This window comes from Gallinula chloropus (genome assembly GCF_964237585.1).
Source record: "Gallinula chloropus genome assembly, chromosome: 1".
NCBI classification, from domain to species: Eukaryota; Metazoa; Chordata; class Aves; order Gruiformes; family Rallidae; genus Gallinula; species Gallinula chloropus.
The window spans coordinates 86,416,370-86,671,254 of NC_140085.1; the positions used below are offsets into that span (position 1 = coordinate 86,416,370).

Here is a 254,885-nt window from a genome sequence, read left to right on the forward strand (position 1 = left end):
TTCTGTGATTATGACCAAAATCTCCAAGAAATTCAGTCCCTCAGGCAGCATATGTTTTACATCTGATGCAAATCAGATGTGGGCTAATTATTCCCTATAACTTGGGGTCATTCAGATAATGCCCTTAGAATTAAAGGCCTACAGACTTTAAGTTCAAATTACAAGTACTGTCCATTGGGGGAATGGGTCAATGTGAACAGACTGCTGGTTGCAATATCCTAGGCAATACTCACTTGCTAGGCTGATTCAAACTCTATTTTAAAGAGAAGTCATGGGAACATAAATATAAATTCACAGAATTGAGAGCAGAATGCAATTGGACCATTTTTTCCAGTCTCCTACAAAGAAACTCAGAAGGTTTCAGAATATGGCCTTGCTACTCTTCTGCAGACTTCAGCAACTTCGGTTTGATTAAGGCATATCAGCCAAGAAGAGAGCAGTTGTTTGGAAACAAAGGGACCAAAAGGTTTTCTGATGTCATGGTAGCATGACAGCTGAGTAAAACTGAGATGAGACAATGAGCACAAGCCACTTCTCCATCTGTAACAGAGTAAGAGAGGGAAAATGCTCCAGAAGTAGTCAACAGGACTACTTTCTGTAACACAGCAATTTCAGCACATCATGTATCATCAGGAGCAGTGCACAGCCCACTGACAGCTACAAACTGCACCAGCTACTTTCTTGAACATGAGACAAAACACAAACATGGAGCCATTCTGCAGAGATAAGAACCAGTGACTTAACACTCTGTGAGGGCACATCTCAGATAAAAGAAACAACAGCGAGTGGTGAAGTGCTGAAACAGGCTGCCCAGAGAGGTGGTGGATGCCTGGAGGTGTTCAAGGCCAGGTTGGATGGGACACTGGGTAACCTTGTGTAGATTCAGGCCTGTAGGTTGGTGTCCCTGCCTGTGGCAGGGGGGTTGGAACTCTGTGATCCTTGGGGTCCCTTTCAAACCATGCCATTCTATGAGTCTATGATTCCATGGCATATCAAACCTACAGAAACCCTCATCTGGTAGCTGGGCTGAATAAAACATAAAGCCCAGATTCTTTGCCACAAGGTGATCTCTACTCCGTAGTGTTTCAGGATTTCTGCAAGTCTTAAAGAGCTATTTAAGTGAAATAAAAATAACTTTTCATAAATAATCAGTTTACTGACCAAACTTGCCAAGGCTGCATCTCCCCAAACCTCAAGGGAAGAACTGGCTGTACTGAATCAACTACACTGAAAAAGGTCCCTCTCTTCATGCCTTCAACGCCTACAAATCTTCCAGGGTCTGCCAGGCTGCCCACAAACTGACAGCATTTCTGCAATTAAAATAAATTGGCCTAGAGTCAATTTTACAAAAGGAAAGTGCAGGATTTCTTTCTGGCTTATAGAGAAGGCTGGGGGAGAGGTCTAGGTAAAGATCTAGTAGTAGCTACAGAGCAGAAGCAGTATACAAGAGGAAAGATAGGGTAGAGTTGTAAAAAGATATCCTGTGTTGTTCTTGATGCCTAGAATGAGTTGAGCTTTGGCCATTGGAGAAAAAGACAAGTCTTTCCACTTAGTAAGAAAAAGACTTTTTTAGCCTTTTTTGGGGGGCGTTAAACACCTTGTTAATTTTTCAGCGATTAACAGCCGTTTAGCACATGGAGAGTGTGGTGGGCAACTTATGTAGACGAATAAATTAAGGCTAAGAATGTATGCTAAGATGAAAATCAAAGCTGTCTGTTTTATTGGAAAGGCATCTGCAAATGAGAAGGGAGGAAATTGGGATCTCATTAAAAATGGGAAAGAGAGCGACAGCAAGAGAGAGAGAGAGGGAGAGAGGAAACTGAAATCTCGTTAAAATAACTGGAGAGTCTGTCCTAATTATACGCTTCCAATTGCTAACAAGAGGATATTTGTTAGAGGTTCAGAGTGCTTTTCCTCCAACCAAAACAAACAATATTAATGGCATTATTCTGCCTCCTTGGTGCAGTAGCAGTGACAGAATCTTTTTCAAAATAAACACTTGGGGGCTGGAGATCAGCAAAGTTAATGCAAGCAAAAAAGGTCAATTGCTTTTTCTCTTAATGACTAGTTGGAGTGCTGTGGCCTGACCTCTACCCTGCTGCACATAAACTGGCAGGTGAGGCTTAAAAAGAGGCAGCGTGGTTTAGTAATGGAGTAGCACACAGGACAGCAGAGGCACCCTTGCCCTGAACTACAAAGCTAACAGGTCCCTTCAGCCTCACCGGGTGCCTGCAAAGTGGTGAGAATCATCACTCATCTCTGAACTCAAAGATCACGTCTACCAAACAGACCAGACGCCAAAAAAATGTGTGACTTTACTCACAGTTCTTCCACTGGCTTTTTCAATGACTTTGTAAATGCAGCCTTCCCTCAGCTTGATTCTGCATAGACTGAGGGTAAAAATACTTTCTCCTATTATTTCAAGATCCCAGTAGGAATGAGACAGAAATATGAAGTCTTACCACACTGCAGAAGGAAGCCTAGAACCTGCTTTGACTACTGAACAAACTGCAACTCGCTTGGCTACAATGCTTCAGAATTAGTCCCTCAAGTAGCCACAGTTGGGTTTGGAAAACCCCTTGCAGGTTGTAACAGGGCTCACACCTGCCTGGGCCTGACCCCAGTCTTATCCCTACCTCCAAGAAGCCAATGACAGTGACACAAGGTCCCACCACCAGTTGGATGACTTTAACTGCAACTCAATTTAGTCCCAGCTACATGCTTATTTAGCAAAAATTATCAGCCTGCTCCAAGCAAAAGTAAGAAAGGCACATATAACATAGCCTTGAACAAGAAGGCCAAAATACACCAGAAATGGGAAATTGGTTGTAATGACATGCCTTTGCCCAGGACCTCTCTATAACAGAAACTCAAAACCAACCCAAACTACAGTCTTGCCATGGCACAAAATCCCTTTCCTCCTTTCAAACCCAAGAATTATCCAACATGTCATAAAGGAGATGTTTCAGACATAAGGATGGTAGAAGGTGTCATCTGAAATAACACAAAATTCTCAATCTAGAAGTGATTCACCTGTCATGTTATCACCTGCCTCTAGCTGAGGAACATCCATATGCCCTGTCATACAATCCTATCCAGAGCTCTTCTCCAGGCTATCCAACCTGGTTTGACAAGCAACAAATCTAGACAAGCCATCATCCTTTAAAGCTGCAAATCTGGCTATGGGATACAGAAGGTTGCTGATTGGCAGCAGCACAATCTACTGGTCTTAAGATAGTATCTTTGCCTGCACACCTGAAACTAATGAAAGCTGGATACTGCTACATCTTCATTGCCATCTTCTCCCTGCACCAGCACCCAACAAAAACATGCTTAGAGGTAGTAGGTGATGAAGACAGCTGCAGAGAAAGCCCACCTGTGAGAGTAATCCCAGACAGAGGCATGCTACCTGGATGGAACTCTCAGCAGGAGGCAAAGGGATGTTCATACCCCTGCTCAGTATTTGTTCTTCATCTCCCAAAGATCCTGTGGTCTCTCACCCAGGATGGAGAAGCTGCTTGTGTCCCAGAGATGTCTTCAGATCCTCAGGTGGCACAGACTTTCATCCCAGATATCCTGGAGGAGCAAAGAGCCAAATCCTTTGAGATGGCAAGAGGTGGAGTCGTTGTGAATACTTCTGGTGTGCCTCAGTTTTTGTCCAAAAAATTTTAAGTCTTCTGCTCTTCTGATGCCAGCCTTTTTTTCCACATGCAGACAGCATCACAATGTGTACTCATTCCCTGCCCATTAAGACAACCAGCAGCACAGTAAAGCTGTGAACAGGTGGACTAGTGTCTCAGTCCTGATATTCTCTGCTTTGAAAAAGTTGCCAGGCTTCCCACACTGGTTATCCTGGTGCCACAAACTGTCATGATCCTTGTGTCATGATCCATCTTGTTCTAGAGGGTACTGCAGCATGTTTCTACTCACAAAAGTATACTCCACTTCTGCTCTGTGGAGCTCAGGGCTAAAGTACAAAGGTCATATGGCTCTGCATGGCTGTACAACAGCTGCATGATCCAGGGCAGCAGGTCATACACAGCATTCCCTAGATCATAGGTGGGTACCCTGAGGCCATGATGACTGGTTTCTCTTTGGGAGGACAAGGTGTTGGCCTTGTGATGTCTATTGCAGGTTGCATAAAATATAAATAATGAAGTGAGCTGTTGTGATTGGTATCAGTGCCCACGGGTTTCCAAAGTAATCAAAAATAAGTTATATATCCCTTATGATTAGCATCACAAGAACATCACGAGGGCAGCGTGTAAGGATTTGAATGCCATCCACTACCCCTCCTACCATGCTGCTGTGAAATACTTTTTTTGGTGAGGTTCCTTTCAGTAGGTCCTGGCCTACTGAGGGCCAACTTGCACCACTTGGCCAGAAGACATGGTTTACTCTCTTGCATGGAGAAAAAAACAAACAACAATTCACCAGAAAAGTCAAAAATGACAAAAAAGAACAGCGTAAATGTAGACAAAATCTCCCAGGTCTAGGTGGCACATTGCATGAAACTCAGAGGCATTAGAAACAGAATAGCTTCCTCGAGGCAACACATCACCAAGATAATTATTGTGCTGCCAAGAAGCAGGAAATACTAGCTTGCTACTATCCTATCTACTGACTTAGTCATACTGCTCTTTGAGCTGGTTTTGAACACAGATTCTCATCTGTCTCTTCCAGATTGTGTACTACAGCCACGTAGGCATATCTTTGGGTCCTCCTGCCCTATCTCAACATAAGAAAACATACATGGCAGACTGTGAGATGTTCAGACATTGAGAGTGAATGAAATAAACCAGGCTCAAGTGAACATCACTTTAAACTAGTAATCCTTTCTGACTCAGAGGGAGCAAACTGAATGCAAATATTGACTACTTAGCAACTTGCTTTGCTAATGCTACTAAAATTGATATACAAAATAGACATGTCAGATTTTACTAGAAGGAGTCAACAGCAAGCCAAATTCAATTAATCATCTCTTTATTATAAAACAAAGCCCACAGGTACTTTCCCCACTGCCTATTGTTTTTACAGACTAAAGTCAGGCTGCCATTAAGCTCTATGTAGTCTGACAGGGAAGGCCGGCTCTAATTTATGTCACTTCTGCTATTGTATGAATACTTACAATAAGAATAGAAAAGGCCTTGAGTTGCTTCACTGTGTTCAGAAAAACTCTATGCATCTGTTGTGGAAGCCATGGGGAGGTGAAGGAATGCACTGGTCAAAGCAGATGTGATTGCCCATGCAAATGCAGCATGGGCCTGAATCAGTCAACCTGCTTTGCTATTTTTTTCCTTCCCTTCTCCACTTTTTTTTTTTTTCTTTTTTGCAAGCAATTTCTCTGATAATCCTGCATGCTGGTATTACCAGCAGCACACAAGTGTGTCTAAAACCTTGATGACAGTAATTAATGTATTCCATCAGCACCCATGTCTCACAGCCAGCTGTTTTGTTGTGAAATCTGCCAAGCCCTAGAGGCAGAAAACTGTGCCCCCTCCTTTCACTCCATACAATGTCTGGTGTAACTTTCACTTAACGATTAGTGGCTTTATTCAATCCATCAGCATAGGGCAAGGGTTACACTACTCTCAGGGGCATCCAGCAAAACCTGATCTGATAGAAAGCACTCTGCTGAAGGAGAAGTGCCTATCTAGTAGCTGCAGGTGGAGAAATGAGAGAGGAAAGAGGGGAGGCCTTTTAGGGAAAGAAATACCACTTCTGTTCTGCTTAGTTATCAGCACATACAATAGGATGCCTGAGGAAGAAAGATCTTGGCTGGCAGAGTAGGCAGATAATATAGGTGCTATGCTTAACTATTGCAATGACCACCATACTGTGTATCTAGGCTTTCTGTCTTTTATTCTATTCAAGCAGAGTCCAAGAAGCCTCTTTTCTACTGTGAAGCCCCTACAACTTCCCAGTATGGAATGCTCTATTGTTAAATCCACTTAAAATACGAATGGAACATTTTTATATGCCATTACATATGTGCCTATCTGCAGGTAGGAAAAGAATGTATCATCTATAAAGAAAACCACTTGTTAAGCCAAGATTTAGAGGAGATACAAATGGAAAACCTCTCCAAGAAATACCCCTTAAAAAAAGCTTTGCACTGACTAATGACTTTAAGAGTTATTAAGGCTACCGCTGTCCATCTCTGTTTCACATTGCATACAAATGCATTTTTCATTACTATTGTCTCAGTACAGGCAAAGAAAACTCAGGTAAAAAGATGGCACTTTAGCTTTGCCCTTCCTGCACTCCATGTCTGCAGTAGCCTTGGTTGGTTTGTTTTTTTTTTTCCCCAGGAATCCTCTCTTTTAGCCAGACCTTGAGTTTTCTTATTCTCTTTTACCTATCACATAGCAAAGTTAAATTACTGTCATAAAGTCAGGGAGGGTGGTGGGGAGTAAAGGGAAAACAGTAACTTTCCAATTTCTAGACAAAAACTGAGCTTGACACTCAGTCAGGCTGTGTCACTTTTTTTCATAGACTTGTCAAAGTTTGCCAGACCTGAGTCCTGAGGCCTGGACCACTTTGATCAGAGTCTGCAACCCCATTCGATCCACTACTCTTTTGCAGAAAAAGGAGAAATTGGCGCTTACAGACTATTACTGTAGGTGACACAAATACCTTCGGTAGATAGGTGCAGTCGTTAAATATAGGTAAAGACTCCCTCCTGTGGAGCTTGTGAACTTTGCAAAGGCCTAGCAGGTTTGATACTGCTCTGCGGGGGAAGTTGCTAGTGCTAAACAGTGTTTGGGACAGGCATTAGCTTTGGGGACAAATCCCTGAAAAGGTTCAGGCAGTCAGAGTTGGTGGTGTCTAAGTCTAAATTTGGTAGCCTGAAAAAACAGGTTCAGCTTCTGCCTGTGTCAGCAGGCAGCTACAGTGAGGTGTCTGTGCGTGACAAAACCTTTTTCAGAGCAAATAATGACCACTGCACTGCCTAATCATCCCCACCCAGCCAGCCTTGGCAGCCCATGCAGGGACCCCAGGTCCAAGCCTTGCCTCTGCCCATGGGGGCTGCCATGGCTGAGGGCTGTCACAGGGCACAGGGACACTGAGGGGGGCAGCTAAAGGAGAGGGGGACACCACCTTCTTCCTACCGTTGCTCTGCTCCTTCCTTCACCCAGGGAGGCTGCAGTCCTCAGCTCCCTGGAGTGGGAGCAATCATCTTCTGGCTGCTTGACCTGCCTTCATTGCCCTCCCTCTGCCATTGCAAAGGGACTGTTCCTGACTCCATGGTGTGAAGCCCTGAGGGAGTCCCTGTACAGGGCAGCCTGGAGGGGCCTGGGGTGAACCAGCTCAGGTCCCTGCAGGGCAACGAGCAAGCCTGCTAGCAAGCAGAGACATATTGCCCACTGCTGAACAGACTTTTCTGTCCCATCACAGCCTTATTCAGTATTTGAGAAGCACAAATGACCACAGAGGTGTATGGTGACTGAGAGGAGAAGCCCTTGAAATAGTCACGGCTTAAAGCCAGGCAGAACACGATGGTAGGAAGACCCCAGTGGTGCTCAGTACAGCAGAGATGTTTGAGGGGAGTTCAAGACCAGTAGCAAGTGCATTACGGCAGTGCAAAGGAGCCAGCTTCTTTAACTCCTTCCTGATCTGCATCTGGCTGTTTAGGCTTCCCAGAGGCAAAGGAGGCCTTTGTGCATTTTATTTCTCCCAGAAGATTTGCAGTCTGCTCTACCATACACCTGCCACCCTGCCAAAAATAATGTAAACAAGGTTTTTCTGTTTAGTCTGTAGCCAAGAAAGTCTCCATATATTTTGAACAACTCTGGCCCTGATGATCAGAGTTTTTTGAATACACCTTTTTTTTTTTCCCTGTCCTTTCACTTCTGCTGCATTTAATGGCTTGTGGATGGTATGTTCTCCTGTATTTATGCATAGCTTCACTTCTACAGGTCTTGGGTCAAACTCTGAAGCATGGCTCGAAGGACTGCAATACTACATTAAGGGGTATCCAACTTTGAAAGTGAAATGTGCTGGATACACTAACAGCCTGCAACAATGTTGATGCCTCCTGTAGAAGACATAGGTACCTTTGTGGAAAGAGAAGGATGCTTTCTTCTACTGCTTCCTTCAGCTACCTTCTTTATATAGACAGTTACAGGCTGCTGGGGAAGGGAAATGCACACAGTAGATAGAAGGCTAAGTTTTAAAACATGATGCTTTTGTTGCAGACAATTGTTTTGGTATGATTTAGGATTTATTTCACATTTCAAAATTCCTTGATTTTATTTTTTTAAAATAAAAAACAATTGGGTTTTTTTTTGCTTTTGCTTAAGCTAAAAGTATTTAAACTCATCATACAACAGGAAACTGTTTTCACTTGAATAACCAAGAAACATACAAAAGGATTGTGGTTAAACTTTCTAAAAAATTTTACCTAAGAACTGGAACCATGTACTGAAATGGGAGATTATAATGAAAGTCCAAACATAACCTTAATGATAGGTTTTGCTGTTTTAAAAGCTGTAATACAGGGTAACCACTCGTACCAGCCCAGCACATAGGATACTTCTTTTGTCTCTGACACTTAAAAAATGCTTCCTTTGAGCACTGATAACAGATTTGGGTTCCTTAACTGAATCAGCAAAAGAGTAGAAAAGAAGAAAAGAAATACAATTACAAGAATAAAAGGCTTATCATCTCCTTCTAGTTCAAAAAGCTCCCAAAATAGCAAGAGAACTCTGGAAAACCTCTAATGCCACAAGGTTCACTCATTCCCTGACTTGAGCTTGTGTTTTTCATTCCACACTGGAGTAGAAAATTTCATTAGCCCCTTCTGGATCAGTGTGTCTTGTCATGCTCTTTCTGTACTGGGAACACCTATGGTCATAGATTAAAAAGAATGAAAAGGATGGCTATGTGGAAAAGACAAGAGAAGCTGAAGGGATACACAAATTAAGAAGGGAAAACACAGGGAAAGGAGAAGAGGGGAGGAAGATGATGAGAGGAATAATGGTGGCCATCAGAAAGAAAAGGAGATTATGGAGAGGTATTTTACTTTCCCATCTGTTAGAAACAGAGAAAGTCATAGAATGGCAGTCCTCATTTCATTGTGTACTCAGTGGAATTCTCCCATCTGGTTTCACGTACCAGCTGAATCTACAATCCACCCTGTAGCCTCTACAAATACGTCAATCAAAATGACCTGCTGTGAAAGCTGTGAGAAGGCACTCTTTTGTGTTATCCTCACATACATGTTAGACCCACACAGAATCCCTGCTGTATCTTATTTTCAATCACAGGATGTTGGAAAGCTCCTGCAGATGTTATTTTTGCCATGCAAGTAAAGGAATATTGTGATGTGACTAAACCATGAAAGATGAGGAAAAGCCATGAAATGGGGTCTGGTGTGTGAGCTAGCAGACGGGGATCAGTCACACATGAGAGGCTCTGACACAGGACAAGCTCAGCACTCTTTTACATGACTCATTCTGGAACCATGGAGACAACCAGCTTTACAAATATTGCTAGAGAGCTGATGATGAAATTGCTACAATCAACCCAGATGTTCCTATAAAGAAGCCCTTCAAGAAACTCCTGAAGCATCCATGATGGCCAAAGAAAACTTCCCCACTATACCACAGAGCAATTTAAACAAGTTTCACCATCCAGCCACAGGAGCTTTCTCAGGGTTCTGGTCTTTCTTTCTTTCTTTGCATGTCTCAGATATTGTTGGGCCCACAAAGTCTGTTTGGTGATTCAATAACAGGTCTAAACCCCTCACCTCATAGGAGGTTTGAGGTATAGCTCACTGTGCTGCAATGTTAAGGTTAGTTTTAGTTAAATTATGAAGATGACAGACTGCTGATTGCTTGGTCTGCCATTACCAAGCAGGGCTTTATCCAGACACAGTTATATATGCCAGTCCTAGAGCAATCTCTTACATATATGGTAATTGTTTAGATTTGCATATCACTATTCAGATGACATATACCTGGACTCCCTGTTGGTACTGAAGATTACACGAAGCTTTAAGCGGTATGGAAGTAATTGCAGGTGTTTGCCATACAAAGGGTCAGATTTTTTTTTCTTACCTTATGACCAAGGTTCCAAAGGATAGACAGAGCCTGGATAAAAGCTCTATGTTTTCTTAAATTATTCCATGCTACTACCTTTTCCTTCTTCTACCATATGCTTCTTTCATACTTCCATTCTCATCAGACATAGTGGGAAAGAGTCCTATCTTTTTATTATTATTTAAGCAAATAATGGAATTAATTCAAACCCTCTTCTGTATATTGACCTCAAGCGAGAAATTCTGGCATTTCTGTCAAGATGACCAAGTCAGTACTTTCACATATCTGGCACACAGTTGCACAAGTGAAATTAAAATTATTTTGTGAGCATGCTGAGTGGGAGGACTATAGTAAGACATCCATCATCTTGTGGAGCAATGATGATCAGTAGCTTGAGTTGCAGGGTAGAGACTAATGATAAAATACATAAAGAAGCATTATTTGCACCTCTTTCATAGACAGGTAAAGTCAGAAGCATAGCTTTCTTAAGCCCTTCAGACCAATTGAGAGAAAAGCATAAACGCCCAGTGGCCTGACTCCTACCTCCTAATTCTGAACATCTAATGCTGATGCCTTTTCATTAGTATTGTACTCTTGGTACATGGTCTTCTGCAAAAACAAGGTGGCACATAGATCCATTTAGGGCTTGTCTGTGAAGAAAAGCACATTATTTCAGAATAACCAGAACCTTACCAAAGGATGACAGAGGAAACGTTGCTACTATTTCCTTCTGACAGGTAGTCACAATTTAAATAAATGTGTCTGGGTAGAAAACTGATACAGCAGTGAACACTTGTGTATGATCCCTGATAGAGTCCTTGGATGCTTCACTGATTAATTCATTTCAGCTTTACTGGCCCTGCTCAAGTTAGTTAAGTTTTCAATTGGCCTGCAATTGGATCTTAATCATCCATCTCAAGGTATGGGGAGACAATTTGAGCCAAGCTGATGACTCACTGTCATGCTAAGCAGGTCACACTTGTCCTAAAGGGTTGCGTAAGGGCAGGGTGGGAGAAGGGGGGAGTTCACCAGGATGAAGCTAAACTGATCCGCGCTGATCTCTATCAAGCCTCTGTCCAGCAGTAAATCAGATCCTGTGACACAAGTAATCAAAATAGAAATCTGATGTACAAGTGTCTTTGTGAGCTGAAGGCTGTTCCTTTCTTTAGACAGCACACTGGTAAAACGATGCCTCACATAAAGTGAGGTGGAAACAGTTTTAGTAAGGCCTACTGTATCAAGCAGATTTTCTGTTCATAGTGAGAACATTGAAAGTACCGCAGGAGTTGGTTTTAGTGTCAAGTTCTAATAGAAGGAGTGCCAGCTCCCTCACACATCATCTGAGAAAACCGAGAAACAGTGATTTAGAAGAAATTAAGAGATGAGAAAAGTTGTTTTGTGTACAGTTGCACTTTCTTTATTTACATTGGGTTCTTGAGCATTGGATAAATAGGTTTTCAAAATCTCAGTAAATAAGCAGCCTCTCCTCCTAGAGGGTGTTTCCCTATAATATCTACTCCAGGAGCCTTCCTTGCTACCCTGCTTCACAAAATTCTACTCTACATTCCTTAGCAAATAACCGAGGTGAAGTTTTAAATAGGGTAAGCGTAGGGCCAGCTACATAGCCTCATATGGGAGAACTGCTTACCCTTTCCTCTTTTCCTATCATATGATCAGATCCACAGCCACCACATACCAAAAATGCCAACATCCCACATCATGTGAGGGGCTCACAGGCAGTCGCATACTGGGGAATAACATTTAGCCATGTGATCACTCACTCCTTGTCATTTGATGAAAGGAAGGGCTGTGAGGACTTCAGAAAAGATGATAGCAAAGAAGAAACTAACATAAAAAAAACAATCCAACCTGCAACATCCTCCTTCTCTAGCCATCTCCAAAATACTTTCATGTGATGCTTCCTCCTCCTGACAGCTGGAAGGCTGTCCTAGCAGAGAATGCCTTGGCCATGTCTTTGTCATCACGTGGCTGAACATCAGCAATATCAAAAACTTTGTGAAGAAGCCTTTAGCCCATAAGAAATTCCATCTACATGCTGGGAGCAGGCTACAATTCCATCCATGAAGATCTGTGAGATATGATGTCTGATCTCCCCTTTTTCTGGGTGTGTACCGTAGAGACAAACAAAATCAGAATCAGGATGTAGGAAATCAGGATCTACATCTTCTTTACCATCTCGTGTTCCAAATGTCTGTCATGCTTTTTGATATAGTTGTTTATAATAAGAATGCATAGTAATATCTTCTTTTCACTTTTTAAAATAAAAAAAAATACAACAAATGTGTTTCTCCCCATGAAGCAATCTTTTCCCTTCCAGTAGCAGTTTCTTCCACTCCTAGTCTCCACTGCTCTGGACCACTTTCTTCACCCATACATTCTTTTAGCCACCTCTGGTACCATCTTTGGCATCCTTCCTTGGATTCCCTTCCCTTCTGTGTAAGGGAAGATGATCTCTTTACATTATTTGTAGCTGTTACAGGTCCTACCTGAACACGGTGCAAGGAGCTGCTTAAGTGGTATGGATGATTCTAACAAAGGAGAATACACCTCAGTAAATCCACTCTTGAAATGCCTTACCTGGCCTCATATCATGTGATGTTTAACATAACTAGAGCATAAAAGGAAAGTTTATATATTTTACAATTTATTTACAATGAATCTGACACAGCAGGATCTGAGATCCAAGGGATAAGCCTAAGCACATGTAACTTCCAGGTAACAAGTCTTTGCATCAGATAAGACTCTTCCCCTCCCTCTAGACTCTCATCTCCATCATCATCTTATCTGGAGAGGGACTATTCTGTGGTCTTTGTATGATGCTTAGCATAGAAAGATCTTTGTCCCATCACAAAGACCTCTGAGGTGATACATACAATGCCAGTAGTGACATACATTGAATGAAATTTATTGTGCCAGTCCCATTATTTGCACGTTCCTGGACAAGCCACTGAGAAGTCTTGGATCTATTGCTTTAACAAATGGTGATGCAAGGATGATTGTTCCTTTGGGACTATGTAATCTATAACTTTTGCCACCTCAGTTCAATAGATTTTTTAATTGCATTTCCCTATCAGACTATTGCTTCTTTGAACTCATGGGACTGTAGTGTCCATCAAGTTCCCTGTGAGTTACCTTCTTCATGTCACCCCATTTTCCTTCTGACCAAAACCTGATCATCTTGGGTTCAGGTTGTCAGCTGCAATCCAGCCACTGAACTGCACTTATTGCTGTGAGAGAGAGACGGGCATCAGCAGAGCTGCTCCATAAACAAGTTGTGCCATAGAGGGGAGAATTCAGCATTAACATGTGTCATGTTTCACAGAATGAACCACATCATTTCAACAAACCAAACTCATTGAGTGCATGCATCAAGATTTTTGCTTGGTCAAGATATTGATTAATTAAGTAAATAACCACTATTTCTGAATCACCTTTTTTTATGATAGGAGAAGTTTTGGTGTTTAAATTTTTGTGTTTTGATTTGGGAACAAACATGAATGTTGAAATTTTGGGATGTCTCAGAAAGTCATGCAATGTAGGTAACTCTGGTGTGTAATACAGACTTCAATTAGTTCCTTCTGATGGGAACTGGTTGCTTGTAATCAATTGATGAGCTCTGCTGAATTTTCTGAAGTGGAAGAACAGGCATTATGTCTGTTTCTACTCCCCATCACAACCTGACTTTGACGCTTTTGGGCCAACCTGAAACAACTCTGTGAACTGCAGCATCTGGGCACAGACATGCTTCCTATCCTTCCACTTCTGCTGAAAAAGGTGGTGTCTCCAGAAGAGAATAGCAGCAGAAATGCTAGAAAAAAGCAGTATCTTTGTCCACCTCAGTAGAGATTCGGCATACTTCATCAAATTAATTCACCTTGTGAACCACCTTTCTTTTCCCATGTGCTTGCTGTACTGCTGGATTTGCATTCCAGTAGAGACATCTGATCCCCTCAGGTGAAGGCTATTGCCAAGATATTTCTGTGGTTGGCCTTTGGCTTTATAACACAGATGTCTTAGCCCTCTGCTCACCTGGCAGTGTGTGCCTTTTTATTCCCTGACATCTGGCAGAACTCTATGATATGATTTTGTGTAATGTAAGTGCAATTGAACACTAATAAAAGAGGAATTTGGTTTTGGGTTTGTGTGGACATTCAAGTACTTAGCTTTTAATTTCTGCCCAAATGTTTGGACTGAGCTGAGGTAGGGTGCTTCCAATCTAAAAGTGAAATATACCTGAAAAATTCTAATTAATTCACTGAGAGTAAGAATGCCTCTTGATATTTATAAGCTATCTTGACACACTAAAGTGTTAATGTTAGTGCTAATGACAACTGTCTGCATATAAAATTCACTGAACAGTTAAGAGTTAGTGTCAGTGCTGAATCACTTTTCTACATGGCACTTTGTGAACCACATTTCTTGAGCTGACCATTTTTCTCAACAGTTTTTCTGAAGAAAGTGAAAAAATCTTGAAGAATACTCACAATCAATCAAAACTCCCAAACCCAAAAATTACATGTTCCAAGAAGCTACATATTTTATCATGTGATTCCATTATATTTTAAAAGAATTGTCTTTTTAAAAAGTATTCACAAATATAACTTTTGGGGGGGAAACCTAAAATGGGCTACTTCAGACTCATATGCCACTTGCTATTAACATTTTCCAACTTGAGATCAGACTTTTGAGAGCTAATGTAGAGGGTATTGAGATATCTTAAAGGACAGTATGACAGAACAGCAAAGTAGTATTTCTTTCCTACTGGGACACATAACCACAGACCAATTCTCAATGAGCAGATCTTAGTGCTAGGAATGAAACCTCAGGCTTCTGGCTTTAAATCCACCATCATTTAAAATAATGAATACAAATAATGAAGCAAGAAATAGAACTGTTCCTGTGCCAGGCATCCCCACATGATACTCTCACTTAAAGAAAAAAAAAAAAAGAGAAAGACATTTAATTATATGAAGATTTCCTGCATTAGGAATTTCAACCCTTGATAGATAGCATCAGTATCTGAAGACAGCAGCTGTGCAAGCAGCAGAAAAATTCACACTCTGCCTCCATGTCTGATCAGAGCGAATTCTTGAAACATTGGCTTTTGTGAACTGGTTAAGAGGCTGAGATTCCTGAAGAAACAATATCTCCAGCACTTGACAGCCTGTGTGCCAGAGCATGTGCCTTGTGAACAGAAGCAAGGTACACGCAGGTACTGAGATCACAGAATCACAGAATTACATCTCCAGAGATGGAGACTCCACAACCCCCCCTGGGCAGCCTGTCCCAGGGCTCTGTCACCCTCACTGTGAAAAAGTTATTCCACATATTGTTGCAGAACTTCCTGTGGTCCAACTTGAAGCCATTGCCCTTTGTCCTGTCTCCACAGACAACTGACAAGAGGCTGGCCATTTTCCCCTGGGTCCCACAGATGTGGATGTCCCTGTTGTGTTTCCCACCAAGCTGGGAAGCAAGCTGGCATAGCCCAGGTGTCTCTGTTTCACATGGACATGCCACCAGCACCTGAACAGAGCAAGTGCCTGAGAAAAGGGCATCAATACATTGAAGAACCCCATGAACGAAAAAGGGCAGCACATTACTATAGACCTTACTTAAGAGTATGAGTATTTAAACCTCTGTTTTTTCTGCAGTAAAACTGTTATTATCTGAACCCTCCATCTCAGTTCCAAATATCTGGATTTTATCAAATTCACCTATTTTTGAGAAATTACAAAATAACAAAACCATTCAGAAGGAGACAAGGAATAAAAATCCTTCAAGAAAGTAATGGTTCCCCTTAAAAACCTGGAATGAGACTCCGATCTGCAGTGCCAAATTGCAACAATGGCAAAAGAAAAAGTCATCAAGGAAAATGCTGACTTCATATCACACCTGATGGTAACAAATCCAGCTGCAATTTCAAGCAGAGGAACAGTACTTCTCCCTCATCACTTTAAAGTCTGCTCTGTTTTAAAGTTCCTACTAAATTTGACAGTTTAAAGGGGCATTTAATGGAATTGCTCCATGTACCTCGTGTTATGCTTTAGCTCTGGAAGGAAAACTTGCCAGTTTTGCTGAAGTCATGCCAGGAGTGTGGCAATGCACGCTATGTGTGATCATCCATTTGGGACAGAAGCGAGATGGTCACTTGCACAGACCTTTTATAGCCATCTGAAGATCGAATGACCTGCTGTGGTTCTAATCAGGGCTCAGCTCTGCAGGAACTGCCAAAGGAAAAGGCCAAAGGAGAGAGAGAATTCAAAGCTCACATCATAACAGCAATCATGTGGGGCCATAGTTACAGGCAAGCCACAGAAATGAGGAGGGTAAAAGAATTATCCAACTATCACAGGCACATTAATGCTGGTCGCATTCCAAAGCACTCATTACAACACTCCAGTGTGGCTCCCTGTACAGCTGGTCAAATAATGCTCATCAAATAAACGATTTGACAAATTTTGCAAAGTTTCAAAAATAAATTATCCAAAAAAGTGCACTTTCTAAATTATTCCCACAGCTGTAGCCCTGTGAGTCTAGAAATATGTTCGAATTTGCCTCTTTCCCTCAGCTTGCTCACTCTCTGCATTTTCTTAATTCATGCTCCCCAGATGCACTTTCTGAACAACCCGTCTAAAATAAGTCTCTGGGTGCACATTGCAGCCTTCCTAAGCAACTCAAAATAGCAACACAGTGTACCTTGTCCAGTTCTCCTGCGCACCCCTAAGTTGTAATAATAAATCAGCATGTCAGTATGTATTACAAAACCCAGAACAATGAGGGTCTTTCCCAGACAAGTCAAGCAGCCAGTTGTACTTCTTCGACACTCCACTGAAGTTAATGGCACCATGTTGATTTGCACTGGGTGAGGATCTGCCCCATCATCACAATGACTCAGGTTGATGCACGTTTGAGAAAGGGTCCTGTTTAGTTGCTTGCCTGAGTTTGCTTCTCTGTTGTCTGGTACACTGGAGCCTGTAAATAAATATGATCCCACAAATTTATAATTTTCCCTGACAACCTTGCTTGAAAAAACCCCATCAAACCTCAGAGCATAAATTTATTGAACGGAATTGATTTTCCCGTTTTATTTCTGGAACCACTGAAATGGCTTTTTATACATATCAGTCTGTATTGAGTTCTGAATAACTAGAAAATCAAAGGTCAGCAAATTTATCCTAATTCTTCAGAGTGACTTTAAATGACAGCTGTGTTTGTATAGCCAAGATTGTGCAGTTTTCCCTGAATACTAGACCTGACTGATTCAGTTCTCCACAGTGCTTGCTTGAAAGCCCTTCAAGTGAGAAATACGTAGGCCAAAGCAATTAATTTTATTTTTTTCCCCACTGTGGTGAGGAACAGAGACACAATGGCAGGAAGTTAGTTTATCCTTATAAACAGAATTTCATTTCCTAACACTGCTGGACGAAGTCCTTCAATAGCATAAAATGTACATTTAATTAACAAAAAGAGAACCGTGTAGAACCAATTCAAAACCTTGCAGATACATCTAGTAAATAGTCTGATTTTGATTGCATATTCAAAGCCCTTTTACAAGAGGTGCCAAATACCTGGCAGATCAGCTCCTGCTCTGGCTTCTAAGCGAAGGCTCCATCTCTTGAACGCTGAAATTGTTGGTCGATAGAGGGAGGCTTCTGACCATGGGAAGCAGGAGCCTGGCCAGGACCGGGGCCAGGCTGCAGAATTTTGCTGCCTGGTAAAACAAGAGTTTTGCTACTCTAAGGATTAAAATGCAAAACCCACCTGCTTGGAAAAGTTCGGCTTTTTATTTATATAATGCTTTTTTGTCATGTGCTCAATTAGAAAATCAAGCTGAACTTAACATTTCCTCACAGCAAGGGAGGAGGAGAAAAGTTATTATCATTTACTCACTATAAGGGATGTACAAGTATCAGGGTTATTAGAAAAATTCTACTGAAGCATCATATTTAGCTTCATTAAAAACCTTACCACTTCACTACTATTCACTAAAAGATGTGTATTCTGCAAATGCTGAATACAAATGAATACGAGCCTCTCAAAATTTCTTACCTCTGTTTTATTTGTGTGTCTGTGTGTGTGTGTGTTTTGGTTTGGTTTTTAATTTATCTTGATGAATCGACTGTGGCTAAGTGAGGACAATGGAGAGATGTGAACTACTTCTTTAAATCCAGAGCAGGGCAATAGTAAACCTAGAGGGTAGCTTTTGAGATAGGCCAATTTTCCTTAATCTAATAAAGTTGAGGGGCAGCGGGAAGGTGCCTGTACTGATCTGTATCATCCTGGTAGTTCAAGACCCTCACAAATCCTCTATCAAACTGAGTGTTAAGAAATGTTGCAGTTGTGAATTGTTCTTGCTATTAGGACAGAAAGAGTGGTGTATGCTGATGGAGCCTGGTTTGGCGATGTTAAGCACATGGTAGAAGTATCTATTTGTTAGGATCTGGAGAAAGGTGTGTCAGTTCATTCTATAAAAACTCCTAAATGGTACAAATAGTTTTGTAAATTCAGAGAAAAAGTATAAGGAAAAAAGGGTTCAGAAACAGAAATGAGTAAAAATTAAAATATGCATTTCAAATGGAATAAAAATTTTAAAAGCAGAAGTAAAATACAGAAGAGCATTTTCACCCACCTGATTCTGTGTATGTATTGCAAAAGTTCTTAAAACACAAAATCTTATGCATTTTACCTTCCTTTTTCCTCAATTGTGTATTTTTTCACTTTTTTATATCTTGCCACACCGTAGTGGGTTCCAACAGAACTTTTATGGTCTGAGGAGGAGCTTTCAATTCTGTGAGAATACTCAGTCTATAAAACATGGGAGACAGAGGTGAAAAGAAAAGGGTCTAGGGGTGAGAGATGCCTGAAGGCACCAGACCTTTTTTACCAGATGCAGAATTGCCATCTCTTTTGATTTTTATAGGCCAGCCTTGAAACACAAAGGACTGCAGTTTGTGACTCTTAGACCTGTAGATCCAAATGTTGCAGCCCTTTTCAGGAGCTTGGTTGGATGTGGGGCAGGTAGGTCTGGGCTCAGTTGTAGCCATCAAGCAGTCTCAGGAGTCTTCCTATGAGCCAAGGGCAATGCAGCATTATTTCTGGTGGTTCTCAGCTAAGTGGTAAGTCACTGCAGGTACAAGACCTGCTGCCACTGCTTCATGGGTGAGAGGCGCTGTGAAAAGGTTTCCTTCCCTGAGCCAACTACACGGGTTCTACAGGAGACTCAAAGAACAGAGTTGGAGAATCACTTATTTGGAACAGTGAGGGTGTCAACAGGAAAAGAAGGCAAAAAACATGTCAAAGGTAAACAGACTAGGTGTAATCATAGATAATAGAGTTTGTTATGGAAGAAGACCCCATCAAGATCCTAAAAGGACTGAGACAAGTGAGGAAGAAATGGAAATAAAGAGAAAGAAACGTAAGGGAGAGACCTACAAGAAGGCAGTGCTTCACAGAAAAAGTCCTGTAAGAGCACTTGAGTGGGGAAGGTCATTGGGCCAGCGCTGAAGAGGATGAAAGCAAAGAGAAACCCACACTCAGAGCAAAGCATCACTGCTGCAACCAGTGAATTCATTCAACAGAAAGACTGGGCACTATAGGGTAAGGGAGAAAGAGGTGGACAGATATAAAATTCAGCTAAATAAATTACTGAAATAGGGAAAGGAGCAAGGAGGACACCCAGCAACAACAATCAGCCTGGATCTTCAGTGCAGTAGTTGAGTCAGGAGAGGATTTGGTCTCAGTGACAAGGAGCAGGACCAAAGAGGTCTAAACGAGCACTAACTATCAAGCAAGGTTTTGAGAGGAAGCAAACAGAGGGAAGAATTAAGAGACATAAAGCTGTATAGACTACATCAAGTAGGATGTTGGGAGAGCCTGGTATTTAGAACCTTCATGTTTCTTCCTTGAAATGATGAGGCAATTTATTTTGTAGAGCTGTATACTTCATGGAGGGTAAAGGGGCTGCAGGTGATCTGTCTCATGCAAGTTACATTTGAGCCATTGGTGTCAGGTGGCACAGGAAGGGTTAACTTCAAGTCCCACCAAGTGACTGTACAGCTGCTGAAATGCATCTGTCAACAGAACTATTACTGTCATCCCCAGATCAACACAATGTCCTTGACCCTGGAGGTCAACTGAGAGGCATTAGCTGTTACACAGACAGAGCTGTCATGCTCTGGTGGGAACAGAAAGGTTACAAGACCAATTGGATCAGCCCAAGTAAAATTGTCCTTCCTTATCCAAAAGTGGCTTAGAGGTACAGGTGAAGTGCAGTGTGATGGAGTTGCTGCAGCGCCTTTTCCCCTTTGTAAACCTAGATTTAAACACTCCCTTCCAAACAGGCAATGAGTTATTGTCCTGCATAGTCCCTATTTATGTACACTGCAAAACTTTGTGTAGTTTGCTGGGTGCAAAGCCTGCATGAGTCATTGAATGGCTGAAGGCTAGAAGGGGGCAGGAATCAGACTGGGGGTGTGGGTGGGATCCCAAGGGTGGCACAACTCAAGGGAAATAAGCAACATGGAACAGAGGTTGTAGGACTGCAAGAGTGAAGAGCTTCAGGACAGGACTAAGGAGTTTGATGAATGCAGGTGTTAAAAAGTTCTCCTTTGGTGGCATTCCTGTTGACTTCAGCAATGGGTTTTTTAATCATTTAGTTTACCATGCAGTCCCAGTAACAACTTCTTGGTCACAACAGAGGCAAAGGGCTCTTCATGTCACATTTCTCTGAAGCGATGTGAAGTCTTGAAGCTAATATTTCATCAGTGAACAATTTCATTAAACCTCCTCTGATGATATATAGAGACAGATAATCCAATGCTGTTCAATTGCCAGACATAGCAATTACATCCCAGCTTGGCTGAAATATATACCTAAATTGCATTTTTAAACAGGTGATTGACAGTGGAATGGCAGCATTTCCCTCAACACTGGAAAACAGCAGCACAGAAGGCAGATGAGCAAGCTACAAAGAGAAAAAGGAAACAGAGAACAAAGGCAGAAAAGGTGAAAGGGAAAAGCAATCAAGTTCTCTGTTGTATTTTTTTGTAAACTGATTGTGAACTGTAACTCAGGCAGCACAGTTCAGCTGGTAGAAGTGTCTCTCCTCTTGCTCCTTAAACTTATATGCTCCTCAAGGTTTTGTTCTGTTTTGTTTTTCTTTCGAGGCAACCTGCATTAGCAAGACATTTTTTCGTTACTTAAACTGGGGACCACCTCCCACTGCGTGCCATGCAGGGAGAGGACTCTACCCGTTTGTTTGTCTCTGGGTTCTGCAAATCCTGTGGCGTTCATGAAGTTACCTCCATACTCACAGCAGGTGGAAGCTCCCAGCCCTGCAGCAGCTGTTCACAGCCTTGATCTTCAGGTTTTCACACACAGCCCTCAACCTCCCATGCCCAAGCCTCCTTTCCCTAGGTTTTTTTTTTTCTAATGAGGAAAGCAGTAACCCTCTGGCCCAGCTAGCCCCCCACTATCAGATTCCACTGGAGGAATTCTGCCATGAAGTTTCATAGGGCAAACAGGTCTCCCGCCCTCTGAATGTCTCCCCCTCCCTCCCTCTCTGTCACTGGGAATCCACCCTTATCCACCGCAGCAGGGACGATATTTTTGAATTGTGTTTATTTGTTGGCACCCTGGTGTGAAAGCGCTTCCCATCAACTGCATATTAATCTTGTCAGCAGTTTGTGAACATTTTCCTCCCTCTCTGCCCTAACTAATTTATGACTTTTGGGTCTCTTGCTCCCTTCCATCCCCAATTCTCAGTGTAATTAAAGAGAAATTAATCTTCCTGATTTTTGTTAAAGTGACTCCAACCATGTCAAAATGGTAAGAAAGGGACTACTTGAGCCCTAGGAAAAGTTAAGTTAGGAAAGTCGTAAACTGACTTGTAGAAAAACATAGCTGGTGATACAGGTATCCAGCCATTTCGTGTTCAGATGATCTTTAACACTCTTGGATCATTTGCCCCTGTACTTCTTCCAGTGATCCACAGCCACTGCTGGGGTCTCCTTATCTTGAAAACCCCAGGGACACTGCAAACACCCAAACTGCAGAACCTTTATCCTGAAATCTTTGACGCCATTTGATATATTATTTGATACAGCCTTTTTTCACTATTTCAATTGATACATTCATCCTTCTGTTACTTAATTGCCTGAACATGTCCAGGCATTGTTTGCAAGTCCACACTCCTGGTCCCTGTTTCTTGGGTACATAGTCCAATGTGATTTTTATTTCAGGGTGGCTCTGGGGACCTGAAATGTATTGAGTTGCACTGAGTCTTCTTCCAGAAAAGGCACTCTTAAAAGCTCTCTGGCTGATGGGGAGCAAGTGCAAATGGTGTCATGCTGCTAATGCAGGGGGACATTGACCAGTTTTCAGAATCAGAATTACTGAGCAGGTAACAGAGAGAGCCCATTGCAGAGGGACTGCTCATCCCCCCACCCCCCCACCATTATTGCTTGCCTCCATCAGAGAGGAAAGAGGCCCCACCACGAGCTTCACAGGCTGGAAATAGTAGAAACCCTGTTCTTTTTCAAAATAAATTTCCATCAGCTGCTCTGGCCATTCACTTCCTTCAGCTAGTGAAGATCACATGTCCATCTCACTGTAGACCCAGTTGGGTCCTGGACCCACTACCTGAACACTCAGCTATATTTAGGATGGATACTGCAGGCTTGAAACAAGCTCTAGCTGATCAGAAGTGGAGCTGCTTGCTTATGTAGCATCTCAGACTATTATTTTCCCAGGAACCTGGCTGAATAGCTGAATGAAATGCATAGCTTTGGGTGATACCTTCCAGTTCCTCTATGGTAAGAGCACCAGTTACCTGGAAAACTCAGCACATGTCTCAGCCTTCCATGTCTATAGCAGCTTCTTTGAATTATGGCCATCTGTGTGCTAACTAGATGTCCTCAGTAGCTGTTTGGCATTCATACGGTGTTAGTAATTCTCAGCCTTTACCACCTACATCATGGTGTAAATTTTGCAGAGACCTAGCCAATGTGCAATAGCACATACCAGCATTGATAGTTTACTGTTATGTGCTAAGAAGGGGGCTGTACTTCAAAAAAAATCTACAGAGATGGGACTGTGAAGTGAGTACTTGCCTCTCAGGGAGCACTGAGGCTGCATGTCATCATGGCTCTGATATTTGTACTAGATGCTCATTAGATTTCAATTTTTTTTTACTTGTGATCCAAAACAGCCAGGACCAACTTGCATAAAGTCTCTCCTCTTCCCTGCATCCTGTCCCCACTGAAGATAGGGAAGGTGTTTTGACAAATTCAGATCCAGAATCTTAAGATCTTACTTTTCCTTCCCCTGTCCTGGAGTCCAAAATTGCCCGGATCTGTCAGACTATTTGATACACCATATAAATTGTTTATATGATTAATGTTTCAGAAATAGGGACATCTGTAGGATAGAAGGGAAAGGAGCTTTTTATCTGGGAAGGATTAGTAGACAGATATGCTGTGTTGGGCTGTCTAGGTAAAAGTACTTTATGATGTTGGCCAACAGACATTTTGTAAGAATTTAATATTGCTAAGTACTTAATCACTGCTGTATTTGCATTTCTATTGCTTTTAGAAAACATTTCACAGCAGGCAATTAGACATCATCCCAGACTGAGAGATAAATGGCTTGGCTGAAAAGTTAGCACCTTGTTTCTCAGGGCCTGAAAGTAAACTCTGATTTTTCTCTTCGTAGGCCAGGTTTTTCTACCACACAGTGGAGCTCTCTACTTCAGGCAAATTCTGCAGAACTTTGAGTATCAAGTTTAATATTGTGCTAAGCACTGGAAGTGCAGCAAGGTGAGTAATCTTGTACTGGTTGAAGACTAGAAATGCAACAGGCAGAGGACATGTCACCCTCTAGATGCTTTAAATTGAACTAATTCCATAAGTCAGCATCTTCTTGCATAGATTTATTTGCTTCCTGCCCATATATACTTGTCTCTCCCTGCTATGTCCTGAACTACACCCTTCCCTTCTGAGCTCCAAAGTAGTGTCTCTGCTACCAAATTTATATCAGTTGTAAGTGTGCCACTCAGTTATTTACATCAGCATCATCCTGGCTGGGATTAATAAGGCTTCATATATCCCAGGGGTGCAGCTATTTCTCTTTATTTATGTTAATGAGTCCTTCGTAACAGATTCTTGCCAAAGTCAAAAAAAAGTGTAAAATTGATGACATAATGGTGGGACAGTCTACAGGAATATTAAGGAGGATTAGGATACTATCAACAAATCAGGTTTTAAGTATTGTTCCACTGGGCAAGGAGTGTTTTCAATTAATTTGTAATTAAATAAGGGAAGCAATTTAGTGAACTCAGAGAGATATTCCAGCAAATGGTTTATCTCATCAGTCTGAACCTCACATTCCTCCAGAACAGGATCATTGTTTAGATCTTGGGCATGTTATATGATCTGACCTACAGGAGTAATTTAATAAAACATCAATATTTTCCTTCTATTAACCCTCAGTTTCAGGCTGAACAGAGAGCTGCCTCTGCCTCCCTTCACAGTTCCCATTAGGTCTGCACCATCTCCAACTGGTTGGACAGGTGTTATCACTAAGTAGACTGGGGCTTTCAAACATAGACAAACCAGGCATATTGTCCACCACATTCACAGGACAGAAGTAATATATGGAGGAATGGAGATGAAACAAGGGAGGGACAAATAGAAAGGACGGAAAATGGTAAAGGGGAAATAAACATCCTGCTTTCACAGTGGAAGGCAGTGTCAGATGAAGAGATTTCCAACTAACATGACAGGATTTGCTCATATTTTATCAAAATATTTGTTATAAAATCCTTTCTTCATTCAGATCAGAAATATAAGGTAGTTTAAGAGGACCTGAGAAGAGATGAGCAATTCCAGATGGGGTTCTCTGCATGAATATATTCAGGGCAGGCAGAGCAGGGATTTGCTGATTGCTTAAAGAGCTTAGTGCAACAGCTGGGCACATTTTGTGTATGACCAAAAATAAGAGTACAAATAAATGCTGATGTCCAGACATCTGGCCTTACAGCTATTGTTCTTTTTTTTTTTTTTTTTAGTTCTTTCTTTTTCCTCTCCATTTTTTCTCATAGTCAGAGCTATTCCATAGAAAATGGAAAGAAAAACAAAATGAGGTGCAAAGAGAGTACAAAGGAGATAGAGTAGGAGGCGAAACAGGTACAACACTGAAGAATAAAGATGTTGGAGGACAAGGAATTAGAGGAGGGAGTGAATGAAGTAGGAGAAGGCAAGACAAGCAGAGGGGTAAAGAGAGTACTATATCATAACTGTCATTAAAGAATTCCTGCAACCACTGATTAAGAAAAAAAGAGACACTTTTGATATAGATTTCTTCCTTTCCAAGTCTCATTTTACTTAGGCTTTTCCCATTTGCTGTCTGTAGCCTGCCCCAGCCATCATCATATGAATGATAAAACACTTGCCTAGAAAATTCAAAAATAGGAAAACTGAAAAATGGAATTATGGACATTCTGTTTGCTTATATTGAGCACATTCTGATAAATTTATTTTAGAGGCTGTAGTGGTACTAAAGTTCAAAAGGAAAATGCGGTCCTGTCAGAGGGAATGGCTTTTGAGTCAGGACTGTTCCTCTTTCTCTCTTTGTGAAAACTATAAACGCTTGGCCAAATTGGAAAGACTTCAGTTTGACATATAAAGGTCAGAGCATTCACCTAGGATTTTGTGCATGCTTTGCATCCGTATGAAGTCAAGCAGGTTGTTCCTTATACACACTGTTTCTAGAGTTATTAGTGGTAGGACAGGATTGGGATGATCTGCAACTGACACTCAGAAAACACGGTGGGGAGGACCTACTGAGTGGAATCGGATGTGAAGAGGGAAGGAATGGATAACCACAGATATAGAACAGGAAATTAGCTGGAGCATAGAAATTGCAAACAGGAGTTGTTTGAATAACGCTCAGAGCAGGGATCTGAGGAAAAGAGAAGGCTACATTCAGAAGAAAAGGAGGAATCTGAGGAGGAGGCTCAGCTTGATCAGGCTTGAGCCATGGGCTGTACTGGAAACCTGTCAGATGAAAAGGTGTGGCAGGAGAGAGGTCAGCTCAGTTGTGTCCAAGGTGAAGAAGTTGGTCTACATAAACCTAGAGAGGGAGCAGAGAGTAAGGAAGGCAGAAAAGAGGATGAACACCAAGAGTGAAAGAAGAGTCTGAGAAGATGGCGTGGTACAGGGCAACCGAGATTGAGAGAAACACAGGTAGGGAGAAATTGTAAACTCAGAGCAACAGAGAAACTGATTCATCAGGGAACTATTCAGTGCTGATGAGACAGACTAGAGAAGAGAGTCAGGGATAAACTGACAAGAAATTGGGGAAGGTTTGGGGAGGAGGGATTGAACTGCAACATGTATCTAAGGGTGGGGAATAGATAAGAACTGCAGCAAGTACTGGGGACAGAGCTGGAGCACAAGGATCACAGCTTGTTTGGAGCTTGCAGAGGGGATCCCCTTTGATCACAGTCACCATCAGAAGAGAGTCCACATCTCACCACTCCACCCCTGCCACAGAGTCTCTCTGAAAGCCAATAGTGTGTGGAGTACAAATTGTATGACCTCATCTCTTTTTAATGCCAAATAGCAAACCTCTGCTGTTACCAGTTATTCCAGTAAGCTCAAGTGACAAGGGCTGCTGAAAGTGATCTTAAGTTATCAGTTGTGGAGTTAAGGATGTCAGTGTGATCCTACATAACTGGTTTATTTTTCCTCAAGTTCACCTTTCCTCTTTGAGGCCTAGGAATACAAACTCTGAAAAATATTTTAAAGGAATACTATTAACCTGTAAAGGTCAAAGACTTTTCAGTTGTTTTAAAAAAGGTCAGTGTTGTGAGGCATGCGTCATGTCAAAAGTATGAGGTTGTGCTACTGTATGAATTTAACTCTGTTTGTCTTACAATTACTCCTGTGATGCTGTATAAATTTCTGGTTTTATCTAACAGTCAATGTCCAGTTTGACTTTTAGTACCCTGAGACACAATGTTCACCATATTTGGAAATTGTTCCAAGAAAAATACAATTGTCTGCACCCTTCTCCAGCTACACATCTTGCAAAGAAAATGCCTAAGACAAGAAACATCTCATAGAGCTTTCAAGTGTTCTCTCCTTCTCTAGAAACTCCTCCTTTCCCACTCCAGCAGCTGTGGCTCACCCTGTCCCTCTCAAGCTCCTAGAGGTAGGTGCCTTTAAGGTGTACAGTGGCCCAACTACTTTAAAGTTAAATACTGTTTGAAGAGTTGGATCCCATTTTCCAGTTGCCAGTAAGTAATGGGTCTGTATTTGGGTGTGGCTCAAGCAATCCCAGCTTCCCTGCCAGTACCTGAAACAACCATGTGGTTCTACGCATAATTTGCATCAAACACCTGGAAAGAGATTGCTTTACTTCCAGAGAGACCAGGCAGGACTGGGTTACAGAGCAACACTAAGCTTCAGGCACATAAGAATTGCCTTGGTTGTGGGACTGGGGTTTTGTATTTATAGTCTGCCCAGCTCCAGCTGTGGAACACAGCCACAGACTTGTCTTGTTTATCTTTGTTTCAGTTGCACCAACACTTATAAATGAAACACAAACTCTAGAAAAGGGTTTCTGAGCTTAACCACTGCTGATATTTTGCCCAGATGTACAACCTCTGGCTTTCTCTTGGATAATTATGGAAGGACCAGAGGCTTGATCCTCAGTTGTATATGAATTTTCTCCTCTGCCGAAGGGGAAAAAACAGTGCTTAAGAGGATCCAAACAAGACCAGAAGATATGCTGTAGGAAACAACAATGGATAGAGCCCAAGTTGTGGATTAGGCAAGGCCCAGCTGCACTGTCTGCTTCCATTACAGATGATAAAGCCAAAAGTCATTGTGATCATCTGCTCCAGTCTCCTGCATAACACAGGACATAGAATGTTCCTAAATTAGCTTATCTGTGAGCTATAGCACCTGTCGCAGGAGGAAAAAACATCCAACCTTGCCTGGATGCTTTCCAAAGAAGGGCATTCATCACAATACTTGCTAAGGTCCAGTCCTCAGTCTGCCTCATCGGTCGTGCTTGAACGATAGGATGCCATCACTGAATGGAGTCATTTCACAGAATGACAGAACGTTAGGAATTGGAAGGGACCTCAAAAGACCTAGTCCAGCCTCCCTGCCAGAGCAGGATCACCTAGACTAAATCACACAGGAATGCATCCAGATGGGTTTTGAATGTCTCCAGAGAAGGAGACTCCACAACCTCTCTGGGCAGTCTGTTCCAGTGCTCTGTCACCCTCATCTCAGCATTGTAGCTCCAGAAAAGACCATGGATTTGAACACCAGCCATGAGTGAACCCCACCATCTCCTTACCAAGGGTTGTAGAGCATGGCTGAGAGACACCATTTCTTTTAAACCTCACAGGGATTCCTAGCAGGAAAGACATGATGACTTTCAAAACACAGAAAATTGTTTAGAATTGAGGTGGTCGCTTATAAATAGCTCTTGCTTGTTGTCAAGTGGCCAGCTTAATTAAGTAGCACAAGAGCGTGTGCGGTCACTCACCTCAGATAGAAAAATCTGTATTGGGCCTTTGCCCTAATGCGAATTTCCTGACCTGACAGATGGGGATTGAGTGTCTGTTTATGCCAAGAGGAGTTTGCTAACATTTTTCCTCTAATTACTAATTATACCAGTGAAAGGGGCTTTACGGCTGGAGTCCTGGAAATGTGAAACTTGATCATCAGAGATTTGCAGGAAAGATGGAAGATTGATGGGTGACATCAAACAGCTGACAAGGAGGCCAGGGCAGCCAGACAGACAGCAGCTGCTCCAAGGGGCTTCGGGGGGGGAGGGGGCGGGAGTTGGGCGGGAGGGGGCAGGAGTCCATGGGGGAGCAGCATGGAGGGGGCTGAGCCATTTTAACAGTCATTTCAGATATGAATGGGCCTAATCTCCCTGGGCTGGAGGCTGTGCATGAGAGTGCAGCTACCAACAGGTGGTAAGGAAAAGCAGTGCGGCTGAAGGCAGCTGCGGCCCCAGAGACAGCTATCACAGAGTGTTCTACAGAGCACAGCAAACACCAGACTGAGGAAGAGGAGCTGGAGGATGTACATCAGTTTCTCTGGGCTTCAGGTTTCCTAGATCAAAGCCTAAACATGTGTGTCCATTCTCTGAGGCCTCAGGAAACCTCTTTTCCCACATAGCTATGGAGTAAGGCCAAAGTCACTGTGAAGAGATCCCTGAAGGGCTGTTTCCTACTCTGAAGGAGACAAGACTTGCACATTCTTGTCAAGCTGCATTGATTCCTCCTTAGAGGTCTAAAGCCAAATCATCCTAGTGGTCTGTGATTTGATGCTGGGATCAGCACGCTGTCTGATTCTCTGAAAGATGTTTGTCCTAGGCTGGGATGTGTTATCCCTACTCTGTCAGCATCTGGCAGGTTGGTGACTGGTAGTTGTACAACCTCAGTCTCCAGTGGTTCTGCCATGGTGTACTTCATGTGGCCTCCAAACCACTGGTTCCCTTGCCATCTGGAACCACAGGGATCAGCTCCCAGAGCTCCTCCTACATGGTCTCTTGTCTAAACTGCAGATCTTTTCCCAATTACAGCCACTCTGCCAGTGTAACTGTCCAGATGGATTCCCATGCTGACAGGAGACCTTCTACTGGAGGAGTTAAACCACCATCTCAAATGACATTCCCTTAGTGGATATAAGAGCCCTGGTGCTGGCACTGCTACTCCCACTCCCAACATTATTGCCTGCTTGCCAGTGCCACCCTAAAGAGGATTAATTATCATGCCATAAGTCCACATCACTACACCAGCAAACTGCAGTCCATACACTGCCCAAAACCACTGTTGCAGAACACAAGCAGACTGGTCACTGGAAATAGATAAATTGTGAGTCTGTGAGACAGTTGAGAGGAAAAAAAGTCTTTCACTGTCCCAGAGCAGTAAGCATCTGTTTGATTCATATAATGCTGATTAGAACTTTATTCTTGAAAAGGGGCAAGCAGTCTTTGGTTTTACATTTAGAAACTTAGAATGCTTTGGGTTGGATCAAAGATCATATAGTTCCAACCCCCCTGCAATGGGCAGGGACCCCCTCACTAGACCAGGTTTCCCAAAGTCCCATCTAACCTGGCCTTAAACATCTCCAGGGATGGGACTTCCACAACATCTCTGGGCAAACTGTTCCAGTGCCTCACCACCCTCATGGTAAAGAATTTCTTCTTAACGTCTAACCTAAACCTACCCTCTTTCAGCTTAACGCCATTGCCCCTTGTCCTATCACTACAGTCCCTGGTGAACAGTCCCTCTCCCACTTTCCTGTATGGCTCCTTTAAATACTGGTACGCTGCAATTAGGTCACCCCGGAGCCTTCTCTTCTCCAGACTGAACAAGCCCAACTCTCGCAGCCTGTCTTCATAAGGGAGGTACTCCAGCCCCTTCATCATCTCCATGGCCCAATTCTGGACTTGCTCTAACAGCTCTACACCTTTCCTGTACTGGGGACCTCAGAGCTGGACACGGTACTCCAGGTGGGGTCTCAAAAGAGCAGAGTGGAGGGGCAGAATCACCTCCCTCGACCTGCTGGGCTTGTTGTTCTTGATGCAGCCCAGGACACAGTTGGCCTTCTGAGCTGGCTAGCACACACTGATGGCTCATGTTGAGCCAAGTCCTCCTCCTCAGGGCTGCTCTCAATCCATTCTCCACCCAGCCTGTAGTTGTGCTTGGGATTGCACCATAGGCAGGACCTTGCACTTGACCTTGTTGAACTTCATGCAATTCGCATGGGCTCAACTCTCCAGCCTGCCAAGGTCTCTCTGGATGGCATCCCTTCCCTCCAGTGTGTCGACCTCATCACACAGCTTGGTGTCATCGGCAAACTTGCTGAGGGTGCACTCTATCCCACTGTCCATGTCACCAACAAAGATATTGAACTGTGCCAGTCCCAGTACCGATCCCTGAGGAACACTGGACCAGTAGAATAGTGATAAGCAATCTTTGACAACAGCAACTTCTTTACTGCTACAGTAAGCTGAATTTCAAACTGGTATAGTAAATAGTGTGCATGTGTATTAATACACAAATAACCTCTACTGCCACCTAGCCAATAATCGAGGCAGCTACCACAAGCTCCATCTCAGGTAACAAGCGGGCTTTTCACTAGATTTGGCAGAATATTGTAATAATGATGAGTGTTTTCCAGAGCTTTCAGTTGTGAGTGTAAGTTTGAAACAATGAAATGATCACATAGGAATTACACTTTCATGTTTCAGCATGTACACTCTTATCTCCTACTGTTCCTGGTCCAGGTGGGTAGCCTTCATCTGAAGTGTAGCTGGAGGAATAGTATAGGGGACAACTCTGTAGCACATATTGTCTTCCATGAAGGAGCCTTAGTTATCTATTCTACCTTGGAAAAATTTTGGTCTCCTACACTAGTGTTTGCATTTCTATGCTTTCACTTCTCACAGACAAAAAAGTACTGAGCATCTGTTACCTTAGAATAGAACAGTCTTGCTCTTTCACAGTGTGACAAAAACTGCTATGAAGAATCTAGCCTTAGTTCTGCAGGTCCAACTTTACAAATGCATATAGAACTACACTGAAATTATGGACATTTAACATTACAACTAGCCTTGTATTTATTGCCTTATTATATCTTTCTTTCTTCAAATTATGTTTTAGACATATTACTGTACAGAAGCATCCTGCATCCCTTGAAACAATCCCCAAAATAAACAAACAAAAAAACCCCAACCCAATGTCTTTTTGAAGCAACCATCATCAAATCCTCATAAATTTCCCATAAAGCAGCTGGAAGAGACATCTTCAGGTTGCTCTCTATCGGACTGATAAGCTGTTATTTTAAAAAGTCTAATTCAAATTATTTCCAGGGCTTCCTGTCTAGGTCAAAGCCTTTCAAAACTTGATTAAAACATTCTATTTCCCCACTGACTTGAGGATAACAAATGGATGAAAGTCTGCACATCATGTTTCAACAATTCTTTAAATTCCAAATACATAAGTAGAAGTCTTGAGCCCAGCATGGGACGATGGGCAAACAAATGGGTTAATGCAGGTCAAAGTATCTCAATTTAAAAAGACAGTGAACACATAGCTCAGTCCCTAATGGCAATATTGCCATGCCCCACCAGCACCATGCACCACCAGCCGTGCATTTGCATGGACAGAACAGAAATTATTTTCTGCTAGCTACAGATGCCTGCCTTTCAGTGCCTTCTCACACTTGCAGCTCCACAGAGTGCTTGTTTGTGTGCAGCAGCAGCAATGCAGCGCACCCCAGGGTTCGTGTGTCGAGCTCAGTCCCTCCTTTGTTCTCTCCATGCCTTCACATCCCCTGTGTAGATAAAAACGGGAACAGGAGTGTGGTCATTCTTTTGGATAAAGCGTACTGTAGCTAGATAGTTGATGGAATAATCAATGATGACATAAATGCAGCCTTGAGGAATGCCTCCTAAAGGCAAATCTGCATCATCAATAGTCGTTTCTCATGAACACTCAGGCAAAGAATTTAGTTTATGGGACTGTGAAGCTTTCCATTATTTTGCCATATTTCTGAAAAGCAAAGCAAATAACACTTCCTACAGGGAACTCCAATGTGCTTGGCAGTAAAGATCTTCAAGTCTCTGATTTCAACAGCATTCTGGTATCAATTTACTAATGTTTCATTAAAATCTTAGAACCACCAGGTGAGCAGCGCTGCCAATCAGATCTACTATGTGTTGCAAATCCACTCATTCAACCAGAAAAGGTTGAGCTAGTTCAGTCTGTCCTGCTTTTCCCTATTAAACAGCCCTCTAATTAGTTGTGAGTATACATCCAGTGATCCAGGACGTGTGTCTGAATATGTTTGATCCAGCTACACAAGCTCAGACAGTTCAAGGTGTCTGGTGGGCCTGTAGATCGGGGCCTCAGCCTATTGTTTGAAGCATCCAGAATTATATTTTCCTTGCTTCAGAACTGTTCGTTTCCCACAGCCTTCTCCTAGAGAAGCTGGTAGCTCATGACTTGGATGGGCCTATGCTTCACTGGGTAAAACACTGGTTGGACGACTGGGCACAAAGGGTTGTGGTAAACGGAGTTAAATCCAGCTGGAGGCCAATGGTGTCCCCCAGGGCCCAGTGCTGGGGCCAGGTTTTTTTAATGTCTTTATCAATGACATGTAGAAGGAAGTCGAGTGCACCCTCCATAAATTGGTGGATGATACTAAGATTGGTGGGAGTGTTGATCTGCCAGAGGGTAAGCAGGCTCTGCAGAGGGACCCGGACAGGCTGGATTAACAGCCAATTGCATGCGGTTCAACAAGGCCAAGTGCCGTGTCCTGCACATGGGCCACAACAACCCCATGCAAAGCTCCAGGCTAAAAGAGGAGTGGCTTGAGAGCTGCCTGGAGGAGAGAGACTTAGAGGTATTGATCAACAGCCAGCTGAATATGATCCAGCAATGTTCCCAGGTGGCCAAGAAGGCCAATGTTTAGTTTTGTGTCCCTCACAACAAGAAGGACATTGAGATGCTTGAGCGCATCCAGAGAAGGACTACAAAACTGGTGCATGGTTTAGAAGACAAGTCTTATGAGGAGTAGCTGAGGGAGCTGAGATTGTTTAGTCTGGAGAAAAGGAGACTGAGGGAAGGCCTTATTGCTCTCTATAACTACCTAAAAGGTTGTTGTAGTGAGGTGGGGATCAGTCTCTTCTCCCTGGTAGCCAGTGACAGGACAAGGGGAAATGGCCGGAATTTTCATCAGGGTAAGTTCAGGTTGGATATTAGGAAAAATTTATTTACTGGAAGGGTTGTTAGATATCGGAACTGTTTGAGTCACCATTGCTGGAGGTGTTTAAAAACAGAGTAGATGTTGTACTTGGTAACATGGTTTAGTGTTGGACCTTGTCAGGTTGGATAGATGGTTGTACTGAATGATCTTGAAGGTTTTTTCCAACCAAAACTATTCTATGTTCAGCTTTTCCCAGAGCTAACTTACTGCCCCAAAATGGCATGGATGAGGAGCTGACCAAGAGCCTGGGTTAGGGTCAGAAGGAGTGCGGGGGACATCATAGATGGAGTATGCTACAGACCACCCAACCAGGACAGACCAAACAAATGAGGCCCTCTATAGACAGATAGGAGCAGCCTCAGAGTCAGAAAAGCCCTGGGTGGGGTCTTCAGTCACCTGCCCTGGTCTTCATGTGGGTGTTCAGTCACTCAGATATCTGTTGGAGAGACACAAGCAATTCAGGAGGTTCCTGGAACATGTTGATGATAATTTTCTCCTCCAGGTGATAAAGGAGCCGATGAGGAAAGGTACCATGGTGGACCTTGTTCTCACCAGCAAGGGGATAACCCCCATTTTTAAAAGGGGAAAGAGGCCAGTCAGTCTCACTTCTGTGCCTGGTAAGATCATGGAGCAGATCCTCCTGCAGACTACATTCCGGCACATGGAGAATAAGAAGGTGATTGGTGACAGCCAGCATGGATTCACTAAGGGCAAATCCTGTCTGACAAATTGGTGGCCTTCTATGATGGAGGAACAGAGGTGGTGGACAAGGGAAGGATGACAGACATCATCTTACTGGACTTGTGCAAGGCATTTGACACTGTCCAGCACAACATCCTTGTCTCTAAATTGGAGAGACATGGATTCGACAGATGTTCCACTCAGTGGATAAGGAACTGGTTGGATGATTGCACTCAAAAGAGTTGTGCTCAATGTCCATGTGGAGATCCGTGATGAGTGGTGTTCCTCAGGGGTCAGCACTGGTGTATTGGTCCAAATACCATTTTGTGGGAACTGGAAAGAGTAGTTTGTCTCAAACAATCTGTCTTGCAAGATAACAGAACCTGCAGAGGCAGGATAACATTTTGTGGACTGGTTCTCTCATCACATGGGGCTTGACCCTGCAAGCATCTACAGGGCGTTGGACTAGGGCCTTCATCGTCCCAAAGTTGGAAGGGCCTGTAGAATCTTGATCCCAAGGCAGCCGCTCTGACAAAGTGGAAATTATGGTTAGGTGGGGTCCTCATTTGATAAACTAACTGGACACTGTCCCTTCAAGGGCAGCCCCTCAGTCAGTAGCCACCCTGATAAACAGGATACTGTCCTTATCCAGTAGGGAACAGTGACCTGCGAGCTGGGCCCTATGGAGGCAAAGTCCTGTGTGAGGCTGCTGAATGGGGTTATTGCTCCATCAGCCCAGTTGAGGGGGAGGGGGTCAAATGAACACTTGGGACCTCCATTCTCCACCAACTCATTTCCAGAATACTCTGCAACTCAACACTGATCCTGTGCAAGATATGCCAGAATTATGGTTCCAGTCATTTAATTACTCCAATTCCAGTTCAGATTGCATGTATTTTTTATAAATAATCTTTTCTCCTTTAAAAAATAAACAAACCCGCCATGTCTTTCCACCACTTACTATCAATATTTTCAGTGCAAACTCTGGCATACGTCTCAGGTCTGTTTACCCTCCATGGTGTTAATGTTTCTCTTTAATGGATTAGAAACACTTTTATTTTTGCACCGGTAATGGTATAATATTTCAAATTCCCCTTATTTAGACTTTGCTTTGTTTGGCTGTTGAGAAAGGTTGGTGGTTAGTGCTCAGCACTACTGTGTACGACTTCCTTTCTCGATGGTGGCAAGAGTGAGGAGTGCTACAGAAGCAGATCTCCATAGAGGACCCTCTAATCTTAGGGAAACTACTCCTTTTGTGCCAAAAGAAAGCAGGCAATGATACAAGATTTGAAAGTGCAGGAGAGCTGCGTGGTGGTGGTGAGTCTGGCTTTCTGCAAGGGTGGGAAAATGTTTTTTTTGGATTTATTTCTTTCGGGAGAAGAATAAAACCCTGTGATCTGTTTTGGAAAGGGGCAGGAATAAAGCCTGAGATATCTGAAATTTGACTTTTTTGCTGACTGGCAGCACTGAACCACTTCCAAAATTCAGTTACCCAGAGACAGTAGAACTACAATCGCAAATGCATAGGGAGGCTTTATTTAAAGAGGCTGTTGCACAGCATCCAGCTGGAATTTGGAAGTCATTTTACTGACAGATGATAATGGATTTCATCTTGAGCTTTGCCAGGAATTCTTACACCATTGGATTTAAAGAGGAAAAAGCATTCTCCTTGCACATGCACGCACGTGGGAGAGCAGACTACGAAAGCATCTTTTCTGAAATTAAATGCAGGGCCTTGTAAGTTTGAGGGTTTTTTCCCCAGTAAGACAAAGTTGGTGGAGACTTAAGTGTAAACTTATTTGTATACATGAAGGAAGTTTGATCTGTTCTGCATGTCACGCTTGCGGTAAACTGAGGCTACATACATTTGTAACTCAGCTTCATGGGAAATATCATAGAATCACAGAATGTTTAGGGCTGGAAGGGACCTTAAAGATCATCAAGTTCCAACCCCTCTGCCATGGGCAGGGACACTTCTCACTAAACCAGGCAGCTTAAGGCCCCATCCCACCCGGCCTTGAACACCTGAACACAAATATTTAAGTGAAGAAAGAACAGTAACTGGACAGGCTGACACTGAATGCTGGAACCAGAGGGAGATGGCAGTACTCACCACTTACTTTGATTTTGGCCATGTTATTAGACAGACAAGCTTAAACAGATTAGGTGTATTGATTTGTGTACATAGTGGCACAGCATTAGTGGGCAGGCCTGGCCATGTGGTGGATGTACTTGACTGAACTGTACTGTCTTTCCAATTTAGCTGTTACCTTTCTAACCATCCCTGTGTGTTCTCACAAGCATCTACCAACCCTTACCTCATTGCGAATGAGGAGAAGAGTTTATCTTCTTGTTTTACTATGGTAGAACTCAGTCTTAATTAAGAAATTTTTGACCTTTTGGTGCTAGAAAAATTCTAAGCACACCACACTGGCAAAAGTTCAGAAGCAAAGTGCATTAAGACATTTACGCTCATCTTAACTTTTGTCCTTTTCAGGGCATAATTTACTGAAACAAGATTTCTAGATCCTAAAGCCAAGACAGATATTTGGTCTGCATCCACGAGGCCAATGCAGTCCATGTGGGAAGCTTTATGCAAATTACATAAACAAATTTAGAGACTGAGAAATAAATTTTAAGGAATCATTTGATGGCCAGAGCAGCAACTGTAGGCAAAGATCTCCTACACCGAACTTGGTATGCGAGAGTTGAGGGAGGCTGTGGAAACACATGCCAGAGCTGCCAAAGCTGTGTAACTTGTGACACTGTTGTGTCCTGAGGGGTTGCAAACTTCAAGAAAAAGCTGTTCCCAGCCCACATGCCACAGTGCTATGAAACTGGAAGAGAAAGCAAAGTGAGTTTTATGTTCTTCCCTTTTGAAGGGAAAAATGGGACGGGGGGTGGTTGTGGTGGTGTACTATTTTTTAATAGCTTTTCACTTATTTTATAATTACAAGGAATATGAAGGACTGTTTTCCTTAGCAGTGCTGAAGGACATGTTAGCTGTTCTAGACAACCTTCTGGAAAGTTTTCTAAAACGGAAACAGCTTTCTGAAGCCATAATTCAGGAAGCCTCCCTGTTTAAGAAACATTTAAATCTTATGAAAGCAATATAAAGCAATTAAGTGTGTTCTTAAGGACTCAAGGAAAGACGACTCTTTGCTCACTTCTCAGCCGAAGGAGAGAAGTTGATGGTTCTTACTGACAAGACCATTTTTTCCAAATATTTGTCAAACATTTAAAATAAGCACTTATAAAAAAGAGCAAGCACGATTAAAATTAATTCGCCTCTCAGTCAATCAGGTTTTAGTTATTTTAAATCCAAAGACCTTTACTAGTTCGTCAACTATAGTCTTTCAGGAAATATCAAGTAGAGAAGAAATTACTTTCACAAATAGTAATGCCTTTCCACTCCCCACACTTTACTGGAGAACAAGTAAGTGCAAATGTTTTTTAAGTCACCCTAAAATAAAAGGCAACCAAAGTTTCATCTTTCTGAAGGAGGCAAGAGTACATCTAATTTAAAATTTTTCCTTCTAGATTATTAGTAAAAGCTTGGGCACATGAATATGGTATTGTGTCTAGCTACTCCACAGCATTAACCATGCATGTTTTCTCACCCTGCTGTGTTCATTCAGAATAAGGGTCATTAACTCCTTCTCCCAGGGAAAGGCAAGCTAACCTCTATTTACACAGAATATTATCCAGAATTGCAAGTAATATAAATTAACGGCTTTGATTACTCTGTTCTCATTTGTTCATGCATTTACACAGTATGTTTTCTAATAAGCCAGAAGATGATTTTTAGGTTGCCAGACTCCCTGAAAATCTCACCATAAATATACTCGTCACATACTGAGTCATCACAGATTTGACCATTAACTCCTGCACTAACGGTAGACCCAATTTCACTACATGGAAATTTAGCCCAAACTGTGTATTGTCTCTCTGGGTGCTTAATTTGCCTCTTCTTCTCATCTGTGGCTTATCAGTATAGTTGAATTTATTCTGATTTGTTAATAGAAGTTTTAAGATTGCAGCAACTTCATCTTCTACTTCTCAGAAGGAAGTTGGAGGTTTTCAGATGACTGGGAGGCAACTTGAAGTTTTACAGTCCTGACCATGTGGAGGAAAAAAACACTGTATTTTTGTATTTGTCTCCTCTGTCTGTAAGAGGATTTAACTAAGGGGGTTTCCAGTGAGCTGGTTTACAGCTTGGCCTACAGGCATCTTTGGCAGAAAAACCAAATGGACAAGGACAAGCAGCCAAACAGGAGATGTCTTTAGCTGACTTCACTATTGGTAAACCTATTTTAGGACTATATGCTACAGCCCTTTGGATAAGTATATTTCTTTTTCTCCTTTGTTCTGGAGAGTGGTCATTTTAAATTTATAAGCTCTCCTACTTCAGCTTGACTTGCTATCCGCTACGGCACCCAGCACCAATAAAGCGCAACTTATCTAGATGCATTTAAGACAGTAAGCAGCAGAACAAAACAATTTCACAGAATCACTTAATTACAAGGTTGGAAAAGACCTTTAAGATCATCAAGTCCAACCATTCCTGTCCCATGCTAAACCATATGTGTTCTACCCTTTTTTTAAACACATCCAGGGATGGTGACTCAACCACCTCCCGGGGCAGCCTGTTCCAGGCCCTTCAAATAACCCTTACGCACCCAAGCACACACATAGTAGCTATCAACAGACCAGTTCATGGTTCTCACAGCTATTGCTTATGTTCTCAGAGGTGTCTGTAGGCTGGTTTTAACCATCCCAATGATTCAGGTGTGGGCGTAATTCAGCAGTTGTCATCTCCCACAGACATCCTAGTAGTACATATTTCCATCCATACCAGCAGGATCTGTGTGAACAACCTTCTCCCATTGATCCTCCTGAAGTTTACATCCAGCCCTGAAAGCTGAACCATGAAAACTCAGAAGGGTGGTTCACAATAAACACATTCAGGACCGTTATCTGTGTATTCTGCCCTATACGTCTGCCCTGTTCGGTCGCATCGACTGCTGACCCTGCACCATTCCTCCTCCCCCTACTCCCTCAGTGGTCCTCAGCAGACTCAGGCGACACATCCAAGATTTTAATGAAGCACAAGGGTATGGTGGGAACTCCACACTCTGTTTCTGACAACAAAAGAAAACCTCAAGAAGAAAAAATGGACACTGGCCAAGAAATGGGGTGGGGGAAGATGTTTATGGATGTTGGCAAATCTACTATGCAGCTTTCCCATATTACAGACTACATCACTGTCTGCAAAGCCGGGGAAGATGCCTTTCTGCAAACTAAGATGATACGAGACTTGCCTATTACGCCCCCTACGAGCCCCAATCCCAACTTCCCCGCTAAAACGCTGCGATTAAAGGTGTTTTATCCTGCACGTACTCTAGGCTAGTATCACTCCTGAATTAAGGTCTGGCTAAAGCTGTAACGGGCTGCGTGGCAGGGCTCTGAGGCTCCGATGAAATTACAGATTTGGAGGCTCTGAGCAACCCTGGGCGATGTAACGGGGTGAGGTGGGGGGGGGGAAGGGCAGCATGTGGCGCGGGGTATTTTCACCAAATGTTAACTCACACAGAGTATTTCACTCGTCTCCAGCGTGAGATCACGACATGACTCCTCCGTAATGAATTCTTTATCTTGGCAGCTCTCCTGCTTTCTCCCGGCCGTGCCTCCCTCTCCCGTTCTGGTCCCAGCGCCGCGGCATCTGGTACCGTTCGGAGAGCGATTTCGGGCTGGGCGCAGGCCCGGCTGCCCGCACCTGTGCGCTCCCCCGGCCCCGCAGGCGGCCGCGCCCGGGTCACGCTCCAGCGCCGCGGCGTGAGCTCACTCCCTCGCCCTCCTCCCCGGGCACGCCGAGCGCTGCCGGCGGGACACTTAACGCGGTGGTTACGTGCTTCCAACGCGGCCCCGGCGAAGCCTCTCCCTTGGGGCTCCAGGTGGCTGGCGGCCGCAGCTGCCCGCCCGCGTCGCGAATGACGAGGCACAGCGGCTGCCGACCCGCCGCCACGGCAGCAGCCTGGCGAGAAGGAGGGCCCCGGGCAGCACACGCGCTGCCCACCCTACCGGGCACGGAGCGGGCGCCCCTGCGCGCAGGGGAGGCACGTACGCCACCCATGTACCGCCGCTCGGCGTGGCGAGGGCGCGGCCGGAAGGCGGCGCCCCGCGGGAGTCGGTCGCCATTGGCGACGCGTGGGGCTCGTCTGCCGCCTGCACCGCCATGGGCCCGAAACGGCCCAAAACCGGCGGGGTCGCCTCGTCGGGGACTGCGGCCAACAGCTGGGAGGCTGCGCTGGTGTCAGCCCACCTCGAGGAGGTGAAGGCAGCCGAGGGGCAGGGCGGCCGGGCAGGCTGAGTCGTCCGGTCCTGGGGTTTGAGGGTGGGGGAAGCTGGGAATGGGCCTAAGGCGACCCTCGCTACTGGGGGCTCCACGGCGTACCCGGCTTCACCCCCGGGAGGACCGTGAATGTGCGGTGGAGCTGGTCTCCCCTCCCCATGCTCCCCACCCCCCAAGGCAGCGGCCCAGCGGGTTTCTTGCTTTTCCTCCCCTGCCTGTTTTTTTTTCTGGGGCTCTGGGTGCCAAGTTTCGGCTCGGAGTGAACTTTTTATAAACTGCTGAACAACGAGGTTTGATGAAGGTGCTGACACAGCATTAACTGTAGCGTTGAAAATGTGAGGCTGTAATTTTCCTGCTTCAGTGTGTGCAGCTAAAAGGCTCTTTTTTTTTCTTCCCCCCACCCCCCTTTTACAGCGTGTGAGGATCTAAAGGCACATTTAGGTTTAGAGGTTCTATGTAGGCAATGTAACTCTAATAAATCTTGACTTGCAAGAGAGAATTTGGTTTCAAAGTAGTGTAGTAGTTTAGCAAACAATAATATTTATCTAGCACGTGTTTATCTAGCGCTGCCTCTGCAAGTGAGACAAATTACTTCCGTAGCTTCCTTGTTTGGATGGGTTCCTGTTGTGCCCTATTAAAAATCTGTGATGTTGGTTGTTGTTGTTGCTGTGGGGTTTGGGTTCTTTCGGGTTTTGGTGGGTTGTTTGTTAACATGCCAGCCATTCTGGTTATGTATAAGGACTTTTGAATTCAGTAGGAGGCTTTTCAACTGGCTAATCAGTTCTCTGAAATGCCACAAATACCCAAAATTCTCTTAAATACTTGCTTTTACTTTTATTTGGTAGTAACCGAGTAGTGCAAGTTTGGCCAAGCAAAATAACTTTTAGAAGTAAGCTGCTCAGCTAAGGCTGTTGTACCCCATTTTTCCATAGAATGTAGATTTTAATATTTTTTTTTCAGTAGAGTTCAAAAGCCCTTTCTTGCTTGTGGATCTCACCCCAACTCTAGGAGAGCCTCCCTGAAGCATGAGAAGGGGGTGGAGATTCAGTAACCAACACCACCTCAGCTCCTGACCTTTCTCCTGAGCTGATGAGCAACGTGCCAATTAGTGATTATTAATTTTTTTATGGTGGTGTTTATTGTGGTTGCGGATATTGTCCAGTGAATTCACTAAACAAAGTGCATTGTTTACTCTGCTGCTTCTGTTATTACAGAAACCATGATATCAAAGTATTTTAAAAGGCAGGAAATAAAATGCTCAAAATTTAGGAAATACCAGGATTAGGATTATTCAGGACTGCACATTGAGGCAGATGGAAAGAAATGTTGAGTATATTCACTGATTGGGGCAAGAATTCTTTAGGGGGGGGAAAAAAACCCATGATCACCTTAATGAAAGATCATCATAATACCTGTTCACATGGGGCTGAATTAAGATTCCTTGATTCCCTAACTCTGATATTGTTCAGCCTTTTTCTGTTCCAGTTAAACTAGTTCCAGCTAAACTAATTCCACTTCTCTCTGTCTCGCCGTTAGCAGGCAGAGCCTTGGGGACGTGGGGAAAAACTGGCTCCCTGCTGCAGTCAGTTTGAACTCAGGCTTCTGTGATGCTGGGCAGCCGCTGAACTTTCTCCTTGCAGGGAAATACCTATTCAGCTCTTAGAGTCATGGGCAGGAGCATACTTGGTGCAAAACTGTCAAGTACCATCAAATCTCTTCTGAGCGTGTGTGAGTTAAGATTCATCAAGCACAGCCAAACATGGGTATAGCTGATGTAAATAAATGTGCTCTGTAAAAGCAGATAATTGACACAAGTATGGCTGTGGTGCCAAATTTTAATTCCTTCCTCTTGAACACAGAGGAAATTGAATATCTTAATTACTTAATCACATAGGGTTTTTTTATTAAAGGATAAAAATTATTTTTAAAAATCAACTTTCATTATGGAAATAATCTAGTCATGCTATCCTTTCCTCCCCAAACCAGTAATGTTATAGCACACAAGATTTATACTCGAATATATAAAGGTCAGGCAACCTGTGAAGTAGTGTTGAGCAACTTCAGTTGTGGGTGTCACCAGACATGCTGCACAAAATTATGTCTTACTCTTCAGTATTGTGTGTGATAGACCATAGGAATATGAAATTATTTTGGAGACGGCAGTATAGCTCCTATCAGTTAAATAAATTTTTCTCCTCACAAATAATTTATAAAGAATTTTTAAATCTTTTGCTTGTATCTGTGTAGAGAATATTCTTTCCCTTTAGTTGAGTCAAAGGGAATTTACTAGAACTGGTTTTAAATTGTACCAGATAGACTGAGCAATGAAATTTCACATTTTAATGTGTGTTTATGACTTACAATATTTTATTAGCCTGATCTATGAAAAGGAGTCATTTTACCAGTGGTGTTAAGTTTTTTATAGACGGGTATGCTAACTAAAATATGATTTAAATGGTATTTACTAACCAAATAATTGCTTTTACTAAACACACTGTGAAAACTGGCAAACAGACAACTTAAAAACATGTATGGAGGAAATAACGGGTTTTGCAGAGCCTTACATCATAGTTTATGTACATCTTTTTTGTTTCTAATGTGCTATATAGATGAACATGGAGCTGCAAGTTTTATATGCCTTCAGATATTAAGATATTTTAATTGATTCCAATGCAGACATAGATTACAAAAATATAAATTAAGGTTCTTATAAGTAGTTAAAGGGCAATATTGGTTATGTGATAGGTGAATTCTAGGCAAATACAGCTCTTAACAATTGAAATAATTGTTATCGTATGATCTTATTAGCTAGTATAACTAAGCATAGCATCTGTAAGCTGCATGCTGCTCTGATGTTCCATCTGTAGGGTTTCTGTCACTTTATTGGCATTTTAGGGCCTGAAAATTCAACTGCAATTGAAAGTTTTAAAATCATTAAAGGTGTTCTGGGTAGGATGACTCTGCTTTTGCTTATTATTCATCCAGCTTCCTCTTCAGAAAGGAATTAATGTTCCATTGAGTTTTGATACTCTCTCTTTTGCCCACATTACACAGCAAAAGCTCAGGCTCTTAAAACCCAAATCCATTAGTAATATGGGGGTGTGTCAATCAGCATGTAAGAGGACTTGCAGCCTTCTTAACAGTCACTGCATTAGGTCTACAGAATGAGATGAGCAACCTTTCCCAGCAATACCTGCTGTATCTGTGGATTTACAAGCTCCCTCATTGTTTAAATCTAAGAATGCTGGAAGTAATATTGCCTTAGGTGTTCATAAATTGCTAATAAATTGCGTTATTTCTGAGGCATTACTTAAAAATCAGGAGATGAAGGAATTCTGGGTTTTTTATGCTGAAGTGTTTGGAGTTTAAGTCTTTAGATGTTTCTCTTCAGCCTTTAAAGTTACATTTGAAATTGTGCTGTAATGAAATGAATGTGCTACTTGTGGCACTAAGGGAAAACAAAACAAACAAACCCCACAACATTAGCGCCTTCCCCCCCCCCCCCCCAATTAAATACCACAAGAGTAAGTGATGATGCAAAATGACAAATATTAAGATTATTCAGAAAGTGGTGGGGTGGAGGGAGATGGCTGCTTGGTGCTTTTCTTGGCCAAAGAGATTTAGAAACTGGTACTACAAAAATAAATAATATACCTGAGTTTTAAAAATGTTTTCTTTAGAAGAAAGTTATTTCTAACACTGACACAGGCTGTGGTGCGTTTCGACTCTTGGCATGGTCACAAGTTTTAAAATATGAGCGCCAGTGTCACTTGTCACAGTGTGTGTCGCTGCATGTTTCCCAGTGAGAGTGGTCTGGTCTCCCCTTAATTAGACCTTGTTTCAGATTGTTTAAGAAGCATTCTGTTACCAATGCCACATTTCCAGCTTCTGTTGTTTTTTTTTTCCATTCATGTTTGAATCGGTGGTGTTGATTCTGTGGGATATCTGCTCTCTGCGTTTTGGTCTTCTGTGTTCACTGAACGCAGTGCTTGCATTGTACTCTCAATGGCAGCCTCCCTAGGCTGTTTCCATGCTTTTCCAGTAGTTATTTTTATGGTTTTCTCTATCCTGTTCTTTAAGCTAGGAACCTCATTTGAGGTAGCCTTAGGGTCACTAATCTATCCTCTTTCAGATCCTTTCTCAGGTCTCACTTCTACAATAACATTTGAAAGAATTAAACTAAGTAGTGGAGCAGTTGTATATTGAGGGAGAAAATATTTTTAAAGTAACCATATACATTTTACTACCTTTCCTTCTCATTTTTATGTTGTGATTTTAGGTGGTGAGCTGTAGAAGCAGGGTCTGTTTCTTCTCTATCCTTTCAGTGCCTTGAACATTAAGGATACTGTTACAGTATTGATAATATAAGGACAGTATTGTAAAATAATAATAGATTTTTAAGGTCAGAAAAGAACACTGTCAGTTAAACACCTTAAACTGTCAATTAAAGCAGCACATTTGCTGTCCTTGATGACTTTATTTGCTGTTCATTATGTTCAGCTTTTCTGAAAAAAGATCCTTTGACGGTTTGAAAATTGGTCACTCTTGGAATAGATGACATGCTATTAGTGACTCTGGAAATTCTGGATCATTATTCCCTGCTAAAGTCTGTGTAGCTATTTCTGGTATTTATGTTGCTCCATTTCCCACCTATTCTAACTCTTTTACAAAAGGAATACTTTTTCTTCATTTTGCAGCTAGGGACATATGGGCTAATACTCTATAATACTGTTTACATTTTTTATGCAAAAGACCTTGTATTGAATTGCATATACTCCAGCTGAATCGAATTAGGTGGGGTTATAATTTTCACCAATAGTTATCTTGTAGAAACTCATTCCTTTTCTTTTATTTTTAATAGATTAGCCAGTGTTTTGCCTACACTGTAAATATTCTCATAGCTGTTCTGCGGAGAAGCTTTAGCAATTTCTTTGAAGCAGAGAAGTTTGGGGCAGGGGGAGAGAAGGTGTGGCATGCTCATGGCATGGAATCACAGAATCTGTTAAATTGGAAGGGACCTTTAATGGTCATCTAGTCCAACCCCTTGCAGTAAGCAGGAACACCTTTAACTAGATCAGGTTGCTCAGAGCTTCATCAAGCCTGACCTTGAATGTCTCCAGGGGTGGGGCCTCCACCATCTCTGGGCCACCTGTTCCAGTATCTCACCACCCTCATAGTGAAGAACTTCTTCCTAGTGTCTAATCTAATGTACCCTGCTCTTGTTGAAAATCATTGTCCTTGTTCTATTGCTCTGTGTTGTTACAAACAGTCCTTCCCTAGCTTTCCTGTAGATCACCTTCAGGTACTGGAAGGCCACTATAAAGTCTCCCCGCAAGCCTTCCCCACGCTGAATAAACCCAACTCAGCCTGTCTTCATAGGAGAGGTGCTCCAAGTGATTATCCTCGTGGCCCTCCTCTGGACCTGCTCCAAGAGGTCCATGTCCTACTGTTGAGGGCTCCAGAGTTGGACACTTCAGGTGGGGTCTCACCAGAGCAGAGCAAAGCGGGGGAATCACCTCTCTTGATTTGCTGGACATGCTTCTTTTGACGCAACCCAGGATGCAAGGACGTCAAGGGTATACCTTTTGCTGAGGGCATCCATTTTTCTGAGAATGTTTCTCTTAGGAGAAATCCGAAGTTTTTTTAAAACTTCATTTTCCACAAGCAGGAATTACCCTAATGTTTTGCTTTGGTGCTTTGTTGCAGGCTGCTGTGATGGTGGGCACCACAATGGAAATCAAGAAAATTAACTCTCCATTGCTTTTATTTCCTTCCTAGGAAATGCACCAGTGTTGTGAAGGAGAAAATCTCATTGCTCAAGCATGACTGAAAGTGCCTAGGAAGTATTAGAGGGGTTTGCAGAGTAAGGATTTGGGTAGGAAACTGAGGATGGATAAAGCTGGAAGTTGGATCAGATAATGCAACTAGGCACTATCTGGACAAGGAAACTGAGAACAAGCTAAGGGAGCAAGTGATGGATGTGGGAAGCATTAGGAGAGGTGGCCCGACGCAGGTGAGGAACGGAGTGGAAATGGAAAGAGAAATTAGATAGGGACGGTTGTGACCAAGGGGTGGAAAGATCAAGAATAGACAGGACTATAAGGAAGACAGGTTTCACAGGCATCATTGTTTCAGGATGATGTTAGTCAGTACTAAGCAGGTGTAATTTGTGGGCGTTGAGATACTAGCATGTGTTGAGGAGAAACTGAAGAAGGTACAAGGCAGAGGGTTTAGGACTCTGATGGAAATTTCTTTGCATATCTGAAGAACTGCATTAAGTTTTGGGAGCAGGCTTTATATGCTGTTGGACCAGGTTTCCTCTAGCATCCGGCTTAGAACCTGACCTTCCCTGTGCTGTCAGCATCTGTCTGTGAAATTTGCTGGGTGTCATTCCTCTCTTTTGGTGACTCTCACTGAAGAGGACAAGTGTAGTGATACCAGTTGCTCCCTTAGCTCATGTCATGGGCGGATGGTTATTCTAAAGGCTCTGTCTCTGCTCATGTGCCCTGGGAACACCAGGATACTGCCACATGAAGGCATTTCAATCTCAGTTCTAAGAGCCTAGAAAATGATGCATTCACACCCAAGTACACACCTTTGAACATCTCTGTTCAAAGAATGGTAAAGTTTTTGTGTCTAACTCCTGACATCTATACAATAGCAAGTTTAACTTGAATTCAAGTTAACTGCTACTCCTGTTCACGTGTTTTGTTGATAATACTGGAATACCTGTCTCTTTCATAGTGCTGTGCACTGGTGGCTATCTTGGCAACTTTAGGCAGGAGGACATATCATACCCTATCCACCCAACTGTAAAGGGGAAAAAGAAGTTCGGTGTACTTGATGCCCATACAGGTCACTGCTGCCACCACTTTTCCGTTGAGCAGTGCCCGCTGCTCCAGGTCAGCTGGATGTTCTCCTCATAAATTCTATCCTCTTTGCATGCTTCTAGAGCACGAGTGATAATGCTTCCACTCTCCTGCATTTTGCAATTCTAAAAGCTTAAGGTTTATTTTGTGCTGCTATAAAGTATCAGGGAAGTTTATGATGTGTGGAACTGTAGGGGCCCTTTTGGGCTGAGCCTCTGCTCTGTAGCTACTTGCAATTTCAGAAGTCTACACTTGGTGATCTTTCCATTCTTTTATTTCTCACAATATTCTGTGGTTAAAAAAAATAGGACGTGTGTCTGTAATCATGTTGTGCCGTACTTGTGTGAAGTTAAGTTTTGCTGCCTAAAGAGTATGACAAACTGTTTCCCTCCATGTAAGGATTTACTAGGTTGAAACTTCTGCCACCTGTTGTTTTCTCCCATCCCAAGTCATCAGTTACTCAAATTGCAAACACGTAGGTGTGGGGGTTTTTTGACTAAGAGAAGGAACAAATAAAGAAGGGTACCAGAAAAATGAAAAATAAACTTCTCCTTTTACCATTTACATCTAATTTTTTTTAATGGTTCTTTCCCTCACTTTACCATCTACTCAGGTTTTATTCTTCTTTTCCACGAGGAGTTTGTACATAATTCACATGTATGAAAATATTTCCATCAAAATTCTAAACCCCCATCTCTTAAATTTGTCTTCAAAATCTCTCCCTGCTGTGATGCACATTGGACTGATATGTGGCTCTGCTTAAGCTGGTCCTGATTAACATGACAGTGTCTTAGGACTACCTTGATCTTACTGAAGCGCTTTCTTTCCCATGTTTTCCTTTAAGCAGCTCTATTGATACCCTTGCAGTTTACACACGCAGATGTGCAGTGAAAAGAATAATTTGATGATTCCTGCAGAGTGTACAGCGCAACCAAAGCGCTTGTGGTTCAGCTGCCATTGATGCTGATGGAGAATACTCTGGAGTGAGATTTAGATGTGCTGGAGATAGCCACTCTAACAAAAAGGATTCCAGTAGGTTAAAGCAGAAAATGTGGAAGAGTAGCCAGTAAAGCATAGCCAGTTGCTTAAATTAAATTTTGAAGCTTTTCTGGATGTGTGTCACTAAATAATGTGTTACAATCTTCTCGTTATGCATTTCTTTAATGCTGAAATCGGATTTTACTTTTCACAAACTGTGCTATTTATCTGCAGAAGATTGAAAGCTGCAGGTTTTACATTTGTCAGTATTGTAGTGATAGATCACTCGCCATTATTTATGGGTGTTATTTAATTTGCTGGATGAGGGGGCTGAAATTTGCTCAATTTTTTTCTACAGCAAATAAAGACAATAATACATAGTCATTGACAGTAGTACGTATATTCAATATTCACGTCTAGTTTCCTTACTGAAGTGTCAGATCTGCAGATGACATTTAAAAGTCACTTTCTCTCTCTGTGATGCTAATACAACAGTTACCGGCAAGGTTTGTGGAGGTGGTTAGTAGGCTTTGGTGTTTTCCACAGCATAATGCTGCCACCTAATGGCAGAAAGAACTGGGACAAAGTAGTACCTGCTTTTGGGTTATATACAGTTTATTTCAGTGTGATTAAGAGACTGATGTTGAATATGTCTTAAAGGGAGTAAACATCTCTACAGGGTTACTCCTTGAAACTTCAGAGAAGCAGTTTTGTTTCTTTGTGTTTTAATACTTTATTTTATTTTGAAAAATAGGATGACTGGAAGCCTAGCATCGCTTTTGTTGTTGGGAACAAAATCGAGGATGAAGTCCACACCAAGGCCCTGTGTCTTGCTGTGCAGGTGCCACAGCGGAAGCTTTTCAGTGTGGTAACACGTGAAGACATTTTCAGACAGGTATTCCCAGAAATAAATTCTTAATAACATGCCAAACCCTATATCTCACTTCTAGATACTTCTTTGGTCTATGGTAAATGTTCAGTTTAATTACTCTGGAAGTTTTGAAAGTTACACTACTTCATAGGAGCTAAAAATGGAAAAAAAAAGGTTTACTGTATAAGCTGGTCTCTTCCCTGTAAATAGCAATGTTTTGTTACAGACTTTTCTTCAAGGTGCTGATCACAAAATTTCCCTCCCTAAGGTACAGGGGTACCTTGCCCTCATTATTTTGTGTGTGTGACTGTAGTGTTTCCAAAAGGAAATAACAAAAGAATTTGTGTAAACTTAAAATATTCTCACAATAGTATGTTTTATTTCTTTGCAGATCAGAGAATCTGGGAATGCAAAGGGAAAAAAGGTTAAGGATGTGCCTATGTACTATGAGGTAGGTTAAAATATGTGTTACAGAGTCAGCGCTTGTTTACACTGAGGTACATACAGCTGTGTAATTGTGTTATGCATACCTGAGTAAATGCAGATCTGGTGAATCTGCTTTCTTTATGTCATACCAACAGTGTTCTGTTGGACTACTAATTGAGTGAGGATCAAGATGTCTTTTATGAGTTTTATTATGTTAAGAATTATTTATTTTATTATTTATTACTTATGTGGTTGTATTTTGATGGTGGTGTCACAAATTACAGAAAAACAGTTAAATTCTGCTCTCCTAGATGCTCTCTGTAATTTAGAGAACTATGCCTTCATTTATGAGGACGTGGTGCCATAAATGAAACACCATCTTTGTGTGCTAGTACCCATTATCATCTCTGTATGTCAGCAGGGTTAGGAATCATGCTTAGTACAATGAGGACTTCCTTCTCCCTACCTTGTAAATGTTTTACTTACAGCTTGTGAGAGGTTATAAAATCCTGTGATTAATTAGAAGATTGTTTAAAATTTTCTCAGGTAGAGTTTTATGGCCCTACAACCTGGAGCACAAAGAATTTTGGATCCATCTAAAACAATCTTGTTTGCATGTTAGTTCTGCAATGACTAATAAACTTTTTATGTGTCTCAGGTTTTGGTGGGCTTTGTAAGAGGTCTTTTTAGTTGCAGTCTGTTTTTCAGTAATGCCAGACTAGTATCTGAACAAGTCCCTTTGGAATTATTTGCCATTGACATGACTGTGAATTTTATGCAATTAACCCGCTTTGTTTAGGATTAGCCTCCCAGGCAGACTCACCCGGGATGTAAAACCCCTCCAGTCCTAGTGGCTGATTTTGAAGTCTAGCTATAAGCAGAAGCTTTGTATGATACCTGTATTTAATTACTAAGAGCAATTTTCCTTGTGAAGTGGATACTTATTAAATTCCAGCTGTCAGTGCTGTGTCTCATTAGCTACTTACTTTACTCCTCAAAGACATTTTTTCCTCCCCTCCTTTAAGAGAGAATATAAAATGCTTGTTCTGACCTTTTGCTTGGACTTGGTTTCCGTTCTGGCTCTTGCAGATTAAAAGATTGATCATGTTGCCACAAGCATATTACGATCCTGCCTCTCTGGGCAGAATTTGCTCCTAAGTGTTCACTTGAAGTCCACGTGCAGTTTGTGCATTCAGAGCTTTCACTACAGTAAGGATAAACAAATACAGGCTTAGCACAGAGCACAGGGTTATAAAATGTTTTTCTGAGAGGAGCATTTCTGTCTTCACTGCATATTGCTCTCTTCCATGTGGTGGGATTCACCACACTGGCATTTCCACAAGTGCTTATGCATTTCTAGGGGGGCTGATTGAGATTTCTGAAACTTAGTGGTCTTTGAACATACGAAGTGTACATGTGTGCATTTGGGACTGATGACATGCACAGTATTGTGGTTATTAATAGTATTAATAGCAACATTGTCACCCATGTCCTTCACCTTGCACATTGCCTCTACTCAAATGCAGGGGTGTTTAATAAATTTCAGTGTATCAGTCTGCAGTGCCTGCTTTAACTCAAGACACCGTAACAAACTGCTCTTGGTATATTGCAAGGTAATTATACATGATATTAAAATAATTCTTTTTCTCTATTAAAAATTGTTTTCCTTCAGGGTTTCTGTCATCTTACTGTGTTGTATTTCCTGTCACACTTATCGTACAAACTTAAGAGGGGCAAAGTTTATGAACTTACATAGCTAAAAGTTTTCCAAATCCATGAGAATTAGGTGTCTGACACCATTCCTGTCTCAAGTGACTTGATGGCAGTAGGAGTTCACAGTTTTGTGCTAGTTCCAGCACTTAATTAAATGATGTTAGGCTGTATCTCTCATGAAGATGCCATGGGAATATTTTTTTCTTTGTATATGGAAAGGAAAATGTTATGCTGCTTGTAAAATAATGACAGAATTTGTAATGAATTAGATTAATCTGTCATGTACAGTTTTCCCACCAGAAAGACCTAAAATTATATCATGTTTGAATGAAATATATGCATTTTGTAAGCAAGGTATATATCTTTTATTTATTTATCTACCTGTTTGTTTTGTCAGCTGTAGTTGAAGTGATCTACCACTGCTAAACATGATAGTGTTTTAGTTTCCAAACTTCAAATTTTGAAAATCTATTTAAGTCTGAATTTTCTATACTAAATTTGTTCATTGAGCTGTTTTTTTTTTCTTTTAAAATTTACTTTCTTGAATGTTCTGGTGAGATTGAGTTCAGGGGTTGTGTGGATGGAAAGATTTTTAGGTGGGTTTTTTTTCTTGAAAGATTTATTTTCCAGATTTGTTGAACTCCTTGGGGCAAGGTCAGGAAAGCTGCCTTTATGTTACCTAGGAAATTTTGAGAAGGAATCTTGTCCAATACTTTCACGGGGACGAGCTGGACTTGGGGACTAATACCCTGGTAAGGAAAGATTATGATGGAGGCTCATGCAGTCCCTTCGTGTGAGAAGACTGGAAGTAGATAGATGGTGATGCTGTAAATGGACTCAGCTGTCTGTAAGGAATATGGCCATGAGAGAGAGAAGGATGGAAGGGAGAGAGATAAGCTGAAATGCTTGGGTGATCTTGGCTACACCTTTTATATTGAAACTAATATTAGATTGATTGGTTCACCCTTGCCCAATGAGTCGTTTCCAGAGTTACCACTTTAAAGTGTCTCCATCCTGGAAATTGTTCTTGTTTTCTTCTAAGATATGTCTTCTAATTTTAAAAAATCAAACCATGTTCCTTTCTAACACTATGCTAACTACTTTTTTTTTTTTAATCTCCCATGGTTATTGTGTCTTCTGGAGATCTTATAATTCATGACTGTCTTTTCCCAGATGACTGAAAAACTCTCAATATGTTGTATACTTCAGACTCCACAAGAAACTCATCTGTTTGATGATGACTCTTTGTTTGTAGTTGCATTTTTTGATCTGTCATGAATTTTAATCTTTGTCACTGCTTTATAAATCAGTAGTAAAAGAATAGGGAAATCTGCTTTTCACAATATCATATTATGTGTTTCTTCTAGAATTGCAGTTTTACCAGAGAAAGCTATTATCTTTGTGAAAAGGCCACCTTTTTTTTTTTTTGTTCTTCTTTATCAAAAAGAACTAAATTGAATTGGTAATAATTATTTTACCTCGCCCCCGCCCTTTATTTCTTGCTCATTGAATCCTCCATTAGGACATTAAGGAAATAACATCAGCACCTCTGTTACTCTGCAGTGATAAGCATTATAGAGTCGGTGTTTAAAATATGTGTGTTATTCTAGTTTCTCTTTTTTAAGCATTGGTGTCATATCAGCTTTCTTTTTATTTACTTTAAAACTGCCCTTGTTCGCCAAGAAATGCTTACGTTCAATATTCATCATCTAAAGAGCTCCTCAGCTACTTGCCTGTAATGCTACTTTGATTACGTTATCCAAATCTACTGGATGCCTTTTTGCAACTTCCTACTAATATAGTTGGAAATAGCTGCTTATTAATGAAGTGATATAACCATATTATCTGTTGTTTTTTCCAAACATAAAGCAGAATAATCACTGATTAGCTTTACTTTTCCTGCATCTTTATTGACTCTTTTGCTCTTACCATTTAATACTAGACCAATGTCACATTAAGATAGATTTCCTTATACAGTTAAAAAAACAAAAGTCCTTATTTCTGCTGGAATATGTTGTATTTCTCTTGCTTTTTGTTGCTTTTATTCCTTAAGTCTGAAATAGTCAGGACTTTTAAGTCAGGCTATCCAGGAACTTGTTGGCCATCTGATTGCACTGAATTATCTCTGATTCTTGCATATGACAAACAAGCAAACATTAGTTTGCATATCACATGCTGGAACTGTTAATATTTAAATAGAAGAGAATACAGAATTTTGATTACAAACTCTTCTGCTTCTTGTCATCACTAACTGAACATGGGACCTGTTTGATTCTTCTGTTGACTTGCTTCTAGATATGCATGGTAAATGGTTCTCCTACAAAACCTTGCTTTATTTTACTTTCTTGCTGCCAGGGAAGTAATATCAACTTTGATACTTCAAACATGTGGACTGGTAAAAGCAGATGTGCCAATTTTACCATCTGAGTCAGGGTACATAACAGCCAACCCGTATCACCAGGCACATTGAGACACCAACCTAGTTGTGCAGTTTCAACAAAGGAGACCCCCAGGTTCAATCCTACCACCAAGTATAATACGCACAGATTTGTCATTAAAGACCAGTTCAGTTGAGTGCTTGCTTATAAATCATAATTAGTTCATGCTTTGTACAGCTCATTTTGAAGACTAACAGGTTATTGGTTAGAAATAGAATCTTGTATTGTTTAAGAATTATTTATATAGTACATGGGCTTTTTTCCTGAGTATATTTTTTACCCAAGTTTGTTTTTTTCTTAATAATATGTTGTTGGAATCCTTGGGAAATTGTGCTTTGTTCATTGTACTTCTTGCCATAATGGGCAATACACTGTAGCAGAGACAGAAGGATCCTTCTATTTTCTAGGTGAAAATGAAATAGATTCCTCTCCTGTCACTTCCAACATAAAATAGATAACCTGAGATATTAAGAACTTCAGTAAGATAGCAAACCATATCAGTGAACAAGCTGAAGTGGAAAAAAATTAATTTACCCAGGAAGTAGTGGATTTAAAGCAGGTTTTTGAGCATTTCTGTGAATTAAGGCTTTGCTAGAAATGTGTAGAATGTGTACTTCTGAAGTGAGGGTTGCTGCTGGTGAGGCTGTTTGAAGTGCTGGTCAATGTCATGATGTAAAGAGAAGGCTCACTTCAGATTTTAACTGAGTTCCTAAGATAGGAGCTCTTACTGTATTAGGAAATTTTATATATTTATGTATACGTTATTTTTATGTAATTATATGATATATGTTTATATCACACACAACTATATAATAGATATATTTAAAAGATATATTAAATTTTTCTGTGTATAATTGTTGAAAACTACCTTCTATTACTCACCCCAATGGCATGAATTTCATTCAAGAAACCAGTTAAGAACAGCTACTTCTAAATACCTTTTATGTCATCTCTTCAGTAGGTCTTAAATATCTCATACATTTCTATTATCTTATGTCTCCTTTTTTAGACTTAACAATATTGTCTTAACATCTTTATCCCATTTTGAGATTCTGTCATTGTCTCTATCTTCAGGGAAAAAAAATAAAAAGAAAAAAAAGGACAACATCTCAAGGAACACAGAGTATGCATTTATTTTGTGATAAGGATGTTATAGTAAATTCCTAGGGTAGAAAAATCAAATGTTTTGATGAGAATACACAACTCTTAATGTCACAGATACAGCTCTTATAGCAAGGCATATTTTAATCCAAGAAGTACAAGCTGTTGTGAGTTGTGTGGCATCTGGAGGAGAGCAAAGATTCATTAGTGGCCACTATATGTGTCACTGTAGAAAAAAGTTTCAGAAGTGCTGCTAGTGAGGAGTAATTCTAAGAAAGCCTTTTGGTTTCCTCTGGAAACATAATTAAAGGTGAAATATTTTTCTGGAAGTGTGTGGATTTTGGCAAAACACCATCAGAAAGGTTGTGGTCAAGAACAGGCTTTCTCAAAAGTAGAGATAGTTGTATTAAAACCCAGCCTTCTTACCCTAAAAATATATGTCAATAAAATCGTATTTTTCTTAAAAGAAATTTTGGTTTTATTCTGCTGTAGAACAAAAATAATTTTAAAAGTTGTTATAAAGTGGAACGGCTCAGAAGCTGAAACTTGTCTGGTGTCATTGATTTGGTGAGAGGGTTTGACAGTGAAATCAACTTTGGCAACCGTGCTGAATGGTCAGTTGGATAGAAAGATTTAATTTTATTTTTCATTCTCATACAGAGCAAACAAATGCTACAGTCTTAAATGTTGCAATAAAAGGGAACAGTTCTCCAGTCAGCCTTTGACTGTTGTGTGGATGCAAGCTAAGAGATTTTTATTGCAGAAGGACTTGGCCCTTACACTGTACGGATATGCAGAGGATTAGTGTTCAAGAAACAGTTGGGAATTATCATTAAATGAAGATGCCTTTTAGAGTGGTACTGGCTCCAGGGAAGGGTAAGGGACTTTAAATCTTGCTATGGGCTCTGTGTACTTACCAGTTGTCAGCTCTGCTGTATCTGTTACCAAGATCCAACCAGGTATACTGTAGTACAGGATATAGTATGTTTTGTAAATGATCCCACTGCATGAGCTGGTACATTTACCTCAGATATTTATTGCCTTGTCTTCTGAGAAGAGTTTAACTACTCTGCTTCCTGGGTCCAAATATTTAGGTCAGTTTACTTAACAAATTTTTTTCTTAACCTTCTTTTAGGTTTAGTAATTTTCACAACTCCCATTGGTCTACAAAAGTTGTTGAATATTAACATGAATGGGCCTTAGGGAAGACTACCAGTGTCTGTGTTTCAGCTGACATTAGATTTACCCCTCTGTTCATCTCACAGGAGACCTTTACAAGCAATTCAGTCTGCTCTGCTGCCAAATGAATAGTGACAGTTTATGTCTATGCCAAGCTATTCCAAACAGACTAATATCCCACCTCAGGAAACAAATCTTTGGCATCTTCAGATGAAATGCAAACTTGAGTTAATCTATATTTGTCCTAGATAAGGTAATCCAAGAGTTCCTACATCTTGAAGATCTTACTAGAACTCACTGAGGAAAAGTGGTGTGAGCTTCTACCTATCCTGCTCACCTTAATTCTTACTTCGTGATGCCTTCCACTAGTGGACTTCTTAGTACTTGCTAAACTGCTTTGGCAGATGTCTTGCTATCATCAGTATCAATAAGAGTAGAATATCATTCTCAAATGCACTCTTGTAACTTGGTCAAATGGGAACAAAAGTAAATGCTCTGACAAAAGAAAAGGCATTCACTTTCAGATGACTTCCCAGAACAGTAAAGATCTCACCTAGCTCTGTATTCTGTATTGCAGTCCAGTATGGATGTCTTAATGACCTAGGTCATCCCAGTGACATTAGAGGCATGCCTGTGATCAGGTAAATGGTTCCAAGCATTGGATAACAGCAAAATGATCATTACTTTAAATGCAGGAAACCCATGTCACCTGAAAGAATAAAATATTATCTAGATTAAAGATGTACCACCATGTCTTTACATGAGTCTTTGCCATTGTCAGAGCATCCGATGACACTGCATCATCAATAGTGGCATGTGTAGTCCTTTGAGTTATCAAATGATACACCTTCCATTTATGGTATTTATTCCAGGACTGTTGTTACTATGAAGTGATAACTCAGGTCCTATGAATTGTAGTTGTTTGCAATCAATTTCTAAAGTCCTTCCAGTTCAGTATACCTTTCCAGGAACCCCTCTAAGGACAGTTTGTCACATTAAGAAGTAATGCTAGAGGTAATGCTATTTGCATGTATTTGTACTATTATTTTACCACTGTTAGCTGTAATTATCTGGCCTAAAGCCATTTCCTAAAACTAAACATTGATGACAATTTATTTTCAAGGAAAGAAATTTGATACCTTTTGAAACTCATCTCTCTATTTAAAACTTGCTTTAGATCACTGTTGAAATTTTGGGGTTTGTGGTGGGTTGACCCTGGCTGGACACTGGGTGCTATCTGAAGTTGTTGTATTCCTTCTTATCTGGACAGGGAGAAAAACTATGATAAAAAGTCTTGTGCGTCGAGATAAGGACAGGGAGATCACTCACCAGTTACTGTCATGGGCAAAACACACTCAATTTGGGAAAAGTAATATAATTTATTGCCAATTAAATCAGAGTTGGATAATGAGGAATAAAACCAAATCTTAAATGTTTTCTCTCTAACCTTCCCTTCTTCTCAGGCTCAACTTCACTCTCAATTTCTGTGCCTCTTCCCTCCAAGCAGCATAGGAGGACAGGAATTGGAGGTTGTGGTCAGACACAATGTCTCTGCTGCTCCTTCCTCATTAGGGAAAGGACTTCTCACACTCTTCCCCCTCCCACAGGAGACAGTCTTCCACAGACTTTTCCAGTGTGGGTCCTTCCCACAGCCTGCAGTTCTTCACAAAAGGCTCAATCATGAGTCCCACAGAGTGCCCATCTTCAGGACCAGACTGCTGCAGCATGGGTCCCCCACAGGATCACAAGTCCTGCCAGTAAAACTCCTCCAGCCAGGGCCCCTCTCTCTATGGGACTACAGGTCCTGCCAGGAGCTTGCTCCAGTGTGGGTTTCCCAAAGGGTCACAGCCTCTACCTGCTCTGTCATGTAGTCCTCCATGGGCTGCAGGGCAAAAGCCTGTCTCACCATAGTCTTCTTCATGGGCTATAGGTGAATCTTTGCTCCAGCACTTGGAGCACCTCTTTGCTCTCCTTCTGCACTGACCTGGGTGTCTGCAGGGTTGTTCCTTTCACTTACTCTCACCCACCTCTCCAGCTGCAAATTGCTGTTTCACAGTTATTTACCTCCTTAACTATGTTGTCCCAGAGGCGATACCACTGTCACTGATGGGCTCGGCCTGAGCCAGCAGCAAGTCTGTCTTGGAGCCAGAGGGCATTGGTTCTGTTGAACATGGGAGAAGCTTCTAGAAGCTTCTTACAGAAGCCACCCATATAGCCACCCCCTGCTACCATAACCTTGCCATGCAAACACAGTACAGTTTTGCTCCCTAGATTACAAGTTTTCCTGCATACATGCAGCTTGGTATAAAATTTCCTGGTTTTTACTTGTAGGTTTTGATGAAATTTCTGTATAACTAGAGAAAAGAGCAATTATGTCTGTAACAGTCTCATCATTAAATAGGGAGAGAGACCCTTGGAGTAGCTAAAGGAAATTCTCTTCTCTGTTTTGTTGCCTTCAAAAATTTCAGGTGACTATAATCGATTAATTAAGGACAAGAGAGAGTAAGTGTAATTTTTTGTCAATTAGAGCAACTAATCCTGGGATCCTTTATCATTAAAGAAAAATTTTAAAAATTGCCCAAAGCCCCATTGCAAAATCGAACCAAGATGGAAAGATCCTTCCTAGGAGTTCTGTGGTGCCAAGCCCATGAGGCCATTGGGACTTCTTGGCACATGAGTTCTGAAGCTTCATTGGAAACTCTGGCAACATGTAGCTAGATGGGTTCTGCCAGCTCAAGGGTTGATGAGATGACTTTGCTTCTTAAATCATTTTGTTCCACCTCTGATTGGGTTCTCTTCCTAGCCAGATTCAATGTTAGAGAAGCGTGACTAAATCCTTTAGCTCTGTAATGTTCATTGTGTGGATCCAGTTGGCTGGAATTACTGGAGCAAATTTACTTCTCAGAAGCAGAAAATACTCTAGTCCACAATGGAAAGACTTGCTGGGCGGATTCATACCATTGAAATGTAAACATTTCAAGATTTGAAGTATATCTCTTCTGAGCACACATCACAGCAGACTGGCCTGTTCTCTCTTTTTAAAAAGGTCTTCTGGGTTCTGTAGGAGTTAGAAACCACTTTAAAGCTATTTCAACTCTTTTCCCCCCAACCAGAATGTTAAAAGGAAACAGGTATCTGAAGCATCACAAGCAAAATCCTTCCCTATGGTTAAAACCCCTCCTTCCTGAGATGGCAATGCTAATGACGGATCGTTGGAATCACATATTGCATTTTGTCTTCCCTTGAAGCTGCTCATTTTGGTAGCAGTTAGGTGGTCAGGAAGCCATAGAACATGCATTTCATAGGTAGTGAGAGCCTTGCATGAGCTTTTTAGTAAAGACAGGGTGAAAAGTCATCCTAATTTTTGTGTAATATATTTTACCATTTTTTACTTAAATTTGGTCATTCAACTGTTCATATTTTTCCTTAAATCATTATTCATAACAAGACACATGCACTGAACATGTCCTACAGAGCTCTAATTCTGTGTTACAGAGATTAAACGAGTTAAGGTATGCCCTCAGGTCATGCATTTTTCGTAAAGGTTTAAAGAACAGACCTTCTTACAATGGATTCTGCCAACCAGATCAAGCTGTGTTGAGATTTGGCCAAAAAAGAGACTCATTTATATGAGTGACAACATATATTTTCTAGGACACAAGCTGCTGTTGCTGCTGCTTTAAGAACTGCTATCACAATAGAAAGGTAGATATTTAGTATATGAACATCACACACATTTGTTCAGTATTGCTCAACAGAGAAAGTATCCTTGTCTTACTTCAGTAGATCTGTTTGAAAAGGGCTCTGACAGACAGAAGGAAGAAGGAGTCCTCAAATGTTTAATTCATTTTTTTAAATCATTTGAATACGTGTTGGTAAAGTCATCATTGATTAACAAAATTGATTGAATAGCTTAGCTTAAGTTTTACAGCATGTCATGTGTCATGTTAGCTCTATATGGATCTCTGTTATGTATGCAATTGATTTACTGATTTACATGAGTCCTTATGCTCAGTTTGAATTGTGAGTCATTAACAAAGGATAATGATTAAGAAATCTTTTGGCATCATGAAATGAGGCAAACGGTCTTATAGTACAGACTAAATTGCCTTTGAACATGCAGCAGGTGTGATCTGAAAAAAGTTTCAGTCAGCTCAGTGCCTTCCTTTTATTCTTTCAAAATGATCATTTGCAGTATGCTAGAGTCAATGAAATTACATCAGCAGATTCAGCAATATTTAGTAGTATGTGTAAAGGAGTCTTCTTTGAACAGAAGAAATTTGTCCCTAAGATTTCATTAAATAGTCTGTCTTGAAAACTGCTTGTGAGGGATTCGTGATACTGATAGCAGACTGCAGTAAGTAAAGATTGTATCCCTGTCCCCCCTTGTCCATGTCTGTGTGTCGTCATGTGTCCCCAATCTCCCCACCCCCCCACTTTTTTTAGCTTGCTCACAAAAAAACCTTTGAATAGTAAATAATAACTTGGTTAGTAAGTGTAATCCGTATAGCCTCTTGACTGATGGCTCTCTTAGTTCAAATTTACTTGAACTGTGTCAGCTACTAAGGGATTTGAATTACTAAGTATTTCTTCTAGGAACAATTATGTTTCTTTTAGGAAGTGTTACATGAATCTAAGATATATTTGATGGGTTGGATTTCAGGAGGGCTTTAGAAAGCTTATCCTAGATATGAAGAACTACATGATGACATAGGCTGACCACTGTTCATAGCAAGTGATGCTGCTGCTTCCAAGCAGCGATAAAAGTGTGAAAGTTACCAGTGCAGTTTAACACTTTGAAAGTTTTTCTGATTATGATTTAACAGCCACAGTACTTCTGTATATTGAAAAACAGACACTTTAGAGAAAGATACCATAAAGACTGACTTTAAATGTTTCTGAATTTTTAAGACGATCTCAACGTCACTGGCATCTGCCAACAGTACAGTCACCTACAGGCAGCATTTGAATGGCTTGAAATGCATGCCCTTTGCATCAGGCAGCTCATTCTCTGCATGGTTCATACTGCCACCATATGTGATCAAATACTGCATCACTGAAGCCTTTCTGCACTTCACAAATGTGACCCCTGCTGTGTGAGGAATGCTAAGTTTCCTTCTTCCTTTAAAGGAAAAGAGGCCCTACCTTACTTAGCTTGTCCATCCAAGTTTCCATGGTTTCTAACATATGAAAAAGGTCATCACTGGCAGGGTGAAGTATAGTCAATCTGAAATTAATCCACTTCATAGTATCCAAAAAAAAAAAAAAAACCTTCTGTACTCCTACCAAGTCTTTGTCTTCAGCTTTCTTTTTTTACTGAGGCTCTGTGGATTCTTAACTGTTTATGCCAGGAGCCTGCATAATTCACAGGGTCACAGATGAGGTAAACATGCATAAGTGTAGTAAATTCAATTTCTTTTACCTCCTGTGTATGGATTGATCTATGTTCTATCTTTAAACTAGCAGTGATGGAGGATTGCTTTTTTATTTGCTTATGCATAAACCAGATTTTACATTGCTTCATGAAAAACTATTTGCTTTCTTTGTATTGCTGAATGTAATGTGTTCATTTTATCATTGTCTTATTTGTCTGACCTCTCTTCACAGTCATAGAATGTCTTCCTGTTAAATAGTTTGGTTTACACTTTTCTATTGCTTCACAGAAGAAACTTTGTCCTTCCCACCCACTCAGAGTTGTCCAGCTCACTACAGACTTTGGATGTTTCTCTTCATTTCTGCATTCTTTACCTACAGAATAGGAATAATCATGATGCATTGCTTTCGACTGGTAAAATGCTTTGAACTTCTCAGGAAGAATGGGTTGTAAAAGAATCTAAGCGTTCCTTCCTTCTTCCACGAACAATAAATCAGCAACTGCCACTGAGCTGGGTTACTATATATACACTTTTCAGGAATCCTTCGAGAATCCCTCTGTTTCGCCTCTATTGTGTGTCAAGAAATGTGCAACTCATCTAGATTAGGCAATTGGGAAGCATCCCTTTGCATAGGCTGTTAACACCACTTCTGACAAAAAGAAAAAAAAAACCCCACAAATAACCAAGCAGAAAGATCATTTTTCTAAGGGAGATTACAGTATTTCTACCAAAGTCTCTTTTCTTTCAGAGCACAGAGTTTCTGTAGCTAGCTCTGGGTGACTGTTATTGTTGGAGTAGTTAGTAGTTTCTAGTGTACCTACAGTCTGTGGAAATTTTTAACATATCCTTGATTTTCTGCTGTGTCTCTGAAGTCAATGGGAGTCTTTCCAGAAGCCTTCTATGGTTGGCTTGTTGAGATAGTGGACAGTAAGTACATACTGAATACAAAAGATGTAAAGCAGAACTGATCTAACCATGATGTATTTTCCTATGTGTATGTTACAGAGATCATAAGGTTTATTACATTGGAGGGACAGGATTGTTTGGGAGGGTTTATAAATGCAGATGTTTTGACTGCTTTGTCTCGCTGTTAACATGATTCAGAAAAATCTGAAATTTTAAGAGATTTCTTTTTCTGTACTTTGCTTTCACTTGTATGAAACAATAAGTTGGCTTATGATAGTCTGGATTCCATTTTGACTTTTTTTTATTCAGAGAAGCATTTTTAGTGGCTGTGTTTGCTTACTTAGGTTTTACTTGAGAAGTGAAAATATCTGAGCTGGGCAAAAAACTATGAAAGCTCAAAGGTATGGTGGTGTTCACATTAGACAAGACACAGTTCAGTGAGATGAAGTGTGCACCTTCATTGTCTGAATGTTAGCAAGCAAAATTGACACCATATGTGCCCAACTGTAATTGCTCCAAGAGGGGAAAAGAGAAATATGTCAGAACATTTGAGTAACACCTAATTCAGCCCATGGTTATAAATAAAGCTGATGGTTGCTTAAAAACAAAAGTAGGAAAATATTATGGTTGTATTATTCCTCAACAGCGCTTCCTACATAGGTGAACTTTATTACAGAGACAACACAAGTGAAAAGAAACATATAACAACTTTTTATGGTATTTTTATGTTATTTTATTTTTTTCGCAGTAAATAAAGTGGTTATGAGGCTCCAAGGAAAACGGGCCAGATGTTAGTGAGTTGTATGAAATTTAGTGGAAACAAGCTGTAAAAAACATAGTCATAAAACAGCCTGTCAATGCCACACATCTGGACAATGCAGCTGTATGTTCCTGCTGCTGTCATCACCCTAGGAAAACTCAATAGCCTTATTTCACCCCAATTAGGCTGCATACCAACAGAATCAGAATTACACTGGGAGGGGGTGTATTTTCACTAAGACAGACCCTCTCAAATTCCCTTCAAGAAATTTTTATCTGTCATTCAGGACTAGTGCCTCAGACACTAGTCACTTTGTAAACAAGATTCCAAACTATTCTTCTTGATTTGCTTGCTGTTATATGCTTTTTAATTTATTACTTTATAATAAGTAGTTGCTTAATATTACCTCTTTGTTTAAAAGCTAAAAAACCAAAAAGGTTTATTGTGACAACTGTGTATCTGTTGACCTTTACATAATCATAGAATTTTTCTCCATTCTGCTTTTATCTCATGCTATAGTAGGTATAACTTCATTTGATTTCTTAGGAACCAGAGGATTAGCTATGTACCTTACTGTTATATTGTTTTTTTCTGAAAGTGTGGGATTTTAACCCACATGTTGTACAATATGAGATAGTACTTCCTCATTTCAGCATGCAAAATAAATGTCAAATGCAATATTAAAAGTATACAAGTAATAGGGTTTTTTTTTTGTTTGTTTATCCGGAGTTGTTTTTGTGGTTGGTTTTTCCTTGTTTTGTTTTCCTATCCAGGTGATAGAAGTAGCCAAAGCCATTCTGGATAGTGGTGAAGAAATTCCTGTAACACTGACAGGAAAGCTCTTGAAATTTCAACTGCTTTGTCTGAAACAGAAGGACCTTCAGAGAAGAGAAGCTGAAAAGAAGGTAGTACAGTATGCCTTAGGGACAATGTTTAAGTAACTTTACGAAGACACTGCATAATTTTCAGCTTCCTTCTCAGGCGTAGCTTTTGAGATCTGTAATTTAAGAAAAATGTGGATAGAATTTTTTTTTTTTTTTTTTTAGTTAATTAGATTTGGGGAAGAAGCTTTCAATTACTCAAATGCAGGTGAGAGGGTAAAAAAAAAAGAAAAAATATTCTGCAAGACCTTTTTGCTCAAGTAGGACTAATAGAAAAGAGAGCTAGAAACTGGATTCAGCTGAATATATCTCAGCTGAAATAAAGGTAGGAGAGGTTATTACTTGAGAGGTATCAAGAATAGATGCAGAACAACACTAGGAAGACATTATTATCATGAATCACTTCTCTGGAGGAAACTTGGAGAAGTTATTTGTTCCATCTTCTGGCACTAAGGCAGGATAAAATATACATAAACTATTCCCGGCAGAGGTTTGTTGAATGTTTCACTGCTGTGCTTTCATTTTTCTATCCCAATCGATATTGCTGCTCAACTGTCTCTGCAACTGCTTTGAAGGCAACAGTTCTTCAGCTCTACAGAAATCTATTACATATTTAACAAAACAAACCCTAATATGTGTCCTGGTTTCTAGTTTTTGATGATTCTTGTTAGTCTACTCTGAATTTTCTCCAAATAGTTCGTATCCTCAAGTCTGCTCCTCCGAACTGGGCACCACATTTTTCAGTGTTCCCAAAATTCACTTCTACATATTCCCCTAGCCTGTCTCTACTAGCTTTGTTGCTTCAGTCAGATTACTTATGTGTTCTAGGAGGAATTTCACCAAGTTTGCACAGAATAACAATCAGATCAGACCTCTAATTGCTTTCTAACATCTGTATTTTAAAAAAACCCAGACGTTTTCAGTGGTACATTTCAGCAACTTACTGAACAGTTGGTCTTTGCTACAGTTCTTTTCCAGCAAACATTCATGCAGCTGAAGACCATTATCAGAAAGTCATTTAATTGCTGCAATAGTTTACTCTGTGAATTGATCGAAAAACTATAATGTAAAATGTGATTACATGGAGACCTAAGCATACTATGCCTGTAAAAGATGCAAGAAGATAATGGTTTAATGGGTTTTGTGTAGTTGATAAGTCTATGATTATCTTTATCAATAATTTTTTTGTGGGAATAATTGGTGAATGGCGTATAGTGCACAAGGACATTAAATGTCATGTAATGAAGTTGTGTCCTGTTCCCATATAAGACAATAGTTGTAATCAATTATGATAATATATGATACAGAAGTATAAAAAGAATCTGAAGGGGGGGAAAAAATGTGGTTTCAATCTGAAGAGAAATTGAGAGACTGAAGTTAGAGCAGATTTTTTTATAGTGAATGGAGAAAAAATTGCTTTTCTCTTAGATATCTGTCAGTGCTGATAACTGAGCTATAAAACATAAATTGGAAATATAAAGATTAAGCACTTTAATATTAAAATAGAGCCTTTAGCTTTGATTTGGCAAGATTATGCTTTTGAGTATAATTGTATTTCCCTGGAGAATCTGAATATTGTCAGTATTGAAGGCTGAAGAATCCCTGCAATTTACAATTATTTCTCTGTTTTAGGCAAGCAAGCTGGACAAAGTTGTCAGCTTCTCTGGATTATATCTATATAAAAGTACAACAGGCAGCAGTTGAAGGACAGAGTCAAGTATTTGAAGGGCTCTTAGCTATAAGGATGCTCTGCAGCATATAATGGGCAGAAATTGGCTTTTAATTTAGAATTCTAACTCTGAATTGTCTGCCATAACTTTTTTTATCCTTTCCAACTAGCTCATACAGTACAGGTTCCATTGCCAACAATTCAGGAGGTTGAAACCAGGATTTTACCAGCAGAGCAGTTCTCATAAAGGCAACATATAACTGATCATTGTTTTTCTAAATAGACATTAGTTAATGGAATGGTTTGGCAGAAGAAAACCAGCAAGTTAATACACAAAAATAAACCATTATAAATTTCTCTATTTAATTAGGAGGAGGAGCTTGTCATAAATTGACAGGTATATGCATTTAAATTAATACGTAGAAGACAAGAAATGTCTCTGAATTAGAAAAATATTTGAGGTAGTAAGAGTCTGTAATATTAAACTCAAAATAAGAAAATTATGGAACGGAAGACTAGAAACTCCACAAAAAGCTGCATCTTTAAGAGGAAAGAGTCCTAGAAAGGAGAGGCTTTTGCTTCCTGAGGAGGTCAGCCCTTTCTTAGAATCTTGGCAGGTTCAGAAATGTCTCCACATCGTTTGTAGCCTGATGATTATATCATCTGTTTTGATGTGTCCATCAGCATAGAATCAAGGTAGAACTATCAAAATCTGGTTTGAAATGTCCAAAGTGGAATAAATTTGAAAGAAAATACTGAAAGTGTTCAAATCCCCCATTTCACAGCACAAATAGTTTAAAGAATCTCTTGGAGACATTCCTAAATTTTAGGGAGAGGGAATGCATGAAGGAGGGAAAGCAGGAAAATATTTTCTGCTTTGACTTTGAACTTGAACTAAACACAATTTCTATAGCTGGAAAGTCCGCTTTTCCATCTGGATCTAGGGAAAGCAACTGTGTAGATTCAACTGTCCTATCTCACTTGCATGGAGAGCTTCTCCGATTGCTTTAAAGTGACACCAGCAGGATGGTAGCAATGTTAGTATAATTTTATTGTGTTTAATTTAGCTTTACAATGCTTAAATGTCCTTCTTGCATAATTAGTCATAGTGCTACTGCTGGGTAGAAATAAGGCAGAAGTTTTTTTGCTCTTAAAGCACCTTGCTTTACTTTAACATATTTTGGATTATTTTAACTTTAGACTGGCTCTGAGATTTCTGGATTTATAGTGTGAGGCTTTGGGATGCCTACAAAATCTTTCTTCATTCTTTACTCTTAAATTACTGACCAGAACTTAATGTAGGTGGTTTTGTTTGAAAATAATAAGAATGAGTGAGTAATATCCTGTGTGAAAATGAGCACAAGAGCGGACTGATATTTACATCAAAGAAAAGTAGTGCTGGTACCGGTTTACACCATACTCAAGAGTGTTAACAGAGATGCTAAAGACTTAACAGAAATTGAATTTTTGCATGATTTCCTTTCAGACCAGGAAGATTTCTAACTGATGCGAGTGCTGTAGTGGCAGTAACTAAAGCACAGTGATTCTTTACTTTGTCTTCATACCAATATGCATTTCATTAGTTTTTTAGGTATGGTGTCTACCTACCTCTCACAGTTCCTTATTAATATGAAATCTTAACACTATGATTTAGTAAGAATATAATAAACTAAATGGTGTGTTTGAGAAGGATAAAGCAGAGTATTTAAGGTACCATCACTACATCAACATTATAGTGCCTGAGAGGGAAAGTGTTCAAATAAAAAAAAATGAACCACTAAAATTTTACTGCAGTCTGGCCTTTGTTCTGCACAAAGGCAACAATGAGAACTTAGTTTATTCATCTTGTCAGGCAGAAGAGCAACAAAAGGAAACGGAAGGGGGGAAAGAGAGAGTTAAATCTCCCAACAAGAAAGAAAAGACAGCTGAGAAAGAAAGGAAAGGAAAAAAGACAGAAGTAGGCCATCTAGCACCAGTCTCTGTTAAAAAGGACACCCAACTGAAGCGACGGGGAGAAGTGGAAGAGGAAAACAAATACATTGGTATGTAAAAATGTTGATACACTCTCGATAAAGTTTTTAGAAATCTTGCAACCTAGCTTCTAACCGAGTGCTTCATTTTGTTCCATGTTGAAAAGTCAAAATATATTTCCAAATGGAAAGCAGCAATGCTTTCACATTGTAAGAGAGCAGTTTTCTGCTCAATATTAGGATACATATAAAATATAGGTGAGGTGTATGTATCATGTTGACATCAAAATGTTTTAGCATGTATAAGACTAAAAGTGACTAAAAATATCCTACATAAAACCTTTCTTACGGAAAGGTTTCCAAACAGTGGAAGGCATTTGTGTAAGAATACAAAGACAGCTTTCTCCTTGTGTTAAAAGTATAACGGAGTTGTTCACCATTGTCTGGGGATGAAGCCAGGCTCTGTCCAAAGGGTAATGTGATTTTATTTGCTGAAAAAAACATGTGGATAGAACTGTGATGTGACAAAATTTACTGCAGAAATAAGCTATGCAAAGTAAGAAATAATGTGCTAACTAATGCTAAGAAAATCTTTACTCTTAATGCATAGCATCCATGGTTACAGATTTCACTGGAACAAAAAATATTGAAGGATGTGCATAGCTTTCCTCAATAGATCACAATAATATTTAATTTGGACCATAATATGTTTGAGCTACGTCAACATAGACAGGATCTCTCCTGCTGATGAAGCAGTTGCTCATTTTTGGATGTGTACCTGCTATTCCCAACTTAAACTGCTATAGGCTTTCCTCGCTCTTTCACCAGACCTTTGTCTTCATCTCATTCAGGAGATGAAGATGCTCTTCAAGCATCTAAAAATCATCTGTCCAGGTGTTTAGAGCAAATCTCAAATCTTAGTAAAGCTGACAAAAATACATAAGAACAGAACAGTAGCTATCTGTGAATAGCTGCTCATTTTTTTCAGATAAGGCTTTGCTCTAATATCATTCTTTTGATAATTTTAAGGCTTTTCAGGGCCTGAAGAAGTTTTCAAATAAACATTTGTGCCTCTAAGAATCCAAGCTGAAGTGATGTAGAGAATGTATACGATTATTATTAAAATTTTTACAGCAAAAATTTACAGCATAGATTGGCTTTGGGTGGATATTGATATGCTTACATTAGGCCCCCCAAAATAATTTTACCAGCTCCAGCATTTTTGCTACCTACTTCCTGCCTTGAGAAACAGAAAATATCAGCTACCTGTATAAGATTTCCATGCTTTGCTGCCTTGTTAGTCACAGCTAATGAGAAGACAAAGTAAGAAAAATACAAATTGCCTCCAAAAACTAACAGGCATTAAAAGCATCCTTGGTGAGTATGCTTAGTAGCTTTATTTTGTGAACTACTAGCACTGCTGTTCAACTGTGATTTTATTTGTCTCATTCGTCCCAGGGATATTTACAGAATAGCAAAAGATTGCCTCAAGGGAATTTGTTGAGGTATTTTGCACCTAGTCACCTGTGCTGCATTTAATTTTAGTAATGACTGTACTGAGCTGAAGCCATTCTGAATAATTCACCACAGTCATTGTGTGCACACAGTTTGGTTTAATAAAGACATTGTTTCTGACTCCTAAAAAAATTAAAATAATTGTGTTCAGTGGATTGTATTCAGGGGAAAAGTGTCTTTGCCCAGGACCTAGTGGGTGTCATTGACAGAGCTTTAAACTAGTATTGAAGGGGGAGTGGGATAATATCAGGCTTGCTTGCAACAAGTTGTGGGATGACATGCCAAAGCAGGAGCAAGAGCCCTCAGCCTGCTGCTTATAGACATGCTGGATGTATCTTGCACTCTTGAAGTCTAGCAATGGTGAGCCAGGGCCTCCTGAGATAATAGGAACTAAAAGGGAAACACTGGTAAAGTACATCAAAGATATTCCAACCACTCCAGTCAGTCAGTTACCTTCAATGGGACTCAAATGCATCTGTGAAAATGCTTGCAGGATGGGAAGGAAAGAAGAGGAGATAAGAGACATGTGCATTCTGGCCGGGCTCTGATCTTGTTGGTGTCACAGAGACCTGGTGGGATGGCTGCTGTGACTGGAGCATCAGGATGGAAGGATGCCAGAAGGATATCTTTAGGAAGGATAGGCACGGGAGACAAGGTGGGGGTGTCACCTTCTATGTCAATGACCAGCTGGAATGCATGGAGCTCCATCTTAGTATGGATGAAGAGCTCACCAAGAGCTAATGCATCAGGATTAAACGGAGGACCGGGACAGGGGACATAATATTGTGGGTCTGCTACAGGCCACCCAACCAGGGACACCAGGCGATTGAGTTCCTCTTTAGACATGTAGGAGCAGCCTCAGTCACAAGCACTGGTCCTCATGGAGAACTTCAATCATCCCGATATCTGTTGGAGGGACAATGTAGCAGAGTACAAGCTGTCCAGAGAATTCCTGGAACACATTGATGAAAACTTCTCCTCTAAGTGACCGAGAAGCCAATGAGGAGAGGTTCGATGCTGGACTTTCTCTCACCAAGGAGGGGTTGGTAGGGGATGTGAAGCTCAACGGCAGCCTTGGCTGTAATGACCATGAGATGATGAAGTTCAAGGTCCATAGTGAGGAGGGTGCATAGCAAGATAACTACCCTGGACTTCAAGAGGGAAGACTTTGGACTCTTCAGGAACCTGATAGATATATTACCATGGTACAAAGCTCTGGAGGGAAGAGGGGCCCAAGGTAGCTGGCTAGTATTCAAGGATCACCTCCTCCAAGCTCAGGAGCAATGCATCCCTACAAAGAGGAAGTCAGGCAAAAATACCCAGAGGCCAGCATGGATGAACAAGGAGCTCCTAGGCAAACTCAAATGCAGAAAGAAAACCTGTGGAGGGTGGAAGCAAGGAAAGGTAGCCTGGGAGGAATAGAGAAACTGCCCGATCAGCTTCTAGACGACTTGTTTCACTTACTTAAATAATATTTAAACTTTTGCTTTGATACTGAAATGTTCCAGTGAGTATTTCTACTGAACTAATAAAGACTTTAGGATGAATTTGGATATTCCCCTTTTCAACTAAAAGGACTAATGTGAGCAAGATTAAATAGGGTAGCTTAGACTACCATTAGAGCATGTGGGTATGTCCTGACACTAAACACCGTCTTAAAGAGAAGCAGTTACAGAAATGCTGCTATGACTAGCATTCTGCTTATAATCAGCTTCTCCGATTTCTTCCCTGGTGCTACTCCAAACAAAGTTTACTTCTGACTTGTATTTTTTCAACCAAATTTTAGGTGGTTTGCTACAGAAGATCTCAGTCTAATATTTTAAAGCTTACATGTGATTATCCCAATGAGGTTATAAAATAAATGCTTCTCTGACCTTAATTTGCAAGTATCCTTATATAGTCAAGAAAAAAATTCTTTTGTTTAGCTGTTGAATGTCCTTGCTCTAATCTGATTTTGTTGTGTTTTGAACAGATGATGAACCAGATGATGGTGCCCATCATTACTTTATAATTTTGGATTTCCACAACCCTCAATTGTTGCCTGTGATGTCTGATCTTGGGATTAACATTTCAAGTGTAATTAGAATTTCTTCTGAGAATTATAAGCCGTTGCAGACATACTTGGAAGAAACTAATCTTCAGGAACAATCTTTACTTTCATCTGAAGGTAAACTGGTCATAACAATAAAATTTGTATAGAAAGAAGGCTATTTTGTATTCAAGATTGCTCCTGCTGGGTTTTTTCTCCTTCTTTGTGCCTTGTGTTTGTGTGTACTACCTGTGAGCAGTGTGTTTGCTAGTGCAAAAATCGTGTTGCCATTGGTTTAGTCCCTGTACTGAATGGTTTGCCTGAGCAAAAACCTGCCTCAGCTGAATAGTGGAAAGAGGGACTGACTAAGCACACAGGGGTTACAGACATGGTTTTCTATTGTAGCCATCAAAGAGCAATGTTTTATCAAATGTGTACCTCTGTGAATTGGTCAGGAAGGTGTGTTGCTAAGAAAAATTGGCTCATTTGGTAATTTCAAGGGAAGTGCACAGCTGGCTACTTGGGGATTGTGGCCACAGTCAGAGAATATGCTACAGAATAACACCCTGCAGTTGTACTCAACTGTCCCCAAGCTGTAGCACCTCTCTTGAACTGGGATCCTGGTGAATAGCAAGCTAAATATGAGTCATCAATGAAAGTTAAACATGCTGAGCTGATAGATCAAGGGAAGGGTTTATTCCCTGTTACTTGACTCTCATGAGACCAGAGTTCTGGGCTCAACCATACAAGAATAAAGATAATAAGCTAGGGTCGAGCAGACAACCACCCTATGAGCAGTGGCTGAAAGGCAGTAGCTTGCATGGTCTGGAGAAGACTTACAGGAACATAATAGCATCTTTCTGACATCTCTGAGAAGGTTATCAAGAGCACAGAGAAAAACTCTGAAAAACACTGAGGTATATTGGAGAAGAAAAAGAGGTTGTGATCTTAAATAGCCTTTGTAAATCCCAGGTCCCAGAAACAAGGCTAAAGTCTGGCACAAGGAGAGGATCAGGTCATGTAACACTTGCTGACTTGTGCAAAGCACTTCATACTTTTCCACACGATTTCCTTGTCTCTGAAGTGGAGATATGGATTTGACAGGTGGACCATGGTGGACCTCAGCTGGATGGTTGAGTTGCAGTCAAAGGCTCAATGGGTGGAGACCAGTGATGAGTGGTCAGGGGTCCGTGATGGCACCAGTATTATTTAACATCTTTATTGGGGATGTGGGCAGTGGGATTGAGTGCACACTCAGCAAGTTTGCAAATGACACCAAGCTGTGTGCTGTAGTTGATACTCTAAGGGAAAGGATGCCACTCAAAGGGACCTTGACAGGCTGAGAGTTGGATGCATGGGAGCCTCATGAAGTTCAACAAGGCCAAGTGTGAGGATTGCACCTGGGTCAGGGCAATCCCAAGCACAAATACAGACTGGGGCATGTGTGGATGGAGAAGAATTTGGGAGTCCTGGTGGACTAGAAGATAACCATGAGTTAGCAAGGTTTCCTCCTGGTGAAGAAGGCAAATAGTATCCTGGGGCACATTAAGAATAGCATAGCCAGCAGATTGGCAGGGGAGGCTAACCTCCCTCAGATAGGGCCCCATCTGGGGTTCTGTGTCCAGTCCTGGACTCCCCAGTTCAAGAAAGACAGGGAACTACTGGAGAGAGTTCAGTGGAATGCTACGAGGATGATGAGGGGAATGGAGCATCTCTTGTTTGAGGAAAGGCTGAGAAAGCTGGGGCTGTTTAGCCTGGAGAAAACTGAGAGGGGATCTCATAAATGTTTTCAAAAGATCTAAAGGGCAGATGTCAAAAGGATGGCGCCAGACTCTTTTCAGTGGTGCCCAGCAACAGGACAAGGGGCAGTGGGCACAAACTGAAACACAGGAAGTTCCACCTGAACACAAGGATAAACTTTACTCTGAGGGTGGCAGAGCACTGGAACAGGCTGCCCAGAGAGGTTGTGGAGTCTCCTTCTTTGGAGATAGCCAAAATCCATAACATGTTCCTATGCAACCTGCTCTGGGTTACCTTGCTTTAGCAGTGGGCTTGGACTAGACGATCTCTACAGGTCCCTTCCAACCCCTACCGTTCTGTGATAATTTCAAGTTTCTTACAGTTTTGTTAGAAATTGTAGAATTTAAAGATAATGTCTTACTAGAAAAAAAGGTGAAAGTGCAGAGACCGGAAAGCATGGGTTTGGTTTTTTCATTTTATTTACACCACCTGCTGGGGGTGAAGGGGTAGGGACAAGTTGCCCCAAATATTTCCAAAGTTATGTTATCTTTTCTTTGTCTTGTATGTATAGTAGCAGGAAGACTTTAGCAAACTAAGATAATTAGTAAGTAGAAATTGTGAGGAAACTTTATAAAGGGGAAGAGTATAAATATCGATTACTTTTTATAGGTAGTAATGCAAGTTTTCCCTCCTATTGAGAAAGGATTGGTTGCAGAATAAGAAAACACCTTGGCTAAACCATGCATTCTTTGTGAACTTCATATGTAAGGAAGCAGTTAAGAATTAGAATTAGGTCAGTACAAATGAGGATATGTGTTTATTATGAGCCTATTGGCACAAAATCAGAAATGCCAAGATACAAAACAGGATATAGGAGGAAGACTAAGGAAAATATTTGTCTGCCCCTTAACCTAGAGGAAGAACTGTCAGGAGGTCATCCTGAGGAGACCAGCAGTGGTTAATGTTTGCGGGGGGGGGGTTGGTACATCTTGCTGGTATGTTGAGGGGGGAAAGGGATGTGTGGGGTGTGTGTTTAATCTGTTTTCACAACAAATACCATAGCAGACAGGTGATAGTTGTAACTAACCATAATTAATGCTGGTAGCAGGAAGATTCAGCATCAGACTGTGGAAAAATAAGTAAAATAACTGAGTATTACTCAGGTAAGGTAGAGAACTTTTCAGATCAGCTGATTTAGATCAATTTAACTTCATTCTGCTTAAAGGTCTGCCTGCCATCCTCATTTATATTTGAGAACTCCTACAGAGCAAGTGAGATAGTGGAAAAAGAGTTGTGAGGAAGAGAGAAAGGGAACTCAAATAGCCAAGGCACTGTAATCTGCTTAATTTCTGTTTGTGGAATAATACTGGAACAGATACTTTATAACCACTTAAAAGAAAAACAAGAAGATGAGTAACAGCTAGCATATGCTGTTCAAGAACAAATCTAGTTAGGCAAGCGTACAAAATGAAGTACTGGCTTTCTGAGGAGAGGAGTAGATTGTGTTTTATTTTGGGGTTTTAATAAGGCTATTTCACCTGGCCCATAGTGAGCAAGGGCAATCTAGATTAAAATAAATATATAGTAGGTACAGTTTCATTCAAAAATCTTCATCTCTGTAGAGTAACTGTTAAACATTTACTATCAAATAGGATGCGAGGAGCAGACTCAAGGGAATTTGTGGGGGGTATGGTATTATTTGGTATTTTAATGGGTACTGGAACAAAGGTATGTGATTCAAATGCAAAATGTTCTTGACAGACTAGAGAATAATAGTCTGGGAAGCAGACTATTCTATTTAATATGGACAGATGACATAATTAAATGTACGGTTAAGGACTAGGAAACACATTGGCTACATAACAGGATTGAAAGCTATTATGCTGACTTCAAAAATAAACATAAATCAGCAATATCAATAGGCCACTAATAAAAACTATCTCCAGATTATAAATGCCTAAAGTAATCCTGTTATGCAACTCAATAGTGAGGTAAGACCTTTTAAGAAGTGTGTGCCAATGAGAAAAGTTGCAAATGATGGATAAGAAATTTATTAAAGATCTATGAAATTTTATCTATGAGGAAAAAAATAGAATTGTTATCCCTAAGTAGAGAAGGATGAATGATGTAGTGGAAAAATTACATGTTTTCAAGTTTGTAAATGGCTAGAATACAAAATGAAGATTTTAAATTGTAATAGGAAAAATAAAATTTAACAGAAAGAAATTTTCTACACATGAAGTTAATGAAGTATTGAAGTAGACTGAGTAAGAATATTCAGTTTTTAGGGGCTTTAAAGGTTATATAAAGACAAACATTTGTCAGCAATTATACAGGTGTAGTTTGTTGTGCCTTGGAGCAGTCATTAACTCAAGTATCTTGTAGTTGATTGACTTACAAAATAAATCATGGTTGATAATTTCAGTAGTATACATAGATACTTTTAGAAAGGGGAGACATTAACCTGTAACTGCAGTCACGTTACAGTGTTTCCTAGCATGAGTACATATGATTAGCGACCGCAATTTTCCTGTTCTTTTCCGTCACAGGTGCTTGCATCCCCTAATGAATGTTCCCCAGGGGTCAGTACTGGGGCCCATCCTCTTTAATACCTTTATTGATGGTTTGAATGAGGGAATTGAGTGCACCCTCAGTAAGTTTGCAGACAGCACTAAATTGGGGAGAAGTGTCGATCTGCTGGAGGGTAAGAAGGCCCTCTAGAGGGACCTGGATAGGTTGAATTGATGGGCAGAGGCCAACGGGATGGAGTTCAACATGGTGCAGTGCCAGGTCCTGCACTGGGTGGGTCATAACAGCCCCAGGTAATGCTATGGGCTTTGGGAAGGGTGGATGGAAAGCTGCACAGAGGAAAAGAATCTGTGGGAATGTTGATTGATACTCACCTGAACATGGGCTAGCAGTGTGCTCAGGTGGCCAAGAAGGCCAAGGGCATTCTGGTTTGTATAAGGAATAGCATAGCCAATAGGACCAGCGAGATGATTATCCCCCTGTGTCTAGCTCTGGTGAGGCTGCACCTTGAATACTGTGTTCACTTTTGGGCCCCTCACCAGAAGAAAGACATCCAGGCCCTGGAGCATGTCCAGGGAAGGGCAATGAGGCTGGTGAAGGGTCTGGAACACAAGTCTTAAGAGGAGTGACTGAGAGAACTGAATCTCTTTAGTCTGGAGAAGAGGAGGCTCAGGGGAGACCTTACTGCTCTCTACAGCTACCTGTATGGAAGTTGTAGTGAGCTGAGGCTCAGCCTCTTCTTGCAGATAACTAGCAATAGGATGAGAGGGAATGACTGCAAGCTGTGACAGGGGAGGGTCAGGTTAGAAATGAGGAGAAATTTCTTCTCAGAAAGAATGGTTAGGTATTGGAATAGGCTGCCCAGGGAGGTGGTGAGGTCCCCATCCCTTGGAGTGTTTAAGAAAAGGTTCTTAGGGATATAGTTTAACAAGCAATATAGGTGGTGGGGGGATGGATGGACTAGATGGTCTTGGAGATCTTTTCCAACCTTAATGATTTTACTATTTCTTTTGTGATGTTACCAAGTTACGCCCTTGTAGTACCCTTTTATATGAGTAGTTTTCTCTTTCTGTCATCACTCCAGTAGCTGTGCTACTGCTACTTCAGCTTTTCTGAGAGCTAATGAGAGAACTCAGACCAGTCTCTCAGCCTGGCAAAATAATTTTTCCTGGCAATTAATTTTTCTGTGTTTCTGCTGGGAACGTGTGGCCTGACATGTCCTAATGACTCTAGGATTTCTGTTTTCACAGGTTCAAAAATCACCGTGCAATGTATTAGTATATACTAAATGCTTTTCTTTAGTATCTTCTAGATGTTATATGATGATTACAGACTTTGTCGTTGTTCTAAAATCATGTAGTGTACTGCTAGGTACTGTTGCCTGTTACTGAAGACTTTAAGGTAATTCAGTTCCTGGGTTGTGCCAAATCTTTTCTGCACTGACAATTTTTTCCCGGCTCCTGCATATTCTTTTGTGGCTACTCATGAAAACTTTATTAATTCTTAGAGGGTTCATATGATGGAAATATACCTAAGGAAAGAAAAGCCTCCATCTTGTAGGGAAAAGAATTAAGAGGGAAGGCAGTAGTCAAGGACAGATCATCTAATCCTGGGAAGCTCTGATGTTTCTGTGAAAGGGAAAGCCTAGGTGTCACACATGCTTTTGTGTTTTGGATAGGATTGTTTAGCAGACTAATGAATGATTCATGCTTTGTGTAAGGGAAGACATTGTACCATGATTTATCTAATACTTATAAATTTTAGTTGTAGAAGCAGAGAAAAGAAAAAAAGATGAAGCTATGAAAAACCTGGAAACATTTTGGAAGTACCTGGAGCCAGTTCTCAACAGTGGAAAGCATGGATCAAGTCTGTTTGACATTGCCAGACTTCATCATGTAGTTAAGGAGAGTGCCTTTCCCTCTGATTGGTCTGACAGAGTCATGCTGGTCAGTAGATACTTTTGGGTTTGTTACACCTAAGACAAATTTAGAAATGACAGGAATTTTAGGTTAGGCTTCTATGAAACAGAACCAGAATAGTTAGTATATTTGTAATCTTGAACAAGAATTATTTCCTGTGTATCCTACAAGTTTATTCAGCATTATATTCACAGTGTCCTTTGAATAATAATACATGACTTGGAGTTTCTTTATGTTGTAGGCTACAGCAGCAAAGTTTTAAAATAGTTCAACATTAAGTTTATTCAGCATCTTTACATGGACCTAGTTTGGATCTCATTAGAGTCTGATGTCAGTATGACATAACACAAAAATAATATTTTTGTCATTATAACAGCAGGTCTACTTAGTGTGTGTCAGAACAGTCACATAAGAACAAAATAAAATTAATGCAAGTTGATATAAGATGTTCTTTTAGCATACCCTGTATCACTTCTTTTTGTCCAACCCAAAACAGGGCTCTAGATTATTATTCACTGTATTCTATTGAGTCAAAACTATTACTGTGCACTGGAAGGCACAATGAGCCATTAGAATTTTTTTCCAGCCTAGGTTCTCAAGTGTAGTGAGGTAAAAGGGTCCAGTATTTTTCAATCCATGATGCCAGGAGTAAAACAGTATAATCTGCTAAGGCAAAATAAAGCAACATGCCATAATTTAACCTACAGTATTTGTAAGACTACATCCTATTAACACTTATTTATAGCACATTAAATACTGTATATAAAATAAACATATATAAATCTGGTGAGCTAGGAAGTAACCTTGATCCTGATGAGATCAGAATGAAGTTTGACTAAATCCAAATGGTTTCTAAGGTATTCACTAAAAATGCCTCAATTGTGGATACATGTTGACATGCTACATAGAACATTACTTATCATTGTACTCTTGATCTAATCTTTAAAATATGAAGCCCATTTTGGGAAAGAAATTTTTTAACTGTGTTCCCCATAATCACATTTTATAGGGGACTGCAGCTACTCGTGAATATCCATGTGAGCAGCTGTATTATAGCTGAAATAAAAGAAAAATGGTTCATCATCAAAATTGCTCCAGCAAGTTATGGTTGTAATTTCACGTTCTTCTGTATCTCAGAATTCAGCAGAGGCCTGAAAAAATAGGAACATTTATAAGCTTTTAAAGAAACAGGTGGGAAGAATATGATGTGTGAAACCATAGGTGGCTAGAGTAAGTCTGTTCTGTCAGATTCCTGGAGAGTCTCCAAGTCCTAGCTCTGAAGTGCAAGATATACAGAAGGAAAACTCTTGTGACAAATTGATAGAGAAATGATAAGAGTATTAGATTCATAAAGTTTATATACAGCAAGTAATCTCCACTTTCAAATTTCAGATTTTTAGAAAGGAAAAATAGTTTCAAAATTGCTTTCTTAAGTAGTCACTAGTAGGTAGGCTCAGGGAACTTTTGACAAGCATCTGTATCTGTCTCAAGAAGAATCACAGAATCACAGAATTGTAGGGGTTGGAAGGGACCTCAAGAGATCATCGGGTCCAACCCCCCCTGCCAAAGCAGCTCCCTAGGACATATCGCTCAGATAGGCGTCCAGACGGGTCTGGAATATCTCCAGAGAAGGAGACTCCACCACCTCCCTGGGCAGCCTGTCCCAGGGCTCTGTCACCCTCACTGTGAAAAAGTTCTTCCACATGTTGGTGCAGAACCTCCTGTGCTCCAACTTATAGACATTAATTAGATCCCCCCTTAGTCTTCTCTTCTCAAGACTGAACAGCCCCAGCTTATTCAGCCTCCCCTCATAGGGGAGATGCTCCAGGCCCCTAATCATCTTCATATCCCTTCTTTGGACTCTCTCAAGGAGATCCCTGTCCTTTTTATACCAGGGAGCCCTGAACTGGACACAATACTCCAGGTGAGGCCTGACCAGGGAAGAAGAGAAAGCAAGGAAATTGAATCAGAAAACTGTAATAGTACTAAACTTTGTGTGTGCCACATTGGGTAGAGCCAAGTATATACAACCTTGTAAAAATTCTTGTTTTGCTAAAAAGAGTATGCATTCAAAATAATCCAAAACTTTAACTGAAATATTTGTGTGCTCTAGTGATCTCTTGTAATTAATACATGAATGGAAGATTTTTATACTAATCCATTTTTCAGAAGAGTGTTGCATTGGGGAAAAAAAAGTGCAAGACTATCAACTTTGAAAATTCAGTTTTCACAAATAGGACTTCTCTCCCAAATATCTGCTCTAGTCTTTAAATGTTGTGAAAACTGAGACTAGTATTCCATAACTAGTCATTTAGAGTACTTGCTTTAAAGTGCATAAAAAAGGTCCAAATTGAAGAAAGCAGATAGTTAATAATTCTTCAGGGTCAGTTAACATATTTAGTCCTTAATGACAGTTGTGCTTCCTCACCATGTTTCTTTTGACGAAACTTAAAATTGAGACATCTAATGTTGATAGACAACTCTTCAAGGCAAACTTACTAATACAAGAGATTTTTCCTACTACCATGAAAGTGAAATAATCACTCAGAAAAGGGCTGTTGGCAAAAATTATCTAAAAGTTAGAATAATTTAATCTTTTCAATAATGTTTAGGGTGTACAAGAAAATAATATATCCATTAAAGCCACTGAAACATGAGTGTGGCATATGGTCTCAGGGATTTGTTATTTGCAGAAAAGCATTTCACTTTTAAAATAATGGTTGGTATTATCCTTTATATTCCTCCCAAGCTTTGGTGAAAACCTCAGTACACCACCTCAAGAACCTTGCCTCCTCCTTGTCAGATATTTGCAGATGCCGCCCCCTCACTTTGGGCTTTCATGCTGGTGTCCTGACTATAGAACTGAACTATAGTCCTGAACTATAGAAATCAGAGTTCAGTTCTTGAGACTTTCTTTTTTTAAAAGGGCAACAGAGAGAAAGAAAATAATGTGAGATGACATTGGTTAGTTGAGGGGCAGGGAATATTTACTTATTATTTATTTTGCATTTAGGGCAGAAGAATGGTTGACCTTGCAAATTCGCTGCAGGTTGATCACCAGCAGAAACATGCACATACGATACAAAAGAATCATTTTAAGTTACCTCACCTGATCCTTCCTATAAAAAACACCCAAAAAACCAAAAAAACTCAAAACTCACCAAACCTAAATTCCAGTTCCAGAAGAGCAGACCTCAACCAGTTACTGTTAAGATCAGTTATGCTTTATAGCAACTGAAATATCTGGGCAATACTCAGTCCATACTGAGTGTGGAAGTCTGTGTGGTGTGGCAGTGCTTAGGCAAATAAAGATGTTAAAAGGCCTTGTTTTCTTAGAATAACTCTGTAAAACATTTTGAATTAGTGGAGAAAAACAATCCCTTGGAATTTTTTTAAACAGTTGTCTATCTGCAGGTTAGAGAACTAATGAGATATGGCTAAGTTACATGACACTTCTGTATGCAAACTCCACCCTTTGATTTTCTGTCCTAGCTTGCATTTGGCACTGCACTGTTTGAAAGTATTGCTTGTTTAATGTATGACTGCCTGGACTGGAGAAGACAGCATTTTAACTACTTGGAAAACACCAAGTTTATTAAAGTGCCTGCACTATCAGAGAGCAAATCAACACAACCACCTGCAACTGAGGCAAGGATCCTTTGTGTTTCCTGTGGAGAAAAATCAGTTTGATTTTTTTGTTGTTCATTGTAGACAAAAGCTTAAGTGGGCAGAGGAAAGTGGTTTATTTGGCATGTACTAGTGAAGGGAAAAAATAGGCTTGCTCCACCTGTAGCAGAACTACTGAATGCTCATTTAAAGCATTCATAAGACTACATTCTTACTATATTGTTCCATTCAGAGGTGGGCGGGATTTGACTCCCCTAATACCAGTCATTTGCAAGAGTAGCATCTAGTCTAGGTTAACAAAGTTCAGATGTAATTAATTTCTCCTCCTTATACATGCGTTCCTCATTTCTTCACTGTTTCTAAGGCTTTTTATCTTTGTTTTTGTTCCTTTAGCTACAACCACCATCACAGATTGCATCTTTAAAAAATAAAGGACAAGAAGAAGAAATTCTGCCAACAGTAATTTTGTCACAGGGTATGTATGTCTAAAGGATTAAAGCATTGGTCTGTGGCTGTTCATTCTGTTGTGCCATTCATTCATCTAACAGCACAAATCCTTGAAATTATTTGCACAGTAAGCTCAATGTGTAATTCAATATTTTCAGACTCTTTTCTTGGTGGACATATTGTGAAATTCTCTGGAAACTGCAGTGGTGATAACTAAGGTCTTTAGAAATTCACTTTTTCAGACTGTTCCCAGTCACAGTCAGATTGAAAAGATCTACAGTCATGACCATTGTTAGTCTCTTTTAAGAAAAAATGTCTGAAGCTGTAACTGGTTGGTGATATAATTTGATGTTTCTGAAACAAATTATCTTAATGTTTTATCTTTATTACAACAGAGGAAGAAGCTGCTTTTTTTACTCCCTCTGTAGACATGAGGTATTACAATGACTTGCTGAGTCAGATTCCAGAGGAATGCTTTTCTGTACCCTTAATGCTGAACTGCATGTTGGAACAGGTGAGAATATTCTCTATATAATTCCTGTGGCTAATATGGCTTAGACCTGGTATAATGAATCCGTCAAAGATCAGTAAATACATCTGTTTCAGCCTAAAATCAGAATGCACATGGAGGCACTGAAGGGAACACAACTCAAAAGTGTTGTTTGGTCCTCTTTTGTATTGTGCGCTTGCCCTGTATATACAGTGATATTCCAAAATTAGTTTTTCAAGACTACAGATCCACTATAATCAACTGAAGAAAAAGGTATAATTTCTTAGCAAAGTCAATAACAAGTTTTCATGTCTTGCAACAATGTTATTGATACTGAACTTTTATCAGTTTACTCCATACTTAGTCTTAGAACTACTTCTAGAAATGGCAAATATCCGTGGCATCTATCAGCCATACAGATGAGACTTCATTGTGTTCAAGCATAATCTATGAGTTAACAAAGGCCCACAGTCTGGCTTGGATTTTCCTTCTTTTAGAAATAAATTTCTAGCACAATCTTATTTTTTGACTTTTTTGTCATTTAATCTGAAAATAGACTTGGGCAAAAGTACTCAAAATGAGGTCTGAGATCGTATATAGACCTAGTTTTATTTATCTCTGTCCTCTGTTCATTAACAATTCTTAAGATTGGAAGTTGAAAATATTTTTCTTCTCATCCTCCTGAAAGTGAATACTAGGAAAAACCATTTAATACTGTTTCCTGTGGTCTTTGTTGTAGGCAGAAGCTAACACCAAGAATTGCATTTCTATTACTTGAAGAAAAAAATTGCAGGGTTTATGGATGTGCATTTATCTTATAGCAGGATCTGCTTGCTAGTTTTAATGAAGTTAAGCAGCAGTCATACTGTAATGAATGCTAACATATATTATATTTGCCAGGTTATTGCAAGTGAAGAAGACCTTACACCACCGAGTCTGGTAGTGCCAGAGCCCCGGGCAGATGGGCTACATCATGACATTGCAGATCATATAGCATCTGTCCTTCCTTCTCTTCCACTTTCTGAGAGTGAAAAAAAGGTTTGTGTTGTTTTTTGTTCATTTTCTAAATTGACAAATCTCATTATTGGGGTTTAATACATTTTTTCTTTTTTAACAGAATTTATATGACTACTTTTCTCCAAAATACAGTGAAAGAAAGACCACCACACCCAAGTACCCTCTCTTATTTAACTATCATGATATGTTGGCAAAGCAGTTGCACCTGCTGAAGGTATAGTGTTACCTATCATATATAAACAGTTTTAAAGTCCAGAGGTAGAGAATACTCAATGCAGTAGAAAGGATGGAGTGGTGTTTTTTTCAAAGCAAAACAGTATAGCCTAGATTTTTCCTACTGAGATAGACAAACTAACGTGTTTAGTCTGCTTAAGAAGCAATAGCTTACAGCTCCTGACAGAAGACATATCATTGACATAGAGCAATATATTGATTTCAGTAATCTGTTTGCATTATTAATAATCATATTTAGCCTTTAGCGTAGATAGGAGATATTACAGAACTCTGTTGATTCACTATCATCAAACAATGATGAAACTCTGGAAAATGAGTTACAAAATTTATAACAGTGATTTAGCATGTAGACTAGATTTAATACTAAGATGTAGAGAAGTGTAAGAAAAGAGTTTATTAGTGATCACAAGAAGTTTGTTCAGCTTGGCTTAATAGTTGGAGCAGAGTGTATGTCCAAGACATTGACAAATTCTAACAAAGGCAGAAAGGTTCACAGGCAACAAGATTTGGGATTATTTAGAAGTAACATTTCCAAGAATTTCTGAACCAAAAAAAACACAGTTAATTCCTAAAGTTTTTCCAAAGCCAGAATATAGTTTTACCTTTAAAAGAGTATTCAGAAACAAAATGAGCTTGACACATTTGAGGTACACAAGCAGAAGGCAGGACTGAGTAGTCGCTGAGAGACATGCTCTTAGCAGACATATGCTTGATGAATATGATGTACTTGCTGCAGAGGAAATTCAGGATATAGCACAATGCTTGGGAAGTGGATAGAAGAAAATTATTTGGAACATCAGAAGCAACAGTCCAGGAAAGAGGTACTGTAAGCGCATAATACTAAAAAGAGCAAAGCTGAAAGATAGCAGTAAGTCTCAAAAGATAAATCCTTAAATGTATGGGGATGCTGGTGTCACAAACTAATCATTGAATTTACAGACCATTACTATGAGAAGTGGCACAGACCAACTGAAAGATATATGGAAGGTGCCTTCTGTCTGAATAAATCAGTACATATTTCTGTGTTCTAGAACTTTTGAGTCTAGCTAGCACAGGCAAATATCTTCTACCAGATGTCTGATTTTATACCATCAGTTATTCTCTTACATATCTCATTTTTTCTGCCTAAAATATCTCGCAACATGGTTCAATGACACACTATAAGTACTTGCTCAAATTTAAGTTTATATTCAGCTGGCTCAGGCTGAATGCTTACATCTTTTGCTATAAAAAGACTGCTTTATTCAAACATAATTTTTAGAAATCCACTGGTGGGAAAGTAAACGTTAGCTCTGGTACTTTGGTTTTTTGTTGCAGGTCCAGGGGAACTTAAATCCAGAAAAGATTGAACATGAAATGATGGATAAACTGCCCCTTACAGAACTTATCCGTTTCACCCTTCCTTCAACTGAAAACAAGACAAAACGCTTGGCCAGGATTCATGAGCTCATGCATTATTGTACCAGTGGTAAACTGATTTTCTTTTTCATTGATATAGCTTCCATTTTTTCTTATGTTTGATGATCCTATTAAATATCAGGAATTTCGGGACAAGTCGTTTCAGGTGCCTAAAACCTTTGCACATTGTTTTCGCATTCTTGCTTATATTTTAGCCTACTGTATAAGTTAGGGCTAACTTTAGACCTCAGTTGCATGGTTAATGTGCAAGTCTATGCTGGAAGTATGTTAGAAGAATTTATTTATTTGTGTCCCCAAATGCACAAACAGTACATCTGAGAAGGCAGTATATGCATTTTTTTTTTCCTATTTTGATCCTATGATGTAGAATGCATTTTGTGAGATACTGATATAAACTGTATGTTTATTTACCAACATCCTTTTGGGTGAGAAGCACATGTATCTTAGGTAGAAGATTATTTTTTTGGGGGGGATAATAAATTGATTTCTATTTAAGCTGTAGGTATTAATAATGAAATGGCTTGTATAGCTTCATCAAAGCAAGAATACATTCACTTCTACAACCATAATCCCTTCTGCAGTTACCTTTTTTTGGAGTGTGCATACCACCGTGACGTATGCTGTGAAACAATCCCAAAGATTGCGTAAGGACCCTTAGGTAGTTTTGAAAGTTTACTCTAGATTACTAAGAAATATAAACACCCAAATCCCTTTAGTTACATTTATGCCATCAAATATGGCACAGGATTTGAAGGTACTTTCCCAGATATTCAGTCCTGAAATCCCTTGTGTTGGAATGATTTACACTCACTGGATTGTTTCTAGTTGTTAGTATGCTCATTTTGGACATTAAGTTATTAAGGTATTTGATGGTCTTTGCAGGATCATACTGTATTGCAAACTCTCCCAGCTGTTAACTTAGCTAGCAATATCTTCACTTTTATCAAGAAGGTGACTGATTTGAACAGGAGATGAGACATCCAGCATTTTCACAATGTGTGACATACTTCGGCGTTTAACTACCATAAAAAGAAAACATTCAAACTCAATGTATCAAAATGAAGATACTCTTTGTATGGTTTGGGCACTGAACTACCTGTCTTAAAATTAATTCAATTATATAGTTATATATATAACAATTACCATTGTTATATGGACACCAATGCATACAGCCATAAATAGGATTTATTATTGCCTTTGCACCTTGCATACTTCTGTGTAAGTAATGTTAAAATTTTGTCTGAAGAGACACTTGATAGTTGGTTTGAGAAGCTACAGATAATTTTAAAAGTTTATGATAATGGAAGTCTTTTCATGAACTGAAAAGTTGTTAACTGGTTTGATAAAGTCTACTCGGTATTTTAAAATCAAAATCATTTATATGAAGTTAATGAGCCAGGAGGTATTCAGATGTAGGAAGGTGGATTAATAGTTATGCATATCATTTTGCAATTTGGAAGCGTTCATCTTCGAATGCAGTGTAAAATTTAGCTCACATAATTTGATCCAGTACCATTAAGGAAATTATTGTTGGCTTTTGCAGAGTTGCCAAGAGCAATACACTTACATAGTCTTCTGCTGAGCCATAAGGATGTTTTCAGTTAATGATTGTAATTCTTTTATAGACTGTCTGAGTTGGGCTGAAGTAGAAAGAGCCTTCAGAGTATTTACTTTTGAAAGCTTGAGGCTGACTGGGCTGAGTGAATCTGGTGTCCTGGAGAGCTCTGGATCTATGGTTGGAGGTGATTCTGAAGTGTCTTACATCCCTTGGGATAATCCAGCCAGGTTTGCAAGACAGATGAGACAACTGTTCCTTATGGAAAAGAAGCCTAACAGGAGATCTTCAAGAGGCTCTGGTAAAAACCTTACATTACTCCTGAAGAATCTGACTCCACTATGTATTTTACCATTTTATCATTTGCTATTGCAGGGTTGTGATTTTTCTTCCTTGTACAAATCACTGAAATTTCAAGTATGGTATAGACTGCACACTGGTTATGTAGGAATACTAGATAAAAGCAAAAGCTAGCTATTTTGTATGACAACATTAATTTATTTAAGCAACACTTTAAAACATTATCAATAGAAAAGTATGGACTAGAAAAAATTTATTCCTTGTGACATCAAGTATATTTTAGAGATAAAAAATACTGGATATAGGCTTAAATACCTTTCTGAATACAGACTCACCTGAATTATAATGGCATCTGAGTCTTTGCAAAGTCAGTAGCAACCATAGAGTGAAATCAAAAGTGATGTATGAGACTAATTAGATGGCTTTTCAGCCTCAAGAAAAGAAAACTCTGAGGAGACCTTATTGCGGCCTTCCAGCACTTAAAGGGGACCTGCAGGAAAGATGAAGAGGGACTGATTACGGACTTTAAACGGAAAGAGTGTAGATTTAGATTAGATAGTGGAAGGAAATTCTGCCCTGGGATGGTGTTGAGGCACTGGAACAGGCTGCCCAGAGAAGCTGTAGCTGCCCAGAGAAGCTGTAGCTGCCCCCTCCCTGGCAGTGTTCAAGGCCAGGTTGGATTGGGCTTTGGGCAATGTGGTGTAGCAGAGGGTGTCCTGGCCCATGGCAGCAGGGTTGGAACTAGGTGGTCTTCCGACCCAAACCATTCCATGATTCTATGATTACTAGTGAATGAATATTAGGAAATGCAGAGTATATAATTTACACAAGGACTCTAGAAGTTGGAAATAAAAAGTTGGAAATTAAAAAGGTGTGTTATATGTTGTAATTATGCATGCATACATACCTCTTCTTTTGAAGTTTTTGTCTTCTAGGCTTCCCTGTTCTTTCACATACAGGTTAATGCAGCATAAAGTTTTGGCATTCAAAATTTTGGGCTGAATTCAGAAGTAATGAGGAAAGAGGAACGTGCCTCTTAAGTGTTGAAGAAAGTGAGACCAATGGAAAGAAATCAGAATAAGGCTAACATGATAGAACTGAAGTCATGGCATAGTTTAAACATCAAGTTTTCATGTCACATTAGACTCTGCATTTGGCCAGAAATATGTGAAAACCGCCAAGTTAAAATCATGAAGAATGTCTGAGCCATGTTTCATCAGCAGTCTCTGCAAATAGTATATCTTTAGCAGGTTACTATGTGGCATCTGAACCACTATAACTATCTCATTCATATTAGAATAGGAACATATTAGAGAGCAGGAACAGAGTTATAGAAGACCTCTTGTGGACCATGCAGAGTGAATTTTCTGGACGAAGTTAGGAGCAGTGTTGTGCAAGAAGCAACATTGAAAACAAGTAATTATTTTTCTGGAATGCAAGAAAAATAGAACTTAGGTCAGTTAAAGTTGCTTTACCTTTAGGTTCGTGATATTGCCTGTGGTTCCCTAATATATATGTCTAGGCAACCAGCTTAGATGGGGTCCTTTCCTTAGAAGGTTGGAGCAGACATAAATTAGTCCTGGTTATCTGCCTGCCTTCTGAATTTTGGAAACCTTTTTTGGTTGTCAGTTTGTTCTATTTTTATGTTAGTCACTATACCAAATATTGCAGTTACAAATGTAACCACCAACATTTCTACACTTCTGCAGCACAAAAGCAAATACCAGGAAGAGTAAACATTTGCTTTCAGATGTCTTAAGTCTTTTAAAGACAGTCAGGAAACAGGTCTAATTTCCTACAGGAGCAGAGCCTAAAAATATATGTCTGGAAGTTGAGCTGCTTATGAGCAACTTATGAACAAATGCTTTCTGAAATATTTTATCCCAGGAAGAGTATTTTTCTTTTATGTGTTAATTTCGATCAAGTATTAGTGAACTCTGCCCTGACTCAGGGCAGAAATAATTCTGTTAAAAGTAAATTACTTTTTTAAGAATTATGAGAATATAGAAGATAAAGTCTCCATGTGATCCTGTTGCTATCAGGTGCCCATTGTAATGATGGAATGACTGGTCAAATATTCGGCAGAAGTAATATTACATCAGTAGCTTACAGAACTCTATAAATCCAATGAATTTAAATTTTATAATTTGCATTTTTCAAAAATACATTAAAATACAGAAATAAATTCGTTTTCCTTCTCTTTTTTTTTGTGTCATTTGTGCAAAGGAATGTTTGTTGTTGCTTTTCAGTACACAGATAAATGGTTCTGGATCTGTCCTCACAGATAAATCCAGAGGACACTTCTTAGATTATTTTTAGTAGTTTTGACTATGCAAAGCCATAGGACAGGTAAAGAGGGTGATTTGAGTGGGTCTTACAAAAATTTTTTTGGAGGTTTGGTTTTGGGTTTGGTTTTTTTTTTTAAATTAACTGTTTCGCACTTGTTGTCCCTGTATTTTAAAGTGCCCTTTTAGGAAAGAAGTGTGGCAGAACTGATCCTGTATTAATTGGACTAAGATCATAAAAGTGTAAGCTTCAACTTGATGGCAGTCTCATCAGGGAGGCTAAGGAAATTGCATCGCTCCAACCTTAGTGTTTAGGGATTAAATTTCTGGAACATTTCTTAAAAGTTCTGCTTTCAATTTCCAGGACGTATAGAAATGAATGGCAAAGATCGAAGAGATGATCTGGATGATCCTGTTTTGAACAAAGAATTAGATCATCTTATTTCTGATATGGCAAGTGTGAAGAATGGAATAAACTATACTCTATAGCATGAGACAACAGAAGATACTGTTCAATGCCAGGACATGTTACTGGGGATGCCTTTGCAATGCTGCATGCAAATGTTAATTTTGTGATGTTCGGCAAATAATACCATAACTTTTAAGCACTATGAAATCACTCTCTTTGAATTCTAAGACGGTGGGTCTTGGTAAAGCTATTAATGACAATTGTGTGCTGGTTTCACTGAATGCCAGGGTCCAAATACTAGCATGAGATTTTGAGAGAAATTGCCAAACTATGTCACACTAATAAACTGTGTAGTTTGGCATCTTCAGAAACACCTGCCTGCCATACAGTGCTGGATAAATGTAGCAAACTTAAAATTACTTCATACGACATGTTTAAATATTCATAATTGCTTACAGAACTCAAAAACATATAACCTAATAATAAAAATATTTAGATTATGTTTGCCATAAAATGGCCAAGACCAAAAGCCTTTGGGAGTAACTGTGTTTTTTATTAAATACTGCCATACGGGTCTACACATGGGCAGCATTATGCAATTAACTGTGATGCAACATGGGATGCTGTCTATTAAGTCAACAAGATTATAGTTAATTTAATACAACTGACACTGAAATGTTGATATTCATTACTTTGTTTTGGTGTATTTTGAGGTGAGTCTGGAAAACTGTGGCCTAGGACCAAACTTAGAAGAAATAAAAAAGATACAGAGGCGTTGTTTGACAGACTGGAGTTTCACTGAGCATTTTCAGCCCCATGTTCTTCCTCAGGTATCTGTGAACTGACAATCTTCTGTATGCAGTCACCCCTCAGAATGCTGTACAAAGAATTAGCAGGCTATAGGGTATTTCCTTGCTGGATAACAGACTCAGTTCTATCCCTTTTATATTTTACCAACCACTGTTGTTCTTTAGTTGTTTTTCAGTTTCTTGTGTGAAATTTAGTTTGTAATGGGTTTTTATTTCCTGGTTTGGCCACATTGCAGATGGTAGTAAATCTTCCAGCTAAACGTGTAATGAAGGCAAAATTATCTTAGTGGTGATCCTCCCTGGCAGTTAAGGGTTTCATTAGTCCAGTGTATGTGAAAGCATACTTTGCAGTATTTTATGGGCAAATAGAAAATTTTGTTGTAATGATACTTCACCCTTTGAAGGCTAAAAGCTTAATTTATAGAAACCTCGCAGGCTGAAAACTAAATCTCATCTTGCAGAAAGGCAGAATGACAAATGTTAAAGATAAGTTCAAGCATGGATTGCTTCAGTTGGTAGGCATTCTCATGGGAGGAGTGGATTATTAGTTCCTGTGCTACCTTGAACTTCATATGCTGCAATTCTTATTTGGTCCTGACATATGCTTTGTGAGGGTGAAGGAATGACTGCTTTTTCAGCACCACTTTAGCATCACACTTGAAACTCTGACTATACATTTCAGTAAATGGGGAATTCCTTTCTATGTAACATGAATGGCTAAGTGTCATTAGTTAGTGAATCTAGTCAACAGATACTGATGGAAAATAACTGCAACAGAAAATAACATTTTGTCAAAATATTTCCTTATACTACATGTCACATAACATAATTTTTACACCATCTGATATCAAGGTTTTCATGTTTAAAGAGAGTATGTGTGGATATGAAATTCTGTCATTTTTATTTCAGTTGCATAGTTTGGTAAAAATACTCCTAAGTCTTTTTTCTAGTTATAACTAGAAAATGAATTTCAGCTGGTAGACAGTTTAAACATTGAAAATGATGGGGGAGTACAAATCAGAGCAGAGTAATATAGAATACAGTAAGCTTCAGAGATGTGTAGGCCATAGTGTAGCAAATCGAATACCAAATAAACTTATTGAGCTTAAAAAAAATAAATTTGTTTTCTTTGTACCTAGTATATGATAGTTCTACTTCTCTTTACTATTTATTTCAGTGTATTTATTTAGTATTTATTTGTTTATTACTTAGCAGAACTTACTTATTCATGGTCATTCTCAGAAGGTAGTGCATATTCTCAATATGAATAGCATTGGAGTTTCAATTTCCACTTTCCCTAACACCAGATTCCTGGAATACAGATGCTTTGCATACATCTTTAGGAGAGTGAAGTTCACAAGCACCTTTTGCTAAAAACACTGCTGTGCAGCATCAGTATATATGCTACTGTCTGCAGGATGAATGTACCTTTTTTTCTTTCTTTTTCAGGTTCTTCATACTGCTTCCCAAGAATATAGATGTATTGATTCGTTTTATCATACCCTAGGTAATTCTTTGCTAATGGTTCTTCACAATCCCATGAATCAGCATCGTTTGTGCCAAGAGACTTGGAATACTGCATTGCACTCTGATGTTGGATTCAGGTAATCAATTCTGTCTTTCATATCTCTTTCACAGTAATTTTCAATTAAAGCCTGCATGGCTATGCTTGGGGCAAAACTTTGAAATTAAAAGATAACATGAGGTAAAAATAGACTTACAAGAAAGCAAGTCACACTGGTGGAAAACAGTGCTGTATCAAAAGAATTATTTTGAGACAAAGCTTTTCCAAGTTATGACAACCATGCAGGAATTCTATGTGACTCCTCAAACTATAAAAATATATAATCACAGAATTACAAGGTTGGAAAAGACCTTTAAGATCATCGAGTCCAACCATACCCATCCTCTACTAAACCATATCTCTTTAGTACATCATTTACCCGTCTTTAAAATACATCCAGGGAAGGTGACTCGAACACTTCCCTGGGCAGCCTGTTCCAGGTCCTGACAACTCTTTCAGTGAAGAACTTTTTCCTAACATCTAATCTGAACCCTCCCTGGTGCAGTTTTAAGACCATTTCCTCTTGTCCTATCACTTGACTGAAAAAACCCACACCTTTTTTATACCTTCCTGAAGACATATTGTATATTTCATACTTTTGGTCTCAGTCAAGGAACTCTGTATGAGTCCATCTCAGCTTTTTCAGGCACTTCAACTTAAATTATTTGCCATGAAAAGAGGCTTTTGTGATTAGCAGTGACTCAGACCAGAGCCATGAGATTTACCAGCAGAAACACAAAGTTTCTTGGAGAAAATTCTGTCTGTTTTGTGGTTGTTAGGCAAATCCACCTGGTCAGTCTTTTTTTGATGTTGCAACAACAAAAATTCTTGTCCAAAAGACAGTGACAGATGGTGTGCTCAAAGAAACCTGCACAGGGCTGATACATATGCAGTGGGACCAGTAGGACACACACACCCTTCTGGAACTGACACTGGAGACCAGATCACATACCCTAGTATATCTAACATGTCACTTGGTGTTTACATACACTAACACCTCATCCCAATGGCATATTGTTGTTGTCCTGACTGTAGAGCAGACAGTGAGGAACCAGACCCACTCAGGAAGCATTTCTCTTTGAAAAAACGAACTTCATCTATGGGGTCCTTGAACAATTTGACTCATCATCTTGAAAGGACATTGAAATAGTCAATTCAAGGCCAGTTGAAAAATATGAAGAGCTTGTGATGCCTGCAAAACAAAAGTTGCTAATTTTGCATCCAAAGAAGGAATGAAGCATGTTCTCTGGTAAATTCATTATAGATCTGTTGAGGATGGAATAGCTATATCCTTCCTCCTTCTTACTCTTCTACATACTCTAGAAACAGGGCTTAGACATGAATGATGGCTTCAATTGGGCATGCCATCTTTGCTCAGAAACATTCCATCTGGTTCTGTTTCAAAGCAGCAAGGAGTTCCTAAAGAAACTGGAATGAAAGGAAAGCTAATGTGCTTTGCTCCTGTTCCATAGAAGCATTCAACATCACTGCTATGTATGCTACTTAGTATCTTTGAAGAGCTGTGGGTTCTCATTTTATTCTGTGACTTTTTCTTTGCAAAATAATCAGGACAATTTCTGACTTTATTCAACTTTGCTAAAGATCATGTCAGATGTCCAGACAAGCATCATAAATATTTGCTAGTGTATGTTTCCAAGCAACATAACACTTCTGTGGAAGACAGTCTTTAAATACCTGGAGTGCTTCAAACTGTTCCCTGCATTAGCTTCCAGATCCTGCTGAGTCACCAGAAACAGGCACAAACCCTACTTATTAATTAAGCAGTAGTATTACTAGTTTTTACCTTTATATGAAAGAACTGGCTCCTGATCTGATGAGTTTAGTAACAATTTAGTAACAATAACTTAAGAGTTAGGCTTTCACACAGGAGAGTTACAAATACACCACAGATGGTGTGCTTGACTATCCCTGTTAGGAGTTGTCTGTCTGTTTACCTGTTACTTCTTTATTGTGACATCTTACAGACTAAAGACCCTCTTTGTAGGGTTGTCCCATATTTGCTGTCTGGCATAAAATTCTATTACTTGCTGGTCAGTTGGTTACAGTGGGTCCTGTTACAGCAAATTCTCATGTGAGGGAAAAATTAAATTTCTTATGTCACAATAGCTTTCCTCATGGAGATCCCAGTTACGCTTCCTTCTTTATGGATTTCAGGTCCTATAATTCATGTAAAACGTGAAAATTCAGGAATGGTGCTATTCAAAGGGTGTAATCCAATGGATGCTACTAAGGGTATCCAAAGACATTGACACATATACTTACAGTTATAAATGTGTATAAAACAAATTCTTGTTAAGGAAAGTGGCCACTTTATCAGGAAGCCAAATGAATTCAGACATTATCAAAACTATTCTTTTGCTCAAAGTTAATCTTAATGACATTTGTTTACTGTTTCATAGTAAACACATTACACAAGTTACTGGAAAAGATTAATCCTTTCTGAGAAATGATTGTGAGTCAGACATTGGCAGTAGTGACATCAGAATACATATTAATAGAATGTGTATTTTTGACTTTGAATGACTGTTTGATTGCTTTAAAATATTTTCCACGCGAATAACCTCGTTTTTATTTATAACGTATATTCATCTTCAAGTTATTCCAGTACTGGCAACTCTAGCTTCCAGCCTGGTTCTGCGTTTTGTTTTCAACACCTTTGTTTTTATAGCTTGTACGCTTTTCTTAAGAAACAAGCAGAGTCACCTTGTCCCTACTGAGTGTATGATCAACAGTTTCCCCGTGCAAGTTCCCTAAAGCAAGTTCCATCTACTTTGCTGAAGCTGGAAGAAACTTGTGCATCTTTAAGCTGTATACATGAACAGTACATGAACATCTCCAGTCTGTGTAGATAGCCTACACATTAATTATCTTGGACATACAATGTAATGCTGCAACAAGAATTTTTAAACTGGCATGAGGACAAGAATTGGTTGTGCTACCTACATTTTCACAACTGAAAGCTGTAATGCATTTGAATACAATTGAATCATCTAAAATTTATGAACGTAAAAACATACTAAGACATAACAATTGATTGCTATGCATTCTTTAAAACCCCCTTTTAGTTTTCAACATGTGAAGAATTTTACTTTAGACAATTATTGTAATACTCCAAACAAGGTGTTGAGTGGTAACTATGTGTAAGACCTCCAAGATTCATCTTACCTTAGAAGCAGTTATTCACAATGAACTATTTTGCCAGTCATTTCAGACACCTTTAGGAGATGAGACAATGAAACTACTGATACCAACTGCAAAATCTGGATCGGTTTGTCATTCAGTGCTTGCTTCAATTGTTAATTGTGAATATTCTTCATGTATGCCGGGTTTACGTGCACTGATTCTCTAATCTGGATTTGGATGGCAATTTCCAACCACCTTCCTTGTCACACCAATGAAAAAGAGCTAGAAATAAAACAAAATAACACCTCATCAGTTGCTGAACAAACAAATGCAGTGTATTCTAAAAGGCAATATAAATCAAGAGCAACTAAGAAAATAAGTTATCCTCATGGTAAAACAGTGAGGAGGAGAATTAGTCTCAATGCTTCTTAAACTGAATGTCGCTGTTTTTTTACTTTCTGGATTTCCTTTGAGGACAGGCATTCTTTGGAAGAAAACTTTCCAATATCACTGCAGAAAGGAGGACCAAAATCCCAAATGTAATATGTATTAAGCAAATACAAGCCAGGCAAAAGTACCATCTCCTCTAACCTTCTCTCAAAGGTTATAAAATAATATTTTTATAAGAAATTGAGAAGCCAAGTGATCGTGTCTGACATGAAATCATATTAGTGAAAACTTTATTATGGTAAATGGAAGAATGTTGTGCTTTTCAGGAACTACCTTGAGCTGGTGGCCAAGTCCATTGAAGACTGGGTAAAAGAGGAAGAAGTCAAATACCAAGAGAAGATGGCGGCTCAGGAAATAGTGTCTCTTAAACTGGAAAAAGGTGTAGTAGAAGGGCCTTTTAAATTGTCTGCCCGTGCTTTCAGAAAAACAGGCTTCCCTAAGAAAAGTGAAAGTGGACATCTTTTTCGTTTATCCTAGAAAATATGGTTTTCATGTTAAGTGCTGAGACCGTTCAAAATACAATTTAATATATTTTTTTCATAGTGTAACCTTGTTTTGTCATCTGTATAGACATAAATATGTTTTGAAATTAATTGAAAACACATATTTAGTTTGCATCATCCTCTGTTCTGAAAACTGAAACCTTTAATGTAAGTTTGCATGTACGATAGCTGTGTTTGCTTAAGGGATTTACTTTAAGGATCACATGCAAATATGAATATCTGTTTAGATGACTAAACATCTGAAGAGATGAGCAGCAGTTAAAGCTGGCAATGTGGCTCAGGAAAATTCCTTTTTAAAAGGGCAGGATGTAAGCTGGAAATTAGAAGCTTTGGGCTAGAAGCTAAAACTGGAAATTGGAATCAGTGCGACTGCAGAGAAGTCTTTAATTGCAAGCAATGTTTGGATAGTGGAAATTGTAAGCAGTTTATATAATAACCACTAAGCAGGCAGCAAAATTTGAAAACCCCTTTTGACAAAAGTGAACTTTTGTCCAAACTGCCTATTTGTGTATTTAAATGGTATTAACAATGATTTGTGGACATTTAGCCATTCTGTTTGTTCAGCTTCTTTGAGAATGTACCTTGAAAACTTCTGGTTATGCAGTTAGCATTTACAAAACCTAACCCTATTAAAATGTCTGATTATAGTTTGGAAACGAAAAGGACAGTTATGACTTCTAAATCATAATTTGTACCTATCTAGCTGTCACAGGAGATAGATTGAGTCTTGCCCATCTTGTGCCTCATGACAGCTCACTTGCTGAAGGAAGATAATCACCCCTAGTTGAAATGTGTAGATGAGCAACAGTGTCTTTGGGTGATTTCAATTTCACTGACACTGCTGTAATCCACAATGCAATTTTTACTTTTTAATACAAAGTAAATTAATTGGAAGTTTCTGATACTATATTTTATCTTTTCTGTAGATAAGTATTGGGTATCCAAGTATGATATAAAACCACACACCTAGAGAAATACCCTTTTAATGAGTTGTAGATATTATAAAGCCCTTCTAATAAACAAGAGACAGGGTGTTTCTTTAGTGAAGGCTTGAAGGTTCAGACAGTGTTTATTCACTTTTTTGTCTTGAAAATTTTTAATATCTGACTGTTATCGAGCTTGTTGTGGTGTTAAAGCACTGGGAATTAATTCTGGAACAGCTGTAGTAGCAAAAATAAATACCATTTATTATTTATTCAGCATTGCTCACCTACATTAAAAACAAACAAACAAACAACTTGGTGCAGGAGCAAAGCCTTCAACAGCAAGAAGCAGAGGGTCAGTCTCTAAATGCTTTAACATATGTGTACTATATTTGGTCCCCAGTTATGACTATCAAGTAATACTAGTCAGATATGTGTCTTCTAACCTGAAAAGACTATTTTATGTCTAAAAATATTTAACATTGTCTTTATTCTACTTATATATTTTTACTATTTTCAAATATATATTTTTATTTACTTGCACCTATTTTATTTTCCCATTTTTTAAATGTGTATTAATTTTTAATATATTTATAACTTCATTGATTCCCTTTTCATTTCTCAAAGGCAGAATATCAGGACCTGACAATATAATGAAGACCATTGCAGAATCTCAGTCCGACAAAGGAAAAAGTGCTTTTATCCGAGAAGGTTCTCTAAAGGTGAGGCAAAAATACGTGTTTCTAAAATTTAGTGAATACCACGGCTATCTCATGAAGGTAAGCCTTCATTCTTGCATAGGCTTCACTCAGTCCTTCACTCAGTCCTCTTAGTTTTTCTGCTCCTAGCTATTTTTTGTATATTGTATTTCTTGTTTTCTTTCACTTATTCCTTATTGATTCAGTTGGGGTTTTTTTAAGGGAAGGCTGTTTGGAGTAAGACTAGACGTTCCAAAAGCAATTCATAATTGCAGTACTAGGAAATGAGTTATGGATAATACTCTACTTCTCACTGAAATTGTCTACTTATAAAGCTATGAAAACATAAGATCCTGATTCCTACTTTTACTATCTACATATCTTTGAAATTAAGGAATGTAAAGATGGTACCTCTGAGTTTCCCTATGACAGAGAATCTCTACTGATACTGGAATGTAAATAAGAAATGGTGTTAATTCTTGGGTTCTCAGATTGAGCTGTCATGGCTCAGGTTAGGCTAATGCCTAACTTGAAATTGTGAGCGCTTACCATTTCTTCCACAGAAATGTTTGTGCTTTGATATGCTTAGAACATAAAATGCTGCAGAGTCCTAAATATTCCGGAAAATCTTGGATGTCTTCCTCAAAAAACTTGATAATTCTGGCATTGATACCTCATTCATCTTTCTATAAAAGAATATAAAGACATTATCTCGCAGTTGCTTTTTGGGAATAAACTAACAAAAATGATTTGGTGATAAACATTGTGGAAAAGTGTGCAACAAAATTCTTTTAAAAATTAATCTGTAAGATAGAAATTATCATCTGATTTGTCTCCTGTTGTCAAGAATGAATGATCCTGTGGATCGAATGAGTCAGTACTTTTATGCAAAATATAGTGTGTAGTATTGTAAAACTGTAGACACTTTTGGAAAACGTGGTTCCTTTGAGTTTGTTCTCTTGTACTCTTTTCAGCATGAACATATGAAATATCTTGTAGTACAAAGAGAACTACAGTAATTTGAATTCTTAATACTTGATGTAGGCTTGGAAGGAGCAGCAGGACAGATTACTGGAGGAAGAACAATTTACGGAAAAAAATAAAGGAAAAAAAGAAAATTCTGAAGGCAAAAAGAAAGCACAGGAGATAATAATACATGAAGAAAGTAAAGAGACCAACAAGCAATCTTCCAAAGAGAAGTTTAAAGATGAGCCAGCAAAAGCCCCTGAACTCGAGGAGGAACCCAGTGTCTCAGAAATACATTCTGAAAAAGTTTATAAAGTAAGGAGTCACATTATTGCATCATATAAGGAAAGTGCTAACTATTTATATAGAGAGTCAAGATTACAGCAAAGCTATTATCCACTGTGGAATTGGAGTTCAGGGTAAATTAAGCCTAACTAGGTCTCATTAAACTCCATCATTTTAGTAGCAGATCCTTTCCTAAAAGTTTTGGAAAACAGTTTCTGATGTGTAAGATTATCCTACACAAAACTAATTCATAAACTTGGATGTTTTTAGTATATATGATATGAACATAAAGATAAGTTGATCATGGGTTTGTGCCCATGGAAAATATATTTATGGGATGAAGTTTGCCTAAAATATAATTTTCATGGGAGCAAATAGATAAAAAAAGACCTGTTCCAACTCCAATATTTGGGGACTGCTAAACCTAGTTGAAGTTTTGGCTGTCCACATTGGACATCATGTAAAAGGAGTTCACCGTTTCTTAAATTTCCTGCTTCAAAGTTAATGGTCTTGGAGTGCCCTAATACAAGCTATTGTGCCTTATATACTAACAAAGGAATATTTGTTACACAGGGAACTCTTCAGTAGTTGTGTCCAAACAGTTTTTAGCCAGTTTTCACTGTTTTATATTTGGAGAGTCCAAGCCTTGTATCCAAAACTTGTGTAGGACAATATTTTAGTTTAAACTTGCCTGAGTACAGACTTCAGTCACAGAGACGTGTAACATTTCAGTCTGAACTTAGTTGTACACTCACCTAATTTTTGCCAATTTATGCCTCTTTAGAAGACACAGCAATCTAAGAATCAGATTTACAGTGTCTGAACTCCAAAATTGAGAGAGTGGAAAGTTGAACCTTTATCTGCCCTTTATCTGATCCCACGATATTACACTTGGACAGGATTTTCCTTTCCTTTATATGTTAAGTCACTGGTCTGCTTGCTACTCTTTGATTTCCATGATGGCTCAATACCACGGAAGGACCAGATTCTGTTCTCATGTGTAACAATTTACTTCAGTTAGAAACTGAGAAATTATTTAATATGAGATTAACATACTATGTATTTGCTAAAGTTGTTTAGAGTAGTTAAGTACCTAAGCAAAAAAAAAAACAAAACAAAAAAAAAAGTTGATCAGAACAGTTGGGTCCTGTGGATTTATCCTTTATTTGCCTCTTTCATGGCCTCTGCCTTTCTTATTACACATAATCTAAAACTTGTTTTTCCAGTTTCTTGGATATAATACAGGGGAGGATGTCATTCGAGTTACAGGAACCAATCAATATCTTTTCCCATCTGATGGAGGACAGATTCAAGTAGAGAAGATAGAGTTTGTAAAAGGTAATTGTCTAATTCTTTATGCTTTGTTTTGACTCAGTTAATAACTGATAGCATAGTTTCTTAATTCATAAATGCTCTTGTCTTAGTAGTAGAAATTCAGTTAAAGACATTGTGAGAGTACCATGTAATTCCCTATTAACATCTATAACTACTAATGTTTACATTTTCCTGCAGTATGTTAACAATTGATAGATAAATAAAGTACCAGAAAATTAGAAACGGAGAAAAATAATTTCATATTTATCACTTCAATAGCAACCAATATATGGTATTCCAAGAATGCATGTTCCAAAAATTTGTACAGTCAAATGCATTATATCTAAGCAACAGGGTTATTATTCTGCAGTCTCTCAGATCAAATCATCAGGAAGTTTTTGATCACTCATTACAAACTCATCTAATCATAATTTTATTGGCTCGGTCTCCTACTAAGCTATTCAGTTCACTTCTGAGCAATTTTCTTTTTTTGTGTGCTTTATAGCTGCAGGTGTAGGGTTTTTTGGGTGCAGGGCAGTTCTGAAGCCTGGTGGGAGAAATAAAGATATTCCGTTGCTTCGCAGGTCCAACTTTGGTAAAGATGAAAGTGATAAAAGACAACCACAATTTCTTCATTCATATCACAGACCCTAAGAAAAACCTGAAAGAAAACGAAGTGCAAGAAATTAATGAAGAACAGAAAACCAGATCGGGTTAGTGGTCTGACATCACTGATTAATAGTCTGACACATTTAATAATTGGATGCAAACCTTATCCACTAACAGAAAATAAATTCTTACCAATGGTAGATGGCAAATAGGATCAGTGTTCTGTTAATAGAAGTAAAAATCCAGCTGGCCAACTTAGGCACCATATAGAGAGATCTTAACAAGATGTTAAAAGCACAGAATATGTCAACAGGTGCAAACCAGTATCTTTTCCAAAGCAAGGAAATCAATTAAAACAGTCATCGTTCCTGAAGTAGAGTTTTCTTCTTTAGTAGAGGACTCCTTCAGATCCTAATGTGGTGTAGGAAAGCCTAAGAAGATACAAACTGAATCATGTCCATTATGGTAAGAATAAATTTCTGCCCTTGAAAGGGAAGATTGCCCCCTTTGAACTGGACCTTCTTCTGTGAGTCAAATGACCATAGCATTAATGCCTCTCTAAGACCTTTGCTGTGTAAACAGACCTTTCTGCAGTTCAGAAACTTCTACATCTAGTTGACATGTTGCTAACACTCAGAAAGCATTGAATCATAATCTGTTCTGAACCTGGTTGAGAGAGTTTCCAGGAAGGAAAGCAGTCTGTTACACTGGCTTGTACACCAATATTTGTGTGTACATTTGCCCAAAGCACTATGGAATTGCTTGCACAAAGCACTACTTTCTGAAACAAGTTCTGTATTCTTCCCTAATGCCAAATGTTACTTTCAATCACGTGTGCTAACATCTGGGGCAAGTTGTATTTGGTTGGCATGAGTGAGAGGCTTTCCTCCTGTGTAAACAGGAGTACCTTGCAAGAAGGCAGTAGGGAAGAGAAGAATTGATCCATCTGATACTTGGCAGTGGCCAAATGCTACATTGGTAAGCTTTTAATCCAGTCCAAATGGCAAAACCGCATCCTGCAGGTGGTCAGCAATGAACATTGCCATGACAGACAGTAAGCAGCAGCAGACAAGATCTCAGCAGGTGTGCCTTGTTGATGAAGGAATTGGGACATGACTAGGTGTTAGGTGCCTGCCTTAACCTTAACCTAGCTAATTAGACTGCGATTTCCGCATGAAAAATCACAGCTTTATTACACAAAATGGATTATTATATACAACCCTATAAGTGGAATGCTAAAGTTTCCCTAATCCTATATTAATTTATCTTACAGTCTAGTCATCCACATTGAGGTGCCACTGATCACACCAGTTATTGGTTTGCAGGTCAGGTGGTTCTCTAATCTGTTACTATCTTTAAAATTTGTTCCTTTTTTTTTTTTTTTAAGGACAATTGAAAAATCAAAAGAAAGCTGTGAGCAAGTTTGGATCTTTTTCAGCCACTTTGGAAAATGGAATCCAGCTGTCCCTGAGCTATTATGGACCTACAGGGAAGACAGCAGGTAAAGTAAGCAAATAGAAGAGGATATTTGAGAACTATAGGGGGAATTCAGGGAGGTTTTTTTCTTTTTCCTTTTTTTTTCCCCCCTTTCATATACTTCTTAACCCAATAATTTGTTGCATGCAATTCTGTCTTTCTCAGCAGCTGTTACTACACAGTGGGGAATTTTCAGCAAGGCTTGAGATGAGATTACATTGTCAAGAATATTCTGATTCAAATTTCAAAATGGAGGAAGGTCTCCATGCCTTTTTACTTACTGTGAAAACAGAAGAGTGCAGGGGGGAAAGCTTGCAAGTATTGTTATTAAGTAGCCCAGCAAAATCAGCCAATTAATTGGAGCCAAAGAAAATGTGATTTGCTGAGGAGTCTTCTTGGTTTTCCAAGAAATAATATTTTTGTAAATTTTATATAGGTGATTATGGAACTTCTATTTTATATTAAGAGTTGGACTTCAGGTTACAGTTGTGCAGACATAGTGAGGGATTTCTCTCTGCCTTTCAAATAAATGTATTCACCAACTGGAAGCAATCACTTCACAAAACCACAGTGAAAACAGTGTCTGCTTTTACTAAGAGCTTTTTGTTTCCATTACATTTAAAAGGCCACTGAAACCATCATATGGATAAAAGTGAAACCCTTCTCTGATCAGAAGATAATCCCAGCATTTTTCAGCTCTTAAAATATGAAAGCATTTAATTGAATGCATCTTTGTGTGGACTGTGGTAAACCATTCAACTACACACTCAGTATTATTCTTCAAATTCAACTATATTTTACAAATTAATTACTAAAAAAGGACTTTTTAAACTTGGAAGAAGAGAGCATACACAATGTGAAAACTTGGATTTTGGCATAAGAGAGACATATCTAATTAAACACCTACATGTCATTTCCAGGCTTTTTCACATCCTATTCCATATTGGAATAATGCTTGCCATGTTGAATTTAGTGCAGCACTGTTGACTGGTATTCTTTGATTGTTTGCAGTTTTTTTATAATCACTTATTTATGGATAATTCCCCTTGTGATGTTTGTATCATAAGTGCTCAGAAAAATTCTGACTAGAAATATTCTGGTTGTGCCCATTCTCATATGCTATCCATCCATAATTTTGAATGGTATGCTATATAATCTGCCGTTCCTCTCCACTGCTTGGTTCATTTTGCTGCAGTTTACTCATTTTCTTTGCATTACTGCAATAATGTTCTGAAACCTCTGCATATTGCTTTTCCTTTTTTTTTTTTTTTTTTTGGTTTGTTTTTTGTTTTAACTCTTCCTTAAGATGACAGAAGGCCTTACTCAGGGTGTTTTCCAGATTTATGTATTTTTTAATTTCTTAGTTAATTGTTAGTGTTAATTTAAGCTTTGAGATAATATAGGTTTTCTCTAGCATGACCAAAATCTAACTTCAGACCACTTTAAATCCAGACTTCATTGTGAATCTGGCACTACTTGAGCACCTGTGAGGCTTTTGCCTCTGGGTATTACCGAACCTTTGCACTGGCACTTGCTCTTTTTGCCTTGATGAAATCATGAGAGTAGAATTCCAAGTGTCGGAGTTCTGTATGTGTGTGCAGGAGGAAGGAAACCTTCCTTTATCAGACAATCCTCTGGAATTTCACATCTCTCCAGATTTCTAAAGACATTTTCCCTTAGTCTCAACAATCTACTCTTTTTTCACTGTTACCCTCAGATAATATATTCTCATTTTTTAGGGCAATGCAGGGGTGGGTGAAATTTCCTTAGGGGTCAAGAGCCTATTACAGCTTCTATTCCTAAATTCAGCAGATTTAAAAACATCTGCAAAGTAGTGCCATCTGAAACTGAGCATGCTCCACAGCATGAGTAGCTGTGAAGGATAGAACTCCTCACTATATATAAGAACTTGCTTATACGTAGTTTGCAGTGTTCACATGGTTCACAAGATGGATTACATTTACTAATGATTTTATTGGACAGTTGCCTCAGAATCCTTCATTTCGGCTATCCTACTTCTCCTTGGAGCACCAGCTTTGTCAGAGTTCATTGGTAACCTGTTTCTTCTCACCATCCCCTTGGAGATGGGTAGTATTACTTTTTTATTCTGTAGCCATGCTGTCTAATAAATTTGTACCAGAATGGACCCCATGGAGAATTTTTGAATTTCCTATCATATATAATTAGCTGAGAATTTATCTCTACCGTATCACAAATAAGCCAGAGCTGTTCACCTCTTCTCAGACTTCAAATAAGCTGTAAAAGCTACACAGCATAAATTTCAGTACATGAAAGCAGAGACACCTAAGAAAACATGTGATTCTCGTTCATCAGGTATTCATCTGCAAATGAAAATGGGGATCTCAGAAATCTTTGTGGTGATTGAAATTTCCCTTTCAAGCTAAAGGTCATGGACGTATTCAGACTGTACATTTCCGTCTTGCTGGCACCAAGACAGAAACTGAGAGTGAAGGCTTGAAACATGAGATGGAAGGCTTGTCCTAAAGTCCTAACTAGGACTTTATCACCGCATGATCTAATTAGCTTCTTCTAGACTTAGATTCTTAACTTTTGGTTCCCTTTTGCAGTCTCTGTAAATACAGAATCATCCATAAAGGACAATCTTTCTGTTAGTTGAGAACTTTATTTTTAAGGTGGCCTCTGCATTTTCTTACCTGCAGAGCTAAAACCATCTATGACAAAACCTGTCTGGAAACAGTGGACATAGTAGCACTTAGGCTTACCTTTTATCTTTTCAGCCAAAAATATACTAACACTTCATCTGCATTACAGAAAATATATGATCTCAGACCATTATGTTTTTATTAGCATAATGTATTAGCAGATGCAATTCTTTCCTTTTTTGAATGTGATCTAGCTTGCAGTTTGTCAATGAGCTATTTAACTTTTCTTTACCTGATTTTTCAGTTTTCACATTAAATAACTTTATTCATTGGAAGAAAGAGTAATAAAATGTCATTTTGAAAAGAAAAGCATTTTTTAAAGTCTTCCTATAGACATTCTTGAAATGACTGACTTGTCATTAAACTTCGTACTTTATAGAAGCTACTAAGCAAATCAACTCAACAAAGCATATCAACAGGGATCGTTTCCTAGATACTAAACTCAAAATGTCTCCACCTACCTAAGTATTCTGGAGGTAGAATAGAATTTTTTTTAAATTGTATTTTTGAGAGAAAAGTGATGAACTATGAGAAACAACAGTTTCAAGACGGCTTTTAGGGTGATGAGTAGTCAGTCCATGGAGAGATTTTCTAAATAATTCATATATTCAGTCTCTATCTGAAATAATAAACTCTACTTCCCCTCCCCCCAAAGTTATTATTTCAAGGGTAAAATTTAGCTTACAGATTCTTGTTAAAAAATAAAGTGTGGCCATCTATATTTATGAAACTTAATTGCATTAAAATATTGCTTTTGCTTTCCTTAGATGATGAAAGAGATCCTGTCTTGGAAAGAATTCTGAACATCCCTTCTGTTCATACTCCAACCATAATTTCTCCCGTTACATCAGCTTCAGGAAAAAAAGATAAGTCTATCAAACAAAAATCAGGAAAATCTCTGCCATCTAAAAAAGGAAGCCAGAGCAAAATAGACCCTCCACCACCTGATGACCTGGTAAAGCAAGAAGAAGGAAAGGTGAGAGAATAGATATCATCCAGTGAACACAGAAAACAAATGAACAAAAATTCATATACATGAACATATGTAATAGAAACACTTGTTCTTCTCAGAGGGCTTTGAACTGTGCCTTAACAAATTCCTAACAATTAATGGTGCTTTTAAGGATATGTTTTAGTCTTTCCAGTTGTTTGCAGAAGTACACATTGACAGCTGTCAATAAAGCCAGCCTTCACATGATGTAGAGCAGCATGTTTTCCACGGTACACATATTTCTGTCAATTTTGGCTTTACAGTTACACCTGTTATATTATAAACCTCAATGACTAGAACTGCTCTGGAAATTAATTTTTAATTTAACCAAGTAGGAGAACTTCTCTCTGTTTTCCTAAGCTTGTGTTGGAAGGTCTAAAGAACTGGTAAAATATTTGAGACTGTTTTAGAAAAGCTTTTTCTGGAATTTGGTCTTTCCAGTTGAGCACAAGCCAGGGACCAGCAACTTGAGGCAGTTACTTTTGTCTGTAACTGAAGTGCTTCTGTCACAGGGGACAGCTTTTTGGAAAGGATGGATGAGATTTCAAAAGCAGATTCTGAATTTCCACTGTGGGTTACTTAACAAAATGATACAGGAATTACAGGACCATGTACATCAGAAATACACAGCATTTAATCTTGACCGTCTTCCACAGAGCTGTATGAGAATCTTTTTGGCACTAAAAAGTGTGAGTGGGGGAGGCCATATCAGTTCAAAAGTGGGTGACAGTTACCCTCAGCAAAATGACTAATCTAGATCGTTTTAGGTCATTAACTAACTATTGTCAGAATATTGGATTAGGTAAATATTGGCAGAATATTATACTATGAAAAAATTTTCCAGCAAAAGGGTTACCAAGCATTACCCAGGGAAGTGGTTGACTCTCCATCCCTTGAGGTATTTAAAACATGCATATATGTGTTGCTTAAGAACACGGTTTAGCGGTGGACTTGGGAGTGCTAGGTTAAGGGTTGGACTTCATGTTCTAAGGTCTTTTCCAACCAAAACGACTCTATGATTCTATTGTAGACAACCACAGGAAGTTTGTTTCATCTCAAAGATCAGCCAGAATGGGAGTTACATAAAAAATTCTTGAATAAATATGTGAGAAGATGCTTTCAGGATGGTGGAAGAGAGGTGACAGAGCACTGGCTAGGATGCCCAGGGGGGTTGTGGAGTCTCCTTCTCTGGATATATTCAAGACCTGCCTGGACGCCTACCTGTGTGACCTGTCCTAGGGAGCCTGCTTTGGCAGGGGTGTTGGACCTGATGATCTCTTGAGATCCCTTCCAACCCCTATGATTCCGTGATTCTGTGACGCAGGAGTTTTCTGTTTGAGGTTATTTAATATTTCTTTTATTTGACACTATTTTCTTCAACCAGCAGTGTCCCAGAAATGGACACAATTAAAATATAAAACATACTGAGAGAAGGACAGAAATGAACACAAATAGTATTGAGAACCAGTTTAGTTACCACTTTCAGTTTAGGAAAGAACAGTCCTGAAAATTGGCATAATCAGAACACAAAGCAATGAAATCCATAAACAGTTTCATGTAACACTAATGTTCTAAAATACACTGTCTGGTAAAATTCTTTATTGGCAGTTATGATAAAAAAGCTATTCCTTTCAAGTTACAGAAGAGAAGCATTTCTAGATATGTGTTTGTTAAATGTGGCTGTTGTGGTTTTGCATGGCTGGGTTCTGGTGGAGGAGGGGGCTGCAGCGGTGGCTTCTGCAAGAAGCAGCCAGAAGCTCTCTGCAGGCCCCACAGAGCAAACACCAGCCGGCTCAAGGCCAGAGTTGTTGCTGACCTGTTGGGGCACATGCAGAGGAGCACCACAAAAATGATCAAAGAAACGGAGCACCTATCCTGTGAAGACAGGCTGAGAGAGTTGGAGTTTTTCAGCCTAGATAAGAGAAGACTCCAGGGGGACTTTATATTCTTGTATTATAGCGGCTTTCCAATACCTGAAAGATGCCTATAACAAATCTGGGGAAGAACTGTTCACAAGGGCATGTAGCAATAGGACAATGGGGAATGTTTTTAAACTAGAAAAGGGAAGATTTAGGTTGGATATTAGGAAAAAGTTCTTCACTATGAGGGTGGTGGATCACTGGAACAGGTTGCCCAGAGAGGCAGTGGAGGCCCCATCCCTGGAGACATTCAAAGTTAGACTTGATGGGGCCCTGAGCAACCTGATCTAGTGAAGATGTCCCTCCTTACTGCAGGGGGGTTGGACCAGATGACCTTTAAAGGTCCCTTCCAGCCTAAAACATTCAATGGTTCTGTGATATTAGTGCATACAGCACACAACTGTATGTCTGCATATAAATCTGCAAGTATTTTGGAGGACAGGAATAGAATCTGAAGTGAACTTGACCGATTTACATGGAGACAATCTGGAAAATAGGATGCAATTTGGTTAAAAATAAGTGCTAGGTTCTACAATTACAAACAAATAGTGTATGTATATACACAAAATGGGTAACAGTTCTCAGTAACAGTTCTACAGAGAAAGGTCTGAGAGTTTCAGTGGATCACAAGCTATACAGAAGTCAACAATGCCATCTTGCTGTGAGAAGGGCAAAGACCACATTGAGGTGAATAAACAGGAGTGTAGCCTGATAAATATGTAGCTATTTCTATTCAGAGCTGGATGGGCCTCAGTTGAAATACTGGGTCCATTTATGGATACTGCACTGTAAGAAAAATATATGCCACAATAGAGAGTTCTAAGAAAAGCACCAAGAAAGATCAGAGGTCTAAAAAAAACTGGCCAGTGGTAAAAGATTAAAAGACTTGGTTTGGGCCTCTTTGATCAGAGCTGAGAGACAGAATAGCCTTCTGTAAGGTAAAGGGACACCATCATCTCTTATGCCAGACCATATAGTCAAATGAAATAATCAGAAGTAAGCTAATTTTCAACTAGAGATATTCAGGCTAACTGATAGAAAATCTGTCAGTAAGGTTAATCAAGGTAAAGCACTGAAATAACCTGCGAGGAAACCTTCAGTCCTGAAAATATGTAGAATACGTCAACGGTTTTCTCTTAACAATATAGATACACTAGATGATTTTTTTTTTTACCACTAAACCAGGAGTAGATGGCAACTGAGGGTTACTTCTACCCTATTCTGTGACTTCTGTGATTCTACCCCATCTGACTACGATCCTCTTGACTACGATCTTAGGGTAGCCTTAATTACCCAGTAATACTGTGCAAAGTAACCATAAAATGTAGAGCATTCTTTATGTTGGAAAACAGGTAGCAAAACATCTGCCAAATTTCCCCTACTTTTCCCCATATTTCCATTCCCCAAAATAAAAAAATATGGGATAGTACCAGTCCTATTTCTCTTTTGTACCTGTCTCTGCAACCCAAAACTGTTTTTATCTATCGCTGCTGGCATAGTGTAGTTCGTTGTCACATAGGTTGCAGGATGACATCAAAGGGTCCACTGTATTTTTTTCCAAATGTTCCAGGGTCGTCTGACACTTCTTAGGTCATCCTCATCTTTTTCAGTAATCAGAAGAGTTTCCACTACAGACGAGTGCAAACAGGATTGTAAGCTTTGACTGTCAAGCATTCATTCCTTCATGTCCCTTTCTCAACTTGATGCTGCATTTGCAGCAGTCTGGAAGCACTGCTTTACTTGCCTTTGTGCTATTTTAATGATTGTAGGTAAAATAGCTGTTGTACCTTTAAGAATTATTTCAAATGGTTCTGCTTCACATTATACATTTTTGTCATCCTGACACTGTAAACAAGGTTGTGATCTCATCTAAGTGATCCTGCTCTGGCAGGGGGGTTAGACTAGATAATCTTTCCAACCCCTAACATTCTGTGATGCTGTGATTCTGTGAAGGTAGCATGATGACTCAGCAAAATGAATAGTTATGAAGAGTTTTCTTCAAGGGTTGATAAAGAGGAATAAAAAAGATAGCATAATCAAAGAAAATAGTGTTTCCACTTCAGAATCCATAAAATTTAAAAATGTTTAAAATGAGTGGTAGGAGGAACATTTTTTTTTTAATGCTTTGTTACAACTGTCTTTGTAGTCTTTTTTTTTTCTTAATTCTTTTAAAACTAATTCATGTTTCATTTTGTAGGTGGAAATGGAAGAATTGGCTTCCCAAACACAAGTGATATTGGATGCTCTTACTTTCCCAAGTTTGAATGTCTCATGTCCCAGTGGACTAGTATTAACTTTCCTTGGTGAAACTTTCGGAGGTTAGTTTTCAGAGCCACTGAAAAGTAAGGAATTTTTAAAGAAATTAGAAGAAAATTATTTCTGCCTTGATGGGTTTTGATGCAACATTATGAATTTTTAATGCCTCAGATTGCTAAGTCTATCATAATGTCTATTTAATAGTATTTGCAATGTAAATAATGATAACAGGAAGATTGTTATGTTACCTCTATCTCCACTTCCTTTAAAATCCAATGTATTGTTCTTAAGTCCACAAGGTGTTCATGATTTGAAAGATTCACGGAAGAGTGACAAGAATAATGAAAACACTGGAATATCTATCTTCTAGTGAGCCTATGTTACCAGAGAACTCAATGTAATTACCAAAGGAAAGGTCAAAAAAGTGACTGATGCCAGTCTGGAAGAAGCAGAATTTTGGTGATAGCTTCTAAACAGAAGATATTAAAAATTTCAGGGGGGGGGTGAAACTGAAAAATAGTACTTTATAATTGATTTCCGTTAAACTATTGTTTTAATGGTAAGAATTATTAACAAAACTAACCCAGGCTGTGATGGACTCTCTGCTACTGGATATTTTACAAACAGGTATTGTTGCCTTTCTAAAATATATGATCAGTTTCAATCAGGAATTAAGTCAGCTAAGTTCTTTGGTTTATGCCATCCAGTACACACAGAAAAGATGATTATAAATAAGCCTTTCTGCCCTTACTGTTGAATTTCTTTTTGAAGACTGATAGGGTGTAATGATACGTGTAAGTTTCTGTGCCTGAAAGATCCTTCTGCAATGAATCCATTTACCAGTGTTTTTGAAAACCATCATGAGGTTCATATCTGCATACTGTAAACTGTAGTAAATCTTGGAGTTTTGTAGTCATGCCATTAGGTTTTGAAGCAGACAAATGTGAATTTTACTGTTGTCATCTGGTCAATTTTAAAACCAGCCCCTACAGATGTAGTTTCTTATGCACATGCCTTTGCATAACAAATTTGTACATATCAGGCTGCATTTGAGCTATTGAGGATGTGAAAATAGATCAGCACAACTGCAGAGGTGCCCATATGCAGGAATAAACCAGAATTACCATGCACACCAAGTACATGCTAGCAGTAATTCCAAAACTTCATATGCATGAGCTATTGCATAAAAACCAGTAGAATCATTTGTCTTCATGGAAACTGTTGAAACAACACACATCTTAGAAACCAGCCAAGTCAGGAAGTCTACTGTATATGAAGTAAAAAAAATAAGACATTTGTATTAAATAGCATGAATAAATGTGGTATGGTACACAAGGATCCAGCAACAATTTATAATTGAGTCATTGTGGGGGGGGGTTTCTTGTCCGCATAGATGTGAATTGCTAAAGCTTCCCTCATTTTTCTTCTCAGACATCACTTTCATTTTAATATCAAAATCACTGAACAGGTTGGAAAGGACATCAGAAGATCATCTGGTCCAATCCTTTGTGGGAAGGACCGCCTAGATGAGATTATCTAGCACCCTAATTGCATCTTGAAAAACTACAGCAGTGGAGTCTCTACCAGATCCCTGGGGAGGTTGTTCCAGTGAATGATTGTTCTCCCTGTAAAATATTTTTCTTATATTGAAATGAAACTTGTACCTGTTGTTCCTTGTGTTCTCCATGTGGCTCCTTGTCCTCTCTGTAGCTGCCCTTTAAGTACCAGAATACTGTTATGAGGTTCCCCCATCCAGGGAGAAGAGCCGTAACTCCTTCAGTCTTTCCCCATAGACAGATTCTCTCATCATCTCAGTGGCCCTTCTTTGGACCCTCTCCAGTCTGTCCACATCATTCTTGAATTGTGGGCACAAGATCTGAATATAATACTCCAAGTGCAGCTTGAGAATTACTGAGTAGAGTGGGATGATCACATCTCTGTCTCTTCTAGTTTTGCATGCAGCCTAGTTTGGATGCAGCCAGCTTGGCACATTTTGCCAGTTCAGGGTAAATGTGCTCTGATCAATCTAGAATGAAGAGAATGTAGAGGGTTTTCAAGCATACATGGTTTGGCAAGGAGCATAAGTTGAAATGCTGAATTGTTGAGGTGAAATGAGCAATTACAGACACATGTAGTCTCTTGACACAGCTACCATTATTTTATTCATTAGCACACAGCACACTGCTATAATTTAATATAAAACCCTTATTTGTTCTAGTAGACAAAATATCTAACTTCAGTTTCTATGCAAACTCAAAATCAGTGAAACTCAGTAATTTTTTCACCTTTATGGACAGTTTGGAAATTTCTCTTACCTAATGTCAGTCTCCCAAAAGTTCAGCATCCATAATAAATCCATCTTCAATTTTTTTTTTTCATTTTGAAAGACAGACACCTCCACAGGAGAATTCAGAGTTTCTGAGTAAATTACTGCTTTTAATTGTTCTCTGGAAAAGAACCTGTCCCTTACTCTGTGGATTACTGAGGAAGTCAAGGAGAGTTAGCCTTACTCACTTAAAGTTGCATAACTTCAGTAGACACCATAGTGCTGGTTATTAAGCACTGTTAGAATGTGTGCTACACAGTGTTAAGTAATTGACAAATTGTTTTCAGATTTGAAAGGTGAAGCCACTACAGCTGAAGATGAAAAAGAGCATGTAAAGAAAAGTGATGCCAAAGCTGATGAAGAGAAGGAAGAGGAAGTTGAGAAACATCAGGCCAAAGTTGATGAGGCAAAGGAGGAGATTATGGAAAGTAGATGGAAGGAGCATGAGGCTACAGAAGAAGAAACAAAGCATGAAGACACTGAAAGAGAACAGGCCAGGCAGCCTGCTCTCGAAATTCTGGTTAGACAGAGTTATCCTCAAAAGGTAAAGGATGCTCATCTATATACATCTGTGGCAAGGCAAGCAGAACAAGAACTGTCAAGAGTCATCACCAGTCAAGGAACTGTCATAAAATGCATGATGGATGGATCTACCCAGGTATGTTTAGTAGAATTCATTGAAAGCAGCCTGCATGTATCATTGTATCATTATCTTTGAACTTGTGCTTCTCAACTGAGATAGAGAAGTGTCCAATTTATAGATGGAGTTAAGTAACCAGTGAGTTACACAGCTCTGTCAAGACTACAATGCTCTTGTCTTTATTCAGAAACAGAATTTAAGGCACATAGGAGCTTTAATGATGAAAATTTTATGCATGTGAAGATTGTAGGCAACTTTAGGATTACAAAATATGGTTTTGAGAACTACATTCCTGGACTTAAACATCTAAAGTGTGGTTTAGAGCATCTGTACTGTATTTGTAAATTAATTCAGGGACGATTGCTCCCTTCCACACAAGGGGACACACATATGAAGAATTTAGTGTGATGGACAATAGATCTCAGAAACCAGCTATAATAACATAAATAACCATGACTTCTTTTTGTTAGCTGACTGGATGGCTAAAAATTAACAGCAATCTGAAACATGGAATACATTAATACAGATCAATATGGTGATATAGATGCATTATCACTGTTACAAAAACCCCAAACAACAAACAAACAAAAAAAAAAACAACATTTGGCAACTTAGTCAAAGAATAGTCAAGAATAATCTTTACTGTTTGCTTTTATAATGTCTATTTGTTAATAAATAGAGTCCCCATTAATTATATGTGAATTGCAGCAATTAGCAGTGCTTTCTTTCTGAGATAGCTTCCTTATTTATTGCATTCATTGAATCTTTTATTTTTTTCACCCCATCACCCACAGTAACCTAGTGACTTGCATTTGCAACACATTCTTTTGAGACATTTTATTGGTGATTGAAGTGATTTTAATCTCTAGTATGTCCTTAATTTCTGTAGATTCTGTTTGCTGATGGCACAGTGAGTAGGAGTCCTGATTCTGGCCCTGTCCTACCACCACCTACAATTCCAGATAACACGCAGCCAGAATTGGTGGAGCCTTTACCTGACACCAGCACTAAGAAAGGTATCATTTCTGGTGTTTTGGACAAAAAGTTAGCAGGTCTGATGATAATTTATAAAGGGTATATTTCTTTAGTCTGAAAATTCTGCTAGTGTGAAAATGCAATTTTATCTGTACTCGGCTGCTTCACCCTGCTAATTTGTTGACTTCATAGCAAATAGTTTCTGTCCTACTCCAGATTTCTTTTTCCTCTAGCAGGTAAAAGGGTATGTAAGAACTACATCGATCATAGTTATTCAATACAAAGTCTTTAAAAGAAATCCTTGTAACTACAGTAGTGCCGGATCCTTCTTTATGTGTTAAGGTTGTTATTCTGTCTCGCAGAGAACTTAGTGTGGTTTTATTTCTCATTATATGTATTCCAAGGCAGCTACGAAGGGTCGTTATCAATTGGTTTTATGGACTTGTGGTCTGTCCCAGTATAACCATTCCTACATTATTTTGTTTGACTGAGGAAAAAGCCCCCCACAAATAGAAGTTTACTTCATACTTCAGAGTGTAGTCCAACATCATTGTTAGTGCTGCTTAGTGCAAAGAATAATTATCATTTGTCATTATATTAACTTATAAATTATTAGAAGTACATGAATAAAAATTGCTGCCAAAGAGAAGAGTCCCTCAAAAACAGCCTTTCAATTCAAGTCCAGTCCTTATTCTGAGGATATTCCTTCAAATTTTCAGTCTCTGTATCTGTGGCCAGTGTTCATCCTTTATTCTATATCCTTTATTTATTGTATCTTTTCCCTCCACCTTTCCTCTCCACTGCATAGTCTTGACAAATTTATAGTGAAGAGTTTCCTCTCTTTTGGGCACATTTTTTTTTTCCCATAGGCTATAAGCCTTTCAGACTCCTCTCTGGACCAAGCAGTTGCCATTTGCATACATTTAGTCTAAATTCCTTTCATGAATATGGGAGACCGGAGTTCTCTATCACACACTTAATAAGATCTCTCTATTACCTTTCATCATTCAATCTCCATCCTTTTTCTTCCAATGCACCATGGGATTGTGTTTGCCCTTTTTGTCACTCTGTTTTTACACTGATAACTTGAAGTCATTCTGTACAGATAATATCTCCAGGTCTTTCTTTTATGCTACTGTTGCAAACTTGTCTGAAGCAGAAATTGGGTTTATTCCTTTTTGCATTACATTTCATTCTAATGGACTGTATCGAATTCCTATTACTTTAATCTTCAAGCTCATGGGACAGCTTTGGATGCTTTTTTTTCTGCATTGATAGTCCCTACAAAGTCAAGTCATAATCAGATGTCATTAGTGTGCTCTTTACTTTTTCTTTGTCATTAATGAATATATTAAATAAAATTAGTTCAAGGGCACAGCTTTGAGTAGCAGCACTTGTAATTTCCTTCCAGGGTAATAAATAGTTCTTTCAATTCTGTCAAAACCAATATTCATAGAAACTCAACACTTCATTCATGTTTGTCTTTTATCTTAGAGAATACGAAGTCCAACACAGAATTTTTTGTTTCTGCAAGAAAAGACAGTAACAGAAACAGTATATCACACCCAACCAAGGATGAGTTGTTGGAAAATACTGTTCAAGATCTAGTTAATTCTGAGCAACCTAAGGAGAACCAAGCAGGGACTTGGATAACAACAACTCCATCAGGGATTCAAGTGGGCACTGAGGGAGGAAAGAGAATGGATCTGAAGCCAATCTTATTCTTTCAGGCAACTGACCCGGCTGATGGAACGGTATTACTATTTTTATGTTATTATAACACTGTCTACTAAGCTAAGAGAGGAGACTGCCATCATGTAAGTTGGATTTGTTCTTTGAACACATCCTACAGGTTATTACACTGTTACTAACAGAAAAGCTTTAGATTCTGAATAAAATGTGATTCCTTCTTCTCTGAAGTAGACTAGCTTTGTCAGAGCTTCAGTACGTAATGGCCTGTGTGTCACTCTCTACAGCTCCCTGAAAGGAGGTTGTAGCCAGGTGGGTGTTGGTGTCTTCTCCCAAGTAACAAGTGATAGGACAAGAGGAAATGACGTCAAGTGGCACCAGGGGAGGTTTAGATTGGATATTAGAAAAAAACTTCTTCACCAAAAGGTTTACCAACAGGTTTCCCAGAGGAGTGATTGAGTCACTATCCCTGTAGGTATGTAAAAGACACGTAGACATGGTGCTTTAGGGTTTAGTGGTGGGCCTGTAAGTGTTAGGTTAGGAGTTGGACTTAATGATCTTAAAGGTCTTTTCCAACCAAAGCAATTATATGATTCTATTACCATTGTTGCCATTACAAGTATCACAGTGCTAATATAAATGAGTTTTCCTTCATTCTTTCAGGTTATGACTGTACGAGATGATAAAGTGATAATTGTTGAGAAACTGGATGGTAGCAGAGTAGTAGATCATGCTGATGGTACTAGGATCACAACTTTTTATCAAAACTGTGAAGAACTTTTTGTACCTGAACATAGCAAGAAAACAGGTAACATCAAAAGGGGAGCACTTATCTCTGCTATACCTTGTGAAGCAGATGATTGTCAAGATATATATTAAAGAATGTTCACACCAGTATATATAACAAATCCATTAGTGCTAGTTTGTCTGCTTGGCCTTTTTCTCTTCAGGATTCAGTGCTAAAATGTGCTTGCTACATTGTAGCAAACAAGCAATGTTCCTCTTTCCACATACACACTTAAGATTGTTCCTTGCTGTTTCTTCACCTACCCTAATACTAGGAAGCATAATATTTTAAGTCTTAACAGAAAAGATGTATAAGGACTAGGGCATCCTTATATTCCCCAGAGAAGCCATGGAGGTATTGAAAATTTGATTAAATATAGCTATGGAAAATTTCACACCTACAGAAATGAAACTTGTATTTGCCTGAAATGAGTGAGGGATAATGGTCAGCTGTGTTTCTTTTGCCTGGCAGTGTATTCTATATGCTTGGTTCAGTTGCTGGACAAGTCCTGTCTTCTGTAATTAACATGAAGTGTATGTTTACTGTGTGGTTGTCTGGACTGTGTTCAAACACAGGTTCTGGTTTTGTAGGAAAAGGTAGTCATTCACTTCACAAGAAATGTTCAGGAACATCTGTGGGATTTTAAAAATCAAAACAGTGACCTTGATCTGAACTGTCTAATCAGTGGGAAGGTAATGGCTACATTAACGTACCAGCTTGAGGATTTTTCCAAGATCTCTTTTTCTTTGTACCCTGGAGCTTTTATTACATACATAAATAATTTCAGTGCTACAAATTGAATGTAGCAAATATCCAGATCATTATGGCTAGTACTGTATATGATAAATTACAGTCTAGTCTGCAGGCCAGCCACAGATTGTTACAGACATTTTTTGCTGATGGATTTCCCTGTATTGAGTGTGCGGTCCAGAGATTTGAGGGTTACATGTTGTTTACATAACATAAAACTGCATGATAAAGGATGCTATGAAGTGTATGAGGCTCTTTAACCGAGGAGATAAAGAGCTAGCTCCATGAGAGCAAAACCAAAAGGCCTTTCCATGGTTCACGTGCTCCTGTCTTTTTTTTCTGTAATGATTCTTAGATGAACCCTCAGAAGCCACTGTAAGGAAGGTGAAATGTATGCAAGTAGAGAATCCGGAGTTTGCTACTGTTATAACAAACTGTGAGGATGGTACCTGTTGTACCATCTTTGGAGATGGAACATCTATTATAGCAAAGCCACCGGGAACATATCAGGTGGGAATTATTTTTAGTTCATGACAGTGAAATTTGTCTTTGTGTTTCAAGTTTCCTGCCATCAGCATCTCTGATCTTGAATATTTTAGCTCCCTTCTCTAGAGCCTTCACAAATCCTGGGATTCCATCTCTCTTATACTCTGCCAGTATTTAAATACTTACTCACAACTATATGATATATTTAAATTATAATCTTAAATTTCCTGAGGTTAAAGAAGATATAGAGACTAACATCAGCCTGCCTCCTGGATCTCATCTTCCTTCTTTGACTCCCATCAGTCCCTGAAAACTGGATCATTTAGTCATAAAGTTCTGAAAGCTGTCCTCGTTGGTGACATGGTCTAGTGTTGGATCTAGTAGGGCTGGATAAATGGTTGGACTTACTGATCTTGAAGGTCTTTTCCAACCAAAACCATTCCATGCTTCTATGAATTCCATCTGTTCTTCATTTTCACAGAACCTCTAAACTGACGATTTCACCTTTCAGGACTGAACCTCTTCCCTTTTTACTGCCATAGGTTTTACCCATCAAGACAGGCTCTCTTTTCATCGATGAAGACTGCTCAGCAGTTTATACCCATGAAGTTTACAACTTCATCAGCAAGAAAGAAGAGAAACAGGCGGGGAGATACATAATGAAACATAATTCCAGCACTATTTGTGAGATGATGGATACTGAAGGAAATCTTTTCAGGGTAAAGTATGAGGAACAAGTTTCTGCATTTTAAGTAATTTTATCTTATGAGTATCACTCAAGTATAAGTATATATTTTATCTTATAAGTATGTCTCAAAGCCAGCTTGTAGCCTTTTAATACTCTTAAAATAGCCTAGCTAGCTATGATGGATTTCCCTTTTTTTTAAATATTTCTTCTTTTTTAGAGACTGAAATAATATCTACAGTTTACCTTACCTGTAAGATAACTTTAATTAGCAAAAACACCCAAAATATATTTTGTTTATAACAAAAAAGCAGCTTTACAGATGAGGATTATAAAAGAAAGAGGATAGTGTCTTCTCAGGTGAATCATAGAAACACTATAATCTGCCTGGTAAGGCAAAAAGATTTGGTCTTTAAAGTCATACTGTTTGTGCTGTGATCCTTCCACACTGAAAAGATAATCTTTAGATAGTTTAGCACTTAGTTTTGAGTTCCAGAAGCATCACCTGTGACCTGCATGCTTTTTTCTAATCAAGAGTCTAATTAAAGATTCTAAATGTTGACATCCTTAGAGTATCCTTTCTATTGTTGCAATTGTAATCATTACCATTTTCCCAGATTTCTGTGAAACAGCACTGAGTTTCCCCAGGACATATATGTTATGATACCTAATTGCAGCCTACCAGTACTTAAAGGGTGAAATACAGGAAAGTGGGAGAGGTACTGTTCATCAGGGACTGTAGTGATAGGACAAGGGGCAATGGCTTTAAGCTGAAAGAGGGTAGTTTAGGTTAGACTTCAGGAAGAAATTCTTTAACATGAGCGTGGTGAGGGACTGGCACAGGTTGCCCAGAGACATTGTGGAAGCCCCATCCCCAGAGAAATTTAAGGCCAGGTTAGATGGGGCTTTGGGAAACCTGGTCTAGTGAGGGTGTCCCTGCCCATGGCCAGTGGGTTGTAACTAGACGATCTTTGAGGTCCCTTCCAACCCAGCCAAAGCATTCTCTGATTCTATTATTCTGTAAGAGTTTTTAACTTAGCTGAAGAAACAGTGCTTATATAAATCAATACTGTGTCAATCTTTCCTTAAAAAACTTTGAACTAATCAACCAGAGGGATAGCAATTTCAAAGATAATGAAAATCCTTCAAAATCAGTGCAGTTCGAATCAGCACAGAGGTTGCTGGGCAATAGCATGTGGACATTCTGCTTTTTCTCAGGTTATACTTAGGGAACAAAGGAAGGAGAGTGAGGAAGCTGTGGGTCATTGAAGGTATTGTGGGAGTAGTGATCACAGGGGATATGTGTTGAAGTAAGAAATATGATGTTAATGCAGTATGTGAGGATGCAGACATAAAGAATAACTAGGGAAAATGGGTTTCATTGGGTTTGCCATTATTGGAGTATCTTCTATTTACATCACCCCACACTACTTTGTGCTCAAGACCTCATTTTCATTGAATATGTGCATATGTGATGGAGCAGGTGACCATATAAGTACAGTACCAGTTAGCAGCTCATGGATCTAAGGTTCTTTTCATGTACAGACACAACAGGAGGCATCCAGCTTTTGGGTCCTGCCCACTGTTACAATCAGCTATTACCCAGTTCGTCCAGTCCCATTCGCACCTGGTTGGTAGGGATGGCAACCAGGTGTAGGACTAGTGATAGGATTGGTTCTTCCTCTGTCCTAGTCACACCTGAGACTACAGCGAAAAGGGCATGGACTGGTTGTGTCAGATTTAGTTCCAAGTTCAATCACTCTGGTTTAAACCGTGTCTTCCAAAGGCAACTGACTACTGGAGGCATTGTTGTTCTTTGTTAAATGTTTAGCCATAGGTGTGTATGTGTCAATGGCGTGTTAGGTAACAATTGGATGGTATTTTCAAGAAGGAAAGTACTGTAGAAATTCATTTGGTATTATCAAAGGTTATCAGAGACCATGTTTTTAAATTGAATGAATGCTTGAAAAAGGCCCCTTCTATTAATAATACTTATGTATATCTATAAGTAGATAATAAATTTAAATATATATATGCATCATCTCTATCTCTTCATATACCAACATGTATATAGGTGTCTATATATATATGTATATATCTATACACACAACTGTAAGTTCTATGTATATACATATACATATTTGTATTTTACAGAATCACAGAATCACAGAATGTTAAGGGGTGGAAGTGACCTCAAAAGGTCATCTAGTCCAATGCCCCTGCCAGAGCAGGATCAGCTAGATGAAATTACACAGGAACACATCCAGGCAGGTTTTGAATGTGTCCAGAGGAGGAGATTCCACAACCCCTCTGGGCAGCCTGTGCCAGTGCTCCATCACGCTCCAAGTGAAAAGGTTTTTACTTTTGTTCACATGGAACCTCCTATGCTCCAGCTTGTACCCACTGCCCTTTGTCCTATCATTGGACATCACTAAGAGCCCAGGTCTGTCCTCCTGACACTCACCCTTTACATATTTATTAATGAGGACAATTTATTAATGAGGACACCCCTCAGTCTCCTTTTCTCCAGGCTAAAGAAACCCAGCTCCTTCAGATTTTCCTCATAAGGAAGATGTTCCACTCCCTTAATCATCTTTGTGGCCCTGTGCTAGACTTTTTCAAGTAGTTCTATGTCCTTCCTGAACTGAGAGGCCCAGAACTGGACACAATATTCCAGATGCTATCTCACCAGGGCAGAGTAGAGGAGGACGAGAACCTCTCTCCACCTACTAACCACACCCCTTCTAATACACCCCAGGATACCACTGGCCTTCTTGAGGGCACATTGCTGGCTCATGGTCATCCTGCTGTCCACCAGGACCCCAAAGTCCCTCTCATCTACACTGCTGTCCAGCAGGCCAGTCCCTGACCTATACTGGTACCTGGGGTTGTTCTTCCCCAGATGCAAGACTCTACACTTGCTCTTGTTATATATTTATATATAAACCTATATAGAAGTATTTTGTACATACTCAGTGATTATTGACTACAATGTTACCATATAAACATATATGTAAGTATGCATGTATTTGTGTGTATCTGTGTGTGTGTAGGTGTATATACACAAATACATTTATACCTCACAGAGGTGCATCAGTACCTGACTGAGTATTCACTTACCTCACTTGACCAGTAAGTATTTTTGTGTGAAGCGGCCTATTGAAGCCAGTAGATATATACGTTAAAGATGAAATTTAAGCATGGATGGCCCTGTTTGACAACTAACAGTCTTTAAACATTTATTAAATACCAGTGTGTGTGATACTGGTATTTATGATATGGCATGACTTTCTAGGAATGTTTAGTTTAGTTTTTTTCACTATCTTTTCAGCTTTCTTTTTAATTTCTTTTTCCTGAGAATTTCAGGTTGCTCAACACAAAATAGAATTTTTCTGTCTCTTTCACTGGGCTAAATCATATTAAACTTCAGCAGCATGTTAGTGTTTTAAAATATGGTGTAACTGGAGTAATTTTGTATCATATTTGTTACAGGTCATGGCTGATGGCAGCACATATGTGTGTGCTCCTAGCACTGGCTCTGATGACGTGGACAGAAGTTCAGCAGCAGTACTCCAAGAAATTAACAAACCTATCACTTATGATGAGCATGTCCCCAGGTAAATTTCATTGGATTCAAGGCTTAGACTTTCTTTCTTCACTACACTGTATTTGTACAGGGTTTGTAGGTCTGCACTTCCTTTGTTTGGTATTTTGTACTTGCACATTTGATGTTGTCATACTGGAATTCAATTTTCTTGGTACAATCTGTTGTGTGTGGCTGTCTGTGTAGGTTCTTCATCATCTATGAGGATGGTTCGGGAACTGAGCTCCTGCGGAGCAGGGATGTACATGAGTATCTTGCTGAGAGCTGTAGTGATCCTAACATTGTCGTCTTGCAGGATCCACTACCAGAATGTCCAGGTAGGAAACTTTTTTTTGGCAAATTAACAGAAATAATGGCAAAGGTGAAGTCAGGAGTTTTAAAACTCTTATTTGGACAGGAAGTTTGAAAATGTTTTTCTCCATGTAGACAGGCACACACACTTCTAGCAGCAAAGCATGGAGAAGGAGCTTGTGGGAAAACCCTGGGAAGTGGAGGATTAACTGAATGACACTGTGAAGGGATACAAACAACTGGCATTATCTTTATCCACTCTTAGGCACTCAAAGAAAAGTGATTACCAAATGCATAGATTGTGTATTTACTATGAAAAAACATTGAATATATCACAGCCCTCGTTAGTAATACACCTCTATCAATTAAGACAATGATACTCTGATGTTGACCCTTGGCCTCACTAAGAAGCTGGAAAAATATGACTGAAATAGGAGATGCCAATAGTATGTGGTGCTGACCACCTTGTAGTAGCAATGGAAGAAGTTACATCCTGTAATGGTTGACTATCAGTGTGAAGTTAGTTGGTGATACTGTATTTCTGTAAAATACACTGTGGTGTATCCTGCAAAAGTGAACATATTGTTAATAAGATAGGAACATATGGTTCCCCTGGGTATGGCAGAATGATAAGGGCAGCTTGCTTCAAGCTATGAAGTACTAAGATATTCTTCTCAAAGAGTGTTACCATAACTGTGGGGAACAGCTTTCCCAGCTACTAATGTTAACAGGTTTTTCACATTTTTAAATGTTGCTTCTATTCACGATAATGATCAGTTCCCCATTGTATACAGTGCATAGAATTATTTTGCCATGGAAAAAGGAAAAGATAGGGTTCTGAGGGAGTCAGAAAGATTGGGAAGGTGGAAAGATCAGGGAGGTGGAGAACATACATACCCAGTGAAAATCCTAGTCAAGAAAACTTGCTCACAGACAGCAGTAGTTTTTAATAGCAGTACATCTGCTTTTCCAGACTTCATACTCTAGCTTAGTCAATACTGGCTTTATTTGCCTTGACAAAAAGGTTTTACTATTTTATATCTTTTTGACAAAGTACCTCAGTAGCAGTATCAATCTTTAAGGCCATCTATGGGGCAGAAAATAGTAAATGAAGTAGATTTTTTGATTCGGTTGGAAAAATATTTTAAGAATATTAAAATTAATCAGAACAATAAAAACAGATAGTAAATCACGTCTAATGGAATCCCTCCAGTGAACAGATTGTGAAGTATAAAATACAGTGAAGAATTATGCATGTTCTGAATATGATGTACTACTGAGATTAATATGCAATAAACGTGTCAATTGTCTCTTCATCCTTGTTTTGGATACTCCACATGCTGTACAACTGAGCTCTTACCCAAGAGTCAAAAGAAGTAGCATAGAAACTCTCATGTTAAACATGGTTTGCTTAATCCAAAATTGTCCAACTGTTCTCTAATTACCTCAGTGATCTGATATTATCTCTAGCCATGAGTACCACATTTTCACATGGAGTTTAACACTTGATAATAAGGTTTTTTTATACTTGGGTAGGTGTGTTTTTCTGGAGGTCTGTGACACCTCTACATATTTTCTTTTATATATATATATATATATATTTGAGCTGTTTATTAGCAAAATGTGTCTTTGAACCAGGTGTTTTAAGTATTACTATCCTCCACCCTTTGGCTGAAGCCTCCCCCTGGGTAATGAAGAAAGAACCCAAGAGTATTGTTCCTCCAAATCTTCAGTCAAGGACCCAGGACACATTTTCTCCTTTTGAGGTATAATTTTTTCAAAATTGTTTCTTCCTGCTTAAGCAATAGGTGCTTGTCATAGGGGGGCAAGGGAGCTTTAAACACTGACATTGTTAAGTTCAGTTTATTAAGCTGGCAAAGCAAGGGGTCGGCTGTGTGTTGCATTTTTGTGAGGCTGTGCTGCTGAGACAGTTTCTTTAAGCAGCAGTTAGGGTTTTCTGCCAGCCTAAACTATAAACAACGAGCAATTCAAGGCCAAAGTCGCAGCCCGAGAGATAGTCAAGCACCTCTGAGAATCACATATAGGAGAAAACAACCCGGAAGCAGCTGCATCTTGCCACGGGAGGAGGGAGTGAGAAGATGTAACGAGCTGTGCAGACACCAAGGCCGGGAAAGGGCAGGGGAGGAGGTGGCCCAGGTGCCAGAGAGAAAGATGCCCCGGCAGCCCGTGGAGAAACCCATGGAAAAGGCCAAGACCCCACCTGCAGCCTGTAGAGGGGCTCCACTCTGGATGGAGCAGGTGGAGACATAGAGAAGATGCTGTGACCCTACGTTGGAACAAGCCCCTGCCAGCACTTGCAGCCATGAGGAGAATCAGAGACACAGAGATGAGCAGGAGAGAGATTTGCACCGGAACAAGTTTGCTGGGCGAGGCTGGTGACCCCGCAGAGGACTGGGACTGACAGACATTGTGATTTATGACTGCCCACCATAGTGGTGACCCACGCCAGGGCAGTGAATAGATAAAGCCCTGGGGAAAGGATTCATGTTGGAGAAGTTCATGGAGGACTGTCTCCTGTGGGTGAGACCCCACAGTGCAGCAGGGGGAGGTTGTGGAATGAATGCCGCCCCCCCCACCCTGGCCAAGAAGGAAACCAACTTGCAAAGGACTGACCGAAGCCCCCATCTCGCAGTCCCTGCCCCCCTGTGCTGTGATCGGGGGGAAGAAGGGAGTGAAAGCATGGCTAGAGTGAAGTCTGCTAAGAAGGGAGTGAGGGGGGAAGTTAGAGGTGTTTTAAGATCTAGAAAAGGAAAACAGCTCATGAAGAAGTAACTGAGAACCCCATTTTCTCCCATTCCCTGCCCCCCTGTACTGCAAGCAGGGGGAAGAACAAGCAAAATCATGGCTAAAGGGAAGTCTGCTTAGAATGGAGGGGCGGGGGGAAGGTGCTACTGAGAACCCCATTTCCCCAGTCCCTGCCCCCCCTCTACTGCGAACAGGGGGGAAGAAGGGAGCAAAATCCTGACTAAAGTCTGGTAAGAAGGGAGTGGTGGGGGGAAAGTGTTTTAAGATCTGGTCACGCTCCTGACTCTGGTTTCTTCGCTGTTCTTTGTAGTGTAGTGTAATAAAGTAGGTAGTTTCCCTCTTCTTCACTTTGTGTTGAGTCTGTTTTGCCCACGTCGTTGATGACAGAATGATCTCTCCCTGTCCTTATTTTGTCTCCTGAGCCTCTTAATATATATTTTCTCCTCTGTCCAACTAAGAAGGAGAGTAATAGACTGACTTTGGTGGGTGTCTGGCCTCCAGCCAGGGCTAAACCACCACACTGTGTCATGGAAAACATGGTCACCTTGGGTTTCATTTACTTTCAGGAATGTCGTACAGCAGTTTTAAGGGGAGAGGCTTCAGAACAGGTAAATTGTGCCCAAGAATCTACTGACTTTACTGTCTAGATCTATGATGCTATCACGAAAGCATGTGCTTCTCACCTGAGACACACATTGCCAATATCTACTACGTTTAATGTAACTAGACTCTTGCTCCTTTTGCTTATTTTCTATGTTCAGAGGAAGATCACAGGTTCCTCAGTCAGAACACATATTTGGAGGGGTCTCTGCATTGGATCCAAAGAGCAGCCACACTTGCCATTACCTGTGCAAAAGTGTCCGAATAAACTGCAAATCCGTCAGCTATTCCAGTATGAGCCACTCAGTGATGAACTAAGAGAGAAGCTGTGGGTTTCCCTCAAGGTAATACCATCATTTTTATTCATTCTTCCAGTAGGCAACAGAAAGCACACAAATTGCATAACACAAATTTGGAGTATACACCTGAGACCAAAAAAAAAAAAAAAAAAAGAGAAACCAGCATTTCCTATGTGGACAGGTGCTCTAAGAAAAGTGTATTTCTGAATTACCTAAAGCAGGTTGTACAGGATTGTGTCCAGATGGGTTTTGAATATCTCTAGCAAAGGATACTCCACAGCCTCTCTGGGCAGCCTGTGCCAGTGCTCTGACAACCACAAAGTGAACAGGTTTTTCCTTATGTTCAGATGGAACTTCCTGTGTTCCAGCTTGTGCCCCTTGCCCCTTGTCCTGTCTCTGGGGACCACTGAAAAGAGTCTGGTCCTATCCTCTCGACATCTGCTCTTTAAATATTTAGATACCAATAAGATCCCCTCTCAGTCTTCTCTTCTCCAGACTAACCAGCCCCAGGTCTCTCAGTCTTTCCACATAGGAGAGATGCTCCAGTCCCCTCATCATGTTCATAGCCCTTCCCTGGACACAGAATTTCAGTAGTTTCCAGTTCTTCTTGAACTGGGGAGCCCAGAACTGGACACAGCACTTCAGATGTGGCCTCACCAAGACACAGCAGAGGGGGAGGCTAACCTCTCTTTATCTGCTGGCCATGCTCTCTTAATACACCCCAGGATACCATTTTCCTTCTTAGCCATGAGGGTGCGCTGCTGGCTCATGGAGAGCTTCTGTCCACCAGGACGCCTATGTCTTTCTCTGCAGAGATGCTTCCAAGCAGGTCAACCCCTAACCTGCACTGATCCCTGGGGTTATTCCTCCCTAGATGCAGGCCCTACACTTGCCTGTGTTTAATTTAATTTGGTTCTTCTCTGCCCAACTCTCCAGCCTGTCCAAATCTTGCTGAATGGCAGCACAGCCTTCTGGTGTGTTGACCACTCCTCTCAGCTTTGTATCATCAGCAGACTTGCTGAGGTTAGCCTAGTGAATGTGTTAAATTTAAGACTCAACCCTGTACTGACCCCTGGGGCGCACCACTAGCTACAGACCTCCAACTAGACTCAAGTTGTTTCCCTTCTGACAGTATTGGTATCTATTACTTTCCTTTTACTTTGCTTAGGGTTTGTTTTGCTTCACAAACCCTTAAAAAGCTTACATCTATAAAGTTGGACAAGAATTCCTAAGCCACTGTAATTCTACTTGGTGACCAGGTCACTGAGACACAATGTAGTCTTGGTTATGTATTTTTTTCATAAAATAGTACAGAACATTTCCAGGTCCCAAGTCTGAGTTCTGACATTTTGTCTGTGTCTAGCAAATAGCTATGTAGCCTTTTGACAAAGTACATACCCTCATCAGTGACTGGTCCATAACAAGGTGCAAGCTGTACCTCATGTGCAAGTGTTCTGAGATGGAATTTGAAAGTTCTGCAGTTGATCCTCGTCACCAGCTTCACAGTTTTGGTATAAAACATTGATTCATTTAATTCACATTGTGAAGATGCTCTTAAAAGAGATTTTATAGTTAAAAACTTCTTATTACTTACCAATCTGAGAATAACAAAAATATATGTGTTTTACAATTCATTTAACATATTCTGATGATGGTATTGCAGACTGAATTTGAAAGTGAACAGCATATGAAACTTGTGAACCAGCAGCTTCTTGTAACCAGTTAGATTTTTTTTTTTCACATTACGTTTCAAAGAAGATATGCTTGCAATAGAAAAATATTGACAGCTGTTCATCCCTGACATGTTTGGGACATGCCAGTCTACCAGAATTAAATTTTACCCTTTTACAGGCTATAAATATAAGCAATTATTCTTTAATTTGCATATTTACCTTTCAAAGGCAATGCTTTTAAAAAAAGTTCCACACAAAAATCCCAAAGTAGGTTTCTACATTAACTGGATCAGTTGGCTTTTAGTGCAAGAAGACTGATTGTTTCATTGGGAAGAAAGAACGGCAGTTATTGGCACTTAGAAGATATTCATAGTAATTGCATTAATCTGCAATGGAAATATCCCCATTGCTTATATATCGATATTTAATTCATGGATTTGCAGAGAAACCTTTAGTCAAATACTCACTTTTTCAGAACTAGATCAAGATCTAAAGAAAAAGGTATTCTTCCTTTCTCCATCTCCTTTAAGATTTAAGAGGTGTGAAGGAATGAAAAATAACTTGAACTGGAAACAGATTGCTTCTGCAAACTTTATCTGTTCATAAAGCTCAGTATTGCATATAGCTTCCTAACGGAGTGGTGTGTTTGGATAACCGCCTGTAAGAACCATTTTTTTCCGTCCTATTGATCTTCTAAAGCATAAAGAACTGTGGAAAAAGTGTTCTTTTCTGCAGCACTTACTGTGATTCTGGCAAGGTAAACTTTTGTCTGAAAACAGAGCTTCAGATCTTTTTCTGAACCCAATTTTTCAATTATGATCTTGTAGATTTCCTTTTCCCTGATAGGATATCAAACAGGAGGGAGATACACATCACAGTGCTTGTTAGAACACCTTTTATTCATTAAGCTTATCTTAATAATATAATTGATTATTATTAATAGCAGCTATTTACTCAGTACATCCCATCATTCACTCACATAGTTTACTCAAAGACTTGAATGCTTACTCGTCCTTGCCTGTCTGGTGGAACTGTGAGGAGGCCAAACCGACCTGCCTACTCAGAAGCAGGTAGTTACAGTCACACGGGGGGTGTCTGAATGGCTGTTGGATTTCGTCTGAGTCTCACAGTTCAGTCCGGATGCCCATGTGTCCAAGTGGCTTGTTAGAGATGGTGTCCTTAGTACATGCGTTTTTGCAATGGACTTGGCTAGCCTTCAGAGTTGCTTAACCCTTGGTAAGCTTTTGCCTGCTACCTTCTCAGCATGTACTCCCCTCTTTGACCTGTTGGGGTTTTTAAAAAAAACTATTTCTCTATGCAAACCTTTAGATATCTACGTAACCCACCCACATGAATTCATGGAAGGGCCCTTTATGACACTGAGAAGAAGCATGTATGTCCATTACTTCTACAGATTCTCTTCTCTATATGTGTGCCCCTTAAGTCTACCTCTGCAAAGAAAACATCTGCAGCTTTTTTATTCTTCTCCATTGTTCCACCAGGAATATCTGGATGACATTTTAAAGCAGGAAAATGAGCTGGAAGAGATGAATGTAAAAGAACCAAGAACAGAAGAGGAGAAGGAGAATGCAGCAAGTTTTCTTAAACTGGTTACAGTAAGAAAAACACTATTTTTAACTACTTTTCCCAACAAAACCCTTGTGTTTCATTGGAAGTGTCAGCTTTAAAATGCATCATTGTCCTCTAATAAAGCAGAAAATGCCAGCTCTACTGAATTTAATGGTAAAGCAGAGCCATGTTCGGCATCCAGCTGTTACACTGAATGGCACTGCTGCCATTGTGGGAAAGAAATGCTGAAAACGTTTTAAGAGTTTGGCTCTTTTGCTTGATAGATTACCAAACACACAGGCAAGAAATACTGAGCTGTGTATATCCCCCAACACTGGGATGAGAATGTTTCCAGTCTGTTGTCATTGCAGCTGGAAGACTTCTGTTTCAACCACAGCCACCTGCATACTGAGAATTTAAACTCTGCCCCTGGGATAACCCAAAAGCAGTCTGGAGGAATATTGTTATTACTGTTGACCTACATTTATATGTTTGGAAAATGTGCTCAGCTAATTAGACCATGAAAAGAAAAGGGAGAGGAATAGGTAGTGGGAAAGGAGAGTAAATAGAGGAAGAGGGACTTGGGGTCAGGAAACGGTGACGTTGGTGGGAGACAAGTGGTAAAAAAAAACCAAGAAAAGTTGAAGTAGCAGAAGTGAGTGTAATGAATTAGGACAAATGATAGAAACTGCATGTGAAGAGTGATCAGTTCACTCTATTTCAGTTCTTCAAATAATTTTTTTCATACAGCTTCCTTTAAATTTGGTACCTTGCATATGGTGTGAATTCACACACTAGACTTTTAGTAGCTTAAGATAAAAAACTGTTTTCTCTTTTAGTCTCCTTTAGGAAATACTTTTATTTCCATTTAATCAAATTACATGCATATAATTCAAATATACTGAAGTAAAAAATCTGGCATCTGAAAAATAAGAGCTATGTAGCTATGTTAGTTTAAATATTCACTTCCAGATGATTTATCAACCTTTTAAAAGTGCGTGTATTATAGCAAACAAACATCATGACTGTTAAGTCTATCTTTTACATCTTGTCTCAACATGCAAAAACATTAGGGATGAGATCTTTCCAGATTTAAATGCTGTTAATTTCCTTTTCTTAGCTTTCTAGATAGATCTATAACTTTTTTCCATACCAGCTTTAAAAAAAACCCACAAACATGTAATTCTAGAATCTGTCTCTGAACTTTTTTGTCAAGTTAGCATTTGTGCATTTGTGTTTGCTGAAACAAAAGCCTATTTTTTGATATTACAAGCTTTCATATGTATTTGTTGCCTTGTACTTTCAAGTGACATACATGTAATAAAAAGAGAGTAAAGAAGTATCAAGCAAAAAAAACCAGGAAGGGGTGCACAAATTTTCTGGAAAGATGAATGTAGAAAAGTGTTCTAATAGTAACTCCGCCTGTATCCTCTAGGCGGGCATGTTCTGTGATTCTGTGATTCATGCTGAATCTCAAATACTGCAAGTTCCAATGGACTTGCCTGGTGACTATTATTGGTTGTCTCAGCTACCATGAGTACCTTTCCAGGTACAGCTTTCACATGGGACTGATATTTTCTAAGTAGTACAGTCACATTGTAGACCTGCTGTGACGCAGGAATCAATGTCTCCACTGTTCCCCAGCTGTATTACAACTTGGACTGCCTGGTCACAGGAACTCTGGTATCCAGTTAACTGCCTCAGGGACAGCATAAGAATAAAGGAAACAGCTTAGTTTAGAATCTCTTATCCCTCAAACACTTTCATGTAAGCCAACCACAAGAGAGCTCCTCAGTAACAAAGCCTGCACATTCCTGAACACATTTCCTGTTTGACTACTTCTTGAGACCATGAAGTTCAAATCCTTTGCAGAAGGATTTGGGTTCAAATAAGAACTGGCTTAGTTGATTTAATAAACAGCAGTCTCATAAAACACAAAGTCATCTGTGAAGTGGGTCATCAAGAAGGAAACAAATACCTGTTTAGACCAGGGAAATCATACTTCATTCCCTTTTTCACCAGCTCATGTGACACTGAAATACCTCCATTCTTGTTAAGTGCATTTTGAGGTAACAAGGTAACACTTGTTGAGGATAGAGGTCCTTTGAGCATGATGCTGTTGTTGTGAGGTCTGTTTCTCATATGATCACAGTTTTCCAATCATCTTTGCAGTCCTTCCCTAACTGGGAGAAGTCATCTGAAGATTTCAGTGCTAGAGGTAACAAAGATTGAATATCTGTCTTTTAAATTTGTAAAATACCATAGTAAGTTATAAAGTAATGTAGTATTATTTTTAAAGAAGGAACAAACCTAAAGGTGAATTCACCTCTTTTGTCTCTTCTATTCCGAGTATGATTTTCACAAATAATTAGAACTTGTTAGCATCAATGATTAAGTATCTCTAAAAAACACCTCCTGTGTTGAGGCATATGCATTTGTCATTTTGACCCACATTTCTACACATACAGATTTTTTCAAGAATAAGAACTATGACACCACTCAGTTTTAGACAAGTATCAACATTTCAGACAAGTTTTCAAAGGAACTGGCTAAACCCTAGTTGTTTATTATATTTTAAAAATCTGATCTTGATCTCAAATGGTCATGTGTTTTGGTTACATCAACCCTGCCTGAGGGAAAAGATGGAATAGTGTGTTGGTTTTCCCTTGTGAATTTCTGTTAAAGTTTTCATAAGATACTTATTAATATTTATTAATATTTTCAATGCCCTTCCTACATTGTCAGACTATTTCTGCTTTAAAAAAATGAAATGAAAATGGAAACTACTGCAACAAATGCTTTCACACAGATTTAAAATGAAGGTGTACTTGTAGGATCCCATTATTAATAAGACAGTGTGAATGAGAATCTAAGAGAAGCAAAAATAGAAAAAATGGGGAAAAGTTATATTTATGGTGAAAACGCTGACAAAAAACCCCAACAAACCACCCTGGGTTTGAAGTTTGCAATTATGGAATTCCTGAAACACTAAGAGATGTGATAATCAAATAGGATCATATGTCTGAAATACTCAGATCTCCGAAGCTTTACCACAGAAATTTCTTTTCAACCAAGGAAATTTCCTTGGACTCACCATTTAGATGTGAGGCATGAAGTAGGTAACACATTTTATAGAAGATGTCAGAGGACAGTGAAAGTCTTTAGTAAAGCCTCAAATCTGGTCACAATCTTCAATACGGAAACATTGGCTTTTCTCCATTATGCATATTGAGCTAGTAGTCTCTTTTGTGAGAATAATTAGGGCTCCTTCACAGCCAATTGAGTACTAACTAAATAAGCTAAAAGTGATAAAGGTCCTTGAAAGCCCACATTATTTTCTTCAGCTGGAGATAGTCATATGAAATGTTGTTCCCCAGTCAGAAATTAGCTGAATATCATCAACTTTCACTATTCACAGGTATTTGTATCTTGAAAATACATAAAGACAATTTGGGAAATAAGGGGTAGGGGTATAAGCTTTATCTGCTTCTAGATCTTTCCACCTTGAATTGAATTAATTTCCTATATGTTAATGTTTTTAAGTTCATTTTGGAATTAAGTTCTGTCTTCCCTCACACTAATAAAGAATCTAGATTTTCATCAAGTGTCAGAAAAATGCATTAAAAATATATCATTCTTTGTTGTTCATTACACTTAGTGCTTAACAGAACATGCATGTTCAATAATACTCTTGACCTTACAGCTCACATAACTGAGCTGTATGAACAGGCAATGGCTTCTCATCACCACAGTCACACAGAGAAGGCAGTCACTACCCAAAGAGAGGACCAACAGCAGAGGTTCAGGTAGGACAAACCAGTGAGATTTGATGCAATTGTAAATAACAGAAAGGATAGAACCAAATACACAGGCAAGGCAATGTACTTTACTGACTGTCATTATGGACTGGGACCTAGATCTCTAGATACATATATCATGTTTTACTACCTTTTCCTATGTCCCTCTATACCTCTCCTTATCTGAAAGATACTTACAAGTTTGTTAGAAGTTTTCTTTGAATAATCTAATAAAAATGCAGATATGAGTGAACAATTTGTGCAAACTATGTAGGTGCAGGAGTCACCTGAGATGCTAACATACTCTCATAAAAAGTGTGTGTGTGTGTATATATATATTTATTTCCAAGGTTATCTTGTAAATACTTTTGTGATTATAGAAAATTATGCTAGTTTTGTCATTTTATCTTTTTTTTTTTCCTGGTCATTCAGCCCAGAAGGACTAACAGCAGTGTCCAGATGGCAGAGCAGACAAGAACAACACAGGTATTAGTAGGATAGAAACTTATTTTATGGGCCAACTTAAGCCTGCTTTTGGGAAGACTATTTCTGATTTCAACAGGACGTGGGTAATGGTGCAATAGTTTGCTAGAAAATAATGGTATCTTTTCTGCAACAGAAATGCTGAATAGTTTAACTGTGTCTCACTTTTTTTTTTTTTCTCCAGGTGTTGCTATTCAAAACACTGAAGTCAGAAGTTCTGTGTTCTGTCTTCTGAACAGATTTCTGAAATTCTATTTCCACTAGCGTGGAATATAATTTATATAATTATTTTCAAATGTTGATGTTTTAGGTTAAGATTCAGGTATTCCACAAATCCCAGCTGATTTTTCAAATAGAAGCCCAGACCCATGTCTAAATATGGTGGTACTCTGAAGCTTCTCAAGGCAAAACAGTCCCAGCTCTCTTAGCCTCTGCTCGTGTGTAAGATTCTCCAAGCCCTTGATCATCTTTGTGTCCCTTCTCTGGACTCTCTTCTTTAATTCTGTGTCTTTCAATGCATCAGAGAACCCAGAACCAAACACTACTCCACATGTGGCTTCACTAGTGCTGAGTATAGGGGAAGGTTCACCTCCCTGCCACCTTGTACATGCAGACAACATGCATGCAGCCCAGGATTCTGCTGGTCTTCCTTGACACAAGGGTGCACTGTTGGTTCATGTTCAATCTGATGTCCACTAGGACTCCTAGATCCTTCTCTGCAGAGCTACTTTCCAGTGGTGGGCAGGGTGGCTTAAGTCCCATGAGGACCAGGTATTGAGAACATGAGGGTTTTTCCAGCCTGAAGAAAGCCACATCTAACCTCTTCTTCCTGATCAGCTGGTTTATAGCAGACACCCACAAAAAGGTCATAATTTTTTCTGGTCTGCCCACTAATCCCAACCTATAAGTTCTTGGGGGGGCTCAGCACCCATCCCCAGGCAGAGGTTCATGCTTTCCAGCTGCTCTCTTACGTACACAGCAACTTGTCGCCGTTCACGGCGTGGCGACCTGGTTCAGTAACGGCACGGCAGCCACACTCTGGCCACTCGGGCCATCAGCATGCAGACACCAATGTGGTGGACAGCAAAATGGCGTTTAATGGTCGTTGCAACAGCCTTATATAGCTTACATTCATGACATCACTTCCACCTGCTCACATCATAGGCTTAACACTATTGGCTACCTAAGAAATTCCTGAGAAGGTCCTAGAAGGGTTCTAGCAGTGTCCTAGAAGGTCCTAGATTTCCGTACAGCGCGACATCTTCCGAACGCCAGACCCTAACTACCTACATCTCCCCCCCACTTTATGCTTACTTGATCTACTGAAAGTGCAAAGTGGCTTACAACACTAATAGCTTATAGTAATGATAGCTTATAACACTGATAGCTTGTAATACTGACAGTATAAGGCACACTAGGTAAAGGATAGAGGTAATTTGGATAGTAGTTCATACTAAGTACAACTAGATAGTGCAAGATAGTAAAGATAGTAGTTATTAGTTCATACTAAGGACAACTAGATAGTTGTCTCGGTGGAACCTCCAAGTGCGAGCAGGATGTTTGCCGACTTGTTGTCCTCCTTTGTCACCAGGGTGCACGGGTCACAAGGGCATCCGATGATCTGATCCTGTGGATAAAAACTCACAGTTTTCATTAGTTTTATTCCGGAGGTCTGGCTTAATGGATTTAAGTGGACACCATTTAACTCTACCATCTTTTTTCACAGCAGCATAGCCTCGTCCTGTAAGGACCAACTTCCACCCTTGTTCCCATTCCCCTAGTTCATTCCTGATTACAACCAGTGGGCCTTCTTCTAACGCTCGCGTGGCCCAATGTTTTTGAGGGGGGCTACTCACTTCCTCTCCTCTGGGGAATTGGTTTAGTGCTAATAGAGCAGTTGCCAACAGGCGTGCTTGATCTCCTGGAGGAATGGTATTTGTAAATCCTTCTGCTTTTGCTAACACTTCTAACTTAGACTTTAGTGTTTGATTTGCTCGCTCGACTATGGCTTGACCTGTGCTGTTATACAGAATTCCGTATGTTAGGGTGATACCCCATTTGTGAGCGAATGCCTGAACTGATTTAGAGACAAAATTTGAGCCATTGTCTGTCTTAATTTGACTAGGAATGGCGAGCCATGCCATGGCTGTCAGCCAATGCTGGATGGTCGCTTTGGAGTCGACCTTAGAGTGTTGTGTAGCTACGATTACTCCACTGTATGTGTCCACAGTTACCGCTAGCCACACTCGAGGTTTCAGCAGCTGGCAGAGCGTAAAATCTGTCTGCCACACCTCAGAGGCTTTAAGGCCTCTGGGATTGACTCCACTGCACCACAGTGGTGATTTCTGGCAGTAAGGGCACGTGGCTACTATGTGTTTCGCGTCCGCAACTGAGATCCCGCATCTCCTTGCTAGTGCTTTAGCTCCAATATGGAGAGATTCGTGTAGCTGGCAAGCGTCTCTTAACGTCCATAGTCCTTTTGCAGCGGTGTCTGCTTTGTCATTGCCTGTTTGGAAAAACCCTTTTATCGGGCTGTGGCTGTTGATGTGGATGACTGATATGGTGCCCTCTCGGGAAAAAAGTGCTTCTTCTAGCATTAAAGCTATTGCAGATGTTGACACACCAGGTCCTGACATGGCTAAGCAAAGCTTGGCTGCAAACATTGAGTCAGTCACTATATTAAGGTGCTCTGTTGGAAACAGTCCGCATGCCAGTACGATGGCCATTGCTTCTAGCTGCTGTACTGAAAGTGCATAGTCAGTCATTTTAATGCAGTGCCATTTTTCTTCTACTTGCCATACCGCAGCTGCTGTTGAGGTTGCTGAGGATGCATCTGTAAAAACCGTTGGTCCCTGTTGGAGTCGGTCCAAGACTTTTTGTGGAAGGTCAATGTCAACAATTTTCAGCATTTGAGTCCAAGGGGGCTTTGCAGAGTACCCAATTTCCCCACTGAATCCAACCAGGGCTATAGCTAGACACTCTGACATTGCCACTGATTGTGTTGAGAGCTGTTTGCGGAAGGGTAGGTATATCTTGGCTGGTTCAATGCCCAAGTGTCTTAGGGCGAGTTTTCTGCCTTTCATGATAAGGTTACCAAGGCACTCAACTCCTGGAGCGAATGCACGCGATGGCTTCCCCAGGACTACCCACTGTATCGGTTCGGCTTTTTCAGGGGGGCCTTGAGCTAATGCTCCTACACCCCCTCCCTCTGTGAAATGTACATACAGGTCAAGTGGTACCTCTGGGTTCCATCTGTTGAGCATACTTGATGGTATCTGTTGCTCGATAAAGTCGAGAGAGTTACTTGCTTCTACTGTCAGACTTTTCTGCTCCCAAGGGTGTTTCCCTTTCAAGAGATCATACAAGGGATTCATGATTTCTGGAGGGATCAGGACGATATTGCGAAGCCATTGCAGAGATCCCACTAACTGTTGCATGTCATGGAGCGTTTTAATGTCCCGACGGATTTTTATTAGAGGCGGGGTTACATAAGAGCTTGTTATCCCCACCCCCAAGAAACTCACACATGGGCCTTTCTTAATTTTTGCGCTCGCGATTTCGACCCCGTTCAGTTTTAGGGTCTCAGAGACCGTTGTTACCAGCTGGTCCACTTGACTCCCTGTTGGTGCAGCTATCAAGATGTCATCCATATACTGAATGATAGTCGCGGTTGGGTCGCTGCGTCGTACTGGTGCCAGCGCTCGATCCACTGTGATTTGGCAGATGGTAGGTGAGTTGATCATTCCCTGAGGCAGCACCTTCCACTGGAAGCGCAGGTTAGGGCGTTGGCTGTTTGGAAACACAACAGAAAAAGCAAACCGCTCCTTGTCCTCCTCATGCAAAGGTATAGAGAAAAAACAGTCTTTAATGTCAAGAACAGCACAAGGTTGCCCTTTTGGTATCATAGAGTTCATAGGCAGCAGTGTTTGAACAGGGCCCATAGGCTGAATTCTTTTATTTACTTCACGTAGGTCATGCAGTAGGCGAAACCCTTGGCTGGTTCGTTTAGGTATTACAAAAACTGGAGTGTTCCATGGACTGGTGGAAGGCTCTATATGACCTCGCTGTAATTCACGGTCAAGTAGCTCAAGAAGAGCATCCATTCGAGGCTTTGACAGGGGCCACTGCTCAACCCACACCGGGTCAGATGACTTCCAGGTCAGTTTAATTGGTGGAAGCGGGTATGCAGCAGTGGCCCTCACGGTAAATTTGTCACCTTAGCATTCAATAGGGCCAAAGCGTCCCTTCCCAGCAAGGGTGGGACTCCTGATATGACATATGGAAAGAGGGCGATGGGTTTCTCTGGCCCTCCTTCAGTATGGAGTGTGATTACTATTAATTGAGCACTCTTCCGGGCTCGGGACACTCCTCCAACTCCACCCACCATGGGGGCATCTTCCAGTCTCCAGTGCGGGGGCCAATTTGTTTCAGGGATGACTGTAACGTCTGCTCCGGTATCAATCAAAAATGGGACACTGATGGTAGTGTCATCTAAAGAATAGTAAAGGGAGCAGACCCCCCACACCACTGGTGGACCATCACACCTCATGGCTAGGGCCACCCTGGGGTCCCGTCCGTGGGTTTTTGCTGTCCCTGAGGGAACGTTATATTTACTTGAATTGTCGGGGGCAAAGTCAGATTTGCTTGAAGTGTCAGTTGGGCCGTATAATTGGTCATACCTTGAGGGGGCAGCAAGTTCGGGGGTGCCCCACCCCATCTGGGGTTGACGTAATTGGGCCGCCTTGCATTCCAGGTGGGAGAAGGCTGTGTGCGGCCCGGGCGCCCTCTCCCCCTCCCGTTTCCCTGGGGTTTACACCTGCAATCCCTGGCAAAATGCCCCTTTTTCCCACAGGCCCAACACGGTCCCCTGGACCGGCATTGATGCGGGGGAATTGCTGCTGCTGAGTTCTTACACTGGGGGCAATACGCTGCTTCGTGGCCAGTCAGACCACCTTTGAGACCCGCCACCGTGTCAGCTACTGCGGTGCGAACAGCTGTCTGGAGTAGAACTAGCTGTTCTTCCCTTGCAACATGCTTAATCATGTCTGCAAGGCTTGCCCCTGCTGGCAATGAGTGCAGTATTTCTCTGGTTGCCGAATTGCACTGCTGACGTAAGCATTCTGTCACGACCGGGCCTTTTGCTTCCGGAGGCAGTGACGACGAGTCGACCGCTGCCTGGAGGCGATCCACAAATTGTGTGAAGCTTTCACTTTCGCTTTGCTTTATAGTAGCCCATGGCGATGGTTTGGCAAGTGTTTTAGCAACTGCGTGAATAGCCTCCCTGGCTGCACGAGTAGTTGCCATAATCTCAGCATCTCTTAGTCTCTCAGCTTGTGCTTGGGGTGTAATCATGGTTGGATCTGAACCCATTAATCGCTGCAAGCTAGAACCGTCTAGAGGATGATTATTGCCAGTTACTTGTGCCAGTAACCTTGTACAGTTATCTCTCCATTCTTGTTTAAAAACGATCAGCCCTGATCCACCAAAAATCATTCTACAAATTTGCGGGACCCAGTCGCCACATGTATTCTGAATTTCCTTCCAATCCGTGAGACCAAGTGTTACCTCTCGCGGCTCCTTTTTACTTTTGGTGGAGAAAGTCAGGTTTTTAATTTGATTGATTCCCAATTCCTCCTCCTCCGAGCTGGAATCGGTTGTGAGCTGCTCGCCCTGACTCGTGTCTGACTCAGAGCCGGAACTCGACTGCCAAGCCACTTCCGGGTTCTTACTCCTTTTTGTTGGGCTCCGGCCCCGCCCATAACGTCTGTGATTGGTCCGTTCTTGTTTCCTCCCCCTCGACCCGCCCCGCCTTCTAGGCGGGTCCCGATTGATTCTCCGCCTGTCGCTCAAGTTGTTTTCCCTTTCCTGTCCACGTGAGCTAGGTAGCCGCGGTATTTCCTGCCTGTTCTCGCGAGAGGTGCCTTCGCTCCGCCCTTCTTTGCTGCCGGCGCCATCTTTAGGCACACGTGGCGGTGACCGTATTTCCTGAGATTCTAAAATCTCGGCAGCACCTCCTGCTCCCTCAGCTAGCCCATCCCGCAAAGATCTTTCCTGCTCTTGTTTCTCAGAAAGCGGATCGAGGTTCAGGGGTTGAAGAGGTATGTCACCCTCAGATGAACCTTTAAGGTCTGTAGTCCCATTAAAATCTGGGAGCTGTGAAGTTTGTGTGGCAGCCCCGACTCCCAATTTCGGGGTAGCCAGCAAACATTTCCTTGCAGCTTTCCAGGTATCCTGTTCCTGAAAGGCTTTTTGCAAAGCCTGTACAACTTTTCCCCACGATAAAAGGTATTTCCCTTTGCCAGAAGACATAGCCTCCTCGGCCAGGGCCTTGGTACATTTATCCCACACTGCAGGGTGGAGAATATCCACTGGCTGCTCAATAACCCCAGCTTGTAAAAACCTCGTAATAACGAGGGTAAAATCTTTAGCTTTACAATCAATACCCCATTGCTTATGTAATTCTGATACGACCTTCGTAAGGGCTTCCATCCTCCTCACGGGTCCGAGGGCGTCCCCTCCGCCGGGCTGGTCCAGCCGCACCGGCCGCCGTTCCCCGAAGTCCAGGCGAGTTCCCCGAATTCCAGGTGGTTCCCGGGTTTCGGCACCAATTGTCGCCGTTCACGGCGTGGCGACCTGGTTCAGTAATGGCACGGCAGCCACACTCTGGCCACTCGGGCCATCAGCATGCAGACACCAATGTGGTGGACAGCAAAATGGCGTTTAATGGTCGTTGCAACAGCCTTATATAGCTTACATTCATGACATCACTTCCACCTGCTCACATCATAGGCTTAACACTATTGGCTACCTAAGAAATTCCTGAGAAGGTCCTAGAAGGGTTCTAGCAGTGTCCTAGAAGGTCCTAGATTTCCGTACAGCACGACATCTTCCGAACGCCAGACCCTAACTACCTACAGCAACTTCCCCTCATTGCCTTCCTGGCACATTATTTTCAGTTCTAGAGGAAAAAGGACTTTGTGAATCTGATAGAATGTCAAATTCCTCAGTATAATCCAAGCATGACTGTTTAAATTTAAAGAATTAAAAATACACATTTAATTTATGTTGAAATAGAAAACCTGATGTATAACCATGGAGAAAGTTATCAGTTACATATACTCATTCACAGTGAAATTAAAATAAATATATTGACAGCTATTTCGGTCATTCACTATTTCTTAGATTAAACAAAATAACTTGAAATGGTGGTGAACTAATATTATGATCAATAACTTGCTTTTTCTTTCATAATTTGGTGAAATGTTTAATAGCAATTGAAAACTAAGTTCTCTTCCATACTACAGCCTAGTTACTTTCTAACTGACTTGCATGAGATAAATTTATAATTTCAGATCTCTAGTTTAATATAGAATTTTACAGTAGATTGGGTGTGTGTTTGTGTGCATGCTCATTATATATATATACAAATAGCCATCACCCAAATGTGCAATTCCATCTGTAAAGCCAGGATCAAAACTCTCAGTATGAGTAGGAGTAATATTTTCATAATTGATACTAGACCCTGTTATCGACAAACGAGACACGCGGGGAGTGTGATTAGCAGCAGTTTATTCAGAGAGAAAGAAACAGCGCTGGGCGGGAGGAGACCTAAGTCTCACCACTCCGCGCTGTAGAGAGGTAGGATACAAGTATTTATACTCTTTAATAAACAAAGCAATCTATTTTCCAGTTATTCATTCATTTTTGTGATTAGCCAAGCAAAGTTCATATTCATTTTTGTGATTAGCCAAGCAAAGTTCATATTCGTTTTTCTTCGTCTTCTTGTACAATCATTAAACAGACTTTTTCATTCTTCTTTATCGATGACCCTGGTGTAAGATGTATTTCGCACATGGTTTCCTTTCACACTAGTGTGGTCACAAACTATTTTATAGGCTGTTTTCCAAATCCGCCTCGTCTTCTTTCTCTTCCTCTGATCGCTCGTTCCATTTCATAAGCAAAGCATAGTACAAAATAAGCTTAATATTAACTTCAAAATATTTTACCTTTGTTTTAACTCGTACAAGCATAAAAAGAATCATTCCCTCCTCCTGCAAGCAGAAAAGCTTCTAAAGCATTCCGTTTATGATCATTCATCCAAACCTCGTACTATTTCAACTATTATCGGAAGAATCAGCAAACGTTCACTTGTCCCTTAGTTGGCCCCTCTCCCATATTTGGTCATCTTTAACAGCAAGCTCATACATTGGCTACTTAATTTCTATGGTTTCCACTTCTAAGTTACCTATAACTCAATTCCATGTTTCGTTAGCAACTAACAATATTCGTTACACAATCATTCTTACAAAATCAGAACGTTACAACTTGTTTCAAGGTACATATGGTTTACTGAACAAAGGCTCATCTATCACAGACCCTGCAAGCCAGTGAAATTATAGCAGTGTCAAACTGGACTAAGTCAAGCTGAAAGAAAAACTGGTCTTTAGTGAATCTTACCTTCAGAAGTTTAAACAGATTTTTGTATATTCACAGAGCCATCAAACTTTTTATGTGATAAAATAAGGAAATTAGTTTTTTATGTGTGTTATAAATTTTAGGAGTGCACCTGAAGTACCAGTTCTCAGATTTAAATGATTGTTGCAAGGTTGGAAAGACACTATTGGCAGTCTCAGACATGATCCACAAGATTTAGAGAATGAGCATGTTTTGAGAAGGAGCTCTTTGTAGCAGCCAACCCACTCTCCATATGCATTTCAATTAGCCTCTCCATATACCAGATCCTCCATATCTGTCTGTGTGTGCCAGGCCAGCCTGCTCTTCATCACTGAGAAAACTCCCAATTACAACAATATTGCTTAACGTGATTAACCAGGGGGGGTAAAGAAATGCCAGTTGCCTTTCCTCAATGTTTTAAACAGAATACTGAAAAACAGAGTGAACTCAAGTTACAATGTTTTTTCTTTCTTTTCCTTGTCAATGTTAAAACTGACTTAGGAAAGAACTTGATGAAGAAAAGAAGTCCTTAATGGCAATAAGGAACAAAATAATTCCTCCATATTTTGAATCAGAATTCGGCAAGGGGTTTTGCCTGAAGAAGGTAAGATAGCTGAAAACTGGATGAGTTTGTTAGGCTGTGTAATTTCTGTCATACTCCCACAAAGAAAGTTGTGGGTTTACACCTCATCCTCTATTTATCTCAAGAAACCATTACAGAAGCCAGTCATGGCAGAATTAATACTGGGAATTATGTGCCCTTGTCAAAGGATCCATCTTGGAAATGACACATGTTTATTGAGTACAAAGTCTGGAGAGTCGCATTCAGAGCAGAAGCTGGAACTTGGGTCTTTTCACTTACCCCTCAAAAACTTCTCTCTGCCAACTAAAGAGGGAATTAAGACTAACCTTCCTTTGGAACTGGCCTATTAAATGCTGCAAGCACATAAAGCATACTCAAAAACGTTCTTTAGAATCTGAGGGATACTTATGCTTATTTTTTTATAGTTACCACTTTGATTCTTTTTTTTTCCTTTCCATCCCTTTTTTTTTTGGGGGGGGGGGGGGGGAGGGAGGGAGGTGGGGAGGAAGAGGAGATGGCGGAATGGAGAGTGTCTGCTGTTTTGTTCTAAGAGTTTAGTTGGGTGACCTAAGGCCTCTTTCTTACTTCTCTCTAGTTTCCTGACGTGGAAGCACTGTGTATGGAACTTCCTCCAGTTCAAAAAAAAGAAAGTGGGAATTTCCCTCTAGAGCTGTTCAGGAAACCAAGTAGAGGTAACTTGAGCTCTTCTATCTGTAATAGTTTAGGATCTTCTTCATTACTTAATTCAGTTGCCTCATTTAATATTGCAGTCAAATTTAAGGTTACATTATCTGTCCCCGTGTATTCACAGTCATTTTGACAAACAAACTACTTGAGTATAATGGTTATACTTATTCTGGTATGTGAAACATGCCCAGCAGCATTCCCTGGTCCACCAAGATGGAGTGGGCTGTATAAATTCAGTCTTCCAATACAAGATGGCTTTTTTTCCCAGGCCAAACTTTGTGTACCAAAGCATGTTTTTAGGCAGACTGTTAGGTGGCACAGTCAAAATCATGACAGCATTCTAACAGTTTAACAGTGTCAGTTATCATATCCTGGTATCTGGGAATGTTCCTGTTTAATCCACTAATATAGAAGTGGTCTGAGAGATTTGTATATTTAGTGTGTTAAAGGAGCCTTTGTAGGCATCTGTACATTCTACATCTAAATGTAGAAGCACAAGAGGCTTTGGGTTGAAGGTGAAGAATTGTGCTACAAATTAAGGATGGATGGATGCAAAATGCTCAAGAGAAACCTAAATAAACAGTATTTGGGGTGGATGAGCAAGAACTAAGGTGGACAAGTTTAGAAAAAGACTAATATGACTGTGAGAATAAAGTGGGAGATGAAATTCTGTAGTCCAGTGGTGAGAAAAGTAGCTTGGGGGTGAGGGCAAAAGCAATATGGAATAGGAAGCAAGCAGGCTAAGGTTAGTTTGTAGGATATAGGGGGAAAGCAGTGAAAGGGTGAAACATCATCTTAGGTTTGAGCTTTACAGCATTGAGCAGAATAATTCAGTTACATCTGAAAAGCAGCACCACAAGTTACTGAAATCATATAGCAAAATTAAAAGGCACACACAGCACAGTAACAGCAGGAAAGCAGTTTTCCTTGGGGCTTTATCATACTGTCGCTGATTCCTGTATGTCCTCATTTTGCAATCACCATATTGCAGTCACCAGAAGACCTGTGTTGGATTGCCCATTAGGCTTTTATGGCTTATTGCTCAGTTAGCCTGAGAACAGGAAATGACTTATGACGTGAGACATTTTTGATCCCTATTGCCCAGTGGAGCAAAATGTCACATTCAGAATTTACCTAGCCTTTAATGGTTGTGTAGGCAGCTTTCAAAGGGTGTCTACATTAAAATGCCAAAGACTGTGATTTTGTTACTGTGTTTATGAAAATGATGATCGTGACAAATACGTGTCACAGTATTCCATTAATTTCCCCCTAGCATCTGAATGTCTCAGTACCATGAATGATTCCTCACCTTCACCTGAACTGCAGGCACGTTCAAAACAAAATGAAGGTTCCAGCAGCACAACAGGTAAAGCTGCCTTACAGAATGTAAGAATGACAAAATATTTACAATAGAAATTTAAATCCACCTATCTTTGTTCAGCATTACAAATACATCTGAATGCAACACTGGCAGGCAGGCAGAGAAGTATAAAACTAATGGCAGAGATTCCCTCCTTCACCCTAGGAGGCTGCTGTAACAACATGGAGGTGATTGGGGATTGTAGAACTGCAGACAAATCCAAGAACTTCTCTACTAAAAAAAAATTGTACAAGCCCATTTTTCCTGCTTATTAAAGCCTTTAGCTGAAGACTCTAGAACCATTTAAACATCCCCATTCAGATTTGCTTTCCTTGCTATGTCTACTGTCTTTCACCATGTTTATACATGGTGATCACCACTGGAGAGCTACCAGTATGCTTTAATTAGCCCCAACCTTTGGCTGCCACGTAATGCCACACCAGCTGAGCTTTGGTAGTGCCTGCTTGCAAAACCTATCCTTGTTACAGCTTCCCTTCTCCCCTTCTTTTCTCTTCTACACAATATGAGTACCTTTTCCTAGTAGTGAGACTCTGCATGAGTTTTTGCCCTCACTCTTGCTAAGGTTCCCTTGTTTTTAGTGCAGAATCCATATACCTCAGGGCAGACATACTAATCTGTACTTCAGAGCCACAGGGCAGGTGACAAAAGGAACTTGGGAGTTGGAGAGAGAGATGCTAAAACTACACTAAGTTTTAATGTTAAATCACATAACTTTTGCTTACCTTTAGGCAAAACAAGAAATGTTAGTCATTTTTTCCATAATGTGCATGTTTAGTTTTTTGTTATAAGGTCTGGGGCATTTGCTGTGTAGGGGGGAAGCCCCACTCTTACCACTTGCAGTTCTGTAATCTGGAAATAAGAGGGGACTCTAGAGAAGAGGCTGTTCTCAAATAACCATTCTGCATCCTCATAATGACAGAGGAGATTGAGCATTCCAGCTAGACAGTGCCTGCAGTCCAAACTGAGAAAAAAAACCCAATTATCTTCATTACAAAATATTGATCTAGAGGTTAACCTCTGGTGAGAAGACAGCCACCATAATTGTCTTGTGTTTTCCCTTCAGAAGTTATCAGACTTTACAATAAGCTAAAAGTGTCTTAAACTGTCAAGTGAAAGAAGCTTGAGCTAAGATCTAAGTGGCCATCCCTATGTCTAACTACATTATACAGTGGAGTACATTTCAAAGATGTCAAGGGAGCTAAAAACCATCTTAAGCCCAGAATCAGAAGCACGTGTTTGAATGAATAAATATGACATATGACAATAAATTCTGCTTGGAGCCAGGGCTGTCCTACTTGGCTGTGCTGGCAGAGCTGTACTGCTTTGGGGCCTGGACTGGAATTCATTGTTATATGGACATACAGATTTGATTTGATCAGTATGGGTGCTTCTGCACAACTGAGCTTAAGCAGTGCAGGCAAGCCTTTGGAACAGCAATGTTCTCGATTTTGATTTTTAGTGTTCACTGGCGTTTCTATCTTCACTGCACTTTTCCACTGAGATGCTTCCAACTGATTAGGTCAAATAGCTCAACTTTACTTGTTACTTGCTACTATTAGGGGGGATCTTAATGCCTTGCTTGACCTCCTAAATAAAAATGAGACCAATTCTTCCATTCTTGTGTTAATCAAATACTTTCCATAGAAATCAAAAGTCTTATCTGAATAAGAATTTCAGGATTAGGCCAAATAAGATGCTTTGTTTTTTATGTTTTTGTAAATCTTCTTCCCAGACCTAAACAATGCTGCAGTATCACAAAAGACACCCTTTCAGCATAAAGTTCAGAGTCTGGTGGTGAATGCTGCAGGACAGCCAAGGAAAGAAAAAGTGAAATTACCAGCATCACTTCAGGGTAGAAAACCAAACTCCATACCAAATAAAAAGGTAAAAATAACTTCTTTTTATTGATACTAATATCCTCTCCATCATCTTTTTGCATTAAATGCTCATTCTATATGAGTACAATACATATTTTGAATCTGTTTACTGAAGCAAGGGCAGTTGCAGTTTACATATGTTTACTGGCAATTGTAAAAGTACTTTTCCTCTCAACTGCTAGGACAAACTTATATGTCAAAAGCATAGTGCTGCACCAGACACCCACATGAAATATCTGTGTTCCAGAAGAGCAGAGCTTCCCCCATTCCTTCTCGGAGATCTTAATGGCTTAGTGTGTCTGAAAACTCAAACCAGTTGAATTCTGGACGATCTTTAAAGTGCCTCTTCAGTTTCTTCTCAGATTAGGGTGTCTTTCTGTAATTTTTCAGGATGAGTGGATAGAGGTCAAGTGTAATTTAAGTAACTCTGATAGGTTCAGATTTGATGGCCACGAGCTTTCTCCGTTGTCTAATATTTTAATTGTTTGCAAAGATAGAAGATCCTGTCGCGGGAAGGGTCAACACATCTTCTATTGCAACAAGACAGCATCTTGGTAGCTTCCATCTTATTCCATCCAAAGTGACATTTGGAGTGCTAAAGGAAGGCTGCACCTACACAGCTGCTGTGATCCTGAAGAACGTTGGTGTGAACTTCTCAAGGTTTGTTTAAAGTCTTAGTACCTTGGGTTTTTAACTCTCAAATGATGCATTGCTTGTTAATTGTCAGCTTTGGATCTGCTTAGCATGAGATAACAAATGGCATTTTTATATTTGGAACCATTTAATAATGACTGGGTAGAGGAGAGGAGAGGTGCTGCAGCATTATTTGGTGCTTCAGTATTATGTGCAGGTTAGTGTTAGGAAGATGGAAATGAGTAAGGAACAGCAGGTCCTGTGTGCACAGTCCTGGCCTATCACAGATTAGTTAGTGGTTCTTGTTGAACTCTTTCATGGCAACCAGTATTACATTTGGCTTTGGGAAATACCACTACATGTGGTTAGACAATCTAAATGGGCACAGCTGTATGCAGGCAGCTACGTGTCTTTAGCTGCACCGAAAAGCAGCTGCAGTGATGACACTGGAAACAAAGGAGGAAATAAAGCAGTTATTTATGCACATGATTCCCTTTCACAGCGTCACCCCTGTCTGTGTGTGGGACAACACAGCACCACACTGTTCCAGTGCAGTGAGCATAAGTCAATTTGTAGGTCTGTGGTCCAGCAGATTGTCTCTCACACTGTATGAGGAATCACAGCAAATTATCAGATTATCTAGCTGCAGTTTAGAGAATGTATAAGTGCAGTAAGAAGATGCTTCTGACTGATCTTTCTTCTGTACTATGATTCCCCTGCTGAATAACTGCACATATCCTCCTGCACAATCCCTCCTGCACCAGCACTGTTCCGGTGGGTTTACTGTAGCAGGATTTAGGCAGGTGTGCTTGTGTCATGGTTTAACCTTACACAGCAGCTAAGCCTCACACACCCACTTGCTCATTCCCCTTCTGGTGAGATGGGGGAGCGAGTCAGGAGACTAAAAGTGAGAAAACTCATGGGTTGAGATAAAGACGGTTTAATAGGCAAAGCAAAAGCCACATACACAAGCACAGCAGAACAAGGAATTCTCTCAGCGCCTCCCATGGGCAGGCGGGTGTTCAGCTGTCCCCAGGAAAACAGGGCTGCATCACACATAATGTTTGTTGCTTGGGAAGACAAATGCCATCACTCCAAATGTCCCTCCATTCCTTCTTCTTTCCCCAGCTGTAGATACTGGGAATGGCATCATATGGTATGGAATGTCCCTTTAGGTCCTGGCTGTGTCCCCTCCCAACTCCTTGTGCATCCCCAGCCCACCTGCTGGTGGGGTGGGGTGAGAAGCAGAAAAAGCCTTGGCTCTGTGTAACCCCTATTCAGCAGTAACCAAAACATCCCTATATTATTAATATTATTAACATGGTTTTCAGCACAAATCCAAAACACAATCCCGCACTATCTACTATGAAGAAAATTAACTCTATCCCAGTCAAAACCAGCACACCCCTGTCCCCCCAGGTGCCATACATGTGAGAAAAAAGAGGGCAAAGCATATTCTTTCCACTCCGTTTGCCTTTATGCTATATGTACCTTGCTTTTTAGCTCAAAAGAGAACCTATTACAAAGGTCTCCATTGACTTACGGGCTTCCACTGAAGGTTTTTCACTTCAAAATAGCTTTATGTGAAGGTTATAATCCTGCCAGATGCTTTCAAGAATTGCAGTGCTTGGTGAGAATTTTCATTTCAGATGGCTGAAAAGCCCCAAAGCCAACCCCAAGCTTTATAAATTCCTGTGTTCTAAGATAGATAGCTATTCCCACCAAATTCCACTCCCAGTTACCCTCAATTACTTCCTGCAGCTATAGAGGTTCTTAGTTGATTTACCAGTTAACAAAAAGCTGTTCATCCATTTGCCCTAATGGAGAGTTATATACTGTTCTTTCAGAAACTTTCAGAGTAAGTCAGGCTTGGACCTTTCCTGTAACATGGACCTTTTTCTGCTAGGCCAACAGGTCCCCAGAGAAAGGAGGCTAACTGAAAGCACAGAAATAAACATCCTACTGTCATGTTGGTCTAGGTCATTCAAAAGCTGGTTTCTCTTCCTAGCACTGGTGATGGTCTTTGATTTTTTTGCTGCAACATTGGCAGTGGTTAAGGCAAACAGTAAGGAGGGCATTAAACATTCCTGGGCTTAAGTGTTAAAGTCTCATGGCTTCAGTGTGCTACACCTTCTTGGATGCTATTTCTTTGGAGCACTCCTCACATGAGCAAACACCTGCCAAACTTCCCTTTTCTGGATGCAGGTGACCAGCAGCCTGATGTCCTCTTTTATAAAGATAGTTGAGATGTCACAGTAACACTACCTCAGCAGTCACAGCATCCTTTTACTATGGTGCCATAGTGCTGGAATGACATTGATTGTTCCTCCTTTGGCAGCTAATGAACATCAAAAGAGGATGTTTTGGGTTTGACAGCAGATGGAGTGCATGTTTGGGAGTTAGGGTGAGAGCAGTGCTGGTAGCACCCTGATGGTTTAGTTGTTGCCAAGCAGTCAGGAACTTTTCAGTTGTTTATACTGCCGTGCTAATAAGGAGGGGACACAACCAGGACAGGTCACCCAAACTGTCCAAAGAGGGTATTCCATGACAATTATGTCATGCTCAGCACAAAAGGGGAGCTGGTTGGGGGAGGAACAGGCAGCTCCAGGATGCTGGTTTTGGGGATGGTCCAGTTTTGAGACGGCTCTGAGCTGTATGGTTCAGTGAGAAACTGCATTATCACCAGTTTTGTATATTTTGCTATAGAAATCCTAGTTTTGTTCTCTCTCTGCTATCCCAGTAAACTACCCTTAACCCAACTTGTGAGGTTTTAGTTTCTGTGGTTTTCTTCTCCCTCCCTTTCCTCCTCCCTCCTCCTTAAAGAACAAGGAGCTGCGTGGTGCCCACCTCTCAGCTGGGGAAAAAAAAAAACACAACAGAAGAGCTCATAGACTTACCCTGGTGGGATCATCACAATCCCTTGTGGCTACTCAGCTAACTAGGCACTTTAGAAATCTGTTCAAGACCAGCTGAGAGACAACTGTACAGCTCCTTCCATCAGGATAGACAGCAGAGATTTTTTTTTAAGTCAGCCTAGTTAATTATCCCCTCAAAGATTTTTTTTTCCCCTTTATTGCACATTTAAGCATCACAGTACATGCCAGGATACATCAGCAGATCAGATAGCAACATCCTAGAGCTCATGATGTGGATGTTATTTTTTTTTCCATGCTAGGGCACTATCTGTAGACAGTCAAGGAAGACACCACCATGATTCTGATAAATTCAGCTCATCTTTTAAGCCTTTTCCTAGATGCTTTAAGAGCTAAGTGACTAGTTGCTGAATGACAGCAGAACTTGATGGTGGGCAATTCTGAGCCATGCTGAAGTCAATTTTTTTCTCTGATGATAGGGTCAGTGGTTAACTATGTGCTTTACAGGCTGTCCATACCATAACCTGAACTTGTTGGGGTTTCAGTTTCTTGGAACAGCCAGCACTCTAGAGAAAGCACAGGAATTCTTGCAGTCTGTTGATAATTCTCCCAGAGCTTTCCATGAGATGGAGCCATGTCCTAGGAATGCCTCTTCTACTGCCTTTCCTTTAACAGCTTCTGGTGCAAGTGCATGCTGGTAACTGTTCTTCAAGCAAAAATGAAAAATCACAGGAACAAGTCCAGACCTATGCAAAACTAGAGGTCATATCTGCTCTAGTGATCTTTAGAGATCTTAACACTGGAAGCTGTATACACAAAAGCACTGCACAGATGTGAAACAATCACTGAGAAATGAAATTAAACTAGTGCTTCTGTGGGTACCCTAAAATTAAAGGGGATTATTTACACAAAATACATACCTGTATCATGCCTTCTGCAATGGAATCACAACAAAGGACACTGAAAAAAGATTGCTAAGGAGGACTTCTGGGCGTGCAGCCCACAGGTATTGCCAAGAAAGTACAATTTGTACTTATGCTTCCTTTGTGTACGCAGGCTTAGAATGCTGATGGTTTGGCCTGTTGTAAGGGCCTGGCAGTGTAAAGAGCTCTTTGGAGACTTACTTTGGCCCTGCTCCCTTGGGGTTTTTGGTTAGAAACCTGAGCCTTTGTGAGAAGCCCAGGAATACCAGCATAGTCCAAGCTGTATGTTGTGATAGGAAGGATGAGCAAAAAAATCTGCTGTTGTCTGCACAGCTTCTGCCTGCCTGAAACAGTTCCTGGCAAATTGATTCTGTTCTCTTCCTGACAGGTTTCGGGTGAAGCAACCACCACCGCACACAGGACTGAGAGTGATGTATGCACCAGGACCTGTACGTTACACACAGCTTTTGGTTTTTTGCTAGACTCAGCTGGCCCTCAGGGCATCAGGGGGGTCCCCTTGCACCAGCTGTCCATTAACAGAGCTGGCAGAGTACATGATTTGTTTAGTAATTTGAAGTGATGATGCCTTCTGCTGTCCCTCTGCTGCCTTCAAGCACCCCACATGCTCTGAGTCTCAAAGTTTGTACCAGAATGCAGAGGGATAAACATGTTAAGTTCAGGTCAACCACCAAGGATAAAGACAGGTTTTTTTGGATACCCTGCCACTACCTCTCTCTTTTCCTGTGGTTTAGGGTACTTGTTATATCTGCTCTTACACGTAGACTTCATCTCCTGTCCTGATACCTTCAAGAGTTGAACCCATTAAGCGCTTGCCTCAGACATTTCTTCTCCTGCTTGTATTCTCCACCTTAAGTTTTTTATCTAGCAAAGTACCACAGCATACAAAGCTGTCCCACTGAGTAGGAAGCTGTCATACTTTCAGGGTATTTTCAGTCTCTTCACCTGCATGTTGTATCTGAATATTGTGCTGGCCAGTATCCCCACAGCATCCAAGTAATACCAGACAATATCCTTGTCAGTACTTTTGCAGGCATGGAGTTAAAAAGAACAACTTGTGCAAGGAGGCAGTGCCAGAATGCAAGTTACACCTCCTAGTCCAGCTCTCCAGCCACTACTCACTGCTTAAAATGGCTGGAATGATTTCTGTTTTCTTTTCCTCTCCACACACCCATCTCTTTTGTACCTGTCTTTTCTCTCTACCTCTGTATTTGTCTATTTTAGGACAGACCAGACCAGACTATTGCAGTTAGAAGGGACCCACAGCCACCATCTAGTCCAACTGCCTGACTGCTCCAGGGCTGACCAAGTTAAACCATGGCACTAAGGGCACTGTCCAACAGCCTCTTAAACATGGACAGCCTTGGGGCATTGAACACCTCTTGATTTGCTCCCAGCTGTCCCAATTCCCTTTTCCCCTCTAGAAATTTAAGGGGGGAAAATGCAAACACCTGGCAGTTTTCTTTCAAACAGCAATGTGAAGAGACACTGTTTTGTACAGACCTCTGTAGTGAGAGTGTTAAGTGGCAAGCAAACTCATGTGCACTGGGCATTAAGTCTTACCAGACAACACAGAACAGGAACCATCTGTAAGCACGGCTGGAGGGGACTGTGTATGAAACGTGCACCTTACCTGTGAGCAATCTGTCTCTCCTAGGTGGCAGCAGGCTTACAAGTGGAACTGGAGATACAGATTTTTGCCATGGTGATTGGAGGGGAAGATACTGGTGGCATTGAAGAAATTTCCCACAATATTGAAATATTAACAGAAACAGAGACTCTTCTCCTGCCCACAAGAGCAAATATCCTTTGTCGTCTTACTTCCCACACACACCTTCCGGTGTCAACCCCGGGGACCACCCACCTGGCAGGAGCCTTAAGTATTGTTTCCATGGCAGGCTGCTGAAGGTAGCAAGCTTTGCTGTCCTCAGAAACACACAAATGGGTATTTAAAAAATCACAACAAATGAGCAATTTAAGATACTGATCCCAAAAGCTGAGAAAAATGTGGCTTTTTAAAAATAATTTTAACTTAGGGTAGCATCTGATGGTACAGCCTTGTGAGCAAGAAAATAACATATCATCCTGGACACCAAACAGACAAATGAGACAATCCCTGTGTCAGCAGGAGCTGCAAGCACGGAAGTGCATAAATGCCATCAGAAGTCAGCCCAGTCTGGGTTCACTGGGCTTTTCAGTTCTTTAATTGAGGACAGAAGTAAAGTAAAAGAAAACAGCGAAGTCAAGAACTAGTATTATATGCACCCTTGTGCTCCAGAAACTCTATCATTATTTTTTTAGATAAAATTACAGGCTTTTTTTTTAAATTATTTGACTTTTAAATCAAATTTACAGTTAAAAGCCTGGGAGAAGAGGTCTTCTGGAAACATATAGAAGAAATAGCAAGGCAAGAGGTAGATTCAAATACACCAGAAAAGTTTCAGTTCTCCTGAAAAGAAAGGAGAACTTTAGGGTCTTCTGCAACTGACCAGAGCCCCAGCTAACAGCAATTTCATCGAGGCTTTATATGCCCTAGAAGTGACACTGAAACTCCCCAAATGACCCAAAACAGTCTTTCATGCCTATCATTGTAGAGCTGAGCTAACCAGGACTGGTAGCATAGCAGCAAAATCAGCTCCTGCTCTGTACCCAGTCCTCAGACACGCAGCTGCAGAACATGTGCCCTTCCCCAATATTTTACCTGATCTTTAACCTTTGAGCTGAGGGTCATAGTCCCGATTCAAATAATTTCACAGCCTTAATTCCAGAATTCATTCCAGCTCCCACACATACAGTGTTACATAAGTATATGGGAACTGTTAGGTCCTTAACGTGGTATTCCACCTGTGCTAACCCGTGGCGTTTATGAGTGCCGCCCACCAGGATTCCCCCAGGGTGGGATGGCAGCAACAGTCCGGGCAGTTCCCACAAGCCCCAAGCCGCGGGTCCGGGTTACACTACCCCGAAAACTTTCATAAGGACTGGATGCAGTGACACCAGCTGCAAATAAAGTACAGTTGGTTTACCTTCTCTTGGCTTCTGATCCACATCATCAATAAACCTCATGCAACTGACATCAAAACTGTAATGCACACATCATACAGACACAATGACCTGAGACAAGGGAAGGACTGGAGCCTCCCCCTATCCCGTCCCAAATCCTTCACATATCTGTCTCCACATTTAACAAGGCATTCAGCCTTCTGGCAGCAGGAGGCTGGATTTAGTGCAGTTAAGCCTTAATAAATCATCCTCTCTTTAACACTCTTCACTTTTTAAGCCTTACTGCTTACCCTTGCTGACAGGAAAGTCTAATAAGGGACATTTTTATACCTAGGCAGGGCAACCTTAATGTGACAAGTTCAAGCACACACAACTCTCTGCCCACACTTCTTCATAGGGCACATTTCTGTAATCTTAAGAGAATCAGACTATACAGAGAATGGAGAATTCTTCCCTGCCACCAAGAAAACCTTACTGGGAATTTCTCCACAAAGTACCAGCCAACATGTTTAACATTAGGCCGGTGCTTCACCTCACCCGTATCAACTCAGGCACACTACAGTGCCATCAATGGGGACAGTTCATAAACAGGAACCCTATGGCTGTTTCTCCTCAGCTCAGAAGTCCTCGTTTGTCTCGTGTGTGTGACACTGACAGAATCTTTTTTCTTTCAACTTTAACATCTGTAAGTCTGACATCTAGCAAGTCACTAAAGAAATCCCAGCTGTATGTCATTTCCTCTCCACTGAAGAAAAAGAAAAGCAACCACATCAGTCAGTTCTCAAAAGAAACTTCACAGAGACATGTGCACCTCTGACTGCTGCATCTGCTCTGCAACTGCCCAGAGTACATCAAACATAGCTGCTTCCCCCTGCCCCTCCTCGTTTAAATATTTTCTTACCTTTTCCAGTGTGGAATTTTAACCCCGTATCAACATGCAATTATAGTCTAGAACAACAAATTTAATGCTTTCCAGCTTAGGGGCTTACAACCTGGAGCTTGTCAGTGAAGGTGATTTAGACAAACTTCTCACACTTTGTGTTGAAATGGAAAAGCAGTACTCACCCAGTCAGTTCTCATTTCAGTGAGACATCCCCTGTCCCAACAGAAATTCTCATCAGTGCCATCTCCTACTGAAAGCTCCAAGTGGAGAGGAATGGACTACATGGCATTGTCCTCCCCCGTGGCTAATCCAGCTAAGCACAGCAGCCAGTGCCAGATCGCCCTTCTGTTCTGACAAAATCTTTCTGTTGATCACTCCTACTGAAGCCGGCTACAGCAACACCGGGCTACCCAAGCAGCTGTACCAAGCACCTCTTCAAACATCTGTCCCCACAAAAGCTCCCAGACTCAAAACCACATCCAGCTTAAACATGTCAAGGAACTCTGGACTGGCTTAGTCTCATGAAACATGAAACACAACACCCCTGGGTTAAGTCCTGTCATTTAGTTAAGTATTTTCATTCGAACACCTAGAATAGAAATAGGTCTTTGGAGAGGCACTGACAACTCTCTAAGCTCATACCATGTTTCCCAGGTGGTTATCACCAGAGCCACTGAGTCTCTCCACTGCAACTTAGAAACTTTCCTGCAATATCAGACTTGACCATGAATTTGCCACACCTCCCAGCAGAAACAAACAAGGAAAAAAAATAACTGATAAAGCATCACCCAACTGAACTTAAGCCATCTCTCACCTGTATTTTCTTAGTGTTTTCTCATTCATATTTGAAACATTTCACAAAGACTCTCTAATACACTCAAATACTGCACAGGAAGCTGCCTCAGTATTCCTAAGCAGGCTGCCCAACCTGAACCACCCTGGTCACGATTTTTATGCCACTCAATTTGTGAAATACAAGCAAACTCAATCTAGTTGAAGCCCACGTAAGAACCCTTTTTCACGTAGTTCCCACCCAACAGCAAGAGCAGAGGCCAGTTTGTCACAATCACAATTCTCACATAATATTTGGAAAGAATCTGGACATAATTACTGGGTTTGGAGAAAAGTAGAGTTGGGGTTTTGTTTTTTTCCTTTCATGGTAGTTTTATTTCCTCTTTCACTATAGGTCAGGGTCCTAGAAGAATAGCATGAAGTTCAGCAATACATGAAATAGTAAAATTTTAATCCAACATTATGGAAACATCCTAGTGTAAAATTCATTTCTTTAATCAGATTAATATGAATAAATATGTCCTCTATATAATGGAAAAGGTGATCCAGAAGTCACACAGCCTTCCAACATGACTGTCTGAAATGCTAACAGTACAAACATTACTGTATTTCAACCCCACTGTTTGATACTCTGCACTTCAGAAGAGTGCTGAAAGGTTCTCAGGTTTATTTTTGTTTTAAAAAGGGGTTGGGTTTCTATAACCTGCACTGAGGCACTTGAACTCTTTTTTAAGTACTGCCTACGCAGGAGCTTTCACTGGAGTCAACTGTGATTCTTTGAGAAGGAGCTGCTACTCCAGTCTTCTAATTCCTTTCACACTCATAGGCTTACCTGTTTGTGTGTTCACCTACATTTTATTAGGTGCAGGCACCAGGTGGGGATTGAGTATGCAAAATTCCACCTGACAGGGCGGGACTCTGGTGACATATCCTCTTGTTCACGATCAAACATGATCATCTTTGAATGCTCATCAGCACATCTCTCTGTAGCGGTAGACTGAGTTGCTCAGAGATGGCCTTCCCCCCAGCATTGTTCCTACTCACAGAATCACAGAATCACAGAATCTTAGGGGTTGGAAGGGACCTCAAGAGATCATCGGGTCCAACCCCCCTGCCAAAGCAGGCTCCCTATCTCATATTACACAGATAGGCATCCAGACGAGACTTGAATATCTCCAGAGAAGGAGACTCAACCACCTCCCTGGGCAGCCTGTCCCAGGGCTCTGTCACCCTCACTGGGAAAAAGTTCTTCCGCATGTTGGTGCGGAACTTCCTATGCTCCAGCTTACAGCCATTGCCCCTAGTCCTGTCCCCACAGACCACTGAAAAGGGGCTGGCCAAATCCCCCTGCGTCCCAAGTCTAAGATATTTATAAACACTAATTAGGTCTCCCCTAAGCCTTCTTTTCTCAAGGCTGAACAGACCCAGCTTACTCAGCCTTTCCTCATAAGGGAGATGTTCCAGGCCCCTAATCATCTTCGTGGCCCTTCTCTGGACTCTCTCCAGGAGATCCCTGTCTTTTTTATACCATGGAGCCCAGAACTGGACACAGTACTCCAGGTGGGGCCTGACCAACGCAGAGTAGAGGGGGAGGATCACTTCCTTCGACCTGCTGGACATACTCTTCCTGATGCATCCCAGGATCCCATTGGCTCTCTTCGCCACCAGTGCGCACTGCTGGCTCATAGCCAACCTGTCATCAACCAGGACCCCCAGGTCCTTCTCCACAGAGCTCCTTTCCAGCAGGTCATCCCCCAGCCTGTACTGATACAGTCGGTTGTTCCTCCCCAGGTGCAAGACTTTACACTTGCTCTTGTTGAACCTCATCTGGTTCTCCCTGCCCAGCTCTCCAGCCTGTCAAGGTCTCGCTGGATGGCAGCGCAGTGTTCCTGCGTGTCAGCCAATCCTCCCAGCTTTGTATCATCGGCGTACTTGCTGAGGGTGGATGCTATACCCTCATCAAGATCGTCAATGAAGATATTAAACAGGACTGGACCCAACACCGAGCCCTGGGGAACACCGCTAGTCACAGGCCTCCATTCAGATTCTACTCCACTGATCACGACCCTCTGAGCCCGGTCCGACAGCCAGTTCTCGACCCACCTCACTGTCCACTCATCTAACCCTTGTTCCCTCAGCTTCTCTATCAGGATGTCGTGGGAGACAGTATCGAAAGCTTTGCTAAAGTCAAGGTAGACGACATCCACTGCTCTCCCTCCATCCACCCAGTTGGTGATGACATCATAGAAGGCTATGAGATTGGTCGAGCACGATTTCCCCTTGGTGAATCCATGCTGACTACTCCTCATAACCTTCTTCTCTTCCAGTTGTTTGGAGATGGCATCCACTCACGCAGGAGTGACCAGAAGAAACATCTCAAGTCACTCTGTGAGACACCACGTATGTTTATCCAAGTGCAGTTTGGCTTTCTTTTTACGAGTTGATTTCCAAGGAGGTGCTTGCCTGTGCTTCATATTTTTTCCAGCAAGTGACATCCTGACAGATAAGGAATTTTCCACACAGAAGATTTGTTCTCTCAACACTTCACAGTGACTGAGAATCCCACGATTGGGGATTAAACACACATTCACCAGCGTGAAGTAACAAATGCCAGTTTTGGACTCTCCCAACAGATATGCTGTTAAGTGAGACACATCTTCTAACAATACACATTTTAAGTTGGCCCTGTATTTGCAAGTGCTTTGCCACTCAGGTTTGTAAACCCAAAGAAAGGGCAAGCTGAGGTATCCAAGAATATCAGGATTCTGGTGTATGAGTGGACTGTCAGCACAGGACAGAGCTCTTTGATTTAAAGCGCATGCTGAGCTCCCACAGTAGCCATTGGAGTACTGCATAGGTGGTTTCCACTGCCCCACCAGCCACAACCAGTTGCCTATCAGCTCTTTGAGTCATGTTTGACCTATTAACCAAGGCTGAAAGCCAGCTCTGGAAGATGCCAAAACATATACCCAGCAGTGGACATTGTTAAGCCCTGCTCACAGGTGAGAAAACACTGCAAGCAGCTGTGCCAAACTTGCACTCAGGGATTCTCCAGCACCAATGATTGTGGTACAGACTGTGCTGATTCACACCCTGATGCTTTTCAGTTTGCTGCAGACACAGCCCACAGTCCTACATCAGTCCCTGCAGTGGTGCAAAGCTGAGCACTGAGGCAAGCCACTGCCAGTACAGACTGATTACAAGTGGTGCAAATCAGAGAACCAGAGAGACAGTTCAACAGTGAAGCCTATGTCAGCACCTATGGAGAGAGGACAACCACTTCCTACCACCTCAAAGGTCGTTTCTTCCATGGATTCTTCCCAAATCCCAGTTACAGCAGAGACACAAAAGTGAAGGAGTCCCAGCTCCTCCAAGATCAGACTCCTGTCATCATCATGAAAAGATGACTCTGCATCCCAAGTCATTCTTCTATACCGTTGTCATCAGTTCCTGAGTTCATGTGGACGTGCGGCCACGGCTCTTCTCACAAACCTCCCAGAGGATCATCAAACAGCAGCTCATTACCTTAATGCCAGGGAGGTGTGTTATGGAACCTAAGTAGACAGAGCACATCACGCAGAGGCATTGATTGGCCTTCCCCTTTTGGAACCTCTCTCCTCAATCACCACTGCTGAAGGTACACTGTGGTGTCACAAGCCATCTCTCCGTTTGTAATACTTTTCATCCTTTGTTTTATTGAGAGGAACAGCCAAGATGTCAGCTGAGGTAACCAACACACTTAATCATCCTACAGTGCCTCCCCTCCCTCCCACTGCAGTAATCCCTCTTATAAGGGTCTCCTTTAGGAAGAGGAATGAAATGCGTTGGGATGGAGACATGTTTGAGCAGAGCTGTTTGATCACAAGTTTCAACCACATCTGGAGAAATATAGAATTATAAAGGTACACAGAAACAACAAGCAGAGCTGAACTGAAGATTCCCACTTCCCTGGAGCGTTGGGAGACCCACCTCCTGGAACTGGAGCATGAGGGGTTGTGGTAAATTATCTGGACTCTGAAGAAGGAAGTGAACCATCAACCCCCTGACAAAGTTACTTTCTAACAACAGTTATTCTAGAAGGTACGGTTATTACACCAGAGGTGCTGCCAAGGATGGACCAACTGAACTGTTCACTTTGTGTGTAACTGCAGAGACCCTAGTCAAAGGCAGGATTTGCTAGCAACCAGGATGCAATTAAAAATCCAGATGAAGTTCAAGTTGAAAAGGAGTCCAGCTTTAAATACCTGAGTCAGACCTGTAGGTCCAACAGTATAATTACTTTCTCAGCAAAGTACCCAGAAACAGCCCCCACCACACCCCCAAACCTGTGATGGATGGTGGTAAAGCCAGCACGTACTGCAAAGTAGTAACTTACCAACACCAGCAGAGACGTGCTCGGTTTGTCCTGCCCTGCTGCAAAAATAGATCATTTGCTCTGATACAAGTGCAGCACTGCAACAACTGAGGGCAATTTCTGAAAACTGGGGTGAGTACAACACAACCCACCCACGCCGCTCGGGCTGCGTCTGCCAAGGCCGCAGAGCTGCACAATCCTGGATGGTGGCTGCTTTGTTTGCTCCCACTGATTTTACTCCCTGGAAAAACAAATCCTTTGAGAGCTTGCACACGGGGCAAGGCAGCTGAGGCTTTACTAGAGAAATATTAGGACAAAACTCCATGAACAAAGCTGTCTCATAAAGCATGTATAAATACACCTTTACTAGAGTGCAGCCGGGTTTCTCCCAGTCCCACTAAAAAGTGAGTTGCTGTAAGACCAAGTTCTCACACTTGGTAGAAGTCACCCAGCCCTGCCCACAGTCTCTAAGCCCTGCCACAAGCCACCAGCAGGTGTCAAACAGGATAAAACCTTGCAAAGTCCCTTCCCTGCACAGGGCATGGTCCCACAGGCAATCCAAGTGCTGGATTCACTCCATTCAGCTAAAACACAGGAGGAGGAGCTGACCTCTTCTGCAGGAGAAATCAACTCCGTTTCTAACAGGTGTTCCACTGGAGGAAAAGCAGCTAGCTGACTGCCACCTCAGAAACAGTTCAAATGCAGACATGTGCAGCAGAAGACAGAGAGCTCATCGCAGAGGTGACCATTCTGAGCTGGGGTTATATGCTGGGTTATACCACATGGGGAGGGGACACACTTTGTCCCAGTCACCAGTCAACATCATAGATGTTCAGCCACAAGACCACTTCCGTGACCAGCACTGAGGTTACATGACCCCATCCATATGCTCTGGGTCTTGAAAAGCAAATACTAGAGCACTGCAAGAACCATCTTCTCTTTCTTCTTCCTCTTCCTCTTCTTCTCCTCAAAACGGTCAGTAGCATCAGCAAAAAATGTCACCTCATCCTTGGCCTCAATCTCCCTCTTCAGGTACTGGAGCCCTGCCATGTTGAATCCCAGCACATCCTGGAAAGACAGACCAGCACCACACTGTTGGACACATCTCAAGCTTGCTGGGGACCAGGGCGTCCTGCACTGGCCAACCTCTACTAAGAAACAGTGAAAGCAAGACAATCCACAGATTTAACCCACAGATGTAACTAAACAACATTATTTAAATGTAAACTTCATCTGAATAGGAGAACAATCTGTCCTGCACTCTGTTCCCCACAGTTCTCTCTTAAGAGAGACAACTTCTCGCTACAATCCTCTGTATTTTCTGAAAGACACATTGCTGCCATGCACCCTAAGTTGCCTCTGGGAAGATGCAGTGTCTGCCTTATTTGAGACACGTGTACCCCATGGAAAAGCCCAAGAGAAATACAGAGTTTATTTACGTGGGGCTCAAGGAAATTGAGATAAGGACACTAACTGGATGAGGGAATGGGCAGAACAGACTGAACAGAGCTGGGTAGTATAATAATTGTAGAGGATTTCTGTTGGGATAGGGATTTTAAGCACGATTCTCACATATTGGATTCGCAGAGGCGAGGGGTGGGATGCCGCAGTTTTGCGAGGCTGTGCTGCTGAGATGGTTTTTGTAAGCAGCAGGTACAGTTTTCTGCCAGCCTCAGTGTAAAAGCTAGAAACTGGTGAGCCAAAGCCCACATACACATATCACAGAAAACCAAGGGCAAATGAGGGTGGGAAGACAAGTGCTAGCTCATCGCTGGGTAGTCTCACACCAGGCAGAACATGAGGAACAGGCTGCCTGTTTGTACTGGAGGAAGGTGAAATGGGCTGACTCCCAACAAACTTCCCCACTGAAGACCACGGACAACACACTCTCTCAGACACTGGCCCATCCTCTTACTCCAAATCCTGGAAAAGGGGAGGCTGGAACACTCACCCGGGCTTCACTGACTCTGGAAATGGTTGTTTTCTTCAGATTCTCTATCACTGTCACCAGCATGTGGTTGCTTGTGATTTGCCCAAAGTGAATCCTGTGAAAAAGCAGGTAGTGGCACATTGTAGCATTGCTCTTTGAACCGTCAGAAAGCTCCCAACTCCCTGAGCCTCTGTCTGCTCTGGACATAAGATCTTTCTTAAATTAGATGCGCCCCTCCCCCCCCCCCCCCCCCCCCCCCCATCCTTCTATAACAGGCATAGGCAGATCTGTCTGGAAAAGCCACTCTCTAAAGCTTCTCTCTGATGTGTTCAAGGGGAAGGTCTCTGAGGGCAAGGGCTCTGCAAAGACTCCATGCCAGTCAATAGTGCCATTTCACCCTTTATGCAGGACATTTCATATCAGTGAGACTCAGGGGAGCAAGACCAGCAACCCCATCTCAGCATCTGATCAGTCCATTCCCACATGCCATTCATTGTGGGCTGCAGTGATTCCTTATCCCCTGCAGAGACCACATTCCCAAGGATGCTTCTCAAGAGCTTCACAGCCAGAGACACATGAAAGAGCCCACATTTTCCCCACATGCTGTTACATGTGCTCAGAGCAAGCGATGTCACCTCTGCAGCCCCAGGAGACAAGGTGTCTCTACCCAGCTGTGAGCTGTCCTCAGGAAGAGTCTCACAGCACAGCAGTGAGATGAACCTCTCTTTTCATGTAACTGGCACAAACCACCAAGTTCTTGACATGCACCAGCACAAGGAGCCCAGAGGAACCACCAGGCCCACTACTGAAGAGGGCCCTGTTAGGTCTTCCTTGGGTCCAGGTTCTGGACAGCAACTGAACAAAGACCAGCAGATCTGTCAGGGTAGATGAAAGACTCACTTGAGCAGGAAGAGGAGAGCTCGGCACAGGAGTTCAACTTCTGAACCCAGGTGGATATATTCATTGAAGAGTCTGAGCAGGTCAGGGACATAGGAGAAGGGCAGCACCAGGAGAGACTCTTCCAGCTCACTAAGGAGAAAGCAAAGGGACAGAACCATCAGTCTCACCCACTGCCCTGCTACAGGTGAGCAGGAACCACACTGCTGAATAGGAAATCTCAAAAGTTGTGCTAAGCATTCATCACTGCTGGGCTGTTATTGCCAGCAATGCACAGTGCAGCTGCACAGAGCCCAGGCCAAGCAGACATCTGGCATGGGTTGCATGCACACAACCATGCCTCCTCACCATCCCCAAGCTGCTGTTCACACACAAGTGTGTCTCCAAGCAGCTAACTCATATTCATCTAACATTCTCCATGGAAGGAACAGTTGACATTCCCCAATCCTGTGCACGCTCCACAAGAGGTTGCCAGGGACAGGAGCTTGAGACTCTTCAGCACTGCCCATACCCAGCACAAGACCATCTCAGGATGCCAGCCAGCCCTGGGCCCAGAAATTCAATACTTGGTCACAAACCACGTTCAGCAATAAGGATCTTGGGACTCACCTCGACTTGACCTTCTTGAGAACTTCTAGAACATATGCAGAAGGCTGTAACAGAGGAAAGACACCAGCTCTGCATATCAAGAAACATTCCACGACAAACATGTGCCCTAAGGTCTGCTTCACCCAGTTAAAAACTCACAATTGAGTCTCGTGAGATGGACAGATGAAACAGAATATAACAGAGAGGAAACTCCTTCAGCTTCAATCAGCTGCCAGTCTGGGAAGTTCTCCTGCCACGAAACATCAACCCAGCCTTCTCAGGATACTCTAAACTGCTGAAGGGTATTGTGAAAAATCTCTAAGGGCTAAATTATCTCATATCTAGTTCAGTGAATCTTGTACAAGCCAGACAAAAACAACTAGTGGAAACAGTCAAATCATATGTAAGAAACCTTGCCCTTACTCATCTCCCAAAGACTTAATTCCTGCTACTCCTGTTCATCTGCTGAAAATGTTTGGCAGATGCAGAGCACAGCTGGGAAGCACCAAGTGCCTAACTCTTACGTCACAGGATTTCATTCACCCCTGTTCAACCTGTTCAAGTTGCAATTAAATATACCAGGATTCTCAGAGGGAGGGAGGGAATGGCTCTGGCGAAGCACTAGCTGATGTCACATGGTGGGGGACACACTGACATGAGTTCCCAATTACCCGTTCTGGTGGGTGCTCAGGCACTGTGTGTAAGACAGCACAGCTCCTCAGGGATATGCTACAGTTGGCAAATGCACCCTCCTGGCAGCAGGAAGACGTGCCCTTCGGCACTGGAAAGGTTTGAAACAGTTTAGCCTAACCGGGTGAAAGCTGTAATCCACTGGCTTGTGATAAGGCACATGAGGTAATGGCTACCAGCAGTTATAGTTCACCCTGATGGGGTTAAACTTTTCTAACACATGTGCAAGATATTAAAAAAACCCCAAACAAAATCAACCAACCAACCAACTGCCACACAACAAAAAACCAGTACAAAACCCCCAGACTGTCTTCACTTTGCACAAGCAAAAATGCTGAGCTTTCATTTCAAGTTGAATCAAATAGTTCTCTGCCCCCAGAGCAACCCCCACAGTGGTTTTGGCTCAGCCAGCAGACCAAACAGCCCCACTCTGGTTGAGAATGGCCCACAGCCTTTGGCCTGGGCGTTCCACTTACTGTAATGTTTCCATAGGCACGGAGGATAGGATTGGCAGGAAAGGGAACCTGCAGGCACAGAATGGGTTAGAGCAGGTCAGTTGTGTGCGTACAAATGCAGAGAAAATGTTAATCCACACTAGAAAAGTGACTTCCTGCAATTCCCACACCTCCACCCTCCTCAGACCTCGCTGAAGACCTCCTTTGTAGCCACCAGACAATCTCGTCCGTGCATACAACGGACTCAAATACGTATGAATTTTCTTCCACTTCTCCTCACTGTCCCCACGTATCTCACAGCCCCTTATTTAGCAAGGACTGTTGAGGTGAAGACAAGTAACAGGCTTTGGGATGAATTTGCAGCAGCACTCTCCCAGGAGCAAAACTTGCACCCCACTGTGACTTCAGATGTAAAGAACACACTACTGACCCTGCCACAGAGTGCAATGCCATCGTGTTCTCCAAGCGATTTTGGCAAGTCTCTGCTATTTCCAGCTGCCCTGGCTTTATCTGCATGCTGAGCCTTTCCACTCACGTGACAGAGCTGGAAGGATGCACCCAAACACACCCTGGGACTGGTACACTCCTCAGCCTCTTACCTCTTTTCCTGCAGCTTTGCATATGGCCTTGTGTTCCTTCAGTTTTGCCGTCTCTTCCCGATACAGCTCAATAGCCTCCATGATCCGCTCAGCCTACACCACACAAGAACACAAGTCTATGCAACATCAGCAACACCAAGCAAGCCAAAACAAAGCTCATGTCCACCTGGACGAGTGGAGGGGGAAGCAGGAGGACTGATATGGAGGAGCACCACAGGACATCTCGCTCAGAAAGGTAACCTCCAGACTACACTGCTACTCTGAGCATGTCAATCATGTCCTGAAGATGTCAAAACACCATCCACACTCCCCACACTGCCCAAGTGCCCTCTCCTGCAGAGCTTCAATTGTTGCCTTGACACTGAACTACACCCCAAGCAAGCAGTACCCCTTCAAGGCACAAGCCAAGGTCAGGCCGTTTTGAGTATTCAGACTGAGGACTTGCTCTGTATTTCTCAGAATGTGTTAGGTTGGAAGGGACCTTTAGAGGTCATCTAGTCCAACCCCCTGCAGTAAGCAGGGCCATCTTCACTAGATCAGTTCACTCAAAGCCCCATCAAGCTCGACCTTGAATATCTCGAGGGATGAGGCCTCCACTACCACTCTGGGCAACCTGTCCAAGTGATCCACCACCCTTGTTTTGAGGAACTTTTTCCTAATATCCAACCTAAATCTCCCCTTTTTGAGTTTAAAACCATCCTCCCTTGTCTTACTGCTACATTTACAAGAGCACAGGTTACTCCTCTTCAAACAGATGCTCCAGTAGCACTCTCCCTTGAGAGACTGGTGAGGCACAAAGCAATGCTGTTAGACCCACACAATCTTACCGCTTTGATGGTCTCAATAGTCTTCTTTCCTGCCAGCCCCGTCTCTCCTTGCGTCTCTCCAGCCACCTACAAAATACAGAGTTTGAAGCTGATACACCCACACACCCCTGTACCCTACCACATTCCATACCAAGAAAAAAACATCACTCCCATCCCCTAAACTGGTCACTTATCTGAGGAAATAAAGAATTTCCCAAGCGCATGGCTCCTCCTCAGGAAGGGAGGCACCACACTAGCAGTGAGCTCTGAGAGGCAAACACACCAACAGCAGCTGAGAGATCCCATCAGTGTCAAAAGGATCAGTGACACAACCCAAGCACCTGAGCAAGAGGGATGAGGCTTCCCTGCCCATCATGCATTACAGGGATGTGGAAGCAGCTACCAGAAGGCAGTCCAGCCCTGATGCAGAGCTGGTGTGGGTGCAAACTGGGGAGACAGGATGGGCAGTGGTACAGCAAGGTTTCGGCATCCACAGCTACCATGTAGCAGTCTGGCCAGCTCCACACACTCTCCTGAAGCTGTCTGCAGGAAGCACCCAAGTCAGCTGCATCATGGGGCAGCCACAGCTTCAGCAGCACCTTTTTCTCTGCACCTCCTCAAAGCAAGAAAACTGCCAGTCCTCTCAGACCTCTTTCCTGCCTCTTACAGAAGCAGTCATTCTAGACTTTGCAGTCAGACTCACACACCCTCAGACGGTGCAACTCACCACAGGCTGCTCCTCCTTCGCCACACTCTCTTCATATTCAGCTTCTTGTTGCTATGGTGGGTGAGAACACAACAGGTTAATGCAGGTGAGCAGGCAGCAAACAAGGGTGTAAGTCCTTTCTAGACTGGCTGAGCAGGAGAGCCTGCAGCTTTGTGCAGCCTGTTGCAAAACCAGGACAAATCAAGCAGGTATCAACAACGTCCGTGAAAATGCCCACTTGCCCCTGGTCCCAAACCCACAAAGAACTCTGGAATCTCACAGGCAGAAAGAAATCAAGGTCTGTGCTCCAGATGCAAGAACAGTCCCTAGACAGCCCACCAAGCGGAGACAAAGACAACAGCAATTCAGCACTGCACCTTCTACCCAGCCCAAGAAAAATCCCAGGGTTGCCCTGGCCTGCAAGAGGAAAGAGCCTCCTGCCTGGCATCTCTCACATCTCCCCATCAGTGTCTAATTCATTACTGGTGTGGTCATGTCCACCTTATTATTCAAACGTGACCCAAAACACTTTTCTGATATCTGGAGAAAAGCTGTCTCTGTCTGTCCTTTTGCCACCATCATTCCTAGAACACCAACTACTGGGCACCAAGATGCTGCCTATGGACACTTCAGCTCTCTGCAAACAGGCCAAGGCAAAAACACATCAACATTTATCGCAGGTTTCTCATCCACTCCTGCTTCTGCACATGCTGCTACATCCTTCCTCCACTGTGGTTTGAAAACTGCTTTAGGAAGGGGAAACAGAACCAGAGTCCTCTTCAGGATACAGTGAAGAGACAGGAAATCAAGTTAGCCAGGCATCAGCAAATCTGTGGTGCCTTCTCCAGACAGCTCAGGGCAACAATCCCATCATGAATAAGACACCAGTCAATCCTGGGCCCCTCAAAACCAGGCTGTGGTTATTAATAAGCAAGTCATCCAACTGCAGAGCCACACTCTTCCACAGTGAAAAACGAGGAATCTGCCTGCTGGGAGAGAACAGGCCTGGAAGTTGTGTCTGGCAGGAAGGATGCAACTCTTACCATCTCCCTCTCCTCTTCCAAAACAAGTGGCTCCCTCGTCCTTTCCCAGAGACGAAGGGATTTGTCATGGGACGCTGACACCACGTAGTCTCCATTGGGACTGAGCGCCAAACACCACACCTCCTTGTGGTGGCCCTGCATGACAGACAAAAGAGGTCACCACCCAACTCCCACGCCCTGAGGGAAGTGCTGCTTGTGCAGGGATCATGCTTCCTTTCAACAGTCTCCAAAATGTCCTACCTCCAGCGTCTGGATGTGCTCAAATTTGTCTGCATCCCACTGCTTAATCTTGCTGTCCTTCCCAGCTGTGAAGAACAGATGGGATTTCGCCACAAACTGCAGATACATCACACTGGAAGGGAAAAAGGGTTAAAGTCACCCACGGGGGAAGCACTGCAGACTTCTTCCCACTCTACGCTGGACAAAAGGGTTGCTGCTGGATCACAACTCCCTTGGGATAATAACCCACACCCCAGAGACGCTGCACGGTTTGACTGACCTGTCATCATGAGCAAAGAGTGAGCGGTGACAGTCCCCAAAATCCAAGCCCCAAATCTTGACATTCCTGTCAGCAGAGCCGGTGGCAATTAGAGTCCCATCCTAGAGAGCCATGAAAAGAGAGGAGGGTGTGAGTAGCTGGCTGGCAGCCCCGAGAGGAACCGCAACTGAACCAGTGACTACCCATGTTGAGTGAGCAGACACCTGGCCACTGAAACAGACCCTCCAGATCCCTCCCCACCCCCCACCAGAGTGGTCTATGCCTGTGGTACCAGCACAGCACCCTGGCTCTTTCCTGAACCTCTGCAGGCATTTAAGACCTTAGCCAAGCCTTTTTGGCTTCCAATAAGCATCATTCCAGGACACCCCATAGCAAGACGCAGCTTAAGAACAAACAAGCACAAAGAGGTTGCTCCACCTCAGCACCTGCTGCCTATTCCAATTACTGAATAATTCAGACTCTGTTTGCACATAAGGAGAGTATCTTCAGCAGAGAGCAGGCTGTACCTCCTAAGTGTAGGGAACTCCCACCCACGGCATTTTGGTTTCTACTCACTCACAAAATGCCCTATTCAGTTCTGCCATGATTGCTACTCCGTGAACCCTCCCAGTGAGCACAGACTGCGGGATCAGGAGGAGCTTGCTGTGTCCCAGCAAGAAACTGCTGATTAAGTCAGGAGCAAGGAGGTGACAAAAAAGCATCATCCTAGAGGCCCTGCTGCTGTCACAGACGTCAACACGACCACCATCTCACCTGCAGCACACACACAGTCTTAATGGTACTTACATAGGAGATGTCCATGCACAGCACCGGCAGCTTGTGTCCATACAGAGAGAGGAAAAACTGAAGCAGAAGAAAGGTGTCTCAGTTAGACATTCTGAGTCGAAGGGGGCAAAAATCTCATGCTCCAGGCCAGTCATGCTGGTCATTGCTAGCCTATTGCTAGCCATCACTGAGAAAAGCCTGGATCCATCCTCCTGCTCTGCCTCAGGAGATCTGTCTTTCTAGCACTGCCCCTCTTTCATTCTTACCCCAAACACAGCTAGCAGCAGGGCCACGGTGGCAGAAGTGAGATGAGGGGGAAGTACCCAAGCAAGCTGTGCTAACTCTGGCGCTGAGGACCACTGCCCATGGAATTTATCACAGAATCACAGAATATTAGGAGTTGGAAGAGACCTCAAAAAATCACCTAGTCCAATGCCCCTGCCAGAGCAGGATCAGCTAGACTAAATCACACAGGAACATATCCAGGTGGGTTTTGAATGACTCCAGAGAAGGAGACTCCACAAACTCTCTGGGCAGCCTGTGCCAGTGCTCTGCCACCCTCACAGTGAAGAAGTTCCTCCTCATATTCACATGGAACTTCCTGTTCTCCAGCTTGCACCCGTTGCCTCTTGTCCTGTTGCTGGCCAGCACTGAGAAGAGCCTGGTTCCATCCTCCTGACTCTCACCCTTTACATATTTATAAACATTAATAAGGTCACCCCTCAGTCTCCTCCAAGGTAGAGGCCCAGCTCCCTCAGCCCTTCCTCATAAGAAAGGTGTTCCATTCCTTTCATCATCTTGGTGGCCCTGTGCTGGACTCTTTCAAGTAATTCCCTGTGCTTCCTGAACCAAAGGGCCCAGAACTGGACACAAGACTCCAGGTGCGGTCTCAGCAGGGCAGAGTAGAGGGGGAGAAGGACCTCTCTTGACCTACTAACCACACCCCTCCTAATACACCCCAGGATGTCACTGGGCTTCTTAGCCACGAGGGCACACTGCTGGCTCATGGTCACCCTGCTGTCCACTCCCAGGTCCCTCACACCTACACTGCTCTCAAACAGGCCTGTCCACAACCTATACTGGTACCTGGGGTTGTTCTTACCCGGATGCAAGGCCCTACACTTACCCTTGTTAAATCTCATTAAACTTCTCCCTGCCCAACTCTCCAGCCTGAGTCTTGCTGAATGGCAGCACAGCCTCTGGTGTGTCAGCCACCCCTTCCAGTTTTGTGTTGTCAGCAAACTTGCTGACTGTACACTCTATTCTCTCATCCAGGTCATCAATGAATATAATGAACAGTACAGCTCCCAGTACTGACCCCTGAGGGACTCCATTAGATACAGGCCTCCAGCTAGACTCTATCCCATTGATGACAACTCGCTGTCTTCTTCCCTGCAACCAGCTCTCAATCCACCTCACTACTTGACCTTCCAAATCACACTTCCTCAGTTTAGCTACAAGGATGCTGTGGGAGATGGTGTCAAATGCTTTACTGAAGTCAAGGTAGACCACATCTACTGCCCTACCAGTATTTCTGTTTCTCTTCACCTATCTGTCAATGCTGGCCTGTGATGTGTCAGTCCCTAACATCACCTGTTAGTACACAACAAGGAAGATTCTCCCACCCCAAACTTTGCCTGTGCTATGCCCCATTTAATGCTGTGTGTGACACATTCACCCCTCCCCTTACAGTGCCACGCAGGTCTGGAGTACCACCATGCTCACAGGGTTTAGAGCGAGCCTGGCCACCATGCAGACTCACAACACTTTCTGGGGTGAAAAACGGTTCTTCTGCCCAGTGTGGGCCAGCCATGGTTCTGTCAGGTTTGCTAGCAAACAGGCACCTAAAGTGGGACACATGGTCTCTCTCCGATTCTTACTAGTGTCCTGTACACAGACACTGTTCCCATATACTCCTGACCTTTCAGGCTACGATCACACCACTCCCTGCACAGCCTCACAGCCCATTTGGTCACACACCTTGAGCGTATCAATGTAGAAAATCTTCACAGTGCAATCCAGCAAGGAGACAGCCAGCAGTTTCTGGTTAGGGCTGTACCGCACACAGAGAACATCTTCATCCAGCTGCAAGATGCGCACATGTTTCACGGAGAGCCTGGCCACAAGAAGAAAAAAACCCACCTGTTATCCCAAACAAACAAGTTGGGAAGAGGCATGAATGCCATTCCCACATCACACCCCAGGAAAGGAAGTTAATTCTAACCTGCACCATTTCATTCCTCACTGGGACTCGGAGCACAGTACTGCAGGCTGACACATTCCACTGCTAAATTTACTGCTGAATGATCTGAAGGCCCATCCTGTGACTAGAGGTTAAACCCACCCACAAAGAAGGGACCAGAATACGGCAAGTCCCCTTCCCCAGCTATGTTCAGACCTTTGCTAAACAGCGCCAAGCTCACACTCTTCTCCACGTGTGCCACACACATGCCATGGGCACTTCTCAGAGGGCACAACAAAGGCCAAAGCACCCTTTGATGAGATGGACCGCAGCTGAATGCAACCTAAAGAGGTTCATCTCCTCACCTTTTCTGAACACTGCTCTCATCCTTCACAAGTTCAAACTCCCAAAACTTGACACATTTATCAGCACCACCTGTCACAAAGCCACGCTGCAGGAGAAAAACATAAAATTACAGCGAAACCAGTTTTGTTATAACCCAGAGTTACAGCAAAGTTCTACAGGCAAGGAATTGTCAAGCACACAAGGAGGTTTTTGAAATGTGCCCCATTCCCACAGCATTAATGATGAAGAGCACACCACCAGGAGCAAAAACACTTTCAAAAGCTCTGTCAGGCTGGCCTAAGTCAAAGGTGCCAAATGTAAATCAAGGCATGGGCTGAAACTTTGGTACTGAAAGCTGTAGGTAATGAAGTGTACATGTTTTATAGGCAAGCTGACACTCTCTCTGCTACTGGGCTGCACATGGCACAACCCCTACCCACCACTCCACAAGCACAGCCTTTTCAAAGAAGAACAGTCTAACTAAGCCCTTTTAAATTAAGAACAAGGGTAAAATCTGCCCTGTATGGTTTTAATCTGCCAAGGAAATGAATCCCAGGCAGGTTATTACTTGCTATGGTTTTCACTCCACCAGCACAACACGACAGCTTAAGAAAAATAAGAAGGGCATACACGGCAAACAGAACAGAAGGGAAGCTGACAGAAACCAGTATAAACCTGAACTGTGGTAATGGAGAAAAACTGATAGAAGCTGTAAAAGACACAAGCAGATTTCTACTCGCAGGGGAGTTAAGTCAAACAAGTATGTGCATGTAAAATGGGAACATTAAAAAAAAAAAAATCAATAGTATTGAGGCATTTCTAGAGGGAAGTATGAGAACTACTAAACAGCAACACTCAACAAGAGTGCAACAAAGAAAAAAAAATCACAGTGTTAATGAGATCTTTAATCCAGCAGACAAAGCAGCAGCAAATTTAAGAAGGAAGATAATCAGCCACTGCAGCAGGTTATGAGGGGCTGAAGCTCTCCACAGACGGAACACAACCACAGGATATGTACTGCATCACACACTGACTCCATCATGGATGTCCAGATCACAGAAGCCAGATGAGGCAATGAAGATGACCCCACTGCCTAAAGGGTCATTGCAACGTGACACAAAGGTACAGGTTACATTAAGCTATCTACGTATATAGACATGTTCTTAGATACTACCATACTCTGCCTCTCAGCATGAGGGGTACCCATGCCCCCATTAGTGCAAACACAGCTCTACAGGAAAGAGCAACACAAGAAGATATGCAAGATATGACACTCTAAAAGGTGGACGAGTTACCTGGTCTGGTGAAAGAGCAATGGACCACACCGCCCCATCATGAGCATTAAGTGTCTCCATGAGACTGCCAGAAGCCAGGTCATACAGCTGCAGCTTCCCTGTCTGGGAAGGAAGATACATCACAGAGGTCAAATCAGCCCCTCTGCCTTCACAACACACTCCAGAACACCTTATGGAGCATTCACCCCATCTGCAAACAGACCTGATCCTGGGGTGCTGGCAAGGTGTCCCAGAAACAGCAAAGAGAAAACTACCTCATAGCGGAGCCCAGAGACAAAAGGTTTGGGCTGCCAGAGGCAAAATTCCAGCAGTGACCAGGTCTTGCTGATAGCCAAGAGGAGCCCTTGCTCCGTTTGCGGGCTCTGGGCTGGACACTCATTTATGGACAGCACTAGCTCAGCCCTGCCAGCCCTCGACAGCTAGCAGAAGAGCACCCCTGACACCCACCTCCTGAACAGCCAGCTTCATTAGATGTCTGTCACACACAGATGGCCAAACTCCTGATCTCCACCAGTCATTTCCCAGAGCTCTCACCAGCTGATCAGGTAGGAGAGCTAGGAGCTACATAGACAGTCTGGGAATGGAGCAGAACCTGACTGTTGGAAGAGGTTTTTACACCTAAATCAGAGTACTCCAGATCAGGAGATACAACTCATGTCCTGTAAGGCAGCTTCAGTGACATTTTCAGGACACACTTCCAAACCCAGGCAGCCCAGAGCACAGGACACTGTTTACCTTGGTGCCAACGATGACCTGCCGATCTCCTGGGACAAAGAGCGAGCAGAGCGCATACTCACAGTCCATAGTCCGGATGCACTGCAAGGTTGATCTGTGGACAAAAGCAGAGCCCATAACCTCATATCACAAACAAAATCTGTCCCACTCAGTGAGATATGCTCCAGAGTGGCATCTGCCCACAGCTGTCTCTTCAGCTGGAGCCAGAAGGTACATCCCCACCATCCTAGGACCCAAATGCTACCCTGCATTACTGCCAACATGCAGTTTTTATAGAAAATGTCCACCATCAGGACTTATTGCTGTTATAAGCAAGGACAGAATTCCTGTTGTCAAACAACACTGTCATTCAGGAGAGGAGGAAGGAATATAAGATAGCTTGCTCAAAGGAAACAGAGCACAAAATTGGGACTTCTCAGGAAACGCTGGGACAATGCTCTTGATTAGAACAGCAGCCTGCTCAGTCTAATATTAAATCCTTCAGATAAGATGCCAAGAAATCCACATGTTCCCTAAAAAACAGGCTAACAGTTGGTGCCTCTTATTGAGAAGGAAAAAAAAAAAAAAAACAACAAAACAAAGTCTACACTGACTTTTGTGTTCAGGTTTGTTCTTTCCATAACAGTCCCTAAACTTAGCCTCAGTGCTGTTTTACAGCATCAAACCCCATGAGTTAATTATGCAGCTTTAGCTCCATAGCTTCTCATTTCCCCTAATAAGGAAAGAAAGTCAACAGAAAACTAATAAACTCATTTACTTCATTCCCTATTCTGTAATTGTCCCCTTTTATGGCTGCCTCTCCGAACAGCTCTGGGAGACCGACACAACCTGACTCTGTACCTGTTCCAAATCTTTACAGACTCTGCGGCTGCTGAGAGAATAGCGATGTTGTCAGAGCTAAAAGCCAACGTCCTGACATCACTGCGGTGGCCTCCAATGGTTATCCTGGATGCACGGACAGCCTGTGGGACTTGTGCTGACAGGTTCAGGCTGTACGACTCAATGATGTTGTTCTGGAGCAGCAGTGCGATCTTCAGCTCTCCTTTTGGAGAGAGAATCAAGTCAAATGACCTGTTTGATGGAGACAAAATCAGAGCTGGACACAAAGGCAGTAAGACAAAACATACAAGAGATCAAATATCCCAAAAAACTGAGAAAGAGGAATATAGACAAAGGCATCCCACAAGCAAGTACACGCTGAGGCACAAGGTGTGCACAAAGGGGACCGCTTGTGAGGGAGGTGTGAATGGCCTGGAGATCATGCCAGGCCTCTCCTCAGCTCCACCTGGAACAGATGCTGCAGAGGAAACTTCTTCCACCTCTCCTCGTACTGAGCTGTGCAGCACTGTCCCCAGGTAGGTACATAACCACAGCTCAGCCTCTACAATAGGCTTTCCACTCACTTGATTTTAGAGGAAGCTTTGATGTTTGTGACCCGCTGAATCTCTTCCTGCAGGCTCAGCTCCACGCTCCTCTCCGGCTCCTCTTCAGAGTTCTGTCTGGAAATGTCAAATAACAGAGGAGACTCAAAAGGCAGCACAGCCAACACAAACCAGCACAGGGACAGAGAATAACATAAGAAACCCACTTAACCCACTGAAAACAACCACCCTCTTTTCCAGCAGTGCTAAGTAGGTTTAAGAATGGGGTGAGACAGCGAAGTTCATGCTGATCTACAGACTACAAAAGACACAAATTGTCCTAAAAAATGCAAGCTCCTCTGGAGCCAAAGCACTTCAACAAGGCACATAAGAAAGACGGATACAAAAAAAAAAGCTGCATTTGCACAAGAAACCAGTTTCTGCTCATCTCCTTCAACTCACCAAAAGTCCCCAGCCATTGCAAAATGCACCTCCAGATTTACTTGCCTTGTGTTTCAGTTTTTACCCTGGAACCAGACCCCTCCCTAAGGGCTGTTGGGAGGCACCTGTTAAGTGCCAGGATACCCAGAGAGACACTTAACACAGAACAAACTCTAATAAAGCTCTCAACTGTATCTCTGCCTGATGTAAAACATGAGATGAGGTATCAGTGCCACTCTGATTCCTCAGATGACAGGACTTACAGGAATGAGAGCTTCAAGGACATTATTTGATGCACCAGCTAGTGTAAATATCAATGTCAGGCAGAAGTGAGCAGCTTTGAAAAACCCTTTTATATGCCTATTCCTTTGGGTTTTTCCAAGGGGAAGACTCAGAAGGAAAATGATTTCATTGGCCTCTGTGAGTAGAGTTGCTTAGGCAAGCACCAAGCATGCACAGGAGTGCTCCCAGAATAAAGCAGCTAGCAGAGCCAGAATAGTAGACTGAAGTCCAACCACTGCATCATGTTGCTGAAGAGTTTTTCTAGCAGTTCTCTGGACACAGGCAGCACTCAAAAGACTGCTTACTTGGCTTTTTTCTTCGCTTTCTTCATTTTCTTTTCCAATTTCTTTTGAAGTTCTTCTTCAGAAAGGACAGAGAACACTTCCAGAACAGCATCTGTTCCCTAGAGACAGAGCAAATCAAAGGCACTCAAAGCCCTGGCTGGCCCTTACAGAAATTACCCAGTGTCTCAAATAGCCTCCTGTACAGCTCGACAGCAGAGCCCCCCATTACTTACATGGCAGGCCAAAACCTTGCCCGTTCGGTCTGTGGCAAGAGTAACGACTCGATCTCTCCCTTCCCGCATGATGGATCCAACCTTGCTGCATTTTACAAGGCGCTACAGGGAAAGAAAGGAGAAGAACTTTGGTCTGGAAGGTCAAGTGATCTTCTCAAGCAAGCTCAGAAACAAGTGAAGAGGAGAGGGAGGAATGAACCTACAGGGTTCTGGTAGAACAGTCAGCAAGGACAATCTAGGGACCAAACAAGCATTTGTGTCAGCTACAGGTTTATCTCCTTATGCTTTGTAGCATTTTAGCTGAAAATCATCACTGACAGTCTCAGTGGAAAAATAACAACTTTAATGGCAAACCATCATCGTTTAAGAGGCAGAGATGAATTTTTATGCCACAAAGGCAGCAGAGCTCAGTTCCTATGTCAGAACAGGCAGAGAAAATGAGAACAGAGACTCTTAAACAGGTGGTTGCAGTTGGAAGAGTATTCAACAAGGTATCTACTATCATCACTACAAGCAACTTGAAACCTGAACAGGAGCCCCGAAAGTTTCACTGGACGGACAGGCTCAGTAGAGTATCCACCAGCAGCACAAGTGGGAACAGCTGTCAGACTTTGCTACTCCCCCCTACTTACTCCTTCTCTCTTACAAAGAGAAGGCAAAGTTTTCAGTGGAGAATAACAAGTGTACATGTTTTGGCTGATGTTCTACAGGTAGATGGGGAAGCAACTGCTGCTGAGGAAGACGTTATGAAGCAAGACAGGAATTACCACATTTCCCTAACAGCCAAAATATGACAGTTGGGGTATAAACACAATACAGAGGAGCAACGTGTGTGACTCAGAACCCTGCTGACTCTGCAAGCAGCACCACACAAATGGGGTTTGATACACCAGCCCACAGACAGCCAGGAAAACTGAGCTTACTTCCTCAGGATGCTCATCCAACTCTAGGGTCTCATCCTCTTCAGTGTTTTCTTCTGCTCCAGGTGAAGCACCTTTGCTTTTCTTGGATTCTGGCTCATCAGGGTCTTTTGCCTGTTCATGGACAAAAGCCCACAAGGAATACCTTAAACCACAAGAGCTCCAGTATTCCAGTTCCCATCTCATTTACACTCCAATTCCCTGAAGAAAATGGTTAGTGTACACCACAACAAAGGAGTGGCCCACAGCAGCCTGTAGGCACCAAACACTCCATGTCCCCCTGGCTTATCATCCACCCAGCCAGAAGGCAGGAATATCTGACACACTCTGGAAGCCTTGCTCTGGAAGTGCTCACAGCTTCACTTGAAAGTTCAAAACACAGAAAATACCAAAGTCTGTCCCAAGATCCGCTTCTGGACCCTTCAGACAGCAAAGACATTGCTTTGGCTCTGATTCCCAGGATGTCAATCAGATTTAACGTTTCAGTCCCACCTTAGCCCAAAAACAAGCAGCCTGGCAAGACTGCAAGGGGTTACCTCCTCGATGTAAGTGATATCCCACACTCGTAGCTCGCTGTCAGCACTCCCAGTGATCAGCCTCTTCTCTTCAGATATCAAGGCCATCCCCCAAACCTGTCCAGAGGCACAACATGAGGAATTGGCTTATGGTTCCTTTAACGATCATAACAGCAGCAGAGCATCTTTAATTCATTTATTTAAACTGCAGGCAAGAGGAGACTGGATCTAGCCAGGACCTCATCCAGGGACACCTGTACTGGAGTTGTTACCAACTGCATGTTGATGTCAGCTCCTGGAAAGTTTGGAAGTTTCTCATTTGCTCACCCCTAAAGCCTAATGACAAGCAAAATACTGGTGCCAGTTTACAACTCTGGAGAGCAGGGAAAGCACAAACTGAGCCATGGCATATAATCCAAAGTCCCCCCACACCAAAAGCTCCTGCACAACCTTCTTACCTCAGTACGGTGTCCAACCAGAGTTTTGAAGCAGTGTTGGGTGTCCAAATCCCACCATTTCACCAACGTGTCTTTGCCACTGGAACAAAGAACAACTCAAGACATGAGGAAAGATTGCCAGAGCCCACATGCTTAGAAAAGTAGAAATACAGAAAGAATCTAAAACATGGCACAGATATCACAGAGCAGCTGCTCAGGCATCGCATTCCGCAAGCTGTGAAAGATCAAAGTACAGCAACACAAAGGTGCTGCAAAAACCTATCTGCAAGACACCAAAAACTGCTTCCTCCTCTGCCTTCAGCTGAAAGCCCCAGTGTCCCACAACCTCCTTCCTCAGTTATTTAGGGTGAGAACAATACTCTTTACTGAGGATGAAAACACTAAGTGCAAAGTGTTGGTCAACTCTAAAGCTGCCTTTGAACTCCCCCTCCACACTCTGAACCTGTATCACGCTGGTGCAGTGACCAGGCTACAAAAGCAGATTCCTTCATTTTAAGGAGTGATGCAGAGCTGCTCCACCTAGCAGACCTATGGCCCTTATCTTGACCCATGAGCCTTTTGTTATATTTTCCCTCCCCCTGCGCAGCTGAGGAGTGATAGAGAGGCTTTGGTGGGCACCTCATCTCCAGCCTGGGTCAACCCACCACAAGCATCTGAGAAAAATAATTTTAACAATTACATATTTTCGGTAACTTTGTTAGGACCTATTTTCCTCTATATAAAACTTGTCCAATTACTGAGCTCCTTCAGGACAAAAAAAAAAAATATCTGGTTAGAAGTGATGTGTATTGATAATCCATCTTTCATGTTATATAGGATCCAAAGGTCCTTGTAAACTGGACATATGAAAACACCACCAAACATTCTGTATGCAAAGCACTGCAGTAAGCTGCTTAGGTAAACAACAATCTAAAGTAAGGAAGCAAAACTGCATCTCCAGGAAAAAAAAGGTAACATCTCTATAAAGTGTTAATAAAAAAAAATTAAGGGAAAAAAAGAAAAAAAGAGTATGTCTTTACCTCAATTTAGCTACTGAGAGAATTAAGAAGCATTTCTAAAGCTGACCTGCAAATACTTGTATTGAATCAGGCATCCCCTACCAAACCAACAAAATACCACTTCTCCCATTTGAAGTAACAAAGAAGCAGAAGAAACTTACTCATTTTACACTGAGCTGATTAGGTGACATATTAATAAAGAAAATCGACAGATATTAAATCATAGAATCATCGAATCTTTAAGGCTGGAAAAGACCACTAAAATCAAGTCCACCCAACCAATGCCACACTGTCAACTAATCCATGTCCTGGAGTGCCTTGTGTTCAAAAATCATGAAGACAAGGCACTCCAGGACACCACCCCACGGGTGGTGACCACACCACCTCTCTGGGCAGCCTGTTCCAATGCCTGATCACCCTTCCAATGACAAAATTTTTCCTAATATAGAATCTAAACCTCCCCTGATGTGCAAAAACTTCCGACTTAACTATCGCTTTTTATGCAAGATTTTGTGTTTAATTGTCACACACAAAACTTGAAGCACCAGGGCAATTTGGGCAGAAATCTGAAAGGGTTGGGTGAGCCACAGGTCTCAAGAAATATGTAAATGGATAAGCAAGGTGTACACCTGGAGCCATGCAGCAAAATTAGGGGAAAACTTTCTCAAGATTGTCAGAAAGTCTTTAAAAGTTCTTTAAGGGTAAGCGAACATTAATCCTGTTACCGTTGTTATTACTATGTGCCTAGTCACACAGCACTTACCCACCATTCTCAAAATTAATTCTGAAAGACTAACCAGCTGCAGACTTTTTCTGTCAACCATTTATTACTAAAGGGATCCAGTCAACTTGCAGCTCGTGTCAAACAACTAACCAACCCGAAATAACCCCACCTATCACCTTAAATTAATTCCTATAATTATGGCACACTAGGAAGCAATTTTTCTGCCACGTTACTGTGTGAATTACACCTGCAGAAGGTAGGTCTCTGTAATTCCTCAAGATCAAGAGCAAAAAGGTTACATACTTAGTGAATACATTATCACTACTGCTTGTTACAGTAACTCTAAATTGCCATATTACCAGCAAGGTAAACCATTTCCCAAACACCAATTTTCTGAATAGCTGTTTCTGTCCTGTTTAACGTATCAGGATTCAGGCACCACCCTGATGAAATACCCAGCTACAACAAAACCACATGCTAAGGTGCTGGCGGATCTGAGAGAAGGAAATAGCTGTAGCAGCTAGGATGTCTAAGTTGCAAGTAAAATCATAGCTGCTTTCCTGATTGACTGCTGCAGTTAGCCTGGCTCACCTGGTAACCAACAGGTTCTTCTCCTTCAAGAAAAGGACTTGAGTGACAGCATCCTTGTGTCCTTTCAGCCGGTACAGACCGCTCTCATTGATGACATCCCACACGATGACATCTGTATCCTGGAACAGACAGAGTGTCTCAAAGGGACTGGGATTTGTCTCTGCAAAACATCCACCTGTGCTATGGGACTGGAAAGATTACCCACTGCCCCAGAACATGCTTTCTCACTCTGAAGTTGAATGTCAGGGGTGATTAACAGAAATTACTTTCCTTCCCCCAGGGGTGTGTTCAGACCAATAAATGCATCCCTGACTCTAGCTGCTTTTGCTATTCCTGACCTCACAAGCTTCTGCACCTTCTGCAGCTCTTAGAACTCCACTCCTGCCCCCGTTGCTGCTCTCCCAAGCCCTGGGTTCCCCAACTCCATCACTGTCTTGCAGCCTTAATTCCTCTTGCTGCCGTCCTCTGTCTATAGGCAGAGTCCACGTAAGCGATTTAAAATGCCAAACGTTTTAGTGCAGGTGAACCTTCTCCAGAGAGCATCTCTACGAAAGGGCTGTCCTCCAGATGTGCAACCCTCACCTTTGAGCCAGATACCAGTCGGCCACCCAGGTGGTCATATTGCAGGGCTGTAACCGCAGCCTTGTGTCCATTGAAGGTGATATTTGCTTCTCCACTCAGAAGGCTGAAGACACGGATCGATCCATCTTCATACCCAACAGCCAAGTGCAACCCATCTGGCGAGGGGCAGAGGCAGCTGACCTCCTGCTTGAGACCCTTAAGGATAAGAACCTGCAGATTTTTAGGAGACAAAATACGTGTAATGCTGATAAATGGCATGTCAGAGCCAGATACTTACACAGCAGAAAGGATATACTCCACTCTTCTACCAAACTTCCAACTGAGCACTTCCACCACTTTAGAAATTCATTTTTCCGCTTCCTGCACTGAACACAGTGTCATCAGACCTGTTCTACAATGCAGACAGCAGCTAGAAGGGAATTTTTCATAATCAAAGAGGAAACTGGTGCAGAATAAGGCCTGGAACTCAGAAGCCCAAATTTCTGCCCCTGTGTTTTAAGTGCCACAGGGCAAGGAATGCTGTTGGAGCATGAAGCCGGGAAGCTTCTTCCTGACCCATCCTCTCCCACTCAGCCTATCTCAGGTGTAGGACAGAGACGCTTTTTCACAGGCTGGACAGGAACCTGACAATGGTAAAAGCATCTCCAAAACATGCCAGCGGCCACCACGCTGGGGCCCGCAGAGCGACTCCTGAGTTCGGCTCGCAGTCGGCAGCACTACTCATGGTGCCTTCAGACTCCGGCAGACACACGCAGCGAAGCCCTTGGAGCTACAGCTCGCAGACACCCCACGAGACACAACCACCACACGGGAAGCCCGGCTCGAACCACCAGCCCTGCATCACCGCTGCTACACCCCAGAAGCCTCGGGCGGTGCCGCTGCCGCTTACCAGGTACCCAGGGAACGGCTCTCCCAGCCCCCGTGGCCGCAGTGGCTCCCCCCTAAGCGGGGCACCAAAGGACCAGCTGTTGGGTTCATCCAGGGCGCGCCCAGCCCTGCAAGCGAACCTCAAGGGTGGGCTCAGACTGCCGAAAAGGGGGGGCGGGGAGGGGGGGGGGGGCCGCGGAGGGGGCACCCGTCCTAAACCGCAGCTGGCCGACGCTAACGCAGCTTTGCCCCGGCTGCTCAAAGAGCGCCGCACGCTTCGCACCGCACCGCCCCCACCCCGGCCCGGCCATCGCAGCCCCCGCGGGAGCTGCCCGGGCAGACCCCGCTCCCACCTTCTCTCCTTTCCGCGCGTCCCACACGAAGACGTGCTCGCAGGCCGGGGCGGCCACGTAGCGACCCCGCTCGCCGCGCAAAGCCACGAACGCCGCGTTGCCCCTGGCGCTGGCCACCAGCCCGAAGAGCGCGGCCGGCCCGTAGCGGAGGTACTGCCGAGTGAGGCCCATGGCAGCGCCGAGGGACGAGCCGGGGTACCGGGAGAAGCGGAGGAAGGCGCCGAACGAGCCCCCCCGGCCGCCACACGTGCTTCCCCCTCGCGCCGGAAGCGCCTCGGAACGAGCGGGGACAGCCCCGGCCGGAAGCGCGGCGATGAAGCCGGCTGCCCGGGGCCGGGCGGCAGCGGCAGGAGGGGCGGTGCCGCTCCCGGAAGCGGAAGCGTGCGGCAGCCGCCCCGCTTTTCTGGGTGATGTCGCCGAGCCGGCGCCGGCCAGGACCCTCCGGGCGGGCGGGGCTGGCAGCGGCGCGGCGCTTTGCCCGTGAGTTGTTGCGCGGCCCCGCTGCGAAAGAGGCCGCTGCTGGCGGCGGTTGTGGTTCCGTACCGATGGGGTCCGGGCCGAGGCGGGGAGGGGGGGGGAGGCGCCGCTGCCCGCTCCCCGGGCTGCCGGCCTCGCCCCTGACAGTGGGGCCGCGGCAGGCGGGAGAGACAGGGCCTTCCTCCCGGGCAGGGGCACGGCGCGCCGCGCCGCCCGGGGGCTTTAGGGGCCTCGGCTGCCGCTCGCAGCGCTGTGCTGTGCCGCGGCTGGCGGGTGCGAGCTCTCCCGAGCCAGCGGTGGGCACGGGCCTGTGGCGAAGGGCGGAGAGCAGGGGGGTGTGCGGCAGGGAAGTTCCTTAGGCGAGCGCGTTTGCGCCAGCCCGCTGCGCTCGTCGGGTACCTACCCGGAAAGGGTACCGCCTTGGCGGTACGCGCTGGCCGGTGAAACGCGCGTTTTGGCGAGCCCCAGCCTTGCGCCAGCAGCCCCTGTCTTCCCAGCCTTTGTCAGGCGGCAGGGTTCGGGCTGCAAGGCCGGCGTTCGCCGTTACAGCTTTGCTTTCTTTTCCGCAAAACCGGCGTCGAGTCGGAGGGGTTTCGCGTCCCAGGGATGGGCTGTAAGAGCTCGGCTACTGTCAAGTCGCGTTTGTGGGCTTTCGGAGCTCGGTGAACAGCGAGGGTTGTGCCATTTTCGGGGAGGGACGATGCTTTTGTTGGTCGGTTTGTAAGGGTTTTCCTCAGTGAAGGGGGTTTGAGCATCGTGGTTGTTTGGCAGGTTGGTTGGGGTTTTGGGGAGGTCTTGTGTTTGTTTGTTTGGCTTTTATTTGACCCAGAGCTAGAACAAAATCTCTGAAGGGACAGACTGTACACACCCTGCCAGAAATTAGCTTGCTTTACTTGGATAAAGAAATAATAACTTTCAGAAAGGCTGAGGTCCTTTCTACACTTGAGAATCTGCCTTCAGCATTTACAAAACACAAGATTGTAAGCCAGTTGGGCCAATTTAATCTTCTCTATTAAATGTTATCATCTTGCAGCGCTGGAAAGGGGTTGTTACACTGCAAGCATTTGCGTTGCCTTTTTGCATACAGGTAACAGAACAGAAAGAGGGAGCAGTGGAGGGGGAAATCCGCTATTCTGTTTTCTGCTAGCTGTAATTGCACTACAGCCTTGTGAAAGGTCTGGCTCCACAGGAATTGCTTTTAGTGAACAGCTGGTGACCTGCTTTGATTTTTCTTCCTTTCAAGCACCTGGAAAACTCCAGTGAGAATTGGAGTGTGGCAAGTTAGCAGAGGAGAGGAGTTGTTTCCATTCCATGGATCCCCTGGGTGCTCCTTCCCAGTTTGTGGATGTTGACAGTCTGCCAAGCTGGACTGATGCCTATGAGGCTAAGCAGCTGGACTGCCACTCAAATCCTGTTGAAAAAGCTCACAGCGATGTCAGATCACCTTTTCCATACAGGAAAGACATCAATGCAAAAATAATCTTATGGTAAGTTCCATGTGGCTTCCATGTGTTTATCATCACTTCTCCATTTACTGCAGGATCTGTTTGCCTCATATACAGATTGCTGCTGCAGAAAAAAGCCTTTAAACCCTCTTTTCTGGAGTCAAACATTACAGATCTGGAAAGAAAATTGTAAATCTGAAAGTCTGAGATTTTACTACACTATTGGTTATGACTTGCATGTTCATAGGCATTCCATGCAGAAGACTGGAGCTGTGTTTCCTCTGTCATACTGTACGCTTGATATCAAAGCCTAATTAGGCATTCTGATGCAGTTTTTGAAAACTTTAAGAATGTACTTGCAGCCTACGAGCTTTTTTTCTTCGGTGGCTTTATTTTGCCTTCGCTTTTCCCATTTGGATCAGTATTTCTTTCATGCAGTTCTTGTGGCTTACTTTGGGCTTCCCTCCCCCTGCCCTTCTGTGTTCTGTCTATATGTTTTTCTACCAAAACCCTGTTGATAAAGTACAGTGTGCCAAGGTGACTCCATCAGTTTTTCTTTCCTGCAACTTAGATACTTGAACCTGCTCTCTAGATAAGTAACTGTTAATGTGAAGAGAGAAGGATTTCTCAGGGACACACATTCAGGGATCAGCCTGAACCTCTTTCTGGTTAATACATGCAGGAAATGGAACTGTTCATGGATTTCCTGAGCTTCATTATGTAAAGAAGGAAAAGGTTAAACATCTCTTACAGCTTGGGCTTGGGTGTAATAAACGTGTGCAATTTCAACTGTGGTTTGAATCTCTCCCTGCAGGGGTGGGGGGGGCAGTTACTCATTCCTTTCCTATGCTCTTGGTCCTAAAATCTCTAATGGCTGCTGCTGTGACAGAAAGCAGGCCAGAGCTTTGATAATTGCCTTGGGTGCATCTCTGCTTTGTTTATCTTCTGCATGTCTGATTCTTGAACAGCAGGATGAACACGATTGAATTGTGGGGATCACAAGTTTGGATCAAAACCCAATGAAAACTTTTCTAGCTGCAGTGTCCCTCTAGATCTGTAGTGGTCTGAGGAAGAGCAGCAGCGGTGAGGGGCCCTGGGCAGTGCATATCCAAACTGAAAAAAAGCACTTCAAGGAAAAAAATACTGAAGTTTTGACAGTAATACACCACAAGGGCCGACTGTCCTCTCTAAGAGAGAATACCTGTGCGTTTGGAATGTGCTACGCTGCTTCAGATACTCTGCTAGCTAAACTGCCCATGGCGCTGCCTTGTGTGCAAACATCACTAAGTTACTGTTGAGGCCAGGGGGTTTTAAGGAAATGATGGGTTGCATGCAGTCTTTCTTCATCAGAGGCAACGGATGATTCTGCATGGTGAGCATGTCAGCGTTCTCTGCGCTGTGTGGGCACTGGAGCACTGTTGGTGCTTTTCCTTTACCTTGGCATTTCCTTGCTTGGCAGCACTTTGTCTAGAATATCCTGCTTGGTCTTACATTGAGCCTGCAATAAACTGTTTCCCTGTTTCCTTAGGAAAGGAAATGTAGCGTTACTGAACTGCACAGCCATAGTAAATACCAGCAATGAGTCTCTCACTGATAAGAATCCAGTATCTGAGAGTATATTCATGCATGCTGGGCCTGACCTGAGGGATGAACTCCAGAAGCTCAAAGGTAAGTGGGTGGAGACATTTTTGTATCATTGAAATCTATCGTCCTTTCATCATACAAAGCATCAGGATTTGGGCATTAACTAAAATCAGGATATAACAACTTCTTCCTGCTTTACCCTGCCAGAGTCTGGTGATAATGTGAGGGTATGTGAGGATGATAGTAGAGGAAACTTGTTCCAGTCTAGTCGCATCTCTTTTTGCCAGTTAGGTTACAGATGTTTGAATTGCTGAGCCCTTATTTTGTGATGCAATTAATTCCCATTGTTATCTGAAGCCACTTAGAGTAGTCATCAGAGATTTTACTTGAGGGACCATTTTTGTGCATCTTCAGATTTTGCTCTGCTCCTCTTCAGTGTGTGTACACTGTGAAGAGCGGGAACTGAAGGTCACTATTGCAGAAATTAAGTGGGTTCTAGTACATGTTTTTTGTATCCTCTTTGAGCCTAACTCAGAGCCTGTCAGGAAACTGTGGCAATAATAGATGGGGTGATAAAACACTGCATATCTAAATGAAGTCTTAGTGACTGCTTAAATGGTTCAGTTTGTTTATTCCACAAAATAGATTACTTTATTAGAAAGTTGTGGGGCTAACGGAAGGCTGTTCTGGAAATGGATGAAGTTTGCTTTAACTGGATTCTTTATTAACAGAATTTATGACTGATAATGAGATTTATAAGTACTCAGCTTTATATTCCCAGTGCCTGCTAGACAAAGAGTTTCCTTATTTTGTGTGTGGGGAATGAAGAGTTTATGGTTATCCAAGGTCATTCACAAGTTTAATATAGTTTTGCGCTAAAGGTTCTTGTTTCTAGTAACTGTGGTACTGAGCTGAATTTTGAGACCCAACTGATTCCCAATTAATACTGCTCACTTTCTTGGGTAACAGTAACAAATTGGGCAGAAGAGCCATAGAATCTTGAAGAGAAACTTCCAGTAGCTTAAACTGCAATAGAATAGCCATCCTCTCTTTCGATAAAATCATGTTTTGCTGATGGAGCTTGTGTTCTGAGAGTAACCTGGAAGCAAAACAGGAGGAGAAGTAACAATTTCGTGGGAGATGGAAAAGTCATGCTTTGGGTGGAAACAACTGTTAAAATACAGCAGACGTTGTAGAATGATTAGGACCCTGACAGGTACACCAGAACTCTTCTGAAATAAGCTTGAGTTTCTTACACACACTGTGAGGTGAGAGGAGAGGGACAGTGCTGTCAGCTCTGTAGGGAGCTGTTTGTAAACGTTGGACTTAGCTTCTTAAATTCCCTTTTACCATACTGGGATATGTGTAGTTTTGCATCCTGTGCCCCTGTCATGACGCTGATGTCCTCTCTCTGATGTATTCTGTGGGTTCTCTTTAATTTTGTGACCAGAGCTCTTCAGAAGTCAGTTTTCCTGTGACACTGCTGGCGTGTTGCGTGGGGGAGGAAAGAGGCGCTGGGTTACAGCTCTAGCAGTTGTGCGCTATGAGCATGTTTGTTATGGTAGCAGAAGCAGCAGAGAGATTAGTTGAAGTAGCTTATCATTTTGTCACCTCTGCCTCCTTTTTACGCTCTCTCCCATTTAACCTTGAACTGCTTTCATAGGAGAATGTTCTCTGGGAACAAGTGAAAATGCATGGTTGTTGCTTTAAAGCTGTAAAACGGGTGCAGTGGCAACTTTGCGTTCTCTCCTGCTTTATCCCTACTGCGTGGTACATATTCACATTTCACAGACTCCAAGGAAAAACAATCATAGTTTTAAAGCATGTGACATGCTGCCCTTTCAAAGGCCTTGGTGTTCTGTGAGGCTCAGCTAACTTGTGCCTTGCTGGGGAGCAGCGTGTAGTTGTGGTTAACACAAATACTGCAGCTGGGGTCCAGGCTTGTAAATGAAGGGGCATTGATGTATGCTTGTTTGTCAAAATATACTTGTTGCAGTCTCATAAAGACCTTCTGTAAAGCCAATGCTTAGTGGTCTTCCAGCTCCGGTGAAGCTTTTTCTCTGCTGCACACTTTGTGTGAAGGATTCAGACTTTCCATTTTAAATCTGCAGAGAAAGCTGTTCCAATAGGTGAAATCTCACCAGTTAAAAAAACAAGATCTTGACTTTGTTTCCAGCTTTGCCACAGATGTTGACCTTGTGCAGCTCAGTCTACTAGCCCACCTGACTCTGTATTTTCAAATAGCGATAATGCTTGCTTCTTTTTTTAGTTTTATAAATTTTGTAGAGATCTCTGGGCAGAAGGCATTGGGAAGTACTATGGTTGAAGTGTAGTTAGAGATTATTGATGCCACATCTGGCTGTCTGATTCATAGAATCATAGAATGGTGTGAGTTGTAAGGGACCCCAAGGATCATAGAGTTCCAACCCCCCTGCCACAGGCAGGGCCACCAACCTCCAGGCCTGGAGCTACACAAGGTTGTCCAGGGCCCCATCCAGCATGACCTTGAACACCTCCAGGGATGCGGTCATCCACCACCTCTCTGGGCAGCCTGTTCCAGCAGCTCACCACTCTCTCTGTAAAAAACTTCCCCCTAATATCTAATCTAAACCTTCCCTCCTTTAGCTTTAATCCATTCCCCCTTGTCCTGCTGTTGTCTACCCTTTTAAAAAGTTGATTCCCATCCTGTTTGTATGTTCCCTTCTGGTACTGGGAGGCTGCAATGAGGCCCCCCACAGCCTTCTCTTCTGAGTGCAGGCTGAACAAGCTCAGCTCCCCCAGCCTCTATTCGTAAATGTATTCGATTCCCACTGAATTCACAACTGTACCTTAGCCAAACTTGCTTCGTTCTTTTTCACAAGACAGTTTATTTTCCAAGAACAAGCCCTTGCTTGCTCTTCTGTTGTCGTGTGACTTGGATGGACCATGGAGAAAGAATAGTAACTTGACAGCTGATACATTAAGCCTTTCAGCATTAGGTTCTACTTTCTCCATATTGTGCTGCTTTAGTTGCTCTCTTGAGCTGAGGTGTCTTAAGAGGGTGTGCAGTAATTCAGAGCAGCATGCTTGGTTCTATTATGCTGTTGTATTACTTCTGATTAGCCCAGAATAAGCAAGGTGGAAGCCTATGGACGTTAAGGCTGTGGTATATTGGATCAAAAAGTGTGTGATATGTTGACTTAAAGGCAACGTGTTGTTGCCATTAAAAAGACAGGCTTAAAGCCTTGAGTAAGGCAGAGTCTCAACCTGGGATGTCTCTTGCTATCAAATGTGCTTTTGTTCATGCCAGTAGCTCGCCTGTGCACTGCAAGGAACAGAGAGGGAGAGGTGAATACTCCTGTTCAGTGGGCAGCTTCACGATTGACTTAAAGCCAGTCTACCACGATTCTGCTGCCAGAAGGGTGACTGCAGCTGCCTGTTCATGTCTCAGTCCTTTTTGTGAGTGCTAGCGAGATACAAGAACGGCTGGAAGGCTAATAAGGTTGAAATACTCATTGAAAATACTCATTTTCATCCAGGTCAGAAAGTGGAAATGCAGCCTGTACAAGCAGAAGGAAGAAGGTGGAAAATGCTTGTCCTTGAGGGGAGGGAAAGAGAAACACTAGAAGCACTTCTTCAGCTGTCCAGAAGTGGAGTGGAGTAGATTTGGGTGAAGATGGGGAGAGCTAGCAGACTTTTCTTCTAGGTGCCAAAGAAAAAACAGGCTTCAAACACAGTAGCTGTTCTGGGTTTTTCGTTATCAGAAACATATTGGAAAGCTGAAGGAAATGGAGTGGTCCATGTGTGTCATTCAAGGTTCTGACAAACCCATTTCCCTTGCAAAAAAACTACATGAGTAAAATTTGAGTAGCTTGCAGGCGTTAGCCAAAGAGCAATCAAACTCAAAAAGAGGTAAAGATGTAAAGGATAGTAGAGAGCAGTGAATGATCCTAGAGTAGGTAACTGGAGGGTGCTGGGAATGGTACAAAGAAATGTGGTGTTTGAACTTCAGAAGTCCTGACATCTGGTCTGTCAGGAAAGCAGTGATCTCCATGAGAATCCCACTCCTGACTTGTGGACACAAAGCAACTTGCAAAACAAAGAGGACCAGCTTGTTCTGGGAGTGTAGATGAAACACGTCCTTGATCCATTGCTTTTTAATAGCTTTGCCAACAGCTGGTGGGTTCGATTAAGGAGGTTTACAGTCCTTTTATCCAAATCTCCCCAAACCAAGTTGTTGAAGTCAGAAGGACTTTTGTCTGGTTGTATAGCATACTTGTACATCAGTTCTCTGCACCTGGTGAAGTCATTTCTCCTTTTGGCTTTGTGTGTGGCGTAGTAAGCAGTGCAGTTAAACTGCAGGAAATGGTGCCTTGTTTCTCATTGTGTGCATAGTTTTAAAATTCAGAGGAATGAGCACAGATTTCACCTCTTCAACCTGACTACTAAGCAGCTGTTATGAGATAGAACACTATCCTTAATATTTAATGACTTGGAGATTATTAGGTTATTAAATATTAATGTTTAAGACTTCATATATCGAAGTGGAGTTGTCTGACTCTGGAGGAAGTCAAGGACTTGAATGCTTCCAGCTTTCTTACCGTGTCGCTGGTGTTTATCCTTGGTGTTTATTTTTATCAGGCTGCAGGACAGGTGAAGCTAAACTCACCAAAGGATTTAATTTGGCTGCACGCTTCATCATTCACACCGTGGGACCCAAGTACAAGAGTCGGTACCGCACAGCAGCCGAGAGCTCCCTGTACAGCTGCTACCGCAACGTCCTGCAGCTCGCGAAGTAAGCACGCAGCGGGGGTGAGGGTTTGCCTTCCGTGGCACATCTGGTTTAGGCACTTGGTTCTGCACAGAGGCCAAATGGCTGCGAATGCCTTCTCACCTATACTGGATTTGGTGAAGGATGTAAGAACATCAGTGGCTTTGTGGTATGCCTCCAGCCTTTTGTTACCTGTGCTGCAGCATGGATTAAATGTGCAGGGAGATCTGAGCTGGTTCAAGTCCTGGGACAATGTAGCTAGAGCTGTACAGCCTTCAGAGACTTTGAGGAGAGGCAGCATTAATAACTGTGTTGGGCTCCCTGCTGCCTAAAGTTTTAAAGAAAAGTTCAAGTTCGATGCTGCCAAAAATTCAAGCACTGACTTCATGTGTGTCTGCAGCCACATGGACATATCTACAGGCAAATCAACTGTTGTATTGGTTCATGTATATGGCCTCTCTGCCATAGCCACCTGAATTCTGAGTTAGGGTTCAAGGTTACTTCTAAATGCACAGTTGCTGCAGATGGGTTTGTAGTTTTTCCTCTTTCATCAGTGGTGTTTTCTACTTCCTCTTAGCTAACAGATTTTTTTTCCATCTTTCTGCTTTCTATTTTTCTGTGTTTGATCATATACTCTGTTCTTCTCCTTCAATTGCTGCTGTAATGGTAGCAGTCACAAAAATTACCTGAACAAGAGCATTGTGAGAAAATATACTTAATTTCTTAGTGTTGGGAAGATAATTCTTGCAAGTCTGCACTCTGTGCTGCAGTGCAGTAATAACTGTTTCTAGCATATGCCAGTTTTGTTCTGCCTCAGAACTCACAAGCAAAGTCAGGTCTGGATTGTAATACGTTAAAAACAATTAAAAATTCTAATCATTCTGCTTACTGAATTCTGAGTGCCTTTCAGTCAGTCTGTGTTCTAAAGTAACTTTTGACACTTGTAAAACTGTCTACCAGCTCTGGGCTTACTCAGACTCCTCTGATGACTATTGGCAAAACTTCTCCTTTACTTTTCTCCAAAATGCATCCGTCTGCCTGAAGCATCCTACTGATCTTCATTTTGTGTCGCTTCAGGCCAATGATTGTCTAATCATACCTAGGATTGCATAAGCCACCTTGGTCTGTGTCCAGACCTCTAAAAAAACATGATGAGTCAGTTGGAGGAACAGAATAATATTTCCAATAAAGAACACCTTCTTTTCCCCTCCACCTTACTTTCCTTCTTGTATAGGATTGGCAGTATTTTGGAAAGGATTGCAGGGAGCTTGAGGGAAGAACCTCATTCAGGATATGAGAAATTTCATGTATATCTCGTATGTAGGAACAGCATAGCTGAGGTAAAGGAGAAATGTAAGAATACACACAAGAAGGAACAGTGTGGATTCATTAATGGTTCCCTCTTTCTCTGCTTACTGGTGGTATGTGTGTGTCTTGCCAGGAAGGAATCCTCCTGCACAAACCTGAAAGAGGGTTGCTGCTGCATGGAGGCAGGAAAAAAAAGTACTGGTGTTATCTACTCTACTGACAGACATTTGTTCTCATCTGTTAGCCTGCTGTTAATTTGTTTTTCTTTTTCTGGATTTCAGGGAACAGGCAATGTGCTCTGTAGGATTTTGTGTCATTAACTCTCTGAAAAGATGCTACCCCTTGGAGGATGCAACCCACATAGCGCTGCGTAAGTGGTCTGGGAAGTCATGTAAACTGGGTGGTAGCGTTCAGCAGATCACATACCTCTGACAAACTGCTGTTGATGGGGAAAAGGTTTGTTTTAGGGGGCTGTAGTTTGTTAGATCCTATAAAAAGGGAAGACCTTCCATCTTGATCAGGAAGTGGAGGATAAAAACAGATGATCCTTTCTTTGTTGAGGGATTTTCAGTTAAGATCAATGGGAGCCTTTGCTGGGACTTGCAGTCTTCAATATATTTATTAATAAAAAAGGTGTTGAACAGTGAAGTGAAAGAGTTTGCTGGAAATAGAAAATTGTTCAGAACAGCAAAGATGCAGCCTTAGTGTTACACAGCTTGTGGACCTTGAGCAACAGTGAATTTCATCTGCCCTTGCAGTATCCAAATGTAAAGTGATACTCTTCCCCCACTGACCCACCCATCTATGCTTCTGCCTTCACATGCAAAATGATGGGCTAATCATTTTGATTAGGAAGCTAAATATTGGGATTATTAGTTCCACGAAAACAACAAACCACTGGAGTTCAAAGCAGCAAGCACCTAAGACACAACAAAATCAACAATGTTATGCTGTAAATCTGTGCCTTGCCCATCCTTTAAAGCTGCATTTTCAGATAGAATAGAGTGGAACTAAAGGTGGAGGAGGTTAACAAGAACAAGAAAAGGCAAGAAATAGCTATGTAAGATAATGTCATTTTCCAGCTGGAATAGGCTGAACTTGAAGGGGGTGAGATAGATGCCTATAAACTCGTGAGTGGCCTGGAAATGGTGAATAGGATATTCACTGGCTCCCAAAGTGCTGCTGTGAATGAGGTTCAGAACAAACAAGGGGAAATGGTTCTTATGCTTAAACCCCTTGTTTTATGGAACTGCTTAACAAAAAGCATTATAGAAGCTGGAAGTTTTCAAACTAGTTTGGGTTCAAGAGGAAACTATATTAAAGAAAAAAAAAAAAAGGAAGGCTGGGCTGATGATACTTCAAGAATAAGTAAGTGCTCAGGGAAGAATATTATATGCTTGGCTGTTTCTTTGTTTTCCCTTTCTCTTTTGACTTTTCCATCTCCACTGGCTTGTTCTTTTCTGCTTTCCTCCACCACCACCCAGTCCCTGGACCTTCCTGCATGGTACTCCTGCACTATGGGAAAGTTACTGCAGATGGAAGGAGGGGGTTTTCCTCCTGCTGTGAAAGCTGATTGGAGAAATCTTTCTCACCCTCTGTTTAGCTGAGGTGTTGATGCTGGAGAAACAGTTTGCCTGTTTTATTCTCTGCTGTTTGCCTGTTGAGTGAGACGTCTGAAAACTGTTCGTATGGGTTCAGAAGACTGCTGTGGAACTGCACAGCTGCATTGTCCTGTAAAAGAGTGTTGTAGGTCAAACCAATTACTTACAAATCCCTGTACAGGAAGTATTTGAGTATAGCTCTTTTTATTACCTCTGTTTCTTGAAGAACTCGTACTAATGTAGTCTCTGTAGACCTGACTTCTTTCCTTTATTGTTCTCTTCTGTAGGACTATACACAACTTGATAAAATGCTGCTAGACAAACCTACTTGTTAGGATGCTTTCTCTCTTGGCAGTCTGACAGGAAAGCCCTTGAAAATCCTGATGTGCCAAGATTATTGCAGCTCAAGGACCTCATCTGTACAAGGATGTGTCTGACTGGGAGCTTGGTTCTAAAACCTTTTTCCCCTCAGCTGCAAATGCTTAGGGACTTGACTGTGTCCCTGGATTATACTAAAGCTTTGGGAGAGCCCGAAAAAAGTAATAGAGGGAATAAATTATCTCATGATTTATAAATAATATTTTTACCTGCCTCTTTGGCATAGCTTACCTCAGAGACTGTCTGTGTTTGACTCTGTCTTGCACCAGCTTCTGCTATGGCTTCCTTATCTTGCTTTCCTTATAACGTAGGGCACAGTGACTTGTTCTAGAGATACCTGGTTTTGGCAGTTTGCTCAGCGGTCTGTAAAAGAGAGATTTGCCTTGATTTTGCAGGGTCATAGAATCACATTCCACAAGCTGAGCTAATAAACTAAAATCAGAGAGAAACTTTTCCTCTTTTTGTATCAATCTCTAAAGTGAGAAGCAGGAAAGAGTGAAGATGGAACTTCCAACATGACAAACAACCCTTTTGGTGTGTTAAACTACCACGTAATCTGCACTTGCATACAGCCTGTGGAGCTGTATTGTATGAGGAGAGAGATGTGTCTCTCTATTCTGCACTCTGACTTCCTAACTCATAGTAATTTCTCTTCCAGTTTTACTAACTATATTTAATCTTCTTCATTGCAGGCACAGTTAGAAGGTTCCTGGAGATACATGGAGAGACTCTGGAGAAAGTGGTGTTTGCAGTCTCTGAGCTTGAAGAGGTATCTCGTTGATGTTCCTTCCACCAAAACTCATGGGCATGTTTCATCATCTCTGCAGCATTATTAACTCCTGCATTGCAGAGCTGGAGTCAGATTTCCCTGTCTAATCACATTGAACTTCTGGTCCCACAGCATCCTTCTGTCTCCTAGTAGCACAGTGTCTTTCCCAGTGCTGCTTATGCCTGTAGCAGCACTATGGGCATATTCAGAATCTTTTTGCTTCTGGGTTCCTGAGCCATGAGCAGGAACTGATACTAGAGGTAGTAGCATGCAGTTGTGCTGGATGGGATCTGCTAGCTGGAAGGGAAATTCCTCGTACAAGATTTCCTCCTTAAGCAATGCTGCTTCTCTTGTGCTTTCAGAAGGCCAGTTTAGCATTTAGTCTAGGTGATCCTGCTTTGGCAGAGGGATTGGACTGGATGATCAATTGAGGTCCCTTCCCACTCCTCATGTTCTGTGATTGGAATGCCCACAGATCACCTACAAACATGTTAAACGCTGCTTGTTGAAATAACAAGCTTGACATTTAGTCATCTGTGTTCAGACATGTGCTAGTGGTTTGAACATTGACTTCTCTTGTATATTGGACTTGCCTGGGCAGACCACCCATGGTGTTTAGGTCCTGTGGCATCTGGGTGAGGAAAGAACTGACGTGGGGGGCTCTAAAACCGCTCATTGGTTGGAGACAACACATGAAGTATTACAATGTTCAGGAGATTTTTTTACTGTTTTCCTCAGTGTTGAGAGGGTTTCTCTTGGCTGGTAGTTGCTTTTTTTTTTTTTTTTTTTTCTCCTCCCTGTAAGATGGTTTAAGGTGATCTGTGTAACGGTGCATTTTAAGGTAAGCAGCCCTCCCTGACCTCTGTCATCAGGGCATATTGTAACTTTGTTACAGAACTAAAACCTCAGCAATCTACCTGAGTTCATGCAGATTAAAGCAGTGTCCTCTCAAGGTCATTTTTCAGTATGGGGGGGTGAAAAAAAAACCCAAACCAAAACACACAAACCTTTTATCAAGGTTATCTGCTTTATTGCCAGGTAGCAGCCTGACACAAGCCATTGAGGGAAGTGGTACTTTGCCTCCAAACCTCTGAGAAGGTCCCTGCTCCCAGGGCAGGTGTTACTTCACTGAGTAGCCAGGATGCGTGATAGACCTTCACGCATTTTTCTTATTTGTAGGCCACTTACCAGAAGTTGCTGCCTCTGTATTTTCCAAGATCGTTGGAAGAAGAGATACAATCCTTGCCTTACCTCCCTGCAGATATTGGCAATGCGGAAGGGGAGCCGGTAGTTCCAGAGCGGCAGATCAGGATAACTGAAAAGCCGGGTGTTCCGGATGGTAAGTCCCTAACTGAGCTGTGGGATAGGTATCGCTGTGTGAAAGGTGATGGAAAACCAGAGGAGGCAGGATCACTACCCCACCTCACCTAAGGCAGGCTGTAATGAGTCATAGAATGGTCTGGGTTGGAAGGGACCCCAAGGATCACAGAGCTCCAACCCCCCTGCCACAGACAGGGACATCAACCTCCAGGCCTGGATCTACACAAGGTTGCCCAGGGCCCCATCCAACCTGGCCTTGAGCATCTCCAGGGACAGGGCATCCACCACCTCTCTGGGCAGCCTGTTTCAGCACCTTACCACTCTCTCTGTAAAAATAATATCTAATTAAACCTAATTTAAACCCCTAATATCTAATTTACACCTTCCTTCCTTCAGACAGATGCCAAGCTGCCTCACGGGCTTCATGTGTGCCACAGCAGTAACTTCTGCTTTCTGCCCCATTGTGCAGAGTGGTGTGGTTAGAGGATGTGGTAGAGCTGGTCTGTCTTTCTCTTGTTGAGGAAGAAGTGGGTGTCTCTGCAGATTTTTTCCCAAGGTTATTAGCAACTTCGTAGGCTTCTTTTGCAGAATCTTGTGCAGCCCCTAACTTAGCAAAAGGCTGTTTATATATTAGCAAATCTTGTCTCAAATTATAAGATCCTGTTCATGCAGCACGTGCATCAAAATAGTAGATAGTAAATGAAAACTGGGGAAACTCCCTAAAAGGCAGAAGAACTCTATTAATCCAAAGAAATGGTGTCAAAGCCCAGTGGAGAAAAATTTTTTGTTGTCAGGCTGCCTAGATGTCAGGGTTAAGGTGGTAAAATATGTGGGGCAAAACAATTAAATATTTAAAAGAGCATGCCTGTCATATTCTGTCTTATTTATTAAGCAGTGTTATGGAAGTTTTACACCTTAAACCTCAAAAATAGGTAACTTGGAACGGGTTTCAAGGTTTTTCTGCTTTTGCATGACCAGTTAGCATAAAGCTGAATACGCAGTAAGGGTGCAGATAATTCACAGGTTGATACCTGCTCTACCTGCTTATCAGAATCCAATCTCCCCTCTTTCCCCCTTCCCCAGCCTGCTGATTAGAGTGGTATTTGAAGCTCTGTCTGGCTTTGCATATGTAGGAGCCACTGGGTACAGCAGAATCCTCCACTTTTATCCCATTTCTACTGTAGTATGTCACCCTGAAACTGGCAAGTTCATTTCCCAGAGAAACGATGCTAGGAGGCTCAGCAATATTGCTTTATGACACCAAGTTCAGTGGAGCATTCTGGTATTGTCACCAGCAAGCAAACACGTGCTCTTCATCAAACAGTCATGTTGTAAACAATACTAAAAATATCCAAAGTCAGGTTACCACCAGCTCTACGGTATCTGTTCAAGCAGTGAGCTATAAAGATATCAAAGTGAGCCCTTTCTATGGTACTGCCTCTAAACTGAATAAAGCTGCAGCATCTGTCCTTCTGCCTACTGATTTTTTTCCCCCTATGACAAGTAGGACAACCCTAAAGCCTGAGTCTTTCCCTCCAGACCTTATGTCCTGGGGGAATTAACCATTATCCATTGTTAGGAGCTGATGACTTAAGACTTGCCCAGTTAAGTTTCCAGGCAAAGCAGCATTCGGGGCGCCTGTGGTTAGTCGGTCGCATGCTGTAACCTGCCAGTGGCGCTGCTGAGACACCGGAGCCACACGGCGGTACGCGGTGGGTGTTGGTGGTAGTTCCTGGCACCGCGGCTGGGTTGGCTCACCGAAGTGCCGAGCAGTTCCTCAGCAGCGCTCCTGTCCTGTCCGCAGCCTGAACGTTTCACGCTACCTCTGTTTCTACTGCAGATGCTTCAGATGAAGAGGGGCTGGAGGCAGATTTGTCTTTCATTGGTTCCCATGCTTTTGCCCGCATGGAGGGAGATGTTGATAAACAGAGACGCCTCATCCTTCAGGGACAGTTGTCAGAGGCAGCGCTGCAAAAACAGCATCAGAGGAAGTGAGAAGTTCCTTGTGTCTGTAAATGTTTTGCGTTAGTTTGCTCTTCAGAGGACTGACCCTTATGATGCTTTTGTTTTCTGTAACACCTGATCTTCTGGCAAGGAAATACATATAAAGCCTGGTGCCACTGTGGTAGCCTCTCTGGCCTGAAGGGAGAAGGGAAGGAGCAGTAGGAGGGGAAGGGAAGCTTGTGACAAAATCCACTACCATACCCGCTGCATCTGACGAGCTGCCTTATCTCTTTGCCACAAGATGCCATTGTTCTGTCAATGCTTTTTGTAGTGGGGTCACCTGCTTGCAATACAGCCTGCTTGCTCTGGAGCCTCTGGTCAGATAGCAGGATTTTTCTTTCATCTTTCAAAGACAAATAAATGAACATTGAGGTTGTTTTCCTTACTCCCCACTCTGCTAACCCTCATGTGCATGGCCACTTTCACAGAATCAGTTCCATGCCAGAGTCACCTTGAGGCATGATAGTTGGTGTGTGTTGTCAGATGAGGCACTGTGTTATTCATCATTCAGAGGAGAAAAGAAAATCTATATGTGACACTGGTTGCTGTGTAGACTTTTAAAATATATTATCTTTATATCTTTCATACTTTTGAAACACTGACACCTAGCTATTTAAATGGAAAAAACCCTTTTTGAGATCCCTTCAGCCCAAGTGCAGTGCCACTATAGTTACTAGTTGGTGCACATTCACTGCCCTAGTGAAAATTTTTAGGCACATAACTAGGACACTCAAATCTTCTTATTACTTTTTTCCCCAACACTTCTTTCTTTAACAACTTGATAGTTGCTCCATAGGGCAGAAAACCACAACGTTAGAGAGGGGGCTCAGTCAGAATTGACTTGTTTTGTCCTTCCCTTCACGTATACCTCTAGGCTTCTAATGCTAATCCAGATGGGGATTTGATCTGACCATATGTTTTTAACTTTCTAGTTATAATCGCTGGCTGTGTCAGGCAAGAGCTGAAGACCTTTCTGATATTGCTTCTCTTAAAGCTTTGTACCAGACAGGTAAGTTCGAGGTACTGAGGACTGATGTATATTGTCTTAAAGTAAAAATGCAAAACAAAAAGGAAGATTTTTTTTCTTTGGACTTGAGTACAGAATAAGCCATGTTGTTAAGCTAGAAGCCTGGCCATGAAGTAGGCAACCTCTCTGCAGTAAAGCAGAGATTCTCTCTTGTCTTTGAAAGACTGTGTGGTAAACTTGCAAACTGCTTTGCCTTAACAATCTGAGGCTAGATGTGTATTCTGAATTATCTGTAGATTTAGATGGAAGTCAGTACTGTTAAGTTAAACCAATGGATATGGTGATCTGTATGAGATAATTTGTTACAAAGAAATGAATGTTGCTTTCAGGTGATTAGTGTAGTAACTCAGCAGTTACCAAAACAACTTGTAACAGTTTTCCTAAAAGAAGGCTTGCTTTATTTCTTTTAGGCTAGGTACCTGATGCTGTCCCCTGGATGTGTCCCCTAGTAACAATGGCTGAGTACCATGGGGCAGCGTGTCTTGCAGCCTTGAGTTCAGTGGATGGGGAGGTGAGGGAGAGATTCAAAAGGACCCAGTTGAGAGTTCAGTGGAAGAAAATAGCTGCAAGGTCCTTGCAGCCTGGGAAGCAGAGATGGGAAACCAGTACTTCTTGGTTCATATTTACTCTTCTGGATGTAAAAACTTGCTGTAGTCCCAGTGGCTTGTTGCTGCTTTGTACCATGACAGGGAGAAACAGACAAGTAGTCAGGCTTTCAAAAACAGCTGTGTTTCTGCAGGGAAAATCTGTTCAGCACTGTGACTGGTATCATTGTCCTCCTAAAAAATCCAGGCACTTGATCCTTGTGTAAGCACCAAGGCTGTGTGATGCCTTCTACTCAGTAGCTGCCATTTTAAATTCTTGTATTTGCCATAGATGAGCTCTGTGGGCTGCAGGAGCGTTGGATGTCAGAGCTTGGTTTCTAGGAGGAAGTTTGCTTTGGTGGTAGAACTGCAAGTGAGGGTTTTGGTGTTGTGTTTTTGTTAAATAAAAACTCTATGTTATTACTTGAGATTTAGGTAAATGTGGCATATGCAGGCAACATAAAATTGCAGTCCTTAAGAGTTAAGTTTCTCAGGTGTGATGCACACGGTTTGGGATGAGAATAGCTACTGGCACCATGAGAACAGCAGCATTTTTCCTGTGCTGTTAAGATGGAAACCAGTTGCACTGCAAAGACTTTGAGCTGTGGATGGTTCTCTGTCGTTTGAAAGAGACCAACTCCAAGACCACCTGCTGAGAGAAGTTGAAAGACACATTTTTTTCCCTTTCCTTTGTAGGTGTAGATAACTGTGGCCGCACGGTGATGGTGGTGGTGGGAAGGAATATCCCCGTAACGCTGATAGACATGGAGAAGGTAAGGGCTTTGTAAAGCCAGAGCTGTGTAGCTTCACTGTGGTTCAGCCCAGGAGGGCAGCTAAGTACCATGTGGCTGCTCACTCACTCCCCCACCCCTTCAGGGGGATGAGGAGGAGGCTTGGAAGAAAAAGGTAAAACTTGTGGGTTGGGATAAGGACAGTTTGCTGGGACAGCAAAGGAAGAGGGAAATAACAGCAACAATACTAATGGAAGGGTACATGAAGCGGGTGATACATAATGCAGTTTGCTCACTGCCTGGAACCCGAGTGTCACAGAGTGGTGATCCCTCCTCCCTGGCCAGCCCCACCCCACCTTATTATAGTGAATGTGACATCATGGTATGGGATATCCCTTTGGCTAGTTTGGGTCAGCTGTCCTGGCTGTGTCCCCTCCTAGCTTCTAGTGAAAATGAACTCTATCCCAGCTGATAACCAGGTCAAGGTTTCATCGTGAATGTTCAGGATGTAAAAGTCTGATTAGAAGGGTAGCTCACTGTTAGTACTTGAAACATTATCTGTAGGAGACTTAAAAGTGATCAAATAGAAACTATATTTATAGCTGTATTCCTTTATAAAGCTTCCTGTGTGTTGAGGTAGCTTTTTTTCAAGGAACTGGACTGTTTTTCAAAAATAGGCCTAACATGGACTCCTTTTTCCTCTTAAGAAGAGACTTGCCTTGCTTCTATAGCTAAGACATGAAGAGTGAAATGTAACAAGTCAAATTAGTTTTTCATAAACAGTAGGAATTTATCTCCATCTGTGTGGTTGTCCTAGACCAAAACAAAAAATCTAAGTTATTACAGTCAAGTTGAAGGCTTGGAATGTTCACTTTGCTTCTGTAGCTGAAACATAATACAACTCAGCCTCATGATTTGTGTGTGAATGAATTAAAGGAAGCATATTAAGGTTTGATGCAACTGTGAAAGAGTTCTTTGCAAATATAAATTTAACTTCTTTCTGTCTCAGGCTCTTCTGTATTTCATTCACGTCATGGATCATATTGCAGCAAAGGAATATGTCCTGGTGTACTTCCATACCCTCACAAACGATTACAATCAACTAGACTCTAACTTCTTGAAGAAACTCTATGATGTTGTTGATGCCAAGTGAGTAGCAATAGGAAAAGCAGCCCTTTGGGTTGTGTTCAGATGCTGTGCAGATGTTTTTCTTTTCCTGTGTCTGTGTTCCCATTTACTTGGGGGAGAGTTTTTTTTCTGGGATAAAGATCTAAATAAATAACAAAGGCAGGAGGAAGGGAGACAAGATGGGGGCTTGTCTTGCTTTGGGGTTTTTTTTCTTTCTTGAAAACATCTATTAAACTAAGAAGTTCTGTCCCCTACAGTCATTTCTGGAGCTGCTGGAGGGACAAACTGTGTATTGCCTGTCTCTATCCAGCAGTGGAGCTTCTGGAGCCTGGCTTTGTTAGAAAGTGTGTTGCCAGCTCTGAGGGAAGAGGCTCGCCCAACCTTGGCAGTCAGAATTTGTCTGTAGCTTTCACTCTGCAGGTTGTGATATTTTCAGCTGAAAAATAATCATTCTGCTTTTTCTTACCCTCTCCCCCTTTGCATTTACTTCTGTTGTAACTTTTGTGAAGTTACGTCTGACATATCGCGGGCGCTTCCAGGAAGCGATCTGTGTGTTGACAGTTCTGCTGTGTAGGTGAGCTCAACCTGAAGTCACTGAAATGATTTTTTTCATTCTCTAAACCAGGTACAAGAGGAACTTGAAGGCACTGTATTTTGTCCACCCAACATTTCGTTCAAAGGTGAAGTAAACTGTATAAAAGTGTATTTTGGGTGTTGGCAGAGTAGCCTGTCAGACTGTAGTGTGAGGAATGTGGAGGTATACAAAAGACTTCCAACACTAGGCAGTATCTTCTTTATCCATATCTGGCAGGGTGACAGACTGTGCCCAAAAACAGTGGGAGTTCTTTTTTTATGCAGTTCATCTCTTGAAAGTTTCACCTTCCCTTTCACCAGGAGGAATTGCACATGTGCTGCCTGTATCGTAGAGCTGCACTGGTAAGGGCAGCAGGCATGTGTCAGGCAGCATTGGGATTACTCAGGGTTAGAAAGTGTGGAGTAACAAAAGAAGGATGGGAAGAAAGTCTTTGTGACGGAGTGCAGAAAAATCCTTCAGGAAACTGAACTTGTCAAGCAGTAAAATATTATCCTTGGCTGTGACCTATGTGGGGCAACAGAAGATGGAGCTCACTCACTTCTGTGCTACTCATATTGCAGCAGTATGAGTACTTCAGATGAACTAAGTGGCAGCAGCAGCCATTCCTAACCTTTTTTTTTGTTCTTTTAAAGCAGTTAGAAATATGATCCTCCACGTTCACATCAGATTATCCTCTGTGTTTATTCTGCTTTTTGCTGACATTGATTAAATTTGAGAAAGTTACACGCCTGGAAGAAACATCTGTTTGCACGTGTTCAGCAAGAATTCCTCTGCTAAGTAAATTTCCAGGGTGTCCTTTCTTTGCACGTGCATGGCAGGGACACTGTGAGACTTGGTGCTTCCTTGTTTATATGCAGATGAGACAGAGGCTTCCCTGCAGCATGCCTGCCAGTTTCTGTCTGGATATTAATTATTTCCACAAGGTACAGATCTGAGGTCTGAGTGCTAGAAACAAAACTGTCAGCTCTGATGCTCCTGAAAATGTAGGAGCTGGCATAGAACATTACTAAGGTCATAAAGCCTAGTGGAAAAGGTGAAGCTAGAAAGTACTAGTGGTTTAGATTCTGAGCAGCACTTCATCCCCATCCTCTATTCCCATCCATTTCTATCAACTTGGTTGAGAAATATTTGTGTGGTGGAGGATCATGGAATCATAGAATGCTTTGGGTTGGAAGGGACCTCAAAGGTCATCTAGCTTGACGTTCGCCAGCCTACTGTCATGTTCTCCATCCCTTTGGGAGCTGCAGTGGGACTCAACAGGTCAGTGGGGCAAACAGATAGTTGGTGGGAAGCAGGGAGGATGAGAGATGTTCCCTGACATGCTGGAAATTGAATTGGTTTGTGTCCTATCCCAGCAGCACAGCTGGAGGCAAAAGAGGATGTGTGTCCATGTCTTTCTGCAAAGCCTTTTCTCTGACCATAAGGAAAGTGGGATTGCTACTGACTGACACAGAGATCGTCCACGTGTGAAACACGATGGGGAATATGCAGTAGAAAGTCATGGTAGAGAAGGTGGCAGCTAAGAGGGAATGATTTTTCTCTCCCCTCCTTTTTTGGGTTACTTCTAGGCTGTTGTCCCCATGGAAGATTACTAGTTCAGAAGCCTCAACTGTCTTAAAATGTTTGTCACATTTATCCTCCTATTTGGAGCACTGTCTTCCTTCCCTAGAAGTAGTGGAAAACTGTGTCTCAAACACAGGAGGAAGGCTTGTGTGTTCCTGCAGCTGCCCAAACACACCACCCTTGTACATGTATCTCATTCTTAACTCTCTGCTATAAATTGTCTGTTTTACAGCAGCGTGGAATCCTGGCACAGTGGGTGGCTGCCATCTGTTAGAGTTGTGTTGCTTATTTCTGGGATAAAAGGGATTAAGAGACTTTTAATTGTGTCTCTTGGAATCTCATGTGCCCCTAGAAAACAAGCAAGAGTTCTCAATGTAGTTTATGGTGCCAGCCATGATTCTTTGTTTGGTTTCTAGGTATAAAACTGTTTCAGAATATACATATTCTGAGGATAATTGCCTGGGGGGTTGGTACACAGGGAGGAAGGTTCATCACCGTGTAGCTGAAGCAGGGTGTGTCACTGCACAGTCCGTTTTCCTGCACTGGTCCTGCCTTGTTTGCGCTGTGATGTGAGCGTCCGTGGGATCGCTGAAGAGCTTGATGCTCTTGTGCTGCTGAAATGTAGTTGTTGTGATGAAATGGCAGCATAGGCAACAGCAGATCCTCTGGAGCTGGCATCAACTCTTGAATGCTTCACCACCAGCCCTAAGACTGTTACCCTTGAAGTGCTGTCACACTTTGCTCCTTTGAACTGTTGCTTGTAAATGTTCTTCATGGAATCACGGAATGGAAGGAGCAGGAAGGGACCTCTGGAGATTCTCTAGTCCAACCCCCTCCCAGTCAGAGCAGGGTCACCAAGAGCAGGATGCACAGGACAGCATCCAGATGGGTTTTGAATATCTGCAGAGAAGGAGACTCCAGAACCCCTCTGGGCAGCCTGTCCCAGTGCTCCCTCACCCTCACAGTAAGGAGGTTCCTCCCCATGTTTGGGTTCTGCTTGTTACTGCTGTAGCTGCCAAAATGCAAGTAAAGAGCTCCTTGGGTTACTTCTGTATGAACCCTCTCTGTTCCCATCTTCTGAGAGCTCTCCAAATGAAGCAGGTTTAGAGCTTATGTTCTGAGGAAGCATCAGTGGCTGGATCTGAAACCATCTCACCCATGGAAATACTGTTTTCATAAATTTAGTACCTTGGCTGACCTGAGTTTCGAAACTGAAACATACCTGAATACTCAAATTAGGTATTCATAATTATCATAATCTTTGTATTTTTCATGAACAGTGGTTGTCTTGTTTTTCTGTAATAGTCATGAAAGCAGTTTCTGGAGATCAGATGCCAGTATAAAGGTTGTTGGAAATCACTTGCAGCTTTTTCTGCACAAGATCCTTCCAATTGTAATAAAATTTCCCGTTTCTCCTTGGGGTACCACCCAGTTAAGAGATTGGTGACAGGCTGTATCTGCTTTGGGGGTCGGGTTTGAGAGGAAGACATCTGATACTGTGGTTTTCTAGTTTGGCAGTGACTTTGATAGCCTTTTATTCCAATGCATAACTGCAGTACAAGAAAAATGAAGGAAAAATTAAGCAGATGACTAGATTTTTAACTCTGACTGCTCTGGTATAATCTTCTGTCCGTTAATAGGGATTATATTAAAAGTTCTGTGTCTTCCATAAGGAAATGGCTGCTTTCATATTATTGTTTCTATGGCCTGTGATTATTGAGAATGGAGGTAATAGGAAAAAATATCTAGAAATGTTTCTGCTCCTTTCCCTTTTTTCTGTATTACTTGGTAAGATGTGTCAAACTGCAGTGGCTTCTGTGGGGAGGAGGGAAAAGAGCTTTTCCTGGTAACAGTTTTTGTGATGGCTGCAGAATATTCCCTGTTAGGCTCTTATGCATCAAACATCCATAGCAGGTATGTTTAATGATTGTCTTTCCTAATACGCCTTGGAATGCGTGTTGCTTTGGTACTTATTGAACTGTCATCCAGTGTCACTTGTAAGAGTTCTTGTTAGAAAAAATACAGTAAATAATGGATCCCAGTAATAATCTGTCTCCTTGCTTTCTGCTAACAAATCTCTAATTCTGTCATTAAAAAACCAAACTGATCTTAAATGTTCTATCCTGCTCTTTACATCCTTTTCTCTCTTTCATGTTCCTTTCTCATGACAGTATGCTCTTTTGAGTAGGCAGCATCGCTATTCCAGGACATTTTTTAGGCATCAACTCTTTCTTTCAAGGTTGTGTTCAGGCAGATCCTTTTTATTGCTCTAATATTTCAGTTTTAGACAAAAATCCTACTTTCCTCAGGGCTTTTTTTGTGACAGGATGGTCACAATCATTTAAGTCAAGCAGGGTAAGCAACAGCTGGTTGCCTGGGACCATATGAGTGGTCCCTAATGTGAACACTTGTGACCTGTAGAACAGGTTTTCTTCTTTCCTTTCAGTCTGCCAGGAAAAGACTAGATAAGAAACAAAGAGCAGTATGCTGCTGCATTTTGGAGAAGGTGGGTTGAAAAGGGAAAGCTTGTGCCGTCAGTTTAAACAGGAATATTTAATAACTGGTAGAAGCATCACTGGTGTCTTACTGGCCTTTGCAAAACAAAAATTCCTTATCCTGTTTATAGCCAAAAGAGACAAAGGAGCAAATACTTAAAGTGAAATCTTGTAGAGTAATTTGATAAGGTTTTGATAAGAAATGTGGTAAAACAGGAGGGCACAGCCAGCCAGCCCAAAGCAGAGAGGAGTTTTCAGTAAGACTCTTGAACAACTGAAAGTCTCTCTCTTTCCCTCCCTCAAATTGCCACTTCTCTGAAAACCTGGAGGCAAAGGGTTGTAAATGCTTCTGTTGGGTATAAAGTTAAATAGGGTTTCTGCTGAGCTGGCTAAACTGGAAGTGAAGATGTGCCGCTGTCCCAATGGCTTTCTGCAGACAGCTGGCAGAACAGCTGTCAGTCTTGTACAGTACAGCAGGCCCTTCAACGGGCAGCTGGGGGAGGAGTGAGTGTGGAGTCAGAAAACATGAGCTTGGAAGTTCTCAGGACAGTGCTTGCTCGCAGTCAGTGGTGCGTGCTTCCTGACCTTGTTGTGTTATTGCCATCATATTAGTGTTCAGAGTTTAACTCCAGCCTGTTTAAGTGCTGTGTTGACCTTGAAGGTTTGGAAAAGCAGCACCGTCTGTTTTTCTTTTGGTTCTTAATTGGTTGGTTTTGTTTTCAGGTCTCAGCATGGTTTTTCACAACCTTTACAGTCTCAGGGCTAAAGGACAAAATCCACTATGTGGAGAGCCTTCAGCAGTTATTCACAGCCATACCCCCAGAACAGATTGATCTCCCCCCTTTCGTCGTCGAGTATGATGCCAGGGTAAGTGACTGCATGTGGCAAGCCCGAGTCTTTGCTCCTAAGTGTAGCTCTTCTGCCTGTCCTGTTCTGCTCTGCAAGAGCTTTGAAGGGACTGACTGCCATGCCTTAAGAATGGGTAGAAGAAAGGGAGGTTTTCCTGGAGAGTCCAGTTGTTGTTCTGTGAGTAAGGATTTTCTTCATTTAATTTTTTTCTAAGTGAGTCCAAGTAGAGGGCTTGGCCAACAAGCAGGCTCATTTCCCAGTAGAGCAGTCACCTGTGTGCATAAATGGCAGACTACTTTTCTTCAGCCAAGAACTGTGACATAACATGTTGAGAGCCCATGGACAAGATTAAAATTCTTTTTTTTTTTCATTTTACCTTACACTGGCTGCAAAAAGAAATACTGCCTGTGCTTCATATCACCCATCCCACGTTATCAACAAGCACACAGGAAGGGCCAGGGTGGAAGCAGGGAGGGAAAAATGGAACTGTAGAAGGGTGCCTTGCCTTTCTTTTGGTCCTTCCTCCTCTTCTTCACCCCAGGTCTCTAACCATGTGATGAAATGAGTATGGCTTGCATTGGCCAAATCCTTCCAAAGAGAACATGCTGTAACTACAGAGCAACAGCCAGGGCTGTGTGCCTGCATAAGCCACTTAGTCCTGAGTGTCTGGCTGTGCTGCATCTGTGGCTTCCTTGCATCACAGATTTGGCCTGTGCTTTAACCTTAAAACAGAGACAAAACTGAGGCCTGGTTTTGCCTGATCACCAGCACAGTCCTCTCCTGGGTCAATTGTGGCAATCGCTGTACTCATGGAAGACAAAGCCAGGAGTACCTGTTTATTTCTGCCCTGCCCACTGAAGCAGGCTGCATTGGAGAAGAGTTTTGTTCAATTCTCCTTCTGTTCTCATTGCAGGAAAATGGGCCTTACTATTGTTCGTACCCTCCGTCCCCTGACTTGTGATCTGCAGTCCTGTGATGCTGCTGGTTTCCCGTGGATCCAATGACCTGATGCCTGCCAAAACCTGTGCATTTGCCCATGTACAGAATTCAGAGAGAGGGTTTTCCTCCCCCAGCTCTGGTATTTTTTTACTGATGAGATATTTTCAAGCACTCAAGCAATCAGAGAACTTTATGCCACTGTGAACTGTACAACTATTTCAAATATATTTATCCAATGGAAAAGTTGATTTATATTTATCCAATGGAAAAGTTGATTTGGAGATCACTAGGTGTGTTTTATTTTGGGTTTTGGGTTGGATTTTTTTTTTTGAAGCTGTTACATTTATTCCTGAACAGACTCTCTCTTTTCTGGGAAATCCATCACAAGCACTCGATCGTGTTGCCATTTAACTGTTGCCATTTCCAGCTCTGTTCGCAATACCCGTCTCTGCCTGGCCTGCACAGATCCTGTGCGGTACCAGGCTGACACGCTGCTCACCGTGTGGTCTGTGTTTCACATCTGATTACTTTCCCTTTCCGTTGGTGCTGATTACTTTTGGTCTTGACCCAGCAAGAGTGTCTGGAATTGGGAATGCCGTGTCTGCAGGCTGAACAGAGCGCCGCAGCCAAGCCGAGGGTACTGCAAGGCTTCGTACCGTGAACGCTAGGTGAGCTAGGAGCCATGATCAAGTCCCTGTCAGTTTTCATTGGATGATGTGACATGTCAGGATGCCACTACCCTCCCAGTAAGAATAAAATTGAAAAGCATTTGTGGTTTCTTTTCTCTAACTGTAGTTGTTTATGTTCTCCTCTGACATGGCCAGATGTGTTTGCGTGATAAATGAATGCCATATGCCTGAGGGGGAAGGGGAAGCAGTGACTCCAACCCCAGTCTCTACTGGCAAAGATTGTTTCTGAGAGCTGTCTGTGTCCCTTTTATTTCCTGTTAGGCTGATTTTTGACAGACGTACAAGTAGGGGAGCTCAGCCACAGGGTACTTGTGAAACTGGAGGTGAAAAGTGTTTCAGCCTGTCCAATAGGACATCTGAAAGAGGAGGGTGAAGTTTCCCATGTAAAACATAATGAGGGATGGCAGTCCCAAATACAGAAGGACAGAATCCCTGGTAGGAAGAATGTCACAACAGTACTGAATGTGAGAACAATGGTATGGTTTTCATTCTAGCTGCCTTCCTGCCCAGACCTGTGTCTGCTACTCAATCTTTACCCATCTTCAGGTTTCCTTGTTCTGCCACTTCTGCAGTAACTACTACTTTTTTTTTTTTCTTTTAAGCATAAGCAAAAGTCGTCGTGAGGTATCTTAGGAGGTTATTCACACCCATCGAGCTGGTGGGAAGTAGATATTGCTCTCCTGTTTTTGTTGGGACAAACAGGTAAAAGAAATAAAAAATCCTCCCTTGCTCTTGATCTAATTGCCTGTCACTGTTTGCAGGCTGAGAGATAAGACTTGTGTAAGTCAGGAGCGCAGAAAAAGATGGGCCACACTGAGCTTCCTTTCTTACCTTGGCCTCCTGACTTAATGTTTTGTGTTTTATACTCCACATATCCTCAGCGTGTTGGTATGTCAGTTACAGATTAAGTTAATCACTTGGCTGGGGTTTAACAGCCGTGCATACACAACACATGAAAAGCAAGAGCTTTGGCTTTTCAAGGGGCCCCCTGGGGTCTTCGTGTGATTCCATTAGCAGATCCAAGGCACTGGGAAGGCTGGACACGGCAGAAAACCACCTTCTGGGGCTCAGGCTTGGGAGTGTTGCACCTTATGGCTGGTTCAAACGTGATTCTTCCAGCGCTTTCCTGGTGGTTTTGGGGAAGGAAATAGCAGCAGTCGGCACAGGGCGCCTACCACGCGTCCCCGCCGCCTCTCTTCATCTAGCTGTTTACAGCTGCCCCTGTCCGGTGACGCTCACAGCCCGCCATGGATTTTCCATGCTCCTCTAGCGATTTGTACAGCTTCCCACCCCCAGGAACCATCTGCTGCTTTTCACACCCCTGGCGTTTGCAGGGGGGCCAGTGCAGAGCAGCCCACGTCCTCTTAACAGGCAGGTTAAAGGTGACTGGGAGCTGCGGCGACCCGGCGCTGGGCTGCGCGGCTCTCTGGGGGGTTCTGTCCCTGCAGCTCACAGATGGCTCGAGTCACGAAACCCAAACAGTTCTGCTTGGGACTCTCTCTGCACGTTTCTCAAACCCTGGTCCAGTCACATTAAGAAACAGGCTTGGCTCAGTGAAGTGCGAATGGGCCTCCAGAGCATTTGCAAAGCAAGAGGAGCTCTTGGCGCCATGCAGCTGATTGTGTATGTTTTTCCCTTGAAAGACTTTGCTTTAAGCTTTTCTTTTTTCTTTTTTTTTTTTAACCCAAGTCATGCAAACCTCAGTGGCAAGGCAGACCCATGCTGTGCTGCACCCACCCTGCGTTTTCCAGTCAGCCTGGAGTGGGGGCAATTTACCCTTTAGGGTTTTTTTTTTCTTCTACACAGACTTTTAAATGTAACGTGCCAGTGGTAAAAAAAGAGCTCAAAATAGTAAACATTTCAATAGCAATGACTGGTTTGATTCTAATATGCAAAAGGAGAAAAAGAAAGGGGGAAGAAAAAGCTTTTCAGGTGATTTTATGCAATTTGGTTTAGGCTGAAACACCAGCGTGCCCTGGGGGAGGGTGGATACAGCGCTTTCCTCCTCACTTTCCTCCTGGTGTGCAGGAACTTTGTGTGCATTTCAACACCCCTGCACAGGGCTGTCACTGCAGAACTACAAGTTCTGATGAAGGTTTTATTGCCTCACTTAAAGCTGTTCCACACCATCAAAGGGGAGTCTCCGTAGAGAAGTGAAATTATGAGTGTTTTTATCACTGCAACACCCTGTGTGGTGTTGGCAGTAGAGTGACAACACTGTAGTCGGTAAGACTCAGATGTGGTGCCTAGGGAACTCCTTTGCCACACCTCTGCTGAAAGGATCCTCTGTTCCCTTGCTGACACTGCAGTTAGATGTCATAAGCGTCTGTCAAGCTGACGTCTGACCATGGACAGGTGACTCAGAGTATCTTGGCTTACCTGTTGGCATTTGGGCAAGCCAGGGCAACGAAAGGCAAGGAATCTGGTGGCTGCTTCTCCTGTTGAGTTTTGCCTGGTTTCTTAACCAGATGCTGCTGGGGGTGGGAAGTAGCTAAGTCAGAACATCAGCTTTCTACAGTCCCTTGATCCAGTCTGAATTGGCCGTGTACACTTGGAGTTGAGATGCAATCTTCCTGTGCTCTCCTGCTTTCTAGAATGAAAGCAGAACTGCTGTATTTCTCTGACATCTTCTCTTTCCCCAGCAGTAGCCTAAAACCCTGGGGTTTTTTCTTACCATGTGTGCCTGTGTTGCCCCAGCTTTGCACTGTGTGAGGCCGCCTCCCTGAGCACTGAAGTGGCTGTAGTGCTGCAGAGGATTAGCATCCCACTGCTGAGACCAGACACTCCATGTGAAATTAATTTAGATGGTTCTGCTATTGAACAAGCTGATATCAGCCCTTCTTCTTTGTCAAACTGAAAAACAAGGGTAAAAGGAGTTATCCCCTTTCCTTGGCCCCTCTGGGATGAATCTCCGGGTACATCTGTGACCAAGCTACGGAGTGAGTAGTCCCAATCTGAAGCTTATTTGCACCTCTCAGCATATTACAGAGTGTGTTGATTCTGGCTAAACAGGAACCGATCCCAGTGACTCCTGTTAGCAAGTGCAGTCTTGGGAAAGTGAGTGAGGTGCTTCAGCTTTGCGTGGGGACGAGGGTAAGAAGTTGTCTACCTCGAACAACTCAACTCGTGATCCTCCAGTGCTGAGGAGGGCAAACACTGATTCCTAGCACGTACCAAGGCAACTGGCCCACTGGATTTTCTTCAGTCTCCCAGGGGAAAGGATCAGTCTGAATTAGAGGGATAAATGGCTGAGTACATAGACCAGCAACATGCAGCCTCTGCGCTAGGGTGAGGATATGGATGAGCTGAAGCAGCCCTGAGCTGCACTGGAACTGTGAAAGGCGAGTGAACCTGCTGCTGCAAGGTGCTGTTTCCTTCTGAAGCTGAAGGACAGAAAGATGTTTTATGTCTTGGCATTGGGGGGCAGAGCCCTCATAAGCTCACACACTTAAAGTGTGGGGTGATGAGGAGGGTGTTCCTCCTCTGGTCCCAGGGCAGATGGAGCTCTTTGCTCCAGGAGAAGAGAGGAAAGTGCTGTGTAAAGGTTAGGGACTGCAGAGATAAAACACTACAGCCCTGGACCCTCTGCAGCATGGCCTCTGCCCCCTCTTCATACCAGTGGGGTTTCTGATAAGCAGTCAACTACTTGACACTACAGTCCCTCTAAAATATTTTAATTGGCAAAACCATTCACAACATGTATAACTGAAAAAAGTGCCAAGATTCCTAATGTAATTTAGACATAGCTGTGGGGGAGGTGGCTTTGCTTGGAAGGACATTATGTACAAAAATGAGGGGAAGGGGATTGTATCAGATAATCTACAGCAGCCTGTCTGCCAGCACAGCATCTGGTTTTAATTGGCTCATGGGATCCTGTTCGAAGGCTTTCTCAGCTGTTCTTCCCTTGAAAACCAGGCTCCTCATCCAGATGAGGCTGGGCTGATGGTGATTGCAGTGTGGTTAGCACAGGGGCAGGAGAGCTCAGTGTAGTGCCTGCTCAGTGCTCTCACCAAAATGTTACAAGAAACACCTCCTAGGCAGAAAAGCCTCTTATCCTTCATTCCTCCTGTCCACCAGAGGAGTCTTCACCTCCCTTTTTTGGAGGTTGAGGAGAAAGAGGAAGGTTGTTAAATGCTCACCCCTGTGCTGTGGAGGGAATGCTACCCAAGGCATCGAGCAAGAGTCCTCTAATACTGATGCCTCTGGGTGGGATTGGTTTGAGGAGTGAGATTTGGCTTTGTAGCCAGGGAATTAGTAATGGCATGAGTAGCCTAAACCAGGTCCTGGAGAGACTGTACCTGGACTAGAGACCTAAGCCAGCATGCCCACGAAGTCTGTGTTGTGTTGATGTGATCCTGACTCATCTCTGCCTGGAAATTGGTGTCTGCATATGTGATTTTCAGATTGCTCATTAAGGAAGCTGAGGAAAAATCTGATGGGCTTAATCTCAGTCCTTTGAAAAGGTCCTGTAACTCTGTGAGAATTGGTATGAGCAGCAGATGCTCAGGAGAAAGGCTTGGCACAGCTCTTAGAGTGGATTTGGGGGTGGTTTTGATTTGGTTGGTTGTTTTTTTTTTTTTCCAGAAAGCAACTGGAAATAACTTTTAAGTAATTGATAATGAGAATGCCTGATTTAATTGTTGAGCTTTTAATGAAGCCCTGGAGTGATGTACTCGCCACTTCTGCTGGGCCTGTGTGGCCTGTCACAGAGCGGTAAATAGCCTGTATTGCACATCTTTTCCCCATAAAAAATGCATGTGCCTGGTACCTTCACAACAGGTCGTTCCTGGGGATGACTGGGGAACACTTTGGGTGGGAGGGTCTTCATGGTTGCCATAAACCCGAGCTGCTGCCCAGGCTGCAGTTCTTAGCTGGCACATGGATACTCCATCTCCCAAGTAGGTAGTGCCACTGGGCTGTGATCTGGCCTCCTGACTGGGGGAAAAAAAGGGGCAGAGGTGAATTTTCAAGTGTGGCTGAAGTGCCTGGTAGAGCTACTTTATCCAACTGCATCCTGGGCTGCATCAAAAGCAGCGTGACCAGCAGGTCAAGGGAGGTGATTCTGCCCCTCTGCTCCATTCTCATGAGACCCCACCTTGAGTATTGTGTCCAGCTCTGGGGCCCCCACTTCAAGAAAGACATGGAGCTGTTGGAGTGAGTCCAGAGGAGGGCCACTGGTCAGAGGGATGGAGCAACTCTACTGTGGAGACAGGCTGAGACAGCTGAGTCTGTTCAGTCTAGAGAAGAGAATGCTCCAGGGAGATCTTATTGTAGCCTTCCAGTACCTAAAGGGGGCTTATAAAAAAGGTGGAAAAATGTTGGGGTTTTTTACCAGGGCCTGTAGTGGTAGAACAAGGGGAAATGGGTTTAAACTGAAAGAGGGTAGATTTAAATTAGATGTAAGGAAGAAATCCTTCCCTGTGAGGGTGGTGAGGCCCTGGCACAGGCTGCCCAGAGAAGCTGTGGCTGCCCCATCCCTGGCAGTGTTCAAGGCCAAGTTGGATGGGGCTTTGGGCAACCCATAGGCAGGGTGTCCCTGCCCATGGCAGGGGGGGTGGAACTAGATGATTTTTTTAAGGTCCCTTCCAGCCCAAACGATTCTGTGATGTGATTTATCAGGGTCATTCATAACTGAATCTTGTTTGTAGGACCAGTTTGGTTTTTGGTGTGGCCCTGTGACAAACTGCCCCTACCATAAGGTAACGCTGCACAAAACCAGGTGGATGTACCTGTATGCAAGTGTCCAGCACTGGGTTAGGTGCCCATCCCACAGAACATACATGGTGTTGTCTACACAGTTTACCAATGCTTATTTCCTAGAAAGAGCTGACCAGAAACTCTTACTCCCACTGGAATGTTTGCTCAATAAGGAGCCCGTAACATGCGTGGTTTATAAGGTTAATAGCAGCTGGCTGGTGTCACAACTTGGTTACGCTTGGGCATCGCTAATAGTTTGGCAGGAAAAGTCGTATTTACCCGTTCTGAAGAGGTTTGCTTGTTTGTGTGCAAGATGTTGCCCTGTCTGCCCAAAAAAGGGCATTTCAGAGGTGCCTTTGCACATCAGAGACCAACGCTAAAAACATCATCACAAGAGCAGGAATGGTGCAGCATGGCCCCTTGACTGGCTGGCACCTTTTAGCTCTGGTAGTTCTCTGGCTGGCTGATCCATCAGCATCCTCTTCATGGAATTTTGCTGATCAGGGTTTCTCATGGAGCAGTGACCTGCCCTGTGCCTGCTGGACCCAACACAAGGGGAACGGCAAAAGCGTGCAAGAGTGTGCGGGTTGGGGCAGGTGGCTCCGTACAAATGAACCTGCTCTTCTCAGTAGCAGCTGGGAGCAATAACAGGCCAAGTGTAACCAAACTCTGCCCTGAGAGTCAGGTACATCCTGTGTGGATTCAGGGGTTCCTGGAAGTTTTTGAGCCACCTTCTCAGGAAGCTGCGAGGACTCAGAGGTAAGCCAGCAACAGGAATTCCCAAAAGGGAGTCCCTGAACCAAGCAGTGGTTGCCCAAACACAGAAGAGTAGAGAAAGAAACCTTGGGTACTAACGCCACCTGAATGCCACCATTGGTAAGCAATGCTGGATCAGACCAGCCCATCAAACCCTTTGAGCCCACAAGGAGCAGGGAGGGAACCGACACAAAACTGCTGGGTGTAGCAGAAAAGTTTCTCTGGAAGTACCCTGCGTTGCACACCAGGGGCAATCCCCCTTTTCTGCTCCCAGTGGACTTCTGAGGGTGCTTCCAAATGTGGCTGGACAGTACCACATTTCAGGAACAGGATCCTCTCTGATTTGTTGTGGAAATGTTCCCAGAAGCTGGTATGCTTGGTCAGTATGAAATGTTAAGATGTCACTGAGCAGAGACTGGCTGGTGGTCAGCAGCGTGGCCAGAACAGTAACCTTAAATGAGTTGCTCCAAGTCCAGGGCCATGAAACAGAACACTAAGCAGAAGAGTTGTTCTGTTACGAGACCAGACAAGTTCCAAAAATGCAGACATGTTTTACAGCAGTGCTAGGACGGCTTCTTTTGCTGGACCCTGCTTAAGTGGTTATCTTAAAGGGGAGCACTCTGTGTGCTATCGTGGTAGCTTTGTTTGCACTTGAGCATCTCTTGGAGCTTCACTCTGCTACAGCAGTGTACCAAAGCACTTTCAAGAGGCTGATCCAGGAATTTATTGTTTTTGTTTTAAGTTAAATTTTAAGCCCCACCTGATGCAGCTGAAGCACAACACATAGAGGTGTTCTGCAGCCTGCCTGGCACAGTAGCAGCTAGAGGTGGGACTTGCTGGTGTGCCAGCCTGGGACAGCAGCACTTAAGGCCACAGGAGGGGTACCCAGTACTCCAGAGGGCACCCAGACCCCAGCAAGACGATGGAGTTTGTGCAGAGGGAGGGGCTGTGAGCAAGATAGCCTTTTAGACATTTTCAGAGCCCTTGATGGAGTTAATTAGTTAATTCTGCTCTGCCCCCTCACATTTAAACATTCCAGTCTGTGTCCTGCAATCACTGCTGTTATCGTTAGCGAGCAAAGCTGCATAAATAGAGGAGTGCAGAAATACATCACAATTAGCATCCAGCCTTCAATGTGAGTCACTGAAAACAGACCCCAGGGCTGCCCCTGCACAGCCCATTGCCCCCCCCAGCCCTCTACTCCCATGGTGTGTTTCCAAGGGGCTCCAAGTGCACCAGAACACCACCCGGGTTGGTGCATGGCCACGTTTGCTGTTGGACACCGGTTATTCTATTGGTTCAGCTGGGCAGCAAGCAGTGTGACTAGGAGCAGCCTTTACACCTCTGGAAAATACATTCCAATCTGTAGGAAGATTTTCTGGAGGACGCTTCATCAGCCTGGTCCTCAGCACACCCCCCAGCTGAGGAGGTACCCCAGAGCAACCAGGAAGAGCAACGAGCAATGAGCAGCTCCAGCAGCATCCCTCCCATCCCGCCACACGGCTCGGTGCAGGTTTAAACCGTCAGCGCTGAATTAAGCCTGTTGACACCAGACACTTCTTGAGGTTTGGGGGTTTTGGCTTCGGTTTTTTTTTTTTGGGAGGGGGGAGGAGGGGGTGTAAGGAGAAGCAAATTTATTTAGAAGCCCCCTGAACCCTTCAGTCATACTGTGATGTGTCACGAGGTCCATGAATGGAGCGTGTGCCTGCACCCAGGCGCTGCGGGAGGGATGGCTGCCATGCCCAGGCTCTCAGCCCTCCACCTCCAGCTGCCAGCACCCCGTGCAGTCTAAACAGAGCAGTTTGCTGTGTCTGGCAAATCCCAAGAGAGAAGCAGCTGCAGCAACTCCAGGACAGCAGTACAGGGACATGAATCCAGAGAGGAATATTCTTTTCTCTTGGCATTACAGCAAGCCCTAATGAGAAGCAGCCCACCCAAGCTTTTGAAGAATGAACTCACCAGGAGATGACTCTGCTCTGATCAGCCTCCAACCCTCTCATCTGCTTAGGAGAAATAATAAACTGGGACATACAAGTTATTTTCATACATGTAGTTGAGTAACCTCACATTGAGAGGACTGTCAGAGAGGACAGGGGCGATGCTCAGCTCCCCCCAGGCCCAGGCAGTGCGACAGGCAGCCTGCAGTCCCCACAGAAAGTCTCTCAGTCCCTTTGGGAAGACATGAGAAGGGGGTGGTCTGCTTCCCAGAGCTCCAAAGGCTTTCTTTTTTATTTTGAAAACATTTTTAAACTAGCTCCTATATGGGCTGCTGTGTTCTGATGTGTCCTGGGACAGACACCCACCTGTCTGCAGCGCAGGCAGGCACGGTGCTGGCAGCACTGCTGGGCACAGCCAGCCAGGTCCTGGGAAGCTTCTTGGGACTGCCCAGAAAATAACCCAGAAAGCACAGGGTCTTCTTCAACCAAAGGATGAACTTTGAGGGTGTTATTTGATGAGCCAAACTGTGATACTCACGCAATACCCTTTTTTTCCCCCTCTCCCCCGAAATTTAAAATATTTAACTTTTTAAAACCTTATTAACTTTCCTTTAGCATTTACTTTCCTGCTGGCAGACACCTTTTAGAAAGGTCACATCCTGTCAGCATCTTCCCAGCCTGTTCTTGCCACTTCCCGAGCCCAGTCAGGCGGATTTGATTTTCTATTTTAAAAAAATAAAAAAATAATTTTAAAAATTGTCACAGGACAGATTGTTTACCCAAGGACACCAGATGCCAGGAGCAGCAACACACTGAATGAGGAGCTATGTCTAAGTCTACACCAGTCCTGAATTTGGTCCTTCACCCCCGGCCCTGGCACCAAGCTGTGCTGGCACGGGGAGCTGTGGTACCCACCGGGGATGGGCTTTGGTGCAGCTGAGCCTGGGGCCAGGCAACCCCAGGGCTGAGGCAGAGGGAAGGCGAGCAGCTGATACCACAGGGCTGCTTTTGGAGGGGCAGCACTGATAGGGGTGACCCTGAGCCGGGCGGTGGGAATGGGCCAGGCTTTTCGCAGGTTCCTGCTCCAGCTGCTCCGTGCGCGGCGTGCAAAGGCAATTACCTCTCTTTTTCCAAAACCAAGAGTAGCAATGCAGCCATCCCCTTTTCCCCCTCCAAAGCTCTAGCAGCAAAAGCTCCACTGACATTTTGAAAAGTCTCCTCCCCCCAGGCAAAGCCAGTGGTCAAACCTACAGAAGGTTTTTCAAATTGAGGTTCAGCCCTTCCCAAGATACAACCTGTACCGGCCAAGCCAAAGTGTGCTCCCAGGGTGGAAAAAAAGGCTCGTGCTGTGGAGTGACTCAGCCCTTCACTCCCAAGGCAAAGGCACAAAAATGACAGTCACTTACGGTCTCCAAAAGGGGACAGGCAATTTGTGGCTTTGTGTGAGTTTTATTTGTTGTAGGGCTTTTACTTTCCAGGCTAGAAAAACCCAAGGTGGCCAAGAAGGGGGTTGGGTTGGCTCTGGGTTGGGTTTTTTCTTAGTCATAGATTAACTTTTTAATCCTGAATTGGGTTCTCTTTGCTTGAGCTGCTTTCCCTAAGGTTTCCTTCCTCCCTCCTGTTTGCCACAGGAAGATGTTAGATAAGAGTAATCAGAGATGGGAACCTCCCCCACTGGTAGCTGAACAAGCAACCGCTCCTCGGCTTCTCACGTAAGATGCTTCTTCCGACCATTTGCCAGACATCTGGAGACAAACGGCTGCTAAAAAGAACCAAGATAAAAGATGTGTGTTTTGAATTGTTTCATTGACTAAAATATTTCTGGACCCTCTTGGTTGCTGTTGGGGTGAGGGTTTTTTCCCCCTCCTTGCTTGGGTTGTATCAAATCCATCTTCTACATGGCCAGCACCAGGCAATGTCTCCCAGGAAAAAGAGAACAATCAAGCTCTAATTTCCTAAATAAAGTATTAAAAAATAAAAACAAAAAGAAGAAACCCGTCTGCCAATGTTGCAGATATTTGTGTCTGCTTATAAAGAAACAACAACAAAAAAACCCCCACATTCCCCAAACAAAGCAACTGTCTTCCCTCCTTCCCTCTCACAAGACAGGCTAGAAAGCCAACTCTCCTTGCTGTTTTAATGTTGGTTTTCAAATAAAAAGGAAGTTTTCAAGTTGGAGACAAAATGAAATGGGATCATTTCTGCCAGCTTTATTTGTTGAGAGTTCCAAAAAGCTTTAACCCACCATTTTAGGGAAGCACAGACCCATAGGGCTTTTATCTGGCAAATCACCTGAGGCAGTAAGTAAAGGAGATGCAAAGACACATTTACAAAACCCTAAAAGTCCCCTTACAGGGGATGCAGAGCAAATACCAACATCTCACAGTCCTGAGGGGATATTCAGCTGAATCAGCCCAAAAGTGACTAAAGGTGGAAAAAGATTTACATTTATTTGGACTCTCGGAGACTTCTAATAAAGTTTTATATAAATTAAGCTACAGGCACATAATCTGTGTATGAATGTAGGGTCATGCATTTTGGTGGGGTTTATTTTTTTTTTTCTCTTGCCATTCTGCTTCATGGTGTTTAACTTAAAGCCTATTAAAATAGATATTAAAACCTTCCTTGCTAGTAAAAGGCCATATGGATTTTACTTGTTGGTTCCTGACCCATTAAGGCAGACTGAGAGATATGGGCTTGTTCAGCCTGGTGAAGAGAAGGCGCTGGGGAGACCTTACTGCAGCCTGCCAGCACCTAAAGGTACAGGAAAGCCGGAGAGGGACTGTTTGTCAGGGAGTGTGGTGGTAGAACAAGGGGTAATGGGTTTAAACTGAAAGAGGGTAGATTCAGGTTAAGAAAGCCTTCCTTGTGAGGGTGGTGAGGCTCTGTCACAGGTTGCCCAGAGAAGATAGGGTTGTCACCTCCCTGGCAGTGTTCAAGGCCAGGTTGGATGGGGCCTTGGGCAGCCTGGTCTAGTAAGGGCTGTCCCTGCCCATGGAAGAGGGTCAGAACTGAACAATCTTTAAGGTCCCTTCCAACCCAAACCTCATGATTCTATGACCCATTTATTAAGGAAAAGCAAAGTCCTGCCTCCTGCAGTACAAGGGGAGAAGCCCTGCTGTGGCACAGGACCAGGCAAAGTGGTACAAACACAGACAGGAATATTAGTTTGGGCTTCCAGGGCAGGGACTAGGATTAGTGACCCTAAAGATCAGGTTGATTCAGGTTTAGGCTGGTAATGAGCAGTCTCAAGCATAGGTGGAGGGACACCTATGGAGCTTTTGTGAAAGCACTGCACGCAGTTTCTCTTTGACACCCCAGCATCTTCTCTGCTGCTGTGACTGCACCATTCTCTTCCAGCAGCTCAGTAAACCCCTTTTAAAATTATTTTTGGCCCTCTTTAACTAACGTTCCTAATTGTCTGGGCCAGCAGCTGCTGGGAACAGCCCCCACTGGAGCCCAGTGCTTCTGTGTGACAAGCAGATGCTGCAGGCTGCCCATGGCTCCTGGTTTGTGTGCAGCTGCCTGGCTGCAGCACCTGCCCCAGCCAAACCCCCCTGGCAGCCTCTGCCACAGGAGCAATGCTGGCAGTGGCCAGCGGAGCCAGCACGTTCGATGGCTGGTGGCTGCCTGGCTGGTGCCACTGGGCTGGCACAACCCAGGATGCTGGTGCTCAGAAGAGGGGTTGCTACAGTTCCTGCCTCCCTTGGGATGCAGCTTCTGCAGCATCCCAAAACGTGACAGGGCTCTTGAGCTATGGCACAAGCTCAGGGCTCATTTTGCCTTCCCTTTCTGGGGTAAATGCCCAGGTCACACAAGCCTGGGGATGTGTGCTGGGGCAGCGACCACTGTCAGCAGTCAGATGCATGCTCCAAGGGTCCCTCCAAAAACACTGCCACTGGGAAAAGGGTCCCGTCCTAGCACAAAGCTTCACCTCACTGGTCCCTCAAGGTCTTTTCAGAATCTTTTCCTCCAGAACAAAACGTCAACAACCTTGTGCACAGCTGATGTTTAGTCTGACCTTGCTGCTGTGTCTCCAGTGTGCTGCTGCCATCCACAGCTGCCAAACTCTCTGAAAAACTCTTGACTTCTCTGCAAAGAGTCCCTTCCCAGTACAAAACAGACAGGTCAGTCAACTGAGTGCATTTCTTGTTCTGTCCACTGCACTGTGCCACCCAGACAAAGGGGCACAATTCCCCCAGCAGCAGAGCGACCTTCTGGCAGGACCACACATTGGGCAGTTCTGCATTCCCAAAGGAACAAGTGTCTCCAGGGACCACACACACCAATTTTTTTCAGATCAGCTACTGGGATGGACTATGAACAGCTCAGAAACTTCCTAATCTGGTAACTAGGTCCACCAACACCCACACATCACTCCTCCAGAGTGGATGGGAACATCTGCAGGCAACCACCAGCCACAGACTCCCCAGAGTGGGATGGGGGTGAGCACAAACAGAGCAGGTTGTGGGCACATGGAGGACTGAATTCAGATTAGGGAAACATAAGCCACAGGCCCCATGGCAGGACACCACTCTGGCAGCAGGTGTCCACTGGGATGGTGGCTCAGTCCATCACCAGGCTGAACCAGGGATACAGCAGCACACATGGATTTTTCCCGGTGTGTGGCATTTTACTTCCAAGTCAACCACCATCCCCACAGAGTGCTGGGGAGGGGTGGAGGCATTGTATGACAATTCTACTTAGAGAAACTCACCCAACTCAGCCAGCCACCTGGGTGCAGGTCTTCTCCTCCTTCCTGCATCAACCCCTGTGCCTGCAAGTGACCACACTGATGGTGATGGATGGATATGGAGCAGAGCCCCACTGCCACAGACTCCATGCTGGCCACAGCCCCCATCTACCTGCCAGTACTCAGGTCAGAGCACAAACTCTGTGCCAGGAATGGGTTTTGGGGGTATACAAGTGCAGGAAAGCAGTGGGACAAATTCTTGAGGGTACAGAGGTGGCTCCACTTCCCATGCTGACTACAGGCATGAGGGGGGAGAAAGAGAAGGATGGGTACCAAAGAAAGGTGGTGGCCACAGGCCCCTCCCACCTCCCCACCCCAATCATGCACACAAGGAAACACCTGGTTGAGGCTTCTGTGTGAGTCCAGGAGGATGCAGCTGGTTTCTCTCTCCTTTTCTTCCTTCCCTGTTCAGTACATTATCAGCACCTGGGATGCTACAAAACCTGTGCAGGCTGCACCTGGACCTCCAACTTCATCCCGTTTTAGCTGCTGTGTCCTCTCAGAGGTCTGCTGTTTCAGTCAGAAAAGGGCACTGAGAGAGTGGTTATTTCCAGCCACAAGCCCTGCTGTAGCACTGTCTGGCATCAAAGCCAGCGAAGCAGGTCAGAAGAGGGATGTGCTTCACAGGATGCTGACAGCCCCCAAGTGTCCTTGCTTTAGTGTAACCAGGAGGCACGTTTCTGAATGCTTTGTCTTTTGGCTCTGGCTCCCCAGGAACCTTGGCCTATCCTCCAGGGCCACAGCATGGCCATGATGGCCATGGTACCTGCTGCCCACACTGCTGTTTTTCCAGTGGGAAAGCCAAGCATGTGCAATGCCTCCAAAAAACAATGTCTTATTCTGAGGCTGATGATGTTCTGGTGGCCCTGGCACAAGCCAGTGTTGCTTAGATCCAGACCTATGAAAGCTCTAAGCCTGGCCCTAGGCTCAGATTTCCCCTTTGTATTTTCTCATGCTGTCCCCTACACATACCTACCTCATCCCAAGCTGCGCCCAGGCCTGTCTACAAGTGGCTTTCATCATGCAGCCTGCCCAGGATGGTCAGGGATCACCAGTTCAGCATAGAGTCATAGAATGTGTTAGGTTGGAAGGCACCTTTAAAGGTCATTTGGTCCAACCCCCTCCTGCTGCAGTAAGCAGGGACACCCTTAACTAGATCAGGTTGCTCAGAGCCCCATCAAGCCTGACCTTAAATTTGTCCAGGAATGGGGCCTCCACCACCTCTGGATGACCTGTTCCAGTGTCTCACCACTCTCATAGTGAAGAGCTTCTTCCTAATGTCTAATCTAAACCTACCCCGCTCTAGTTTAAAACCATTGCCCTTCGTCCTATCGCTCCATGCCTTCACAGACAGTCCCTCCCCAGCTTTCCCATAGGTCCCCTTCTGGCACTGGAAGGCCACTATAATCACAGAATCGCAGAATCACAGAATTGTAGGGGTTGGAAGGGACCTTGAGAGATCATTGGGTCCAACCCCCCTGCCAAAGCAGCCCCCTAGGACATATTGCACAGATAGGCGTCCCAGACCCTTCTCTTTTTCAGGCTGAACAAGCCCAACACTCTCAGCCCATCAACTCCCTTTGGGTTTGGAAGGGCAGCAATTTATGGGTTGCAATCATAAGCACAGCCCCTATTAGGACTGGTGGGTACTCAGCAAGCCAAGCAGTGCCAGGGAGAGGATGCAGGATGGCTGCAACCCTCCCCATAATGCCTTCCAGGTGGCTGGAGCCACTTCGGCCCACAGTATGCTTCACCAAGCTAGTCTGTCTACCATCTAAAACCAGTGGGTAAACCTGTCAGAGAGGCCAAGCCAGGCTGAATCTGGTTGGCAGCTGTGTTGCAAGCTCAACTCGTCCCTCACTGAAGGAGCAATGGGCTGAATGAAACTCAGATGCCAGTGTTTATAAGACCTCCAGCTGCCTAGCTTCTGGTTCTGGAGGCAAGGGGGAAGCTCCAGGCTCCAGAGCTTTACTTCAATCCACCCCCAACTTTCTCCAGCACCAGTTTCCAGTGTTATGGGAAACTGGCTCCTTCTGTAGAGCCCAAAGAGGGCTTGTGCAGGAGAGGGACGCAGCCCCTTAACTCTTGGTCCACAGCCCATCCATGAGGCTGCTCCAAACCACCAGCTGGCATTGTGCTCAGGTGTTGCAGCAGCAGCACCACTGCTAGCAATGGAGGTGGGGTCAAAGGCAGGGGACTTGCATGGCACTGGGACATGTCACCAGGCAGAGCATGGTGAGGATCCTGTCCTGCACAGCAACAAGGCTGCCAGTGACAGGCTGGTTTGCTGCCCGCAGCCTAAATCAGGCCCTGTGGCCAACTCCACCTCTTCAGTGCTGAGAAGGGGAAGTGGAAGCTGCAGGGACCACAACACCTGCTCTGCTTTGCCGTTCCACTTGTCTCTCTCAGGAAACCTTGAGTTGCTATATTTGAGCACAGATTATGCCCTGGCTCTGCTCTTATCCTTGTTTGTGAAGTTTGACTGAGTTCACACACTGCTGTGTACACAACATGCCACCCTCCGGCTGCCAGGGAGCACTCACAGCTGGCCAGGAAACCCCCACACCCCAGGGACACGGTGCAGATGCTGTCCCCAGGTTTTATGCACCACTGGCCTGTGGGCACACATGTGAAACTGGAGAGGAGCTGCTGACAGCCCAGGCCAGGCACAGACATGCGATGTGACCACACACTGCATGGCAAGGGGTGCCCAGAGATGGGTATTGGGTCTTATCCTTTCACCCCTACAGAAAAGGGGTGAAAGCTGCAGTGGGGATTTGTAATTGAAGAGGGAGAAGACAGGGCTAAAGTCAGCCCAGAGGCAGAGCAAGCCCTGCAAAGGTGTGTGAAGGGAAGGCTAAGGGAGAGGGGGTGGCATGGGGGAGCAAGCAGAGGGTCTGTAGGAGGGAAAGGATAAGTAAAGAAGACCACTTGGCCCCAGGCCATCCTTGGTGGCTGGGCTCCTGAATTCCCTCTTGACCAGCATCTTCTTGTTCCTAAGGATGATAATATTTTTCCACTCTATGAGACCCGACAGCCTGGGGAGGGCTGTTGTACAGCATGACCCCCCTTCTCTTGAATCCTGTCTCACCAGCAATACTCCTTCTTCATCTACTTTGAGGACCTTTAATTCTCCGAGGAGTCAAAGAGCACTTAGGCTTTCAAGCCAACCCCAAGTCCCCTCACCCTTTTTCTCCCCATGAGGAGGGGGCACATTGAAGGGAGGCAGCTGAGGTGGGTAGCTGAGTCCTCTTTGATTAGGTGGACCGGCACCCCAGGGCACATACCCCATACAGCTTTTAAGGGCAGCAGAAGAAAGGTCACCTGTGTATCCAGCTCCTTCTTCCCATTGACATGTCCATGTTCAGGCTGGCCCACTCCTGGCCTCTCTGTCCGTAGTTACATCTTCTCCCTGCTGATATTTTCTTTTACCCACGGGTATCATCACGCTGTGCCCCACACAGCCCCAGCCAGGCACCCGTGCAGCGTGGCTTCCGCACTGATCTTCCACCGCCCGTCGGGGGGATGAGGCACACGGAGCCCTGTTCAAACACTGCCCTGAGCTAGTGCGTGGCTTCTGGCCCCCAAAGAGCAGGCAGACTGAAACAGGGCAGGGAGCTCACACTGTAGCACCAGGAGAGAAGGGGGAACATGCTCTTCACAACCAGCACCCAGGTAAGTGTCGCCTTTAAAACGTCCTCAGCTGGCTGGAAACAAGTCCCTGGAAATTTCTGATGAGCAGACACTGAGCCTCAGGCAGGAGCTGAGGTGGGAGAGCTTTTATTCTCCTGTTTCTTCTACTACAGCCCTAGTCCCAAATTATCTTTTTTGTGCAGCTGGCTACTAAACAGGCTCTGCCTTGGGACTTTGAGGAAGCAGCAAAGGAATCCTGGCAAGGTCCAGGGAAGAGTCTCTCACAGGGAATGCTGAGGTGAGTCTGAAGAGGTACAAAATAGTAAGGTCCCAAATAAAGGGACTTTACAGTGTGACTATACCAATTTTCTACTTTTCCCTTCTCTTTTCAGGCCTCCAGTGATAAAAGTGGGGATAAAAATATTTCTGCTCTCATACCAAAAGGCAAGTTGATCGATCCTTATTAGATGCTCACAGTGAAAGGATCCCCGTGAAAAGGTATTAACCACTTGAGGCTCAGAGACTCATGTGCCATAGCTGTGAGTACTGGATGTGCAGTATTTGTGTAGGTGACAGGTACAAGAAAAGCCCTAAGATATGTGGAAATGAGCCTTCATCTTATCTTCACACTGCTCATCACAGGAGAATGTGAGAATGATTTCTTTACAGATGTGCTTTGAATGAAAGTCTCCAACCTGAGTCCTTCCAATAGCTGTAGGCTGGTACGTGCTCAGCAAATAAAAGTCCAGAATCACAAAATCACAGAATCACAGAATAATAGGAGTTGGAAGACACCTCTGGACATCGTCTAGTCCAATCCTCCTGCCAGAGCAGGATCACATAGAGCAGGCTGCACAGGACAGCATCCGGGCAGGTTTTTAATATCTCCAGAGGAGGAGACTCCAGAACCTCTCTGGGAAGCCTGTCCCAGGGCTCTGTCGCCCTCAGAGTGAAGTTTTTCCTCATACTGAGATGGAACTTCCCTTGTTGCGTTTTGTGCCCACTGCCCCTTGTCCTGTTGCTGGGCACCATTGCAAAGGGCCTGGCCCCATCCTCTTGACATCTGCCCATGAGATACTTATATCCCATCACTTGCAGGCTGCTCAGTGCCCTCCCTGCGCTCAAGAAGGAGGCTGTCTCCAAAAAGACTGGTGGGAAGAGGTCTTGGAGAATAGGGACTCCCTAGAGGCACCCATTCAGACTGGGATCACGTGGAACACGGCAGCTCAGCTCGCTGAACTCCCCATCTTCTCTCCAGCCAACAACCCCGGCAGCGCCCCGGCCTCCTTTGTTGGAGGTCACCGCATCACGGGGAGGCACCTCCGCAGAGCGCCCATTCCACGCTGAGGATGTGCGCAGCGCCAAAACTTCCTTCCCCCGCCTCGCCCCCGCTTCCAGGACCCACCCGTCCGACAACGACAACTTCCGCGGGGTCCTCCCCGCTCCGCGGGAGGTGCCGCCGGCGGGGGAGGGCGGGGGGAGGGGGGCGGTGCCACCCCTACCGCGAGCGGAGCGGCCGCCGGGCGTGCGGGGACCGGGGCTGCTGGGTCCCCGGGCGCCGCGGCGGGGGCGGCCCGGGCGCTGTCCGCGGTGCTGAGCGCGCCGGCGCCGCCGTTCCCCGGGGCTCGCTGGGGCGCTGGGGGCACCCGCGGGGCACAAGGGAAGCGTCTGAAGCGTCTGCGTCCTGGGTGAAGCCACTCCTCCCCTCCCGCCACCTAAAAGCACCCCCAAAACAAACCCCACAGCACCCAAAACAAACAAACAAACAGAGACGCCCAACCCAAAAGCCCCAAACCAAAAAGCCAACACAGAAGTTGGAATTTAACATTGGAAGGTGACTTTAGAGCATGACTTCCTCCACCTCGTACCCGCTCAGGGGCATTGACATGTTCCAACCCTTGGAGGTACAAAGTCCTTATGAGCCAGGCCTCCGTGTGCCTCACCACATGCCCAATCCGCAGCGGGACCTCCCCAGCCACTGGAGGGGACGGCGCCGCGCTGAGCTTTGTAGCAGCCTGAAAAGCTGGGGCCTGGGGGAAGCATAGAGCCTGAGGAATTTCAGCAAACTGCTCCTGTAAGGACGCACAGTGAATTGTCCCGGCAGCTTTTCACATGCCAGCCTCTTCATATTTGCCATCACGGCCCTTCCAGGCACCTCCCTGACCTGGAACGAATACAGGTCATAAAATGGGACCAATGACAGGGCTGGACCATTTGTCACTGGGCCAAACAGACACAGCTGCTGAACAGGTGTGTGACATGTATAAAAGGTGGCAAGGAGAAAAAGAAAATGACTCAAGAGATTCACCCAAAGAGCACAGCAGGAGTGCACAAGTAGAACGACTCACTGGTCATCCACTGAGGCAATTAATCCAAGGGAATGACTTATCTGAGCCTAAAAATGGGAATTTAAATGGCTGCCTCTCTTGTCTCTCTTACTTGCAGAGCCCATGTTTCTCTAAACAGAAATTAAATCCAGAAGTTTTCCTTGTTAGCAATATTTCTTTATGGTGAGCTGAACTGGGTTTGAAGATTGTTTAAGGTCAGGTTGGATGGGGCCCTGGGCAACCTTGTGTAGATCCTGGCCTGGAGGTTGGTGGCCCTGCCTGTGGCAGGGGGGTTGGAACTCTATGATCCTTGGGGTACCTTCCAACCCAGACCATTCTATGATTCTATAACAGGAATAGTTTTAGAAGCTTCAGGGGATAAAATTTATTGGCTAAATTGGGCAGGAGTTAAATCCCAGGACAAACATTTCCACTTTTGCAAACAGGACCAGGAGTCTGAACAATGGTCAGTAACCTTGTTTTGCTTCCTCTTTAAAAAAGCCTGACTCATTAGTGATGCTTAGTACCCACAGCACTAAACACGTAGGAATAAATCTTTTCAGGACTCTCTGAAGACAAAAGTTCAAGAACAAATTATGTCATGTATATTTCCTATATGGGAACGCCACCCTTACAGCCTTGAGTTACATTCTGTGCCAGTCCAAAACACAGGTGGCATGTACCTGAAGCATTTTCAAAGACTCTTGGCTTACAAAACTTCAGAACAATCTTCTCTGTGCTGCATTTTATTTCTCAAGCAAGCAGGGAATGCTGAGCATGTAAAGCAGAGTTTCTCTCTTGTGCCAACCTTGTTGCTCAGTGCAGTGATCTGCTACATCCCCTTTCTTCTATGTGGCACAGGGAATGCAGGAAGTGAAGAGGATGGGAGATGACATCAGAAGAAAAAGGTTCAAGCCATCCACCACAGTTTTAAGCTTTGAGGCTGAAGTGGCTAAAATTCAAGGAACTGCAGTAACACATTCTCCCTCCCAATGTACATCATGCCTCATCTTTCCCACTCCAAGCACAAAAACCTTGCTGTAGGAACAAAAGGAAAAAAAAAACCCAACAAAACATTCTTAAAGATGGTCCTAGAAGGGTCTTCTGTAGTGTTGTAATTAAAGCTGCCCACATAAAGCTGTTCTAAGGAACATTTCTCCTTGTTTTTTAAATACCATGTAAAAAGCAGAATGATTGCACAATCACCTTTTTATTACCATAAAGGAAGACTTCTTATCTAGCCCTGTGACTTGGTCAAGCTATCCAGACTCACAGATCGCAGAATAGTTGAGGTTGGAAGGGACCTCCGGAGTTCATCCAGGCCAACCTGCCTGCTCAAGCAGGGCCCCCTAAAGTCAGTTCCCCAGGACCACATCTAGATGGCTTTTAAATATCTCCAGCTGTACAAGCCACATTCAAAACTGGAATGGCCATACTGGGCAGTAAAAGCTGCACCATCACCATTCACATGTGAAAGCCTGGCCTCCACTGAGACACTTGTGAGGGTCTGAAAGACACTCATTCAGTAGTGTCTGTCAGGATTGCTTCTGGTGAGTAGGGTGAAGACAACCACAGAATGACCCTGTCTTTCCATAAGGGCAGAGTGGCTGCACTCCTGTTAAAGAATTGTCAGGAAAGGGGGGGAGGGGGTACTCTCCATGAAGGTCTGTTCTCCTTGGGGTGGCTTTAAAGAAGGAAAAAAGGTGCCTTATACTCAGCAGAAGCGCCGTGCACCCGGGACTGGTGAGGCAGACCTGCTGCTGGATACATCCTGATGGCTGCTACCAAATGGGAGAGGAGTAAATGAGAGGGAGGTACAGTGGGTGAACCCCTAATGCTAAGCAAGGCAACGGAAGGGTTCTCAGAGCTGACACTGGTCTTCCTGTTGTCACCTACATGGAGCATGTGATCTCAGATTTGGATGGGCTTACAGGACTGTTCCTGAGTGCTAACTGGGAACGGATGGGAGCTCATGCATTTGCTAGTCAAGACTGGAGAAGGCCAGTCAGAGCCACCAGACCCCTTACGCTGGTGCCACAAGATGAAACCGCCTATCTTGTGTCATCCTCCTTAACCCAGTTACAGATCCTCTTTTGGGGCTGTAGCAAGTGTGTTTTGCTCTGCTGCACTGCAGGACATTCACTGCCCCTGCCCACAGCCAAAACAGCACCCTCAAGAAGCCGATGGCAGAGGGAAAAAAAACCAAAACAACAACAAAGCCCACAACCCAAAATCTTTCCAATTCTTATCTTCTAAAGTCAGTATGATGCTTCCCCTTGGATCTCACTTCATATTAGCTTTAAAAGCTTACAGGAAAGACTCCCCTATTCACTTCACAAGCCCTTACTACTCCCTGATATGTACAAGGCATTTCTTGCACTAACCTTTAATACTGAAGTCAGTGATGAGTATTTACATAGTTCCTAGATCACCTCTTACAATATTGGAATAGAGGCTGCATGTTCTCATTCTTCTGGATTTTACCCAGTATTTCAAGACCTAAAATTAATATCAGACGAGAATGTCTTTCAGCCAACTCCTCTTCCAAGTTGCTGTTTGCTAATGATTTCCCCCTATTGCTAATGGGCTCAAGAGTAGTTTTCCATCTAAGCAGAATGCTCTCCCTTCCAAACATTCATCAGAAAACTATTATTAAACACTTCCAATTTTTTTGAATCTTTATTAACAGTCTTCCTAAAAAAAAAAAGGGTATGTGCCCTCAGCACAGTAAGTTTTGGTCTAAAACTGAAACACCTTCCCATTATCTTTAAGGAAAATGTATCTAATTAGTTTTCAGCATTCCCCCTCCCACCCCACACATAGTTTTTTGCATTTCAGAAGCCTCACTTTCATCAAATGCCACCTATTACTGCTTTTCCCCCCATATTTCATATTCTGCATATCTGCTTCTACTTGCTGCCTTCATCATAGTTCAGTACAATGGCCTTTAGCCAAACCTGTCATCTCTCTTGAATGTGGAAATATAGCTCATTGGCTAATATTCCTAAAGGATTTTCTCCACTTGGAAACAGTTTTTCCTCCACAGTTTTCGTCCCATCTGTTTTACTCAGAATTTCCTCCTGTTGGGCTATTAGGCTTTTAGAGACGTGTGGCAACTTATCAAACCACTAGTAGGGTCCCCCTGCTTCACATCCTAAAGGTTATTACCTGGATAGTCCCAGACTCCTGGACCTCTCATGGCTGAACCAGTCTCATCTGTATGGTCACCAGACACTTCTCAGCACCAACTGGTTTTCTCCTGTCGGCTCCTAAATGTTTTGGAGTAATTTTGAGTCATTTTCATTTAGAAATGGGGAAGACCTTGAAGTCTGCAGACTGACAATGACTTCACCTAGTTGTGGATCAAAGATATTTGGAGAAAAATGGTTAAGAGCATGGGTATAACTGCTCAAAAGACATGAATTGTTTTACTCCAATAAAGCTCTGGCCTCTGGGTTAGACTTTGCCCCTGAACAAGCTGCTCCTGCCATTGCAGCAGGACTTCCTGACACATCCACAGAGCTGGAAAAAACCCAAAACCCAAGACAAGTAGTTCACTCAACTTTAGGGGAAAGCGGAAGACTGATGGTGCAATGACTTCCCTTCCCTGCAGGAGACATTTCCAACTTGTTTCCTGGAGACCTTTGGCTAGAAGAGTTGCTAACACCTGGCTTGAAACAGAACAGAGGAGGACACTTGAGCAACCTGCAAGAAAGGACCCACATTATCATCACAAAAACAGAGAGCCACAATGTCATGTTTTTACCCCGGCTGAGAGCCGAGATCCAAGAAGCTGCCTGCTCTTTAAAGGAAAAGATGAGGGGGAGAAGAGGTGGGGGGGGGGGGGGGGGGGGGGGTAGGGTGAGGCAAGGGAAGGGAAAAGGAAGGGGCAAATAACAACCTCAAAACCATGAAACCAAAAGCCCATGGGTTGGGATAAGGGCAGTTTACTAAAATAGCAGAAAGATAAAATACAACAATGCTAACAGGACTTTAGAGCAAAAAAATACATGAAATTGTTGATACACGATGCAGTTTCCCACCGAACCCACAGCTCAGGCCATGCCACCCAGAGCCTTCCCAGAACCCGACCGTCCCCCAAAAACCCGCATGTCCTGGAGCTGCCCCCCTCCTCCCATCAGCCCCCTTTATACTGAGCAGGACGTAATTGGCATGGAATACTCTCTTTGGCCAGTTTGGGTCACCTGTCCTGGCTTCATCCCCTCCTTTCTCATGAATAGGGAACTATGAAGAGCTGAGAAAGTCCTTGACTGTCTGGCAGCAACTAAAAACATCAGGGTGTTACCAGCACTGCTTTCATTTTAACTCTCAAACACAGCATTCCATCTGCTGCTACAAATGAAGTTAACTCCATCCTGACCGAAACCAGGACTCACAATAAGGAAGAAATGGCTCCCCTGGGCTCGGAGGACAATTTCTGATATTTTTGCCTGATTTCCAGCAGTTTGGGATAAGACTCTTCTTGACCCTTCTTAGTTGTTTGTGGTGTAGGTATCTGAGCCAGTTGCTCCAGGATTTCTTCATAGTTGTTGGAGAGACACGGATGTTTTTACAGTCCAGTGATGTCATCGTACAGCACAGTTTGTCAGAATAGAGGACAGTATTCAACAAAGGTGTCTAAACTATGCCTCCAACAAACAACATGTGCAAAGAAACCATCACATTCTCAGCTTGTCCTGGTGTGCTTTCTCTTCCCTGAACCTCATGCCCTCTATGCTGCATTGACCTCAGCCGATGTCTGATGCACCAGTCCTACAAGGTGAAGCAATATGGTAAATATTGACCAAAGGCTTTGGACCCAGACTAACCCAAACCCAAAATGTCAATGAGCAAAAAGTCATCAGACAGTACTTGCAGCTGGGCACCAGCACCACAGGCTGCCTCATCTCACAGGCACAGGACACAATGCTGTGTGAAACACTATAAGCAACTTATTTTAGGTGGCCATATGTCAGAAACCCTCAGCCAAAATAAACCCCTGGGCTTGCTCTAATGTGTCTTTCTACAGAGGAGACTTTGTGTAAATGATCTTTCATGAAAGAGAAATATTGTTGTGAGCCTGTGCAATATTTTGTGATTTTTGAAAGAAAAAAATTGTCTTCACAGTGGAGCCTAAGAAGCAAAACAGCAACCTGAACAACTGTTATACCTATATTTTTCCTGCTTTTATCACCAATGATGGGAATCTCTGGGTGATACCAGGAAGCCAGGTTACAACTGGCACCTACACAAATAAAAATGAAAATGGCAAGATGTTAGTTCTTTAAAAATACTTTCAGTAATGAGTCCTTGGAGCTTTAAACACAGCTCTTTAGATGTTTGTTTACAACGTTTGTACAATATTTGTGCCTTATTTTCTCAGTGTTTCAGTTCTCTGCCAACTATGCTGTGAGAATGAAGGTTTGGTTGAAGCCTAGCTAACGTGCCAGCACGCCGGCATGTCTGGATTCCCAAGAATCCTTCACTGCGGAAATAAAAAGGAAATTAAACCACTGGAAAAACAAAAAAAGTATGTTGGGTTGCTAGGGAGCTTGATTACATGTGGAGGCAAGGCTTAACTCGCTGCTTAATTCACATCATTTGGAGGTAAGATTTAACTTGACGCGGAATTCTGATCATCGTGCGGTGAATATGGCAGGAGATTGAAGGGCCCCATGTTGCTGCTCAGAGCTCAGTTGTGCCCCAGGGTCCTTTTCTGAAATGAATTCCTCAAGATGCAGAGCAGGCACTGCCAGATTCTGGACAGCTCTGGCTGCTCGAATCTTAAATGTCTTTCTACAGGTTTCTCAGTCCTCTGGTGTCATTTTTAAAAGCAGCGTCATCCTCTGATGTAACTTTAAAAAAGCAGTGTCACTTCCATGGCTACAAAATTTAGCCATTTAGATCAGACTGTTTCAAACAGTTCCACAAGCCAGTGCTATTACACTGCAGCCTACTTGTGATCTATTACAATGCAGTATATATATAGAGCAATGAACAGCTTCCTCTGAGATGGTCCTTCCTACATAATAAGCAACGTTTGTAATCTACCAAGCATGCTTGGAATAGCCTCAGGAAGAGACATCATAAAGAAACCAAGTTTAAATTGTTTTCCTGCAGTTTTTCTCTGTGCAAGTACAGATGAGTATGTTATAGCAGCACTATGCTACTTTTCTATGAGGTTTGGGATCTGGAGGCACTGTCAACAATGGATATATATATGCTCACTGATCATGACCTGGTGTTACAATATTGCAAGTCAGTTCCACCCTATGTTGAGCATGACATCATATGATATCTAATACCCCTTTGCCCAATTTAGGTCAGCTGTCCTGGCTGCGTCCCCTCCCAGCTTCTTCCCTCTATCCCAGCTGAAAACTGGGACTGAAGTAAAAGCTGCTGTTCTAGAATTAAAAGTCATAACTTCACAGTCAGTTTTATAGTTAAAGGCAAGACCACTTCTGTCAAATATCATGTTGCTAGTTCATGAACCCTTATTTATGAAAGAAATGTCCTTTTTTTAACTAAACCCATGTTTTCAACTGCTACTTCAAGTCACGTTCTGATCAACTGAAACTGCTGACTGGCTTTGCAATTACAGCCATACAGCAATCTCTCATTTCTAACCAGACAGCAGCTGACAGGGACGGTGTTCACACCATAACCCATGAGGAGAACCACGTGTGTAACACACAATAACAGAATACCATGTTTACCCCCAAGATTTTATATTCCTTTTGAGTACTGAAAGGAGTTATGAATTATATTTGTAAAGCATTCTACTCATGGGCATAACACAGCCCCCTTTGCAAGTCCTGCTGACATGCTGCTGCAGCTCTAAGTCAGAGTTGCCTGTGAGAAGATGGTACACCTTTACTTTAAAACTGTCATTCCTTCATTTGTGGGTTCTTTTAAACACCTGTATCCTTCTATTTGGTTTCTGAAATGTGCCATTACCTTATCTCCTTCCCTTCCCACCTCATCGATAGGCAGGGCTTCCAAAATATTTACTCTTGGCCTGCCAGCAAGTTCCTGTGTTACCTAAGAGTGCTGCTTCCTCTGCCCAGGGCCCACTTTTTGGTCTGGGAAATGGGAGTAAATAGAAAATCTCCTTCTATCAGTGAAGTGCTGCAAGGAAGGAAGCTAACCACCAATCTGAAGCACGCAGATACTTAGCTGGAATATTACTACACATTCAAAGTTTGCTCCAAAACAGGCATCCTGAGGTTGGTGTTGGTTTTTTGGTTGGGTTTTTTTGGTTGGATTTTTTTTTTTTTTTTTTTTATGAACAACGTTTCTCTGGAGTAACTCCATGAACTTGCTGTCAGAGGCTGAGCCCCATCTGCACGTGTTGCTCTCACTGATGAAAAAGAGCTGTGGAAACATACAGCTGGGCAGCAGGACAGCCATAGCACAGGAGCCCTAATCACTCAGGGCTGCCAGGCCATTAGCAAATCCCTCCGAGCATCTGACGAATTCCCACTGGTGTTGCTGGGAAACTGGGCAGTAAGATTGCCAGCAGGCCCTCTCTCTTCCCAAAAATAACTTACTTTCCCCCTCTCTTAAGAAAAGCTGCCCAGGAGGAGAAAGTGGAAAGAAGCTCATGAGGTCTAGAGAGCTACATCAGCCCTGGCAATTAGTCAGGGCTACACAGGATTTGGGGAGTCCCACACGAGCAGTAAAGCAGACAGGCAGATGATCCTGATGACTAACAGATGTGATGGCAAGAGCAGAAACACAGAGCTCTTTGGTCATGTGAACTCCTGCCCCAGGGATACTTGTCACCACAGTGTTTTAGATATGGGGGTACAGAGGAAAGGGCTGAGGCACTGCTGGTAAGCTTTCTCTGCTGTCTCTATCCTGTATTTGCAGGGGTAAAAGAATAATCAAAAAATAGCCTCTGTCCAGTACCTTTGGGGATCTTGTGCTAGCACTCCTTTTAAACCACCTGCAGGTTTCAAAGTGCACACAGCAGCCTTGTGCATTCTTTCAGTATACAAGCACAACACAAAACTGTGAGCACTTCCTGAGCACTGCACAACATCTAAGTCAGTAAGGTAGTAAAATAGCAAAGAAGACAAGGTACACTGTTCCATCCACATTCTGACTATTTGCCCACAGAATTCAGATAAAATGTTTTTCTAATACCCCCAAATGCAAAATACTACATCTGGAAACCAGGAGCACAGATGTTGTTAACACCAGATGGGAGAGGCTGCCTTGAGGAGCAGCAGATGGACTTTGAAATCACTGAAAATAATTGACTCAGCATCAGCATTCGGCATGCTGTAATGCCACGATCAAAATGGCAGGCACAATCTGTGGACACAAATATCAAGAGGTTGAGAAGCAATCTTGGCACTTTTTTTTTCTTCATGGTATATAGAGCACTGTTTCTGGCTCATGAAATGCTAGGAACCAGAGATTTCCAGAAAAGAAAAAAGGTGTTCCAGCTTCTGAATCTAATATATACAACATTTTTCCACAGTTCATCCAAGAGCTGAAGAGAGTAGTGGATAGCACAAAACAGTCTAGGCTTTTCAGCCTTGCTGATAAGGATGCAGCCATCCACAGTTCAAAAAACAATGTGGAGATGCAAAATAATTTCAGTAATGATCACAACCAAACATTAGAACAGGTTCTGCACATACATGGTGAATTGCCACTGCTGAGTGCCTTCAGGGTAAGATCAAATAACTTTCTGGGATGCATACTGAGACACAGCTATCAGATTAAGTTATTCAGATAATTGTCAGAGATGGGAGAAGGAAATTGTTGCAGGTAGATGGTTGATTCTGAAGCAAGAAGGGCATCCACAGAGTCACCAGCCTGTGGATGTCATTTTTATGCCACATATCTGACATGGTCAGAGGTCTTGCCTTGCTGCATGAGGACAGTGTCTGAATCAGAAGTCTCACACTTCAACTGCTCTCTCACATGGGAAACAACTTTCCCTTTGCTTGAGGTACAATCCATACAATCCCTGGGTGGCACAAGTTTCACTGGTTTCTGACACAGAACAGGTAGAAGAAAGTTAACATACATTTCAGGGCTGTGAGAGCACATGAACTGCCTGGTTATGCCATTCTCATGCTGAAACACAGACCACAATAAACCACACAATATCAGAAGGGAAATTTTCCAGCTTGGGCAGTGAGACAGCCCCTACAGCACCAAATCGTCACTTGCCTGATGGGAATACACAGGGACAAATTATTTCCCCAGAGCAGTTCAGGCCTTGGACGTTTGTTGGAAGCCTCCTGAAGCACACAGGCTAGCTACAGGGGGTTCTCAGTGACAAGAGGTTATTGCTAATGGATTAGACTGGCCAGCTTCCTTGTGCCCCATCTTGGCCAGACTGCTCCAAGAGTTTTCACTTCTCCAGTCTCTGAGCAGCAAACTGGCATGGATTGTGCCATGCCCTGCCCTGTTTATCAGTGATGAATACTCAGAACAGCACTTTACAGGATCAGCCAGCCTAGCCTGCTAGTTCCTGCTGGTTTACCAAACCACCCAGCTAAGAGCCAATGGGATAATGCTGGAGCAGGCAGTAGAACTTTCCTTAACATACATGTGAACTACCAGTTTAGCATCTAGTAGCTGCTTTGCACACAGCTCTTGGCAAGGCTCTTTGTCCAGCATGACTACTCAACTCTTTCCTACTGGGAAATTACTAAGGTTTGGCAGGTTAGCTGCTCCTTTTGTTGGGCAGACTTGCCTATAGGATACAGAGCTCAGCTTTTTCTCACTGAGATGAAGCAGAACAGATTACAGCACTGCTACTGCAGCAAAACATGACCAGGTCTAACACACTCCAGTGGCATATTAATATCACAGCCTTTGATATAACTCCCTTATAACTTGCTGGACAAACACAAACTATCTTATTACTGAAAATAGCAACTTCAGGTATTCAGCATATTAGTACACTAAATACATGGTGAGCAGTGTTCAAAATAGGCAGACATGTAAATCAAATCTCTCCCTCAGGAGTATCTACTCTGGAAGGGCACATCCAAGTACCCTGATTTCAGAAATACCAAGCACTCCATCATGAAGGGAAACAGGTAAACAGATGCATCTGCCAGATCAGTGGCAACTACTGAAAGTGCCATTTGCCTAATGCCTCTCACACCCTCATCACACAACTGAGCTCATCTCGCACAGCAAGAATTTCTTTCTTCTTTTGTTCCTCTCAGTTTTGACCATTATACAAGCTCCTTCTGGAACTGAAAGCATACATACTGCCACTTGCTTCAGCAGCACTATTTTGCCTTTTCAGTATCAGACCCTGCAAATCTAAGTTTGGTATTCTAGAAACTTAAGGGCATTACCCAAAATAACTCTGAAGCTTTTATGGTGATATAAACTGAGGACTGGAGGTAAGGGAGTTTCAGGTGACAAGCAGATGGTTCATGCTGTCCAGCTGCATTATCAGTTCTCCATTTAAGTTCAGAGAGAAGCAATTACACCTTGAAAAGGGTCTACACAAGTTTCAGAATTACTTCCGTAGTATCACACAACCTCTGCTTATCTCCACAGAAGTTTCCACTGCAGGTGTGACAAGGTCCTGAAGGCTGGAATTTCTCCAGCATTACTTGACTGATATGCTGGCTCTTGTCTGAGCTCTGGAGGGGGTTAAGAGCAGGCACACTTTTTACAGTCCATTTATTTTTGATCCTACAGTAGAAGCAGCAGCAAGTAGACCACAACATGCCCCCAGCTTTTCTTGAGCTTTGCTCAACCCCCCTTGACCACTGGAGTATCAGCTCCTAGGAGACAGAATCAAAGTACAAAGGCTTTTAACCTGTAAATAACTTGAAGTGAAATTATGGACTTTCTCACCTCCTTGGCTCACAAGCGGAGATATGCAGGGGCCTCTGATTTGGAGTAACATACGAACTGAAGTGCACCACAGAACAGACCAGCAGACTCTTGCTCAGACCAGACACTTGTGTCTAACAAGCCTAGGACTGTACCTTAACATGCTTTGAAGTTGAAACCAAATAATGGTCAAAGGGCAAAAATGATTCTCTAGAAACTGTCAACATGTTGAAAGCTCAATTATGTCTCAACTGACTCATCTTCAGTAAGTGGAGGCAGATATGTAAACAGATTTATCCATTCACAGGGAAAAAGAGCTCCTTTGAGTAACATCCAAAACCCAGCATTGCTGTGTACCCCACCACCATTTCTTCCCCTTCAGTGTATCTACACACACACTCTGGCCAGTAAGTGCTGCAGATACTTTTCAGCACTATTTACACTGAAGAATTACTGGAGACAAACAATATTTAGCATAATTTTATTTGCACAAGAACTTCAGAATCATTAAGGTCCAAACCCCAAGAGTAACAAGTGAACACCACAGTGCAGAACAGTAGACTGTTACTGTGACCAATCTCACATTTGGGCTTATCATAACTCCAAATATTTCTAGTACCTTCTTTTGCCAGCTTAAAAAAAAAATTACTCATTTCTTCCAAAGAGGTTAGAGAAAGCTCTTCCGAGAGCTGACTTCTTTTAATAGTAAAAAAAAAAAAAGATAAACATGGAAAAAAAGACCTTCTAAATTTCAAAAGAAAGTGCAATTTTTATCAGAGACAAGTCCAAGCCAGATACTCCAGTGAGTGGACTTCTCTTCCAATACAAGTGAGAAAAAGAGTGCTCCAACTATTCCTCCAAAAGCTTCTAAAAGTATAGCCCAAGCATCCCACCTTTTAACCAGTTTCACTGAAATTAAAGAACAAGCCTGAAACACACTTCAGCAAACAAATGGCTGTGTAAGACTTAGATGCAAAGGCTAGAAGCTTTACTATCCATTTGGCTCTCCCAATGCCAAAATTAGGCCAAGTTGTCAGTGACCATGGTCAGCTTATACCTGTGCCTAATAATTACAGTACCCTGATTAAACAAGCCGAGTGAGAGGGATAGTAAAACAAGTACTATCAGTACATCACAAGTACTATCAGTACACTAATAGCTTAGAACTGAAGCAACGTGTTCAAATTCTAAGAGGCCTTTTCCCAAGCACTTGTATAGTGGTAAGCAGAGATCACTACCAACATTACTTATTCTTGTGATCAAAACCCCACAAAGCCCAGACATAAAACATACCAAATGCTTAACCCCAGAACTCAGTTCCAAAAACATGGGGGGTTATGTTTCAATACTACATACTATTTTATTTTAATACTAATAGCTTGTCTACAAAGTGTGATAATCTTTTGGAAAATGCAGTAGTTTTCAGCCTCAAGCAACAATTAAATCTTGAGCTGAGGGAGCATGAAGTATGCTTTACCTTAAAACTTTTTCAAAGTGACTACAGATCAACACAGGGATTTTACTAAGTGGCTAAACCAGTCTACTACTAGGCTCTTTGGCAGCATCTTTATCAAATTAAAAAAATAATCTATTTTACAACAGGGAAAGAAAACAATAAACTTGTAAGTGAAGGGAGACCTGGCAATAAATATTGACAGTAGATGCTTAACCTCAGACTGGCTTAGCCGAGCAGAGTTTGGGTAGTAAGTGTGAAGTAGTCTTTCTCTAACCTCCACTTGACACACAAGTGAGCAACAGAGGATAGAGCTGGTTTGCAGATGCATCATTATGTAGTAACAGGCAACTGAATCAAGCAGGCAGCTTAGACTTGTCCTAGGGTTCTGATTTTTTTACTTTTACTTAGCACTCATTCACACATTGCTACGGAGACCACCACAAACCTGAGCTCAAACCAGCTACCATACACCAAATGAAGCCACTGCCACAAGCAACATCAGGCTGCTACAGCTTTAAACAGAAAGAGGTGGCAGCACAGTGATGAAAAGCTACGGAGTATTCCAGCTTTACCTGCCAAACCAGGATGATTTTGAAGGCAGAGCCTCAGCAATCCCTTATATAGCAGGGCAATGCAGTAGGTAGTGTGCAGCTTCAGAGTACAGTTTAGCTATTCAGGAGCTTAACAACCAGGCTGCAAAGCATCACCATTTCTGATATCACAGAGCAAAATAAGAGCCAGGCAGGGAACACAAGTCCTGCACCACATAAACCCAGGAAGACATTGTACAGCCATTCAACATAAAGCTTCCTTAGAGGCCTCAGCAACAAGTGACATTAGCAAAAGCACACCATTTATGGCAGAAAGCTTAAATTCTCCATAGCTGTCTCTCAGTATGACTCCATTAGAGCCTTTTTCCTAGCATGTCCTTTTCCAACAGATGCACTTGGCCTGATATTCACCAGCCAAAGCATTCAAAGACTAGCTAAATGTAGGTTGTTTTACACTTATGAGGGACTCCTCCCAAGCATTTGGCTACTTATTCTGTAGAAGCTATTGCACAGGAAGTTTCTAAAGATCAGCCAAGAGACCACACAAGACAGATACACAAGTCTAAGCTATTTGATATGCAAATGAAACATGTCCCTTTAGGCAATGGTTTACTTCCACAACAGGTATAGCTTAGGTTGGCTTTAAAATCATCTCTTTGAAAGATGGCAGCAATTACAAACTCCTAAGCAAGCTTTGTTTCTAGTGATACCCTACGCTAAGCCAAGAATTGCCTTGCATGTCAGTTATTCACATCTAGGTTTGCATTTCAGCAATAAGCTTACTGTAAGTTTAACAGACATTACAACACTGGCATCATGTTAGTTTTCTTAAAATGCCTTCCAAATAGTCAAAGTCTTGGGTGAGAGATGCCTTGTCCATAAGCTGTATGAAGTCCAAGCCACAGTTAATGAAAAGTGCTGGGTTCACTTTCAAATTTAGCTACTTGGACTATTCAGGAAGCCTTTGAAGAAAAAAAAAAAAACACCCAACAAAAGATAGAAAGGGATTTGTCTATTTAATACTGAAGTTGCTTACAAAAAAATTAAGCTAAAGCATGCTTGGCTACAGCCTGCTTTCCAGATTGTATCCCTCCCTGTCTTCCTAAGTGAAATGAAGGGGTGTGAGAAAAAGCCTTACTGCTTTACTGAGGCAATCTTTATGAAGCAGTTAGGAAAAGTGAGATCAACGTAACCAGAAGTTTTTGGTCTTGTGAGGAACAGGCAGTGCTTTCATTGCCACTGAAGTGCTACACTTCTACTTTTTTTGGCCTTGAACAGCAATCATACATTGGTGTTTCATCTGCTCTGTGCTTTACCTTCTGAGGTTAAGTCATTTGTTTGATCAGACATAAGCTTTGTATTTGGTCTCACAATCTTGCAGAGAGTGTTTTGCTTGCTGTGGATCTGTGAGGAAGAAAGTCATGCTAAACCCCCACGTAAGAGCTGTGCTACTTCTCACCCGTGACAAAAATCGCTTTGAAACGTGCATTTGGAAAGCAAATGCTTGAAGCTAGAAGTCATAAAAAAGGTTTAGTAAACAAGTATTCTTGAACATTGCATCAGTACATAATAAGTAGCTCTAAGATGTGCCTTTCTAGTCTACTTCTCTGGTTATGTAAATTCCTTTCCTACACATATCTTAGTATTGCAATTCAGTGAAAAATCATCCAGTTAATATACCAGTTTCTAATACCACTACATACATAACTGGGGAAATCTTAACTTTTCTTATAAAGCACTGGAGTTTTAAAGCAGCAAGTTCAGCACATACCCTTTTTAGGAAGGTCAGTCACCTACACCTCCAAGGTACTACATACTCTTCCAGAGACTATTCTGAAAACAAGGCCAGATTTTCACCACATACAGCCTCTGTAGAGAGCTCTGCTTAGGGTTCACAAACCTCTTCAAGAGTAGGTTAAGGCCAGTAAAGAGGAAGAATTTGACTCTAACCATTCAAAATACCATCTCATACAGTGACCAGGTGATAGCAGTAAGCCTGTAAGTTCAGCCCTTAAGTGGTAAGAGAAAGACAAGAAACTGTAGAGGAAGCAATTCATTTTAGGAGGCACTTTAGGAATTTATACTGTGTCAGGAGTGCACATAATCTTGCTGTTTATAGTGGTTTGGTTTTGGTGTTTTGCTTGCTGTGGATCTGTGAGGAAGAAAGTCATGCTAAACCCCCATGTAAGAGCTGTGCTACTTCTCACCCGTGACAAAAATCACTTTGAAACGTGCATTTGGAAAGCAAATGCTTGAGCCTGGACTAAACAGTATTTTTCCATCCTAACTATCCAAACTGTGGTTCCAATTTGATGTAAGGCTTCATTTCCTCATTTCAAGGACTTTTCACATCATCAAGTTTTAGATTGTACTTTTGTACATGTTAAAGATGTCACCTTCCAAATTTCTGTAATTCAAGAAAATATCTGCCAGTTTATGCCTTAGAGATTGACTTTACTACTCCACCTGCAACTTCCAAGAAATTAATCTTGCACTGGGACAGGACAATATATCTCTAGGTCCTACAGGAAATAACATTCAGGCCCTCTACAAGACACCATCCATACCATTACCAGTTCTACACAGCCAGAAAGCAGAAGTAGCCCAAGTACGACATGAGCCCACTCTCGTACAATTAGTTCAGTAGAAAGTTGGCCAGAACTCGAACTCAGGAATTGTAGTGAGGTTAGGCAATAGAAAGCAGTTTTGCTGCTATTTCAGGAGTGGCTTCTGCTCTGCTCAAGAAATTTTACAGTCTTTCCTCTATTAACTAACCCCAGTTTACTAAATACTCCAGTTAGATCACATGTTAATAGCCACTTTCAGAACTAATAGAGCTTTGTAACTACTCTTAGCATTTGGCTGCTGTTTCTCTTCTAATGAAGAGGTAATAAGGCTTCTTGGCATTTATAGATATATACTGAAAGGTCCATAGCAGGTCACCTGGTTGCATATTTCTACTGCACACCAGGAAATGGACAGTCCAATGCAGTCATGTTTCCATCAGAAAACCTCCAACAGTTATTTCTTATCTATATACACTCGGCTTCTTGGCCTTCAGTAGCCTCCAGTCAAGAACGATCAAGTGAAACAATCAATTGCAAGGCAACCAAGTGGCATGGGACTGGCTGTACAGCACAGGAGCACTTGCAAGGTAGTAGTTCCTGAAGTTGACATCACTAACATAAGGTGCTGGCTGGTAGTAACAGGTAACGTTAGTGGCATTGGGGATGATGTTTTGTTCTACCAGTACTCTGAGCGCTAGCAGTGATATCAAGTTGAGAGTCTGCCTCCTCTCGTGTCCCATAAGACAGACCGTGCTCTCATTCACCACCCTGCGCAGAATCATGAGGTAGTCGTACTTGCTCCTCTCTTCTTTGGAGAAGTGGTTCTGGAGGTAAGTCTCTAGCTTGCGTTGTTGCTCCAGGATGTCTGGGAAGTCTATGAAGAATCGGGAGCACATGTAGCGCTCCAGTGTTTTGATCTCGTCCTTATCCATGGGCCTGAAGTCTCGTACTAAGAGGTTACTATACTTCAGAAGCCCACCACCTCGGATCTCTTCAGGATTTTTGGTAGCTATCACCTTGTTCTGGAGGTGATCAAAAGCTGCTTCAAAGTCTCCATACATGCTCTCCCCAATCACAGTTGGATGGAAGTGCTCCGACATGGGGGTTTCTGAGTAGTCGTAGTAGAAGAGCAGGGAGTCCAGTATGATTTGGAAAGAGTCCACACTGAACTCAAACTGCCGCTTTATGCAGTCTACAAACTTCAGCTCCACGTTCCTACCATGTTTGTTGGAAAGTGATATCAAGCTCCAACGGTCAGACTCTGTGTACACTTTGACTAGCTTCTGGATGTAGGCTTCCTTCAGCGTCACTGGGCTGATTTTTAACTTGCTTACTCCTTCCGGCAAGAAATTCAAGAGGGATCGCAGCACCACATCTCGAACCAACTGAAACTCTGCCTCACTCGGAAGAGAAACTTGAAAAATGAGATCCAGGTCTTTACATCCCAGCCCGTTATCCTTGACCAGGACATGACCAGCTGCAGAGCCATTCAGACGAACGTCATGTACCACAATACCTGCTTCACTCAGCCTACTCCGAACAGTCTGAACGATGTCCTTCAGGGTTATCTTCAGTGTCGGGAAGTTACCTCTCCCATGGATCAGAACCACCTCTGTAAGAACCTCATGCAGACGGCTGACCTGCTCCCAGTTCAGTACACTGCGTGACATGCAGTCTGTGTTACTTCCTTTGCCTGCCATCTTAAGGTTTTTCTTCTCCAAAGAAACTGTACCGAGGTGGAATTAAAAAGAAAAGATAAGTTAGGCTTTACATTTACACCTCCTAGATATATCCTATGCTCTGCTTTTCTGTCTACACACAGAGACAGAAAGTAGAAATAATTCTATGTAATAATGGTTATCAGTAAGCCTTCCACCTGAAGTAATACACAGGTTCTCTATTGCTGCAGGTAAAAAAACATAGTTGTCAGTTCTACCTCTCCAAAAAAAAAAAAAAAGTACTTCAGCAAAGCCATGTGCCTCATAACAAAGATGACACACTTTACCTAAGTTTACAATCATCTGCAGTACTAGCTGAAGCCAAATGAGCTATAAGAGCAAAACACTTCTGAAAGTGAAGCTTTGAGTATAATGTACAATGAAACAGGTGCAAGCTGCTCTCTCCAACTGATACAACAGTGGAGGACACTCAGGTGTTAGTTTCAGGGCTGAGACACTGAGCAAGCTTTGATAACAACGGAGATACAAGATTTTTTTTCCTTTTCATGGAAGCATTTCCTTTCTCAGCCATCTACCTCTCCTGACAAAGGCCAAGTACACCTTGCTCCTGCAAAAAAGCTACAGCACTTCAGCATCCTGGACAGAATTTCAGCTGCAATGTCAGATCATTGTTCAGTTCGCACTCCAGTCTTTGGAAGCAACTCCTTACTCTTTTAGATACATTTCAGAATCAAACTCCTCTTTGGGGAATACTCACACCCAAACTTTTGTTCATATATTCAGATCATGTGTTATCACATCAGTGTTACTCTAACAGGACTTGAGAACTTCCTGGACCAGACTTGATCACAGCCTCATCTGAACTTTTGATCCTTTTAACCAGCCTTGTCACAGTTGACCAGATCACCCTCTTGTGCTTAAGTGGCCTGTGCTTTGAAGCATGCAGATACTTACATGTGCAACAGCCATGTAACACCAACTGGTATCAATACACTTCTTTTTATAGTGTTCCAGGTTTCTATTGTGGCCAGGTGCTTCCTGACAGCTACAGTCTAATTGAAGCCTCACCTTCTTCTGCCCCAAGTATTTGTGAAGACTGCAGCTGCCAAGGTCAGACTAGTCAGACTTAAGGTAGTTAACTCTTGCCTGACAGGAATTTTTTTAAACCCAACCTTACAGCTTCCTAATATGCATCAACATAATGCACAGCACACTTTCTAAGCGAGATTCAAAGAGCAGCTATTGTCATTTCATGCCTGGCCTCCTCCAGCTTTTTTTCTTCTGCCCTTGAGCATGAGCTGCTGCATTACAAGCTATGCTGCTGCAGGTCACATCAGCTCCAGCAGACATGAAGCAAACCTGTGACTTGTAAGATGAAATGTCCAGGACAAATTAAGAGGTTATTCAAAAACTCAGTCCTTAAGGCTCCAATGCAGCTGAAACTCAGAGGCACCAAGGCTACAGGCAGTTGCCCTCAGGTACTTCAAACACATTCAAGTACATTTTCATCTTAACCCCACAGTATATTAATGAAATCCTTCAGATCAGTAAAGAACCCAAGAGTCTTTGGCAACTTCTAGGTTCAGCTCTAAGTGCTTTCAGCTACTATGCCTGAAAGCATTCCCTTTCTTCCTTCCCATTCCTAGCCTTCTCAGCAGCTGAAACACATGCAGCCTACCCAGGGACCTGCCTGCTGCAGTGCCTCCCACGCCACCACACACACACACACTTGGTTCTGCTTGGTGATCCACACCTAGGAGGGTCAGGCACGTTGCTGCCCTTGTTTAGCGGGGAGGAATTTCATTTCCAGTTCAGTGGAGAGTTTAATTCTCAGGCTGTCAACCTATGAAGCCTCCCACCCTCAAGTCACTCACACTTGCTGACTCTGCAAGATTTACGCTAGCAACAACAGGACCTTAGAGACTTTCATGTACTTGGGGTGCCAGCAGTTCACGCGCCCCTGTTTCACTAGCAAGGCTTACCATCACAGGATCAGATGCCTAAAGGTACTCATTCACTGAGAAGAAAACAACTCCAAAGACAAGAGAGGCACCACTGTAGCTTCTTCCCTCAGACGCAAACCCCAGGTGAGAGGCAAGGAGAGCCTTTGCCACACTGGAGCACACGGCTCTGCAGATCGCCCTGTAAGGCGCACAGCTTGACACAACGCCGAGGTAACCCCTAGGCGGCCGTACCTGCCCCAAGCAGTGCCCCTGCGGCACCACAACTCGCCGCACCCCAGCCCCAAAAACCCGAGTGGCACTGCGGGCAGGGAGACTGGGCTTCCCTTGCGCACCGCTGCCTCAGCTCCGGCCACGCAGGGCCCGCGCTCACCTGGGCCACTCGCCGTTAAGCCGCTCTGAACGACAACGGTAATTTTTAAAGCGTTAACCAAGCGCTTTCCTCCGGGAGACGCCTCGCCTAACTCGCCCCGCCCGCCTGTCTTTCCGCCCCGCCGGCCCTGCTTCGGAGCCGCGACCTGAGCCTCCCCCCGCCACCCCGGTGCTCACCGGTCAGCTCAGCAGCGCCGCGCACTCCGAGCGACCGCGCCAGCTTCACACGCGCGACCTCCCGCCTCCCGCCCCGGCCCTTTATCGCCGCGCCGCCGGCCCGCCCCGCCCCGTTCTGCCGTGAGGCAACGGGCGGGCGGGGCCCGAGCCGGCGGCAGCAGTAACAGCCACCCCAGTAACGGCCGTTGCGGCGGGGCTCCCACACCTCCTCAACCCCCCGCCGTCCCGGCCTTCCCTCCAAGGGGAGCGGGGGCGGGCTTGGCCGGCGTTCGGGCCGCCGGGCGCTCCGCCCGGGAGCCCGGCGGGGATCGGGGTGGGGAGAGGACGGGGATGGTGTGACACACACACACCCCCGCCACGGAGCCCTCACCGCCCCTCCCCAGGGGGCTCGCAGCCCCGCAGCACCCCCACTCCCTCAGGTGGCGGCGGAGGGGCCCCCGACGGTCGCTTTCTGCCTCCCCCTCACCTCTCTGCGAGCGCACACGGAAGGAAGAGCAACGGCCCGAAGACTTCAGGGGGCCGAGAGAAGAGAGGGGAGTGGGCTACAACGAAAAGCAAGCTGAGGTACAGCATGGCTTTCCTCGGTGTACCTTGCCTGGGACAGAACCGCTGTCAGCATGGATCAGAGATTTCCAGGCTTCCCTGAGGAGTTTCCTATGGTGTTACATCAGAAACGGCCGAAGGAGAAGCTGCCAAGGATGCACCAGCAAGGACAGGGCAAAAAGTGTTGAAACAGCATGCTACCGAAAAACACAGCTGACGGGCTGTGGGAGGCACTGGAGACGTGTAGGAGGATGAAGCTGTAATAACTTGGGAAATACAGAGTGATCAGAATCGGCTGGTGTTTCATAGTACACAGCGCATGACCATAGGCTGGGGGGGATAAAAGCTCCAATTTCTTCTGTAAACACTCAATGTTTCAGCAAAAGAGGAGAGAAAGGACCCAGGGGTTTCACCTTTCATAGGATAAACAGGAATCAGTGAAGGGGGAAAAAAAAAACAAACCCAATTTATCCCAGAACAAGCTTGTGAGGTATTTTCAGTAGAGCTAAAAAAAATATTCACAAAGCATTGGGAAAAAAAAAACACCCAAAAGAACCAAAACCAAAAAAACCCCACCCAACACATCTGTTACACAGTTTGGTCTTACAGAGTCAAGAAAGATGAATTAAAACCTGCACGCATATGGAGAAGAGCTGACCTTGTAAGAGGAAACTGAAAAGCTCCTCTTTGCCAAGCAAACACAAACAGACTTGCCTTGTTTCACCAACAAAGCCAAAGCTGAGCAGGAATATGGGTGGGTTGCTCTATTTATGTATTTATTTTTCTCCAATAGCGCACCATTGGGATAAATAACAGGAAACAAAGAGCTGTTTAATTTAAAGGATAACTGACACAAGAACCAGGTTCAAGGCAAGTTACCATCTTTTTTTGTCCAATAACATAATCATGAATTCAGAGCATTGCAGGAGGGACAGAGGGAAGGAAGGAAATAAAACTACAACATTTCAAGATGGAGCTAGAAAATTGTGTAGTACGATTGTCTGTGGTGGTACAAAGTTGGACATGAGGATCCAGATCTCTCTCAACATTTTCTTCACATGTTTCTAAAACAAGAAAGAGAAACAGGGAACTCAAAAAGAAGTAGTAGCAGAAGTGACGGAGGCATAACCACCAGTAGCTAGCTAAAAGTCTCACTTGGAGGTTAAAATAGTGAATGGTCTCCCCATTTAAGAATATACATTCAGCAACAATTCTGCCTCAAAAATTATTGTTTCATGACAAAAAGTAATTATTTTGGATAGTATATTTTCTGTTGTCCCATAGGTAAAAAGCAATTAAATTATATGTTGAAAAATATTTTGTATTTGTAATATTAATTAGATACCAATAGAGGCAAAAATAAACTGCAGCACATGTTGATATTATAGACGTTGAAGTATTAATGAAAAGTTCACACTTTACATTATTTGTTTACAAATTCTTGCTTCACGAAACTGCTTGTAAAAACAAAGAGGTATCTCAACTGTATCTGAAGGACTGGATACCTGAGGCACTTTCTGCCTCATCTGATTTGGAGACCTTGAGTATTTGTGTGTGGAAGTACAGCACTCTCTGCAGCGAATTTAAACCTCCTGACTAGAACACTTGTTCTTTTTAATCGCTTTGCACTGGTCCCACAGAAGGGCCCTGGGGAATGGGATTTTGAAGTGGCGTTTTAAGTCTGCTGGACCAGCCTCCTGGGTCAGTTGCAGGAACAATGAGGAATGTATCTTTGAGTAATGAACGTCTAGGAGAACAAGACGGGAGCCAGCCTTCTGCTATCCATCTGCCTGTGTCTGTGCAGTGGATTATTGTGCCATGAGGATGGAAAACGTGAAAGCACACATCCCGCTGGCGAGACGAGAGATTAAAAGCCGTGGGTGCTGCTCAGGTGCTGCGGCTGCTGAGGTGGCTCTGACAGAGGCCCAGACCCAGGCCCAGGGTACAGTCCTGACATAGAACCTTTATTTAGGACTTGTTTTCCTGCTTTCAGCTCTAACTCCAGGTCTAGGGTGATGGGTGATCCCAATCTTTGCAAGCCACCCTTTCTCTGAGAGCAAATGGGATACAGACAAATTCCTGCTGAAAGGCAGTGAGTGGTGGCAGCCATGGTCCCCCCCCCTGCCCCTGAACAACCGCCATCTTGCCCTCTTCCCACCACCCCTCCATTCCTCATCTCTGCCTGTGTCCCCAGCGCCTCCTCCCAGCTGCAGTCCCTCCTCTCCTCTTCTGTGGTACTCTCCCCTTTAGGATACACACCACAGGACCTGTTTCAGAGAGTTTTCAAGAGAGAAGATGGGGAAGGAAGAAAGACCAAATGGTTCCTGGGATGGCAGTGTGACAAGGGAGAAAAAGGTTCTGGGAGCTGCCAAAAAAGAGGCAAGTAGGGAATTTTATGAACACAAATTGTTCATTTAAACCCAGTAAATAGGGCAGCAAATTTGGCAGAAGAAATGCACTTAAAAATTTGTAAGTCAGCTCAGTGACCTGGCACTGTCAGATTAGTTTCCTTACGTGATGCATTGCCGAACATAGTGTGTCATTATAAATCTTGGTTGCTACAGCTGCTAAAGCCATCAAGTGAAGCAGAGTTATTAATACCCAGCAGTAGTAGCTGTCATGCTCCATTCTGTAATTGAGCATCAGATCTGCAGTTGGGAAACTCTTCTTTTTTGTCTGACATGTGGAGTAACTGCATGTCTGCAGATGCTGGGAGTGTGGAGACAGGTAGGAACATCCCACCCACGCGGGGCTATGGTGAAATCCTTCTGCAGTTTATCAAGAGCGAGCCCTTTTCTCTGTTCCTAGCTGCCTTTCCAAGTCTTTGAGGTTTCCTGCGGGAAGATGCAGCAATCCTTCCTCACGGTATGTGGATAAAAGTAGACATGTGAAGTTCAGTATAGACGTGCAGAGTGTGCTAATGCAGAGAACAGCGGTCTGTCAAAAAACTGAGGTTAAATTTTCCGCTAGAAGTACAGTCACAGCTGGGAAGTTCCTGCTCCCAGTTCTGAGCTCAGAAAAAGGCAAGAGGCACTCCTCCCAAGGGGCAAGACATGCCACCAGGCCCCTTCACCACTGGGACCTGTGCATAGTGGGAGCTCCAAGCACCTGTTTCATTTAGACCTGGGGAGGACACAAAAACCCAGAGTCACTGTCTCTCACGAATGTCCTTTTGAAGATGTCCCCACCCATTAGCCCTTCTACCGCTTTGCTGCGTGCCACCTCTGCCAACTCAGGTTGTAGTTGCAGACTCTTTTCTCATCAACCTTCTGATGTACATGCCCAAAACTGCTTAAAACCCTGAAGGAAAGGAGACACTCGAACGTGTGACAAAATATGCAGGCCAAATTCTTCCAGTAGCAAAGACGCTTTTTGCTTCCGTATCAGGAGACTCTGTTTTGCCCACCTGGCTGTGCCGTGAGGCTCCGGAGCGGGCTGCCCAGGGAAGCCCAGCATTTTCTTTTCCCTGATGAAGTTTCAGGGCAGACACACGCTGAGATGGAATGCGCTTGCTGCAGCGAGCGGGCAGCGGCCTGTCATCTGACTTGTTTTTTTCCTTGCACCTGAGCTTGCCCCGACTGCTTAATTAGTCACGCAGGTTCCTGGAACCCCAGGGGAGAGCGAACAGTCAAAAATTTAAGTGGTGCGGGAGAAGAGGAAAGCTGAAGGGGGAGAGGCGGGGGGGGGGGGGGGGGGGGCAAATGAGGGTTTGCAAATCAGACTGCAAACAATATTTATTCTGAGAGTTGTTGGCAAAGCTGGGACACACCACCACAGGCTGCAGGTGGCAAACACAGCAAAGAATCATAGAATCACAGAATTGTAGGGGTTGGAAGGAACCTCGAGAGATCATCAGGTCCAACCCCCCTGCCAAAGCAGCTCCCTAGGACATATCACTCAGATAGGCGTCCAGACAGGTCTTAAATATCTCCAGTGAAGGAGACTCCACTATCTCCCTGGGCAGCCTGTCCCAGGGCTCTGTCACCCTCACTGGGAAAAAGTTCTTCCGCATGTTGGTGCGGAACTTCCTGTGCTCCAACTTGCAGCCATTGCCCCTTGTCCTGTCCCCACAGACCACTGAAAAGGGGCTGGCTGATTCCCCCTGCATCCCCTGCTTCAGATAATTATAAACTTTAATTAGGTCCCCCCCAAAAGGGGATACAGAGAAAGAGCAAGGTTGTTTAGGGAGCACTGCCTCAGTTGTGTGAAGATTTTACATGCCAAGATACTCAGGGGCTCTGCCCCTCGGATTGTGTACTTTCCCCCACTACAGTTTTTCACTTTGAAATCCCATCTTTTTCACATTCCCTAGTCATCCGCAGCCCCGGGAGCCAGTGCAGAGGAGTGGAGTGTTCACAGCACGACTGGATCAACCCCCTGGGAGTCTTAATCTGTGAGCCTTCTCTCTTTCATCTGTCACTGGTTTTAGCTACAGATGGTACCATTTTCCCTCAAGAATTCACAGATTCTTAATGCTAACAGAGATACTTAACCATGTTTTAGCACTCATAGAATCCCTGGTAATATAATCCCATTGTAAAACCCACAGCCCCTTCAATAAGGGGCACTTGCCTGCAGCCTTGCTTCAAATTGCTCAAGAGATGGATAATCCAGTGTTTCCCCAGAGTAGTTTGCCACAGTTTGTAGCTGCTTTCATGACTAAAGGTCAATAAACAGTTTGTTCTGGTTTTAATTTCCACCTGTCTTTCTTTTCATTATGCCCTTTTGTTTTGCTTGATTACAGGGACTTCTGTTGGAAAACTGTCTGCAATCTTTAAGGCTTTGTCAGTAGGCGATGGCAACCAGAAAGGAGATTTTTGTACAGGCAATGCACTGTTGTACCTTAAAATAATCTAAATGAGAGCTGTCAGAGACTCCCCAACCTAGAATCACAGAATCGTAGATTCATAGAATGGTTTGGGTTGGCTGGAAGCTCAAAGCCCACCAAGTTCCAACCCCTTGCCATGGGCAGGGACACCCTCCACTACACCAGGTTTCCCAAAGCCCCATCCAACCTGTCCTTGGACACTTGTCTTGGTAACCTGTGCCAGTGCCTCACCACCCTCAGAGTGAAGAATTTTTTCCTTGTATCTAATCTAAATTCTCAGGTACATAGTCACATCCTCTGCTTTGAGTCAGGTTTATGTGATTTAAAACTAATCCATCCAAAGAGGGGATTTGTCTTTGCTGGAGCAGCTTGCAGCTGGGACACCACACAACCACACAGGCACTATGGCAAGCACAGGAGGTGAGGCAGGATGAGAATAAACTTTAAGCTTTGGTGGGCTGTCACTCTCAGAAGCCTTGGGGCCCATCTCAACTACAAAGAGCTGTCTCAGTCTCCTTGGGCCACCAGCATTGCATGAAAATGCTACATCTTGTCCTGCTGCCTGTCTCCCAGCACAAGGCTGACAACTGGTGCATGCTCCCGCTGGCACTGATGAGGGAGTCCTTGAGGAGCACACAAGTAGCATCCCCAGCAGGACCTCTGTGGTGGCCCATCCCTTCTGCAGTGTGACTGCTGCTCCATCTGCCTCTCCTGTGGGAAGGGGATAAAAATCTCCTTTCCCACCAGGTTTCAGTCTCCCACTGTCAGATCTCAGGTGGCCACTGGTCTCGCTTGCTCTGTGGCCAGCCAGCATCCTGCAAGAATCCAAGAGGCCCTCACAGAGAGTTTTTGTGGTTTTGCCTCAAGCTACACTAGAACAGTCATTCAGTGAGAGATCATCAAGGCTTTCAGGCTCTCTTATACACAAGAGATAGGGTTATCCATCCCATGTGAGGAAATAGCTTTACCATAACTCTTTCTAATTAAATCTGCCATTTTACCTCTGCTCAGAAACTTGCAAAGTCTGGTCCGTGCTGGGGAAAACTTGCAGCTACATGGTAGAGATCCCTTTGGAGAAAAAGGCTTGAGGAAGAAGAAAAATGTTGGGGTCTCTGGAGATAAGGAGGAAAAGCTAAGGCTGGTGATGTGCTTGTCCTTCACAAGTGTCCTGCTAAGAGCTCTAAGGGAGAGCATCCTTATCTTTGGGAGGAAAAGCACATGCACTGTCTCCTTTTGCTATTGACCAGACCTGAACTTTATGATGGGCAGAAAAAAAGGTGGCTGCACCAAGATTTCTGCATTGCCTATAGTCTTCAGTGGTGTCACACATAACAAACCTTGGAACCAAGGAAGATTAGCACAAGATATGATGCCTCTTATCTACACTGCATCAGATTTCAGTGCTGAACGCAAGTCACAGCTCAGCTAATGAACCATAAGAATAAAAATCTGCATTTACAATCCATTGTCTACAGTTCAAAATCTACTTGTTGCATGAGAGCTACTACAAAACAGAGAAGAAGGGCAGCTTTCAAGCTGGGCCAAGCATTTGATTTTCAGTGGTGAGAGCCTATTCAGATGTTTAAAATGAGGCCAGTAAGGAATTATTTGGTCTGGCTTCTAGTGTAGTTTGCAGTGAGAAGCGTAACTGGTTCATAACATGCGTAACACAAAAGGTTCACAGGGATACAAACCTGTGATATTAGAAAGGTGCTTGCAGTTTGAATCCCAAATGAGCAGCTTCAATCCAGAAAGAGCTCCAGCTAACTGCTGGCAGCTTTCTTCTGCATTCCAACTGCACTCCCACTGAGGTGAAAGTGGCCGTGTGACAGACCTTCACAGCAACCTGGTGTGATTCCCAGCAGACTTGCCATGTGGATGGTTCCCTGTAGGCAAATGTGGCTCAGAGAGAGACTCCCGCTCATGGTGACCATCCTACAAAGCAGCCAGGGATCTCCCTGCTCTTTGGTTTTAATCTCCAAGCTAGCAATTCAGAACCACAACTCTGGATCCCGGTGTGGCTTCTCCAAGCTTCCCATATAACTACTCCTCCAGGCCTCCTTTCTGTACCCCACTCACCACTGGCACGGACTGCTCTGAGCCAGCAGAGCAGGAATCGGAGTCCATACATTGGGTCACCGTGCTCACCTCTGATCTATCGGTACCCTTACCCCCACTGAAGGCTGCGCCCAGGCAAACTACAGGCGCACGTCTCAGAAGAGCAGCTGGCCAACTCCGTGCAGCAGAAACCAGTTACTAATGTAAACTGCTCTGGGACTGATGGAGAGTGGTTCCTGCCTCAGCTCCGAAGTTAAAACAACTGCCAGTGCCAAATAACACGAGAAGTAGCAAACAGGGGCCTCGAACCCACCTGGCTCATTTTAAAAAGCAGTGGGGTTTTAGTAGCAGCGCGTTGGGGTCCT

General features: G+C 42.7%; 4 protein-coding genes across 4 annotated transcripts; 2 read left to right on the forward strand and 2 right to left on the reverse strand.

Annotated features, from left to right (window-relative positions):
* Positions 1-40,781: 40,781 nt before the first annotated feature.
* On the forward strand, positions 40,782-154,078 carry SPAG17 (sperm associated antigen 17; the record flags this gene model as incomplete). Its single annotated transcript, XM_084273881.1, has 50 exons — positions 40,782-40,877; positions 49,500-49,640; positions 50,008-50,067; positions 64,288-64,419; positions 67,917-68,106; positions 71,522-71,716; positions 77,612-77,793; positions 81,259-81,414; positions 81,787-81,868; positions 82,236-82,354; positions 83,231-83,368; positions 83,448-83,561; positions 84,899-85,049; positions 86,626-86,856; positions 89,505-89,593; positions 90,263-90,379; positions 91,808-91,962; positions 95,783-95,895; positions 97,570-97,664; positions 98,685-98,739; positions 98,836-98,921; positions 100,118-100,229; positions 100,790-100,918; positions 102,202-102,315; positions 105,742-105,950; positions 110,082-110,202; positions 112,754-113,124; positions 113,996-114,122; positions 115,576-115,835; positions 116,434-116,578; positions 117,663-117,817; positions 118,336-118,512; positions 121,971-122,095; positions 122,269-122,399; positions 124,012-124,139; positions 125,901-126,083; positions 129,214-129,327; positions 131,453-131,498; positions 132,984-133,086; positions 135,686-135,776; positions 137,570-137,718; positions 139,629-139,658; positions 142,516-142,618; positions 143,193-143,289; positions 144,558-144,650; positions 146,398-146,549; positions 147,036-147,202; positions 151,360-151,420; positions 152,647-152,791; positions 153,834-154,078. The coding sequence occupies 50 exons, from the start codon at positions 40,782-40,784 to the stop codon at positions 153,965-153,967; spliced, it is 6,669 nt and encodes a 2,222-aa protein (XP_084130007.1). The 3' UTR covers positions 153,968-154,078.
* Positions 154,079-160,299: 6,221 nt separating this feature from the next.
* On the reverse strand, positions 160,300-182,336 carry WDR3 (WD repeat domain 3; the record flags this gene model as incomplete). The annotated part of the gene is made up of 26 exons (XM_084279656.1): positions 160,300-161,089; positions 161,973-162,066; positions 162,852-162,980; positions 163,458-163,501; positions 164,603-164,650; positions 165,181-165,273; positions 166,008-166,073; positions 166,714-166,764; positions 167,736-167,870; positions 167,976-168,087; positions 168,235-168,335; positions 169,021-169,077; positions 170,980-171,115; positions 171,547-171,632; positions 172,822-172,923; positions 173,557-173,650; positions 174,397-174,627; positions 174,960-175,055; positions 175,946-176,043; positions 176,158-176,259; positions 177,081-177,191; positions 177,614-177,709; positions 178,051-178,129; positions 180,364-180,482; positions 180,946-181,155; positions 182,166-182,336. The coding sequence occupies 26 exons, from the start codon at positions 182,334-182,336 to the stop codon at positions 160,934-160,936; spliced, it is 2,817 nt and encodes a 938-aa protein (XP_084135782.1). The 3' UTR covers positions 160,300-160,933.
* Positions 182,337-182,615: 279 nt separating this feature from the next.
* On the forward strand, positions 182,616-208,501 carry GDAP2 (ganglioside induced differentiation associated protein 2). The gene is made up of 14 exons (XM_084279331.1): positions 182,616-182,645; positions 183,886-184,129; positions 185,616-185,755; positions 190,292-190,445; positions 192,011-192,099; positions 194,401-194,477; positions 195,657-195,816; positions 197,638-197,788; positions 198,734-198,810; positions 200,109-200,185; positions 201,153-201,292; positions 201,897-201,951; positions 206,648-206,791; positions 207,687-208,501. Exons 2-14 carry the CDS (start codon positions 183,954-183,956, stop codon positions 207,732-207,734), a joined length of 1,488 nt encoding a protein of 495 aa, XP_084135457.1. The 5' UTR covers positions 182,616-182,645; positions 183,886-183,953; the 3' UTR covers positions 207,735-208,501.
* A 34,928-nt stretch (positions 208,502-243,429) lies between these two features.
* TENT5C (terminal nucleotidyltransferase 5C) lies at positions 243,430-244,602 on the reverse strand (the record flags this gene model as incomplete). Its single annotated transcript, XM_084264743.1, has 1 exon — positions 243,430-244,602. One exon carries the CDS (start codon positions 244,600-244,602, stop codon positions 243,430-243,432), a length of 1,173 nt encoding a protein of 390 aa, XP_084120869.1.
* Positions 244,603-254,885: the final 10,283 nt, after the last annotated feature.

Excerpts from the sequence above, each read along its gene's own strand:
- GDAP2 (XM_084279331.1), top strand. The coding sequence starts at position 183,954 with ATGGATCCCCTGGGTGCTCCTTCCCAGTTTGTGGATGTTGACAGTCTG. Across the intron at positions 184,130-185,615 it reads AATGCAAAAATAATCTTATG|GAAAGGAAATGTAGCGTTAC; the intron begins GTAAGTTCCATG and ends CTGTTTCCTTAG. Across the intron at positions 201,293-201,896 it reads TATGATGTTGTTGATGCCAA|GTACAAGAGGAACTTGAAGG; the intron begins GTGAGTAGCAAT and ends TCTCTAAACCAG.